The sequence below is a fragment of the Alexandromys fortis genome, unplaced genomic scaffold (assembly GCF_014885135.2).
Source record: "Alexandromys fortis isolate MF-2015 unplaced genomic scaffold, M_Fortis_MF-2015_v1.1 scaffold_93, whole genome shotgun sequence".
Taxonomy (NCBI): Eukaryota; Metazoa; Chordata; class Mammalia; order Rodentia; family Cricetidae; genus Alexandromys; species Alexandromys fortis.
This window is the reverse complement of record NW_026067970.1, coordinates 4,527,001-4,815,358: the sequence shown is the minus strand read 5'-3', so window position 1 is coordinate 4,815,358 and position 288,358 is coordinate 4,527,001. Positions and strand designations below refer to the sequence as shown.

Here is a 288,358-nt window from a genome sequence, read left to right as displayed (position 1 = left end):
GCTGCAATTGTAAAGATTAGAATATGCTGCTTTTCTTCTTCCTTTTGAATAGCCATATGTAGTTCCTATTCTAAAGAAAAAAATCTCTGTAAAAATGTTAAGCAAAATAATCATTAGGAATGAGTCATTAGGCTGCAGCCCCACTAGAGAGGAAACACTTCCCCTTATCACATGACCTGGTGGCTCCCAGATAAACGAAGAAGAAGCCCTCTGGGGCTGGAGGGCAGAACTCCTCTCATTCCGTCAGCCCAGACATGAGACACACCCTCGGGGTTAAAGTCAAGATTATGACCTGACAGCACCTCACCGTGTAGCTCCAATTATGACCCAGAGGTGACAGCTCACTGTCTCAGCACATAGAAATGCCAAGAAAGAAAACTCAAGAATGAGGCAGGTACCTGAGAGCAAGCATGAGAAACAGCTAGGACTGCCTTGGTCTGGCGAACGGGAACCTACATACCAACAGAAGGGCAAATTAGATTAGGTTACATTTGGAAGAGAGTTCCTGTAAGAGGCTCTGTGAATTATGATTGCATTTAATGGCATTACACTGAATCTGTTTCTAGAAAATGGCTTTTGCATGCCATGGACTGCATTTGAGATTGTGTCCTTACTCAAAATATACCAGCATAAAGGGCTAAGATGAGCAGAGCCTGCTGAAGAGAAATGTCAGTGAACCCGTCAAATTCTCCACTGTTGCTTACAGAAAAAGAACTGTATCAAGGGCTGGGATGGGGGTAAATCCCGGTTACTTGTTCTATTGTGTGAAGATCCTTCTCAACTTGAATACCCTGAACTTGCCATCTTAACTGGCTGCAAGAACTTCTCCAACTCATTGCTCCTTTGTCTTCCTACTTCACTCAGTCTATAAAACACAAACTTAAATTGAGCAGAAAGACAAAAGGAAAAAGATGAGAAAGAAAAATGGCATCCAAGCCCCCCCCCCCCCCCCCCCCCCCCCGGAGGACTTGGCTTTTTTCCTTGGACCTGGGAGGTTTGAGGAAGAATCCTCACTGTGACAGGCGTTCCTTCCCCAGGTCTCCTGGTTATTCTTTCCCACTTCTGAAGCCCCACGGCAGGATAGGAGGAGGCAACACAGAAGAGACCAGGCACATTGCAACTGCCACAACAGCTGTACCAGCCCCTCTTCTGGCAACATTTTCCTAAGATGGTGCTGAACTGAGCAGTAAGACCTACCTGAGTCACACTTGTATCTGAAGCCAAGCCCTTACCAAGCAAAAAGGGAACCACAGAGCAGATCTCTGTACATAATCTACCTGTGCAGCGAGGGATCCCCTCTTCTGACCCTCCTCATCCTCTACGCCTCCTTTTCTCTGTCTCACCCCCATGGTCTTGTCCTTAGTGTCTGCTCTGCAGACACTTGCAATGTGTTACCAGCTTCCTTCTGTGCCTCCCCACAATGAACTCACCTCACTGTGACCTTCAAGCTGCCTTCAGGGAATAACTTCAATAGCTGTTCAGAATGGCTTCTGTGCTGGCTGCGTTCCTTGACCCTTACAAATGTCCTTTAGGCAAATCTGCCTATACCACAGAAGCTGGAAGGCTAACACTACCTAACACTACCTTTCCCAGGCTTTTTTGCATAGATAAGTGTGAAAATGAACTGAGCTCTGAATGGCAGACCTGTTCAGGGGAACTTTGAAAGGAGGACACGTCCATCAAGGACTGTGAGAGAAGACTGGCTCTTACAGAGATGGCATGTGTGATTAGCCTGGCACAGCCATGGCAGGGGGTTCCAAGGTCAGTCCCCAATACCACCAATGTGGAGCATGAGTGTGGTATTAAGGCAGCCACTGCTGAACAGTCCTGATTCTTCAAGGCCCCTACCACCTATGAGAATGTCAGTGTTCAACACTGATTCTTGTCATTTACCTTCACACACACACACACACACCACATACCTGCCCCCCCATTCCTTACAGATGAGAGGAAATTTCAGGGAAGATCCAGAGTTCAAGAGTGGCTAAACAGGCTGTTTGAGGTTTGAAAGGCTAGGATAAAGCCCTTTTTTATGTTTCAGCTGCACACACAATGCCTTACTTGGGAAATGGTGACTCTGTTATTTTGAATATGCCTCAGGCTCTTGCCAGCACTATTCTGTCTTGTGGGTTCACTCCCTGAACTGGGATCTGCTAAAGGGCTCTGAGCTACCATATGAATGTGTTACATGTACTTCTTGCCTATATATAACTTCCACAAAAAAGAAAAGACACAGTTACATTCATTTAGCACTGACTAGAGCCAAACACGACTTGGCCTGCTGTCTGTAGGCGCCATGTCCAGGAACTCAACCAATCACATATCAAAAAAAAAAAAAAAAAAAAAAAAAACCTTGGAAAAACAGTTCATTTTTACTAAAGATATGCAAACATTTTGTCCTTGGCATTATTCCTTAAATCATTTGGTATGACAATTATTTACTTGCATCGGGTCCTACAAGTCATCTGGAGGCAATTTAGAATACATGGGAGATGTGTGTTGGATATATGTAAACACTATGAAATTTTATATAAGAAATTTTATATAAGAGACTGAGAAGTGTCTATAGTTACCATGTGCCGTATTTACATTCCAGTGATTTTCAAAGTAGCTGATATTACCATTCCTATTTTATCAATAAGGTAACTAAGAGATAAGGGATGAGTAACTTGCCCATTAGAAGGATTGAATACATCTAAGACTTAGAAATGGAATTCAAATGCACACAGCTAGGTCTAGAACTTGCCTCCAATATAAACTGTCGATGCCTTGAGGGTAGCAATTTGCTACCATTTTGGAAGATGCTTCTCTATATTCGTGCCAGGCTTATGATGCCTTTCTTCTTTGCAAATACAGTATCTATTTTGTTCAGAGGACCCCTAAACATATCTCAAAGCTACATTTGTCTGGCCACTCACTGGTCATGTGATCCAGATCTTTTCAGAGAGAATCAAGGAATATGTGCTGAGGAATTCTGCGAAAGTTTTGCTTTCCTAGCACTGGTCTCACCGGCATTTCCTTTTTCCTCTTACTGGAAGGAGTATATGGAGAGGCGAGAGGTAAGTCGGCCATTTTCAGGTAACCAGGATGAAGGCATAGGGTAAGGACAGGAAGGAATAAGAGAGATGGACCCCAGGATCCCGAGGCTTCTATACCAGCCCTGGAAACCCATCTCAAGCAGCTTACGTGGGAATCTCTCTAGAAAGCCCGTCTTTGACTAAGCCACTGTGGGTTGGCTTCTGCTACATGGACTGTTACACAGCCTCATGGCATTCCTGCCCTTTGTCATTTTTTTCTCCATCATGGGAAACTGCCTCCGTATAAAATGGCTTTTACATGTTTGCGTGGCCCTCCAGTAACTAGCGTTCCTTCTACCTACATAAATCATCTCTGTGTGTTTCGAGTGTTTGTACTGCAGTGTCTCCTGTACTGAGTGCACGCTTACGTGGTAGGCTGGCCACGCCCACTATTAGGAAATGGTGCTCAGTGCTTAGAAGTTCATCTCTGAGCAGTTGCTGCAATGGTTTCCTGGACTGCCATGACATTCAGCCACAGGTTGGTGGCCTCAGAAAAAGGAAACTTTCTTCTCTTGATGTTCTGGACGCTACAAGTCCACCATCAAGATATCAGGTGGGCCATGCTCCCTCTGAAGTCTCCCTGGAGGCCTTTGTTCTTGTCACTTCCTGCTTCTGTTAGTTGCCAACTTATCACTAGTGTCACCTGGGTACCGGCAGCAGCACCCTAGCTTTGCCTCCGCCTTCACCTGGCCTTCTGGCCTGTGTGTGGCCATGTTTCCTCGTCTGAGAATGGCACCGATCAGACGGGACTTGGGCCCCACCCTAAGTCAGCATCACATCATCTTCATGAATTACGCTTCTAAGACATTTTCCCAACTAAGATGACATTCTGAGATCCCGGGTGGGCATGAGCCTGAGGAAGAGGCGTTTTTCATCTCAGAACTGGCAAAGCCTTTACTGCAACCTCAACTTCTCTCTTCACTCCCCGTTCTGTAACTGTTCAGAGGTTAAGAGGGTGTGTCTGGTCTGCTTCCATGTTAATAATACGCAAGATGGCAGAGATAGACATAAAATTAAGACGCATATTCAGAAACCTATGGCTTTTCATTGTTTGATCAAATAGTTCGTCCTGGTTTGAACTGCTGGAGAATTTAAAATAATCACCATGTATCAAGTCTTATATTGTCCTGAGTGGTATGTAATCAGATTCTGTGTCTATGATAAATACGTAACTAGCTGCAATTTTGGCTTCACTTTCATCCTTGAAAATAAACCTTCAACAGCTAACATGTTCCAACACATCCGCCTTCATTAGACTCTTAGAACACGGGGCTGGAGAGCATGAAGCCTCTTTATCCAGGCAGTATCGGTAAGTCTAGATTGTCTTAACTCATTCTCTCTAATGTTGTGTGCATATGTCCGTTAAAATAGATTTCCACAAAAATACTACTTAGCATTTATTCAATACTCAGCATGCCAGGTGCTACATATGCGCATGCCCCCTACAACTCTAAAAAGCAATGTTATAAGAGGAAAATATTTTGCTTGAAATTTCAATGCTTATAAGCAGTTTTACATACTAAATGCATAACCAATACCTATAGATTTTAGTATTTTTCTCCCATTTTGGCAGCCTTCCCCACAATTCATAAACAGCTGAAAAATACAAAGTATAAAAAAGTCTAGGGACTCCTACTTCAGTACAGTTCTGAGTTGAACTCTCTGCTGGCGCTCGCTGGTCTAGAGGGGCACCTTCTTACACAGTGATAACGTCAAAGTAGATTAATCTGCTATCGCCACAGTTCAGGATAAAGAGGAATGTTAATTCTCTCACAGACTTATCAAAGAGAAACCTGTACTCATTTAAAGATTAGGAAGAAAGCATTTCTGATTCAATAACTCTCCTATCTCATTTTAGTAATGGATATATAATTTCATTTTTGCAATGCAGATAAAAGGGTATTTAAAATGAGAACGTATCAGCAAAGGTGTTTTAAATGGCTAACTCCAGGTATGGAGTCAGCCCCGAAACGGACTGACTTGGCCATGTCACTGTTACCAGCAGGCTGAGCCAACTGGACTCTGTGGCAGTGAAGAGAAAGGCCACCACAGACAAGTGGGTGACAAAATCCTGACCCTAAGTGAATGACGTCAGTAAGGGGTGGGGAACTGGGGAGGCACTCACAAGCCATAAGCTTCCTTCATAGGCAACACTATGAAGATCATTCTGGTAAACTATTTTATAACTAAAAATCATACATGTTCCACTTTGCATTTCTACATTGTTTAAAAGCTAGAATCAATATCCACATCTTGTTGCCATGTCTTTCCTGCTTTCTCCTTATAGCCTTAAGAAATCACAAAAGTAAATGTGACATCATCGGGATACTTCTATTGTCCTAGCTGAGGAGTATCATCCACACCTAAGTGGCTGTTAAGCATCGCTGATTTCCTAGGATCTCCAGCGTAGACACAGAGGAGTGAAGTGCACTGTCTACGCTCCAGGAGCTTACATAAGCACGGAAGATGAAAGATAGTAGCACCAAGGCCAAGGAACCATGCTGCACCCGGGGAGCAGAAGAATAATTTTTTACATGTTGTGCCGTTTTCAAAGTACTAGAGCCTGACTTTGGGGCATCAGCAACTAGGCAAGTGCTCTACCACAGAGTCACCCCCCACCACCTCCAAAAGATATTTGATTGCTGGAATCGCATCCTCCCCTGAAGAGGAAACTGCATCTGATCTGGAGCCAGGACAATCAAAAAAATATGGTGACAGATGGCCCAACAGGATCTGAAAGAGCATGGCAGAGATCCTGGGTTTTAGTACTGTCTTATGAGCTCTCATGTAGTAAGAGTTTAAAGCTCAAGGTGTTCAGGGTCTGGCTCCCAGTTTTCCGTCATTAGTGCCTCTCCCAGAGTGGAGCTAAGAACTGTAAGTTCAACAAGTTCCCCAGTACATTCTGCTGTGCTGAGGAACCAGCTGTGGGAATTTACTGATGAAAGGCATCTACAGGAAAGACCTAGAGCACAGGAGACACTAGGCAGATGGTTGGAGACCTAAAAGACCAGGGTTAAGAGTGTGAGAACCATTGAAGACATGTGGTTGAGAAACCATCTTTCTGGGAAGGCTATCTGGCAGTGGTCCAAAAATGCAAGCCCAACAGAAGAGCCTCCAGATCAGAAGTCCCCACCTGCCTGTGAAGGAAGTCAGTGAGAGGTGCAGGGTCTAGACCAAGGTCCCAACATCAGAAGAAATGAAGGCCTCTGACACTGGTGGAGACCTAGCGAGTGAACTAGAGGCAGATGAAAGAGTTGGATCGGCAGGAAAGCAAGATGAATACAGGTCTGACCATGAGGCCCAGGGTCTCAGGCAGTCAGTTCAGGGCTCAGCACTATGGTCTAATAGCCAGTACCTTTCTACTTGATGATACCTTTAAGGACTGGAACCATTCCCTGTTAGCCTCTTCTCTAGACTCCCCGATCTTGCCCTTTAGCAGCCTGGACAGACCTTTGTCACCACCTCCAACAGTGTCAGATCTGAAGACTAGGCTGCTTTTTCCTGCTATGGGCAGGCTCTTTCTCCAGCCCCAGGATGCCTGCCCCACTCCCATTCCCAGCCACCAGTTCACCTTATTGCTAGCTGCCAGTCTCCGTATCTGCTTTCCAATCTGTGCCTAACCAAGGCAGAGAGCATAGGCCTCCCATGTAACAATGCCTTTCCTGTAACAAAGTCTCCAGAAAACAGAGACCTCTAACCCCTGACCACTGAACAACATAGAGGATGTTTGCTTGCTGGACTTTTGTTTTGTTCTGCTTTGTTTTTAGGTGGCAAGCAAAGCCCTGGGAAGGGAAGGCTAGCAAGGAAACAATAGAACCGTGTCCAGGCTCCTGTCCCCGTGGTCAGATTGTGATAAGCTGGAGGTCAGAGCTAGATAAGAGAAGGTCAGATCTTTTGATGCACCACCAGGCACACTAAACTTTTTCATCTGTTTTCTTTTCTTCTCTATAACCCTGGGGCTGGTAATCTCGTAGGGAAGAAAAATCAGACAAGACCCAACCCTTCTGGGCCCACGTACAGAGCCAGGGTGCTCTGTGTAGGGTTGTCGGGCAGCTATGGGTCACAGAAGCCTTGGGCCTCCTGGAGTCAGACATGGGAAGAAGGCCGACAAGACCTGTGGTCTCTTGCTTTGGCGAAGGAGGTTGGGAAGCAATATCCATACAGGATGAAGAGGGAAGGGGCAGCCTCTGCAGGGCGCATGCAATTTGCAGGAGGGAAGAAAGTCCTGTTCTGCCGTCTTTTGCTGTCTGTGGTTATGGAACAGTGTCAGCAGTATTTAGAAAGGAAAGTTTGAAATGTGTGGTTCTGACGGAGCCATTCCCCTGCACTCCCCACAGTCCAGTTAAAGCAGGGACGAGGTCATTGTCTGCTCAGACCTCTGAGCCTGCTGACCTCTCTTCAAGAGTGCTTGTTTCTCCCTTAGCCTGCCAGAGGATCATCAGTCTGTCAGGTGCAGCCAGCATGCCAGAGCTTACCTTCCTCTGGTCTCTAACAACATTAGATACATAACTTCAGCAGGTCACAGGACACTTTACTGTCGTAGACTGAGTGCCTGTTGTCCCTGCTAAAGTCCTACGTTGCTGCCCCCAGAGTGATGGAACTGGGAAAGGAATAGGTCACAGGGTGGAGTCCTCACAAATGAAATCAGTATCTTCATTAAAAGGGCCCCAGAGAAGTCCTTCAGCCCTTTTACCGTATGAGGTTAGACTGAGAAGACAAGCTTTCACCAGACACCAAGTCTCTCGGTGCCTTGACCTAATGTCTGGTGTTTATGGGCTGCCTAAGCTATGGTATTCTTTTGTCTAGGACCCTTAGGTCCTTCAGACATTGGGACCATTGTCTATCCTCATCTATGCCTTACTTATTTTTGCATCCACAGCATCAGCAAGCAGCTGCCACGGCCACTGGCATGCACTCTCTAACATGCTAATAACTCAGCGACTAGAAACAACACCAGCCACAACCTGATCTTGAATTACCACTCGGGAAACACCAAGGCAAAAACCCACGACACCCCTCCAGAGGCCCATTTTGGTTACTAACTCCAGCAAGTAAGTATCCCCTGAGACTCCGTCCACTCAATGATATTCCCTGATGCCCTCCCTCAAGCTAAGTGCAGACAAGGACCAACTGTTATAGGAAAAAACAGAAGAAAACAAAACCCTCTAGGAATCTCTTGCTTCAGATAAAAAGTCATTTCCTGTAGGGCATAAACCCCAGTTGATGACCTCATCGTGGATGTCACCACAGCCTCCCCTATAAAAAAAAAAAAGAGAGAGAGAGAAATTGTCTCTCTCCACTTCCTCTCTGTAACCAGACCCTTGACAAGTACTCTGTGAATCAGACTGATCTTTTCGATCCGTTGAATCATTTTTTATTGCGCCTTTTTACCTCTCCCTAGAAGCAGCCGAATGGAAGAACTGACCTTGGCATTAAAAGATTCCTGTTGAGCTGGATGGTGGTGGCACACACCTTAACCCCAGCACTCGGGAGGCAGAGGCAGGGGGATCTCTGTGAGTTCAAGGCCAGCCTGGTCTCCAAAAGCGAGTTCCAGGACAGGCCCCAAAGCTACAGAGAAACCCTGCCTCAAAAAAATAAATAGATAGATAGATAACTAAATAAATGGTTCATGTTGCATATGCATACACAGGACCATATCATCAGGTACCCAGCTGGAAACAATAAGGCCTTCAAGGAGGCAGCTCCATGCTTGCAACACAGGAAGTATTTCCCAAGGCTGAGAGACAGCAGTTGGGAGACCTCTCCACACAGCTCAGAAGCTGGGAGACAGGGGTGGGGAGAGCTTTCCAGACAGCTGGAAGAGCGAGCAAATGTGTGGGAAGGAGAAAGCAGGATGCTGAGTGAGCTGCCAGCACTTGCCTCATCACACAGGGTGCCCTGGGTGTCCCCCAGAATCCTAAAGCAAGGATCCCACACCAGCTATGTGGTCACAGGCACGTTCCTTAAATTGTTAGTGCTAAGCTTTATCCTGAGTACAGAGAGATAATGCCCCGAAGAGCTCTAGAAAAATTATGATATATGGCAAAATACGATAAAGGATAAATATAAAATAAATGCAACTTTTTAGCCATTGTTTTTGTTATTCTTACTGACATGCTACAAGCTCCTTGAAGACACTCTCCTGCTTACTCATCCCCACTAGGTATACAACATTATACGTAGCACGAATAATAAAAACGCAGGGACAGATATTGGGGTTCAAGCTGAAGCTCAGAAAAGCAAAGCAGCCAACCACTAGATAGACCTTTTACCTCTACCAAATCTTCAGACCAAAAGGGCGAGATTCTGTCTCTATGAATCCTCAGATCCACACTCCAGTGAGTTCCTGTCTCTATCCCTTCATAGTCCTCTCTCCACCCAGGCATATCACTCCTGTCTCCACCTCCCGAGTGTTGGGATTAAAGGTGTGTGACTCCTAACCACTGGGACTAAACACCACCTGGATCTGTTTCTGGATTGCTCTTATGTAGCCCAGAATAAATTTGAACTCACAGAGATCCCGTCTGCCTCTGTCTCCCAAATCCTGGAATTAAAGGTATCTGCTACCACATTCTGGCCTCTAATGGCTTAGCTTTGCATTCTGATCTTCAGGCAGGCTTTATTTAATAAAATACAAATACCACTACAACAGCATTTTGCCCAAATTCAACAGGTACAAAGTATGTATTTACCTAAATAAGTCTCATTGAAGCTATATTCCTCTCACTGTTTTGGTATTTTTGTTTTCCTCTTTAAAGCAATTTTTAGTGCTTTTTGTTAGCTTGTTTCTACACTGAAAAACATAGTGGAGGCATGAAACCTGGGTCCCACCCACCATGGGTACAGACTAACTGGGGACAGTATAACAGCTGGAGTAAGTCTAACGTCATAAAGGTCCCATGAAAGAAGTCTGTGCTACTCTGGAACTAAACTACGGAAGTATACTAACGACCAGAAAAGAGACAAATGCAGAAGGCACCGCACACACTGATCACTTATCTGAAGGTGGAACAGTGTAGAGCACATTCTAGAACCTGTAGGTAACCTGGCCTGGCCAGTATATAGGAATCTGAACATGAGGCCTGTACAATAGTGCAGAGTCAGACTGAGAAAGGCTCAGAGGTCTAGACAAAGATTCAGTACTCATGAACAGTGGGCAGTCACAGGTGACACAGCCCAAGATCCAGAACTCTTTCCCAGCCAGTCTAGAATCAATCTTAGTAACCTCGACAGTCCCTGCCCACAGGAGTCAGACAGTCCTAGTGTCTTTACCTTGGAGTCTTCGTACAGAAATGTGAGTCTCATCTTTTCAGAGAATGGGACTGTGGAGCAAAGCCCATATCACATCTCTGAAATTCTTACAGCAGGGCAAAGGGAAGATTCAGCTACTACAAGAATAGCAGTATGGCTCTGGATGGGAGACAAACCGTATCTTTTATGTTCAACTGACTTGGGTCCCCAGACAGCAAGGGTAGTGGGCCCGCAGCACCGTGGCTTTTTCGACCAGCTTCTCTTCCCAACACTTTCTGCCTTACATCCAAATTACAGCCGAGAGGAGAAGGGGAAGTCCCACGCTGGGAAGTGAGAGTGGAGGAGCAGAAATAAGCACACCCATCACTTACGATGACGGCGAGGAAAGGGAAACTTGGGTGTGGGGCAAGAAAATAATGCTGTAGCCAATAGGCTTCAAACTGAGTACCATTCAGGGCTTCCTTTTCAGTTTAGAAACCACTTTTAAAAAAAAATAAGAAAAAAAATCCAGGAAGTTCCCTCCTCCATGTTAACAATAGAACAATCCAGGGCACTATTTCACGGGGTAATTTCTTTTAAAAAGAGAGGCACTCAGTGTTCAGATCTGATGGATCCTGACTGGTCCTGGCTTGACTCAGGTGTACTTTGGGGCTATATAAATAGCTCTGCAATCATGATGAACTGCAATTAACTGTAGACTTATTTAAATTATGTAATTTGAGATTGAAAGGATATATTGGCAAGAACACTAACCCCGAACGTGGGAATTTCAGATTCTGTTTCCTGCGTAGCTTGGAGGATTGGCAAATTCATCTTATGTCTTTTTAATTTCTTTTTTCTGAATCAGGGTCTGGGGCACTCACATTGTCCTTGCACTTGCTGTTGCAGCTCAGAGGCTGGCCTCAAACTCTGGTTCTCCTGCCTATACCTCCTGAGTTCAGGTGACAGATGGGAAGGCATTGGGTCTTTTTCTTTTTCCAGGACAAGCTCCTTCAGACAGTCTCTTCCCTGGGTCCCTTTCTTCCTAGTTTTGTGCCTCTTCTCACACTGGAAGCTTCTATGAGAACTAAGGAAGTCCTCAACTCCATGTTCTCAGCATGCTGTTCCTCATGGGAAACATCCCTTCATTTTCAAACCTGGGCTCAGTGGTCATCACTAGAAAAGGGTTTGCTCTTTCTGTCGGCTGAGGACCCAATCCAGGACCTTGTGCATTCAAAGCACACACTCTACCACTGAGCTAAATCCCCAGTTCATCAAAAGATACCTCCTTCCCTTCTCTGTCTCCCTTCCTATCTCCCTCCCTCTCCTCCCTTTCTCAAGAATTCTTTTCATACCACTATAATTTGTTCCTGTTCATATCAGTCCCCTCTTCAAGGCTATGAATCTCTGAGAGTGGGCTGTATTTCATCTTTTCCTGTACACACAGCATGGAGTAAAATAAGTGGCACCTAGCAGATGCTAATACATAATTGTAAGAAAATAAGTAAGGAAAATTCCTGGTACCTCCCCAAGACTGGCTTTTACACTCACATTGTTACCCAGATCCTGTTCTGAAAACTTTCTCACCATCAGGCATTTATTATTATTATTATTAGTATTATTAGTATTATTAGTATCATTATCATTATTTATGAGATCCTGATTCAGTTACCCTACCGATCTCACCTAAAAAAACGAGATCGGTATTCATTCTACCTATAGTGAGATGGGATAAGAAGAGAAGAGTGAAGGCGCCGAGGACACCCCTCTCCTCTGGGCCCGAAGTAACTATCTTATCTTGTCAGAGAAAGGCTCTATGGGAGCCAGCCCCATAGCACAATGTCCTTCAGGAACCTCTCAACAGGGAAGTTGCCCATGCCCTCCATCTGCACTGGAGGAAACCAAGATGGAAAATCCAAGAGGTGTTGTCCAGGGGCCAAACCTCAAGTGCAGCAAGCTTGCCATGCCCACACATAATCAGTTGTGGAAGGCTGGCTGCCTGCGGAGGGGAGATGGGCCCAGCTATATTTGGTTTGGCCCACATGATCCTCTAAAAAAGAAAACTTTAGATTAGCTATCAATGGTTTAAAGATGTGGATATTAGGTACTAAATACTTTCTGGATTACTTTTGCGAAGACCAAGACTTTGGGATAAGTGTGCTTGGAGGGAAAGGAATATGTTGAGATTCTGCTGTTGAGTTTGCAAGCTCCAGCCAAGGACTGGCAGGAGAAGCCAAGCTGTGGTCTGAGGAGATGGGAACAAGAGGACATGGGCCAGAATGAGGAAAGAGGCCCTGAACCCTGAGGTCAAAACCACCCTCACCCTCTAACAGTACTCGGATAGAATTCAGGCCACTCATACATGCCAGTCCCAGCTCGAGCCCTGGGCTACACTCACTGATAAACAACAGGCTTTTGTAAGTTCTTTGCTTCTCAGACCAAGGTTGGGAAGTGCTATTAGGGGCGGGGCCAAGGGAAATCTAGAAATGATGCTTAGATGAATCATTACAGTGGGGGTCAGGGTTGACAGCTTTTTTGGTGTGTGCACATATGTGTGTGTAAGTGTAGATTCCTAGACAGGACCTTTCTTCTAACTTCTACACCTGTATATATAAGACTGTGCTTGGCATGCCTAATGAGTATGTCAAACTGAATATCTCAAAAATGAGGTGTTGATAGGACCCCCAAATCTGTTCTTCCTGCCCTAACTCCCATCTCAATGAATGGTGCTTCCAACCTGCAGCGACTCTGAGGACCCTTTGACTCCACACTGTCTTATTCTCATGTCTCATGAATACAGCTCCAGGTCTGCTTTCAAACTAGTCTCAGAAGCCAACCTCTCCTCACGAGCCAGTCGGCCATCTCTCTGCTCAGAGTCAATCTTTATCCCATGGGTTGCTGGCACAGCCTCCTAGCAGATGTCCCTAATTCTGCCAGGTCCTCTGTTTTCAATGCCTAGCCCAGGATGATTCTGTAAAAACAGGTCAGGTCACATCATTAGCATAATACATTCTAGTAAGCTTCCATTACTTGGTGACAGAACCCGTTGCTGGCACCTTTAAGATCTCCCCTGAGCTAAGAATTATCTTCTGCTCACACATGCCAGCTTCATGTACTGTAGTACCAATTCTCAGCCACACCAGCCATCTTCTTCAAGCCCTCAGGACCTGCTTCCACTGCAGGGTCTTGGTACTGTTCTCCTAAGCTAGACTCTTCTTTCCTCTTGATATATGCAGACTAGTTTCCATCATTTCCTTTAGGCTTCATGATGAAGTGCCCATTTCAGGATCACCCTCACCCATCACTCTCAAACTCAAGGCTTCCTAATGTTTTATGTTCCCATTTCTCATTATTGCTTTACTCATTGATGGGACAGCACATCCGAATGGAGGGGAGATTTATTTTGGTTCACAATTACAGAAAAATTGTACTCCATCAGTATATTCAAATTGAACCAACAAGAAGCAGGAATGAACCTCAAAGGCACATTCCTAGTGACCTATGTCTGACAGCCAGACCCCACTCCTGAAGGCTCTATAGCCTTTTAAATAGTGCCATATCTTTGAATCAAGCATTCAAAACATAGGTCCATCAAAGTTTTATATCCAAACCATAATGTATCTTTACTATGTTTTAAAGATTCCAATGTACTTATTTTACTTATTAAGATTTAGTTATTTTATGGTTGCCTGTATGTGGGTGAACAAAATACAGTGCCTGTGGCAGTCAGGAGGGGGTATCAGATCCTCTGATCTGGAATTACAGATGCTTATGAACCTCCGAATGGGTACTGGGAATTGAGCCTGAATCCAACAATACTTCTAACTGCAGAGACATATCTCCAACCTCTCTTTATCCTGCTTTTGTCTTTGAAATTTTATCTACTTTTATTTATTGCCTGTGGCTCTGCTGTCCTAATTGGACAAGCAGGACACAAAAGACAGAGATTGCCAAACATCGTCAAGACAAGGAGGGACAGCCCTTCAGAATATCCTTCACAGAAAAGTCTGTCAGATATGCTAAGGCCTGTAAATCAAAGATAGATATCCCAACGTTGCAGAGGAACTCTGGGTGATTGTCCAGGCAGCCAGCTGTTTCTGTCATTTTTCACATTTTTTGGAAGTTACTTGCTTGCACTTCCTGCTTACTCTGTTAATATGATTTCCTTCTCGGGTCTCTGAGGGAGTGGAAGACTAGAGAGTTATAGTTTTCCTGGCACAGAAAGCAAGTTATAGTAAAAAGTAAATTAGGTACAAGATTTTGAACTCAAAATAGGATAGGATAGATGAGAAGTATTTTCTATAAATTTTTCAAATGAAAATGGACCATACACTGTTGATGTATTTATTGCATATATATATAGTATATAGCCATTCTACTTATTATATAGTTATAGCCTTATTTTTTTAGACAAAAAGGAGGTATGTAGTGACATTTCCTTTGTATTTTAATAAATAAAGCTTACCTGAAGATCAGAAAGTAAAACAGCCACCCTGATCAACAGCCTTATAGATCAGGCAGTGGTGACAAGCACCTTTAATCCCAGTAGTCACACTAGTTTGCCATAAAAACCAGGTGGTAATGGTGCATACCATTAATCCTAGTACTAGAGAGGAAGATAGGAGGAGACAGCTCTCAGTCAGTCTCATTCTGAAAATTCCTGGAGGCAGGATCGCTATTTCGGTCTAAGGTAGAGATAAGAGCCAGTGGCTGGCTGTTTTGCTTTTCTGACCTTCAGGTTGAACCCCAATATCTGTCTCTGGGTTTTTATTAATTGTGTTATATTGCTTGTAATCAGAGTGCAGACTTCTCAAAGATGTTCCCTTGTGCTTCTTTAGCTACCATTTTCTCAGTGCCTAAAAGAATACTAGGCATATCACTGATAACTAATATGTGGATGGATGCATCTTCTCTGTATCTTCCATATATTAAGATCCTGCTTTCCTATGATCATTGCCATGAGAAAGAAAATTCAGTATCCTGCCCCAAACATGAAATTGGAAGATGATAGACATATTAGGGTAGATGGTCAAGTGTGAATGTGTGGCAGAGATTTAGACGACGGAGTGACATAAGTGTATATGACCACGTGACCTAAGTGTATATGACCACGTGACATAAGTGTATATGACCACATGACGTAAGTGTATATGACCACGTGACATAAATGTGTATGACCACGTAACAAGACGGTGTGCAGCAGGAACTGTAAGACTGGCATCTGTGAGATCTTGCCCTGGCTCCTCAGACACATGAACAAAGCACAGTGGAGCCAGAACGTTACTAGAATTTTCCCACCCTGGACATGTCATTCAACCCTTCTTCTGCTAGCTCATCTCCTCTTTGCATCTTTCACCTCTCTGGCTTGAAAAGCTCTGCTTGGCCGGCTCTGTGGTCTCGGGCTCCATTGCTCAAGCTCTGGCTCAGAGCACTGCTTCTGCCTCAGGCTCACCCTTGTATCCTGAGTTCCTCTTGGCATTGGCCTCAAGAGGAGCTGTAGGGTGGGAAGGAGCCCAGAAAGTCCCTGAGACACTTCCTCCCTACTTGATCATCTTCACCCGCCCTTTGAAGTTATCTGGGGAAACAATTAAGTTTCATGATGACTCTTAACGATGAGAACAGAAAGTTGAAATGTTCAGAACAGTTTTAGATAGATGCATGCTAAAAAGCATATTGTGTCTGTCTGGGGGAGGAAAAAAAAACCTCAGTGTGAGGCTCTCTTTAAAAGGCAATGGGAGGATGAGTTACTGAAACAATCAGGAATCCAATGAGGAATTTACAGACCTGCAAAGGCAAGGCCCAGAGCTGAGAAATCTGTTTTCCAGCGCCCTTTCCCACTGAGCCAAGGGTGAGATAAGGCATTGCTAATTCTAATCGCATTGAGCATGTTCTATTAGATGCATCATAATAGAAAACAAGCCATCTTGGTGGGTGATGAGGCTATATCTGCCTCCAAAACAGGGTGAGAGTGGGGCCTTGGCTTAAGAGCTTTATGAAAGCAGCTATCTGTTGTGTGAAGGTACTGTTGCCTTGTAATATATACAATAACGGCTCGAAGGAAGACCACATCCTAATCTTGGAATTGCTGCATATGCACCCCAGGAGGCACAGAGGACATGCAGGTATGACTAAGGACCATGGGATGGAAGGTGATCCTGAACTGACTGGACAGTCCTTCGATGCAGAAGGCAAGAGAATCTAAGACAGAAGAAGAGAAAAGGGAATGCACAGGTCATAATGATGGCAAAGAAGCTTCTAGAAGCTGGACAATGTGAGGAAACAGATTCTTCCCTACTGCCTCCAAAAAGACTGAAGTCAGGATGATCCACTTTAGAATGCTAACCTTACAGAATTACGAAATCGTCCATTCGTGATGTGGTCAGCCTTTGGGTTTTGGTGATTCATGGTCAATCAAGATTTAACACATATCTCTCACCTTGCTTTTAAATACAGTCTGTTAGCCAATTCTGTGGAAGAATGTGCTGAAGGTGGAAGACAGTAAAACAATGTAAAATCACAATTCACGCAGTGACGGTGAACAGCAAAGATACAGACCCTCAAGCAGCCACAGTGAGCTCTATGGAGGGCCATAAAAATCTCCAGCATGTTCACACCATTGGTGTGTGAATTAAGATGGGTTGCTAACCAAGTCTGCATGGATCACTCGTAATCATGTACACTTTTTAGGGGCTGCTTGACAGGGATACTCTGGATCTAGTAGAAGAGAAGGCCAAGATGACAGCTATGTTAGTCACCAGCCTCTTGCCACTCGGAGCATCCTTCCTTATCTTCTCACAGAAACCCTTCTCCCCCTTGGGCTCATGTTGAACTTCTGCCCTGCTTTCCTCCTCCAGAAAATGCTTATCGTTCAGGCAATATCAGACCAGTCTGATGATTTCCTATCCGACACTAGGATTGGCCAGTGTCTGCAACATGTGTGTCTCAAAGAGGCATCTGCTTTTCAACAAAGACCAGGGAGAGACTACAGGTTCCACACGAGCAGAAGGAACTCAAAGTCTTCATCATTAGTACCCCTCATCCCTATCATTGCGGGACTGGTATTTGGACATGGACCAAAACTTATCATAACACTAGACAGCCCACTTCCTCCTACATTAAATATTAGTACTCCATGTTTTGATGAAACTCCAGGAGCTTTATTGGGAATATGGTACAATATAGGTGACTATTCCACTAATATCATTCAAATGATATTAACATTCAATCGCCCGTGTGATGAGGAATCTTACCACTAACAACTGGCAAAATGAGGGCAGAAGAGTCACATGATGACTTGGGACATAGCATTGCCAAAGAAGACTAAGACATGGAAAATAAGTTTTAAAATTTCATTGGACTGAACAGGGTACAAATCTCTAAATTACTTTGTAGCTTTGATGAATACCCACAGTGTAATGTGAATTCTAAATTTGTTTTAATAATAGAAACCTGGAGTCAGATATCAGGAAGTGAAAGAAGAAGGAAGAAAGAAACAGAGTAGCTAGTCACTAGTTCTTAACTCTATGAAATCCTCAGATGGAAGGGGGGTATCCTGTCTCTACATTCTCTGACTCAACGCCCTGAGATCCTGTCTCCTGCCTTATATTCCTCTCTGCCCCTTTCCTATCTCTACCTCCCTAGTGTTGGGATTAAAGCTTTGTGACTCACAAATACTGGGATTAAAGGTATGAGATGCCACCACCAGGCCCTGTTTCTCTTTTAGACTGGATCAATTTCATATAGCCCAGGGTGGCCTTGAACTCACAGAGCTGTGCCTGCCTCTGACTCCTGAGCGCTGGGATTAAAGGTGTGTGCCACCACTGCCTGGCCTCTTTGGCTAACTAGTGCTTTGGCTCTGCACTCTGATCTTCAGGCAAGTCTTAGGTGTTAGATCACAAACAAAATATTACCCACACCACAGGGCCTTTTTCTATTTAGATTTCAGAGTGACAGTAACTCAGACAGTTGAGGTTGCTCCCTATACTTAAAATGAAAATCTAAGCTTTGACAAGGCCCAGGTAAGTCTAAAGTTAAAACCTGAGGTCAATGGAGGACTTTGGTGAGGTGCGTGGGCCTCATTAAATATGATGAAAGCCTTTATGATGATGAGGGCGAGCCACTGTAAAGAAGTGGCTCTCGAAGGGAGACAGGCATTATTGCATTAAGCAGCTCCTCCTTACGAGTTGTTAACATAATGAAACCTATCTTTCTATGGGATCACGATCTCAAACAATTAATCTTTTAATTCAGTCAGCTAGTCACTCTATTAATTTCCTATTGCTGCTCTAACTAATTACCACATGCTTGGTTGCTTAATATAACTCACATTTATTATCTGGCCATTGTGGAGGGCACAGCTTGAAATGGATCTCCATGGGATAAACCCTAGAGACCGGCAGGACTCCGTTCCTTCTAGAAATGATGAGAAAGAAAGCTTTGATTCCCCCTTTGATTCTAGTCTCTAGGGTTGTCCAAACTCCTTAAGTAGAAGTTCTGTCTCAAGGCCAGCAATGAATGACCCATTCACTTTCAGTCTCGCTGACACAGCTCACATCTCAAGAACTTTTGTGGGTATCTCGGGTCCACCAAGAAGATGCAGTCTCTTCATGTCATAGGCAGCTGTCAGCAACCTTCATTCCATCTGCCAATCACCACTCAGCAATATATCCACAGGCTCTAGGGATTAGATGTGGGCATTTTTGGGGCCACTCTGTGACTACTGTAATTACTTAACGGATTCCTTAGTTAACCTCTGTTGTGAGATTTTATAGGTTTGGAGATAAGCTGTTTAGACATGGTCCCTACTCTTCGAAAGCCAGCAATGCGGACAACTGCTATCATTGTTGAGCAGTTTCTACAACCCAGACTGGACTTTCAGCAATCCTATGGCTTAACTCATTTAACCATGTATTCACTTTAGGAATTAGGTGATGTTTCTATTGGCATTTTATAGAAAAGAGAACAGTACACAGAGACTGTGCAGGACATATGACGACTTTGGTGGCAGAATAAGGTTAAATATGAGGACTCAAACCCTGGAAAATGTGCACTGAACCTGTGTTCATTTTTTCTTTAATATAACCCCCCAGAAATTACTTAACCAAATAAACAAAAGAGAAATTGTAGAGATAAAGTATACATTCGACTTAAAAGAAAGGCTAAAGAAAATTAAGGTAAGTCGTAAGAAGGAATGTTAAGAAAACTGGGTCCTAGTACAGACACATGAGAACAATCCAATGAAAATTCATTGTCACTCCCGCTCCTTTAAAGGAATGCCCGCCATAAAAATAACTGAAGTTTTCATGGGAAGTATAAATAATAGTTCCGGAAGAAGCCTGCAAAATGTAACAGCATCCTGCATTTCACGAGCATCAACAACTCGTAAGATATGTGAGTGCACACAGAGGGGAGAGGCCATCAGCTCGGATGGAAAGGGTGGCCGCCACCAGACCCCATCACTGCACAAAGAGACGGCGAGGTCCCAAGGTGGAGATGAACAGCAGCTTTAGCTGTGAAGCTCTGAGAATGAAATAAACCTAAGAAAATGTAAGGATGACTATTTCCATGGTAATGGCATCTGTTGAATGTAATTCCGGGAGGGAGGGAGGGAATAGTTTTCTTAAAGGCGGAAGAAGCAATGATTCTGGGAGTTAGGCTTCTTGGTTATGAAAAGAAAGGGATAAAAAAAAATCTGCTATCTGATAAAAGGAGGGTGCCCGCTGGCCACCAAACTAGAGAAAAGGTTGGGGAAATAAAAGGGATTTTTTTCCTTCTCCAGTAGAACTGACAGGAAGACTGTAAGAAAGGTGAAATTCCTATTTTTAAAGTCCGGCTTCGCTCAAATCCGATGATAACACTGACAGCCAGCTCCTAAACCTATTGTCTCCTAATGATGTCCTCACACAATGTTCTAGGTTCTCATTCCCGTTTACAAGTCAGATGATGAATTTCCTCAGCGGCCTCTCTCAACTGCAGCCAGAGTTCGCTTGGTCTCTCTCAACTGCAGCCAGGGGCATCCCAGTTCAGGGGCCCTTTCTGCTCCTCACATAACCAGCAGGATCACAGGATTCAAATGCTGGGGTAGGGGTGAGGGCAAGGGGCGCTCACACTGGGATAGGGGTGAGGGCAAGGGGCGCTCACACTGGGGTAGGGGTGAGGGCAAGGGGCGCTCACACTGGGGTAGGGGTGAGGGTAAGGGGCGCTCACACTGGGGTAGGGGTGAGGGTAAGGGGCGCTCACACTGGGGTAGGGGTGAGGGTAAGGGGCGCTCACACTGGGGTAGGGGTGAGGGCAAGGGGTGCTGCTACATGTGCAAGCTTTCCGGTGGTTTATGCTTCCAGCGATTGTTGCTTTCTCTAGCATCATTAGTAGTCAATATAAAGACTTAAGGTGCAGTAACCGAAGAACAGCACCGAGAGAGCCTCCGCGGGAAGCTCCGTCTGCGTAGAATGGTGATTGCGCATGATGAAAGGTGAGCAGCCAAGCAGTGGGCCAGGAGGTAGGTCCGAAAACGGTATGACGCCATCCTTACTCAGGAAGGCGTACACTAACACGCCAGTGATAGTATTGGAAGCATGATTTGGTTCAAAGGAGGCATCCCAGGCTGGAAAATGAGCTGGAGAGCATCCTCACCCCCAGAAAATGTGGTACCCTTGTCTCATATTCTCATGGCAGTACCGCTCTGCCATCTCGGTTCTCTGCTGAGAATAAAATGTTTATTTATGTACGTTCCTTTGTTTCTTTTACTTAATATTTTCATTAGTGACTGAAAAAAAAGTTCATTTTAGTAGAAATGGTGATGAGAACGGGCTGGCAGGATGGCTTAGCGTTAAGAGCATGCTCTGCTCTTGCAGAGGACCTGGCTTCCAGTCCTAACATACTCTAGGTGGCTCATATCTGTGTGGGGGAAAGGGACACACACTGGGACATTTGGTAGGTTTTAAATGCATAGAGAGCTTTCATTGACCAGCTGAGACAACGAGTGAGCTGAAATTTAAAAGGAAGAGATATTGAGTTTATGCTATATTATCGAGGGGGGGGGAGAAAGTGTGAGAGGGGCTGGGTGTAGTGGTACACACCTTTAATCCCAGAGTCCCAGCGATTGGGAGGCACAGGCAGGAGGACCTCTGTGAATTCAAGTCTATTCTGGTCTACAAAGTGAGTTCTAAGAGACTCAAGGTTGTTTATACAGAGAAACCTTGCCTCAAACACACACACACACACACACACACACACACCCCTCATACTACAATGTTCAATCCTAGAAATAGCTTTTAAACAGACAAAACATTTTTTCTGAGGCAACAGAAATAAACAAAACAGACCGTCAGAGCCTACAAGCAAAACTGGCAAGCCTTTTCTGCAGAGCTGGGTTACCGCTACAGGCTTTGGGGCTTATACCCCAGTTCTCCCGGTCTGCTAGTGTTGTTAGAAAGCAGCCCTGCACACAGGGATGAGCCAGGCTGGGTTCTGAGAGCACTGTATTTATGAAAGGTGGCAGGTTGGGGTCGGCCCGTGTGCCAGAGTTTCCAATTCCTCATCTACGGCTTCCTCCAGCTCTAGCATCACAATATGTGGAACCCAGCAGCAGCACCTGCTAAAATCAGACCAAATGGAAAATACCATCATACCCTTCTGTGGCTGAAGGATACGCCACTGGAGCGGGGGGGAGGGGCATTCTGTCAATGTAAAGTTTGAGAACATAATCAATGAGTGTGATAATTCATCTGGATAATATACTACTGGGGTGTTTTTTTTTTCTTCTTCTTCCTTAGCAAAACAGGAAAATGTTTACATATGTTTATGGCTGTAATAGGCAGACTTTGTAATTCAAGTGTATAATATTACAATCTGGTGCGCTTGGCAGCATATGCCATATGCTGCACTCCCTCATCTTGCCCGTCAGCGGGAAGTTTTTTCAGATAAGGTAGAGACGTGGGGTGATAGTGCCCCTGTCCTTTCTCCAGCCTTAACCCTCTTCAGCTCGCCCCACTCCTGCAAAGAAGACTGAGCCAGCACCCGGGGACAGGGAGGTAACTAGTGGACAGCAGATGGTCACACCAGGTGAGGGGGACAGAGCCAGGCAAACTACATCCCGGGGAGCACTGAGGGTTAAAGCCGGAAATTGACTCCATCCTGGAGTCCGTGGGCCAAAAGGGGAGAGCACGCGTCACTGTGCTGGGAAATGAGGCCAAATCGGAGGAGAGTGGGAGCAGGAGGAAGAGTGGGTGAGGAGAGGCCAGGAAGGAGATGGGGCTGCAGTGCCAGAGGCACACTGGTTGGCACCCTGCCCCGCGGCTGGTGGGTGGACTCGCCTCCTTGAAACCTGGGTCAGGGCAGACAAACAACCCCCCTTTATCACTGTGCCCGAAGCCAAATCCTCTTGGACTTTGACCATGTCAGCTTCTCTGTCCTCCTGTATGTATTTCCTAACATTACCCAGTAAAAAAAGACTGTTGGTTTCTTAACTAGAAATGAGTAAGACACAATTTCAAGACGTAGCACTCACAAATAGATGGATTACCTACACACACACACACACACACACATACACACTCACACACATATAAATACACAACATGCACAGGTAGTCATCCTGCAGGATCTATGGGAGATGGGCCCCGGGGCATCCTGGGGATATGGAAGCCTCTGAATGCTCAAGATCCTTATACAAACGGGCATGCTGTTTTGATATAACTTGTGCGTGTCTTCTCAGATACTTTAAATCATCTAATTTGCTTATGATAGCAAGTGCAATGCAAATGCTATGCAAATAGTTCTTATGCTGTGTTTCATAGGAACTAAGAATGGGAAACGGTCTGTGTGTGTTAAGAACAGATGCAAATTTTTCTGAATATTTAAAACTCTACGGCTGGTCTGTTCTGCAGGTGCACAGACACAGAGGTAGGTGTGTGTGTGTGTGTATTGTGTATGGTGTACATGTGTGCGGTGCACATGTATGTGGTCTGTATTTTAAGACATCCTTCCTATGCATTAGCGTCCAGATACCATATGTTTTAGTAATAAAGGGCAGAAGTCTTCTGTCGAATTTGAAATCCTTTGTACAAGGATATGCCCGATGGACACTAGTACGTGAGAGCTTTGCAACCTGGACTTAGTAAAGAAATACTCTCTATTCAACAAGGAAAGAGGGAGAGTCTTCGTGTCACTTACAGTTATTTCTGTTGCAAGCAACCCATGTCAAAGCCCTGCCTGGTTCTAACTATTTGTGATGGAAGAGGAAAAAGAAAAGCTGTTGTCACCAAATGACCACAAGTAAAACTTAAGGGGCTAATGGCTTCAGGGTCAGAGAAGAAGCAGGACTCAGTTTGCTGCCTGAGCTCTGTTACCACAGGGATGCGTCTATCTCAAGTCCCAAGTGAATGATTCCATGATGACACCAGCTACAAAACAGCAAAAAAAAACCCAGACCAAATGGCCGAAGGTTCCAAAGGAGTCACATTCCTTTGCAGGCCTTGTCCCTCCCTGCAGCTCCTATCACAAGTCAAACCCAGGCAGACTTAGCAAGCAGGCCCCAGATGCGAAAAGTGACTTCCCCAGAGAAGAAACAATGCCCAACAGCTGGTTCTAGGCCTTATCAGAGACCTGAGCCTTCAATCACACCCTCCTCTATGGGATAAAGGATGAGAGTGGAATGCACGGGACCCACTTCAGAAAGGCAGCTACAGAGTTAGGAAGGCAATTCCTAGTCAGAAAAATAGGAAAATTAAAAACTGACTAATTTGAATTGGAGGCCAACCTGGGCTACATGGAAAACTTGTGGCCAATATGAGTTGTACAGCCTAAAATAATAGAAGGAAGAAGAAAGGAGAAAAGAGGAGGAAGAGGAGGAGGAGGAGGAAAAGGAGAAGAAAATGAGAAAAAGGATGTAAATAAGGTCCTGAAAACACTCAGACATGAGGTCCAGTTACAGTTACTGTACACTGTAAAAAGTAAGATGGAGCTATATGAGGTTCAATAGAGTCTCAGCCAGAAACTGCCTTCCTCCAAGGAAATGATCCAGTTTTTATTTCAAAAATCACATTCAAGTTCAATGGGCTGCTCCTCAGATGACTGAAAAATCAAAAATTCATCTTAAGTTTTACAACACCCATCTTCATGAGCTGGTCTACCCCCAGGCTCTCTTAGCAACCTTACATCATGGAAGTTTCCAAAAATTCCAAATCCTTTAGCTCATTCCCCACCCCCCATTCATAACACTAGATTTCTGGGAAATAATTTTAAAATGTTAAATTTCCTTTCATTTTCAAAGCTTTGCAATGACACAGGCACTTGATCAAGAAGACAGCTCACTGTTCTTTGCTTTTCCCTCACAAAGAATTTATTTCTCAAAAGATTTTTTTTAAGGAAAGTGATTTAATATGGCTCCTCTCCAGCCCAGAAAACTTCCATAAATGTAAAATTCATCCTTATAAAATGTCCTTAATTATAAGACAAGTACTCTTCCTTGTTCACTTAATTCCACCCTATTTATCTTTTCAAGAGCAATGACACGTGGCAAACACCATTTAGGGAGTCTTATTAATAAAGGCCTAATCCCACAGCTTATAGGACATGGTTCAGAAGAACATTTTAAGCACGAGCAAGCTCAGGGAATCTGACACCCTATCAATGACCAAAACTGCCCCACCCATTCCTGGGAGGTAGTAAGTCACTGCCCCACCCCTCCCTGTGATGTAGTCATTGCTCCACCCCTTCCTGGGAGGTAATAAGTCATGGGGGCGGGGAATATTAGTCTCACTATATGTCTGGGAGCTCCCACAATAGGGACCAGTGCCTGTCCTCTGTACTTTGGATGTAATATACGGCTGATACAAACCTGCTTTGCTCTGCTACTGAACTATACTTCACACATCATGGAAAACTAGGCTACGAAATGAAGACCAGGCTAAAGTAAGGCAATGAAGTCCTAGAGAGCCCAACTGCTTTGCACAGACAGTCAGGGTTGGGGGTAGTCCATGGCAATTTAGTGGACTGATCTGGGAACTTAATCACTTTATACAGTTTTGTTTCTCTCTGCCTAACACTCAGGTAAGATATGAGTCCCCAAAACTTCCCAATAAGGTTTGCCAACTGGACAGCCAGCAGTCCTGATTTACCACATCCAGGTTAATACTGTATGTTCTGGACATTATTTCTGCAACATCTCCTGATGTATTTTTATGTATTTATTTTGAGATAAGGTCTTGCCAAGGAGCCCAATCCTTATCTCAAAATAAATACATAAAAAGGATGGGCTTGAAAATGGAGGGTCTCCAGCATCAACTTCCCCGTGCTGGGGTGTATATGCATGCACACGCCCCCTGTTCCCCCAGCCATCTTGATTTAGACAAATATCTGGACTAATTTAGCTAACCTGTGACACACGTGATGGCACTCGGGAAGGACGTTACCAGCCTCATTCTGTCTGCTGTTAATCTCTAAGGCATTAGACAAAGGCTGGCCTTCCTGGCTTGTGGAATTCCCTGCAACTAAGGGCAATCTTGCAGTGATTGAAAATGGAGGTGTCAACTGAAGCAGGCTACAAACGGCCAACAGAGGGGATCAGCAGCATCTCAAGTCGTTTCCAAAACCCAAACACCCTCTCCAGAATGGAAATCGGCCCTCTCTGTATTTTCGATATCCAGGAGGCGATACATGTTTTGCTCATTATGAATCATTCTCTCCAGCCCTTTCTACTGGAGCCAAGAGAAGGAAAGTGTACTTAGAAGCGCCTCACTGGCTCCGCTCACAGCACAGCAGCTGACAATAAGATCATCCCGTGCTTTCTCATGTGAAAGCATTTGAACAGCGAGCGCTTGAGCAACTGTGAGACCATCCTAAACATATAACCGAAAGCGCTTTATTAACTCTAATTCCTGCATGAGCTAGTGGTTCCAGGTCATTTCCATTGTTCTTCACAATACCATTTTTTTATAAACAGAGAGGGGATAATTTCCATATTTTTGCAGATACTTTGCACTGGGACAAAAGCCCCAGACTACAGTTATGCAGTTAGCAAGCAAGAAATGAACCACGAGCCCTTAAATTTATTTTGTGTGTGTGTGTGCGCCCTATGAATTCTTTTTAAACAATGTAGAGCTTTAGAAATAAACCATTTGTGCTTTCAACAAAAGCAGAAATTGTAATGTGAGGGTTTTATGTCTGCATGTTTGAGATGCTAGGGTGGAACTCAAATTTCCATATCCTATGCATTTACCCTCCACTGAGTTCCACCCTCGGCCTAATCTCTTCTTATCATCACTTACAGATTCAGTTAAATTTTAGTAGCTTCTGACCACAGGCAAATATCGTTTCAGTTATGTTTGCTGTGTTCACTGTAATTTCAATTAATCATAAATTGCTTCACAATGTTCTGTAACTGGGAAAATTGCATTAGAGGGCAACAATCCCACCTAATGGTTTCCCTTTGGTAAGTGGCCTTCAAATGGGCTGATTATGAGAGAGCGTTTGGATCTGTCTTGTGCTGTTCTGTAAAGTTTGGGCAAATGTAAGCACTTTCCCCCGACGAAAAGCTTCCTGTCCCGTTTCTTCTTTCTTACTTTTCTTTCTTTCCCCTTCTCCCTCCCTTCCTACCTTCTTTCCTCCTTCCTCCCGTGTGTGTGTGTGTGTGTGTGTGTGTGTGTGTGTGTGTGTTTTCCTGGAAACAAAGCCCAAGGCCCAATGCATGAAGCATATTTACCTCCCAGCCCTCCCTCATCCCTCCTCCTTTTGTGTCTTGGGCTCTCTAGGGCACTTAGGGTAGCCTTGAACTCAACAGGAACCCAGGGCGGCTGCCCTGCACTCAGTCTCCCTCTTCATCTTCCCTAGATAGCTGAAGTTACAGGCCTGTGCCAATGGGCTAAATTATTGAAATAAAAAAGTCTTGAATTTTACTGCCAACGTGTTTGAAGACAGCCAAGACAAAAGCAAGTTCATACTTTTAAGTCATTAAGAAATATGTTATGAACACTGAGTAGCTTATGTCACAAGACAAACCTTCATATATTGCTGGATGGATGGAGAAACTAAATAAAACGACTTTAGCAAACTCAACAGGATTCTGTTGAACATGTGTACACACTGATCTAGCAATTCTACAGATAAATAATAACAGTAGCACATTTTGAGCAATAATCTCAAATTGTAAACAACCCAAGAGTCCAAAGAATGAAGGGGTAAATACAGATAAATTCACAAAAAATCAAAATATTCTACAGCAAGGGTCCTTGAGTAGGCACAACATATGAATGAATCTCATAAAACAGTGTGGAATGAAAGAATCTAGTCACAGACGTATTTTTAAAGCTGTATCACCCCATCTAGTATGGAATCTGAATTGTGATTAATGGGCGGGGCAGGTATTTTCAATGGCAAGCCAAGGAGATTGGCTGTATCTGCCTGGGATGGGCTGAGAGAGCTGTGGGCAGAAAGCAAGACTAAAGCAATGGGAGGTGAGTGTGACCAGATGGAACGCCAACCAAAAGGAGAAAGTAGAGTGAATTCTTTACCAAGCGTCACCAAGGGGAATAGGAGCTTGGCTCTGTCCTCCTGATTCATCTCAGCCATTCTGGTGGGAGGCAGCACACATTGTTATTAGTGGCATTTCCTTGAGGACTAGTGACATCAAGCATTTCTCTGCATGTTGTTGGGATTGTGACATTCTATTCTCTCAAGCGCTGTTGAAGAATTCTGTCGAATCTCACCCCAATTTTAATTGGGTTGAGAGTATTTTGCCCCCTGTTTTTGTGGGATCTATACATGTCTGCTCCACTTCCTTCTAGACTCCATTTCTTTGACCCTCAGCCAATAACATACCATCTTAATGACTGGCACTTTATAGTAAACCTTAATAGCTTAATAGCTTACAGTATAAATTCTCTTTAAATTCTTAATAATGTCTCATTATTCATAGTTCTTTCTATTTCCATTTAGATTTTGGAGAAATTTTATTATTTCCAAGAAAAAAAAACTGGCTTAGGATGGAATTGACATTAAAGCTATAAATCACATTGGGGGGACTATCATTTTTACAGTCCTTTCAATTGGTAACAATATATGAACTCCATTTGCTTTCAACATTTGTTTTTAGGTTCAGAGGATATCTTTGGGGATGATTTTTCTTAGAAAAAGCTTCAGCTAATGTATATGAGTTAAGAACTGTTCAGCTTTCACTGTTCTCTAAAAGTGTTTGTGTAAGACTAGACTGAATTTTCTTCCTTAAGATTTTGGAATAATTTATTACTAAGCAGTATGGGTTTGGGATTTAATTTCCATGATGGTATTTACTTGTTTTCTTATTTAAACATTAGATAATAGATTATTACCATCTATACAGCCTTTGGGCTTATTTTTATCAGTGGTGTTTTTGAGAAATTAGTTGCTTTCTCTAAGTTGTCCAGCTTATGGACATGAAACTATAATAACAACCAGGTAGTACTGCCTCGACATCTACATACCTGTAGTAGTGACTCCTCTATTTGCCAAGGTCCCTAACTTGTGTTTTCGCTCGTCTTTTCCTTGACTGACGCACTAAGCCTTTACCAATCACAGTCACATTGTCCAGAAGCCACACTGGGTTTTTGTCTGATTCTAAATTTGTGTATCTTTTTCTCTTTCTCTGATTTCTGCTACTGGTTCTGCGGTCCTGCTCTCTGATCCGCAGCTGCCTGGTGACCTGGCCTGCGGGAGAGCAGCACTAGCCTCAGCGCTGGTCTCAGAACCATTAGCTCTGGGATGTGGCCATGGCTGCTGTGTTTTCACAAACCATGAGTCAGGATCTAATTTGGTGATTATTTTCTAGCTTCCTGAGCTGGAAATCCCAATGAAAAATTCAACCTTTTTTTGCTACCACACACACTTAAAGTGTGCATTTCCCTCTAAGTGTAGTTCCAGCTCGCGGTCTGCAAACGCTACTTCATTAGCTTGGTTGCTTGTCTCGAAACACTTTTTGGTTGGATGGAAATGTCTCCAACATGGGTTATTTTAAATGTTCCAAGTATTTGAAAATGTCTTAGTGATATTTCTGCTACTTAGCCTTAATTCAATTTTATGCTGGTCAGAACACACATAATGATTCCAATCCTTTGATATTTACCCAGACACACTTTCTGGCCAAAATATATTCAATTTTGCTAAATGCCCCATAAGCATTTAAAATGACTCATGTACATCTTAGAAGAATCAGCGGTTGGGTGTATTACTCTATATTTGTCAATTAGTTCAGCTAGCTAATCGTATTTTTCTATTTTTAATGCACACTCTTCTTTTTGAGAGGTGTGTGTGTTGCATGCATGTGCACACGTGTGTGAGTATGTATGCCCCTGCAGAGGCCAGAGGACATTGCGGGCCTTCCTCTGTTATTCTCCACCTTAGTTGAGAGAGGGTTTCTTTTTTTTTCTTTCTTTTTTTTTTTTTTTTGGTTTTTCAAGACAGGGTTTCTCTGTAGCTTTGGAGCCTGTCCTGGAACTCCCTTTGTAGACCAGGCTGGCCTCGAACTCACAGAGAACCTGGGATTAAAGGCGTGCGCCACCACAGCCGGGCTGAGACAGGATTTCTCAGTGGATATGAAGCTCCCTGTTTTCGCTACAGTGTTTCCCAGTGTATTAGGTGCTCTGCCTATGTTACTGAGGAACCACAGATGAGGGCTACGAAGGGAGACTAGGGAATGTCACAATCCCAAATAAAACTAAAATCTTCCAGGGTCCTTCAGAGTTTACAGTTAATTCCAATAAACTGTTCCTTTTGAGCTGTCTTTTAAGTGCAAGACGAAAGAGTGAGAACTTCAGCTAACTTTGCTTTTATTAATATCCGAACTCTGCCATGCAATTCCATCTTTTAAACAAAGCTAGCGGCTTCCGATTGCAAATCCAACCCAGCAGCATGATAAGCCACTGAGGGTGCCCTGATTAACCTCCTTTCCCGACTGCAAGAAGAGACCTCCCCCTTCGTGCCCACAGGCCTTCGTCCCCACACACCTAAGCCTTAGCCTTCTAGCCTGATGCCCAGGGGATGGTACTAAGATGGCATGTTACCACACCCACGTCTTTTACTTAGACACCCTTAGAAGCATGCACACACTCCAAAGGAAATCACTCACTTGCTCCAAGCAACTAAAGGAAGAGCCACAATTAAAAACCAGTAATCCCAAAGGACTTAAGATATCCTGTAATCTACCTCCCAACTAAATATTTATACTCACATTTTAAAAAAGCATTGTTGGGACCCTTTCATGTGGAAGATTAGGCTTCTATTTTAAATTAGAAGAGCGGATACATCACAGCTGTCAAGGCTGTTTCAGACATCACCAGCTCCAAGGGTGTGTGTTCCCTTGGCCTTCCCCGTCTACTGCTGTTAGCAGAGGTCACCAGCGAAGGCTCACTTTCCATTTCTACGGAGGACTAATAAAGAGCACATGAGCAGTTTCCCGATAGACAGGGCTATCTGGGAAGGAATGCTCTATGCGCACACTGCTAGTTAAAAAGATGCTGAGTCCTCTGCAATTACTGCGTTGGCAGAAAGGCCAAGCACCAGGTCAGATAACTACTGTGGTTTTGCTCTTTGCAAGGCACAGCCTGAGATGATATAAAAATAATTATATGCACAAACCAGATTTTTCCAAACTGCTTATTCAGTTTCTAGGTCAGTATAGCTGGACGAATCCCCTGGCAGTTAAGGTTTACGGCTGACCGTGAGTGACTAGCTTGCTTGTATTCCTTCTGTGTACTATTGCCTCTCTTTAGAGATGACGTTTAGTCCTCATTCTTCAGAGCCCTTTACTCCTAATTAGGACAGTTAAGTTAGAGGACATCAAAGCCGTGCTGCTGCAGAAGTTGAACACCGGCTACATTACTGTGCGTAATTAAAACTTCAGCTTCACACACAACCTGGTCCTCAACTGCTTGGGACTCAACACAGCAGGATGAATTATTTCCATGAGTATAACCAGCGTCCTAGAACACAGTGATCTCCCTTCCTCTCAACCAAGTTCTAATCGTTTGTACTTTTTAACATATTAATTTTACCTTTCGGGAAGGAAACCTGATACATCAGTCAGTCGTTAGGAGTGGTAGACTACATTAACAGTTTCGGAAATGTAAAACATCACCCGTCTTAAACCAGCACACACTTAGCCTTGCTTGTTGAGATGCTCACTTCTAGGGAAGAGGGGAGCCCGGGCACACTGTAAGCACAGAGGGAGACGGGAACAAGTCATTACCGGAGACAAATGAAGAGGTAGCAAACAAGAAATGTAATTCCACAACAGATCCGAAGATTTCTACAATGAGGTAAGAGTCAGTTTTAGGAGACAGGGCCTGTGGGTTTAACAATGGACGTGTGTCAGGGGAGAGGCCTCTTGGCGGGTTTCCAAGCTCATCAGTTCTCTCACTCCTGGTGGGATTTCCACCCACCCCTGTGTCTTCCACCAGTTTCTCCAATCCTAATTGTCTTCTCCTTTCTCCCAGATAGAGTCTTCGTGTCTCTGGAAATTAATCACTATTTGAGAGATTAATTGGAATTTTAAAGTTAGTAATTGTAATTTCCTCTTCCTCTGGTTTTTTATTTTTTTTAATTTTAGGGGAATCTACAAGGACTTCTTTAATAGTCAAAATGTATATGAGATATAAGGAGAAGAAAGCTCCACTCTACAAAATAGCTCCCTCTCTGAGACTTTTTTACCAGACCTTGTCAGTTATTGCGTGTTAGAGAATTACTTAAACTGAGTTACAAACCACAGCTGAGGAATTAAGAAAAAAGTTAGTTTACATAATAAGATTGTATATAACTAAGCCAGGTGGTGGTGGTGCACACCTTTAATCCCAGCACACAGATGGCGGAGGCAAGCAGATCTCTGTGAGTTCAAGGCAAGCCTGGTCTACAAGAGCAAGTTCCAGGAGAGCCAGGGTTATTACACAAAGAAACCCTGTCTCACAAAAACAACAACAACAACAAAAAAAACCCTCCAAAAACAAGCAAACAAGATTGTGCATAACTATTAAAATGTCCAACAATACTATTTCTACTCTCAACTGTCTTATATTCAAAGTAAATCATTTAAAAAAGAGGAATCAACTATTTAAAAGCAAAGGAAAAGATAATGCTTAAAACTTTCCCCCATGGACTGTGGTCATTTGAAGTTTTATTTGTTCTAGGAATGGGATTCTCTACCGGATGCCACAGATACGGATGCTTGCACACACAGGACACATAGCTATGTACCCAGGTACGTCTTTGCCCTGGAATGACGTGGCAACCAATGTCTAAAAACATTTTTAGGCTTATTTATTTACTATGAGTGTATGTGTATTTTGCCTCCATGTATATATGTGAACCACATGTGTACCTGGAGCCTCCGAGGTCAGCAGGTAAGTCAGATTCCCCGGGACTTGCGTTAGTGATGGTTCTGAGCCACCAAGTGGGTGCTGGGAATTGAGTCTGGGTCCTCTCCAAGAGCAACAAGTGCTCTTTTGTTTTGTTTTAGGGCTTATTTATCATGTATCTCGTGTTCTGCCTCCATGTATCCCTGCAGGCCAGAAGAGGCCTCCAGACCTCATTACAGACGGTTGTGAGCCACCATGTGGTTGCTGGGAATTGAACTCGGGCCCCTCTGGAAGAGCAACCCGTGCTCTTAACCTCTGAGCCATCTCTCCAGCCCGAGCAACAAGTATTCTTAACCTCGGAATCAACTCTCCAGCCCGGCAGTCAGTCCTTTTAATCATAAGTAAATATCTCTTGGCATAACATAAACCATTGAATTGCAACTCAGAGGAAGGAAAAACTTGGGAAGGCAGAGGTGCATGCTGATTTTAACAGTGCGTTCTTTATGGCAGGGAATTACAAGCCTGTTCCCAGGCTTTAAGAGATTCTTAATCCAGACATCTGGAAGACTCCTCCAAACGGTGACATCTACAGAAGCCAGACAATGAGAAAGTGGAAGCACCCTCCCTAAGCAGAAGAACCTCTGCCAGGGCAAGAGGAGGAAGTGGCCAGCTTCCCCTGCTGGCCTCTCTCTTCCCCTGCTCATCCTCAGTCAAGAGGCCACACCTGTGTCACCATGTCTAAGAGTGCGCTTGGTCTCAGGGCTCTGAACTTCTTCAGTAAAGTTAATGGCTTCATTCACTCTTTCTTTTTCTCATTTGCTTAAAAAACAATCTTCAGAGCTTATGATGGATGCAATAGTCTTGCTGCTAGTAGCTGGTGACCCGAGGGTCCCTTCCTTCGCAGAGTGATCGTCAACTGGAAACCCTCTGACTAAGGAGTTACAAGTTAGCTGCTGCGTATCTCTTTTTGTCCCTAGAGCAAGGATTGTTCTCAATATAGATGAATGAGAGAAAGGGAAAAGAAACAGGAAAGAAAAGTTGGGGGAGAGTGGGATCCAGGCCCTGCCATCTTCCTGATAATTTTTACAGGTGAAATATTTTAGAAATTTAACCAAGTAACTAAGGGATAGTCAATAATAAATTAGCATGGTGCCTCTACTCCACCATAGAAGGATTTATTATCTCTCTGAAATTATAACCCTTAAACATACTCAGATTTGACCATGCTTTTAGCAATGTAAGCCTATCAAGTTGGTCTCTGGCAAAGACTTTATGGTGTGGATGGGGCAGATAAAGATGAGTGCTCCTTACTCATGAACATGTATGATCATAAAGATCAGTGCTCCTTACTCATGAACATGTATGATCATAAAGATCAGTGCTCCTTACTCATGAACATGTATGATCATAAAGATGAGTGCTCCTTACTCATGAACATGTATGATCATGGAACGGAGAAGAAGAATTCTGTAAAAGCTGAGATGAAGTTGGAGTCTCCTGACACAGGCAATGTCAGCTGAGAAAGGCTCCCCATCTTAGGAGAGACGAGGCTTCCTAGAAACGCCAGCTAATGTTGCAACACCGCCAAAAGGAAGTGGTAGGCCAGGAGGCTAAGGGAGAGGTTCCTCCAAAGTCTACACAGGACAGGAAGCAAAGCATTAACAAAAATGTGAGGACACTGGGGGTGCCAGGAAACATGCTAAGTCACTAAACACTACAAAGATGAGTAAGACCAGCGCCTTCCCCATCACTCAAGAGCCACGGGACAGGAAGCCGTATGTGAGCATAATGAAAGTACAGGGGGGGGGGCAGGGGTGAACTCATGTATTGGGAGTGAGGCGGGAAAGCATTTACTTCTCAAGGAAGTATTGAGAAACACTACCTCCAGACCCACAGCGAAGAAAACACGACCACAGCTTCCCTCCGCAAAGGTCACCTGTTTCCCACGACAGACAGATGAATAAAGACATCACTGTTCAGACTTTTTGTGAGTGTGCACAGGAGTTACAATCATAATAATAGTACATCCTTTTCCCCTCTCCTTTGTCTCCCCTCTCTCCTCCCCTTCCTCCCTCTTGAACCTGCCCTCTCTCCTCTCTGTCACCAACTTAATATTTACAGATGTGATGTTGCCAGGCCCGAGCTTTCTTTCCAAATAAACCAGGCAGGGCATGGAGTAGGATGTGATCACCACTGAAGCTAAATGTTTGTCTTTACGTTAGAATATGTGAAAATGCTCCACAATAAAGTTTTTATGAACTGGTAACAGAAGCCCACCAAATATGTAGAAAAAGGTGAAAAAATTTAAATGAGAAACTAATAAAATTATGCTAGTTAGTGTAACTAGTTTAAATATAAACAAAAAGTGCTTTGAAAGCTGTGAATTATATATGATTATGAGGTCTTCATATGCCATACCGTGAGCAAGCAAACTGTGTCCTACCTGTTGTTGGGATTTGAGGCCAATTTAGGATGTTTCCAAAATGCCAGTCACTACCTTGTGGTAGATTATGTCATCAACGTGGAAGCCCTGCACCCCTTTTCTATTCATTCTTTAAGAAAGCTGTACCATGAGTTTTGATTATGTTTGCCACCCCCACCCTAACTTTCCCAGATATTCCCTTCTATGACTTTTTGTCTTTCTCCCAAATGAAGGTCAATTTGGCCTAAATATTCTCAGATGTGTGGTCTTCCACTTGATGGTGGTTGACTTACAAGAGGCTACTTCCTTTCCCAGCAGCTAGCAACTAGTTTTTAAATGAACACTAATACACAGGGGAAAAAAATCAAAACATTTTGCACTATAAGACCGTTTTCATGGGTGTAGACATACACATGTGTATGGATGTGTTCATAGCATGTTCTGTTAGTCTGTTATCGCCTGAGTCCAATCATGGCACTCCTCTCTAGGTTTGTCATACTCGTTGTAGAAGCCAAATTCCTGCAAGACCCAATGAGACCAGCTATGATTTGTCTCTGTCCTGCTTGGTCCCATTACCCTGCACTCCAGATCACTGGCATTGTTTCTGTTCCTGCGACACTTCAGGTACATTCTCCCATTGGCTTGGTGCCTGCCGCTCCATGCTTGGTATGGCTCTTGCTTCACAGTCTGAACAACGGTCTCCTCATCTTCAAATGTCACCTTCTGAGAAAAGACTCCCCCAACCACATATTTCAAAATTCAGAGCCCTTGCCTCTTGTCTTCCCTATTCACCTCTCTGTTTTTGTTCCTTCCCCATGGAAGTTACCACCTTCTAATAATACATATCTTATATATAGCACAGTTATATAAGGATGCATATATATTTATCTTATATATAGTAATAGCTATATAGAGATGCATATATATCTTATGTCATTTCTTCTGTTTACTATCTATCTTTAAAACTGCAGGAGGTCTAGCATGTTTGCCTGTTTGGGCCACAACGGTAGTATCTCTAACACCTAGAAGACCTGTGCATTTGTGCAAGCAACTGTGCACCGGACCGTTATGTAAAACACATCTGTTGCTGTTGGTCACACAGGCTTGTATGACAGTGTCTTGGAGTACACTCAGGCGGCTCTGAGATCTTCAATATTGAGAGGCGAATGCAGCATACAGCCCCAGCCCTTCACATCTCCCGACTGGGCGCTGCCTCTGAAAACTGCTGTTCAAAACCCGGGGGGCAGCAGGGCTGGGAGTGGAAGCCGTGTTCTTCCCGGGAGCAGCCACCGCAGCATCACAGATTAGCAAGAGAAGACAGGCAGTCAGAAAATCATAAAAATTTCAAGACCTTCTCAGACGATCTGGCTTGACCTAATCATTCTACCAGCGAGCACGCAAGTTACAAAGTGGCTCTGGCATTTGCCCCAGGGTACACGAAAAGTAAATGCTGAGGAGCTAAAACTAGTGGAGACTCGAGTCATGTGACTTTCCAGCTAGGGAGCTTCACTCACCCTGGCCTGCCCTGAAAAAGGAGAAACAGGAACGGCTCCTCACGAGCATCCTGCCTGGTCTCATGGCTTTAAAAGCCACCTGAAAGTCTTGTGGCAGCTATATGCCAATCACCTCTTCCAGGAGAGCCCCAGCAATTTTGCAAGAATCTCTATTAAAAAAGAAAAAACAAAGAGCTGCTAATGATCACTATTTCTCATAAATGAAAGCCTTAAAAATTCCCTGCCATAGCAACCGGGAGAGGTTGGCTCATCTACTATTATCCCGTGACGTTCTAATAATACAGTCCCAGCTATGTCAGACCCGGGGGTGCTGGTCTGTCAAGAACCAAAACTCTTAACCCCCACAGTCCCATTTTTCATTAGAAGTAAAGGTCTGACCACTTTTCACACCAATAGGTCTATGTTTTCCAGAGCCAGGGGCAAAGCGACGTGCCACAAAACATTAACAAGAGAAGTGCTTCTGTGAAAAGTGTAGATTTCCTGAAGGCTGTACAGAGCAAAGCAGTTTCTCAGGCAGGGACATTAACACAAGGGAGATGGCTGGAACTGCTTCAACCTCAGCTCAGCAATGACAAGCTCTCTCCTCTGACCCTGAGAGGTCCTTAGAACTGTGTCTTTAAGAAAAGCCTCTTCTGTCTGGCTCTTCAGAACAGGCTGGCCCATTTTCATTGCAGAAAGAGGTTTAACTGAATGAAAACCATCATGGGAATCCTATGTCCTTGCCTGTGATGAGTTTGCACCTAAGTGTGTGACAGCATTGAGAGGAATGAAGAAAGTGAGCATTTGCTGCAGGTACCCGTGGTGTGGGACGTCCTTCTGTCTATGTGTTGCTTGTATTGGTTAACGAATAAAGAAACTGTCTTGGGCCTGCACAGGGAATAGAGGTAGGTGGGGAAAACTAAACTGAATGCTGGGAGAAAGAGGGCGGAGTCAGAGAAAGCCATGTAGCACTGCCAGAGACGGATGCCAAAACTTGACCGGGTAAGCCATGGCCTCATGGTGATACACAAATTAATAGAAATGGGTTAAATTAATATGTAAGAGTTAGTCAATAAGAAGCTAGAGCTAATTGGCCAAGCAGTGACTTAAATAATATAGTTTCTGTGTGATTATTTCGGGCCTAAGCAGCTGAAAACGAACAAACAGCCCTCTTGCAACATATCCATGCTTATGGAGAAGGTTTTCTTATTTTCCATAGAGCCAGCGGGGGAAAATTATCTAGATATGATTCCAAGACTGTTGTTACCTTGACACCAGAGTGAAGCTAAAGAAAAGGTTCACCAGTGAGGAAGGAAGAGCTGAGAGAATTAGAGAGAAGCCAAAAGGTGAGATTGCAAGCTATTGGAGGTGTGGTTCTCTATCCCAAAGGACTCTTGCATTCTGGTCAGGAAAGAAGGGCAGTTCATACATTACACATCCTTATGTTTTCCTGAAATAAGCTTCAGCGGTGAGTGGGTCATGGGTCCCAGGATTCTCTAGTTAGAGAGAACTCAACAGGTGGCATTAGAAAGTGGGAGGATGTGCAGGGTGAGGTTGCAGGGCAGCTGCAGAGGCCAGTGAGGAGCACAGCCCTTGCTACTGCTGTCCTCCCAGGGGATTCGGAGAGGTTTCACCCAGGGAGGTCACAGGCCCCAGACCCACTCCACCCCGTTCTCACTTCCTCTCTGGATGCCAGGAAAACACTCCGATGAGACATTAGGAAAAGAACTGACAAAGATGTTCAAGTCACAGGGACACCGTTGCTGCCACCCCAGCCTGCACCTCCATTAGCTCCAGGCCCGAGCCATCACTCTGCCCAGCTGACAGGCTTCGCACAAAGGGCAAGAGGAGAACTTTCTCTGCAAGCCAGTGCTGGAGCGCAGCCGGTGCCTGGAAGACGTTCATTAGCTGGAGCCAGGACTATAAATTGTGTGTCTCTTGAAACGTGCCTGTTTGTGCTGATTCATATTTCAGATGTGACTGGATCAAACGCATTTTTTTCTTGACTATTTCAGGATAAAAGTCAACACTATCAGAACACCCGGGAAAGCCATTCCTCTGCCGGGTTTTGGTCTTTCTAAGAAAGTACTTATTGTGTAATACTGTGATCTTACATGATCAAAGGGTGCCGCTGGCCCTTTGACGCGAAATAACAAAAGAGACGGCTGAAGCTCTCCTTAGGAACATCTGCACAGACAAGAGAAGATGCTTCAGAATACTTACACAGACAGCCTTGGAGGGGGCAGCAGCAGGTACACAGCTGTATTCGCTACTGTAGCTGACCAGGCTACCCAAGGTACAGAGGGGACACTCAGCTCCGAAAGACTCACATACTACTCTGAGGCTAGAACGGTCGTGCCCAGAGTTCGAAAAGCTTAGAAAATCTAATTAACTAGTCATGAAAAACATGTTAACTGCTTGTCCAACATTGGGGAAAGACCTGCTGTTGTCCCCATTCTTCTGTGGGAGGGAGAATGCCCCTGTTGTTAGGGGACAGAGGAAGAGGAGAGAGGCATTTGTCCAGTGGACGCTGAGTGAGCCATTGGCGGTAAAATAAAGATGGATATGAAAATAAATGAGAGATAAGGCCCCAGACAGGTCTGTAGCTTATAATTTCGGCTCTTCAGGAGAGTGAGAGAGAAGGATTGCAAGCTCATGGTCCAACTGAGTAACTTAGGGAGACAGAATCTCAAAATAAAAGTTGAAAAATGCTCTGGAGATGCAGATCAGTGATAGAGTGCATGCCCAGGATGTAGGAGGCCCCAAGCCCAATCCCAGGACCACCAGGAAAGGGAAGTAAGGAAGGAAGGAGGGAGGAGGGAAGGAGAAATGAAGGAACTCCGCCATGTGACAAGCAAGTGATCAATGCTGTGGGCTTAAATGCCTCCCATGTGATAACTAGTGTCCTGTCCGAATGGATTTGTCCTGTAGATTTTTTCCTATGGCTTTACTTTGTGAACATTTTGCCTTCTTGTTTCGTTGCTGTTGTTTTAGTTTGGGTTTACTGCTGTTGTTGTTTTGTTTGTTAAGATATATTCTCACTGTGTCTCTGGCTGGCCTGGAACTTCTTTGTAGGCCAAACTGGTCTTGTACTCACAAAGATGTACCAGGCTGTGACTCCCAGGTACTGGATTAAAAGCATGTGCCACCATGTCTGGCCCTCATTTTTAGTATATTAATTTTTGGCATTTAAAAAAGCAATAGCTTTAATGGGATACAATTAACAGGCACCACATAATTCATCTGCTAAAAAATGCAAATTTTAATGACTTTTCCTGCATTCACAGATATCTGCAACCATTACCACAAGCTAATTTAAATAATTTCAGCATCCCAAAAGGCAGCTCCTATATACTAGCAGTGGTTCGCTTTCACCTACAACCCTCCCAATGCTCAGGAACACTGAATCCACTTCTGAGTCTATGATTTGTCTCTCCTAGATGTCTCCTATCAGTGATATCAAACACCGCGCTCTTCTATGAATAGCTTCATTCACGTGCCACGGCGTTTCGCAGGCTCATCTTGTAGCAGGTAAATTGCATCACTGTGTTGACATTTCCTGAACCTGTATTTACATTTCCTAAGGGTCCACTGTTCACTTCTGCTGGGGGCTTGTGAACTCAAGTCCTGGTTCAGAAGAGGCAGTTTGATTTTTGTCGGAAGTCTATTGACACAAAGAACTACTCTGTATATTACGAGTTCTATTTGAATGTTGTGAATTTAAAGAAAACTACCTTTCTGAAAACCCCCGAAGCATGAGTTGATGGGAACGGGCAGCTCGTCCTTACACAAGTGGAACGCAGCACCCCTACGACAGAGTGTCACACATATAGATATTCCTGTTCCTCACATCTAGTTACTGAATGCCCACTGTGTGGAGGACGCTACTCAAGACTTCTGCTTTAGTACTTACAAAAACAAACTATTAAATAGAGTAGTGGACTTAATCAGGAGGGACTGGAAGAAGACAGAGAAAGGAGGGAGAATCCAGGGAAGACTGAAGAGAGGCAATGCTCCTAAGTTGTGTGATGGCTTCCCAGTCATTGTGCTGGATCATTCTCAACATCCAGGTCTACTGATAAAACTTCTTTTGCATATGTAGACAGCTGTCTAGGGACAAGTGTTTGACTTCATGATGATGCAAATGTGATGTCCCCTTCAGTAGACCATACCTCCAACTTTGATATTTTCCTGTGAAGTAGATCTTCTCCTTTAACATTGGGCAACAAGTCACAACCCCTCATCAGGCAGCAGCCAGCATTACAGTATGCTGTGCAGCTAAGTCCCAATGCTCAGTAGATCAGATGTGTTCCGTGCTTTCACAACTTACAATAGTTTACATTTACAGTGTGCTTATGTGGATGCAAGCCATCACTAGGTGAGGAGAATCTGACTGCGTATTACACTGTAGTTAACTTAAGGAACCAGGCCTCTGGGTAAGAAAGTATCATCAGTGGCAGTCCATAGAACTGTCAACACTAATTTAAAGTGGCATTGGCCATGTGAGGTACACACGGGCTGACTTGGTTCCGTTACATGCCAAGGGTTTAAGAGGCTGTTGAAGAAGAGTTGGTCAATGTCTTAATAAAAGTGCGTACAGACAGCAGACTGTGAGCTGAGTTATCACACCTCACTCAGGAAGAGAACCCACAAAGCCCCTTTCTAGAATGTAAATATCTTGAAAGGAGAAGTTTTGATTTTTTCCCCATGAATTCCCAAGTCTCTTGCACAGACATTTACAGATTCAGTCTTCACAGTCTTATTAGCCTATTTTACGGAGAAGACACTAGAAACTCAAGCAGTCCACGGCTGCTGTCAGTACCTCATCAAAGGTGTAGGGGTCAAATGCACCCACCTCTGTTTACAGACCCCAAGAACTGGATGTTAGAAACAGGTCTCTGCATAGGAGAGAACAGGGATCCACTCAAATAGATGGCATTCATTATTGGGAAGATGCGTAGCTCAAACTCCAGATGGAGGCTCCAGGAACCTCTGCTATTCATGAAAGGGAGATGCTGCAAGGCATATCCTCCCAGAAAGGTTGCTGTGAGTTTTACCAAACACTACGCTAGCGTAGTAAGTACAATGCAAAGCTAAATACAGACTACAGCAACCAGCAGGTTCTTAGGCCAAGTGACTTTCAGACTTCATGATACCTTGCATGTTTACCTGCCTGGCATCTGCTATGGTTGTACCTAGCCATAACCTGACATTAGCTATGTCAGCGGAGTTTACAAAACCCTTGTCAGTTGATTTTTCCTCAAAGAAAGAATTTATACCGGGGAAAAGAGGGAGATATGTGGGTTAGTTTGGCAAATGAGCACAGGGCTTTTGGGTGGCCAAAGTTCAGCCCTAGGGCATAGTAATGTCACAGAGAAAATGAACTTCCTCGGTCACAGAGTACCTTTAACCCAAGAAATTGATCATGAGGGAGGTGGTAGAAAGTGTCATGACTATAAGCCAAAGGGGGCCCCAACAAGAAGTCACAAGTCAAAGGTCACACGCTGTAGAAGACACCACAGTGCCCTCTGCATATGAAAACCAGCAAATAATAAACACGCTTTAATGTTCCCAATGCTATCCGTGGGGACAAGCATTGTAAAAAAAAAAGGCTAATTTTTGTATAATAAAGTGAATTTGAATGAGCAACCTAAATCAATATTAGGCAGTGGTATTATGTATATTAATATCTACACATCATTAGCATAATCCCAAGTGAATTCTTTCATTACCAAAAGTAATGCCAGGCTTGACTTTTCATTTCCTTTGGTATTAACTTATATGCAATATAAATTTGGTTAGAAATAACTTTTGTTTGAAAACTGATCTACTTCCACTCTCCACGCAGACACAGACACACAGATATATGCACGTGTGTGTGCATGTGTGTGTGTGTGCATGTGTGTATGTGGTTCTACACATATGGATTGGCAGCAGGCTGCCTCAGTCCAGACACTATCAGAGGAGCATTTTGCACACAGGCAGAGGGAGATGGGCCCCTTGTCTCATCAGTCTCTCTTCCAACTGCAGAGTACTGCAGACTTTCTTTGAAAGGAAGTGTGTACACAAATCTAAATACAGGTAAGCAAAATCTGGGATTTGAGTGGCTCCAAAACAAAACAATAAGAACGCAAAACCCTTCTATGCAAGAATCTGACAAATGCCCCAACCTGTTCTCTGTATGGCACTTCAGTCCCAAACCCCTGTACAGATTCAAGAACAACTAATGACATTTCTAAGTCTGGGACTAAAATCACGACCTGGGAAACCGGACTCAGCTGTTTGAATGGACAGAGGGTCACTTTCTGGAAAGCATACCGGGGGAGACACTGGGTGTGCTTCAGCAGGTTGTGCTTGGCAGTCATGGCGACAAAGGCTGGAGCAAGATTGCCCACTAGAGCTACCCAGACCAGTTTTGTCTGCTGCAGAGATATTGTGAGCCACAAATACAATATTAAATGCACTAGGAGTCACACTAACATTTAAAAATCAAGTAAATTTAACTTTAAAGTGATTTTATTTAATAAAAGTATTTTATTTTCAATATCTATTTAGAATTTTTAAAGGTTAATGCGATAATAATTTTCATTTGTTTCTGCTATACCGTCTTTAAATGTGTGTTGGTCAGTTTTATGTTAATTTGACACAAGCTAGAGACATTTGGGAAGAGGAATTCTCAGATGAGAAAACAACTCCGTAAGACTGGCCTGTAGGAACAGTGCCCTCTGGACACAACAGGACGGACATACATATAAACTCACAAAGACTGGCAGCATATACAGGTCTTGCACTGGTTCTAGCCTGATGGGTCCCAGCACTGGGAGAAGATAGAGGACATGGGATCCCACCCCTAACCAAGAAGCCATCTGCAACTGACACTACTGGCAAGGGGAAATTTCTTTTCCTCCAGCGGCCTGTCACTGGGAGACCAACCACACTCCAGGGCAGGCCCAATGACCAGTAGTAGCTGGCCAATGCAAGATGAACCCAGTGATGGTTTTGTGGACTCTTGGTTGCATTTTAGTTTGTTTTGGCACTTTTCTACTTTGTTAGTCTCTGTTTTGATTTTCACTTTTGGGAGGTTTGGTATTGTCATTGTCTCTTGGTTTTCGCTTTATTTATCTATTTATTTATTTATTTTGAGAGAACATAAAGTTGAGTGGGTGGTTGGGAGGAGTTGGGATGGGGAGGGGAAATGATCAAAGTATATTGTATAAAAAAAGTTTTCAATAAAAAATAAAAAAAGATCGCCTTGTAAGCAGGTGTATGAGGCATTTTCTTGATTGATGATCGACATGGGAGGGCCCAGGTCACTAGGAGTGGTACTAACCCTGGGCAGGTGATCCTTCTTTTCTAAGAAAGCAGGTTGAGCCAGCCAGGAGGCAGCACTCCTCCACGGCTTCTAGTTCGGCTCCTGCGTCCAGGTTCTCACCTTCAGTTCCTGCCCTGACTTCCTTCAGTGACAGTGACCTGAAAGTTGTAAAATGAAACAAACCCTTTCCGCCCTAAGATGTTTTTAGTCATCAATAATTCAGAGACTGGCCATCATTCAATGACCCTTGACCACACGAGGCCACCATATTGATCAGGGCAGATCTAGGTCTGAGAACGAGAGTCTTATGGGTAAATCTGCAACTCTTGCATCCTGAGAGAAGCAGCAAGAGACTGACTCCTGAAGCCAGGTTCTTGTTTCTTATTTCTTATCCCCACATGGTCTCTCGGGTTTATTCTTTAGAAATAAACCCATTTCAAGCAAAAGTTCTTTACACTGCTATCATGGCACTACCTGAAACGATAAGGAAGCTCCTGGTTTCATTTCCTTGAAGCAGTGAGTACTACGGCACATGTAAAGATCAACTGTGGGCACTGTGAAACCAAGGACCTGGGCCTCCAACGAGTAAGAATTGCATAAGATTACCACCCCAGCAATTCTGCAAATCCTAGACCCTAAAACTACGGTCTGAAGGCATGTTGATAAAGAACAGGCTACGAACACCACAGTCTTCAGGCCGTTGGTTTCTGAATCCAGTGGTCTTTCTGACGTTTATTGACTGTTAAAGACACTGTCCGCCTCTCTGCTTCTACTGCACCTGGAGGAGCTAACAGAAGTTGAGGAGAAAACCTTCCTTCCCGTAGGAACTCTCACGTTCCTGTATCTCATCTGTAGGCATTTCTTCCAAATAATGTGAGCTTAAAATTACCAAAACTAACCCGAGTTTTTAAAATACCCAATTCATTTGCATTGTCCTAGTAGTGTTGGAGGAGAACGGTTCCAGGCAAACTGCTTGCTGATAGGCAGGCTGCTTCAAAAGCTTTCAAATAACATGACTTAGATCTGAAGCCAGTAACCTCAGTCCACACAGTCACAATTTTCCTATTGTCTTTACGATGCTTTGGAAAAGACACAGTTGAGAGACCTTTTCTAGATACAGGCATTTTTTTCCTTGGAAGCTGAAAATTAAACCTCATTGTGAATTTTTTTTTTCAAAAAGAAATCAAGATACCAGTAAGGTAACAACAGTTCTAAAATAAATAAATAAATAAATGAAACCTCAGGACTAAAGGAGTTTCCCTGACATTTTAGTTCTTCTTTCTATCATTGTCTTTTAGCCATCACTCCACAGTTCCCCTCAAAGTTGGGAAGAAACTATTCTTTTTGCACTATTGTATCAGTAGTATAAATTGTTAATTTAAAATAATCAGTGTCTAATTCTTCTTCATCCACTAATAAATATGAACTCAGCTGAGCAGGTTCAGAGTTCAGTAGAGCTTGGGAGTTGTTCGGCATAAGCCAATTTGCAAAATCATCCAGAAGACATAAACTGGAGACTCAAAGAGACACAGAAGTGTATGGAATTGTCTGTCTTCGGGTTGTTCATCTGTATTACGTAGTTCCCTATCTTCGAATTTTTATGCCCACATCATCCAAAGGATGTTTTCTTCAATGATTGAAATATCCGTGGTCCAATAGAGAAGCCACGGGTCATGTGTGCTTTTGAGCACTCAGACATTGATGAATCGAATTTTGTGAAATGGAAATGGATAATAGCCACTATGATTGACAGCTGCACTATACAGAGTTGGAGCACGTGCGACACACTTCAGTCTTGGTGTGCTCATGACATGCAAGGCCCATTTAAAGTACAAAGCACTGTGTGCCTTCTTTTTGGGAGCAATACATACATAAGCAGAACATCCTCCGTGAAGCCAGACAGGAAAGGAGCCTGCAATAAATTCTCTAAGGTCGGTGCCATTCTTTGACTGAGTCAGGAGGAAGGATGGCGAGTTGGTGTGTGGGAACTGGGGTCCTGGAGAACAGTCAGCCACGCTGTGACCTGGCTGAGTCTCACTGGGCAAACCATCCAGAGTTCTTTGGACCTTGGTCTTCACAGGCACCAGAGGTCAGTATCCACTGAACAACCCCCAGGCTCCACTGGACTCTGAACTTGTTCAGTCAAGCTCGTATTTATTAATGAACAAAGGAGGATTAGAGGTTGTTTTAAATTAATAATTTATGTTGCTGATACACTATTGCAAAAGGGGTGAGTCTGGATGACGGACAGGCCTACCTGTTGAAACAAGGCAATGTTGCAACTTAATCAGACCATGTGACTAAACTCACAGATCGGTGCCCACTATGCTGGGTGATTAATTGTGAGGAAGAAAGTGGGGTATTTGCACAAGGAGCTGGTGACAGCTCTCCCCGAATCCCCAGCAGGAAGTACTCTCATAGCAATGGATACATCCTAGGCCATCAGCTTCAGACCCTGAGGGACAGGAACAGAAATCCCTGGCAGAGCTGGCCGCCTATAGAGCCAGTACAATCTTAACAAGAGGCTGGTTTCCTCTTGCCATGGCAAAGGTGAATAAATAAACTCCTGCTACTAACTTGGAGGCACCCAACTGTGCTCCGTTCCACCCACCGGCATGCACCGAGGCCCAAGCGTCCACTCTGATTCAGATCCATGGGAAAGACAGAAAGCCAGCTTTTTCTCCCACACAGCCCATGGAAGGAAAGACAGGAAGATGCCAAGGGATTTAGACAATGTTGACAGCAAGGTGAACCAAAGGTGGGGTTTGGGAAAATATTTTTAAACAAAAATATGACAAGCATGTAGAAAAAGAAGGAAAAAGAAGGAAGGAACACAGACAGGCAGAGAAGGAGAGAAGAAAGGAAAGAGGCAGAATGCCTCCTTTGAAACTAAAATAACACTTCAGGAGCCAGGAAATGCAAACACACCGCTCAGAGACAACTGACCACTGACGAATAGGTGAACGAGATCTATCATTCACCAACTTGCTTTTTCTTTTCTTTATACGTATCTCGGCAGAAATACTGACCTTTTGGCAGGAAATTCTTTCCCTGAACATGCCAGAACAACGCTGTGCATCTTTTCCAACTAAACACCCTGCTGCTGTGACCACTGTGTAGGAACAGGAGACCCTGCTGGGTAGCAGATGGACATCAGTGGAGGCCAGCGCAGAGGCCAAGCCTCGGGGAGCAGCTAAGAATACACACTGTCTAGTTAAAGCATACGCAGGATGGCATAGGAAAACACCTGATGGTTCCATCCCTCCAAAGCCACAGGACAGAGTGCACTTCACAGCACCAGGTGAGGGAACCCGCACCTCACAAAACACACAAATCAGTGTGCCCCTGTCTAACACCAAAGTTCTTTATCCTCCTATCAGTCTGCTGCTGCGATGACGTAATACTTGAGATACACAAAATAACAAAGTTTATTTTGGCTCACGGTCTCAGAGGCTTCAACCTGTGATCGGGTTTGAGGTCAGGTGGAGCAGAACTTCATGGCAGGGAACGGCCGCAGAGGAGATCTGTTCTTCTCCTGGTGGGCAGAGGGGGAGGGCCACACCCTCCACTCGGTAGGGCCACTATCTCCCCCAGCAGCATCAGGGCTGGTGACCAGCCCATTAAACTGTGACCTTTGGGCTTAAGATAAAAACCATAACAAATATGGTTAAGAAGACTGTCATTAATCTCTCAGATACTGAACTATTGGGCTCACCTGAGTTACTACAAGTGGGCCATAAAGGCTACTAAATTCCGTTTGACATAAAACAGCCACCAGGAAAGCAGATGTGTCTCACCCAAGAGAATGAAGAGTCTACCTCAGCGTTAATCCTAGTTTTGTAACTTTTTATTATTTTATTGTGATTTTTAACTCCAATTTTTGTGCATGTGGTTTAAAATACAGCAGACAACCAATCCTTCCTGCTAATACAGATTATTATGTTTAATTCCCAAGAGCTATCATTTGAAAGCAAATCAAGGTCTTTCACACATAGCTTCCTCTGTCATGGTTCCCTGGCAGATACTAGATCCATGCATCTCTTCACTACACACATGTTAGTGGCTGCCATACCAAAGTCCAGGCCTTCCCTCTGCATCCCAGGATATAGAAGACTCTGTGTATGTCAGTGGGCATTCCTTCTCAATAACAAGAAACATCTCTGCTTACTGTTTCCATGGTCACCAGAGTAATGGCAGAAAACAGCACTAAACCCCCTACCCCCCATCCTCAATGCTGCTCTGTAAAATCCATATAAATACCTCAATCTGTGCAAGAATGTTATTTCAATGAAGGTTTTGATGACTGGACACTGTGCTGATTTTTGCTCTTTTTCCTTTTGAAAAAATGATCAACTTCCTTTTAAATAATGCCATATGCTTATCTTTCCAAAATGTTAAATTTTTATCCAGGGGGTTTCTTTAATATTTAATATTCTAACTTGTTCAGTTACTAGAAAATATCTCATTTGTTTACTGCATTGCATGAGCTGCTTTTTTTCTTTTCTTGATTGTGAAATTATCCATTTGGCAATCACATTACTAATAAGCGAAAAGTTCTTATTTTAATCATAAAAGCAAATGTCACCCGTGATTACTAAGAAAACCATTCGTCAAATCAGCCAGTTTACTTCTGGATATAATCAAGTACCGCAGGCTCTATTAAAATCTTAACGATACTGATTTCTGTATCTGTGGATATCTTAAAATAATAAAAGGAATCAAACCTTCCTGCCAATCTCGGTGATTGTGAAATTTAATTATCAGCAGCCATCATCAAAACAGAGGCATGCCAATTTCTTTTCCACATAATTGAATCCTCCAGAAGAAAATTCCAAAGAGTTCTCAGGAAATGTGTTTTTAAGTTAATGCTAACCTGGTAGCTTCATCCGTTATGTGTCAGTTGCTAACAGGTACAAAGACGCACTTGGCTGATATCGCTAAACAACAGCAAGTCAGATTATTCAAGCCAGAGAACCTTGAGCTTACGCTGCGGAAACCACTGTAGTTCTCCTCCTAGCAGACACCAGCCCATTCCACTACTCAGCTGCTCTTCAGAGACAGGGTTAGACCATTTCATCCCCCCTCAGCCGCTCCTTGGAGACAGGGTTAGACCATACTGGCAGCCTGCAGAAATCAACTGCTTCTTTTCTAGGGCTCAGATGTTCAAGTTCATCCTAGAATTCCAGGATCATCCCATCAAAGCCTCCAGGAGGTGTCCCACCCACCAGTGAAAAGGATCAATGTCCCACGAAATGCAAAGGAAAGTCAGAGTTTCCCATCTTTGTCTTCCTGAGATGCCTCTCTCTCTGCCTGCATTCTGTATTGCTCCTGCTCACCCGTCAATGCCCAATGTGTCACCTCCACTGGCCACTGCAGACTGAAGCAATCACTCCCTGCCCTGCACAGTTCTCTACAGCATGCGATGTTAATACTCTAGAACACAGGCTGTGAGTTGCCGCCCATCTCAGGAGGACTCTTGAGTCATCTTTTCAATGCAAACACTCAAAGCTACGTTTCAAACCTGAAATATGCTCAATAAATGTTTCTTTGATGGAGTCCGGTCTCAAGATCATATCCGGCATATGAAGGAAGAAACAGATTTTATGCAGCACCTATGGTTGGAGCCATTATTGAGGGCCTTCATTTCCTTCCTCAAAGAAGATAATCTGCTTGCACCAAACATTCTTTTTTAAAAGGTGTGTGTGTGTATACCTTACATATGTAGATATGTCTGTGGCGTCTAGAAGAGGGCATCAGATCCCCTGGAGTTAACAGGTTGCTGTGAGTTTTCAGATCCTTCACAAGGACAGCAATCTCTCTTAACCACTGAGCCATCTTTCCAACCTCTACATCAAGCGCTCTTATGCATTAGATCCAGCATACTGACTTAATGAGGAAATTGAGGCTAGGAAAGAATTAAGTAACCCACCTCAAGATGCCTCACTGGTCAGCAGTGGAGCCAGGATTCAAATACAGTGATCTCAGAAGTTTGGAGCTACAAAGAAAGCTAGAATTATCTCCCTTGCTAAGCCTTGAAGCTCAAGCCTGGCCCACAGTTGGCCCTTCAGATTGGTGACTAATGGGTTTATGGAGTGCCCTACTTTTTTCAGACTCTGGCCTCTGCCTGAGAGAACCCAGCTGCTCTGAGAAACAGGCTCTATTCTTTCCTGCTCAACACCTCTCACAGGTGTGAATTGCCTGTGTCCTCTGAATTATTCATTATCCACACAATGATAAGTGTGCTTAAAAAGAACTATGATTCCATATTTTGCAAGACAAAGTGTCTGATGAATTGGTGAACGAAGGTGCCTAAGCCCAGAGGTCAGGTTGATTTACATGAAATAGGAAATAGATTCATGTCCACCTTTTTGCATTTCTGATTTCATGCAATTTCCGAGTTTCCAACAGGATTCAAAATAGTGGTCCAGAAGACAGTATAGAATGCCCTGGTGAGTGTGCCTCCCTTTCTGCACAGCAATTACCACCCTCTAAAGCTTAGCCAGGCTTCTCTAAGCAGCAGAGTCTTCCCAGGGCTGAGCTAGAATTGTTCGATCAGACTGCTTAAGCGGTACCAAGAGCTGAAATTTCAGATGCCACGGCATCTATAATCCATGCCTCTAGTGTATCCTGCACAGATACTTCTCTTAGTCCTCCCCAGTGTGTCCCTTTGCTACCCCTTCCCCCTCAGTTCATCCAGTGGGCAGTCTTTGGAGAGGGAGAACCATGTGCTAATAGGAAGCCAACAGCTCTGCATTTTAAATTCAACGTTAGTCAACCAAAATGAATTGAAACGCAGCAGCAGTGGTTTGAGGGTACTAAAAATAAGCCGTAGCATTTGCTGAGTTCTCAGAATTAAAACCACAGGCGGTCAACTTGTTGCTGCTCTTAATAGGAGCTGACTGCTCTGCCCACCGGCCGGCTGCTACGCAGCTCAAACTACGGGACACCTAACAATGCTGTTTTTATTAGCTGTCAGAGATCATTAACGGAAGTGTCATTTCCCTGCAACTAAACCTAACTCCCCCCCCCCCACTCACACACACACAAACAGTGGATACCTTTCTGGAGAACACCTTGTTGAGACATCACAACTGCACTTGGTCACAGTCCTACCTTGTGTTTAGGATTTGATTAGTTACACATTCATAGTCATGGTTCCCTTTATGCCTGCCTTCCTGTCCAGTGCTGTGTCTCTCCTCTGCTCAGAGGTTAAACTTTGGAGAAAAATAAAAAGAACCCAACAGGACACCGTACGATATTAATACACTGAGCATTCCCACTAGACTTCAAGACCATCTTGACCCTTGAAGTCTGTAATCCAGAATGTCTTACCAGCCAGCCCTTCAGGGGTTCTTATTAAAGTTTTCAATGACCAAAAGGGTAATGGAGCTGAGTCTAATGCATCATTCTGATTAGAAACCTGTCATGTTCAGAAACCAGTGGGACTGACTCCATTGGTTCTCATGCCTTCGCATTCATTATCAGTTTTTTTCTCTTCAATTAGACCTGCTGATCAACCATAGAAAAGCTGAAAGCCCTTCTTCCACCCAACCACATTTAACACGGAAAATAATCAGAAGCCCTGAAAGTAAAATTATAGAGTACTATAAGAACATGTCTAGAGCCCCCCCACACACATTCTCTCTCCCTCTCTCTGTCTCTCTCATACACACACACACACACACACACACACACACACACACACACACACTGTAAATATGCCAAGAGTCCGATAGGCTGGGCTCAACCTCCATTCCACAATCTCCCTTCAGTCAGAAGAGCAAGACACATTCTCCTGGCTGCTGTCTCAAACCCATGCCCCAAGCAAGTGTCTCCAAGGAGCTAATTTCTGAAACAAACAAAGAAATCCGAGTCTGCAAGGAGCAAGGGTTTGCACCTTTCTGCCTTGGCGCTGGGTATCAATGGTAGCAGGCAGGAAGACAGTTCGGGCGCCCTAGCTTCGCCCTCACCTTCCTCACGCCGCCTGCCCCTGCTCCAGCTGTGCAGAAAGTGCGAGGCTGCCTTGCTGCTTTCGCTCTCCGGGAGCCCCAGACTGCCTGGACCGCACGCCTAGGACGCCAGCGCGTCCCACCTCTGCCCTGTCACAGGTCAGGCGCGGAGGTGCTGGGGCACCAGGATGCCGGTCACCCTAACAAGTGTCCCGCGGGACGCCCTTGTCCCGTGTCGCTCTCCTGGAGCAGGCGGGACGGCCACAGGTAGACTCTTCATCCCCGCACGGGCGACCGCGCGCTGAAACTCACCGGAGGACACGGAGGAACCGGACAGACTGGAGTTGCTGGACGCTGCCATCTCGGCGCCGCGCGTCACTGCTCGCTCAGTCCCAGTGCGGGCGGCGTCGCCGGTGCCCTTGGCTGGCTGCTCGCAGCCCGCGCGGCCCCCAGCCCATGGCAAAGTCCTGGGGACGCGCGGGAAGCACCGGCCTCCGGACTCTGCCTGCACTTCCTGCTCCGCCAGATGACGCGCTGCCGCCGCCGCTATTTATTCGTGCTCGCCGTCCCTCTCGGCGCCTGGGCGCGCTCCGCTGCGGGCGTCGGGGTGGCAGGGGCGCAGCGAGGCCGAGGCGGCTGGGTGGGAGGATGGGACCGCCGCTCTCACCGTCCCCGCCTTCCCCGCCGCGGGCCCGCTCCCGCGCGCGGCTGGAACCTGGGCGTCCCGCGGTTCCCCGCACCGGCTCTCGGGATCCCGCCGCCGCCGCTGCTGCACTTCGAGCGGCCCGGGCAAAGGCGGGGGAGACAGATAGACAGCGACCTCCCCCCTTCTCCCTCCGCCCCAGCTCGGCTCGCGCGCGCACACAAAGGAAGGAGAGGAACGCCGGCGCTCCGGGCTGAATCGGCTCCGCGGGCTTGACAGCTCCTGAGCCCCTGGCTGCAGGGGGAGGATGAGAACCACGGGGTGGGGACCAGACTGGATTGGGAGCTTGCCCCGAGGTGCTGGGCACGCCGCCAGGGACGCAAGGCGGGCCGAGCAGCAGTGTACAGCGCTGCTTCCCGAGTTAGAAGGGTATATGGAGGGGTCTTAGGAGGAAGGTAGTGGGACTCGCAGCAAGCTCTGAGCTCTAGAGCAGCCGCACAGCGGGGGTGGGGAACCCAGAAGGCGAAGGCGGAGTCACTGAGGACTAGGTGCTGGGCAGAAGCAGGCCAGGATGCCACCAAGGCTGGGGAGTGCCCCTTCCACCAACCTCCAATTTGCCCTTTGTTGCTCAAGAGCCAAAGGTGCCTGCCCTGCCAAAGTAGCATCCCCTAAAGCACCCAGGAAGCCCATCTGGCTACACTGAAGTCCCCCAGCCGCTGGCAGGGACCGTGCCCAAAAAGTCCACTGGGCTTCTGAGACAGGTCTTCAAAGAAATAGAGATATCCCAAAGGTAGCATCAGACTTAAACAAAGAAAGAGGTCCCCTGCCCATCGAAAGGATCCTCACAAAACCTCAGGTTCCAGCGGGTGCAACTGTATCCTTTCAGGATAAAGAACTGCCTAGGTGTGTGCAAGACAGACTGGAGCAGGTGTGCGCCATCCTCCTGTATTTAAACCTAAATTAATTTCACTGGGAGGAAATGTCATGCAGATATATTTTTTTTAAATCCTTTTCACGCTCCCAGCAGGGTAATCGGTTCTTTCAATCCTGAAGCTACAGAAAACTGTGAAATTTGAACAGAAATTGTCAGATCAAAGGAAAGAAAGCAAACATTAAAGGAATGAAAGTACTCTCATTATGAAGCAAAACGGAAAGTGTTCGCATTGGGAGCAGCACGGTTTTGCAAAAACATGACTAAAAGGACATAGTCCGTTTGAAAATTATCAGGAGTGACTCAGAAACAGCAGCCGGGTCCTGGGGGCCTCCACATCCGCAGTGGACCTCATATACAGTGTATAATAAATGTTAAATGATCCCAATATGCGCTAGCGCCACATTTTCTACCTGATTTAAAGTATGCTTTAAATTTCCCCTCCAGGATGCCATCCCAGTGTGACTGCCCCAACAAGTGTCCCCACCCGTGGTTGTTTGTTGATTTGTTTAGGGAAAAAGAAAGGACTTGCTAAAGGGCTGTAGCCTGGGGGGCCTCTTCAGCCACACTGAGCTGCACCCCAGTGGCCTACATTTACAGAGCTCTTAAGACAGATCTGCCTAGGGAAACTGGATCTCAATGCTGCCAAGTCTGACCATTCCCACCAGCTTTTGGAGAGCAGTGCAAACTTGGTGTGACCTCATCTGGAGTCCTATAGGGACATACGGCTGCCCAACATAATCTTGACCTCCGTGAGACTAGAACTTCTCGGACACCCAGAGTTCAAGACACAACATGACATTTAGTTGTTGGGCTAGTAATTTACAAAGTCCTCCAGATCTTTAGATGATGAACATGGCCACAGGATTGTTACTATCTGGGCTTTGAAGAAAATGGAATCCGTGTTCTAACTTCAGTTCTGTCACCTGCTCATCGAGGATGTCAGCAAATGTCTGGATTCAGGCTGTTTCTCCACTTCTATTACTGTTAATACAGAGTGTTGTTAAGCGTAAAAAAAGATACTCAGTGTGAAGCCATATTGTACCAGGCCTAAAGAGTGTATTCCAGAAGCAGTTGTAAGTTGTTCACCTGAAATGTGGAATCAATGGTTTGAACAACGTTTGCTTTCTCTCCTGAAGATGACTAACCAGTGGTGGCTTATTTACTGAGGAAATGTTTCATTTGTGGCCTTATGTTATTTTATGTTTCAAATTGAGCAGTAAGTGGTGAACTTCATTATTCAATGTAAATCTCAGAACATGTCTGGTTCTATTTGTGCAGATTGTAATATGTGCCTTCACAGAACGTTAGTAACAAGAACAATGGGGGGGGGGTGGAGAGTTGCCTCAGTATTATGAGCACCTGTTGCTCTTGTGGAGGACCTGGGTTCCGGTTCTAACACCCACATGGTGGCTCACAAACATCCTTAACTCCAGTTTTAGGTGTTCCAGCACCCTCTTCTGACCTCTTTGGGTACCAGCAAACCACATGCTACACATGCAAACACGCAGACAAAACCCACATAGAGGGAAAATAATAAATGAATATTTTTTAAGAAATCAAAGTATGGCCCAATGAACAAGATTATTTTTATTATTCCAAATAAATGAAGCGTTAGAGGGGTTCTCTCCAGGAAGGCACCACAGGTAACCCTGTGCAGCACAAAAGTAGAAGATGGAGATTCTTAAGCAAGGCCCCACTGTGGTAGGAGTTGGATGGTAAGCCCAGAGCCTGTTCTTTAGAAGAGCAAACAAACTACCAGTTTTTGGATTGACAGTGAAAGCTGATGGGACCTTGGGGCTGCGGATGCATAACCAGCAGAGGAAACTCAGCAGGCTTAGCTGCTCCTGATCAAGATTCACTTTCTCCAGGTCAAAGGCCAAGGGGCTTAGGGCTCTCTACTAGATGGTTCATGCCATAAATTAACAAGCAGGAGCCGAAGTAAAGTTCTATCTTTGTCAGTAGCTGCAGGGACCACTGGTGGGCCTTCTGACACATGTCCCCAAGTGAAACAATAAAACCTTCATTCATGCCTTTTACTCACTTCTGAATGGCGCTACAAAAGCCTGGTTGCCAATGAAATGAGAATATTGATGCTATGAAGACTGTGGATTGGTTAAATTCTAATGTAATCTGGTATAATTTTCTTAAATACTGCATCTTTTTCCAGATGGTAAAAGATCCATAGAGAAGGACGGTTTGTCCATGTGGTCTGACAGAGAACTGAAAATTGCCATTTTGCTTTAACTTAGCATGCCCCTACTTTCTTTGGGATTATTTATATTTATTTTGTGTGTAGGCCTGTATGTGTGTATGCATGTTTATCTGCATGTGCATGTATGTGTACTTATATGTGTGCATGTGTGTATGCATGTGTATGTATCCCACGTAATGCTTGCACACGAGGACAGCTTGCAGAAGTTAAGTATTCTCCTTCTACCATGTACATCCAGGAACTGAACTCAGACCCCAGTCCTCACGCTTGAAGACAAACGTCCTTACCCACTGAGCTATCTTAATAGCCCCCAGCTATGATTATATACTTATTACAGAGTCTATCACCAAATCAGAAATTCATGAAACAACCTCCCCTGCTGCCTAGAATACCATGCGTCAAACCTGGGCAACCCAGACAGGCCCCTACCTTAAAACCTTCCTGCTCACTTCCTGTTGAGTCCATCTCAGCTGTGACCTTTTCTCACTGTGCCCTCTGTACCTTGGAGCTACCAGCACTAGTCTCTGTCCAGGTCCTCCCTGTTGTCCACTGGAGCTGTGGTGAAAGTTCGCCCAGGGTGCACTTTGTCCGGAGAATCTTCTCATTTCCCAGCCATCTCGTCTGTGGAATGCTCCTCACTCTGCCACACCCCCCTATGGGCAGATCGCAGGTGCACCTTGTCTCATTGGTAATGCTGGGTGTGGGGACAGTTTTCTCTCCCTGGTCATTCAAAGCTTTTTGGAAGGGGTGGGGAAAAGGTAGGATGTTACCGGTCCAGCCTTTGTGTGATTTACCCTGGCCATGCACACAGTAGGTTATCAAGAGAGAGCTTCTGAAAACATGAGCCATGAACTGAATGTTTGCCTGTCTGGCCGTGACCACTGAGCGATGAGTAACACCTCTGGGGCCCACAGGGCAGTGGACGGGCATGGAAAGACGCTCGAGACTTGAACGAGACAAACCAAAACGGTGAAAACAAAAGAATCACATCTAATGACGCAAATGTTTTCAGTCCTCGCCCTGTTTCTCCATCGGCAGGGACTGGTACCACTCCTGTAATTTATTGTTTACAGGGTACTCTCGTATTGCTGTAATCTGTTATTTTATTTTAGCGTTCCTTTGAAGTTTGAAGCCAGACAGAACATACCGCAGGGTGAATGTCCCAACGTGCGGAGCTGCCCTAGGCAATCCTTTGGGGTGTTTCTCAGAGAAGGTCATTCCTTTTCCCTGTGCTAAACACAGAATGAAATATTCCTCACTTTCAAGATTAATCCAGTGGTCGGTGTTCATGGGAGAATTGTGGGGCTGTTCGTCAGGCAGCTTTAAATATTTTATGGCAAATTACTCTGGCCTGAAGTGGCCCCTTTGCCATCAATTCCTCATCATCAACATCATCGCTGGAAGAACTATTTCCCTTTTAAGTTCAAGCCCTATTTCCTTACAAGATACCTACAAAACACTGGCTCTTCTCAGAGAGCAGGAAGCAAGCGAACTGGAGGCAGACACTGACAGTCCTAGGTGGCCTTACAGGGTCCCTGTGAGCACCCAGCTGGCTCCCAGGGCAGGTAGCAGCCCAGCCAGGGAACAAAGAGGAGTCCACACCTGGGGTGCAGACAAAGAGAGGCCTCCTGCAAACCCAATTGCTGCTGCGAATCGCCAGCTGCTGGAGACCCCTAGTGGAGATCCGCACACTACAAGCACAGATGTCCCTGGAAACTTGGCGAGGAGGAAATATCTCCAGAATCCAGTATTACCACTTTACCAGTGAGCAACACACACACACACACACACACACACACACACACACACACACACACACACACGTATTCATTAGCTACCCTCTCTTTAAGCCGAGACAGAGAAGTAATTTATCGGCACACGGCTCATCGTGGCTTTGTTTCCCCAGCACTTAGAATCATCAAACTCTGCCCTCCTTGTCCTCAGAGAACTCTCAAGTGAAGAAAGCGCTAAGCCTCCTCTGGGCCAAGTGCGGACTGACTTTGGTTTTTGTGTCCTCTGAGGGGTACCTCTGGCTCCTTTTGCCTTTTCTGTCAGAATTTGCGTCTCTAAAGAAGGGACCGTCTCTGCTACCTGTTCATCTGTTTGTGCATTATGTAATTCACCCAGGAAGCTTATTAAGCACTCACTGTGTGGAGGGGTGCATATTAGACCCAGGGAATAAACATATGAAGAAAACCATATCCTTGCCTTGGGGCTCCACAGTACAAGGCCCGATACTGCTTTCTGAGATCCTCATGCATCAACTGAAATCTCTTTTAACTACAGAGTGATCTGTATGGGAATTCAAAAAAGTCATCCATGTCAGTGAAAGATGTCTTTCAGCTGGAAAGTTGACTTTTTTATTATTTAGCAAAATCTCTGTAATCAGGTGTCAAATGCTATTTTCTAGGTAACTGATATTTTCTTGGCCACAGTTGGGGCTTATTAGCACAGAGAATAAAATAAATACGGTGCAGACAAAAACATGTGCCACATAGCAATATTTCTATTGGTCATAGGCTACATATATGTTAGAGATCCCACAGGTGCTGCAGCCAGTGCAGCCTGGATAGCCAAGACTGGCAGGGGGTGCGGGGATTGAGACAAAGAGGCTTCTTTACAGGTGGAAGAACAGCAACCTTTATTTTGTCCAGCAACCTTTTATACCTCTACTCCTTCTGTAGAGACCCTCCAGCCAGAAAGAACACAAACATCCTTGTCAATTACAGACCACAAGGAAGTTCCCCTGTCAATCAGGGGGAGTGAGGGCAGATGGATCACAACACACAGGGACTGTAATGAAGCCAACCCACCTACTATCATGTTGGCCTTTGGAATGGCTGTGTACAAAACCCGACCTGCTACCTTTCCCAATGGTGCTGTTGGGATGAAGCCTACCAGTGGGACAGAGATAGGTTACATGACATTTGGTCCGGTACTCCTGATAATGACCACAGTGACCATGTTGCTGCTTTGTGTACTGGCTAGATGGTAAGCTTCGGCATGATTTCGGGGAGTACTCTTGCCGAGAAATACAAAGCTTAATGTAAAATGGTGTGATCTGTTGGTCAGCCAGCGGCCTTCTGTATCTTTGGACGGTTGGGTCTTCGGATGTAATCCAGGGACATTTAGTAAGGCCTGAGTTTACCGCCTGGACTGAGGAAGCATAAGAGCACCAGGTGTGCCGCTCCGTCCGTAACAGCAACACGCCTCATCAGTAAGTGATGGTGGTCCTCTGAATGTGCTTGGCCCTCACCCTCAGAGATCAGAACCAGCATGTCATCTCTTTCCCCATGGCAGCAATGGATTCAGCTACGAAACAATAGTTTTTTTTTTTTAAAGAAGGAGCGTGAATACATGGAAGGAAAGCCAGCAGACAGTACCTGGGCCCATCTACTGTTGCCAAGAATACACCTCCTATACATGTCTCAGACAAGTGGAAAACAAGGCATGAACTAGTAATTCCAGAGAGGTTTACTGTACATCCCCGGAGTCCAACAGACCTGTGTTCATTTGTGATTCCAGAGAGGTTTACTGTACATCCCCGGAGTCCAACAGACCTGTGTTCATTTGTGATTCCAGAGAGGTTTACTGTACATCCCGGGAGTCCAACAGACCAGTGTTCATTTGTCACTTGAGCAAGCTACTTAAGCTCAGTTTTCTGACCTTTAAAATGGGGTTGGTTCTGAATCCCAGTTTACAGAGTATGTGGTGGCCGAATGAAAACAGCTATATCTGATCCACAGAAGCCTGGCTGGCAGTTCTGGCAGTGTTTGGCCCTTGAGGCAAGTGTAGTAGACCTTCACTTGCTCTTCAGAAAAGTCTGGAAGGATTACCGTTTGTGGGAAAAGCAATTTTCATTCATTTCAACAATGTCACCCATGTAGGCAGATAGTGAGACCTATAATCCAGGCCTGGGATTTGGAGATAAATCTGAGTTCAGATCCTAATTGAGCTATATTCATCTGATAACCTTAGACAGGGACGTAACCTTTCCAATTCAAAGTCTCCTTACTCCCAACTGGAGACAATAATCTACCTCATCTTTATGTAAATGAGTCTGTGATTGACAACTGTCCTCTGTATTCATGACACCCATGCAGCAGGTGCTGTATGACTGCAGCTCCTGGCAGAGAATAGAAACTGCTGGGAAAGATAGTGGGTGTCTCAGTTTAAAGAGACACCAAGGGAAAAACATTTAATTGGGGTGACTCGCTTACAATTTCAGAGGTTCGGCTCATTATCATCATCACGGAACATGGCGGCATGGAGGCAGACAGCAGCCGAGAGTCCGTTATCTTGCAGGCAACAGAAAGTCAACTGTCACACTGAGTGAAGCTTGAGCAAACGAGACCTCAAACCCACCCCACAATGACACACTTCCTCCAACAAGTCCATACCTACTTCAGCAAGGCCACACCTCCTAATAGTGCCACTTCCTTTGGGAGCCATTTTCTTGCAAACCACCACAGTGGGTGATTGTGTCTAAGAGTAAAATACAAAATCTGAAAAGCACCCATTCTCTCTCCATACTCCCTAATGCTCCATTGAATGGTAAGATGTTTTCCCGCCCATCCTCCACTAGGAAAACTCAGTTCCCTGTCACTGGTGATACAACACCCCAGTCATTCTTCACTGTATGCCAAGGACCTGCTCAGAATGTCAGCACATTGCCACGACTTATAACAGTGCTAAAATCAGACTCACTGTCTATATTTTCCAATAGGAAAAACTGAAACCCCTTCACTTATAGGACGATAATCCATACCTTCTCACTTTACTTGGTCAAAAAAAAAATCAAAAAGGGAGAGAATATAAATAATTTCTCAAGGTCACATTTATCCAATTTAAGCCAGCCTTGGCTGCCTCTGCAGAGCACACAAAGAAAACTTACCTTTCAGTTTGTTTGAAGTTTCTGCTCTTGAGTAAATATTTTCCTGTTTGAGCCTTCACTGGGGTGAGACCTGAACGGTTTGAAAGATGTTTCGTGTACTTTAAATATTTATATCTTTTTTTATCTGAACCTAGGGCAATGCTGTGACTTTGTGTTGCCTGAAACACAAGCCTTAGGGGTAGGTCAGGCTCCCTGAGAGTTAAGGATTTAGGCTTTATACTACAGGGCTGAGGCAGGGACAGACATGAAGTCAGGGAGATGAATATGCTATTTACCAAAATTAAGGGATTGCAAAGATTCAAGGGACATTCCTTAGCGAGGAACCCTGCCACTCACCTTGCAGACACCGGAAACTACACTGTTGTAGCTTCACTTCCTGATCCGCAAGGTGCCATGAACGGTATAATTTAGTCTCTTGGTGCAAGGGAGACTTGGGCATAGAATAAATTTACTTAAATTTCCCTACCACCCACCCCCACAGCTGAGTTGAATTCTAGTTAGAGGGTCATCACACAAGAGAGGACCATGTAAGCTTTACTATTCCTAAGGGTCTTGTACAGACTTGCATCCAGCAAGTCCAGGCAGGCGCCACCCTGCATTTCTAAGAAGATCAAAGAGGGTCAGGTGATTAATATCTTGTTAGGCTACAAGGACCTTGGGCTCATGGTTTACAACTCTGAGGACTTGTCAGAACCATCCAATGGGCTTTCAAAATCTCAGTGCTAAAAATACACCCAGAACCAAGGCAGGATTTAGAGCTCCCAGTTCACTGCTAGCTATAGGCTGGAAGGCTGGAAGATGCTGGTAGGACTGAAGGGCTTAACAAACAAATTATATTGTGAAAGAAGCTGGCTGCAAATGGTGACTGGCCAGATCTGTCTTTCTCCGGTCTGAAAAGCAAAGCAAGGTGTCAAATTCTTGCCAAGGTCTTTTGTATGACTGTATCCACGGACATGGAGTAGGAAAGGAGAATGTAATATCAGGACACAAACTTTCCAATCAGCAGAGCGGCAACTCTTGCTCAGATTTTAGTCCATGCTGTGATTTTTCAAACAGATGCCTGGGTGACTAAGCATAAACAATGCGTACTTCCTTTAGGGCCGCTCCCTCAGGGCAGGCGGCTGTCATCCAGGCAGATGTTTCCCAGCAAATCCACTCTATCATTTCTCAATCAGAAAGAAGATTAGAAATGGGATTTTCAACTCAGATGGGGTTGAAGGGTGATGTTTATACCAGAGAAATACTTCAAATCACAGCAAAGAAGAATTGCTTTGGGAAAAGCACCTTCAACTTCTGATGTGCTCTGAATATAGGGAAACAAAACTCGGAATGTAAGGAGGTGGTGTCCCAGCTGAGCCAGCCCACCACAGACATCCAGCTGTCCCGGAAGCTTTGGTGAAGAGTATGTTTGCTGTCTCTTAAGACCCAGAGGTTTCAGCCTTACATAAACTGGCATGTTTCTAGTAGGTAACTCTTTGTTATTTAACAGTTGGAAGATGAGTCAGCAGGACGGTAAACAACTGAAAATAGCTTCAGGAAGTCCCTGAAACTGACCAAATCCACTGGGTCCTGCCCTGCCAGAGTAAGTCATAAAAGCAGAGGGTCCCTCTCAGTAAACAGCCAACCTGCAAAGACTCAGAAAAGCCAAGGTAAAAAGAAGTTTCTGCCAAGTCAGGCTGCAAAGAAGACTCTGAGGCCAGACCAGCTGCTTGGAGGAAGCAGGAAGAGGTGGAGTTGCCTGGAAGGTTTTACACCAGAGTCATTGGAAAGGTGTCTACCCAGCCGTTGAGCTGCCTGCACGCTGAGCAGTGTGCTCCAGGTTTCCTAGCTTTGGTGATCTCTGACCTGTGCTAGAGCAGGTCCCCAACACAGGGAAGCACCCACGGTGATGCTGCTGTTTTTTTTTTCAGTCATTTCTGATCCTGTGACCCCTTACTCTCGTAAGTAACCCCAAAAAACCTCATTGGCTCACCAGGTTGGACTTAGATGCTATGTGTACCCTGTTCTGCTGTGAGCCCCCTAACTGGGGAGAGCATGTGTGTTGTGTCTCCTCAGGAAATGTTCTGTCACACAGCACTCACATGCTATTATAGTTCATTTATGTCAACTTCACAGGGCCCAGGGTAATGACAGACTTGGTCAAGTATTATTCTGGAGGTGTTTCAAGATAAGACTTACCATTTAAGTCACAATTAAGTCAGCCAACTGGGTCAAGTCAATCACCCTTTCTAATGTGGCTGGGTCCTTCTATATAGTCAATCTGAACAGAACAAAAAATGCTACCCTTCCTTCAGGGATGAGAGAAACATTTTCCTAGCACTTGCAGACGGGTTGCCATCAACTTCCCTTCTGCCTGCAGATTTGAACAGAAAGATTTATTAGTTCCTGGGGCTAGAGGTGGCTGGCCTTCAGAGTAGAGCCAAACATTCATCTCACTTGGGTCTACAACAGAAGAACTTCTTTACCTCCATAGTCTCCAATAACTTAGAGTAAATCTCCCCTTTCACCCATACATATATGGATATCATATATATATGTGTGTGTGTGTGTGTGTGTAATATCTTATCAGCTTGGATATCTTACGTTTAATATGCATATATCCTATGTCTAAATATACATATGTTTTTCTGTAAACTTCCTATCATACTCCTCTCTCTCTCTCTCCTGTTTTGTTACTGTTGCTGTGATAAAACATCATGACCGGATCGCATTACGGAGGAAAGGACTACTAATATTCTTTTTTTAAAAAATGCTGCAAGATCCCCGCTGCAGTAGGCAGCAGAAATGATGTAGGTCCCAAATGGTGGTGGCAGGCTATGTGGCGGCAGACAGCAGGCCCTGGGAGCAGCCAGTCCCAGGCAGAGACGGCTGCTGGTCTCAGAGCAGTGGTGGTGGGCCATGTGGCGGCAGGCAGTGTGCCCCAGGCAGAGACGGCCGCTGGTCCCTGAGCAATGGCTGGTCCCAGGCAGGGATACACATGGCGGGCGGGCAGAAGACAGAAACATGGATAGACATGACATGCAGGGTGAGGTTGAATATTTATTAAGGGGGTTGTGGAGGAGAAAGGGTGAAGGGGGGTCAGAGAGAGAGGGGAGGAGAAAGAGACAGAGAAGGGGGGAAGCAGAGAAGTGGGGAGAGAGGCAGAAGTGAAGCTGCCACTCCGAGAGGAAGATAGAAAAGAGAGAGCTCAGGCTGGAAACTGAAGATCAGCCTGCCTCAGCAGATTGGGGGAAGGAGTGGGCGTGGCTTGTCTCTTAAAGGGACTAAAACCATAACAACTATACCTTTACCATCATTAAACCAGGACACTAGTAGCTTGTGTCAAATTGACAAAAAAAAAAGTTTAACACACACACACACGAACAATTCATATTATATCAGCTACATCTCTCAGCCTTGTGACCGGGTACCTGACAACAATAATGCAGGTGAAGAGATGTATTTTGCCTCATTATGTAGGCAGAAGGTTCCTGTCTTGGAGCTGTTCAGTCCCAAAAACCTGGAACCTACTTCCCAAATACCCTCATGGAGGCTTCATACTACTTATAAATGCTCGACAAACATTACTTATTATTGGCTTATTACTATCAAGCTCTTACATTTTAAGTTAACCCATATTCCTTATTTACACTCTGCCATGTGATGTTACCTTTATTAGCATGGCATATTCATCTCCTGCTCCCTCTGCATCTGGCTAGTGACTCCTGACGCCGCTGTTCTCCTTCCTATTGGTCAACCCATCTATACTTCCTGCCTGGCTACAGGCCAATCAGCATTTTATTAAACCATTTCAAGTGACAAATCTTTACAGTGTACAAAAGGATTATTCCACAGCATCATGGTTTTAAGGAGTACTAACCAACAGTGTTGGGAGGCGTGGTGTAATTTCTTGTGGCAGGAGTATCACCCAGGGCTCTGCACAACTTAGTGGATCAGGAAGTAGATAGCACCACGGACCAGAACTGGAAGTGAGCATAACATTCAAAAGCCAATACCTAGGCACCTATATCCTCTAGCTAGTCCATAAATTACAAAGGCTTCATCACCTACCCAGACAGCCCCATCAGCTAGAGACTGTGTGTCCAAACACATTAACTTGGGTGGAGGAACACAGGCCTCAACACAGATGCATGCATCCTTTGCATGTATTGTTTCATCCTCTGCTCCCTATTCTGCCTCTGAGATCTCTAGCCAGCATATTGATGCATTAAGAATGTTCTCTTCTGTATTCTCCTACATTTCTAACTTTTCAATAATGAGAATATGTAATTATTGATTTTTAAAATGCATGTTGTTAAAGGTTTGTTGTGACCAACAGAATAGATTATGCTCTCATATCACGGTGCCTGTGCTTCAGAGCAATGCTTCTTCTCAGTCTTATAGTCCGTCAACATGACCTGGGGAGCTCTTCATATTGATTCCTGGGCTGGCCTCCCCCAGCTGCCGACTCGGGGGGTCCTAGTGTAAATGAGGGCCTGTGTTCTCCACAAACTACTGGCTGGTACTCAGACTTAAAGTCCCCAAGCCCCGCTGTGAGCACAAACACCAAGCATTACTAGGACAGTGATTGAAGCCCCTTTCTAGGAACTGTCCCTTTACCTCTTCCTGTGTTCTCCATCAGTTCAGCATTTTAATAAATCCTGTGGTGCTTTGCAGCTGTCTTCCTACCTGACTCTCTCACTCAGCTGAAAAATCTGGAGGCCGCGATGGCATGTCACAGCTTTTGTATCTCTCTCCATTCTCCCAGGAACCGTTCCTATAATAGAATTTCAGATATGTTTATAGAATGCAACTGTTTATCTTTGTTCTGGTCTCCCAGGCCATTTAAAGGCAGCAGGCTCCCCTGATTTTCCACACCGTAGGGCAGAAGCGGGATTAGCACAATGGGATGCTGTCGGAGAGTCTCTTCTGCCCTGCCCTGTGAATTTAATTTTCTGTAAGCCTAAATGTAATTCTCCTTGGGAGAGTTACAGTCAAGAATCTGAATGCTTCAGACCCCCTCGCGACATTAAAGCTTTGTCTACTGAACATTACCAATCTTGAGGGACATTGAGTTTTCTCAATTTGTATTTCTAGACAAGCGAATGCCTGCAGTTGTGTAGATGAAAGGTCTGGATGCTAAACTCATCTTTTGTTCAGTTTTGATCCACGTGTGTAATATTGGACAAATATACCCTAGGGATAGAAGCGGGTAGTAGCGACTGTATTTGTCAACTCCTTGAACATGATAATCTGGCCAGATTTATGAGAAGAATGAAGAATGTTACAACTTCATACATCCTCATTTTCAACTCAGTCGTTACATTCCCCTTTCACTCACTACATCCTGCCGTGTCACCGCAGCCTAGCTTTGTGTCTTCATGTTGTTCGTGATAGGATTTTCTTATTGATTGACAGCACCCACCACCGTGCTGTGAGTCTTTCTAACGCCACCGTTTTCCTGCTCTGCCCTCCCATCTTCAAAGGCTGTCATTTCTCTACTGTGGATTGTCCTATCACCTTCTCACAACAGAAATTCAGTTCATTTGCCTGTGTAGTTACATGTCTTTATTAATAGGGAGAAGACCAAGTGATTAATGAACGGTATTCCCCATTTTCCAAAACGAAAATTTTTATTTTTTTCAAAAAATATTTTATATTCAAAGTATGTAAGTAAATAGACCTGAATAAGAAAAGTGCATTTGTGGTAGTCTTTATATTATTAAAAGTGTTTTTCTCATAAAGTAATTCAAGTTTACTATGGGCATTTCAGAGTTTAGAAATCAATAACTTCAAAAAAATTAGCCATATTGCCATTGCCAATAATAAGAGTGTCATTCTCACTGTGGTGGTCTGCAGCTGAACACCTGGAGTTTTGAAGTTCATATTTTGTTGGAATGAACATTCGTGGGGAAAAACTGTGCAGGACCCCATTTTAGTATCTGGGTCAAAGTTTGTAATTATTAATATCTGATTATTTAATCTTTCCAAATTGAGTAACCTTTTAATGAGTGAATTTTTACTCTTTTAAGTTGAAAATAATAATGAAGCCGCATTTGCCTCAGAGCGGACTTGTGTATTTCCTTGTGTTATTTGTCTCTTCACATGAGTTTTTAATGGTGACATTGCTTCATTGTATGAACCTATCATTTATTACTTCTCTGTTGAAGGAACTATACAACATTAACAATTTCTGCTTTGGTGAAATACACTGTGATAAAAATCCTCACACATAAATCTATGTGTGCCCATCCCATATTTCCAGCCTTGGTTTCTATGAATTGAGTAAGTCCATGACAGGCCTCACCTAAGCAGGCCTATTAGGGCCCCAAGGGCATTGCATTCTACACAAATGATGTTCATGGAGCAGGGGCGGGGAGCACATCCAAACTTCCAAACATCCACACACATCCAAACAGCAGGCACAGAACAAAACAGGGACCTAAAAATGTTGACAGCCACCTAGCACAAATGAGCAAAAGAAAGACAGGTTACTGCTGTCAAAGGGACCCTCCGACTGTAAGTACACAGCACACAATTCAAAGATCCTCTCCTATTTTAACACTGTAGAAAACCGGGTCATCAAGAGACCACTAAGTCACGACAGTGGAGGTGAAGGTTCCTGTTGAGTTTGGCAGGCAAGGTCCCTAACCGATTATTGTGGGGTTTGTTGTGTTTTGTTTTAAATAGTGTAATCACTCTATACCCTAATCCACTCATGCCAAGTACTCATTCAGCAGACAGTAATGGAGTTCCTCCTGTGTTGTAGACACAGTTACAGCCTCCGAGGATACAGCAGCAATGTCTGAAGGAGACAACCCCCACCCCCACAACCCTCCTCCTCCTGGCACAGTGTGGATTTCCTTCCAGACCTCGGATTAGGCACAAACCACCTAAACACCTGTTTTCACAGAGATCCTTTATTAAACTGGGAAGAAAAACATTGAAATGACTGCTTTCTGACTCAGGCTGAAAAACAGCAGCAAATGACCTGCAGGCATAACTTTTAAGAGGCAAAAAAGGGGTGAAGTGTGTTGGAATGGGCAAGGTATATTTTGATTGGGCATGTTAACTAGGTAAACCAAAGGGGGCTTTTGATTGCTGGGCATTGGTCATCAGCCTCAGGAATGGCATAAGAAAATGTACAAGTAAAGGAATAGGAATGGAATCTAATTGTTTTTAGCAAAACAGAGGGAATGGGAGAAAAGGGCAAGGCCTGCCAAAGCCATGTTGGATAGGCTAGAGTCGGCCAGAGTTCCTTCAATGTCCCCCTCTTAAGGAGCTTAACTAGCTTGTGGGAGACATGTTTTTTAAACTGGGGTAGATGTTGGTAAGTGAGCATGCAGATAAAAATCTTCTGCAAATGAGGTGATTCAAAATGGTAACTGTTGCCAGCACCAGGTACCTTGGTGTTAGTATCCAGGCACACCTGGCTCCTCCCCTTGGGAACTTGGCAGAGTGCATCACCCTTGTGTGCATGGCAGGTAGTATCCTGTTATTTAAAAGGGGGCAGAACTCCACTTACCTCTTCCTCTCTTCTTCATCCTCTTCCCTTCTTTGCATCTCTGTTTCTCTGTCTCTCTCTCTCCTTGCCACTCCCTTTCTCTCTCTCTTTTCCTATGAAACTGCTCTGCACTCCCTTTCTCCTCTCCTCTCTCCCTTCCCATCTCCCATTCCCTTCCCTTTTCCCAATAAAACTTCCCTCTTAAGCTTTGTGTGCATGGGCTGTTTGTCGCTCACTTGTTCTGGTCTGGACCCAGCCCCCAAAGTCTAATCTCTACACTTGGAGCTTCTCTGAGGAGCCCGAAAGACCCAAGGAAGCTTTGAGGAAAGACATAGCAACAGAGCAGGCAGCATCTCCGGAACAACAAAACAAAACAAAGAAAACAAAAGCCCCTGTAGGTCTTATTGGAAAATGGTTTTGTTCAAAGTAGTCTCATGAAATTGGAAAAAAAAAAAAAAAAGATGGCATAATGGAGCTGCACTTGCAGAAGAGAGAAGAAAGATGTGAAACCAGAGATGCAGTCGTAGCCATGGGTATGGGAGCATGGGCTATGGGGACAATGGAATGAACATGTCCTTGGTGACTTGGCCTGCCAGGAGACTTAGACTCTGCAGCCTGGAGCCCGCCACTGCTGCAGCTCTCCCTGCTGGGGAGAGGAGAACTTTAGACCTTGGCTCTGTTTGCTAAGTGCAAGCCCAATGGTTCTGCTCTGTAAAGCGGCACAGAGGGAAGAGAGGCATGCAGGGCCTGGAGATCGCTGGGATCCTGCCCCCAAAACCCCACCCCTTGCCCAGCTACAAGGTCACCCTGACTCTGGGCAAGAAGAGGATAGGGTAAATGAGTCTTAGGGATAGTCCAGTATTTATGATGCTTCACAAACAAGAAACCTGGAAACAGACCAATGACTCATTGCAATAAGTATTTTCATGTAAAGCATTTTGGGCAAAAGCATATACTGTGTGACACACAGCTGTTTGCTATGCCATTATGATGAATGAATGTACAATGGAGAGGTGGGAAAGATGGCAGAACAGAGCAGCCATGCAGGTAGCCACAAAGGGCTGAACTAGAGACACTGCTGCAGAGGTGACAGTTATGGGAACATGGCTATGGCAGACAAAAAGGAGCATGTTCTTGTCGTAGGGTCCGAAGGGGGGTGTGCAGCAGTCTGGAGCTCACAAGATATGTGAGGTGAAGAACAGTTTCTTTTCTGGATTAAGCCTCCTTGAAAGGCCTCTATGGTCCATGCTGCCACCAGAGGCCGTGTGGATGTTCTTGATCTGTGCTGCCGCTGCCTGTTATGGCCTGTTTGGCGGTGGTATCGATGACTGCAGACTCACAATTGAGAATGAGAGACCTCAAAGGCTTCTGTGACAATCTCCACCCCCACACACCCCAAAAGAAACAACCCAAACAGGAATCTATTGAAGAGAGACCTTAAACATTGTGATAAAGATGCTGAAGTGTAGCTCTTCACAGTTGATGCTTCTGGTGGGAAGAATTCAGTTACCTTTAAGGGTCTGGCCACTGGGCATTTGATCAAGATCCAGTGAGTATGTGGGCAACACAAATTAGACTTCATGTATTTCTTTGTGAGGGGGGGAAGGCACATGGGTGGAAGGATGGACCTAGGAGGAATGGGAAGTGAGTATAATCCGGATACACTGTATGAAATTTCAAAAAAAATCAATAAAAATATTATGTTAGGAAAAATATCTGTGAAGTATGGAGTTTTTTTTTCTATGTCTTTATTTTTCTTTTACTTGTAATAAGATTTTATGTTGGCAGTTGCTTTTGTTCAGTTTTCTGGAAATGTTATCACAAGTGCTTGGATGGGTTTTCTTGCAAATGAGAAGACCATAGACAGTCTAGTGATGGGTTCTTCTGTTCAACCATTGACATCCCAGTATTTATCAGAGTCTGTTGACTGCCCTTCTTCATGGGACTTGGGATGGGACATAACATTTTCCTATAATGGTTCTAGATGTGACATCATTTCTTCTTCCCAAGCCTCATGGGCCCACTTAAATTTTTTCAGATTCAGAAAGCAGTCGTTCCCTCTGTGAGCACTGCCTTCTCTCTCCTGTCAGCCTCAGTGAGGAGAGCCTTTCCTTCCCTATTCCCTGCCGTGTTTTCCACTCACGTTCCTCTGTCCTCTTCTGAGGACAGTTTATTCTTTATCTCACGGTTTTCCTGATGGTTTTCCACCAATATAATCTGCTTATCCGCTGAATAAAATAAGATATGATATCTTCATCTCCAGAATTTTATGTGGTTATTTTTAAGTCTGAAAATATGACTGTGACATCATGGTAACTGACATGTCAACAGGCCACAGGAATCATAGTTTCTTTATAATCCATGGTAACATCATCGTATGCAGCCCATCATTTACCAGAATGTTCTGATTGGGCTGTCACTGCGAAAGCACTCCCTTTGGCTTCATAAGCAGTGTCTTTGGGGGATACATCATATATTGACTGCACTGGTGAGTTGTCTTGTCACTTGCAATAACAGGGATTACCTGGGAAGGTAACCCCAACTGAGCAATTGCCTTCATCAGACTGACCTGTGAGCAAGTCTATGGGGGCATTCTATTAGTAAATTGTTGATGTGGGATTGCTCCATTTGGGCAGTGCTACCCCTGGACACGTAGTCTCAGCTTCCATTCCTCTCCTGGCTCCCCCAGAAGATGGGCTTTAATATGAAATCCTGACAAACCCTTTTCTTCTCCCAGGCTGGTTTTTATCAGAACAGAGGAGCAAGGTGATGACAGCTTCCAAGGGTGAGCCTGAGCTCAAGGCTACAGCACCAGGCAACAACATCCGGGTGATGTTGGCTGAGGGCTCACTCACTTTTACTATGTGGTCCAGGCTAGAGAACCACCTTTAGTTTTAACTCAATTTAGACACAAATTTAGTTGAAATTAACTGAAAGTATTTTTAAAAGTGCCACAGTCAGCATGTTTAGAGGATGCGTGTGATAGGGGAAGGGCTCTGCCAGCTAGGGAGTTACAAAGCTAGAAATAGAAATGGAGAGTGTTTGGTAATGTTAAAATTGTGATGTTTTACTTATTTCCTTATTAAAATTAATGACTCTTAAAATTCTTGATGACATACTTGGGTAAGTTAAAACCAATGGCTTATGTGAAATTAATAGTTTAAAATGCCTCCTATTAATGTAAAAATTGATTTATTTTTACTAATCTTTACTTAAACACTCTTGAATAAGTCTAGAGGTTCAATTTATCTGAAGGGTGTTAATATGAATAATTTAAAACTCATTTTCCAACAGCAAGGAAAAGGAAACTGATTCTAATAACTTTCTGAATTCAGTAGCTTAGGGGCAAGGTTTAGCAAAATAAAAATGGCCAGTGATCACTGGCTGGCAGTGTATTGACGGGAAGACAAGCATATTACCATGAGAACATACCAAGGCAAACTTTAGACACTAATGTGACACAACCAAATGATGTGGGAGGTGATGTATGCTGTGAATATGTTTTATTGCCATTGGTTAATAAAGAAGCTGCTTTTTGCCAATAGCTTGACAGACTAAAGCCAGGCTGAAAGAGATGTATAGAGTAGGCAGAGTCAGAAAGAAGCCATGTAGCCGCCCACAGGAGACAGACATACCAGAACTTTACGCAGTAAGCCATAGCCATGTGGCAATACACAGATTAATGGAGATGGGTTAGTTTAGGATATAAGAGCTAGCTAAAAATATGCTTAATATATTGGCCAAATGGTATTTCAAATAATATAGTATCTGTGTAATTATTTTGGTTCTGGGCAGCCAGGAATGAACAAACAGCTTCCAACAACACCAAAAGTGAGCTTATGATGGTGGAAGATACAAAATAATTTGAACTTGTACCAATATAAAAGAAACTATACCAGTGTAAATTGTCTTTAAATAATAGCTCACAAATATTCACTTTTTTACTCACTATTATTATTAGTGTGAATAAGTTCACACTAAATTACTTATTATCCCATATCAACCCTCTAACTGTGAGGAAAAACTTTGTTGGGAGAAAAGACTTCGCTTTCTAGAATTGCTTTCTGCTGTCATGGGGGCGATGGTTTTCTGTGGGATCCTACAAAAGTAAAATGATGGTTAAGTTTCAAGATTGTGGTTTTGTATAATTACAAATGGTCTCTGAATATTCAATAGGGTCTTTTTTGTTTGTTTGATTGTTTTTGAAGTTCTTATTTGGAGTTCTAGCCAGAACGTTGTAAGAAGGTGCACCATTTCCACAGTTGGTACCCCAAAACCAGTCTCATAGTAGTGCTATGGTACCCCAAAACCAGTCTCATAGTAGTGCTATCAGCATCATGATGTCATATCAACCAGATGAAGCCATTGTTGTGGGGCCCCACCTTCTTCCTGGAGGCTTCAATGATTACTGCAGGAAAATCTACTGTTCATTGTTGAAAACTTAAGCATTATTCATATAGACATATATTCAATGAGAGATATAATATAAACAAAATGGGCATGAAGAAAAGTAAAATTTTTTTTAAAATCTATCTTCTTTCTGTCCCATACCAGATGGCTCCTGACATGAAATAGAAATTCTGAATTTTTTTTTAACAGCATGCTTGGATTTAGAGCAGGATAGCCAAACTCTTACTTCTAAGTAGAGATGTATACATGCCCAAATAATCAAATTTTACCATGCAGATAATACAGTATCATAAGGCAGATTTCTCTTTGCTTATTGATTATTTCTGCCTCTCCAGTCTTTTAAGATGAATGTTTTCCTGCAAAAACAAGAACAGAACTCTGCCCCAGCTCTTATGAGGTTTCCTTACCACCTTTATGATTGTCACCTCTGTGAATGAGCTGTCATTTCTCTTTCTGAAGAGATTTCTCTTTTTCAAACCGAATCTTTAGTAATTTTGATGGTACCCATAGCTTTTTTTCTCCTGTGGAAACAAGAGCAAAATACCTTCCACAAGATAACGTATCTCCTGGTTCCCATTGTGAGGTCAGCACATCCCTGAAGTATACTGGCTGACTTAATTCCTGCTGCTGTTGTTCCTTTTTCATTAGCGTTAAGAAAAGTCAAGGTTAATAAAGCATTATGCATTCTATTTATGGGGGTATTTTCCATCTCTTTCTGGTTTTTTAGGATATCCTTTATAGTTCAATTTGATCTTTATATAACTGCCTGACTTGTAGGGTTGTTTCATATATCTGTAATATGCTTTATACTATAATAAGCAAAAAGTTATTTCATTTTCTTAGACATATATGCTGGACCATTGTCTGTCTTTATTTGTGTAGGTATACCCATTATGGCCATAACTTCTAATAAGTGCATAATTACTGAATCAGCCTTTTCTGAGCTCAAGGCAGTTGCCTATTGAAAACCCGAATAAGTGTCAATTTTGTGATGTACATAGTTTAATTTTTCAAATTCTGTAAGTGGAACACATGTAACTGCCAAGTCTCATTCCTTTGAGTACCCTTTGTGTTCTCCCTACAGCTAATGGTGTTTGGTTATAGAAAGAACAAGTAGGATATCTCCTTATACTCTTCTTAGCTTGTTACCATGTAATAGAAAATTTTTGCTTTAAATCTTTGCTATTGACATGATGTTTCTAATGAAATTCTGAGGCCTTCAACATACTTCCAATCAATAATCAGTTTCTGCATTACCTTGTACTAGAAAACCTGGCAGACCTGTATGTGATCGGATGTGTGTTCTGTATATGGGACAAAGCCTATTCCTGATTATACCTTGAACCTGTATGAATAATTAAGTCAATTCTGTATCATCTGGTATAAATTTTGCAGTTTCAATATGCAAGACAACTCTTTCTGCATATTGCAAATCAGTAACTATATTGAGAGATTCTTTAAAATCCCTTAGTACCATGAGAATAGCATATAATTCTGCCTTTTGGACAGAATTATAAGGACTTTGTTCCACCTTACTTAATTTTTCTGTTTTGTAACCTGCCTTCCTGATTCATTTGCATCTGTAGAAAATGTACAGGCTCCCGGTTTTGGCACATCATGTACAATTTGGGGAAGAATCCAAGTAGTTCTCTTTATAAGGTTAATTTTATCACTTCTGGGATAATTGCTATTATTTTCTCCCAAAAATTTAGCACAAGCTCTTTGTCAAGGTTCATTGTCTTCCCTTATTCTTTAACTTTATCAGCAGTAAAAGGAACTATAATCTCTGCTGGGTCTATACCTGCTAGTAAATGAAGTCTCAATTTTCCTTTTATAATTAATTCAGAGACTTTTTCCACATAATTTTTTAATTTTTTACTTGGTTTATATGGTAAAAAGATCAATTCTAAGGTAATATCTTCCCTCTGTGTTAAAATTCCTATAGGGAAAATTCTGGCAATATGACTAGAATACAGTTAAGATTTGGATTCCTCTTTCTTCATGTGCCTCCTTTAATTTCTCTTCAACAACCATCAATTCTTTTTTCTCTTTAGCTGTTAATTCTCTGGGTCTATTTAAGTCTTTATTACCATCTAAGGTTTTGTGTAAATGATCTATTAGGTCAGGTGTTATCCCAACAACTGGTCATAGACTGGAAATATCTCTTAATAATCTTTGAAAGTCATTAAGAATCCACAATCGGTCTTTCTTAATTTGCGCCTTTTGTGTTTTAATTTTCTGTGAACCTATCTTGTAACCTAGGTAATTGATAGAATATCTTCTTTATATTTTTCAGGAGCAATTTTTAATCCCCATGTAGGCAAAAAATTTTTTACTTCCTCAAATATTCTTTCTAAAGTATCTGCATTTGATTCAGATAACAAAACGTCATCTGTGTAATGGTAAATTATAATCTTAGGAATTTGCTTGCATATTATTTCCAATGGCTGATTTACAAAGTATCAGGGTGAGACTATTGAGCATTCCCTGTGGAAGGATAGTCCACTGGTATCTCCTAGTAGGCTGAGAATTAATTATAAGTAAGCACTGTGAAAGCAAATTTTTCTTGATCCTTTTCTTGTAAATGTATAGTGAAGAAACAATCCTTTAAATCAATAAATATAAGAGTCCACCCTTTTGGTAACAGAGAAGTCAGAGGAATTCCAGATTGTAGAGGGCCCATAGGTTGGATAACCTTGTTGACAGCTCTTAGATCTGACACCATTCTCCATTTTCCAGATTTCTTTTTTTTTATTAATCATGAATGCTTGGCCTTACCCTATGCTTGTTTCTAGCTAACTTTTTTTAATTAATTAATTTATTTATTAAAGATTTCTGCCTCCTCCCCACCACTGCCTCCCATTTCCCTCCCCCTCTCCCCAATCAAGTTCCCTTCCCCTGATCAAGTTCCCCTCCTCATCAGCCCAAAGAGCAATCAGGGTTCCCTGACCTGTGGGAAGTCCAAGGACCACCCACCTCAATCCAGGTCTAGTAAGGTGAGCATCCAAACTGCCTAGGCTCCCACAAAGCCAGTACGTGCGCGCAGACAAAATAATCTTCCAGATTTCTTTTTAACAACAAATACAGGAGAATTCCAAGGGCTGGCTGATTCTTCAATATGATGAGCATCTAATTGTTCTTGTACCAGTTGTTCTAAAGCCTGCAGTTTGTCTTCCGTTAAAGGCCATTATTTAACCCTTATGGGTTTCTTAGTTAACCATTTTAAAGGCAAGGCTGTTAGTACCTCTGAAGGTTTGCTAGTTGCTTTGTGTTCTTGTACAGCCTGAATTGCTGGTGACCTTTGTTTATAATATTTTATAATATCCTTCCCAGAAACATGAGTTTTGGGGACTGCAGGAATGTTAACCTGGGTATCTCATTTCTGCAATAGGTCATGGCCGCATAAATTCATTGCAATATTTGCTACATAGGACCTCAGCCTTCCTTTCTATCCTTCTGGCCCTATGCATTCAACCCACCTCGTGCTTTGTTTTACCTGAGATAGGGTTCCAATTCATAGGAATTGCATATCTGCCTCTTGAAGAGGCCAATCTGGATGCCAAAATTCTGGAGTAATGATAGTCACATACACACCTGTGTCTAGTAATCCTCAATTACAATGTCATGTATACACAATTTTAGCTTTGTTCTTTGATGATTTATAGAAGCCATAATAAATGTTTCCTATTTCCTACTTGAGTTTTTGACTTCTCCTCCATATCTATTTCATCATCCATTATAGTATGGTTTTTACAATAGGCACTGGATTGTTTAATTTTCCTGGTGAGACATGTTCTCCATAGTGACTAGAAATGACTGGGCCTTGTTTGACATCAGGGCCTGCGAGAGGTCCCCTTAAGGAGTTTCCAAGTGGTATCAGGTTGCATTGTCTGTCTCTTGTCAACCTACAGTCCTCCTATTCTTGCCATTCCCAGAGAAGACATTAATCCTAGGAATTCCTTGTCTACAGTCCCGTCTTAGATGTCCTATTCTTTAACAATTTAAACATTTGGCATTTTTGTGTCTCCTCATACCACTGGAAATCACTTCTCCTGCCCAAGCTTTAGTACTATAGTTAAATGTTTCAACATTCATTGTATGCAAGATCCATTCATCTATGGGTGGTGATCTAAACTTTAAAGGCCCAAGGATTTTCTTACATTCTAAGTTGGCATTTTCAAAGCCAATGATTCAATTAAGTACATATCTAGCTTCTGGGTCTGTCACTCCTAATTGTACAACCTTAGTTAATCTTTGTAAGAAGTCAGTAAAGGGTCCTCTCTGGCCCTATTTAACCCTACTATATGACCTCTTTCATGCTTCCTCTTTCATAGTTCCTGAATCCTCTGTTTCGTGTTTCCTGAATCCTTTCCCAAGCATTTAAAGCTAGGGACAAGGTGTGTTTGTCATAGTGAGTCTGTTTCTGAGGATCAAAGTAATGACCCTCACCAAGAATTTGATCTTGGGACATCTCAAATCCTTTTGTTTTCCCCTGTTGCTCTAAAATTTTTGCCTCTCCAATAACACTTCCAAAGCAGCTGAAGTCCATTTTCTAGGATCGCTAAGATTAATTGAAACAAGTCATGTGGGGTAGCTTAGTGCTTGAAGCCCATGTTTTCACCATTTCTCTGACAAATGGTGAATGTAGCCCATAAGAAACTATTGCTTATCTTATTTCTTTTATATCACTTACACATATTGGTTCTCATGCATATTCTTTGATGGCCTTAGGGCACTTTGTGCCTTATGGTCTCTCTGAAAAAATTACCAGATATGCAGATGAAACTTTGTGTAAGTCATCCGGGGTCTAGCATGTACTGATGAGGCTATATCCTATCCTTGTACCTTCTGTCCCTGCTCATCAAGTTCACTAAGTTCCTCAATCTTTTCAAATCTTTTTAGTACTCCCTTTTTTAAAAGTCTGAATCTCCTGTAATGTCTCATCCTTAAACATATCATAACTTTTTAACAGATTTTGATAGATTTAAAAGCACAAATTCTTTCAGATAATTTTGTCAAATTGATGCTATCTCTCTCCTTAGTATTGAACCATTTTAATGAGATAATATTGAAAACAAAGCTATTACCTAGAATCAAATAAAGAGAAGGAAAATAGCATAAGTCTTGCATAATACCTTCCATAATATAAGCAAAATAATTATTAATGTTATCAGTCATTTTTTATAGTTTTCAGATCTTCCCTGTTGTAAAGTAATTACAATGAATTGGAGTAGGTGTAATAATCATTATTGGCCAACAGGTGTCTGTTACAGTTGCAACCACATGACTGAGAGACATTAGCAGCAGTGAACAGTACCCGTTGCTTACTTAGTTCTGAAAAATATGCTTTGTTTGACAAATTAAGAAAAGTTATTAAGGTGATCAAATGATTCTGAGAGCTGAGACCCAGGATAAAGAGAAAACCCAAAGTTTTCCATCAGTGCAAGTTGTAGACTTTGTGCACCACAGGGATTGCAGGCAGCAGTGTGTGGGCTGGTATGTGGGTCGCAAGCCAGGGAGCACTGAGCAGCAGCCTGCTGCATCTGATAGCCGGCTAAAGCAGTAGGCATGAGAGTCAGTGCCCAACATGCCATGCAGCTGGCAGACTGGTCCCCACATTTGGGTGCCAGATGATGGTGGATTCAAAATAATCCCATACTAGTTCAGAATTCTTCATAATAATGGGTTATTTATTTAGGGGAGGCTTAGAGATCACTGTCCTAGATCACAGTCCACTGCATGAACAGGGAACAGGAACAGAGTCTAGCAGCTGGAAGTGAGAGCTGGAAGCAAGAGAGTGAATGCAGGCTTTACAGCTGCATTTATAGTATAAGAGACCATGCCCAAGTGGGATGATACCTTAAAGACTATTGGCTGAAGAAATGAAAGGAGATCCCACAGCAAGCCTAGACTTAGCAACCTGGGGATACATGGATTACAAAATCATTTAGTTGGGTGCAACTAACACAAGTCTGCCAAGATCTCCACATGGATGATTCTCTTTTGACCTCAGTGGCCTGAGGCCTGGAGTGGAGGGGACTTGTTTAAATGGCCCACAAAAAGAAGTCCCTATTGAAGGAAGAATAATCTTAAGCTTCCCAGATAAAATCTAAGTCTTTTCATGGTTCTTGGGCTTAGATAGGGACACAATTCAAGTATATAATATGGCCTAGCTGCCTCCTTCCTCCTTGGTGTCTTATGAATTCCCCTTTCCTACTGTTTACAATACCCAAGAAGAGCACTCTGTTAGTTAAGGGGCTAATCTTTCTAGCTACAGCTATGTTGTGCTTTGCAGACAGGGAGCTAGGAATTGAAAGCTGCTCTTCAAGACAGGTTTTAGATTTCTTTGCAGGGACTACATGTAAGGAGATGTTGGAGGGCTTTGGTTTCAACCCTCCAAGACCTTACAAGTGGTAGGATTGGATAAAGTCACATTGATTGGATAGATAAGTAGTTCTTATTGACAAAATAAAATTGCACTATTTAGAGACACACTGGTAGTTTCTTAATTATGTCTAGGTTAAACCATGAATCTAGGTTAAGCCTATAATAAATGCCAGACTTAAGAATCTCCTAGCAGGTATTCAGTTTATGGGGTTGGATTACATTTTGTCCCTAAAGGCTTTGGAATTTATCTTTTTGATTTAGCTATGAAAGAAATGTCTGGCTCTCACTTCTGGACACAGTAGACCTTGTGTTTTGTTTTGTTTTGTTTGTTTGTCTTGGTTTTTTATTTTTTATTTTTTATTTTTTATTGTATTGTAGATTAGGGTTGGCTTGAAGAAGATTGTGAGTAGAACTGCCCCTGCTGTGATTGCTACCCCCTTTACCTGATTTAGAGAGTGATGCCCTTTCTTCAGACAAGCTCACTGTGATAGTACCAAACTGGCTAACTGTCTGTCACGCATGGCATCCGTGCTATGTTTATGTTTGTTGCATTCCCACAGAGAGCCAAGCCCACTCAGCAGTTTTTTTCTGCAGTCCTGTAAATTGCCTGGGAAGCCAAAGAGCTTTTGGTTTCCTCTGGGGGAGGGTGGGGGTTGTTGGGAAGCATGTCTTAGGAAACCCAGCAGCTGGTGCGAGAACCAGGAAGAAGCGGTGCAGCTGGAAGCCGTGGTGGGGAGCACACATCTACCAGTCTGGACAGGATGCATGAGCAGTTGTTTCCTGCTGCAGCGGGTTTTATCTTGATGGACACACCTCATGGACAGTCATTTAAGGGAAAACCTAGTTGTCTCTGTTAGAGAAATGGATCCTTGGAGTCATAGACCAGCTCAGCTACATCCGCTGAGATTAGGTATCCCCGAAAGTCACTCAGAAGTGTCCCACAGAGTTGAGAATGAAATTACTATAAGATGTACGTCTGTCATTTAATGGTTGGCTAGCCTTCAAAACATACTGTCAGTCTACAAACATAATGGTAGCCTTTTCTTCAAATGTGTATTCAGTGGACAAAATCATTTTAACGTGAGTGTAGGTATATTTAGCCTCTCAGTGAACAACTAGAAAAAATATGAAGGGGAAAAATAATATGTGTCATATGCAAAATTAATAAGGGAAGTCTTCGATATCAAGCAGAACAAATTTTTATTGGTGATAACAATAAAAGAAACCCTGCTTGTCCCTAGGGTTTTTCTGGTCACTAAGGCAGGGGGAGAAATACGCCAAGATAAAAGACAAGGAAGAGTGGGCTAGTGTAGCCAGCAAACATTGTTAGGCATGAAGTGTCCAGGAAGCTTACTGGAACCAGGGTCAGGAACTCAAGAGAAGCCCTCCCCACCCCCTTGGGATTCCTTGAATTACACTCTGAATAAAGGGGGGGGGGTTCTGTGGATTTTTCAAGGTCAGACATAAGGATCAAAAGGACCCACAACTCTTGGTCCTGCCTGGAAGCCCCAGGATGAGGGCAGGAAGAGTTACAGACAGCAAAGGAGCAAGTGTGGTCAGAAGGAAGGGAGGAACTTTCCTGGGTCAAATGTGTCAAGTAAGCCTGGAGGACCAGAGCCAGCTGCCCGTCCTGATAGGACACAAAGCATCAGAACCAGCCCAAGGTCATGTACGTCCCCTACTTAATCTTCTCTTCTCTGATGAATGAAAGATAATAGAACAATAAGATAGTTACACTTTTTAATTAGCGAAGCATTGTATTTAACATTGCATATATATAATTTTGCTTAACAACATAGGGCAGAAATCACCACACGACACTGTTGTTTAAGCTAACAATTAAAACATCATTTCAGAGAGAGATGAAAATGTCACGGTTACATTCTGGAGACAAAGTACTTTACACAGGAAAAAAGTGACGCAATAGGGTGGTTCCTTTAAGAAGGCTAAAGGCAGAATGCTCTTCCTTGGTTTCTTTTATAACACTGATGATTTGTCCACAAGACACTACATATTCTAAATGATAAGCTTTCCAGTGGGCAGTCCACAATACACAGACTAACTAAAAAAAGCCACGAAAGGACGACAGCTGAAATTTGTCAAACAGGAAGAAACACCCCACATTTTTATTATACATGAGACAAGTTTCTTTTGATAGCCATTAGAGTATCCTACAAAACTCAAGCCATGAGCTCTTTCCCTCATGGGGTCCTAACAATCGCCAGGGCTTTTGTTTCCGTTGAACAGAGTTCATGACAGATTACTTCTGAATCAAGGGCTGGCGTTACTTCAAACATGGCACAAAGAAACAGTTCAGACCCTTTAGAAGTTTAAAGGTCACATTGGACAGTGGGGAACACACGGCTGTGTAAAAACCACAGGGCTAGAACACATTTCTATTGTGTATTGTGGAAACATGAGTATATGTTTAACTAAATTATTGGCATCACGTTTTAACATACTACAGAGGAGAAGATTGTCTTTAGGTGTCTTCTGTCACCTGCTTGGCAAGGACACAGGCTCTCCAAGGAAGCCAACGGTTTAGACTGAGCCTTTAGTCTGTGTCTGTAAGTGGGGCAGCAAAGAAACTGCAGAAACAGCCAGCAAAGGCAGCGGCTCCATTAGGAGTAGGGCGACGGTTTGTATTGTGGTTAAGAAAAAGGAAATAGCCAGAGGCACTCGGAGGAGCCCAGAGCAGAGAGAACAAGATACAGACTGGACATGGCCAGGGCTATCTGATGTGACAGAGGAGGTGGCAGTGGTAGTGGTAGAAAAATCAGGGTGGTTATAAGATGGGAAAAGTAGTTGGGAGAGAAGCCTGTGACCTGGAGCAGGCCTGGGAGTTTGAGGGAGATGAGAAGGGCCAGGATGCTAGTGTGGGGGCTTTGAGATGTGTGGCAGGTACTTGTAAATAGGGACTGTGGGAGCCTGGAAGCTAGCATGGACTTTGATAAGCTGGTAGGTGCCTCGAGTTTATGTCAATGGAGAGCCAAGTGTCCTTTCTGCCAAACACAAGGGAAATGACCCCCGTTGGTGGACAGCAAACCCATTTCGCAAGTTCCCTAGAAATGCTTTGATCTGACTGCCAGATATCTTTCTAACGTCCAGCTTGAGCTCAATTCTGGGTATATCTGCTACCTGAGACCTGAGCATTCTCTACTGACTAGGAAGTGGACAGACACTTGTACAACAAGGCGACTTTATACACGACCGGGAGTCTTTATGCACTGAGATGCAGAGATAAAACTATATGATGCCCGACATGGTCTTCAAAATGACCCAGGGATTGGGGCGAGGGGTAGGCAGGGATCCAGATGAATCAAGATTGGCGAGGAGCCAATAGTTACTATTGTACTAGTTACTTTTCTCACTGCTGTGGCTGAACTCCTGACTGGACACAACTTCAGGAAGGGAAGTTTACTTGGACTCACAGTCTAAGGTGGGGAGGCGCGGCAACAGGAAGAAAGGCAGCTCCAGATCACGTGGCATCAGCAGTCGGGGAAACAGAGATGAATATTGGTTCGTAGGCTTTCTCCGCTATTAAATTTATTCAATCCAGGACCCAGTCAATAGGGTGGTGCCAGTCCAGGACCCCAGCCAATAGCATGGTGCCACCCATATTCGAAGTGGTTCTTCCCTCCAGTCTAACCTCTGGAAACACCCTCAGATGCTCTCGGCAATGTCTCTCCCAGGTGACTCTGAATCCAGTCAAGTGATCCGAGCTCTCTCGACTTTTGTTTGCTGTGCTGGTTTGAATGAGGATGGCCTCCATGGGCTCATAGGTGTGAACAATTGGTCACAAGTGAAAGGATTAGGAAGTGTGTCACTGGGGGTGGGCTTTGAGGTTTTAAAAAGCTCATTCCAAGCCCAACATCTCTCCCTTTCAGCTGTTGGTAGATCAGATGGAGACTTCTCAGCTACTGGTCCAGCACCACCTCTGTCTGCCTGGGCACTACCGTGATGATAACGGACTAAAGCTCTGAAACTGTAAGCCGGCCCCAGTTAAATGGTTTCCTTTATAAGTTGCTGTGGTCATGGTGTCTCTTCACAGCAATAAAATACTGACAGAGGCACATGGTTAAATTTTTCTTTTTTAAATTTTTATTTATTTTTATTCTTTGACAGTTTCATGTGTTCATGTAATGAATTATAGTGGCTTTCACCTCCATTACCCTCTCTCAACCTTTTCTCACATTGGAGTCCCCCGTTTTTAAACAAACCCTCCTTTCATGTCTTGTGTGTGGGGTGGGAGGTGAGGGTGTGTGTGTGTGTGTGTGTGTGTGTGTGTGCGCGCGTGCGTGTGTTCATCCCACTGCTTTTAACTACAGTACTTGCCTGAGCACAGATGGGAGGTCATGGTCATTTACTGGAGAACAGACAACTTCTCAGTGACCACACCATGGAAGGAAAAGCCCCACCGCCAGCAACCATCAACTTCAAATAGCCCTGCAGGGAAGTGAAGGGGCTTATGAACCTCTCTCCCACCCATTATGTGTTGTTGTTGGGTCCAAGCCTGTGCAGGTTTTGCGAAGGTGAGTTCCTAAGTGTACTGAAGACATCTTTTTTATGGCATACATCTCCGTTTATTCTTTCACCCCTTTAGTGATGGTCCCTGAGTGGGTGGTATAGATGTCCCATTTTGGCCCAAGCACTCCATCTATTCTCTTTACCTTAACCAGTTTCGAGTCACCATATTAGCCGATTCCACAGTGATAGCAAGTTTTCTGACAAAGAATGAGAGCAGCACTAACCCTGGGTTGTAAATGTGGATATTGGAAGGCAGTTTCCCACACCCCCATTTAACAAAACAATAGGTTCCCCACACCGTGGTCTATAGCCTCCCAAGTTTGCCATTTTCTCAGATAGAAAGTGCAGTTTAAGAACCAGAAGACTAGACTGGGCAGTGGTGACATGCACCTTTACTCCCAGGACTCAGAAGGCAGAAACAGGTGGATGTCTGTGAGTTTGAGGCCAGTCTGGTCTACAGATGAGTTCCAGGACAGGCTCCAAAGCTACAGGTAGACCTGTCTCAAAACAAAACAAACAAACAAAAACCCAGAAGACTAAAAGGAAACTTATACATGGAATTAAGAAATTTAAAACAAAGTTACCAACAACAACAAAATGAGAATTAAATATGTCTCTCTTTTTAGAGAAAGGCTTTTTTTTTCAGTTTAAAAACTGGGTAAGTCAGCTGGGCACTGGTGGAGCATGCCTTTAATCTCGGCATCTTGGAGCTCGGCGGATCTCTGTGAGTTCAAGGCCAGGCTGGTCTACAGAGTGAATTCCAGGACAGCTTCTAAAGCTACAGAGAAACCCTGTCTTGAAAAAACCAAAAAAAAAAAGCAAACAAACAAAAAAATCATAAAACAAAACAAAAAAACCCTGGGTAAGTCATATTTGGACATTTAAGACAAAACAAAGACCACCAAAATATCCAAACCTTTGAAGCCTCATTAATAAACAGAAATGAGTATTTACATATGAGGTATTTAATACATGATGATGTACTATGCTATATCAACACCCAAGATCCATCTCCAAAGAGTCTTACCTTCTACCAAATATCCACTCTAGGTCAACTAGAAGGTTCTGACCATTAAGCCTTTCATATTCCCAGAGTCACTCAGCAGCTCAACCCTCAGTGTTGACAGTCTCCTTGTCAGAGGGGAAAGAGCAGTGGGAATAGTCACATTATTGAGCCATTGCCCTCACCTGGAGGAGCTCATGCTCATTGGCCAATACAAATCACACAAACCCGTGAAGGACCACAAAGTGCAATTCTTCTTTCCATGTGTTAAAGGCAGATGGTGTGGGAGTGAGAGGACACATTTAAGAAAAACTAATAATTTCTGTAGATAGCAGTTTTTACCATCAAATTGGCAAAAACCAATGCCACCACCTATGCAGTGCAAGCCATTATCAGCAAAGAGGTAGAAACAGAAAGACTTGACCACTGCTAGCTGAAGGGAAATCTATACAATGTTTTAGAAAACAAGATAACATTTCTTAGTAAAGGGTTCTAAAGTCTTCAAGACATGAGGCTTACACACATACCACCAACGACACATCCACCTACTGCCACATTGTATGTAGTGGAAAAAGCAAAGACTAAATTGGGTAGTGTTGGTGCACACTTTAATCCCAGCACTTGGAAGGCAGAGGCGCGTGGATGTCTGTGAGTTCAAGGTCAGCCTGGTCTACAGAGCGAGTTCCAGGACAGGCACCAAAGCTACACAGAGAAACTCTGTCTCAAAAAACCAAAACAAAAAGAAAGAAAAGAAAAGGCAAAGACTAGAAACAGTTTTGTGTACAAACATTTCCACAATAGATGAGATTACTGCATGCTCCTTTGACAACATATCATTCAGCATAGAAAATGAATCTTAAGCATACATTATTATTTGGTGAATTTTAAAATAGTCACATTGAGTGAAAAAGTTAAATCAAGAATTACTGTGTTTTTAAAAAGGTCTTAGTAGTAAAAATTACTATGCTCTTTAGGATTCTTCAGTTTAGCAGAGATGAACACATACAAGCTATTTTAGGGCATGAGTGTTAAGGGGGTAACCAAGCCCTTTCTGATTGGATTTAAGGTCTGCTCCACAGAAGGAAACACATACGTAGTTCTGTAAATTTGTCCAAGTTGTAGCTGGGGAGCTCAGAGGCACCAGAGTGAACCTGCTACTGTTATTCCGCATCAAACTGTCCTCTGAAGTGATATCTCTCTTCTCATAGGTCAGCGCAGCTTTCCCAACCTCAGCAGAGAAGGTTTTCTGCCTGGTGATGGTGGCTGAATGCAGAAACTTACAACTGGCCCAACTGTAAAGTGCAAAGTGGAACCACAGATGACACATGACACCACACTCCCTGACAAGGTTCAGAGATCACTAAGTAAGAGGAGGTGGAGAGATTGTGAGAGCTGGAGCCTGGGGGAGAATCAGAGCCAAACCGCATCTTCTGGACATGGCAGAACCACTACCCTGCACTCATACTCACAGAAGCTGTGGCTGTTCGCACAAGACCAAGCCAGTCAACATTCTAGTAGGGAGTGGGGAGGAGTTCATGAGTCCCACCGAGGGGCTGTGGACAGGGAGAGAGAGGGACAATCCATTTTCTTTAAGCCCATGACCTCTGGTTGATTATGCTCCTGTGGATGGCCTGACACCAAGGAGCAGATATGGGCAGGGCAAATTGGTCTCAATAGGTTATTTTTTAAAAATGGATAGTTCTCTCTTCTTATCAAAGATGCTCCTGTGTGCAACATATGGAAGTCATTAGAGAGATCCACAACTGGTCAAAACACAGAGAATGAGTGACCATGGGGTGCCCAGCCTCCATAGTGACATCTGCAGCATAAACCCTGCAAAGGCTCGGAGAACATTACAGAAGAGTGGTTGGAAAGGTTGGCAACCAGAGGACCGGCGTACATGGTGAATAACAGAGTCTTCGTGACATGACAGGGAAACTGTACTTATGACATCTCAACAATGTGATTGCCTAAACAAGAATTCTATAATAACAACATCAGTCAACATGCCAATGTGAATAGGGAAATTTTCACAAGGCCACACCTCTAGATGAAGATGCAGGCAAGCAATGGCTATTGGGGGGAGGGAGGGGATGAGATTTCATCAGGGATGAGCTTCCTGATAAGTTGTCTAATACTAATTGGTCAGCCCTAAATACATATACATATAAGCAGTAATAAGTTAACTTAATAGGTTGCACAGGTGTGTGTGTGTGTGTGTGTGTGTGTGTGTGTGTGTGTGTAACAGTAATTATGGAGAAAGAAGTCATTAATTCTAAAAGAAATGAGGGGAGATAAGAGTATGCAGAAGAGGAGAAGGAGGATGGAAGGGATGTAAATACACTACTCATATATGACATTCTCAAAAATAAAAAATAAGTAAGGACAGGAAGTTTGGGAGATAGGAGTGTGAGAGTGTATCATGGAGGAACTAGAAAGCAGAGGAAGCAGAAGAAAACCAAAACCAAACAATGCCATTGCGATAAAAATTTTCTTATTTGAGATCAAGAAGAACAAAGGACCTTCAGGGGAGCAGACACAAATCGCCAACTATATAGAACTGAGAGGGGTTACTATTACTGGACTTGTGCGAGGAAGCTTCAAAGCTTCCATGTTTATACGAGGAAATATAAACAACTCTCATCAATATAATTGGCAAGTTAGATTAAATTAACATAGTCTTTGGGACCAGCAATTTCCTAAAGGTTACTCAAAATGTTGCAGTCAACCTGTCTATCTCCACCGATCTGAAGCCATGGAACACACAGCCAGTGGCTTCCCTCCACAAAACCAGAGCCCTAAAACAGTCTGCACCAAAATGCTTCTCTGGAACATTCTACCGAACAGTTAAATCAGAACTAAGACTGTTTTCCTTTATAAGAGGTCCATGATCATGGTGTCTTTTCACAGCAATAAAACATTGACTAAGGCATACTAATTCTCCATAAAAACCTTCAAAAACAGATGAAATATTTACGAAGCCGCGAGGCCATATATGAGCCAAAAAGATGTTAAAGGAAAACAAAATATGCATATAATATCCATTATGAACAAATTCACCTAAAATTTACAAATTTTACCAAGTGAAAAGTTTACCTTAATAATTCCAGGTTGATTTCCAATTAGAAAATTAACCCATGTGAATCACCATATTGACATACTTTTTAAAAAATGCATGTAGAAGGATCATCTAATGGATAGTCAACATCTATTTATGTTGAACATTTCAGCAGAAAGGAAAAGAGAAAACCTAACCAGATAAAGGGCATCATGAAACCTCACATCTGATAGCACAGTTAACAGCCTTTGGTTCAGAGGAAACACAATACAAAGACATCCGTTCTCACCCGCCATGTGCCATTGTATCAGAGTTTATAGAAAAGGGGCTGGTACAAGACGAGACACAAAGAAGGCTGTGAGGTAGGTCAGTCGTGTCATGGTTCTTGTTTTGTCAGCTTGACACAGGCTGGAGCCGGTTGAGGAAAGGAAGCTCAAGGAAAAGAATGTGTCCATATGATTGGCCCGCAGGCCTGCAGGCATGCCTGAGGTGCATTTTCTTCGTGATTGATGTGAGAGGGCCCAGTCCATTGTGGGTGGTGCCATCTCTGGACTGGTGGTCTTGGGGTGTATAAGAAAACAGGCTGAGCAGGTCTTAGGGAGCAAGCCAGTAAAGCAGCAATCTTCCAGGAGGATGGAGTGTTGCAGGCGGTGGTCTGGGAGATGGACTGGAGAAACAGCAGCAGGATCCTTCCTTCTCCCACCTATTACCCTCTCTTCTTTTATTTCTCCTGCTCAGCCCTAGAAACCTAGTCAGACCTCAGGTTGAAAACATTTCAGTTTTTTCTCCTGACTGTAAACGGCTTCTCCTATCTTATTAATCATGAGCAAAGATAGGACTTAGGCAGGAAGCAGGAGATAAGGCTAAAGGAGTTAAGATAACATCTCACAAGAAGAGAAATTATAGCATTCCTATAAAAAATCAATTCACAGAGTTATAAGGAGGACAATAAAAATTTCAAAAGTAAGAAAAACTCAACCACAGAGGAAAGACACGGAGAAATGAAACCTTTCTTAATATATTAGTGGTATCAAGATGGATGTAGTCATGAACACATTTCTAGTTCTTCAAGAGAGAAAAATTGATTGGCTATTAAGAGACAAAGCGATGCCATCATTTGAATGGGACAAAAAAGTCAGGAGGCAGAATGACCTCAGAGTGGGTTTGCTGGCTTTAAAACATTGTCTTTAAGACCCTTGGTTCCATCAGTCTTCTCTGCTGACTTCATATCTATGAGCTGTCCTGCCAGCCAGTATCACATGACATCTCCAAATGAAGGCATCCAGGTGTCATCAGGATTGCTGTACCTCCATGCCTTTCTGGAATAGGAATATCTTTCCCAAGCACCCCACTGGGATACTCAACGTACTCCACTTTCCAGGACTGCTCTGGGTGTTCGCTTCTTAGAACAATCATAGTCAAAGGAGAAAGAGGCTGTCCTTGACTAGTGAGGGTCAAACATGGATTAACTCCTGGATTGCTTTTGCCCAAATTAGCATAAGATACCAAACTCAAAGAATAAATGATGAGGAATACGCCGGTGAACTTGTCTGTCACTCAGAGGAGCCCAAGACTTCCTAAGGAGATTATACAGGAAGTAAAAGAACTTTATGGGGAACTAGTCTCATATATTTCAAAATATTTAGGCCAACTGTGCCTGCCACCACTGAATGTGCAACACCATCTTCACACACTGATGTTGCTCAATAGAGATTTTTGGATAACAAAGTGTAAATGGTAGCAAATGGTAATAATTAAACACGTAGAGCTACAGCGATGGGCTGGGGATGTGACTTAGTCAGTAAAAAGCCTGCTTAGCATATCCAAAGCCCTGGGTTCCATCTCCACCACAGAATCAAATAGAACATGGTGGTAGCTGCATGTTATTCCAGCACTTAGGGGGTGAAAACAGGAGGTTCGTAAGTTCAAGATCATCTTTAGCTACAAAGCAAGTTCAAGGCCAACCTCGGAGATCTGAGACCTGTGTCTGGCCTTGTCAAACAGACTACAGCTTTCAACCTTCCTAATACTGCGGCACTTCAACACAGTTCCTCATTGGAAAAAAAATTTAATAATTGGCGGGAGAGAGAGTCACACCATACAAAAAGGCTCACATCAGAGGTTTATTGGAAGAGGAGAGAGAAGGAGCAGAGAAGAGAGCAGAGAGGGGGACAGATACTGGTTCCTGGGGACAAGAGTGGTGGGTGAGGTGTGGGGTGGGGTGTTGGAGGGTGAGGTAGAGAGAGAGAGAGAGAAAGAGAGAGAGAGAGAGAGAGAGAGAGAGAGAGAGAGAGAGAGAGAGAGAGAGATACAGGAGACCCACCCTTTAAAAGGGAATGGCAAGAATGTGACAGGGGGTGGTCTTAGTGGCTGCAGCCGAGCATGTATCCTGTCAGAACCCCAAGGGCAGGCCGGTACAGATGCCGGAATACTAATAGTAGTCACACATGGGAATGCAAATAACCTGGCAGGAGCAAAGGCGTTGCACAGAGATGTGTGTGCAACGGCCTTTTGGGAGCAGACTATTGAGACAATGGTCCCAGAGGAATTAGAAGTTCCTCAGGAGTCTGGTGCTGCCAAAGGAAGAACTTGTCTTCCAAGAAGAGAGCTCACACAGTTCTGACAACTGGTCAGACACCTTGCAGAGAGAGGAGCCCAGACAACCATGATGGATGGGGTGAAACCTGACCAAGTTTGTTTAGTTATAATTCCTCATGCCCTCCATTTAAGCTCGCACTTCAGATCGGCACTCTTAAGATAGACCCAGGGAAGTCACTGGACCTCTTTGTTCTTCTCAGTGTGGACACACTGAAAGATCTTTTTTCTCTGCTTGTCACTGTTTCTTTTCTCTATTGTTATGGTTGCCAGGGCCTGCACTCTGACCCAAACAACTCCAGGAAGAAGAAGAGCCTGCCTAGGCTCCATTCTACTTTTCCACACAGCTACCAACCCAGATAATTTTTTAGAGTCCCACAATCCCAAACACACCATGGGAAGCATGATCAGCCACCTCTAGGACCGTGTTCAGAATGAGGCATCTTTGAGAACTTCATCCTTCAAGCTGCTTCTAATCAGCCGAGAATCTTGCAAAGGACATCACATCTTTTCTGCGCTCATTTTTCTCCTCTTCTCACGGAGAGGAACTGGGTGAAGCCTAGAGCCAGTCTCCAGTCTAAACTGTGGGGATTAACTGGAAGACTCTCCTTGCAGGAACCTGCAATGCTTTTCTTCTGGGATGGTTAGGAGAGCCGTGTGTGCTCTGCCGCTCACCAAGAAAATGAGGCCAGGGATTCTGAAGAGCCGGGTAAGCGATTTAATGGTCTTTAAAACGGGCAGCTAGGTTTTAATTTTCTTTTAGCAGATTCCCTGGGGTGAAGTGTACTTTACAGGGGATAATAAGCACACAGGATATTTCAATTGCTTCAGGGTATCTTCTTCAGAAATTGGGTTTAATTCACATTCCTCTAGTAGGTTTTACTATGAGAATAAAAAAGTCCCCAAAGGAATATTTATAGAGTTTAAATCTGTTGGAATGTCAAACGTACCTAAGAGTTAAGCATCTGTGAATATTTAAAATGGAAGAAATCAAATATTGCTAAACAGCAACACTTTTATATTAAACTGTTGACAATGTGGCTGTGTCTAATGGACCAAATTTTAAAGAAAGTTGAGCCAAATGTCTGGTAATGATCTCAGTGGTGGAACACTTACCTAGCTTGCACAAGATCCAGGTTCAGCAAGGGAATAGGGTAGACAGAAGTTTCTGTCCTGCAGCCATTCTGTTCCAAAGAAACACACAGAGGCTTATATTAATTGAAAACTGTTGGCCTATAGCTCAGGATTATTATTAACTAGCTCTTACAACTTAAATTAACCTATAACTTTTTGTCTATCTTTAGCCATATGGCTTCATATCTTTTGTCAGTGAGGCATTCTCATCAGTTTTCCTCTGCATCTGGCTGGTGACTACATCTCTCCTCTTCCCAGAATTCTCTTAGTCTGGTTGCTCTGCCTGTACTTCCTACCTGGCTACTGTTTTTTTAAAGCCAGTACAAGTGACAAATCTTCAGAGTGTACAAGAGCATTCTCCCACAGCAGAATAGATTTCCCATTGGAGCACACAATTAGTATCATGTATATGGTAGCATTGGCTTGTAATCCCAGCGCTCTGGGAGCAGAGGTAGGAGGATCAGGAGTTCAAGGCCTCTTTTAGTTATGTAGCAAGTTCAAAGTCATTGCTCTCAACATCCTACCATCCATGTGAAACAGATCACATGGCCCACACTGAAGAGACCTTGGTAAACTTTGGTAAGAAATTCATCACCAAAATCCAGACAGCACAAACTTAAGTGTTCTTATCTGAACTTTGTGTGTTCAGATCCCTGAACCCCAGCAAGTGCATCATAGCTTTTCCTTATTCTGTTCTCAGCTGTACAGCAGGTGTCATGGTAGATGTTTCGTTCATAGCATCTTTCGTAATCTTCTCAGCAGCCCTGAAAAGCAGCAAGTGTTTTCTCTATGATACAGCGATGGGAACGAGAAGCCCAAGAATTATGTGTGTTGTAAACTATGTCTTCCCTTCAAATGCCAGAGAAGAAAGCCAGGCCTGGAATACAGACCTTCAACTGCTCAGAAACTCATTCTCTTTTAGGGAACTCGGCTCTAAGGAGAGCTTATTGCTTGTAGCCCAGCCCTTCTCACAGCAGCTTCTGACAGAGAGAAAGAGATGAGCTCATTTGTGTCTGTGTTCCGTTTGATGTCGCTCCTTCTTGCCTTCCGTAGGCTAAGTAATGAAGCTCCCTTTCTGCTTCTTTTTTGAAACCATTTTCAAAAGACATCTTTTTAGGAGTGGAATTGATAATGAAAACACAATTTTAGTAAGGAGTAAAGCGGAAAGATCGCCCTTACATTAGCAAATGTCATCTCTGATCATCTATGTAGAAGGACCTTTTTAACACCCTCCTAAGTGCCTCTTCAAGACCTTGCTGACACGGGAGCGCCACTGACTAATTTGCTCTGGCAGAAAAATGAATTCACTGTTACTGAAAATATGTTTTCTCTCACCAGAGCCTATTCAGGTCACTGGGTGGTTTTTCACTGGTAGAGGAAGTAGGCATTTGCCACCAATGAGACATGATGGGGAAGAGAGGAAAAGCAGCTTGCTCTCTGCGGCATTTGCAAAATGCAAATCCCAGCCTGTTTCTAGAAGAGGCTGTTTCAATACGTCCCATTTCCACGGCTGCACATCCATCTGATTTTTTTTTAAAAAAAAGCAAAATGAATGAAGAGTGCCTGAAACAGACCGAGCAAACAACTGCAAAAAGCCAACTGGAAGCAGCTCTCAGCCTAGTGACTGAGACAGTGCCATTTCTCTCCAGAGATGCTCTGAAGACAGAGAGGAGCCATGGGTAGTCCATTACAACATGTGCAGCCAGCCCTCTAAGCCGGCAGGGGCTGGGCATGGACAACCGGGAAGCTGTCTAAGGACACAGCACCTGCAGGGGGCAGTGGGTGTGGCAGGGTTTGAGAGAGGTACACCTCATTCATTCCCTTTCCTTCTCCCACAGAGGTGTGTGGACCTGTCGGATAAGCTAATTGAGTGCTTAGACGTGACACGGGAGGAAAGATAGCTCTTCACTATTCTTTGGGAAATAAATAAGGATAATGTTCAGGTGTCAGAGAGTCCTTTCATTCCCCACAAATTGGCATCACAGCCAGGATGCTGGCTGCCTTTCTATACAATCTGCTGGCATCACGATGGGGCAAAATGGACCAGTATGTAGAAAGGAAGATCTCAGAGGGTAGCTTAGGTTGTGGTATTTGTTAGAGGTTCTTTCTTTGGTTAAAATGAGACATCTTGGTCAGCCTGTCCCGCTGTCATGGGATTTGCATGCTGAGAACACAAGATATCATTCCCTGGTCTGTTTTCCAAGCTAGAACAATGAACAGTTTTAATGAAGACTTCTGACTCTCTGGGCTTTGTCATTGTCTAGGCAGAGCAGGAATGCCTGGTTATTCACCACGAATACCTGATAGGTGATGGGAAAGTCACAGTCCCTCTCATGCTAATGGTCCAAATTGCAATGGTGGATAGCTCAACCAGAAGAGTTCTCGCTGGGGATACATTGAGTTGAATACTCACAGACAGTTGATGGCTCCCTTTGAAGAGGTTATGGGGAGGTGCAGCCTTACTGGAGGAAGTGCATTACTGGGGGCAGGGTTTTGAGAGTTTTTAACCTTACCCCACTTCCAATTCTCTCTCTGGTTTGTGCTTGTGGATAAGACACAACCTCCCAGCTTCCTGCTCCAGCCACCATGTTTGCTGCTGTGCTTCACACCCCTTCTCTGGAGCCATAAACTAAAATAAATTATCTTTTCTTTAAGTTGCCTTGCTTATTATGTTTAATCAAAGTAACAACAACAACAACAACAACAACAACAACAAGCAATAAACACACCTTCCATCTACCTCAGGGCAAAGGGGGCCAGAATTAAGAAATTGCTGTTGAACCATTCCTTAGCGAAGAGACAACTTCTTTTGTTCTTTTGTGATGTATCTCTGGATAGAGTGAAGGGGAGATATATTCAGCTCAGGCAGTCCCACTGACATTTCTCCCCGTGCCCCCTTGCTGTGTTTCCTGGTGAGCACTAAGCAGCTCCCTCCCCTAGTGTACCCCTGCTCTGTACCTCACTTGGTCATCCCTACCACCTGGGGTCAGGCAGTAGTCAGGGTTCCTGGAAAATTCAGCTGTGTCCACAACCCCTGGGGTCAGTGGTATTTTTTATATTTGATGATATCGCATGCTTTGCCTTGTGTTCTGGGGATCAAACTCTGACCGTGGGATCACCAGGTAAGTGTTCTACCACAGAGCTCCAGCTCCAGCCTTGGGCATCTTAAGGTTGTTTGGGGCCCTAAAGAGTCTATGGAGCCTGAAGAGGTAGACCCTTGCCTTATTGGACCAGCGGCTCTCAGTGTGATGAAGCTAATATAAGCAGGATATCTTACCACTGAGCGGAGAACGTGCAACATCAACATTTATTTCCACCTGAGGAAAAGAAAGAAAATCTGAGTGAGAAGAAGAGAGGTGACACTCAGTGTCACCTCATAGACATACTTCCCTTCACCTCTGCTGATCATCTAGGAATATCCCTTTTTAAACCAGTGGGTGTCTGGGTTGCTATAGGTCAGGCATCATGTTAATGGCTCTGCATGCATTTCATCAAATCCTCAGATCAGCCCTAGGCTTGCAATGGCCCCTCTTCCATACAGAAGGCTGCCGCTTAGAGAGGTTAATTAACACAGCAGAGGTCATGTAGCTGACAGGTGGCTGCGTCAGGATTCAGCTCCCCATACTCCTAAGGCCATGTCCGTAATCAGACACTGACCCGCGTGTGACCAGGTTCAGAATAATAGTGGGTACCTTGCAGCGGTGAAATGGCAATGCATGGCGATGTACCTACGGGCACGTTGTTGTCAGAGACATACGCGCACCATGTTGCAGGAGCCGTCAGCCCACCTGCAAAGGAAGGCTGTGGTCATTCGTCTTGGTTTTGCCCAGGGCTAGTTCTATTCTCCTTAGCTGCCAGATCTATATTAATCCTATAATTCATTCTTAACCCCCAACATCTTGTTTCCCAGCTTCCCCCCCGACAGCCGAAGGGAAGCTGAAAATACGCCTTGGCTGGAAAAGCCGCAGCATCTGCTACCGAAGGACACTAAACCATCTGGAGCATCAGAGAAGTACAGACTCACTTACAAAAGACAGAGATTAATTTGGGCATTGTTTCCCTACATAAACCAGGCATAAGGAGGCAAGCAGTCCAGGAAAGGATTATCATGCAGAGAGTAGGAGCCCTTATTACAAATGATTAGCATGTAATTATCCACAACTTCCCCAGAGCGCGTCGCCTGAGGCTAGTCTTAGAAGGTGGCTTTCCCGAGGAAGAATTAGGAGGCTGATACACTTCAGCAAGTTATCAGGCATCTGTCAGTGGCTCATGGCTGGGTTATGGCCACCTGTGCCTGTCTCTCATGTGATGAAGTCTTCAGTGGTTATGGTTTAGGCACAGAACAGCTGGGCCTGGGAATTTCATCCAGACCTCCCCACCTACCTCCTTTAAAAATAGCACATTCAATTTTTTTTTAAATTCAATTTTTTTAAATTATTTTTTTTTTAACTTGCCTTTTTGTAAAGTGGAAGTTTTGATGTACTTAACTAGATTATTTTCTTTGTTTGGGGAGAGTGCATGAGTTTCTCACACATGGCCTTACCATGTCCCGGGCTGGCCTTTAAATTATGAGCCTCCTGTCTTACACTCCAAGTTCTGGGATTGCAGATGTGCACCACCACATCTGGCCCCCGATTTAACAAGCAAAAGCGGGCTGGTGTGCCGTGTGCAGGGTGGGACATTTCTTTTGGTGCGCCTCTGGACTGTTTTGCAGTTTGTGAGGTGGCCCATCAAAGACTGGTATTGATACTTAAAGGAGCAACGTAGGCAGTCTTGACAAATCTGCAGAGAGATAGACAGGTCCAAGAAGGGCATGGTCTACCAGGCTAATCAGCTTCCCTAGTGCTCATCCGAACTCCACATTTATCTTGGTGGTGGTTCCTTCTGCACGTTGAAGATGTTGCATGAACCATAAACCTGCTGCGAAGGTCTTCCCCTTGTGCTCATTCTGTCTAGCTCCACATTGGTCTTGGTGGCAGCAGCTACAATTGGGAAAGCCGGCCTGGAAACTGGAATTGCATTTATTTGCTCCAGACATGGAAACAAACTACTCTACACGTCTCCTTGACTGTAGTGTGTGGAGCAAGGCAGACACCAGCTCAAGGGCAGGGAGGGGCAAGCCTTCCAGAGGAGTTCAGACACCATTATGATGGACAGAGAGAGCAGAAAGACCTTTGGCCACACAGCCAGAATCTTGCAGACTGCCTCATCCTCAGTGTTGGTATAACTACTGCTTATACCTGTGATCATGTATGCACTCGGTGTGTGCACCATCTCAGTTCATTCTCTTTAAAGTCTTGCAAGGTAGCGTCTATGGACGAGAAACCGATTAAGTAACTCGGCTGAGTCACCAAATAGCAGGTTCGGAATCTGAACCCTGGTCTCATTCATGCTCTGACCTGACAAGGAAGACATGGGTTCAGAGAAAACATGAGGTCAGGAAACCCGACAATCAGCCAATCACCTTACCATTTTCAATCACTGTCCTCAGAAATTCCAGTCAGAGACGAGTGTGAGGCCTTTGATAGCCTGTATCTCTGTCTTCTTTTAAGTATATGGAACACAAGGAAAAGCTAAGGCCATCACATGCAGCATTAGCTTCCTCCCCCTTAAGTCACATAGTTTGATTCTTTAACTACTGAGCTAATTATTGTTATGGACACTTGGGGAGAAATATCTTGGAACTATTACCATGGAACACTTTGGAAAGATTCTTCAGTGATACAAGAAAATATTACTGGATAGTATGGAAAAAGACCCCGTTGGTCTCTGAGCGAAAAAATCCAACATTAAAACCATCCTTTTCCACATTTCTGCCGACTGTACCTACACAGCTGACGGGAGGCCCACCTAAAGGTGACCTTCCCCTCTGCAGTCTGGTTTCTAGACACAATTACTCAGGAGAGTTAGCAGCTATGTCTCTCCAGAAGCAACAGTCCATGGAAGAATGAATGCCGAGAGACAGGGCATTATTTAATGGGAGCAGACAGACTTGATTCTTTTTGTCTATGCCACAGTCAGCCCACCCTAAATTTCCTCAAACCATCTAAAATCTCTAAGCTGTATTTTCTTTCCCACATTTTCTTTTTGCCGGCTTAAAAAAAAAACTCTGTCTAAAATTCATAAATACCCAGAACTCTTGATAGGATCTTACAGGCAAAAAGGTATTTGTAGGTAAAACTGGTAAAGATGAAGTCATACTGGAATAGTATACGGCTCAAATGCAATGACTGCTGTCTTCATAAGAACAAAGGAAGATATCTAGAGGCATGCAAAGAAAGACTAGACAACAATAAAAGCACAGAGTCCACGCCAGAAACAGCTGCCAAAGGATGTCCAGGCTATGTAGGGGGTGGTGAAAGACACAGAAGGCTTCTCCTTCAGACATTTCTCGCCAGGGAGCTGAGGGAGTTGCTATGGTTTTCAGCCACCTGCTTTGTGGTGTTTCTTACAGAATTTCCAGAACACCACTGCCCACTTATTCTATTGCAGTTTCCTACCCAGCTTTCCCACAGGCCCTTCCCCATCCCATCTAGGTCAACATAGTTGTCCTCTTCAAGCACAGAAAAACTTTTCCACACTCTGTGTCTTTGAAGTTCCGCTTTCCAGGTTTTTATATGAGCACACTTCTTAGTGACAACCATCAGGAAATATCACAAGGACCAAGTGCTGGAAAATGACAGTGTAAATCATCATACACCCCGACAACTGAATATCATGCTGCTATTAAAATTATGACTTTCAACTGGAACTTATGGAAAGAATTGGTATACGGTAAGACAGGACAAGCAACTTTATATAATATGATTCTAATTGGTTGATACATACATTTGTTGTAAGGATAAACTTTTATAATTTAGGTTATCTCTGAGAAGTTATAATGTGAATACTTATCTTTTGTATATGTCCACATTTTCTATAAATAATCATGTTTTGCTCATAATCAAAATAATTTATCTTATTCAAATGTCACAGAGTCCTTCAATACTGCCGTTTCTAGGCTACCTTGCACTGTGACTCAATCGTTCCTTTGAATTGTCCAGATCTTGGGACCTGAAATCTATAAATGTTCCACCTTGCCTGACAAATTTGAAGATAGGATTAAATTAAAGAGATGGTGTAGTTATGTTAGAGTGTTCAGGTGGCCATCATGGAGAACCAGATACTGTGGGAAGCTTCTAGAAGGTGGAAGCAGCAGAGGCACATCCTTCCTTGAGCCCCTGGAAAGAACATAGCTATTCTAATAACTAAGTCGTTCTAACTTCTGACCTCAGAAATATAAGAGAATACATTTGTATTATTTTGAAGCATCAACTTGACAGTAATTTGCAGCAAAACAGCACAAAAACCAACACTTCCACCCAAAGTCCTTAAAATATGATTGACTCTGGTGTTTTCTTTCCTAATGTGGTGGGCTGGATTGTGTCCCACAAGATGTGTGTGCTGAAGTGTAAGCTCCAGGACCTCAGAAGGAGCCACTCAGCACTAGAGATTTTTGCAGAAGCAGCCAAGTTAAAACGGGGTCATTTTATGACTGGAGTCTTTATCAGAAGGGAAAATGGAAACACAGACACAGACACACAGACACACAGAAACACATACACAGAGAGAGAGAGAGAGAGAGAGAGAGAGAGAGACAGAGAGACAGAGAGACAGAGAGACAGAGAGAGACAGAGAGAGAGAGCCTGCAAAGATGAGTGAGAGATCTGAGTGAGGTGTCACAAGTCAAGGGATCCCTAGGGCCATAGGAAGCTGGAAGCAACAAGGTGGCTCCTTTCCCGCTGGTATCAGAGAGAACAGGTCTTCGCTGACTCTTTGATTTTGGATTTCTGGCTTTAGAACATCCAACCCTGGAAAGCTGGTTCCATTGTTGTTTATAGTTAGCAAACATAGTTCCCAGTCTGTTCATCCTGAGTGACATTAGCCTCCTCAGCTTGAAGGCCCACCCAGACATGCCTGGTTGATCATTCATCACTCCCAGACACGACAAAGCTCTTGGCGTGAACTGCCACCTCTTCTGCCACCTTCTCCTGTCAGTGCTCTTCGTGTCCGCACTGATGACCTTGTGTTTCTTCAGAAAAGTACTGGTTCCCTGCTCTCTGGTCACAGTGTGTCTGAGAGCAATTTTTGTATGTTCGTCACCTTTGTTCTTAACTGAATTGCAAATTCCAGAGACTATTAAAGAAACCAATTTCTTTCCCCACTTTTAAAAAGTGTTTAGCACAGAACCCGACATCCAACAAGCTAAAATATAGTCAAATATAGCATGTCCCAAACAGTTTTTTAAGAAGAGGTTTGAGCATTAACTTCAAAAGGCTGAACTCGACCAGCCAACAAAACTGTCACAGGAAACATTACTCCTTTGTCACTGAGTTTGAATTACAATCGTGCATCACTTAGTCTTGGCAGCACATCCTGAGAACTGTCATCAAGCTGTTTCGCCATTGTGTAGACACTAGTGTATACTTGCAAAAAGTTAGGTGGCCGATTCTACTTGATACTCAAGCTCATGGTACAGCCCAGGCAATAATTTGCATCTCCTAAGCTAAAATCTACATAGAACATCATTAGACCGGAGCATTGTAGACAATCTACTACTATGCTAAGTACATGGGGCATTAAACATATACAAATACTGAAGACATACAGTCAATATGGCATACAGAAATACAAGATGACATGTCAAATAAGCTCTGGGTGTGTCAGTGAGTGTGTGTGAATGTAGATGAAGACCTGGGACATGTCTGCGCACAGCACCACCTTATAATCATGGTATGATTATACTTTATTACATTATAGTATTAACTTACTGTAACTTTTATTTTATAACTTTTTTAAACTTTTAAAACCTGTGATTCTTTTGTAAAAACATTGTATAAAATGCAAACGTATAGCTATGAAAAATACTTTCTTTGGGTATCTTAATTTTATAAGTGTTTCTCTATGTTTTTAATTTTTTTTTTCTCATTAAGTTCCTTGTATTAAAAACCAAGACACATGGGCTAGGAATTTAGCTCAGCTAAGTGGTAGAGTGCTTTCTTGTACGAAGCCCTGAGTCTGATTTCCAGCACCGTATAATGCAGGCACAGTGGCACACCTACCCAGAAATCCCCGCACTCAACAGGTGGAAGAAACAGGATCGGGAGTTCAATGCTATCCTGATATATATATATATATATATATGTATGTATATATGTATATATATATATCAAGTTCAAGGTCAGCCTGGCTGGGATGCATGTTATCATGTGGGGGTGGGGTGGGGAGGGAGACGGAGGAGCAGAGAGACAGAGACAGACAGACAGACACACACACACACACACAGGGTTGGGCTCATCTATACCACTGTCTTCCCTTCTGCTCTCTTGGACCGTGAGAAAGTCTGCAGGATGATAACACACATGGACTTCTCACCACCTATGACATCATCTTCATGATCCCTCCTGAGGGCTTAGCTCTTAAAGAGCTCTCCCTCTTTTCTGAAATCTATGCGCAGAATTCCTTTGGTTTCTTTTCACAGTTATCATAATTTGCTTGTGAATAAATCATGTGCTGTTGGAATTACTCTCTATTGATGAAACCCTGCCAGGGTTGGGCTCCTGTATGCACACCTTTTGGGGAGCTTCATGCATCTACTTAAGAGTATACTACTATTTGATGATTGCCCATGAATTCTCCTAAAGTTTCTCTCAATCCTCTGTAGCTGCCTAAACTCTGGATATAGGCCCACAGACACTCATAGGTCTGATCTATCACTCTTAGACTCTTGTTAATGCACTCCAATTTTTGCTCAAGACTAAACTCCACACTGGGTCTAAAGAGTGGTATTTGGAGGGTAAAACACCGCTTCAATATTGATGTGCAGACCACCGAAAGGGTGATGTGCAGGACCAGTATTGACCATTTATATCGGAAAATCAGGCTATTTTCCAAGCAGTATACTCCATCTCCCCAGAAGAACAGTTAAGAAGGATGCCCTGAATTAGTAGCAGTGTCCTCCACGACTTCTCTTTCTCCTGTATGACACATACCATGTCATTATAATGGCCATTTGTCATCTTCTGTTGTTGCTTCTGCTTCTTCTGTTGCCCCCCCCCCACTTCATCTTCCTCCATCCTTTTTGTGACAGGGCTTTGCTATGTATCCCTGGCTGCTCTGGGGCTTGAAATATAGACCAGGATGGGCTTGAACTCACAGAGGTGAATCTGCCCCAGCCTCCAGAACATTGCGATGAGTGCCACTGTGCCCAGACCTCAGTACTTCTCTAGAAGCTCAAAGGCTTTGGGATCCTCACTACACACAAAGGTCTTCAATGTGTTGCTGTACCACTGGCCTAAATTAGATAGTTTTCTTGCCTATGAGAGCCTTGAACCCTTGCATCGTGTTATCCTTTCTATAGAAAGCTCTTTCAGACCTAAGCTTCCAGGTTAGAAAAGGTTTATTCTATGGAAGATCTGCTCTGAAAATTAATTTCTTTCATGACCAAGACTACCCCCATATTCTCAAAAGACTCACCACCCATTTTCACATTATGAAGTGGAAAATGGATTATTTAAGCCACCTAGACATCAGCATCACTGTTGGGTTCAGCATTCTTTCAGTATTGTAAACAATACTTTTGCTTTGGCCATAATTGTCTTGAGGTTTAGAGGGATACTTGTATGAAGATGTATTTGCTGTGATTGATATAATAAAAAGCTGAGTGGCCAATAGCTAAGCATGAGGTATGGGCAGGATTTCTGGGAAAAGAAAGCAAGTGGAGGAGAATTGAGGGCACAGGAGATGCCGGGAAACACAGAGAGGAAATAGGATGTGCAGGATGGAAGAGAGGCAATGCCATGTGATAGAACATAATTAATTTAAGTTTCAGAGCTAGTTAGAAACAAGCCTATGCTATAGACTAGACTTACATAATTAATAACAAATCTCCATGTCATTATTTGAGAGCAAGCTAGTGGCCCAAAGGAAAGTCAAATTACAGCTACTATCCTGCAGCAGGTCTCTGACCCGAGCCATTATACTCCATATGGGCATTTGTCAGTGTGTGTGTGTGTGTGTGTGTGTGTGTGTGTGTGCGTGTGTGTGCGTGTGTGTGTGTGCCAGCATGTGTGTGTTTGTATCTCTGTGTGTATGTATGTGTACCAGCATGTGTGTATGTTTTTATAGCTAAATGTGTGACTATATATGCCATACATGTGTGTGTGTGTGTGTGTGTGTGTGTGTGTGTGTGTGTGTGTGTATAGGCCAGAGCTTTATGGTGGGTGTCTCCCTCACTCTTCATCTTTGAGAAAGTTATCTCATTGAACCTGGAGCTCACTGATTCTATTTGGATACACGAGTTCACCAGAAAACCTCGGTAATCGCCCACACCAGTACTGGGATTATAGGTGATGCTGTTGGACCTAGATTTTTACACAGGTGCCAAGGATCAAACTCTGGTCTTTGTGCTTACCCAGCGAGAACCTGGAAGACTGAGCCCCACCTCCAAGCCCTTATTTGCCGTAATATAGGTCCTTTAACAGCTTCTGCTACTTTACTCCTCAGGATCACAGAATTTATTGCACCATTTTCTCTCAATTTGATTTAATTTCATGTTGTGCTCATTGCACCCTCCATGATAATGTTGCCAGCAAGAAGCCACGTAGTGATTAACCTGAAAATAAAATTCAAAGTAATTAAGTACTACCAAGGTGACAAACCAGTGCTGGTCATTGATCACTGTTAGTCATATTTTTAATTACTTTTCATGAATATTATTGTAATTTTGTTTTCCTCAAGCAAATGTATGCTAACTCAGGAGAACAGAAACAAAAATTAATATGGAAACAGTATTCAACATTAACAAAACCAAATGATTGTGAAATACATTTAAACATTCAAATGTTGCAAAGCTCATCACTCCAAAGATAAACTGTAGTAGGGTTTTTGGTACAAAATGCTTGTAAATGTTATGTGTGATTAAGTCTATATTTACTACAAAATTTAATTTGACTTTCACCTGATTGACTTCATCTTAGGCACAGGTATCTCTTTATTAGCAGCTTGGACTTAAATCCAAGTGACTCTTGTCCAAAGCTTCATGGCAGAAGCCTCTTTGCTTAAGCCCTTGACTAGACCACCTCCAATATAGTTACCATTGAACACCTTACTCCTAAACCCACTGCTCCTCAATCTAGGATCGTAAGTTCCTTCCAGATAAGCCACAAGGTCTACTTCAAGGGTCTACATGCAAGGAGACAAGCTGAGTATACATAGATGAGTATAGATATACATCGATATACATAGATGAGTAGATCTCCGTAGGCTGACAACATTGCTTCTTGCCATTCTGTCCCTAAATCCAAGAGGTGGCTAGTGACAGGATCAAACTCTGTTTCTGTGCTACTGGACTGACCTTCAGGTTTTCAGGAAGAGAGGACGAGGTTGCAGAGGAGGGGCAGAAAACCACTTTTTCAGGTTGCTACATGGAGATGCAGAACTCCCCCAAATTCAAATCTGGCCTTTTGTATCGTTAGGATGTCAAGTAGAAAAGCAGAATCTATGGCACCCAATAGCTTCTTGGCTTGGTAATATCTGTGTATCTAGGAATCTGTGAGAACCATAACCGTTCAAGGTTCTGAATATGGTCTTAAAGAATCATTTTTTTCCACTAATCATTTTTTCTCCTCCGTGAAGAGTTAAGTGTGTAGGAAATACCTCCATGCATAATGTATGACAGGAAACGAAGTCTGCAGTCTGGAGACTACACAGTCTGCATGGGGGGTTTCATTTACTCCTCACAACCACACAACAGGGAGGCTCTCTGGAAAAACTAAGATTCAGTGACATTGAGTAATTTGTTCCAGGCCACAAAACCAGAGCTTCAGTTAGCTTCAGTTGCACAATAAACTGCCTTAAATTGGAAGTGACTTAAAATAGCAATGATTTATTTACTTTTTTTCTCTTCTGGAGGGTTGGGCGACTACACTGCCAGTCCTCTGGCTGGGTGGGCAGCTGAGGTCAGCTGGATTCTGGGCTGGAAGGGAAGCATCCTAGTTCCTCTCACTCTCGTCCAGTTTCTGGTGCTGCTGTGGCAGAGAATGAAGATGTTCCCCAATTTTGTCTTTACTGCTAACCACTGAGTCTCCTTGCCATTTTAAGTTTCCTGTTACTTGGTCCAGTGCCCACCACCTGCTGGTTCTTTATAATAGACACGCAGTTTACTGACATGCAGTGTGACCCTGAATGGTTACTTAACCTACATTAACGTTCTTCCTTTACAAAACAAGGGTACGGCACAGATCACATCTGGTTGTTCCAAGATTCCAGCAGCAACGCAAGAGTGCTTGACCCCTGGTTGGCATTCAGACTATATATTCTGTCTATATATAAATATATATAATTAGTGCGGGATTGCTCGTGTTGTGATGGGCAGGAAGGAGAGAGTTAGTAGAGAGGAGGGAGCAGGGAGAAAGGAGAGGAGAGGGCTGAGGGGGAAGAGAGGAAGGAAATAAGAGGAATGTGGTATCGGGACAAAATACAAAAAGTATGCCCTAATGGCACATCTTTCCTTCAGCTAGACCCCACTTGAGAAAATTCCTGTTTCTTCCCAACAATGTTACCATAGTAAGAATCCATTGGTGAATTTATTCTTTGATTATTTGGATAGGAGAGTTCTCATGATTTGTCAGCTCTTAATGTTGGGATCTCGCATCTGGGGATGAAGCCTTCAACACACAAGTCGTTAAGGGGATAGTCCATACCTAAAGCCTAACAGAGAGCAAGAATTATTATTTGGGCCAGCATTCCCATACTTTGTTATGTGGGTTTTCATAGACTGAACTAAGAACATGTGAAAGAACTTACAAAGAAAAGTCGTCACATGTAGAAAGATGCTTCTAGTATAACAACTCATTGATATTCAAACTGAAAATGTGGGGACTTCAGGACCTAATGGCTTTGGTGCAGAATTCTAACATAATTTCAAAGAAGAGCTGATATGTAATGATACTCCTCAAATTGTTCTACACAATAGAAGCAGAAGAAACACTGCCAAACTCTTTTTATGAGGCTACAGTTACCGTGAAATCCAAACCACACAAAGACACAGCTAAGAAAGAGAATTACACACCAATCTCCCTCATGAACATTGATGCCAATATACTCAATGAAATACTGGCAAACCGAATCCAAGAATTCATCAGAAACGTCATCCACCATGATAAAGTAGGCTTTATCCCAGAGATGCAGGAATGGTTCAACATACAAAAAAAATCCATCAATACAATGCACCACATAAATAAACTGAAAGAGAAAAAAAACATATGATCATATCATTAGATGCTGAAAACATTTTCAACAAAATCCAACACTCTTTCATGATAAAGGTCTTGGAGAGAACAGGGATACAAGGAACATTCCTAAACATAATAAAGGCAATATATAACAAACCAACAGCCAATATCAAACTAAATGGATAGACACTCAAAGCGATTCCACTAAAATGAAGAACAAAACAACGCTGTGCACTCTCTCCATATCTATTCAATATAGTACTCAAAGTCCTAGATAGAGCAATAAGACAACAAGAGAAGATCAAGGGTATATAAATTAGAAAGCAACAAGTCAAACTTTCACTATTTGCTGATGATATGATAGTATACATAAGTGACCCAACAATTCTACCAGGGAACTCCTACAGCTGATAAACATTTTCAATAATGTGGTAAGATACAAAATTAACTAAAAAATTAATAGCCCTCTTATATACAGATAACAAATGGGCTGAGAAGAAATCAGAGAAACATCACCCTTCACAATAGCCACAAACATAAAATATCTTTGGGTAACTATAACCAAACAAGTGTATGGGAAAAAACTTTAAGTCTTTGAAGAATAAAATTGAAGAAGTTATCAGAAAATGAAAAGATCTTCCATGCTCATAGATACGTAGTATTATCATAGTAAAAATGGCAATCTTACCAAAAGTCATCTACATATTCAATGCAAGCTCCATAAAAATCTCAGTACAATTCTTCACAGACCTTGAAAGAACAATATTAAATTTCATATGGAAGAACAAAAAACCCAGGATAGCCAAAACAACTCTGTGCATTAAAGGAACTTTTGGAGTCACTGGCATCCCTGACATCAAGCTTTATTTTTTTTGCATAAAAATAGACAAGAGGACAAATAGAATTGAATCAAAGATACTGATATTAACCTACACACCTATGAACACCTGATTTCTTTTGAACACCTGATTTTTTACAAAGAAGCCAAAAATATAAATGGAAAAATGAAAGCTTCTTCATCAAATGGTACTGGAATAACTCGACATGTAAAAGAATGCAAATAGATCCATATCTATCACCATACACAAAACTCAAGTCCAAATTATCTAGGTCCAGAGATCTCTAAAAACAAAAGGAGGAAAAATTGAATGGGATAATAGGCAATTTAGTGTGAACTTATTCACACTAATAATAATAGTAGGTAATAGAATGAATGAATACTTGAGAGCTATTATTTATGGACAATTTACATTGATATAATTTCTTGTATATTGATGCAAGTTCAAATTATATTTGTTATTACTGTATGCAATATTTGTACACCTATGCAAAGTCATTTTGTCAGATTGTATGTATGCATGTTTTTACCTCTTTTTAAGACATTTTGTATATTGATACAACTTTTAGGATATATTTTCATAATGCATTATATAGTCCTACCTCTGATCAAGATGGTTATACATTATTTACATTTTGAAGTCATTTTCCTCATTTACTATATGGTTGTTTGCAGATTATTTAATATTCTGATATGAAATCTTAGTCTTTAGGTTATTCCTGTATTAAGTATTATTGTCAATAGTTATTCACATTTGTTATACATACAGTCAGACTAATTAGGTTCTAAAGAGATTGTATTCTGTCTATATAGGTAATCTTCAAACACTTCAAGGATCTTTAGAACCTGGCATTTAAATAACTTAGGGTTCTGTTACATGAGACATGATTGCTCCTGATAGCACCAATCTATTCCTGAGAGAATGTTGAGCACTGAAGACACTCCACTTGGAGTTTGTTTTCTTCTTGGCACAATTGGCCTTTGGGAAAGGAACTGCCCATGTCTTGACCACTGACAAAGAACATGGTGTCTGGATTAGATAAGCAGGACACAAGGAAAAAGACTGACAAACCTTGCCAAGACAGGATAAGACAGTTCTAAAAATTTTACTATGTCTGAATATGGTCTGTCAGTAGGCCTTAGCCAAAATTGGTTGCTTAGCAGTAGACAGTTGTCTTTGTTACATACTGCAAGCTTTGGAGGCCTTATTTGCACTTCCTGCCTACTCAAGTAATATTATCTCCCTTTTCAGGCCTTCGATGGGGTTAAAGATTAGATAGACATAGTTACCTTCCTCTTATGATTTACCCAAGCCATTTCCAATGCAAGACTTAGACTCTTTAGAGTAGAATGTTTATTAAAACATTTAGCATGTGTTCCTTGTTTGATATTGTTTATGTTGATTATAATCCCAATTTTATACTTAATATCTGTACCTAATGTATATAATTTGTATTGGGTTTAAAACTCTCTTATTTAGACAAAAGAAGGAGGTGATGGGGAACCTCTGTCAGCCAATGATCTTCAAGAGATGGGACCAGGTTAAGGCATTATCTTTTGGGTACCAGAAGTATAATGCAGGCCTGCCCAGGGTTTGCTCTCTTTGTGGTTCCCATGCTTCACAGCTGAAGTTGGACTTCTTTTCTTGTTCCTGTCTCATGAGTTTGCTTCTTATAATAAAGCATATTTAATTGGTTTATCTTGGAGTTATCCTGGGATTCTTTAACTCAAGTCATTCAACAAGTATGTACTCATTCATAAGTGGATACCAGACATAAAGGATAACTAGCCTACAGTCTACAACCCCAGAGAAGCTAGAATCCTCTTCCAGAAACAGATGAAAGCAGATATAGAGATCCACAAGTAACCACTGGACCTAGCTCCAAGCGAAGAGAGGGACAAGCGATAAACAAAGGGGTCAAGGCCATGATGGGGAAATGCACAGAATCGGCTGACCCAAACTTGTGTGTGATCACTGACTCCTGACTGACAACTGGGAAACCTGCATAGGCCTGAATTAGGCACCCTGAATACAGTTGACAATGGTGTGGCTTGGGCAGTATATGGGGCCACTGACAGTGGGACCAGGATCTAATGCTAATGCATGAACTGGCTTTGTAGAGCCCATTCTCTATGGAGAAATATTTTGCTCAGCCTAGGCACAGGGTTGGGGGAGGACCTTGGTTCTGCCTCAATGAGAGGATGGGACAATCACAGTTGACTTCCTAGGGGAGCCTTAACCTCTCTATGGAGCAGATGGAAGGGGAGGAGGGAGGAGTGGGAAGAGAAAAAAAGGGGGATCTAGGATGTAAAAAAATAATTAATTAAAAAATAATGTGGGGACTTAGGATGTTAATGGAAGAACACTTCCTTACCATGCCCAAGGCTCTGATTTGACCTCAGCACTGGTCCCTCAATCCCATGTTGATGTGGTGGAGTGCTTAAACTGGACAAAAAGCTAAGAAATGTGTTTTTAAGCTTAACATCAGGAACGGAGTTCAACCTTTTGTAATTCTGTTTTCAAGTTCATAGATGTAGATAGCACAACTCAGCTCCACAGAACCATTCTCGGGTGCTTTTCGGATGAAACTGGAGCTCATATGCCTCACAGAGCCAAAGACGGGCACTGATATTGTTCTTCCCATGAGACATCGCAGCTACCACCTTCCACAGAAAAGCACGTTTTTCTTTTATCTCTTGATTCAGAACTTGGAGGCAAGTTGGGGTGTTAGCGCTGGGAGAGAGGTGGCTAAGTTACCAGATATATTAGTTCACAAATCCCAGCTCTTAGCATTTTCTGTTTTGAGTACAGTTGGGATTTCCCCCCAACCTTTTCTCTATAGTCTGAGTTTGGATACAAGTCATCTTTAAATTGCTTAGATTTGATTAGTGGTCCAGATATTTGTTTAGGTAGTGGTTCTCACCTTGTGGATTGCAACCCCAAACCATCAGAAAGCACAGATATTTATGTTACAGTTCATAATAGTAGGAAGATTAAAGTCACAAAGTAGCAACAAAAATAATTTTATAGTTGGGTTGAGGTCACCACAACATGAGGAACTGTATTAAAGGGCTGCAGCTTTAGGCAGGCTGAGAACCCCTGCTCTGGAGCCTCTGGGGCTACCTACCTTTTTCTTTGTTGAAGCATCACTTCCCATCACTCGTCTTTCAGAAAGCCTTCTTGCTACATCTTCTACGGGATGGTTCTTTACACGTCTTGTCATTAGAGCCCAGGACCTGCAGTCATGTAACAGTGTCATTGAGCCCCAGGGTCTATGGCTGTCAGGAACAGTTTGAGGAGTGAGGGTGGCAAATAGGGATAGTGTCCTGAAATCGCCACTGAAGTGGCAAGACTACACAAATGTGTGCGGTAGCGGCCAGTGTGAGAGGGGTGGTTGTGATGAGTGCATGGAAGCAGAGGAAGAAGGACAAGGCCTGAGGGACAGGTCTGAATTTCTAAGAATGAAGGAGTTCACCTCGGGGTGATCTAGGACTGCTCTGTCAGTGTTACAGCACAGTTCCTCCAAGAGCTTATGGCCAGTGCTTTCTAGACACTTCCATGCTAGGGCAGCGGGCGAAGCTTAGGAATGTGCCTATGCTTCCCAAAGCGATGCCTGCCCTCTCTGGAGCCACAGCAGCCGATCCTGCTGGCGGCTGTTTTCCAAACTCAAACTCTGCTGTGACACTCAGATGTATGGACAGCAAATCTTTATTCATATATTTGGCAACCTGAGTCCCCTCCTCTCCTCCCATTAATACATGAGTGTATCATCTATACGTTGAATAAACATTCAGCTCCTTGAACCTGTTCTATGCAAACTTTAGCACCAGTTGTTTTTGGTTTTTTGTTTTTGCCAAGCATTTGTTGTTCCAAGTTCTCAAGTAGAAGGGAAGGGCAGATATTATTTTCATCACTCTCTGTAGTATTTTACATACTGATACAGATATAGATATATATAGGGAGATAGAAATATGCATATATCCCTTACTTCTATGAAAGGCAGTGGGAGTCTCCATGGGAGGCTTTGGTTTAAAAGTACTTGATTTTTTAAATGGACAGAAGCCATATTTGAAGTGGTGTATACATACTCTAAATCCCAATCCCATTGGTCAGGATTCCAGTGCTAGGCATGGTGGTTCAGCTGTTTGTTCAGGTGAGCTTTCTGTTGAGGCCGCTCCACCTTGGGAGGCTGGTAAGTTGTACAGTTGGTTATTCCTGGGCAGGTGCCTCCCTATCATGTGATCTTGTTCCACTCAACTTCTTGAACCTTGTGCAGAGGGTCGATTCCTCTTCTAAACGCCAACCTCTGAGACGGATGTGGTCTTGCAACTGCCCACTTCTGCTGACTTAGCAGGTGCTTCGTCAATTCTCCTAGAGACTATGCTTTCAACTCTGTTGGTTTCTCTTAAGTATGGAACGGGGAACAACCTTTCTGATGTATGCATTGCTAACCTTTGGCCTTTCCTTACCCGCTGTATCCAAAGCCAGTGTTTATGTTTAAATCTGATTTTTCCCCACTGCGAGGTTATAGGGAGAGAATAAGTTAGGATGTATGCCCATAGCAAAATCACCCCCAGTCATCTGGTAGCCAGGTAACCACGGGAATTGAGCTTTGTTCCCATAGCCCTACCTTCGCTGAAGTTACAAGTAGCTACTTGTACAGTGAGCAACAAGATTTACATTGCAAGTAGGTCATGGCCAGGTGAGAAATGAATGATGGTGGTGCTTATTTTAAAGGTCACAGGGCCCAGCCCTTGACCTCATCACGATGTTCACTTGCAGGCCATAGTTTAGATGTACGGTCACTGGCTTCCCTGTGCACGTGTCTATTCCCCTAGCTAGAATGGGTGTTCTTTGAGGCCAGGAGCTGTTTCTTTTTCATCTTACTCTTAAGTTTTGGCACTGTCTGACTCCATAGTCTAAGGCCACAATATTGCTAAGGAACTGAATGCTCTTCAAAGAGACAAAGCCATTTGCATGGAAAAATGTCGTGGACATGAAGGGACCGGGACAAGAGTCCACTTTGTGCTGAGGGAGAGCAGGAAGGTCACAAGCATAGACGAGGCTAGTAGAACCGCCCCTAAGCTTCTAAGTTAAGCAGCAGAAAATGTAGAGAGTTAAATAAAGAAAAAACTGTCTTGAAGCAGCCTGGATCCTGTGATATGGCTTGTCAGCCTGACAAGGGCAGGTGGCAGCTCTAGCTAATCCTACAAATGAGAAACACCCCTGCCTGGGTTTCTTGAGAAATAATATTATCAACAAGCAGCAGATACAACCCAAAATCATTTGTTTTGCTTTTCCTCCCTTCTGAGGATTGACGTGTTGACAGAATTAACTTACCTCAGAGGGGAGTGACCCTCTGTGCAGCCACATCAAAACCAGTTTTAACCAACAGTTAGCTGGAAGGCACTTCTTGGGAATTTGTTGATAGGGTTTTGTTGTTGTGCTCAAGACCATACAGCTAGCTACCAGATAGCTTTTCCTGGGTACCCAGCCTCTCTGTGATATCCAGCGTAGAACAGTGATGTGAATTTTCCTCTCATAAATGTGGCTGGAGTGAGTCACTCCAGAGACTTGGAAAGCCTGAGACTTTATCCTCCCATGCTGCTAGATCCCTGAAAGTCCCAGCTAGGATGCTGGGACTCAGGTAGTTCATCTGACCATTGAAGTTTAAATGAACCAAAGTCCAGAGAGAGAAAGGAATGTTCAGTCATTTGGGGAATCTCCCCACCTTCTACCCCCTGATAAGTCAGAAATCTGAGTCTCCACAGAAGCTTGCTGCGTGGCTGTGATCCGTTCATCACCAGCAAGGTTCTGCCAGCTTTCCCCTCCCCTTGTTTTTGGTTGCTCTGTCACTACACGTGACTGTGACCCTGTCCTGGTTGAAGCCCCCGCCATCCTCATTCTGCTGAAGTTTGTTTATTTGACGAAAGCCGTTGACTTTAAAATTCAAGTCCATCCTGTCACTGTGGTCATTCTCAGTCTTCGAAATACCAAGCTGCAAAGCAGCTCCTAATTGTTGGAGACAAAGTCCATGTCCTTAGGGCACCCTACAGGACTCCACCCAAGCTTCCCCTGACTGCTGTGTCCTGCCTTGCTCTTTCTCCATCTTAGCTCCCGTCTTGCCTGGGAGTTCCCTATTGCTACATAGCACAAATTAAAATTAAACGAGAACCTTGGGGCCCCAGATAGGAGGATCAAGAAGAAAGCACAGGAGTCAAGGCAGAGTTTCTAGTAATGGAGCTTGACAACACAGTGCATTTTCAACCATGGCAGGAAATAAAGCAAGGAAAAGTGTAGGGACGAGGATAATGCAGCTAGTGTCTGAGTTCCTAGTTACTTTTGATGTTTGTCAACTCCATATGCCTATGTGTATGTGAAAATCCCTTATAATCCTAGTTTAAAACAAAACAAAACCTTAGTTTCTTCTCACTTTTCCCATCTTTCCCTTAACTTGGGGGCCTCCTGTACTTTCTCCTGTTTATTTGAGCTGGACGTGTTTAAGGAATCTTTTGCTTTTTTGATTTTAAAGTTGCAATCTTCATGATTTTTCACGTACAAAACAATGGGTTTCCATATATGTGTATCATTGTACTGTGCTCATAGTTTCCCTGCCAGCACTCTCTCTGGTCCCACGTACCCTCCTGTTGGCCTCCTTCCTCTCCAGGTTGACTGCTTTCTGTTTTCCTGATTATAGTCTTAGTCCACAAAGTGAGCAGCTAGCATGTTGTTGCACACTGTGTCTCCAGATTGTCTTACTCTGCAACCTGTGGAAATGGTGACTGATTTTCCCCCCCAGTCCATAATCCAATATTTACCTTATCACATGAGTGTGGCTCATGGCCAAGATGCGTGCCTTACTATATAATTACAATCCCTTTCTTGTGAGTTTCATATAATTCACTAAGTTAAAAATTGCCTGCTTTGATTATTCCAAATGTATTTTAAAATAGCATTCTGTTGTTTACTGAATATAATATCTTATCTCTTTAAGCATATTTATAATATAAAATATATAGTGAATATTATATCATATTTACATTCAGAGCTACTCCATGAATTGCTGTTCCTTATGAAGGTTTGGTTAAATAATTTGTTTTACATAGTGCTTTTTGGTTTTCTTCCAAATTGGTACTTTCCTTGTCGTTCCTTGCAGTCTGTCTCTGTAAGGATAAGAAATGATTACTAAGAACCTGTGTGTGATCAGGAGATCTGCCATTACTAAGCTGACTGAAGGGGTCCCAGACATGTGACTAGTGGCTCGTTTGTGTTTGCATACAAGTTCTTTCCTAAGAAGATCTGGTTACTGTGGAGAGGAACCCTCCAGGCTCCTAAGAGGGGTGAAGGTGGAGGTGAGCTTCTAGCTGCCACCCTCCCCCTGTGCCCAGTGCTCCAGGTATGTGGAGGATATGGATGTGCAGACTTCCCTCTTGCTTTAGGCAGGTGCCTCTTCTTCACTCTTTCCTGTCTACCACATCTGTCAAATGTTCTCAAGAGGAACCTTTGTACGGATGCCCCCTCTTCTTGTGCTACCCACATCTTCCTCAGTGCTTAGTTCTCGACCGTTTTGAGCCTTTGTACAATTTTGGATTCTGAGGTCATGTGTACCTTGCTTCTGTCCTTGGCAAACTGTTTATTCTCCATCCTACATGTTTGAGCTGCTCCTTTTACCGTTGTCCCTCCTGCCTTCTTGTGCCAGAATATATGTGCCTTTAGAAAAACGTCCTTAGGATAGATCAAGTCCCAATTTTCTGAGAAAATGCCTTTATAAGTTCACACTCCCACCAGCAATGGAGGAGTGTTTCACTTGCTCCATCTCCTCTCCAGTGTCAGCTGTCACTTGTGGTTTTGGTTTTACCCATTTTGATAGGTGTAAGGTGCAATCTCAGAGTTGTTTAATTTGCATTTCCCCATGGCTAAGGGTTTTGAACATTTAAGTGTTTCTCAGCAGTGTGAGACTCTTCTATTGAGAATTCTGTTTAGATCTGTACCCCAACTTTTAATTGGATTATTTGCTTTTGTTTTTGATGTCTAGTTTCTTGAATTCTTTATATATTTTGGAAATCAGGCCTCTGTCAGAGGTAGGGATGGTGAAGATCTTTTCCCATTCGGTAGGCTGCTATTTTGTCCCATTGACTGTGTTCTTTGCCTTACAGAGCATTTAAGTTTTATGAGATTCCACTTAAATGTCTATGTTAGTGTCTGGGCTATTGGTGTTCTACTCAGGAAGTTGTCTTCTGTGCCAATGCATTCAAGGTTATTCCCCACTTTCTCTTCTATCAGGTTTAGTGTATTTGGAATTATGTTGAGGTCTTTGATCCACTTGAACTTGAATTTTGTGCAGGGTAATAGATATGAATATTTGCATTCTTCTATATGCTTGGTGTAGGAGGTTTTTCTGTTTGTGTGTTGCTTTCATTGGTTGAATAAAGAGACTGCCTTGACATTTTGATAGGGCTTAAGTGGGTGGAGTAGACAGAACTGGATGCTGGGAAGAAGAACAGAGTCAGGCAGATGCCATGATTCTCCTGCCTGAGACAGACGCTGGTTACAACCTTTCCTGGTAAGCCACAATCTCATGGTGATATACAGATTATTAGAAATAGGTTAAATCATGATGTGAGAGTTAACCAAAAATAGGCTAGATATAATGGTCCAGGCAGTAATTAAATTAATACAATTTCTATGTGGTTATTTTGGGGGTTAAACTAGCTATGCGGCAGGACACAGCCTGCTGCTTCTTACAACATATGCTGACATCCAGTTATGCCAGCAGCATTTATTAAAGATGCTTTCTTTTTCTATTGTACAATTTTGGCTTCTTTGTCAAATATCAGGTGTCCATGGGTGTGTGGATTTATCTGGGTCTTTGATTGGATTCTATTGATTCACCTGTCAATTTTATTACTATAACTCTGTAGAATAGCTTGATGTCAGGGATGGTCATACGTCCAGAAGTTCTTTTATTGTACAGGACTGTTTTAGTGAACATTTCCCCCCCATATTAAATTCAGTATGGTTCTTTCAAGATCTGTAAAGATTCGCGTTGGGAATTAAGTGAGTATTGTGTTGAAACTGTAGAGTGCTTTTGGTAAGATGCCATTTTTACGATGCTAATCCCACTGAGCATGAACATGAGAGATAGATCTTTCCATATTTTGATATAAGATCCAGCTATACCACTCTTGGGCATATACCTAAAGCATGCTCAATCATACCATAAGGACACTTGCCCAACTATGTTTGTAGCAGTTTTATTCATAATAGCCAGAACTTGGACACAACCTAGATGTTTTTCAGCTGAAGAATGGATAAAGAAAATGTGGTACATTTACACAATGGAGTATTAATCTGTTATTGAAAACAAGGATATCACAAAATTCAAAGGAAATTGGTGGAACTAGAAAAAAATATCCTGAGTTAGGTAACACAGACCTAGAAACATAAACATGGTATGTACTCACTCATAAGTGGATATTAGCTGTAAAATAAAGGATAATCATGCTATAATCCACACACTCAGAAAGGCTAGGTAAAAGGGAGACATCAATGGGGACACTTGGATCTCCCTGGGAGGGGAAAATAGGAGACATTTTGTGGGTGATTGGGGCAGGTGAGGATGGAAACATGAGGATTCAGGTGAGAGAAAAGAATACTAAAAGAGATGACTTGAAAGGGGGTCATTTCAGGGTAAAGCAGAAACCTGGTGCAAAGGAAACTCCCAGGAGTCTACAAGGATGACCTCAGCTAAGACTCCTAACAATAGTGGATACATAGCCTAGAACTGGCCATCTCCTGTGACTTCCAGTGTCGGGATTGGGACATCAATCCAGCACTTAACCTTTGACCTACATATGTGTCCTGCCTATGGTATGTGCCTTAGGCACATACTGCCTAGAGCACCAGGGTCCAAAGACTGGGTGGCCCAGAGACCCAGGATAGAGCCAAACAGGACTGGAGAAAAAAAAAAGGTCAATGTAATGATGCCTAACAGCATTCTGGTATACTCATAGTTTGGTACCTAGTCCAAGAGTCCATCAGAGAGGCTTCATCCAGCAACTGATGGAAGCAGATGCAGACCCTCAGGCAAACATCAGGTGGAGCTTGGGAAATCCTGCATAAGAGAGGGACTGTAGGAGCCAGAGGTTTCAAGGACATCACAAGAAAGCCCACAGAATCAACTAACCTGGGCCCATAGGATCTCACAGAGACTGAACCGACAACCAGGGAGCCTGCATGAGACTGACCAAGGTTCTCGGCATAGATGTGACAGTTGTGTAGTTTGGTCTCCTTGTGGGACTTCTAACAGTGGGAGCAGAAGCTGTCTCTGATTCTTTTGCTGACTTTTGGGACCCTACTCCCCATACTGGGTTGCCTTGCCCAGCCTTAGAACAAAGCGAGGTACTTAGTCTTACTGCAACTTGATATGCCATGTCTTGTTGATATCTGTAGAAGGTCTGCCATTTCTGAATAGAAACAGAAGAAGAGTGGATAAGCGGTGGAGGGGAGGTGGGGGGAGGGACTGGGCAAAGAGGAGGGAGGGAAAACTGTAATCGGGACATAAAATAAATGAATAAATAATTTTAAAAAAGTATTTACTCTCTTACTCTAGAGAGGTTCCCGTGGGAGCAGAAATTAGACGGATCCAGTTTACTGTGGTTTACAGGGCCAGCTTCCATCTTGACAGGTGGAGTTTAAGACTGAGGGAATTTAGCAGGGATTTGGAGAGGTGAGCCAGAAGTGTTGGAGAAGCATGCCAGCAGAAAGCGCTAGTTAAAATGATGACTACCCAGGAGAGTGTGGGGGTGGGTGAGATAATCATTCGGCCAAGGGTGGGCTCCTGGGAACCCCAGAGGTGGAGGGAGCTATGATGGAGCAATCCCTAAAAGCTCAGACTCAAGGAGACAAGGCATGGTAAAGGCATAGAAGGGCATTGGGAATGCTAGCAACATCGGCTATGAAGAATGACATTCTTTTCTTTAATTTAGAAATGAGTTCATTGGTGATTTTAGCAAGATGGTGTGGACAGAAGTCAGAATGCAGACAGCAAGAGGGAGAACAGTGTCTGCCTTCAGAGACAGAACAATACCTAAGGTGACTCAGGGCCTCAGAACCAGACAAGTCAGTCCGTTGGCTTTCTCCCCTGTCTTCAACCTGAATGCCACCCAGACTCTGCAGACCTAAAGCAGTTAGTAAGGTCAACTTCGGCAAGACCTTTTAGTTGGCTTGAATCTAGAGCCGGCTTCCCATGCTCATCATACCTTACGTAAGAAATCCCTTAGCTCCGCCTTCCATGTCTTGCTGACCGCTTTGAGTTTTCCTATATGTGCCTAAGGAAACTTAAAAAAAATTTGGGGGGTTTTGCACTTAATTTTACTTGCCATGCCTCCAGGAGGGTTTCCCTGCTCGTGCATCAGCTTCCTAAGGCTGGGGTGAGAACACACACTCACACTGGAGACGAGAGGAACTTGCTAGTCAACAGTTCTGGAGTCGGCAGAACAGCCATAGCTCTGGAGACCTCAACTGAAATCTCCGGGAAGAGTTCTTCCTTGCTTCTTCCAGCATGGGCTGCTTTCCAAGCCCCCGGGTGGTCTTTTGTCTTCTAGTTGCACTGCTTTGGTGCCCACTCTTATGTGTCTGTATTCTATCTTTCTCATCTTTTCAGGGAGCTCTCCTTCCTATACTTCCTCCTCATCCTCCTTCTGAAGACATGAATTATGTGTGTGACAAGCTTTACCCTAATCCTCATCATAACTTAACCAATTATATCTACAAAGCCTTTTTTTCTAAATAAGGTCCTATGTCAGGTGGTGGGAATTAGGGCTCAATGTGTGTGTGTGTGTGTGTGTGCGCGCGCGCGCGTGCGCGCGCACACGCATATGCTACAACCCAGTCTTTTAAAATTGATGCAGTCACTTGAGCTAATGTCCTGCGGCTTGACTGTGTTTTCAGAAGTTCATATGTTGGACACACAATTCTGAAATTCGTGTGAATGGTTTTTGGAAGTGTGACCTCTAAGAGGAAATTGGCATTAGATGAGGTCGTGATAGCAGTAGTGGCTTCACGAGAAGAGAGCCCCTGGCTCGTCGGCTTGCTCTGTCTCACAGTGGATGGCTTCCATCATGTTCTGATGCAGCCCGCCTGCCTGATGCTGAGCAGACATTACTGCTGTGCTCTTTGACTCTCCAGCAGAGCCATCAAAAGGATGTCTAGTGTTGACAGGCTCCCCAGTCCTGGGTGTTCTGCTGCAGTAACTGAAAATAAACTAAGACAGTTGCCCTCCGTGTTTTTTTTTTCTTTTCCCCTAAGTCAACACACCCTATTAACAGACACAGGTAGCTATGTCTTCAAAACACAGCTGGCCATCCCTGACTACCTCTGCTGTCTGGCATGGCCTCTTTCATCACTACCAGACCATCATATCCCTCCTCTAATTAGTATCCTGGTTCCGTTCTTATTCTGCTAAAGTCCACCTGCTAGGGAACAGCTGGAGTGACCATTTCACAATTTGCTTCTCACTATTGCTCCCTGGCTTAAAGCTCCACAGCAGTTTCCCACTGTTAACCAACAGGAGGCCAGAGAAGGCTGCAGGTTTAGTCCCCTCCCCTCTCTGCTTCTGTCTGTGCCACTGAGTCTGTTCCCTCTGTCCCCAACAGTTGACAAGGTTATTTTGCACCTCAGGGCCTTTGTACTTTCCTCAGAGATGGTGACTTCTCATTGCTTGGCCATTTCCACAGAGATCTACTTCTTGCCTGCAATTAGTCAAATGATTTCGTGAGGGTTTGAAGGGCAAGGCCCAGGGAGGATACAGATGTTCCCCAGAAAGGTTTGCTGAAGGAATAAAATCACAAGGTAGCCAGGCGGTGCCAGTGCATGCCTTTAATCCCAGCACTTGGGAGGGAGAGGGAGAGGCAAGCAGATCTCTGTGAGTTCGAGGCCAGCCTGGTCTACAAGAGCTATTTCCAGGATAGGCTCCAAAGCTACAGAGAAACTCTGTCTTGAAAAGCCAACAAGAAAGAAAAGAGAAGAAAAATCACAAGGTATGTTCCATAGAGTTATTCATGCTGATTGTACAAGATAAAGAGACTTCGTTGTTCAAATATTAACTTATGGAATATTTCTAACGCTAAAGTTTCGTATTTAAGCAGATTTTCTCAGACTAGTCGTTTGATTCAGAGGAATGAATCATAGTGTTTCTGTACTTATCTGAATGAGAAAGGGACATGCAGGGAAGTGATGGTACAGGGGCTGTGGGGTGGCTTTGTCATCTAATGACTGGCTTTTGAAGGAAAGGAAAATGTCATTCCCTTACCAATCACAAGCTTGACAGCTGGGACTCTGGCAATAAAGAAAAAAAGAACTAACCAAAAAAAAAAAAAAAAAAGCACAACATGTTTATTTAATGTAAGTTCGAAGTGATCCAGAAGCCTTCTAAAAGCAAAGACCCAGGGAAAACTGCATGTTTGGACAGACAAATGGGAGGACTGGACGACCGGGAGTGGGTCTATGGCAGGAAATGGGCCAGCAGGTCCAGGGTCTCACTAGCATACCCCTTCCTTCTGGAAAGACCAGAGCCCCGCTGGAGAGGGTCTTACTGTCACCTTTAGAGAGGGAAAGACAGGCTGTGCATTCCCGGCCAGGTCTTTAGAGGGAGAGAGTGAACAGGTTAGCTTGCATTGCATGCCCAGGTGTCATATTTGGGGGTGTCATGTTCTCAACTCTAATCCCTGAATCCTTTGTACTTTTACGTATGCTTTGTGTGAATCCAGGAAAGAAGTCACTGAGAATCAGTTTGTTTACTATGAAACAGGACTATCGATAATACCACCCACCTAATAAGGGTTGAAAGAGATTATAAAGCAATTAGCGCAGGGCTTTGTATGTAAGGAGTGGTTAGTGTTTGCCAGTTGGCTGCCAGCACCAGTGTCAAGGCACGATGATGCCTTTGATCATGAACACGATCTCTTTCAGATCTCTTTCAAAGCACAATGCTGGAGGCGTGCGCGCTTACTTTATTTCCCAGCCTTCCCTGACCTCACTCCTTTCCCCAAGGGCCGTGAGGGCCCAAGATGAAGCTCCGTGGTCCAACCTGTGATTGTATTTTCTCCTCTCCTGACCCGGCTCATTCTTTTCCTGCCACACAATTCTAGTTTGTGTCCCACTCTTGCAAGTACAAGGTTTTGGTGGCAGAGATAGTGACAGCTAAATTCATCAGAGAGATGAGATTCCAGGTCTGGTGCCAGAAGTGAAGCCTGGGGAATGAGATAGGCAAGCCAGGCCGCTTCACCCAAAGCCCTCCTTCACCTTAGGGGCGTGTCCTAAATGAAATATCAATTTTAAAAATTGAAATGATATCCTAAAGACATGAACAATGGAGATCTGAAAATAATTTTTGTTTAAATCATTTGCTTTCATGGAAATCCTTTAGCAAAATGGCTACATTTAGGATTTGGGCTGCTATTTAATTCACGGTTATACAATAACCCTTTATTATCAAATTCTCACATTTCGTTTATGCGCACAGAACCCTGTAAGGTGCCCGACTCTTTTCTACATAGTAGAACCACTTGCTCTGTCCTTGTATTCCTTTAAATTACAATTTTCATGGAGGTGTCTGTTACTGACTTTTTGTTTTTATTTTTCAAAATATTATCACTTTGGGAATCTAAAATGCAGTTAAATATGTTAAGGAATCCAAAGCCTATTTTTTTTATCATGGCAATAATGTTTATCACATGAGACATTATTCCTTTGGCTGGAGCAGTCATGGTGTACAATGGAGAAGCAAGAAGGTGTAAAGGCGAGGTAGAGGCGGGCCTGAATGACGTGTGTGTGTATGTGTGTGTGTGTGTGTTTGTGTGTGTTTGTATATGTGTGCGCGCATGCCCGCACGCCCGCACTCACACCTGCCTTTATTCTCATTCTAAGATTTTGCAACTCTTTCTCACTAGTAAACACTTTCAGGTGGCCTTTTTGGGCTCCTTTTCCTGAAGCTTTTAGACTGAACACACCACTCTGGCTCTCAGGCACAGGGGGCAACTGAGCGGGACTTTCCTCATGTCCCTTCTGCTGGCCACCTTGGTGGGGATTGGAGTGGGAGCTGACGAGTAGTATCATCCAGCTCACTTCTCAAATAAGGATGCTCAGAAAACTCTATAGCAATGGACTCTGGAGGAAGAGTGACCTGGTTTGTGACACTGTCGATTTCTTGGGTGTAAGTACTGCAGATGTGGTTGACGTCAAAACTCCCCACAGCAATGGAACACAGTTTGCAAAAGATGTGGGGAAGGAGACTTTCCCATAGACTGCCCACCAGACACACATTTAACAAAAGAAAAAGAAAAAAGAAAAACCATGATTCAAAACTGTAGTAGTAAAATAGCCAGGAAGTGATAAGTTTGGGGGGTTAATTTTTAACTGGCTTTAAGATATAACTCATTCCATGATTAGCTTTTGTAGTTTGAGTATTAAAAACAGTATCTGTGTTAAAGAACTATCTCTCGGGGCTCCTGCAGATGTAACTGACAAGTGTCCTGGTTGTAGTCTGCCACCCCGAGGGGGACACAAGGAAGCTGCTATCTTATCAAGGCTCATGAGTTATGGTGACAGACCTTGCCCAGAACACTGACCCTTTGTTCCATATATCTTTTGTTTGTTTGTGCATTGCTCATCAATTTATGAGTGGGACAGCAAAAGACTGTTGTCTATTCAGACTAGAGTCAGAATATGCATGGTCCAAGATGGGGCCAGTAGAAAGCAGCAGATTCAGAATCATAAATGAATCCTGGCTTTGAGTCTTGGCCCCACTTCTCATCCATTATGGGATCCTCCTGATGAAGTCCGTCTTTTATGTCAGGTTTGGGTGTACTGCCTTGTTAGATCATGTGAACATCTAATGCCTTCTGAAGGTAGAATATCTTGGGGCCTTTTAGATCCATCATTCTCACGCTTTTCTAGTGGCTCATGCATACGCATTTGTTAAAGACCCTAAGCAGAATCAGACACAACTAGAATAATAATAAATGACAACAGCATCTCACTTCTGCCCAGTTCCTTCTAAGTTACCAAGGCAAACCCCACATTGAGCCTCTGAAGTTCTGTGACTTTAGATCAGGATGCATCTTATAGAATGTTGGAGAAAAAAGAACAAACAGAACCTTATTCCTAGGAAACGCAAGAGGTCATAACCAGGTAGTAATGAGGAATGAGGAACAAGCCCCCTGTTTTTTGTTCTGTCTATCCGTTGCTTAATTATGTCTGAAGGAAAATCAAACCATCAGAAAAACTTCCCTTTCGTATTTATAATATTGATTATTGTAGAAAACTTAGACATTTATAGGAAGTGTAAAACAAGGAGAAATACCTCTATCTTGTCTAGCGGTCTACTTTTCTTTACCTAATACTTTGTCGCATTTCCTAAGTGTTCTCTGTAGTCATTTCAGTTTTTGTTATATCAACTTTTTGGACTGGTAACTTATTTATCTGGTGTGGAATGGAAATGTACTGTGTTGCTTTCTTATCCTAAAGAAATTTGGAGTCAATAGCTTTGTTTATATAAACAATGGATGACACGTGGGCTCTAACAATAATACTTGCTGGCTTTAGCAAACACATTTGCAACTGCCTTGATTTGATTCTACTACCATGGCCGGAATTCACCTAGAGTTTGTTTTTAACCACTAAGAGACCTGCCTTCCCTGAACCCTTCCCTAAGATGCGCTGAGACTGGAGCTTGCTCTCTCCTTCATATTCATCCAAGTAGGCTTGATGAAACGTGGGTTGCTAGCAGTCTCTTCTTTTTCTTTTCTGAGGTTCTGTGAGCCACAGCTTCTGTCTAGTATAGGTTTATTCATTCAGAGAGTGCTCAGTGGTTAGTAAATGAGAGATTTAGTTCGACACAGGATCAGCAATCGCATTGGAGAAGGTTGGTTTTTTTTTTTTTTCATTCCTCCATTCATGTTAATGCTTTTCATTTCCCTTAGGAGAGATGGCAGCTGAGCAGTTGTGGCATTCTGACTGTTAAGTGAGAACTGTGAAATGAAGGATGTTGTTGCCTTAATTCACGGACGTGGAGAACCACGACTCCAGCAGTCGTTTGATTAAATGTTAACAAGCTCTACTAAATTGAACTAACCCTTACTTTTGTGTACTAAATTTATGTCAATTAAAACAAGCCCCCTTGCACCTAATTTTTTTTTTTACATCATTGCATGAAGTTCTGCTTTCTGGGGCAATGCTGTGACTTCAGCGGTTGTTTAAATATTAATGGTGCCATTAAGCCGGCTGGAGGCTTGGTGCTGGAAGACAGGGAAACCAGACAACAGGGTGCTTTTTATTTATTTATTTATTTTTTGTCTGCCCCAGAAGACCATCTTCCTGGAAGAGCTTTTTCTGTTATTACTAATTTTTTTTTTCACACACTATGCTTCTGTTTTCCGAATCAATAGAACTGTTGTTTTCAGGCATTCTTTGAAAGTAGCTATGTGATTAAAGCCTTGGTGCAGCAAATTTACATAATTAAAAACAATATCTTAACAGCGCCATAGTGGCCATTACCCTTGGGTCCCTTGAGAACTTAATTTCAATTTCTGAATTCATGTGGTTCTTTATTATAGTCAATAATAGGCAAAATCATTTGGAGCTATGTACTATACTTGGATGGGCTTATTTACATTAGGCATAGAGAATTCTATTAAGTTAACCCTGAGAGATACGACAAGGGTCATATATTCAATCAAATTATGATTATAAACCCTTACCTCAGTGGGGAAATGATGCTGAAAAGCTTGTGAAATTTGTCACAACCCAGTATTTTGTATTCTGCTAAATTGGGTTGTGTTAAACATGTGGTAAATAGGTTTGTACACACTTTGTATTTTTAAAGTGTTCTAATGGTTTGACATTTTGAAGCCCTGAAAATCTAAAGCAGATGTGGTATTTGCATAATTGTATATTTCCTTTTATACTCAGACACCTGAGAAAATGGGGGATTTATTCACTGCACAACATTTTGTTTAGAAGTTTGCTGCTGGGGTTAGGATTCAGGGATAGAGTTCTTTTCTAGCATGTGCTAGCATGTGCATGGGTTCCATTAATGAATTTAATTTATGCCCTGGCAAGGCTGAAGCATGCACGGACAACCTGTATTTAGCGGTTCTGTTGAACTTGTCCATATTGGATATCATGGTCTAAGCTGATGAGGGATCACTGACCAGGTCTCTTCCTCAAGATCTCATTACAGTTGGTTATGAGCCACCATGTGCTTTCTGGGAATTGAACTCAGGACCTTTGGAAGAGCCGGCAGAGTTCTTAACTACTTAGCCATCTCTCCCACCCTCTGGGGTTCCAGACCCAGCTCTAAAACAAAACCACCCAGATCAGAATTTAGAGCTAAGGCTGTCCATCATGCTTAAGTATCAGTGGGGTGGAACCGGGTGCCGGCAGGTGCGGTGCTGTAATACACTAGGCAGGGCTGGGGTGAAGGTGTGGCAAGAGAGTCATCTGCCTCAGGTGGGCCATCCAAGGCAGCCACAAAACCTCAGTAATCAAGACAACAGCGTTTTAGTACAATAAATTGAAAACTCTACAAATGACTAAAAAATATGATAGAAATAAATCAAGGTTTTTCATTTGTTTGCTTTTTCGAGAAAGGGTTTCTCTGTGTAGCTCTGTTGGCCTGGAACTCACGCTGTAGACCAGACTGGTCTCGAGCTCACAGAGATCCGCTGGCCTCTGCCTCCCTGAGCGCTGGGGCTAAAAGCCTGAGCTGCCACTGCCTGGCTAAATCAAAATTTTAAATAAAACCAGCCTCTGTCCACACTGCGCAAAACTTTCATGAATCCCCACATAGCCAAGGAACCCTGAAGTCAGGCTGGCTTCTCTACGTTCCTGTCTTTAACCCGAGTCAACATATCAGGTCCAGTTTTGTTGCCTAACCTTGAGATGAATCATTCCTACCTTTCTGGTGGAGTTATTAGGAGATTCAGATCAGCTGAAAAACACATTAGAAATATCCCGGAAGACCCACTGCAGACACATTGTAAGTGTTTGTGTAAAGTCTGGATGGCAGGCAACATGATTTCCAGCCATTGCGATGATGTGCCAGGAGAATCCTGTCTGCAGAAATCACATTCAAAGATTGCTGCCGCTATCCCCCTTCTCACTCTTAAAAAAATGATTTATTCTTATTTTTAACTTATTTTAACACTGTGTGTACAGTGTCTGAATGTGGGTATGTGCACCTGTGTGCAATTGTCAGCTGAAGCCAGAAGAGGGCGTCAGTTCCATGGATCTGGAGCTACAAGAGGTTGTGAGTCCCCGATGTGGGGAACCAATCTGGTCGTCTATAAGAGTAGCAAGAGCCCTTGACATCTAAAGCATCTCTCTGCCTCCTTTCACCCTCATACTTAGTTTGTTTATTGTGTGAGGCAGACTCTCTCCCGTACCCCGCGTTGGCTGACAATTGCTATGTGGTCAGAGATGACGGTGAACGTCTGATCCTTTAGACTCCAGCTTCTAAGCACTAGGATTGTAGGCATGCATGTGTCCTGTGGGGCCTAATTTCTTGAGTTTACTTATCAGATGACGATGAGCAGAGGAACCTGGAAATAGTTATAGGATCCTCCATTTCTTCTTTCTGTGTTGTTGTTGGATATAAAACTGTGGTTTGTAAGACACAGGGAGATGCTAGAAAAACCTACAGCTCATTTCAGATTCCCCTGTGATGCACTGGTAACCCTTGGTCTCCCCTTTACTTAAGCCATCTCCTCTATGTTCAGTGCTGTGTGCGTGTGCGTGTGTGTGTGTGTGTGTGCGTGTGTGTGTGCTTTTCCTGTTGCTACTCCATGCCTGAGTTTGACCCCCTTTCATTTCCATTCACCTTGGGGAGAGCCGCCTAGGTCATCTCCACTGAAATGTGCACCAATGACCCTGCTATTCTGCAGTGATGGAGTGGTCTCTACCACTCACTGAGAGGCCTTTTCCAGAGCTCTGGTTGCTTACGCATTTTACTTAATTCTCTACTGGAAATTTATTTATTTATTGTGTATACAGTGTTCAGCCTCCTTGTATGCCTGCAGGCCAGAAGAGGGCACCAGATCTCATTACAGATGGTTGTGAGCCACCGTGTGATTGCTGAAAATTGAACTCAGGACCTCCTGAAGATCAGCCAGTGCTCTTAACCTCTGAGCCATCTCTCCAGCCCCTCTACTGGATTTCTTATCTAGGCCATGGTTTTCAATGTAGCAGTTGCTTTCCAGATATATAGTAAATCCCTTGTAGAATCTCTCTCTAGGTAGCTGAGGTGGGGGGTCAACCGGGGTTGGGTGAGCCTTGCTTATCTCCTGGTGAAGTAAGTCCAAGGGGATCACCAAACTGTTTTTATACAGGAAAGGGTTTTTTGTTTGTTTTGCTTTTCTTTTAGTAAACAAATAGATTTCTTGCATGTAAAGCAGATAGGCAAATACTGGCTTTTGACTGATGTGTGGAATGTTACTGCTCTTACCCCAGGCCAAGCAATGGTTGATGCCCTGTGGAAGGTGATTGTTTCATTGATCCTGTTTCCGGTCAGCCCTGGGGATGGACTGTTTCGCTCCTTATACCGAAGTGCCCATGTTTCCAAGCCATTCCGGGGAAATGCAGGACGGCCTCTATTTCTTAGCCCTTATATCAAAGCTGGGAAGATCAAGGAGGGTAAGTCAGAAATATGATCGATGGTATTTTAAAAGTAACTATCCCCCAAGATGCAAAACACGTGTCAGTGTTCTTATTCAGTGGCTTTATTTCAAATACTAACGACTGGGTGCCGTGTATCATCTGAGTTTTGAGCTAGAATGAGGGGGTGGGGAAGGAATATGGATGCGGTTGAGCTGCAGCGTTTCTTTTTACAAAACCAGTGGGTGGCTCCCAGGGGCGCAGCACAGACAAAGCCAGTGCAAGCCTTGCAACTTGGATGCGTGAGTGTTGGCATTCACGCTGGTCAGCAAAGCACGGTGTGTCTGCTTAGGAAGACTGAAGGAGGAGCTCCATGGCCCTGCCAGAATTCCCACCGATGCCAGCTGGTTGGTGTGGGCTTCACACTCACAGGGCTTCCCTCCAGACACTTTGCTGTGCCTCTCTACTGGCAAGTTACACAGCCCAGGCCTCGGTTTCCTCGTCTGGAAGATGCAGATTTAACTAGCATCTTGCATAACTTTGAAGGATGCCAGGGAAATCTAGTGTGAAAGAAAAAACTTAGAAAACTGCCTGTATCCTGTAAATTTCTTTCCAAATCTTAGCATCTGCAGGGGCGTCATTAAGAGACTATTAGGAGGCTGATCTCTGCCACTGAATAGAAAGAAGTCATATTTGCTGTCGCTAGACTGAAGTGTAGGATTGCGTGGGCTCTTATTGGCATCTTGGTGCTTAGGTAAAAGTCACCATGGCCACAAAGAACCTCATCTGGGGGAACTCAGTTGACCCTGAAGCTACAAATAGTGTCCAGGCTCTGGCTTTGAGGAATTGTTTGTACAAAGGAGCAGAGGACTAGGCTGGTGGCCAGGAGGAGTTGAGGAAGGGTCACAAGCAAAGAGGGGACAGTCAATGAGTGTTTGCTGAAGGAAGGGATGGGTGAGGTGTGATCTGAGGAGCTGCCGCAGGGGACCGGGTAGGAGAGAAAGGGAAGAGGGACTTGCTGGAGGGTGCGATGGGACTGAGGGTGGATGAGATCAAAAGTTTCAGGTCTCAGCAGGCCAAAAGTAAGTCTAAACACTCTACAAAAAAAGTCTAAAATAAAGCAGTTTCCCCATTGGAAGTGTCCTCACAAGCAACGGGTTGCTATCATTTTTGTTTCCGTTCTTATCAAGGGGGTTGAATCCCACCTTCATGGCTTCTCCATGAAATCTGAGTTGGCTCTAGGTTTTTCTGTTTGCTACAGGAAGGTGAAAGGGCCTTCACTGTGTCATCAGAACACATGAAAAAGGATTCGGTTTCACTTTCTACAGTCAAATTCACAGAAAGACGGCTGCCTGGCCACATGGGCTGATTCTAAAAGTTGTATCCGAGTAGGAAGCAGGTCAACAGCCCAATGCCACAGTGCAGCACAGCACAAAGCTCAGCTTCCTTAGAACTTCAGATGGATGCACAGATTTATCTCACTGGCAAGAAGTCAGGGAAAACCATTTGATGCTGAGCTGAAAAGGGGATGAGGTCATTATAACCAACTTCTACTCAGCAGCATGCAAGGAAGGAGATGTGGGCATCTGGATTTGTCAAGGGAAAGCAGGGAAGATGGGGGAGCAGAGAAGCCTGTGGGGCTCCGATCTTCTGGCTTCTGCTCTGTGCTTTGCCTGCAGAAGTTTATCCCCCTTTTTTGAGAAGCCTGTGGTCCTCTGAAATCAATGCATGGGAACCAGTTAAGGAATGCAGTGAAGTGTTACATCCAAGCCAAGTATGCTCAAAAGTGAGAGAAGGGACGCCATTGATATGATCAAGATAGAAAATAGTAGTAGTAATAAAAATAATAACGAATTATAAAGTATATATTGTGAAATTAAATGAATAAAAATAAATAATAAATAATGATTAATAATATTATTATTCCCTAATACCTAGCACAAGACTTTTATGCAGTAGGCACTTAATAAATACTTATGCAATTTACATTTGAGTCTTAACTAGGCCAGAAACCACATTTTCCATATATTAGCTCATAAAGAACAACCCTCATTAAAAAACATAATTATTGTCCCCATTACATAGATGAGAAAACGGATGATCTAGGAAGATAAGTATCTTGCCCAGAGCTATAAAACCAGTAGGTAGCCGATCTGGGATCATAACCTTTGCCTACCAACCACACTATGAACCGCTGTGCCATGAGACCATCTCCTGACTCAAGGCTGTGGGTCAGATATGGGTAACCCAAGAAGGGTCTTTGTGCACAGGAATCAGGAGACAGCTAAGCAAATGCACTAGGTGAAGAAGCCATCGCATGTCTGTATCCTATGTGGCAGAACCGAGTGCAAAGAACACTGCAGAATTCACCCGAGTAATGGGTCGTCCCCATCCCTCACTTGCTGCATCCCATGGTTATGGGCATACACAGTAAGAAAGAAAGCCTGGTCTTTAGTCCTTTGGTAGCAGGCCCAGCAGATCTCCATCCTATGAATCTGAGGCACTTCCGTTATTAGAGTTGTGTTTCACACTCGGAATCGCTGAGTGGAGTTTGAATGGTGGATCCAAAAGCTGGCACATCTGGGGACTCAGATGCTGTCCCACAACATAATTAAGGATAATTTTATTCATCCGCTTTGCTGAAAGTTCAGGGAGATGTGGACAGATGGTCAGCTCCCTCTTCAAATCCCCGTTGTCAATGGAGTCTGTCAAAGCTGCAGGAATGGGAGTCTTAACATCGCAACAGAACGTTTTTCAGATAAATAGTAGTTCACAAAAAGACAAGGGGAATTTTTGTTTTTATTTTAAATACCTAATTAGCTAGCTTAATTTTATGTAATTGTAATTGCATGTTTGCTTTCTCCGAGGCTAAAATAATTCCTTACATTCTGGAATAAAATGCAGAAGGCAAATTTTAACATCTTTACAAACACTATATTTTCACAAATTCGAAAGGATATTTGTTGTTGGGGTTCTCATTTGTTGTCTGTGGACTGAAAGTGTCTGTCTACGCTGGGGATGGCTGGGGTATTTGTGGATCTAAATGTGTACCCCAGTTGGCTGGCTCAACCCTTCTCTGGCCACACTCCAATAATTCTCAGAGTATTAATGTCACAAATGCTGGGAACAGCAGCAAACAGCCAAGACTTTGAAGTGAGATGACTTCAAAGAGAACCTTTTCTTGCTTTAACTGTTTTTTAAACATTTGTATTTGTGCGTCACAGAGTCAGAAAGATAAAAAACAACTGCAGGTGGGAGCCTGTTTTCCAGACTGCATTAACAGCTGACTCTGAGCTAGGGATGAAACGCACGTCCGAACATATTTAAAAATCACGTTAGTTGAGGGAACTTTTGATTTACTTACTGTGATTTAGCGAATAGAAATTTAAAATATGAAACAAAAACACTCTTTCATAAATAGAAAAGGGTCTTCAAAGAGGAAAGGGGTCTTCAAAATTTGTTAAGATATTGACAAGGTCTGTTTGCCAAAGGGGTTTGGAGAAATAGGCTAATCCCAGCACAGTGTCAGTCCGGCCCATTCATTCATTCATTCATTCATTCATCTGTCCTTCATTATCATTCATTCATTCATTCATCTGCCCTTTATTATCATTCATTCGTTCATTAAAAAGTACTTATGGAGTGCCTTAAGTATGTGGACTATCACGCTAAGTCCCAGGGATTCAGAGATTAAGTATGACAGATTCCCTGCCTCCCTACAGCTGCTGTAGGAGGGAAAAAGGGACAGGACAAGCCTAAGTACATGTCAGTGGAGATGCAGCCTGGGCATTCTCTGGATGGAGGGGCAAGCGAGCAGCCAGATTCACCCAGAGCTAGCCTGCAGACCCTGGGCGCACTGCTCTCAGAGACAGATTGGTGCAATCATCTCTCGCCCATATCCCGCTTCCTCCAGCTCCTTTCTATTATTTATTTTCTCTTTTTCTCATTGTACTTTGACCTCTCTCATTTTTCTCTGTCTTTCCTCTGAAATCCCATCCTCCCCATTTCCTCTCTCTGGATTGGACCTCACCCACTCCAGCCTTCAGCTTTTACTTCTTGGTCATTCTTTTAGGGGAATGGATGTGCATCTGTTTGATGGTGAGAAAAATTAATATATTTGCTTAAGGTAAGTGCTTTCCGACCCTGGAGAGTGATTCTCTTTTGGCTGAGAGGAGAAAAAGAGGAAGAAAATGACAATGGGAGGGAAGAGTGGGAGCTGAGGCAAGCCCAGTGTCTTAGTAACCGTTCTATTGTGAAGAGACCTCAGGACCAAGGCAACGCCTACAAGAGGAAACATTTAACAGGAGACTTGTTTACAGTTTAGTTCAGTCCGTTATCATAGGGGGAAGTATGTTAGAATCTTCCAGACATGATGATGGAGAAGTAGTTGAGGGTTATAACTTGATCTGTGGGCAGAGAGAGAAGGTGACAAGAGAGATTGGACCTGGCACAGGCTTTTCAAAACCTCAAAGCCCACCCCCAGTGACAGAATTCCTTCAACAAGGTCACACTTCCTAATCTTTCTCAAATAATGTCACTCCCTGGTGACTAAGCTTTCAAATACAGGCGCCTATGCGAGCCATTCTAACTCAAACCATCACATATTCTCCAGACACTTCTCTTGTCTTTCTTTATCTTGAAAGCCTTTCCCTGCTTCTTTTGGGCCATTTTTGGGGTGCAGCTGTTAGTCTAGTTTATCAACAATGATGGTTTACTTAGCTTGGCATTCTGAAGGCTGCAGAGCCCAAGAGAGCTGGGCCTGGTGAAGTCACTTTGGGCACCGGCACAGCACAGGCCATCGTGAGAGACTACAGACGCTGGCTTACAGTTCTTCTCTTCTTACACAGCCACAGCCTTAGCGCATCAGGGCCCCACCCTGGAGGTTGCCTTTCAATTCATCACCCACAAAATCCAGCTCTCAGATACTGAATGTTTGCTCTTCTGGTATTTCAAAGGCACATTCTTAAGCACTTTTTGCTGTTCCTCATGGCAAGTCTGTAGTAGGGCAATCTGTGCCCACATTTGGCACAGAAGGAAAGAGTGTTGGAGACGAATTAGTTAATGAAGGATTGAATTGGGTTTATAAACCAGGTCTGTCTGACCAAAAAGCTCAGCTTTCTACCGTGCTAGCCCAGCTGAGCCCTCAGTCCACTCCCCACTGAGACCTGTCCTTTGCTCCACCTCCATCTCTTCCCCCAGCTGCTGCTGGTCTCAGTCACCACTGCCACTTTCCAGACAACAGTAGCTATGTGTCGTGCAAGCCAGGTTTTTTCCTATCCCCCTTTTTCTGTGTGTATGTATGTATGTATGTGTATCATTATATGTATGAGTGTGAGCTGGAGGATGCCATGGCATGTATGTGGAGGTCAGAGGACAAATTTCCAGACATTCTCTCCTTTCATGNTACTCATGTGTGCATATGTGCCTCAGCATGGAGGTCAGAAGACAGTGTTGGGTGTCATTCTTAATAATGTTATCTACATCCTTTGGGACAGTCCCTCATTAGCCTGGAACACACTAATTTGGCTAGAGCAGCAGGCCAGTGAGCCCCAAGGCTCTTCCTGTCTCAGCTTCCTCAGCACTAAGATTGCAAGTTGACTTTTTCAGTAGGTCCTCAAGTCAAGGTTCAATCCAGGCCCTCATGCTTGCAAGGCAAACCATTGGCTGAGTGAGTGACCTCCCAAGTCCCCTAGCTGCCTTCTTTTGACAGGCTTGGACATGATGACTCTAGGTTCCTGTGGACGCATAAAGGGTGCCCCTGTCCTGGTTGAGAATCTATGCACAGGGGAGGCTGGCTGCTGCCACCCAGAGGCACAATGGTTAGGCGGTTGTGTCAGGGAGAATAAATATAGAGGACAGGGAAGTGTGTTCCAGAAGTGCACCCCCTTGAAAAGGCATGCCTACTTCTAAGAAAGGAGCTCATAGTCTCAAAGCTAAGACTTACAAGGCTATGTCAAGGGAGAAGCATAAAAGGGGATGTAGCATGCCCAACAACTCCCAGCATTAAAGAGGAACTGGGGCACACACACCCCAGTAGCTGCAGCCAGGCAGCAAGACTTCCTGCCTGCTACAGGTAGCTGCACTGAGTCAGGGGTTTGTGGGATAAAGACCCTGGGCTTTACATCACTTCCTTCTGGATTGAATACTCTTTCTTACAATGGTAGGTTTTTTTGTACTGTTTTGTTTTGTTTTTGTCAGTGATATGGTTGCGTGCTGGACGGGGAGAGATGCCCACCACGGTGGGTATCATCAGTTGATGGCATGTTGACTTTCTAAGCGTTCTCCATTTTAGTATATCTTAGACTGAAATGCCATCCTGGACTGAGTCTGTACTGAACGATGTTTCTCTTCCTCTTGCTCCTGTGTACCCCAACACCCACTTTCTGTTCTCTTTCTACCCTGTTCCTTGTAGCTTCTTCTCTCCCACTTTCTGTCTCCTATGCCCGGGACTCAGGACAGTCACCTTTAGGAGGCAGGAAGGAGCATTGCAGCCTGGCTGTGGCTACCAGGGTATGTGTGCCTCAGCTTCTCTTTGATGATGGGAGGCCTTGGGCAAGTTACCTGCCTTTCTATGCCTCTCCTTTGTCATAGCCTTGCAAGTCTTGGCTTCCATCAGCATTATCTCATTCTAAGGCCCCCAAGGCTGGCTGAGGATGTCCTCTTTCTCCTTTTCTGTCTCTGCGGGCATTAGAAATCCAGGGTCTCTACCTTGCACAATTGTCCCTGTTCTACTTGGCCCCCTGTGTAGCCATAAGGTCACCCCAGGTTCAACTCCTTTCTGCAGCCACTCTGAGACCCTCAGGTCTGATCCTTAAGAGACCAGCAGACTTTGTGCCCCTAACAACAGGAAGGTGGGGCCAGAGGCTTAGTTTGCTTCTCTGTACTCTTTCTCCCGTCCATTCACTGGGTACAGTGGAAACACCTGAGGGGCTCAAGCAACAGAAAGGATGGATGAGTTCCTTCTCATAGGAAAAACGAAACAAAACAAAGAACAGCTACGAAGACTTGGCTCCTGGCCCCCTTTAGATCCCAGCCCCCTTTCCAGCTTCTCTTGACCTCACTGTGAATGGGGACTCTAGGGGACCAGTTGGAGGAGGCTGGAATTTGCCATTGAGAGGACTCCTCATGAGGTCTCCTCTCAGCTTTGTATCCTGGCCTGGTGGTCGGCACAGATCTCCCCTAGACTGAGTAGCCTCATGGAGCGTGGTCTCTAATCTTTGAGTGTGTTTTCTTTCTCTTCACCAGGGCAAAAGAAGAGCATGGTCAGTCCTTTCCCTGGAACGAGCCTGAAGAGTTACTCCGGCTACATCACGGTGAATAAGACTTACAACAGCAACCTCTTCTTCTGGTTCTTTCCGGCTCAGGTAGGTAGCCAAGCCCTGTAGTGGAGAGCTAAGGGGAGCTCACTCCAGAACGAATGGAAATAGTAGCTTCCAGGGTAGACCCATGGGTTTTCCTGTGTGTGTGTGTGTGTGTGTACATGTATGTACGTGTGTCTGCATTTGTTCTTCACCCTATTGTATGAGCCAGGGTCTCCCACTGAACCTGGAGCTGGAACACTGATCCGGCTAAACCGGCTGGCCACTAACCCCAAAGATCTGTTTGCCTCTGTCCCTGAAATTCTGCCGTTACAAACTTATGCTACCAAACCCATTTTTAAATGTGGGTACCAAGGATCGAGACTCATTGCAAGCACTTTGATGACTGGTCCATCTCCCAGCCCTATTCATAGCCTTTCTTTAAAATTAGCACACAGTAGGTTGGACAGTAGTTTTAACATAGTAACAGACTTTGTTATGGAATGTCTATGCCTCATTTGTTGTTGCTGATTCTCTTTCCCCCTTCTCCCTTATTTGCCTCCCCTCCTACTCCTGTTTTGTACCCCCTTCTCCTAGTGACCTCTTTACTACTTTTAGACCATGTGACCCATTATCCTTCCCCACTTCCCTTAGACTTTCTAGTTCCTACAAGGCTGGAGAATCTTTCAAAAATGCTTTAATATGTTTCTAAAAATAAATAAATGTTTGTGGAGGAGGTGTGGAGAGTCCTCCCACACACACTTTATAGTACCACAGCAAGCCTCTTCCTGTCACGGCCTTCTTTGTATCTTTTAATTGTTCGATTTATTTAATTGTTTAATTTATTCAAGTAATACTTGGGGCAGGGTGGGCACTGAGAGAGACAAAGGAAAGGAAGGAGTGGGAGGCCCAGGGAAAAAGGTGTCAGGAGAAGCTGCTGAGAGGAAGGAGTGGGGAGCCCCTGAGAGGTTGGAGTGAGGGGCCCTGAGAGGTTGGAATGGGGAGTCCCTGAAACCAACAGGTCTCTCAGCTCAGTCACCTGGCTCACCTGTGGTCTTTAGGGGCTGCTCACCTTCCCAGCTCCCTGGAGACACAGGAGGAAATGCTTTTGAGCTCACCTGAAAGTTTTGGCTCATTCCCATGCCACACAGTTCTTTGTGAACAAGACCCTTTGAGGTTGAAGGTCCCTTTGGGGCTTTGGGGGTAGGCACTGAAGTCCATAAACACATTAAAAGCCTACCACTGAGCCCTTTTCTATTTTTCACTTGCCAAATTGGATTTGCTTTAGAAGCTGGAGAAAGCAGAGCCTATCTCCATGGAGGCTGGTCTTCATATTTGCATGTGATTTGCATACAACAGTGTTGCATATATAATAACCTAGTAAATTGTTTCAACCAGTGTCACTGTGAAGTTGAGTAGGTTTTTTTCCCCTTTCTTTTATTCCTGGTATTGTCCTGCTGTGTTTTCATGACTTACTTCTCTCTCCTAACCACGTGACTTCTGATGTGCTTCACCTCACAGTAAGCTGTCCTTCAGAGAATGGACTTGGCAGTGGGCAGTGGGGAGTTTCAGGTGTGTAAGGTTGGGTCTTTGGTGTGTGTGTGTGTGTACGTGTATTGCATGGAATCAGGAGATCAGTGTGTCTTCCTCATTTGTTCCTGGTAGACTTTCTGGACTCTGGAGGGATTCTTATTTCTTCCTCTGTGTGGCTGTTGAAAGAGTAACTGAGGAGCGCAGAGCACAGGGTTCGGGGAGAGATGGGAAGATACGGGGAGGTGGCTATGCCCAAGGTCCCTTCTGCGCATGAGCGCGGTCTTTTCCCTAGCGCTGGCCACTGGTAGACTCCAGCTGGCAGAGAAACTGAGGTGTGCTCTCTCCAGCCTCCCAGCAGAGCCCAGCAGGGTGAAAGATGCTAACTGACCCTCAGCTGCAAACAGCCCAGAGGTTTCAAGGTCACTTGACCTAACTGAGGCCTAAAGGTATTACCTCACTTTACTACATAGAGGCGCTCCTTGTGTTTCTGTATTGTGTTTGTTTCATAGCTCAGCTTGACAGGCACACTCTAAGCTGGTCCGAGATTCTCTGTGAGCTCCTAGTAGGACTTTGTCGTGTTTCTTGCCATCCCGATCCATGCGTGTTTCTCCTCTCCACACCTTGTCCCCTCATGTTTTTTTTACTTGTTTCTCAAACCCCAAAGTTCCTCTGAGGTTTCATGCCTGACTCAGGAAATGCATATATACGTATTTAAACTTTGTTTTGCTTGAGGTAGGGTCTTACTATATAGTCTAGGTGATCCTCCTACTTCGGCCTTCCCAGTGCTTGGCTGACTGAAATGTAACAACACACCTGGCTATGTCGCAATTTTTTTTAAAGATTTATTTATTTATTATATATACAACATTCTGCCTCGATGTATGCCCCTACGCTAGAGGAGGGCGCCAGATGTCAGTACAGATGGCTGTGAGCCACCATGTGGTTGCTGGGAATTGAACTCAGGACCTCTGGAACAACAGCCAGTGCTCTTAACCTCTGAGCCATCCCTCCAGCCTCCTATGTTGCAAATTTTAATCTACACATAAAAGTTTAGCATTTTTGTGGACTACCACGTGCTGTTTTGATACATCTATGCACTTAGTGATGTTTAAATGTCAGCATGATTTCAAATGCAGATGTACGTGTTATGTCTTATAAACAATTCTTTCCTTGTGGTGAAAACATTCAAAGGACTTCCTTGCATCTCTTCTGGACTGCACTGTTTATCTACTGACCTGATACTGCTCACACACCGGGAACTCCCACCTCATTGTAAGTTAGTACCTACGGGGCTAAATTTGGGTACTAAACCATGCCCCATTCTTTGTTTCCCCCTCCTCTTTCCAGGCTACTGCTCTGTTCCACAGTGGTCCCCATCTTCACCAGAAAAAGGTGCTCATAGTAGTCAAATCCTGGTGGGAGGGGGTCGGGGTTGCATGCATCCCTTTGGGGTGCAGCCTAGCACAGCGGTCAGCTTTCCAAATTGTTCTTGGCATTTTCACTAAGATCTTCTGGGGCTCAGCCTCTTGTTATCCCACCCTTCCTTTCTCTTTGATCCCCACCCCTACTCCAGCTGGTGAAGCCTGTTTCTTTCCTTTCTCTTATACATTGTCCAACCTGGTTCGGGATCAAGAAGTTCTTCATTGGCATCTGTGTGATGAGTTTTTAGTAATTATTCAGATTTGGGAAGACAGCAGCTAGTAATGTGAAGAGATGAGAGAAGAACCAAACAACAGAATGGTTTCCTTTCCTTCTGTTTCTACCTGATGGGCCTGGTCTAGCATGGCGTTGCATGTTGAACTGGAGAGGGGTGCAGTTCCCTAATGTTCCAGGGTCCAAGGTTAGCCAGTTGGCTTGTTAGTTTCCCTCTCTTAATTAGCTGAGAACATAGCTATTCACCCACTGACTGGGCTGTGGTCTTTTGGATCCAGTTCTGTAGCCACAAAAACATCCTAAGGTGGTCCCAGAAGTCCTGGCATGTGCTGTCTCAGCACAAACGTCTTAAGCTTGGGGTTCTGCAGGAAGTGACAGGCAAGCTTCCAGAAACAAGCAGAGTTTTGTTTTGAAAAGGCCACAGTGTGGATAGGTAGGGAAAGATGGTACCACACCTCACTCGGATGCTCACAGGCACAGGCAAGTATCCAAGTTCCAACTAGGAACTAAGGAACAGGTTGGAGCAGGTACAGAACCCAAGGAGAAGCGGCTGTCAGCTACAATGAGGGAAGTCCTTTTCATTTGGCAGAAATATGAGTTCCTTGCCTGTCCCAGGGAAGCAGCTGACATTGTTGTCAGGATGAAAATGACATCTTTTTTAAAAACGAGGGTAGCAAAAATAGAGATCCAGGAAGGATGCTGCACTCAGAGCATCCTCTGAGTCACTTTCTGGATGCTGCTTCTCGAATTACTTAGCTTTCCTGTTATTTCTGTGAGATTCCCATTATTGTCTACCAGTCAGTGCATAATGAATTCCAGAAGACAACATCAGCGGGCAGTGGGAATACTGTAGGGGAAACAGCAGGCTTTCTGCCTGGGAATGGGCAGTGCGCCATAAGCAATAGAAGACAGCACCTCTGGTAGCTGCTGTTAGCGGAACTCAAGCCCTGTGCTCACCCCACTGTGGCCGACCCAGAATTTAAAGCTCTTTAACCTAGACTTTCTGTGTTTGACCCTCATGTGTCATTTCCCTAGAAAAGTCACCCCAGGAGGTTCTGGGGTACAGAGGTCAAAAGTATGGCCTCTTGCACTAGTCAGGCTTGGAGAGCCGGAGTACATTTCCTAGGGGCAGGGAGCATCTGCTGTCTCAGTGAGAATCCGAACAGTTGGCTGCCTGACCTGGGTCTCAAGGCAAAAGAAGTAATGGTGCTAACTGATTAGAGAAATGCCTGACTCACAGTAAATCTCGTGTTTATTGTTAGGTCCTATTATCGTTATCACTTTGGTGATACTAGTTGCCACCAATACTGAGCCAAATAAATAACAGTCCATGAGCTGTAAAGGAAATAGAGGGAAATTGCAAGTCAGAAGGCCCCAATCACCAGGCAAGAATGTAGATTAATTGCTGTTGGATAAGGAAATTACCATGTGAAACTGGACTTTGTCACACTTCAGAAGATAAAGAGACCTTTGAGGCTGTCTTCTTTGGAAAGAGAAAGCCAGGTTTTGACCTTATCTTCTAGGAACACAAGTAATTTGAAGTGTTTAGAGTTAGCCCAGCCCCTTTCCTGAGGTCCACCCCTAGCTCTTCCGGCAGAGGACAGGCGTGATTCTGAGTTTACGTGGTGCTTTTAGAGTTGAGTTACCAAGAGGCCCCTGGGGGCAGCCTATGAAGAGGTTCTCACTCAGGAACCTGCAGGTTGGACCCTCCACAGCCAGACGCCAGGAAATCAACATGACACAGGGTTAGTCTATCAATCCCTGCACCCAGCCATCACCGAAGAGCAAGGGGCTGCTCTGACAATCTCTGTCATTGGAGGCAGATGTTCTGAAGTGTCCCGAGAACCTACTGGACAGCTTGTCTAGGCAGTGAAGGTGGAATCAGGGACCCCCTAATCTGTCTTCTGTAGCCAGGTATACTTCCTCCCCTGGGTTTCAGGACTTCCTCAGTAGCAGAGTGCTTGTGGGAGAGGGGAGGGAGTCCAGACTCCCTATTGCTCATCAGAACCCACGGGAAGCTCCAGAAGAAGGACTGCTCCCTCTCAGGTCCCCTACACTTCCAGGATCCCCAGGGTCTATATCAGCACTCCGTATCTTTCCTAGTACAACTTGTCAGGGGTCTTGAACTTGGGAAAGATGAACTGGAAGTCAGGGTATAGGGATTCTGTTCCAGGTCTGCAATTCCTGGTTGTTTAACTCGGTATAAGGCATTTTTTTTCCTCCCTGGGGGTCCTGTCTAATCTCATTCAAATAGGGAAGGTCAATGAATCGATATGCAGGGCTGTGTCTTAGTTCTATAAGCCACCCTGAGCCAGAGCCACCCTGCCAGACATCACCCTGTCCCTGACCCGTGGACAGTATGAGAGATGATGTTATCATCGAGTCTTAAAAGCTATTAATATTTGGAAACACTACACAGCCCTAAATAGCTAACACCTTTTTCCTTTAGGTTGAGCTACAGTATCTTGTGACCGTTGGTACCTACTCACTAAACGGTGAGGCAGTGGTGGCTACTGCCTAGGTTGGGTGCGACAGTGTGCATACTTGCTTGTTTTGCATCTCAGCTCTAATTTACCATGACCCAAAATAGCAGCTTTAATCGTCTTTGCTATTGGGTGAGTACGTCAGTAGAGGGCGCTGGCACCGCAGCACAGAGTTGCCTCTTTTCTGTTCCCTGTCTAGCTACATTTCCCTGTTCTGTGTTTTGCATTTTGGTCTTGCTGCTCAGTTGGGTGGCACTCTGCCTTAGTTGTTCACTCAGACCATGAGACCCTTTGCCTACGTGACCATCCAGCTGCGGCCAGCTCATGGCCAGGCAATCCAGGGAATTTAGCTCCAAGGGGTTGTTTCCAGGCCTTCTTCAAGGAGGTCTGGAGTGTCTTGGGGCATTCCCATGCCCTTCCAATAATATCGATCTGCCCATAAGCTCTCTGCTGTCTAGCCCAGTGTTCTCTTTACATACCTACGGAAAATCTCCCTCTGTGTCTGTGCCTTTTATACTGTCTTTCCTGTTCCTGGGAAGACACAGACAGCTTGTGGGCATACTGGTCTTAGCTCAGCAATCTGGACTTCTGCCTGATGCTGTCTGCGCCCCTTGTGGCTGCAGCACACAGGCATCTTGGAGTGGGATTACAGGCTAGTGTTTCTGGCTAAACAGAGCAACTGGTCATTCACAGTTCCTATCTTACAACTGGACTCTGAGTGGTCGGGCCACTCATTCTTTCTCCTGAGGAACCAGGTATGCTCTGAAAAGACCTCAGGGGCTGGATCAACCAACTTGTCACTCACCCTCACTCCTGGCACACCAGGGGCTGGATCAGCCAGCATGTCACTCACCCTCCTTCTTAACACATCAATATGCTTTCCATCTTCAGATACTTGGGCAGGTTGGTTAAACTGCAACTTTCAGGCTTACCTTGAATTTGGTTATGAAACCCACAGGGATTCGCTAGTGTGTGTCTAAAGGTACAGTGTGATTGGCCAAAGTTCACATCAGGTGATCTTCCCTTGATCCAATCAGCCAAGGGTCATACGATAGGAATATGGTCAATGGACTTTTTTTTTTTTAATATATGAGTGTAGGGGTTGTTCCTGTGAAAGGCATTTGGGTCAACAGAGTTCTCAAACTGTCTACTGCAGGCGACCTCCGAACCACTGCCAATGGAGCAGGTGTTAGAAGTCAAAGACCACTGACTTCATATTTTCTTTCTGATGTTCTTGAGGCATCATGGATCTGAGATAGCAAAGCTATATAAAACCAAACAAAGTAGCTAAAAAGATAGGCTATAGATCACTCTATTCCTAAGTATATTTGAACTGTGTTGAAAACTTTTTGTGCCCAGTTGTCTTTTGGGGGGAATGAAAGTTCTGTACAGGGGTGGAACTTATTAACCTTTACAGTCATTTTCATCTTAACTTGAAGAAGGAAGACCAGACTCCCACATCCACATCCTCTCATTCCTTCTAAGCTAGCCTTCTTGCCCGAGGCCCTCCTCCTGGGATGCTTAGGGAAGAGCCAGCTGAGGAGTCTAGTGGGCTTAAAGCTGAGACAAGTCAAAGCTCGGTAAGAACCTGATGGAGCTTGGAAATGGTAGAAGGAGACCAGAAACAAATGCGAAAGTTAATTTTCCCTATGAGTGATCATAGCAAAGGAAAGTCTTATGTGTGCCGACATGAAGCGAGGTGAGCAGCATTCCCTAGCAACACACAGATAGCCTAAGCAAGCTGTTCACATGTGTTGGGACTATGTGCGCAGAATCAAAATGATACTTCATAGCTGTTTAATGATTCTGGTTGCAAAACTAATTGCTTTAAATAAAACCCCTTTCCTTGATTAACACAGCGTGGCAGCTGAAGCATCACAAGAGCAGATATCTGTGGGGCAGAGCCGGGGTCCATTCAAATCCACTTTGAGAAATTTAAAGACATTTACTTTAGATACTAATGACTTTGGTTAAGAGCAAACATGTTACAAACCATCAGTCTCTGCACATAGAAGCACAGGGAAGGACTCGGTGACTCACAAAACACACTTCCCATTTTAAGCCTGGCTTAAAGTCTGGCAGTGGTTTGACTATTGCGTCCTCTTACCTAGTGTGGTGTTTCTTTGTGGCATGGAAGAAAGGGTTGGCCAGAAGTAGGTATGCAGATTGGGTACTACCGAAAATATTGCCCTCTCCTGTGGTAAGCTGCCTAAATTCCCTAGAGCAAGCACAGTAGAACCTTCTGTGTAATATATAACCACTGGAATGGTTAGATTTTTGTCAACTTGACACAAAATAGTCACCTTGGAGTAGGGAATATCCATTGAAGAATTGCATCCATCAGATTGGACTGTGGAGTAGTTTCTTAATGAATGATTGATATGGGCGAGTCCAGCCCACTCTGGTGGTCCCGTGAAGACAGACGCTAAAAAGAAATTCCATACTAGCTCGGAATTGAGTACAATAAAGGGTTATTTATTTAGGGGTAGACTCACAGATCTCAGTCTTCTGCTCGAACGGGAAAACAGCAACCGAATCCAGCAGCCGGAAGAGAGGGCGGGAGCATGCTTTACATCGGCATTTATAGTATAAGAGGCCATGTCCAAAGGGGGAGGTAACTTAAAGGCTACGGGCTGAAGGATTTCCTATAGCAGTCCCACCGTGGCCTGTGATCTTGTGAAGAACAAGAAACCAGGCTGAACAAGCCAGTAAGTGACATTTCTCTTGTGGTCATCAATTCAGTTCAGTTCCTTCCTTGAGTTCTTGTCCTGATTTCCCTTAATGATGGACTGTAAACTGTAAGATGAAATAAACGCTTTCCTACCCAAATTGCTTCAGGTCATGGTGTTTATAACAACAACAGTTTATAGAGGACCGCACTGATTGAAATTGGTACCGTTAGCCCCTGCTCCCAATGTATTGATTCTCCATTTCAGCAATTTGTATAAGAGACAATAGAAAGTTATATATACTCTGTCTTATTGTCTGTTCATGGCTGTAAAGCTTGGGGTCCGGTCTGGTTGGAGACATGGTTGGAAGCCTAGGAGCATAGCTGATGTGTCTCTTACTTGGACAGTGATGGACCTGGTAGGACCTGTTTGGAGTGAATGCATTTTGCTTCTTTCAAGCGACAACCCATGAAGGCACAGGATCATTGTCTTTGGCAGTCATTGATAGTAAGCAGTGGAATGTGCTAGTGTACAAAGTCTACTGGACAGAATAGAAAAAGTGCTTCCTCTGGGCTGGCTGTTATGCAAGAAATCTTGAGGAAGGAGTAGCCAAGATTGGGACTGGCCACCAGGGGTCGCCAGAGGAATTGAGAGGGCAACTGATAAAATGGCCTTGTTCTTTCCTGGGTTTTTCTCTCTGCATTTTCTTTCCCTTTCCCTCTCCTCTTTCTCTCCACTCTTTCCCTCCCCCCTCCTATTTTGACAGGGTCTCTCTGTGTGGTCCAGACCAACATTAACTCTTAATCCTCTTGTCTCCAGTTCTCTAGCAGTGGGAAGGCAGGCACGTCTAAACACCGGGCTGCCACAGTTCTTCCCTGTTCACCAGTGAAAGGCCTCACCCTCTTGGGCCCCATCTTGCCCCCATGTCGGCCATTGTCTTTTGCTATCTAGGTGTCCAGCAGACCCAGGACTCCTCTGGCCTTTCGCATTTCATTGCTCCTCCCCTTCACAGCAGCTCTCGCGATAGTTAGCACTCAGACCCGTGATTCTTGGTCATCAAATAGATAGCTCTCTGCCAGTGGGACTACTCACCTATGAGATCCAAGACGTTTGAATGACCTCCCCAAAGTCCTGCCTTTGAGTCCTCAACCTCGTGTTCCCCTGCCCATCTGTTCATATATGCAGCTACACTTAGCTGTCTTCTCACCCATCAGAAAAACCAATCAGAACTGACGCTTTACAAAGAGACACCAGCCACTACCTGAAGTGCTGTGTCTGTACCTGCTGCTCACATATGCTTAGCCCCCCGCGATTCCAGGCAGAGGGCACTCAGATGCAGAGATATGACGGAATCTTCCCTGGGACACACAGCTCTAAAGTAGCATAGTTGGAAGTCCAGTCCTGGCAGTGTGGCTCTGGTATCTATACTCTTTCCCAGTGTGCATCTTCCCCAGGGGGCCATGAGTAGGAGCTAACTCACAGTTCAAGAGAGCGGCCTGAGAATAGGAACTGTGCCAGATGCGGGCAGCATGATGGTGATACCTCACTGCTGTACAGTGAAGCCCACAACCTGTGGTCCAGCAACCACAGAAACTGCCAGATCTTAGGGCTTTACTGTGTCTATGGCGTATGGAGTGTCCTTAAGACGACCATGCGCTTGGCATGTGTGTAGAGAGAAGTCTGCCGACGTCTCCACGTTCAACTTTAGGAAGTGAGGCTGGGAAGGGCAGAGGGATTCTTGAAAATGATCTTTAAAAACCCTTAGTTAAGAATATATGCTCTACTGCTGAGAAGGTTCAGCGTGTAAACACATCCACCATCTCACCTGAGAGTGTGAGTTTGGTCCCTCAGTACACGCACGGCGGGAGAGGACCAGCTACCAAGATTTGTCCATGGAACTCCACGAGTGTGCTGTGCAAATAAATAAATCAGTCAATGTAATAGATTTTCAAAAGCAATACTCAACATGAAATATAAAATGCATTGAGGAAAATTAAAGTTCTCAGGGGAGGAATTAAATGTCTTACTTAAATCATAACTTTAACGAGATTAATGTTTTTAAAGTTCTGAATTCCATCCCGCCTGTGAGTCATTAGCAGAAGTTTCTTTTTTCCTTGGCCCCCAAGTTTGCAGTGTGGTTTTGTTCAGGATGCCATTGTCGACTTCTCCTCTTTCCTAGGGAAAGGGCTTCACCTCACAGGTGATAGATAAGTCACAGATGATTATCTGTAAGAACTTCATGCCACTAGTGTGGCCATAGTTCAGTGTGGCCATAGTGAGTAATGTCTGTCACGGTCATGGTTCACCATACAGCAGCATGCCGTACGGTGAAAGACTATAGGGTACATAGCATTAAATAACACCTTCACATCCCAGCATACAATTTAGGCATGGTACAAACGCACAGGCTGCTCGACTCGTTAAGGTTGAAAGACACGTGGTAGGGCTTTCTTTAAGAACAGGTTGCTGCCAGGACTGCTGGGCTCCGAGAGGGGTCAGCTGAGGCTGAAGTACTGCTGGCTCTCGGTAGTCCAGCATTCCAAGAATGCAGGCTGCCTTGCTTCACAGCCCCAGAAGAACCCTGTTGGGCACATTGCTGTTTGCCTTGTCCTGTAGTGTGGCCTCTCAGGACTAGGCTATTTTTCTGAGAGTCTAGAGATGACCTTAACCCTGCCAGGTCACAGGAAGGTAGGGGAGAAAAAAAGAGGAGTGGAGATTAGTTGCCTAGGAGACTAAGAAAGCAGGATCCCTGTCACCTTGCAGGTCTCCAGTATAAAAGAAACTTCTGGAAAAAGCTGAGGGTGCCACCCTGCTCTGCCACAGAGAGCATGGCAATCGCTGTGGGTTGAGCCAAGGAAGAAATCATTTTTTAAAAAAGAGATTTCCTCATTATTTTAATATAAAAGCAAGCTTGAAGACCACGTGGTATACATGAGCCTAGTGAGGCCCTGAGGGTTGAGCATCATAAAGTCCATGTACCCTGGTACCTCATACTCCCAGAAAGCTGGGAAGATTGGGGATGACTTCATTCCTGTTTCCCGGTTTCCCTTTGCTGTATGGAGTTTGTTCCCGCTGCTGGGTGAATCAAAGTATCAAGGACGGTGGAGGTCCTGGTGAGTGGCAGAGGCTCTGAGAGGAGGTAACTCACATGTCTAACGATGCTCATGGTGGATCCAGGAAGCATGGATCAGGGTGGGTAGCATACAGCAGGCCTGTATTACCACCATGGCGCAGGTGAGGGAGCTGGGGCTGGAAGAAGCAGAGGGCCAGGTCACCACAGCTGCTCTGTTATAAAGTAGAGTCAGAGCCTCCTGGTTCAAGGACTCCCTGACAGCAGCTTGGACACACTGCTGCTTTCAGAGTTTCCCACTATGACTCAACAGAGAAGCTCTCCCTGCCCCCACCTCCACTTTGACCTGATTTTTTCGTAGCATGTCAACATTTGCGGCAGGGAGATAAAGGAGTGAGAAATAGACCTGAGATGCTGGAGGCCAAAGGATCAAAGAAAAGCCACCAAGATGAGCACACTCCTAGTCTTCCATTTGAAGATGCCTTGAGTGTGAATGGCCTCTCAATCCTTAGTGTTCATCCTCGGCAGCAGGAACAAGCATTTGCTGGCCGCAGAGCACAGCCCCTTGCCAGGTTTATGGAAAGTGATTCATCTCCCTAGTCAAGAACACAATGTGGATAACGGCACCAAAGCTCATTTTACAGGTGTGGAAAGTGAAGCCCACACCGCTTAGGCGTCTTCCCTAAGTCGCCCAGCTGGTGACTGAACGAACTCCTGTGTGTGGAGAGTTTAGTGTAGGCATTTGTCGCTTACCCCCTGATTGTGACCCACAGAAGCCCAGCCCGACTGTAGCCTTCAGCACACTCTCTCCTCAGCTATAACAGCCTATCACATTTACTGTGTCTGGATGCTCCAAGGGCATTAGTTACCGCACTTTACGTCTTGACTGTCTTGACCGTTGAGAGTGGGTCTGGAGGTAGCCCCGCATTCAAGGCTATTCTATAGACAATGGCTGTTCCCTAGAGCACTCTCAGAGAAGGCTCAGAACACACAAGGGAACCTATGTCAGACCTTAGATGACAGGACGGTTGTGTCCCCATGTGTCTTCCTCCAGATTCTTGACTGCAGCTCCTGGTGTCACCCCCACAAGTTAGTCTGGCCTCCCACCACAGCCTCCTCACAGTGTCCTGAGGAGGAGTCCAGCCACCCACTCTTTGGCAATGTCTGTACTTGTGTGAGGGACTGAGCCAACTGGGAAGGGTCAGGAGTTACTTGGTTCTATGCTTGGGGGGACAGACCATGAGGACAGCAAGATGCTGTCAACCGCACAGAAAGACACCAGCATTTGGGGACACACGTAAGTCCCGAATAGGAAAAAGTGACCAACCTATATAGTACAGTGGGGCCAGAGGCATTCTGGAATATTGTCAGGGATGTGGAAGACTTAGGCTTCATGCACTTGGGTGCTTTCTGCAACCTTGGTACATTTCTGCTCACTGGCTTCTCTGTTCCCTCCAGGTAGATCACAAGAGTGCCCCAGTAGTCCTCTGGCTTCAGGGTGGTCCTGGAGGTTCATCCATGTTCGGACTCTTTGAAGAACATGGGCCTTATGTTATCACACGTAACATGACTGGTAAGTGATGCTTCGACTACTTTTCCCATGGGCCTTCTTCCAGCCAGTATCTACTCTAAAATGAACTCAGAAGAAACACAAGAACCCCTAGGAGTTGCTTAATAGTTCCAGACTGTAGAAACACAACTTTATGGCACTGTCTGTCCTGAAGGGGGAGCCCCCCAGGGTGAGTGTCCTGCCTGGCTTACTTTCTCCTGCAAATGTGACTAAAAGGGTCTAAGCTGCTTTCTGCAAGCCAGCTGCTGACTCGAGCATTCTTGGCTTGCAAAACCAGTTGGTATTTATTACTATTTGGGTGAGCCCTCTTGAGAGGGCCTAGTGGTGGAATTATATCCCTCATTAGCCGAGGGAATAGGATGCTTTATGAGTCCATCACTTAAGTGAGCCGACACCTTGAAAGCAAGATGCTGTGGGTGAGGCTGGGGTGGAGACAGAAACTCTGGCTGCGTCTCAGGGCCCACTCCATCTCTGTCTCTTTGGAGAGAGAGTTTGCTTTTCCTGGGTTGGTGTTCAGAGTGTGAATTGGTTTGTGAGTCACTGTGGTATCTTTGGTGGGGTTGTTCTCTTCAGCACTGGGGAGGAGGAAGAGGATCCAAGAGCCCGGGTGTAGGAGTCCTTCGCAGGGTGGAACAGATGGGCACAGGTCTCATGTCAATTCTCACGAGATTTTGTTGCCACAGCTGCATTCTTAGCTGTAGATACTGCCATGTTGGGCAAAAGTACAGAAGAGAACGGATAAAGATGATGGGCATTGGTCTTCCAGCGTGTGGCACAGTGGCAGAGGGGATGCCCGTGATGGTGGGAGGACGGCAGGGTCTGCTGGGATCCTGAGCACCTTGCCTGGTATGTTTGTTACAATCCCAGCCCTTTCTTCTATTTTGACAGTTCTTGCCAGAGACTTCCCTTGGACCACTACCTTTTCTATGCTTTACATCGACAATCCGGTAAGTACCATGGGGCACCAGGGAGCATCAGGCCTGGCATCTGGTCCCCTTTCTTTCTTTCTTTCTTTCTTTCTTTCTTTCTTTCTTTCTTTCTTTCTTTTCTTTTTTTTTCTTTCTTTTTTTTTTNTTTTTTTTTTTTTGGGGTTTTCGAGACAGGGTTTCTCTGTGGTTTTGGAGCCTGTCCTGGAACTAGCTCTTGTAGACCAGGCTGGTCTCGAACTCACAGAGATCTGCCTGCCTCTGCCTCCCGAGGGCTGGGATTAAAGGTGTGCGCCACCACCTGGCTCCCCCCTTTTTTTTTTATAACACAATCAATGACTGCATGGTGGCATTTTGGTCAACAGTAGGCCACATCCACAAAGATGTTTCTGTAAGGCTATCAAGGAGCTGAGATGCTTCCGTCAGTTGCATTTTCCTCTTTTCCTCCACCTTTTCAACCATCACCCATGTTTAGATGTAGATACCTGGCACGGTGCTGAAGTTTCTTGCTGTGCCCAGCAGAATAACATGTTACTGTATAAATGCCTCCAGTGTGTGACGGTCTGTGCCTTCTGGGTTTGTCTGAATCTTCACTATGGTGGACTAACAAGAACAAATGCTTAAGCAATATATTACTGTATATTTTCTAAAATACAGATACACTTTCCCCTTTTAGATTAGAATTTAATTTATAAAATGAGTGACCAGGCATGGTGGAACATACCTATAATCCCAGCTATTGGAGGCTGGGGTTGTAGGATAATGAGTTCAAGACCAACCTGAACTACATCATAAGCTCTGGACTAGCCTCGCCTACACTGTGGTACCCTTCCCATCTCAAACAACATAGCCTTTCACTGATGGAGTGGGTTCCCTATCTCACAGGTTGTTGCTTAGTAATGGCGTCTCCACCTTTCATGTAGGCATCTAGATACAAAGAGCCAGTCCTGGTATCCTTCCCTTTCCAGGGGAAGCAGGATGCCTCCATGAGACATAGGATACGTAGAGCAATGGCAGAGATCTGAAGTCAGAGGTGTGGTTTTCGGGATCAGGAAGCCCGCCTCCCAGGGTGAGGTCTAGTCGAAAGTTCCCAGGGAACACGCACCTTCATGCTTACCTTCCTCTCTTTCCCCCTCAGGTGGGCACAGGCTTTAGCTTCACCGACAGCCTCCGGGGATACGCCATCAACGAGGAAGATGTCGCCAAAGACTTGTACCGGTATGACACACATCTGTGGCGATAGGAAAAGTCTCCCAGTGGTAGTCACTACCAATTGGTCCTCATTGCCCAACTCCTACAGTGTTGCGGAACCCTTCCACACAAGTGTGTGTGCACACACGGTGTCTTCTGCCCGTTCTTTCCTTGCCATTGGTAATTGTTTATCTGATCAGGAGACAAAGTTAGCAGAGCTAAATTATGAATGTAAGTTTGAGAATCATACCCTCCAAGACTTAGGAGAGGTCCAGTACACATTTTCAACCAAAGATCCCTTCTCAAGCCATCGCCCCAGATGACTTAGGAGTTCCCAGCTATCTCTGAAACTCGATTTAACTTTGTGCTTGCCCGGAGATAACGTCTTTTCCGGGCGTTTGTCTTCTTTCCCACAACTGCGCCTTCTGTGGGTCTAGATGTATAGTTCACTCTGTAGGTTTGTCGTTACTTTTCCAAACTGAAAGTGCTCTTTCCCTTCTCCTTCATCTTACAAAATTTGTCTTTTACTTAAAAAAAAAAAAAGTGGGAGAAGCGATATAAAGTTGTGTTCTTGGTTAAAGTATATATACACATAAATTTTCCTTTCATTTTCTTGCATTCCTTACGTCTATTTTTAGTACATTTTAAGAACTAACTTGACCTTTCTAATTTGGTCCATTTTCCCAGGCTATAAATTGTTAGTAGAGAACAAGTCTGAATTCTTTCAGAGCTCCCGGTCACCCTTCGGCGTTGCATGAGAATCTGCTAGAAGACTCCCAATAGCCAGTCTCACCTGCCCACTCTCTCTGCTAATCAACCAGTGAGCCAACCCAGCATCTCTGGGGGAGGGGGAAACGACATAGGGTGTCTCTTCTTTTCAGGGGCAGATCAGGCCGGAAACTGAGGGACTGGCTTCCTGGTCTTTATTTGCTGCCAAGGACATCTCTTTCTTTCCCTCTGCTGACCCAGAAAAGAATACGTCTGCTCTCTAATTTCCCACATAAAATCCCTCAAGATTTTAACACTTGGGTTCAGTTTCCAGCAGGGATACCTAGGTCCTTACACCATTGAGCCTGCACACAGTGGTTCCTTGGGACATACTAGCTGATCCTCCCAGAGGGACCTCTTTGAGCCTCCCACCTCCACGGTCTTTCTCCCTGTGTAGGCGTGACTGCAGTGCCGGTCCTCAGAAGCCCACTCAGGCACTTCTCAGCACCACTTACTTACCCTGTGTGTTCTCCTTCAGGTCAGACCCCGACCCCTACCACAAGGATCTTCAGCTCCATTGTTTAACTAGCAAATGCCCTGAAGGAGGAGGCTCTCTATGAAAGAAACGTGTTCACCCCTTGCTAGCCAGAGCTTTGCAGAGCGCTTCACCCCCTGAGCCGGAAAAGCAAGGATGCTCCCAGCTAGCCGTTGACCCTCCGTGTGGATGTTTACTGAGGACATGTGGTCCGACTCCTCTTGCATGACATGGGAAGAGGCCGTATTTCAAAGCAGCCGTTGTTTATAGCTGTTTCAGTTCCCTTCGCTTCGGGCTCTTAGGACTGGAAAATAGCTAATCAAGAGTAGTGCAGAAAACTGATTTCAGCTGTTTCCTTTACAGTTTACACTATTCGTTTCCTTTGGCGACCGCATTCTTCTCCCCCAGCTTGCCAGATGGGTGTTCGCTTTGGAACTAGTAAATGGACTACAGGGTGTGTGTGTGTGTGTGTGTGTGTGTGTGTGTGTGTGTGTGTGTGTGTGAAAGAGCAGATCTTTCCTCTCCCTTTGAAAGCTCCACCGCATCACTCCCCACCCCTGAAGATGGAGTTCTATTTTTCTGTGAACAGTGCCTGGCCTGGAAGGCATGGTCCTTCTAAGGAGCCTCTTAGCATTTGTGTTTCTACTGGCTTTCTTTGTGGTCAGAGAGGAACTTCTTCACTCACGGTCAGACACACACACTCACTACAAAAGATGCTGCTGAGCCATGGCTTGGAAAACTGTGGATGAAGGCAGGAGGCAGTTTCCTGACTTTGATGTAGACTTCTGGCCCGGTACTGCAGTCTTTTGGTCTCCCTTGATCACTGGATGTATTCCTGGAGGTGGTGACAGAAGAAACTGGCAGCACACAGCCGCTGTCCTCCTGGAGCCCAAGGCCTGGTAGAACTCCTGAAGTTACCTTCTTAGAGGTGAACGGAGGGGGGGCCCAGAGCTGTTTGATTGGGTGAAGGCTTCACTCCAACCACTGGCATCCATATATCCAAAGAGTCTGGAATGTTCGGGTAGAGGCTCCCTCCTCCCCAAGGCCCACTCCCCATCCCCACCCCCAGTGTTGCCTCAGTTCAGACTCCACCCCCGAGAAAGCCCGCCAAACAACGACCCCTCCCCAGAGATGCTCAAGACCACTCCCACAGGGTATTTAAACTGCACACACACACACACACACACACACACACACACACACACACACACCAGAACAAATGTGTGGCTTTTCGGTCTTCCTTTCCCATCTCCTCTCTGGGGGCCTGGAAAGCCATCCGATAGCGTTTGTATCCACTAAACCTCGGTTTGATTTGGTCTGGTTTGGATTATTGTGTCGGCAGAGAGGCTTATGGAGTGCAGAAACTTTTCTCTCTTCTCGCATCCTGACGGCCTGGAGTTCAGAAATGAGAAAGAAGAGGACAGGGTAAATTATCCCCTGTCAAAAAGACGTGTTGGTGACATACGTCTTCCCGGAAGTCCCCAACTCCTAAAGTTTCTGTCTCTCAATAGCTGCAGATGTACATGTGGATCCGTTTATTCCTAGCGGGAGCCCTTGTGAGGCAGTTACCTCCCCAAAGTCACACCTGTGCCTCGGGGCTAAGCCCTCAACACTGGAGCCCTGGCCTTCAGATTCAAACCATTACAGTGTGGAGTTCCTGCTCGAGTCTGGAGCCCTGTGAATGTCTCTTGTGTTCAAACTGCTTCTGCTCAACCAGAACTGGCCAGATTCTCTTCCAGCCACCGACTGCCGCTCATTGTCATTCCAGCACCTTCTCTGCCCTACATACACCGAAGGGCTTTTCCAAAACATCCTCTGAGGAGCAGTGTTCTTCCAGCCATTCCTTCTTTCAAAAATGCAGCATTCTGCAACCAAAGAGCTTTCCATTAAAATTCTGTTTATCAGGGAAGTCCTTGGCACAGTTCCATCAGGGATCTCCAACAGAGTCCCTACCTGATGATAACGAGATTCCTGTGCCAGGTACATTCACACCTAAACGAATCTCTCTCTCTCTCTCTCTCTCTCTCACACACACACACACACACACACATTTGTGCCTTATCCACACCAGCATCATGCTGAGCTTTGAAAGGCATGCCGATGTGAGTCCTGATTTTAGTTTAAGCAGAACCTCCTCATGTCATCGGATCAGTGCTTGACTCAAGTGCAGTTAAATTAGCAAAGACTGTGTGTGGCTCTGGGTACTGAATTTGCCATTTTTCTAATTTACTGCTGAGGAAGAACCACTTAGCAAAGACTCTGGAAAGACAGGCAGTTCATGGAAAGACCCGAACTGTGCGAATAAAATGGTAATAGTTTCTTTGAGGAAACTCTGGCTTTCAAAGCCTCGGCTACTATGCCTAGTACTTTCCAGATAGAAGTAACGTGGGAGATTATCTCTGTCAATTTAGCTTGCCAGATACAGCACAAAAGACGCAGTTGAACTGGAAAGTCAGATAAACAATGAATATTTCTTTATATATAAATCTTTCAAAAAATAAAATAAAATAAATATTTTTCAATGATGGAGAGTATTAAAAAAGACAGCCGGCACAGACCTCTCTCTCTCTCTCTCTCTCTCTCTCTCTCTCTCTGTCTCTCTCTCACACACACACACACACACAGACACACATACAGACACACACATGAGGTATATCATAGATAAAATTTGGACATCCTTATTCTAAAGCATTATTGATTATTTATCTGAACTTCAATTTTGATTGGGCGCCTTGATTTTTTTTTTATTTACTAAACCTATCAGCCCAAACAATGCCCCATCAAATACCAAGGAATTAAGCTACAAGTTAAAGCAGGACACTTGAAATTTACCGCAGTCAATGAGCAGGAAGAGAGGAAGGGAAGTGGTTTTTAGGCTGAAGGTTCCTGAGGGAAGGGTGGAGAATGAGCTCCTATTTTTACCCTTGTTCTAAAGCCAGTTCACTGCCAGCCCTAACGTGGAAGCTAGCAAGATGCAGCCTCCCAAATTTAGTTCCTCAAAGTCACTATAAATAACCTATAAATAACAAGTAGAGAATGCACCGAACCGCCCCACAGTGGATTTTTATGGGGCCTTTGAAAGTTCAGTCTAGCAGGGATCATGGTGGTCATAATGACTGAGTTTTTCTTTCTGTCACCCTTGAACTCTCTCCCACTCCTGGCTTTTCAGAGACTTCTTGCCTTTCATCTTCCCTGGAAGGTTCATGGCTTTTAGTCCCTCAGCAGGAAGCTGGGACCCGAAACCCTGCCTGGCCTCTTAGGCCTTGCCGCCAGGTCAAGGCATTCCTAGTGTGCCTGAGTTTTGTGTGTGTGTGTGTGTGTGTATGTGTGTGTGTCTGTGTGTTTCTGTTGTCTCTTTTTGGAGAAGACTTTGGTAAAGACGTTTAGAAGCCAGCTAGTCTTCTCTTCCTTGTAGGGAAATACCCCCACCAGCCTATTTTATTTCAGCATGGCTCACTCAAGTGGCCATGGAATTCTGGTTGCTTCCTTTTCCTCCCTCCCTCCTCCTCTCCCTTCTATTTTCCCAGCTTTGGTGTTCTTAGAACACTGGAGTTCTGGGGGCTCCTGTAGAAATAGTCTGCATGGCCTGTAACAGTTGGTTGATAAGAAACTGAACTTTCTATTGCCTTCCCACAAATCTGGCCTAACAGAGTATTGAGGTTTAAATGAAACTTGCCAAACAATATGTAAGAAGCTGGTGTCATGGACATAAGAACCCCCCAGCAGCTAGATGACCCAAAGTGGCAATCACAGGTTTAGAACTTTCTAATGTTGATGTCCAGCGTTCATACTTCTGAGCATGGCAACATCAGCCCACCTATTTGCTTTGCCTAGCCATCCATGGGGAAGGCAATATTACCCACTCGGGACTAAAAACCCCCAGATACCAGAGGAGTGCACAACCCAACGCTAGTGCCTTCCAAACAGGGCGCATGCACCCAGCTGGTGCATAATGGCAAACAGCGCATGCGCCCAGCCTTTGAGGCATGGCAGCCAGTCTGCCCTGACTCATTTCCCCAGTCAATCTGAATGTCCTTTCTTTCACAGTGCACTGGTTCAGTTTTTCCAGTTATTCCCCGAGTATGCGAAGAATAACTTTTATGTCACCGGGGAGGTAAGTTGCTGTCTTATTTTCTTGGGCACCTCCAATATTACCAAGACTGGACTATATGATGACAGTTACAGCAAACGTATTTGTGTGTGTGTGTGTGTTGAGTCAGTCCACTCTTCCAATTTCCCAGTTATCCTCCAAATATACTCTGTAACAATGTTTTTTCACCCGGGGTTCATTGAAGGGTCACCTATTGGGATGGGTGCAGCAGGTTACTATGTTCCGATTTTCTGCCCATCTCTATTGTCATTCATAGCAATGATTTGAAGTGGGGACCAGGTGCCTGTAGTACATCCCATATTGGGAACGTGTCTTACTCTCCCCTTGGTGTTCTTACTCAGTGAGGATTCCATCTGGGCGAGCCTGTGTGCTTTCCTAGGCGTTCCACCAGGAACAACACCACGACACTTTGTTCCTATGGTGGGACCGAACTTGATCACTCGGTTAAGGTGGTATCAGCTAGACTTCTTGTAATTCACAAGTAACCCGCGAGCCCACGAACCGCTCTTCCCTCAAGCCTGTCTCTCTGCAGTTTTAGATCCATCCATGAACCGTGTCTCTTTTGGCCTGCAGGTTATGAAATGACAATTTTCTCATCTGCTTTTGTACGGGCATCATCCCACGTTCTTCTACAGAGCCGATCCCCGCTGTCTCCTCTCTAGGTTCTTGTATATCCCGGTGGACCCCCAACTTTGGTATTTCTGGTTCATCTACCAAAACTGATTACTTTTGTTTTTATGCTTATTCTGATTCTGCTCTTGGGAAGGCCCCTCAGGCTGGCTGTTGGGTCATTTTTGAGCATTTCCTGCTCTATCACAGGTATTTGCCTCGGAAGTGCCCTGCACATCACCTGCGCTGGTCCTGGATCAGTCATTTTTCTAGGGACTCTGGCTCATTTCAATGGAAAGTGGCCCTGAAAAGCTGAGACTGGAGCCCTGGAGTTCTTGCTGCTAGGACTCTGTGACTCTTCTTTGATTCTTCCCTCCACGGATGTCTGTGTGCACCTTCTCCCACACCAAGGAGCAAGGTTCCTAGCAGCATTGTGTTGTCCTATGTGCAATCCCACTTTATGTCACTAAAGGCTTTAAAATGACTCTGTCGTTACCAGGACCAGCAAAGGCTTCGCTGTTTCTTTCATCAGGACATAGTCGCTCACTCTCTGCTGCTCTGTCCCTGGAGCTTTGTTCTTATCTCAGTCATTCTCAAGCAAGTGCTTTCCATGTGTTCCACCCTGGTGCATGTCTACTGCCCGGGGCAAGTCTATCCATGCTCCTGAATCTGAGGGTTGCTTTAGGTCCTACTCTATTTGGGAACCAATAACTTGGGCTGGAGGGATGGACTGAAGAGCAGTGACCAAGGTTTACCTTGATGCTCCTGGGGAGGAAGGATCGTGCTGGGGCAGTCAGCCTCTGAGCCCTAAGGTTTAACTCTGGAATGAGTGATGTTTACAGAAAGGTCCAGGGGATGGTGCCAAAGGAAGGGCTGGGAGGATGACAGGCAAGTGGTCCACAGATGTGCATATGAAGGGAGTGGAAGAGAAACACAGGCTAAATTCCTAGGGAACGGCGAGCGTGGATCCAGGAATTTGAGCCTGTCTTCTCTTTCTAAGCTGCCAGAGAGAAAGGTTTAGTCATTTCCACCGAGTTTGGTTTTTGTTTTTCATACTCAGTTGTTCAGTATCCAATCACAGTTTGTTTTCTGCTGCTCCTCACCTTCTGAGCAATTTTAGAGGCAAGTTGGGAAAGGAGCAGAAAGTGACACCCTCGTCATTTCCTAGTTCTGCCGGAAGCCACACATTTCCCCGTTCTAGCAGGGGACTGGTCTGCTCAGGGTGGCATCCCTCGTCTGACAAATAATGTGGTGATGTCGTGAACCATGATGCTCGGCAAAGCTGCCAAACGCTGGAGGAAATTTCTGACTTGTCTATTTGATTTGTGCCTGGTGGTTTCATGCATGCCATTTCCAAATGTGTGTGGGAAAAGAAAAAAAAATGTATTCTTTGCTGCCAGGATGAATACTCTTAGAGAAACCCGCGCCTTCCATGTGATAAAGGATGATGAGCAGGAGGGCGAGAACCATGGCAGAGAGGCAGCAGCCATGATGTGGCCTCAGCTTCAGAAGAGCACCGTGGATCTGTCCACGCCTGTCCAACCTTCTGACATTGTGATGATGCTATGTCAGCCTCAGAGTTCACAGTTGAGAGTGAAACAAAACAAAACAAAACAAAAAGACAAACGTGAGACCTCATGTGTTAAGTATGTTTATGATTCTGTGTTTGGCTACATGCAGCCCTACAACTACAAGATGGACATGCCTACTCTAGAAGTTACATGCCTTTGAAGAAAGAAGAGTGCCAAGCAGCGATGCCCCACTTCTCCGGTCTCTCATGCTCTGTTTTGTTTGTCTTCTAAGGCCACAAGGGAGAGGAGAATTCTGGGCTGATAATAATAGTTCTGGGCTGGAATAAAGTAGAGGAATTCTGGGCCGCTAATTGGAGAGCTGGGTTTTGGTGGATGTTTCCAGGAAAGGTGTTAATCTCTCTGAGTCTTTGTTTTTTTTACCTTGCAATCCCAGGGGTTGCTTAGTTTTGAAATCAATTTCCATGGCTGTTTTGTTTTATTTATTAAAAATTCAGTGGCAGCCGGCATGGGTAGCGCACGCCTTTAATCACAGCACGTGGGGAGGTGGGGGTGGGGCAGAAGCAGGTAGATCTCTGTGAGTTCAAGGCCAGTCTGGTCTACAGATAGTTCCAGGACTTCTAGGGTGGTTACACAGAGAAACCCTGTCTCAAAAAACAAACAAACAAACAAAAACAAAACAACAGCAACAAGAACAATAAAAGCCAAAAGTTCAGTGGCAGTCACCCAGATTCACTTTTTCGGCATCTCTGTGTGCCTTCAGATTGAACATACCACCAACCCTCCCTGCCTCTTTCCAACCCTTCACCAAACTGCTCAGGAAAGCCCTTCCTTTTCCAAATGTTCATTTGGTCTTCTCAGGGAGTTGCAACAAACAACAGCAGCAAATTTGTAGATTCAGTCCTGAAAAATAATGGATAAACTCAAGAAATGTTTTTCTGCTTCCCATTGCATGTTATGTGGGGTAGAGCACCTTTTACATTTATGGGCCAGGAATGAAAGCAGCCTGCACAAGGGGCCACAGCAGCCGTCCAGAGGTCTGGGGCCACAGCAGCCATCCAGAGGTCTGGGGCCGCAGCAGCTGTCCAGGGGTCTGGGGCCGCAGCAGCCGTCCAGGGGTTTTAGGCTGCATTGGTCTGAGAGAGTCTGGAAATGATAATAGCACTTACTACATAGTGATGTTTGAATGTTTAATTATATAATCCTCCTTAGATATTTCAAATAGTGGCTGGCTGTAATGAGCACCCAGCACATGATGCCTCCATTAGGGTTCAAAGCACATGGCCCAAGGCAGATAGACCAGGCCAAAAGGTGCTCATAAAAGCTCTGCTTGCTCAGTGTATGTCTATAGCATTGCCTGTTCTATTATGTAGAGTTTCTTTCTCTGCTCTCTCTCTCTCTCTCTCACACTCTTTCCCTCTCTCTCTCTCTCTCTCTCTCTCTCTCTCTCTCTCTCTCTCTCTCTCTCTCTGTGTGTGTGTAAATCTAACCCATGACTTTAAGCATGATAAGCCAGCCCTCTACCGCTGTGCTTCATTCCCAGCCAAATGCATTTTTAAAAAGCATTTGTTTCACCTAAAAGATAAAGGAGCCTTGAAGCTGATATTAGCAGTCCGGCTGATTTGCTTTATATGCATCAGCATGTGCGAGGACCCACCCACATCCCACTGGCAGGGCATGGCAGGGAGGGCAATGTGGGTCCGCTGTGGGTGTGAACAACGAGGGAGAAGTCTCTTCCCCCTTTCTTCTCTTCATCTCCGCCCAGAACGCCAACTGGAGTTAATTTTCTCTAAAGAGAGACAAATGTGTCTGTAAATCACCCTCCTTGAGGCAGGAAAAAAAAATCTACTTCAAAAAGAAACAAGCTGTGTTTAATTCCCGTGATTAGCTTTCTTTCGAAGTGTTAGCCTTCCCGAGGCAGTAACCATTAGTGAGAAAGCGCTTGTTCTGGGGGCCCCGATGCACTGGAGTACCCTCTCCAGCTTCCACAGGATGGGCTTGGCACTAAAGGAGACAGCCCTAACTGGAACGCAGGCAGGTGGCAGGAGGAAGAGGGACTTCCCAGTGTCGGAGCATGCGGTTGTATGTACCAGTTCAGGCAAAGACCCAAAGCTGTGGTCTGGATGGTTTTATAAATGGCGATGCTTCCCAAATGGCAGGATGCGTGCTTAAAACTGGCACCTCTTCCTCATAGCAGAAGAGGTTTGTGGCCATAGCCAAATTGAGGACAAAATACAGGCAGAACTTTGGATCTACTTTTGTGTTAGTTAATAAGTCCAATGGAGGTAGTGGATGTTCACTGGCATGGGAAAAATCCTATCAGGAACATGTTTTGCCTGACAGCCTCACTGAAGTCATTACAGTCCGATGGGCCGAGGGGACAGCCCAGCACATGAGAGCCATGTTTTTTCATATTTTCTTGTGCAGTGTTAAGCTCTTGCTAAATGTATGATACAGGGTGGCTTCATGAGAGGCTGCTATTAGACACAAAATCCACCAATGGTATTTCTCCTCAGCTACTTTCTGTCTCCCGGTTATCCCTTCCTCCTGCCCAAATCCCTGGCGACTCTCCCATCTGCCATCCCCTCTCTGCTCATCCCCCACTCACACCCAGACTTCTCTCCTGGGCAACCTCAGACTCAGGATGGTTTCTTCCTCTTCTTCCCCCTCCAACCACATTGCTCTTTCTCTTCATTCCGTCTCCCGGCTCATGGCTCAGTAGAAACAATGGGATCAATTGCACCCAGTGTATTTCCTTCCCTCTTAGAATAGTTATGTTTGTACTAAGAAAAGGGCTGACCCTTGGAAAGATATGAATAATAGGCAACTCTCAAGCACTGACAGGAAGTGATGGGGTGACAGGTGAGGTGAAGTGTGGGCACCATGCTAGCGGCAGGCCAAGGGTCATTCTCTGCCAGCCTTCTGGACCTTATTACTCCAGTCTTGGGGTCACCAAACTGGAGGGCTAGAAGATTTGCTCACAGTGTAACACACAGCAGCCATGAGTCCTCTCTGGCAGAGAGCTTTTAAATGAATTGCTTCACTTAATCCCAACAGCCTCCTTATAATTATTCCAATCTTACAGACGGAGCGACTGAGACTTAGCCTAAGCATGTCTTACCACGGTCACCTAGCTAGAGAGTGGGAAAGTCAAAACTGGAACCTAGTGATGAGACTTTAGGGCGAAGGATTGGAATGCTGACATCGCCTGTGGGTTATGTAGCCTTGCATGAGGAGGTGCTCTCTGGAAACCAGATTGTCTCCAGGAACTGTCTCCTCCCTCAGCGCCGACCCTCTTCTGGAAGGGAGTCTGACACCCCCACTAGTATTTCCTGCATCTCTCTAGGGTTCTAACTCTACAAGTGGAAAGAGGCTTTCCAGCTCTACGGATGTCTGTCTTTCTGGCCAAGACCTAGTTTTAATCACAAAGACTTGGCTTTGATCATAAAGTTTTATAGAGCAAATGAAAGTTTCAAGTGATAGAAGGACTGGAAGTCCTTGGAATGCAATTATTTCTCGGCCCTGGAACTTGCTGGATTTTATTAGATAGCATTCAAGCTGGTTTAACTCTTCAGCCCATGACAAACGTCTATTTTCAATTACAGCCATCTGCAGTTGCCAATATTTTCTTTTAGAATTGAGAACGGATTTGTGACTGTTTAATGAGTTTAATATTATAAAAATCAAGGTTTAAGCTGCAACCCGAAGAACTGAACAAGGGCATATGGAAATGTTTACAAGTTGGGCCTCCGGCTTTCAGAGAATATATCCAAATCAAATCAGTCCGTATTTACTGATTCTCAAGCTGCACGGAGAAGAATGCGAGTTCCATAGACAGAGTCGCAAGCTTGTCTACAGTGAGCTGTCCTGCTGGATGGCGTAGTCCAGTCTAGTCACTGCACTGGCTCCTGGTTAGAGATGTCCAGGGTGGGGACTGGCAATTCTAAGCTAAATCACTTCAGCAGCTTCAACCTTTTACATTTTATCTGCAGAGCACAAAGGCCTTGGTCTGTGCCCGTGGCCCAGTTCGCTCATACTCATTATTTACAAGTCAAATTAACTGGAGTCTCCCTTTTAAACAAAGGAGTTTATTCATCTGCTTGAGTCAGCTGGCAGCAAGCTGGGCTTTCCCAGTAAGCTTTGAGGTCAGAATAAGAAAGGGAAAGGATGCATCCTGTGTCCCTGTACCTGCCACTGGTGGGTGATTTTAAAGACACACCCTTAGTATTAAAACTGAATTACCTCTCTTTTGGAAGTCAGCATGTGCCTTTGTGTGGGTCGGGGTGACTAGAAGTTGGCGACAGATGAAAATGTTCTTGCTCCATACAGTTCTACGCAGCTTCCTTTTTAAGTGCATAGTCAAGAGAAAGAGATGGCTGATAATATCATCCTCTTGTTAAAAGCTCCCCTTTTAATTGCGCAGTGCTGTCTCAAAGTTAGATGACGCATGGTCTAGAAATGTCTAGGAAGCTGCGGAGATTACCACCACACTGAAGGGCTGGCATCACTTGCTTATTTTCCAAACTGTCCATTTGAAGTTACAACTTCTCTCTGCAGAGAAAATAATGGTGCTGAGTGTCTTAGTTATGGTTTCTATTGCTGTGAAGAGGCACCATTTACCTGTGGTGGCTCACTTACAGTTCAGAGGTTTAGTCCATTATCATCATGGGGGAAGCAGGCATCCTGTGGACAGAGCTGGAGGGGGAGAAGGAGCTGAGAGTTCTTTCATCTTGACCAGCAGTAAACAGGAAGTGGTCTGAGACACTGTATGTGGCTTGAGCATATATGAGACCTCAAAGCCCGCTTCCACAGTGACACACTTCTTTCTAAAAGGCCACACCCACTCCAACAAAACCCCACCTAATAGTGCTACTCCCTTTAGGGGCCTTTTTTTTTTTTTTAAACCACCACATTGCACTGAGTGAGATCCTACCTTCCCCAAGGCTAGATGAAATCAGGTTTGCATTGGCCTCATCTTTTTTTTTATATATTTATTTATTTATTATGTATACAATATTCTGTCTGTGTGTATGCCTGCAGGCCAGAAGAGGGCACCAGACCTCATTCCAGATGGTTGTGAGCCACCATGTGGTTGCCGGGAATTGAACTCAGGACCTTTGGAAGAGTAGGCAATGCTCTTAACCACTGAGCCATCTCTCCAGCCCCCATTGGCCTCATCTTGATTGGGTTATTCTATTAGACTTAAGTATCTACTATTTATTTACTTGCCCCTTTGGGGTCTTTCTTCGTGTTTTCAGAATGTGTGTAGAATTCTGTTCACGGCATTGAAGCTTCCCTGTTCTTTCTTTCTAAGCCCTTAAGTGAATGTGGCTGCTCCAGAGCCCGTGCCCAGGAAGAACTTTGTCCCAGGGCATTGTACAACTCTTTCTAGACAGGCAGATAACATGCTCTCTTCTGGAGACACAGAGTTCCCTCAGCGCAGTCATGAATTCTTCTCAGAGGTGTCTTGGCCAGCTGAGTGACTGGAGAAATGGGAGCAGAGCAGGACAGGGTGCTCAGGGGGACCCTCGGGGTGTTCAGTTCACTTCCACTGAGGTTGCAAATCCCACGGTCTTTTCTACCAGGTAGAAATGAGAACTATGCCCAACTCTGAATGAAGGAACTATGTCCAGGGCAGCTGTCTCTCTTTGAAAAGCCATTGCTTATCACGGCTGGTAAGGCATTGGCTTTACCCCAAAGTTGATGCTTAGAAGCAAGGCCGTGAGTAAATATAACTGCACTGGTCTTTTAAAAAGCTATACTTTGACAGATGTGGGTGAAGGCGGCTTAAGCACCAGAATCCTTGGATCCATTTATGTAAAGGGGTGTCGTTTCCAGTGTAACTTTATTGTCTACCCCACCCCCACTTGGAAGGAGCTAATCAAAGCTTGGTTTTAGCTATGAAATAGTTTCCCTTCTCTTAAAAGTACCTGGGCAGCAGAGATACGGTAAGCCAGCTGTGTATGCTGCTGAAACCTGCAAGAAGGGAGAGGTTCAGAAGGAATACACAACTAAGTTGAATCTCATTGTCTGTTTACACATCTGGAGAATTAAGAGAGCACGACATCCTCTGCCGACTGTTTTTACAAGTACAGTGAGCTCTTCGCATGATTTCCACGAAGCTGTTCCCAACACTGTACAAGTATTCCCAGGGATGGCAGACCAAGGGTCAGAACTCCATTCAGCTGTGATGTTAAGACCCTCCTCTCATGGGCAAAATAAAAGTCTGAGAGCTGAACTTGGCCAGGCTTCTGATATAGGAGCAGCATTAGAGCTTTATTGCTTCTTTGAGCTCCAGCAAATAAAGCAAACACCAACAAACACAGGCTGCTGTCCCTGGTCCTTCTTGCCGGAGGTGAGTGTGATTACAGTCACCATGGGGGACGTGAGCTAAGCACAAGCATCGCTGGAATTGGCAGCTCGCAGCGCCCTTAAATATCAGAGAGGCATACCGAGGCGAGGCTGGGATCCAGATGTGCTGATTACTAACTTTGCTTGAGTTGTGGTGTGAGACATATATGCTCATCTGGCCAAGTTCCTTGTTTGAAGGTGAAAGGTCACTGACAAAAGCTAACACAATATGTCTGTTCCCAGCAGCAGCGTTCTTCCCTTTCCATTTTAGAATGACTTTGATGTTGCTCTGAGTTTTTACAAGACCAGTCTTGGATGTGGGGGTGGAAGGGTAGTATTAATTTGCAGACTTCATAGGCTTTATTGGCCTGCTGCTGGCCACACTGAGAAGCGCCATTGGGAGGTCAGAGATGACTCAGAACTGGAGTTCGGGCTGAGGCCATTACTGTCATCGTTAAGGGAATAACTCAGAACCAAAGGAGCAAGCATTCTTACGCCCAGGTCTAAAGTAATAACACAGGCAACCGCAGTCTGATTTTGACCCAAAGGCAGATGCTCTCCCCAGACATGAAGTTTACTATTTATAAGATATATACAGAAGTTGTGGGTGGTAAAACAAAATATACTTGATTTGTTAACCCGTTGTTTCCCAAGTGCTTGTGATAGTGAGATGCTAAGCTGAGAAATAAATGGTTTTGGAACAAGAAGTTTGTTTTTGCAAACACGAAGAAATATATCCTAACAAGGAAGGTAAAGATAATGGAAGTCTGACTGTAATGCGTTGATTCCCTGTAAAATAATCCTGCAATTGTCGACTGGGTGACAGTCTGAGTCACTCAGCCAATGGGACAGGACAGTGAAGGAGTCGTCACGCCGACACAGAGCAAGGAAGAGTGTGGCAGGCATCAGAAACAGAGACGGAGATAGTATCACCACTAGGAGAGCGGATGTGGGATGAATCCTGAAGAAGGTGGTGGTTTGAGAAGTGATTACAGAATTATCCATCTCATCATCCCCTTTGTCATGAGTGGTCTATTTAGAGAGTGTGGAGAAGATAAAAAAGCAGGTCCCAGCATGGGATCTGAGAGCCACAGGACATTCCGTGACCACTGACTGAATGTGATTTGCTAGGAGAAATGAGAGCCGTGGGAGCGGCTATGCCTGGGGAGACCTCCAGCTATGTACACCGTCGACAGGCACAGACCTCATTTCATTGTTTCAAATAGAAGAAAATGAGGTTTGTTATGCGTGTACTCATACTAGGGTGAGTGAAAACGTTTGGTTCATGGATGAAGCTCAAAATCGAGACTGGGTCCTAAAATAGAGGCTGCTTTTTAATTTCTTACCTAGTTATGTCCCACCTGCAGTGACTGTTAGGAATGTTTCATACATTGAAGAAGGATGCTTAAAAGAAATCCCACGCTAGCTCAGAATTGAGGATAATAGATGGTTATTTATTTGGGGGTAGATTCACAAATCAATATCCTCTGATGGAATGGAGAACGGCAGACGAATCCCACAGCGGGGGGGAGGGGAAGAGGCCAGACACATGCTTTTCATCTGCATAAATTATATAAGAGGCCACGCCCCAGTGGGTGGGTAACTTAAAGGCTACTGGCTGTAGGAGTTCCTACTGCAATGCACTGGGGGTTTTAAGCTAAATTACCACCAGTGACTACATAGCTATGTAAAGAACATGGCCTTCTATCTCAGAGTATGTTTCATTTACTAAATGTAACATGAAGACAACCCAGGAAATACTATTACTCAGTATATACTTTTTTAGTATTTGTATCAATTTCTATGGAGAAAAATAATTACAGATAATGTGAGATCATCAGTCATGTATCAAATGAGCTTGTGTGGGCCTGTTTTGCCCTGGTCATTGTGCACATCATGGGAATATAATTCATGAATCATATATTTGCTCTGGTGGGTGGGAGACATGGTTTCTATAATATTCTTTATAAGTAACTGTGACATTTCTAAGGGCATGTTTGTGCTTTGTTCATTTTTGTGTCTCCCCCCAAGTATCTAGCTTCATGGTCTTGACAGATGGCTTGTCCCAGAAGCCTTTATTGACTGAAGGCTGGGTGACATATTTATCAGCAAAGTGATTACCCAGGAAAATGTGTTCTCTTATAGACATTTGTTTGATAACTCTTCACTTATTTGATGTGGGATTTTGCTCTGTGTGCTGTGATTGCCATTAATGAATAAAGAAACTGCTTTGGACTTATAGCAGGACAGAACTTAGCTAGGCAGGGAAAGTAGAGGGGAACTAAACTGAATGCTGGGAGAAAGGAGGTGGAGTCAGAGAGAAGCCATGTAGCCTGCAGGAGACTGATGCTGGGAAATTTACTGGTAAGCCACAGCCACGTGGCGATTCACAAATTAATGGAGATGAGTCAAATTAATATGTAAGAGTTAGCCAATAAGAAGCTATAGCTAATGGGCAAGGCAGTGATTTAATTAATATAGTTTCTGTGTGATTATTTAGGGGCTAAGTGTCCGGGAGCCAACAAGCGACCTCCTCCTACACTTATTTCCACTAACAAGATCATATTGCATAGTTAGGCAGCAAACCAAACTTCAGATATAAAAGCCCATCTTTTTATTGCCATAAGGAAACTAAAACAGATTCCTAAGAATGAATTCTGGAAGTGTTTTGATTCCCGACTTTACCTTAGTAACTGCTGTTACACAAGAGGGCTGTGCAAACAAGATCTCGAATAAGTTATGTGAATTACCTACCTTTATCAGCCTGAAGGGAGTTCCAACTTTTGGAGTGGGTCAGCCCATGTGTGATTCTGACTCTTACCACTTAACCTCTCCAAGTCCTGGGTCCTTGCTTGAAGTGAGAACAGTGGTGTTTCCCTCCTGTGATTATGACTGTGATGGAGATCAATTTAGAGCAGCCAGATGTTCCAAGCCTGGGAAGAGCCTTGGGGATGCCATAGAAGGTCTGTGACTTCACAGATACCCGCATAAGGCCACTAGTCTACCATGAATGCCTGCGCATTGCCCTTTTCCAAATGCACACGGACTCATTAATTTTGCCACTATTTATTGAACGCTAACAGCATCAGGCAGTAAGGAAAAGAATATGCACAGCAGATGCTTATGTCAATGTTCGGGCAGTTTCAAGGGTGGGAGCAGGCACAATGGTGTAAGGTGATGAGTAGGTAAGTTTGTTGAGGAAGAATAAGGATTAAGAGGGAAAGAAAGGATCCCAAAGAAGGAAACAGGACCAATAAAAATTTTAGTTAGTGGCCAGAAAAGACATTGCTTGGGTGGTCTCACTTAAAGAAATGAGGCTCAAGCCAAAGCATTCAGGGTAGAGAGAGATGGGAGCACAAAGGCCCTGGGGCATACAGGGAGCAGGCTGGTCCCCAGTAGGCCTGGGAAGGATGGAGTAAGAAGGTACCTTGGGGGTGGGACTGGTGGAAGACGTGGATCACATTAGCTTTTATACCGGTGCAGACACAGAAGGAGTCAAGCAGAGGAAGAGCATGGCCTGGCTTGCATCTTAGCTGTACTACTGTCCAGAGAATTAAAGTGGCTGGGGCTGAATGGCCAAAGGTCAGTGTAGAGGCTGCAGCAGTAACCTAGGCTGCAGATAGTGTGACCTGGAATAGGGCAAGGACACAGACGTGGAAGGAGACACTGTCTTCCAGCTGTATTTGATGGGCTAGCTAGGATTGCTAAGTCTAGTTGATGGACTGTAAGGAGAGCAAGGGAAAGAAATACCAAGACTGTCACTGAGCTGTTTGACCTGCACATCCAGAACAAAGTTAACACGAATTGCAAGGGAGGTTGCAGAAAGGCTCAGGGTTGGGGGCTTCATTCTGAACATATGGAGTTTACAGGTGGATAAACAACTGGAGAAGCCATGAAGGCAACTCTGGGTGGAATCAATCAAAGCTGTGCTTTCAAATATTGCTTAGCAGGCCAGTGAGGTAGGCTCAGCGGGGGGAAAATAGTGCTTCCAACCAAGCCTGATGACTAAGTTTCATCCCTAGGACCCATGGGGCGAAAGGAGAGACTTGACTCTTGCAAATTGTCCTCTGACTCATCTCCACCCACAAATAAATTATATGTAATAGAAAGTTTAAGACTGTATAACTGAACCAACAGTAGCACTTTCTGAGAGAGCTCGAAAGTTGAAGTGCTGCGTTTGTTAGAAGAAATATGGTTCATACAATAAGCTGCCTTGAAAAAGGAGCCTGTGCTATAAAAGGCTGGCTATAAGAGTAATATGTGACCAATATTACTTTGTTTGCCTCTTCTCCTGTTCCTTTAATACATGCTTATTGCAAATTTGGCTTTATTATGCAGATTTTTAAGTCTTAGGTTTAGACTTGATAATTTTTTTCCCCTTTCGTTTAGTCAATGTTGGACTAGAAGGCCCTGGGAAGAGACACCCAGTGGGTGGTAGGATTGTATCCAGTGCTCTAGGGCTTTTTGTTTTGGAAGGACATTAGACTGTCCCATGATAACGTGGTATTTATGGGTTTTTCAAGTCACTCGGGGTCACACGATGTGAGAACAGACGTAAGACGCATGAGTAGAGCCCTCTGTTACTGTAGAGCCTTCAAAGTGAGTGGAAGAAATGGATGGGAGTGATTGTCAATTAGCTTCAGCCCAGGCAGACGTGTGTGGATCAATTGGGGACTGTCATTGCAACACCTGTGCTTCTCAGTCTTACGCAGGGAAATATGTGCCAGCAATAGCGCACTATATCCACACCCTCAACCCCTCGAAGGACTTCAAGATCCAACTGGAAGGAATCGCCATTGGAGACGCATACTCTGATCCTGAATCGGTTGGTGGCTTTCTCTGTCTCAATCTGCCCCTTGCAGAGACTAACTCCTGTGTTGAATAATGTCTGAGGTCTAACTTGTTAAAAGACAATGTTAACGTAGCTCAAATCTAATTCTTAACTAGACTTTTCAGTATGCCGTCTTACCATTTCAGCCTCCTATGCACAATACCAGATCGTACGATCGTACGTATATGAATATTGTGCTGTATGTGTGGCTTTTCTGTTGTATATGTCTGTGTGCATAGTTGTCTGGTTTGACTCATTCCAGCCAAAATTAAATAGATCATTGCAAAAATGTTCCTTTTTCTTGAAGCAAGGGGTGTCCCAACCTTCTGTCTCTGGTGGTCATGTGTGTCACTTCTGTCCCCAGATTATAGAAGGGTATGCAACATTCCTGTACCAAATCGGCCTGCTGGACGAGGAGCAGCAAAAGTACTTCCAGAAGCAGTGCAGCAAGTGCATACAGTACATCAAAGAGCAGGAGTGGCTGAAGGCCTTTGAAGTGAGTTCTGGGGCCCCCAGGCTGCCCTTGAGCAATTAAAACCATCTGAGGAGAGGAGGGGTCAGGAGGCACACCACGCTGTTCCAGCTCTCGGGATAGTATCTACCCCCTCTGCTGAGGGTCAGGAGGGGAGATGGGTGGGCATGAAGAAAAGCCCGCCCTGCCTTCCTCTGAATTTGCTTTGGCTGTGTTTTTAACCTGAGACCATCCATCCTGGCATGCCTCTTTGTGCCTTTCATTGGCTGTTCTGAATTCCTTAAATGCTGCATGGAACCTGAAGGTCTTCTGTAGCATATGGAAATCAGAACCTAGGTGACCTGGGGAAGTGGATGCCCGAGCTTCAGCAGATGCTTGGAAACATTCAGGAGGGTTATGTCCACAAGCAGGGCCTCTGCTGGAGAAGTGACCTGGTGTGTAACCCAAGTCACATGACCACAAGAGCCAGGATCAAAGACTACAAAATGTAGTGTAAGGGGAGACATCTTGCAACAGAAATTGTGTGTGTGTGTGTGTGTGTGTGTGTGTGTGTGTGTCTGTGTGTGAATATTGCTACACAGTTAACCTAACGGTTGAACACAAGACTGGTGATATGATTCGAGCCTTTACCCTCTTGTTTTTCTTTGGATTTTGGTTGTTTAAGGTGCAAGGTTACACTTGATTCTGAGATACAGGAACTTGCATCTTTTAGTCAATGCAAAGGCAAAGTCAACAATCTTCCTCTGGCACTTTCGCTACACATCTCTAGGGACCATCCTGTCAGACACGCTGGGAAGTAGATTTCAAAAGCCCGGACTAAACTAGCTGCGTTACTGGTCTGATGGCAAGTGATTTTGTTTCTTGGTGAAGATAAAGCTATTGTTTTACTTTTTAATTTAAAAATTAGTGTGTGGCCGGGCGGTGGTGGCGCACGCCTTTAATCCCAGCGCTCAGGAGGCAGAGGCAGGCAGATCTCTGTGAGTTCGAGACCAGCCTGGTCTAGAAGAGCTAGTTCCAGGACAGGCTCCAAAGCCACAGAGAAACCCTGTCTCAAAAACAAAACAAAACAAAAAAAAAAAACCAAAAAAACAAAAAAAAACCCAAAAATTAGTGTGTGCATGCACACGCTCATATTTATGTGTTTATGTCTGCACATGTGCCCGTTTGTGTGTGTTTGTGTGTGTTTGTGTATGCTCATGTGGAGACCAGAAGCTGATGTCAGATGTGTTCATTCTCCGCTTTGCATTTTGAGGTAGGGTTATTCACTTGCTGGGGAACCCAGGAATCTCTCTGTTTCCATCACCCAAACCCTGACATTATTAGTGAACACCGTTACTCCAGGGCGCATACATGGGAACTGAAGATTGAACCTGGGTCCTCATGCTTGGGGGCAAGCCCCTTACCAACTAACCTACCACCCTAGTCCCAGCAAACTGACTCTACTTATTCCTATTACTACTAACCTACCACCCTAGTCCCAGCAAACTGACTCTACTTATTCCTACTACAAAACAAAACAACAACAACAAAACAAAAAAACAGAAAAACAACCAAGTAAATAAACAACCAAAGGACCGTCAGAGCCATCACCCACAGTCTGAGCTGAAATACCTTTATTCAGTTGCCCCATCCTAGCTCTCCAGCCCACTTATGTTAATGAGCTGGCTGTAGCAATTGTCCAGTTCCAGTCCCTTTCAGCCCATTTAGCCACCACCTCTTTGTGAGCCCTAAACCCTAAGTCTTCATTTTTCTGACTGCCCAACCTAAACCCAGGCCTATCCACACATTCCAGCCACCAACCTCCACTAGTGCTTCCTTCAACTTCTTTGACTAAGCCACAACCCTGGTTTTATTCCTTCTTTGCCACCTCCATGCTGGCTCTTGTTCAGCAGCCAATGGCTGCAGAAAAAACAACAGCCACGGTGACCACCCTTCCCAGTTGGTGATGGAAATCGGGAGTCTATGGGTGCCCTCTGCCAGCTCCAAGACCCTGAGTCTCAGCCCACATCTCATGCCACCTCTGTTCATACTATGGGCGAGTGTTCCAGGGACCACGTGGAGGCAACTCCTCTCACTAGGCAAACTCCCAAGCTGAAGCATCTGGTTTCACTGTCTTCTGCCTAAAATATTCTTTCCCTGGTTGTCTATATTCCTGGCTTTCTCCGAGCCAATGGGTCATAATTGGAGTGTCATCTTCCAAGTGAAACTTCATTTTTCATTGTCCCTTACATGTAGGCACACACACCCATAATTCCTCCCGTTCTTCTCCTTACCATTCCCCAATGCATGTATGACTCCAACACATGACACATTTTGCCTTGGCATGCATATTTGTTTCCCTGGAATATAAATTTTATGAGGGATGGCATTTGCCTGTTACAACTGTTCAGGAAGTGAAATGAGAAAAGTTTTTAAATATAGGGGGTGGAGAGGTAGCTAAGTTGGCCGTGTTTGTCATGCAATCCCAAAGATGCAGAATCTGAGCCCCATAACCCATGTATAAACAAGAGTTTGGGCATGGTGGCATGAACTTGGACTGAGGAGGCCAATCTACCCTACTTGATTAGTCCTAGGTGGGTAAGAGACCCTGTCTCAAATAAAACAATGGACAGTTTCTGAGGAGTGATACCCAAGGCTATCCTTGGGCCTCCATATGTGGGTGCATGCATGCCTACATGCACACATATGTGCATATGCAAACTATGTATATGTAAACACATAAACACACACATATAGATACACACATCCTAAAAAATAAAATGAAAAATGCCCTGACTGCATGACACATCAAGGGCCGTGCTTGCTAACCCTCCCTGACACTGTCCTTCCCTTCTCTGTCTCTGACCTAGATCCTGGATAAGCTGCTGGATGGTGATTTAACAAACGATCTCTCCTACTTCCAGAATGTGACAGGATGCACCAATTACTACAACTTCTTAGAGTGCACGGTAATGACCACAAGTTAAAAAACATTAATGTCTGCTTAACACTTTGGGCAAAACCAAACTGCCTCGGATTGGAAAATAGAGCTCAATTTAAACTAGATGGCTATATCCAACATGTATTGTGTAATTTTATCCCTGAAGCCTTGGGGCTTGTTTCCCATTGTGCTTGTTAACGCACCATCCATAATGTGTGGAATTCTAGAGAGCTCAGAAGGGTGTCTCTTTAACTCAGTGTCCCTGCTAGACCTTGTTCCTGGGAGGAGGAGTTCTGGGAAAGATGCAGGCTGGGACTGAAGCCCTGGGTGCTGGGTCTAGGCTTCAGTCTATGAGTCTCTTGAAAACATCCAAGTTCTTTGTTCTGCACTTAAGATGGCTTAGGTAATCAACACTGCCAAGCCTCTCTGAAAATATTTGCCTTGCCTTACTTTTAACTTGAGGTGTTTTGAGCATCTAGGACAGCCCTCATTTCAAGGCCTCTGGAATATTTTTTTTAAAGTATTCAAGTCATTTCTTTCATAAAAACAGGCCAGAGTTGACATCTTTTGTGTAGCGTTAAATGAGTAAGAAAAGGAGAGCCTGCTTGGCAGTTTGGATGTGTGGTCTCTGTCTATTGCACAGGACAACACATTTGGTTTTTCAATTGCCTTATTTATGAGCCATTTGTAAGTAAAATTTGAAGTCCCTTTTGGTGGGATTCCCAGCCCTGTGGTTTTGGACAATAACAAAACATGGCAGGAAGCAGAGAAACAAACTTGTGATTACAATGTTTTTCTGCAGAAAGTCATATATTCACAGCCAAAACAAAACAAAATCAAAAAAATGCTGGCAAAGCACAGAATTGTTGAACATAAACCCTAAACGGTATTTTTGTAATCTGGAATGATTTTTAAAATAATGAATATTTGTTCCTTTTTCTTTAAACTTTAATAATTATTACAGAGACTTTAAGGGGGCTTTATTTTGTTTGCTTTTGCTTTTTAACAAGGGCTGTGGATAACTTGTTTTATGTCTTTATTAAGTATCAGTATTTTTGCATATGATATAATTCCCCCATAAATTATGAATAGTTGATTGTGGGGGAAAGAGGGATGAGACAGAGAGATCTTAATGAACAGCAGACAATGGCAAGTAAGCTGTGGCTTTAACCCATCTTGTTGCACCTGCTCAGTTAAAAACCACTTGACCATCAGCCCCAGAGCCGAGGTCAGGGAACGATTGCCTTACGTAGTCTTTTCTCTTTCCTTCATCCGCCATTCTTGCCAATGCGCTGACTAATTGGATGGCAAGGTTGCAAAGATTAATGGGAGAAAGAAAATCCTTTCCCCAGGCAAATTGGATATTGACTGCAAATGCAGGAGAGTCTGTGTTTGGCCTCAGTGAAGGGATTCCTCTTACCTGACTAGGTGTCCTATTAAAATGTCAAGCATGAGGTTGTGCTAACAGTTTAGTCGTGGTCTGTTTACTTCCTGTTTACTGTGCTGTGTGCTGTGAGCTAGTCTCAGCTTTTCCTGTAGCCCTGCCTGGCCTCCTCCTCCAGGACACCTTCTGATGTTTCTTCTGCCAGGACCCTGAGGAACAAAGCTACTATGGGAAATTCTTGTCACTCCCACACGTGAGAGAAGCCATCCATGTGGGAAACCGGACTTTCAGTGACGGTGCTGATGTCGAGAAGTACTTGCGAGAGGACGCACTGCAGTCGGTGAAGCCCTGGCTAGCTGAGATCATGGATCACTACAAGGTAAGCAGGGGACCTGGGCTCAGGGAGGGGGTCCAGCCAAGAACTCCTGGGCCACTGTGAGCCAAGGGAACTTCTTTTTAGTTCCTATTTTACTTCTTCCGTTCAAAAACACATCATGTATTCTAGTTATAAAATAGAAATAACCTTTATTTTACTTCTCTGAATTGTCCTTTTCATTGTTTTTTTAAAACAAAATTCCCAGTGGCATGCACCAGCCCTTATACTTTGCCAGTTAAGGGAAATAAAGCCAAGAAGATGCCCAGCCTTGTCTGACGATCAGTTGTCCTTGTTTGCTCTATGATGTGAATGACAACTTCGTCATGGTTAATCCACAGCTGCGTCTTAAGAATTGCTCTCAGTGGCTTTGATCAGTGAATATTGTTCCTGTATCTGCCACAAGCGCAGTCCTGCTGGGCTGTTGCATTGGAGTGAGCAAAAACTCTGTTCTAAACAGAGCAAGGCAGGGATTGACTGCGTTTAGGGCTGACATATTCCAATTCGTTGGCCACAGGAAACCCCAGTGGAAGTCACAGAGAACCGCCTTTTGGTCCCCCACTAGGAGGAAGGATGCTAAAAGCAAGTGACCTGGCAAGAAGTCCCTTGTGTTTTGTTCCTTTTCTAGTACCACTCTCTCACCACTGTCCCTGCATGCTAGGGATGGTCTCTAGGGCAACCCTGAAGGATGAGTACAGAGATGAGGATGGATTGTATTCACTGAAGCTTCCTCCTTCTATCTGAAAGAGGCAAGAAAGAGACCCAAAATGAACCAAAGCCAAGCAGCCAGTGGTCCATAAGGCACCTTGTGTGAATTAGACAAATAAGTTCTGTCTTCAAAGTATTTAATCTTCATTTTTCATAAATGGTCCACATTCTGCTTCAGGAGACTCACAGCCTTTACTGCTCCTTTCCAGCATGGGGAACATTCGCTTCTATGATGTCTGTGAGGGAATGGTCCTTAGGATTCTCGGTGTACTGTGTGCACTCTGGTGCAGGAAGCTTCTAAATGCGTGCATACTTACCAGCTTGTGTTTCAGAATATTCCCACCTGGAAGGTTCGCCTTTTCTGGTCCTTCCCCTAGCACATGGGGTTTAACATTTGTGTAATGTCTACTAGCCATCAGAACATAATGAAACTCTACACTCTAGGGATGAAGGGACCACACTGGATCAGGCCTGCATTTCAACTATCCTTGCTTTCAGCTCTGCTGAGAAAATATGATACTTGTCTCTTCTTAGTCTATTCTCTCCAAGTGATTTCCCCTTGGGTGAGCTTTCTAACAAGCTGCTGCCATTCTGGATCTTGTTCTGACACCTATGCAGGTGCAGATCTGACGTACATGTCCATGACTAAGGAATGAATAAAAGAAATCTTAGTAGCCGGATGGTGGTGGCGCACGCCTTTAATCCCAACACTTGGGAGACAGAGGCAGGCGGATCTCTGTGAGTTTGAGGTCAGCCTGGTCTACAAGAGCTAGTTCCAGGACAGGCTCCAAAGCCACAGAGAAACCCTGTCTCAAAAAACCAAAAAAAGAGAAACCTTAGCTATGTCAAAAATATACTCAGAAAGCCTGTCACAACTAACTAGTTACTTATTGTCTTTAAATTTATTAAACCAAAAAGCACTTAACACTTGTCTTTGAAGACATAAAAAGTTAGAGATACCATAAAAATATCCAAAGTGGTTCTGTTGAAAAGAATTACCAATGTTGTTCTTTATTATTTTGGTCCTGGGATGGACAGAGATACATCTACACACACACACACACACACACACACACACACACACACACACACACACACCTGGATTTGGGTCCTTTCTCAAGCACATGAGGTTAGGATGGAGCCTACAGAATTCCTGGGGGGTATAATGCTCCAAACGTTGCCCAGTCGTCTCAAGCTGATCCCCGGATGATAAAGGGACTAAGTACCCCTGACTAGAGCACATTTGGATATTTTAGCATCTCCCCTTCTTACCCCTATAACTCAAATCGCCTGTCTCGAATCTCCCTGGATGCCATGACAAAACACTTGACTGGAGAATTTCCATTCTACAAAAGCCGCCTGCTCACAGTGCCAGACACTGCTGTCTGCTGGGAGTGCTGGGGCTCGAGTATGAGTCAGCCTCCTGCCCCCTTCTTGCTGGGTCCTCCCTGGCTGGAATTCCTTTATAGGGTTTAATCTCATCCTCAAGAGCTCCACTCTCATGATTCAGTTCCTTTCCAAGTCCCCACATTGGAGATTAGCTATCAGCATATGAATTTGGAGGGAAAGACAGAAATATTCAGACACTACCACCTACAAGTGTGAACGTCAATGAAATACGAATGTTCTCTGTATGTTTCAAGCATTAGTTTCCAGCAAAAGAAAATAGCTTAGCGGGGCAGATAATGCGTGATGCCATGAAGAAAGAATGAACTGTGCAGTCAGTCTGAGCTTCAGCTAGACAGGGCGGCCGTGGAACAGACCGTGCATTCAGGAGACAGCTGGCAGCACCCTCCTGGCAGTGATTGCTGTTGGCTCGTCCGCGATTGATGGCGAACCTCAATGTGTATATAACAGAACCAGAACAACATAGATTGGCTTAAGACGTTAGTGTCCTTAAAGTTATATTTACTTAAGACTCAGCTCTAATTTGTCATAGAAGGCAGCGAGCCCGTTTCCACTCATATGAACACGGGAGACTTTCCCCAGTATTGTCTTCACTTCAGTCAGTGTCTGGCTGAATGAGGAAGACCTTCAGGAGTATCTGTGCTGGGGTTTTTCTTGTTTGTGTCTCTATGTGAACCTCAGCTTCCACGTAAACCAATGAGAGCACAGCCCTGTTTTTGGAATGACTGGTGGGAGATGCAGATGCCACGACTTTGGCTGACGGAATGGTAAACAGAGATACAGACAGCTAGAATAATCTGTTGGATGATCTAAATCTCCTTCTGATTAAATCAGGTCAGAATGTCATGAGGATGTTTAGGGATCATGTAGTAAAAGAGCATAGTGGTCTAGATAGAGCACACACTGCAGGGTCAGCTAGGACAGAGTGAAGTCCCCTTGGAGTGGCTGTTTAACTCTGCGACTCAGTTTCTTTGTTAGAAAATGGGTGGGAAAAAGTGTGAGCTTTCCTAGTGCATATATTTACAACAGTCCCTGGTGGGCAAAGGTGTTGAAAACCATAGTCGCTTACCAAGAACTTTTAGCCAAATTATCTAAGAGCCCACTGTACCTAAGAGTGAAGAAGTGATATAAGCGGGTAACACCCCATCATGCAGGTGTAGGTGTGAGAACCTGAGAACGCATCTTCAGAACCCACTTCTGTGTAGTCCCAGTTTTCCCGTAGCAAGATGGGATTTGAGGGGTAGAAGGATTCCCAGAATCTGGTGTATCGGCTAGGCTGGAGTCTGCAGCAGCAAGCCAGAGACCCGGCCTCAAAACAGATGGAGGTCAAGGGTTAACCTTGAGGCTATTGTTTCACCTCCACATGTACACACACACATGCACACACACACGCATGCACACACACATACACACATGCTTGCACACACACATGTACATACACACGCACGCACACACCCACATGCACATACACACATGCCTGCACACATGCACACAGACCACAGACTTACACAAGACCCCCCCCCCCATACAAAAGCAGAAAAGGTCTCACAGAGACCCACTTCCTTGTTAGAACTTGAGGAGTTTAGAGATCACCATGCCATCCCTACAGGGTAAAAGCTCTTCTCAAAACTTTGAAGAGAAATGAGGTGACAGAGAAATCCATTGTACTCCAAATTGAAGGCAAATAAAGAGAGTCATTCCTCCCTGTCTGGAACACAACCCCAGGAAGAGGAATCTCTGTAGAAGGAGGGCCTCAGTAGGAAATGGAGCCGTGATTGGCACATGGCTGGAGGCCAGCGCAAGGAGTATAGAAGTCAAAACACTGGGGACCCAGCTAAGCCGGGCTGGGCTGGACATGTTTGTGAATTTTACTTTCAGGAGTTCATCCAAGCTCCCCAGTGACTATTGGGGGCAGGGGAGATCCTTGGCATTTATGATGTCAGAGGAGGGGTTGGGGAAACATTGCGAAACCTGCCCAAGTGCTGTGCTCTTAACAAGATCTACTCAGGAAAGCAACTATTTTCCCAGCACTAAGTCTATTGGAGTTCAATTGTAGACTACCAGTGCTTCTTCTTGACTTAAAATGAGATTGTATTTCCTGTCCCCTGCAAAAAACATGGCAGCTTAAGCATAGTTCTTATTGAAAATGCATTTAATACAACCTGTGCTCAGTCCAGCCTACCTTCAACCTTTTCATCCACTCATGCTAGAAAAGTCATCTAACACGACACCACTCTAACTAAAGATCCGCTGATTCATGCCTCTTATTGTTTAGTGGATATGAAATCACAAAATGCAATAACCAAAGCCATGGTCCTGTGGTGCACTGCTGGGTAGCTGTCGCCTCAGGAGCTGCATGGCTGGTTGGAAGTTGTAGCTTGCTGTCACTAGGGCACTGCAAGAGTACTGTAGTCCTTGGCAATGACCTGGGAAAAGAACACAATGCCAACATGGAAGAAAAGTTTCTGCAAATGAATATCACTTCCCCATCAGCAGAAAGTTGGAAAGGGCTAAATCGATCCATCCTAAGTGTGGAACCATCTATGCCCACCTGCAGCCCCCTCTAGCCATATTGTTCCACCAAGGAGTGGCAGGGGCAACCAGGACTATAAAGTTCACAGTCCATAAGCACAGGTTCCCAAGAGGTAGAGACTGTGATGCACTTCCTGTTCCCAGGGTCTTTGGGCAGCATTTGCTGTAGTTCTTTTTCCCAAGGACAGAGTGCCAACCCTTCAACAAAAACTTACAAGCAAAACAAAAGGCAACATGTGTAGTTTGAGGACACTAAATAGTCATGAGAACCAGAATGAGACATGGCAAGAACGACAACATTCCAAACCAGAAATTTCAAAATAAAACAGAACATACATGATTAGGACTTTTATAGACAATGACAAAAACGTATGAACAGGTGGATAGTGGATATGGAGATGTGGAAAATCTGAGAATAAAAACAGAAACATCAGTGATAGAACAGAAATTAAGGCAGTTTTGGTAGGTTTATTAGCGACCCGGGTATCACTGAAGAAAAGAATCACTAAGTTTAAGAATAAAAACTTCAAAAAGCAAGATATGAAACAGAACAAAGCAGCCCTCACCCCACAGAACAGTGTCTGGTTTCCATGTGACAAGAGAAAGAAAAAGGTAGCTTTTATGCAATGACAGTGCCAAGGGGAGAATCTTTAGAAAGAAACAGAAGCAACACTGTAAGCAGTTAAAGACAGAACATTTATGCAAATTAATGTTGTATGTAAACCACTCAGAGTACACCAGGCAGGATAAATGTAAAACAAATAAACAAAATAGATATCTAATATGCAAGATATTAGACAAACAAAAAAAAAGAAAGGAATTCGCTGTCAGTAGATCTTCTTTGCAAGAAGATTTTCAAAGAGAAAGAAAAAACATTCTATGAAAAATTCAGCTGTATGAAATGAAAGGGACCAAGGCATAGTGGACAACACCTTGAGTCCCAGTCCTTGGGAGACAGAAGCAAGTGCCTTTCAGTGAGTTTGAGGCCAGTCTGGTCTACAGAGCAAGTTCCAGGCCAGCCAGGGCTACATAGCAAGACTTTGTCTCCAAACACAGAAAACAAACAAACTAAACTAAAAATAGGAGAAAATAAATAAAAAGGGGAGTAAAATAATGAACATGATGGGCTGTGTAGCAAATCCAAAGGAATCAGCATAAATCTCCTTTGACTAAGCATGACAGAGTTGTAGGATATGAGATAAATACACAAGAGTTGACCACTTCTCGGTTATCAGCAAAAAATAAACAAAATTTGAAATTGAAATCAAACCAGTACTATTTGCATCAACACACACACTCACACACAGACAGACAGACTTAAGTGCAGATCTAGTGAAATGTGAAATAACAAAACTGATGAAAGATAAAAAACACAAAGTAGAAAAATTTGCCTGTGCATGGAGTTAATATTACCAGAATGTCAACTCTTCTCACCTAGATCCATAGCTTCAATTTAATACCGATCAAAATCTGTCAGCAACTTATTTTGTACATGTGGACATGTTGAATCCAAAGTTTATATGAAAAGTCAAAATATTCATAATAGCCAATACAACATAAAAGATGCATTGTTGGAGGATTTACGAAGACTTCCTACAGAGGAGGCAGTGGAATAGACAAATAGATCCGTAGAACAGAAAAGAACTCAGAAGTGGAGCCATTTAAATACAGTCGGCTACTCATTTGCAAGTTGTAAATGGCAGCACAAAGGAGCAGATATAATCTTAATAAATGATTAAGTACAGCAAAATACACATACAAAAAATAAGGACAGCTAACTCCAGGGTGCATTGCAAGTACAATCATAATGCATGTAGATCTACAGCAAGAACAACACCAGAAAACTAAAAGTCTGAATCCTGTGAACTCAGGGCCTGTATCCTGCACTCTGCAGCTGGGGACTGTGTTGTGGGCCCATACAAAGTGTGGTTACTAAAGTCCAGCTCCAGGTCTGGGATAGGTGAAGTGCCCCCACTTTCCCCATGTTGGTAGCCACCACTCAACCAGCATAAACAAACAAAAACCCAGAGGGACATTAGTCTACGGGAATTTTCATAACTAAATTTAATGAAAGTGTTCGTTTGTGTCTTTATGTGTTCTCTGTAGTCAAAGACCTGACAAAAGGTGACTCCCTGGAAGGAGGATGTCTTCAGGCTCATAGTTTGAGAGGACAGTATCCACCATGTCAAGAAAAGCATGGTGTCAGGAGTGGCTCATCACCAGAGTAGCGAGCCCTGGCTCCTATCTGTGTGCATCAGAAAACAGAGGAGAATGCTGGTGCACATCTGGCTGCTGGTGCACATCTGGCTGCTGGTGCACATCTGGTGCTCTCATTTTTTGTTTTTATTCAGTCCTGGATCCCAGCCCACATGTTGGTGGCACCCAAGTTCAGCATGGATCTCCCTTTCTCAGTTAACCCTCTTTCTCAAAGATACATCCAGGGATCAGTCTTCTGGGTGATTCTAAACTGCCAATGAGTAGTAAGCATCATAGTCCATAATTTTTTTTAAAAAAATCATTTAGCACACAAACAGGCTGCCATACAGAATCAACAGATGCGGAGAGTCAAGATGCTTGATATGCAGGAAACATGAAGTATAGAATATAACTATACTACATAGAGTATATTTAAATATGTAAAATTGGGTTGCAAAAGAAGAAATAAACAAAGAACTATAAAATATTTTGACACTGGGCCAGTAAGAAGGCTCAGCAGGTAAAAACGCTTGTCCAACTAAGCCTGACTATCTGAGAAAAGAGAACCAACTTCTGCTAGCTATCCTCTCCTCTGACCCTATACAAGCACACATACACACTACGACAGATGCACACTGCCCCCAATAAGTAAGTAAGAAACTACGCAAGTAAGTAAATAAATAAATACATGAGTAAATGTAAAAGTATCTTTATAATATGATGAGTCCAGTTTAAAGGTTAATCAATTGGTATCAAATGAAACAATTGTTGAGTAAAACATAAAGGAGAAATGACTTTTACTGTGTGTCTCAGCAAAATCATTGAAGGTGGACTAGAAGGGATGAAAGAAAAACATTGGGGGTTGTTTTTGCACTTGCTTCAGGACTGCTGGCTCTGGGCAACTTTCTTTTCTTTCCTCTGCTGGCTTTTGTGTCTTTGGAGAACTTTTTATGTACATTCTCTGTCCACTTATTGATTGGTTTGTCTCTGAACTGTGTAGCTGCAAGCATTCCTTCCACAGTTCACACAAGTGCCTTACCAACTTGCAGGATTATTTTCCTCCATGGTGTTCAAGGCCCACAGTTCTTGGTTTTGGTGGATTCTCTTTGATCTCTGCCCTCTGTGATTGTGGGTGCTTTGTTATTATACCCAAGAAGCCAGTGCCTAACCCAAACGAGCAGAGGTATAGTCCTCTGGTTTATTTTCCTAAGTTTTTTATATCACACACACACACACAAATTAGACAATAAGTTCCACAAATGGGAAAGACCATTCTGTGTTTATCTTTCTGAATCTGTGTTACCTCACTTAATATAAAAATTCAGTTTATCCATTTTCCTACACATTTTATAACCTACTTTTCTTGGTAGCTGAATGGAGTTTCATTGTGTATAATCATCCACTCATCTGTTGATAAAGCTCCAAGTTGATTTCATTTATTTGCTATTATTAAGAGAGCAGCAGTAAACACTGATGAGTATGTATCCCTGTTGTAAGATACAGTAACCTTGGGCTAGTCCAGGAGTAGTAGTAATGGGTCCTGGGAAGATGTTGAACTTTGTTTAAGGCCTTTCCTGTGTCTATCAACATGACTGTTTCCTGTCAGTCTTCCAGTCCATTTGGTGATGATGTTTAGACATTGAGCCATCAGGAATCTCAAGAATAAAGAGTGCTTGGGCTGGAGAGATGGCTCAGTGGTTAAGAGCATTGCCTGCTCTTCCAAAGGTCCTGAGTTCAATTCCCAGCAACCACATGGTGGCTCACAACCATCTGTAATGAGGTCTGGTGCCCTCTTCTGGCCTGCAGGCATACACACAAACAGACTATTGTATACATAATAAATAAATACTTAAAAAAAAAAGAATAAAGAGTGCTTGATTATAGAGCCATCTTCTCAATGTTTTCTTGAAAGTGGTTTGCAAGTATTTTGTTGATTTTTTTTCCAGCTATGTTTACTGGCAAGTTAATCTTCAGGTTTCTTTCTTTCTTTCTTTCTTTTTTTTTTTTTTTTGCCATCTCTGTAGTTTTGGTGTCAGGATAATGCTGGCTTTGTCAGAAGGGTTTGCTTGTCTCCTTTTTGTTCTACTTCATGGGATGCTTTCAGAAGTAGCAATAGTAGTTTTTATTTTTTTTTTTTTGAGGGTTCAGCCTTGAATTCATCCAGGTCTGGACTTAACTTTTAGCTGGAAAAATTGTTTCTTAACACATTGCTCTCCCTGCTTGTTTCAGATCCATTAAAATCATCTTATCTTGATTTGATTTGGAGACATTATTTCATCTAAAAATTCATCCACTTGTTTCAGATTTTCCAAATTATGGAATATATGCTTTCAAGGTATGCCCTAGTGAGTTCTGAACTTCATTAGTATCTTTTGCAATGGCTTTCTTTTCATCTCTGATTTTGTTAATTTAAGCCTTCTCTCTCTTTTGCTTAGTTTGGCTAAGGGTTTTCAGTCATTTATTTCTTCAAAGAACTGCCTCTTTGTTTCATTGATTGTGGTTCACTTTCATGTTACTAATGTCTGTCCTGATCTTATTATTACTTTCCATCTACTGATTTGGGCCTTGGATTTCTCTTATTTTTCCAATGCCCTAGGGTACATAAATAATAAAAATTTATTTGCAATTTCTTTGATTTCATAACATGGAATCAAACTTACAGTGATAAACTCCCTTCTTTAGACTGCTTTCATGATAATCTGTGTTTTTTAGTTTGCTGTGTTTTTATTTTCAGTTTCCAGGGTCTTATTGACTTTCTTCTTGATTTCTTCAAGCACCCAGCCACCATTCAACAGTGTCATTTAATCTGCATGATTTTGTGTAATGCTCCATCATTTCTCCTACTGTTGATTTAGAGACCTACTGCATTCAAAGCAGAATACAAGCTGTTATTTCAGGTTTCTTGTATTTGTGAAGACTTGCTTTGTATTTTAGTGTATGATCTAATTAGAGAATGGCCCACAGGCTGCTGAGAAGGACTTGTGCTCTACAGCGTTTGTGTGGAACATTCTGCAGCAGTCTGTCAAGACTGTTTGTTCCATGTTGCCATTTCATTCAGCTATTTAATTCATTAATTTGTTTTATTTAGCTGTTTGCTTTTATAAGGCAGGGTCTCACTAAGCTACCGTAACTTGCCTGATCTTGCTAATTTGATGAGACTGATGTTGAACGCACAGAGATCGGCCTGCTTCTCTCTCCCTGGTGGTGGAATTACAGCACCCACCACGCCTGGCTTTCTGTTTATCGTATGACAGGCCAGCCTCCTGTCTATGGATGAGAGTGGGGCATCAAAGTTACCACGATTACTGCGCTGAGGTTGATCAGTGAAGTTAGTAGCCTTGGCTTTATGCAATTAGGTGCACCTGTGTTCAGTGTATGTTTAGAATTGTAGTGTCCTCTTGCTGGCGTCCCCTACAGCTGTATAGAGGAACCTCATTTATCGCTTCTGTCCAGTTTTGGTTTCCAGTTCTGTTTTGTCACATGTCAGAATAGCAACATCTGTTTGTTTCCTGGGTCCATTTGCTTGGGATGGATAGCTTTTGGCAGCAGTCTCGTTCACCCTAAGAAAGCATCTGTCCTTTCAATGAGAAGCATTGCTTGGCAACAACAAATAGATGAATCTAATACTTTTTAGTTAATTAATTTATTTTCCTGGGTGGGGGCACTGAGCTCATGTGGACAAGGCTGAGAGCAACTTGTGGGAGGCAGTTCTTCCTTTCCATCACATGGGTTCCAAGAACTGAACTCAGATTGTCCAAGTGGCAGTGAGTGCCTTTATTACTTAGATATCTTTCTGTAGGGCTGTTAACCTTGTTATCCAGTCTGCTACCTTGCTAATCTGTTTCTGACTGGGGAATTGAGGCTGTTAATATTCAGAGTTTGAAAGCTACATATTATTTCTTGTCATTTGGGGGTGAGAGTGGGAGGTAGGATTCTTGCTTAGCTGTTATACAAGTAGTTTATTCTTCCTTGTATGCCCATGTATGTATTGCTATGTATGTATAGCCCCATGTTCTCTGCAGTCTTTAGAATTCCTTCAAATGTCTTCCATAGGCTTATGGTTATGAATTTCTCTTTTTTTTTAGATTTATTTATTTATTTATTATGTATACAACATTCTGTCTCCATGTATGCCCACGCACCAGAAGAGGGCACCAGATCTCATTACAGATGGTTGTGAGCCACCATGTGGTTGCTGGGAATTGAACTCAGGACCTCTGGAAGAGCAGCCAGTGCTCTTAACCTCTGAGCCGTCTCTCCAGCCCCTGGTCGTGAATTTCTTAAACTTGTTTTTATCCTGGGAAGTTTCTTCTTCAAATTTGACAGGGATATTTAACAGGTACTTTGTTCTGGGGTAGATCTAGCTGTTGTCTTTCAAAACTTGAAAACATCATTCCAAGCCTTCTTGATTGTTAAAGTGTCAGTTTACAGATCGCCTGTTGTTCTGGTGATTCTACCTTTACATGTGAGCTGGTGTTTCTCTCTTGCCACTTTCAATAGTCTTTGGTTGTTTTAAATTTGCCATCATTACCTGGGCATCCCCTGGCAAGACAGCAATGCTTATGGGTCAGTAAGGGACATGGAGCTAAACCACTCTGAAGGTTTCAAGGAGCAGAGTCTGCTTTATTGCTTGTGAGCAACCCCTTTTGTAGCAGAAGCCTATGGACTGTGATGGATTAGCATTGTCTTGGCTTGTACGGTGAGTGCTCAGACCACCAGGGGGTCTAAGTGTGGAAGAAGTACATTAAAGGAGACATGAAGACTGCAGACTCATGCGCAGGCCAGCTACCAGTTACTCATGCTACTTCATAATTCGGTGTTCTGACTTCAGGAACATGCTGTGTGCCATGCTTCTTGTTAGAAGTGCAGTGTGCCCAGTAGATTGGCCTCCAGGTCACGCCTGCATTTTCTCCTACATAAATTAGTAGCTTAATTCTCAGGCAATGAGGAGGAATCTTTTTCTGCTCTTGTCTGTCTGGTATCTTGAATGCCTTCTGTATCCTGACAGGCATTTTCCCCTCTGGTTTGAGTGTATTTTTGCAATTGTCTCATTGAAACGTTTTCCTTGCCTTTGGAATGGAATTCTTTACTTTTTTCTGCCCATGCACGATTCTTAGATTTGGTCTTTTCATAGTTTCCCCAATACCTTGACAGTCTAGATGGTGCTCTCTTACTAATCTGGCTTCCTTCTGTGGGAATGGCCCAACCCCTCCACCTTCTCTTCAACCTCGTGTATTTTGACCATCTCCTCCCTCAACTATTAGCGAGGCCTTCCCACAGAGTTTTTATTTGACTTCTTGCATTTTTCATTTATTTCAGTTTTGGTTTTCTTTAATATTTCTACACCTTGTTATTATCTGACTCTCCTGTGGAGCCTCCCATGTACCCTGATCCCACCCAGGTGACTCCTAGGGTTAGATTTTTATGGATGCATAGTCTTCATCAGGGTGGTGGGTGGGATTGAAGCCATATGGACCTCTAATCCTCTTTGGGGTGACAGGTAGGACTTGAAAGCTGGAAGTGATATCTCACGGGCATGCTGACCTCGTTAGGGTAACGAGAGGAGCTGAAGTGCCCTGTGCACACTGACTGCTCTAGTATGACGGACAGACCTATATTCTCACGGTCATACACTTTTCACCAGGACGATGGGTTGAGCTATTGACTCCCAGGTGCACTGGTACTGTGTTCCCTGGAGGTAATGACAAGACTGAAACCTCACTGGTGGAGAGTTCTTCCTAGGTTGACAGGTAGAGCTGAACCCTCATTGGGCAAGCTGGAGGTCAGTGGGTGGGGCTGACGCTTCCATGGTGAACAACCCCACCACCCTGACAAGCAACGCTAAAACCCCAGAGACTTTTCTTTCTTTTTTACCATGATGGGATATAGGCAAAACTAGAGCCTTCTGTGTATAGATAGCCCTTGCCAGAATTATGCTCCTCATGAGTTCAGAGGGCAGGGCTGCCGCTTCCTGGGCACATAGCTCAATATAGGAAGGTGGATGGTACATGTGTGATTACATTTCTTATTATGTTTGTTTGTTTGTTTGTTTCTTTTTTTTTTTTTTGATTTTTTTCGAGACAGGGTTTTTCCGTAGCTTTTGGTTCCTGTCCTGGAACTAGCTCTTGTAGACCAGGCTGGCCTCGAACTCACAGAGATCTGCCTGCCTCTGCCTCTCGAGTGCTGGGATTAAAGGCGTGTGCCATCACCGCCCAGCTTCTTATTATGTTTCTAAACTTTTAGATAAGCTATGCTACTATGTAGTCTTCGATATGTATCATGTGTGTGTGTGTGATTTTAATGAAGGCACATGTGATTTCTTATATGCAGAGATTTAATTAGCTGTAATATAAACATTTATAGACTGCTCTGTGGGAACCTGTTGCAAAGTGTTGTGAGGCGGTACAGTAGAGAGAAGACCCAGGGCTCGTGTGGGGCCACTCGCTAGCATATGTGACTGATTCCTCTGGCTTCTGCAGGCTCCTACACTCAAGTGCACTTCCCCTCATAGAGAATTCTAACAACTTTACTCAATGATGGAAAGTGATCCCATAATCCAAAATAGCAGGTAACCACGAGAATAATCTTCTGTGCCTGGCTCTGCATGCTAGTGCTAGGCATTGGATTAGCCCTGTAAATTATATGCTATTACATGCTTTTGGCAGTGGCGTGGAAGGTCATTCAGGGTCAAAAGTCAAAGTTCGTGGAATTTGAATTCTCCCTTCCCTTTTATTTCAAACCTGTGAAGTTGTATCTTATAAGAAGTACACATTCTCAGGGCAGCTGGGAACCTTCTTGCTCACCCTTGTTCTATAGTTTGGTCTAGGGCCAGGTGCATGGCAGACTACTTGATAACCCTTAATAAATGGAAAAAGAATTGTCACGGGAACAAAGGAAGCGATAAAAGTCTTGATGGATCGCAGATGTCACTAACACACTTTGCTTCCTCTAATCTTCCCTTCCCTGCTCTCCCAAAGCTCCGCTTCCAAAGGCAGCTGTGATTCTCATGACTCCCTTTCCATCAGAAGCACCAGGAGAGCTTAAAAACTACCCAACCATGGCCTTCCCCATTAAAGGTGCTGATGTAGCTGCCCATCCTAGCAATAACCATATAGTGGCTTGCAGTAAGTTCAGAAAAAATGAAGGAAGGGTGGAGTGACAGAAAGGAGAGCGGTGACCCATCCATGTATACAGTAAACGATCCTTACAATTATAAGGGCAAAGAATTTGCCACCTAAATTACCGTTGACTATATTGTGTGTGCGATCCTCCTTCCTCAAGTTAGCAGTATTTCCAAACTAGTCAGTTATAAATAGTCCCTCATATATAGACTGGGGGTTGTATCCTGACTTTAAAATAGTAGTGTTGGTGGCCGGCAGATGGCATGCCCCTGCAATCTCAGAAATATAGCCCGTGTTCATCCCACAGAGCTGCTGAAACTTTTGAAACTTCAGCTCTTTGGAGAGGTCCCCGGGTCCCTTGCTTCTCTGTGGAAAGGACATGTCATTGTACTAATTTTCCAGAAAAGTTAGGAAGCTGTTTTCAGTGGACTTTCACTTGCTTGTCATTCTCATCTTTCTGAAAAGTGCACGGGCTTCACCCCCAAAGGCAGTTACGACTGGGCTGACGTTTCTGTGTAGAATCAGCATTTCCACAAACAGGAGGTTCAACTTGCTGCGAAGAAGCCTGTGGGGCCCAACCCTTCACACTGCCCTTGAATTAGAACCGGCTCTCTTGCAAGTGAGCCGGCAGCACACCACAGGTTGAACAGTATCTCCCCTAAATGGCCTTTCTTGCCAGCACATGCTTGGGCTTTTCAAAGCCAAGGGGCCCCAGGATGGGGTTTACTGTGCTGTGTTTAAAAGTTCATCTAGTCAGGAAATCGTAAATATAAAGTTACATTTCCCTGTCACTTATCATTCTACAGCTCATTAAATGCCCCCTAATTGCGTCTTCAGAATTCAGGGTCTTCATGTTTCTTAGCTTCGCTACCAGACTGAAACCTTAACACCCGGGTCACTGTTGTTTCTTGGCTTCTCGAGGCTTCAGGGCTGACGAGTCCCTGATTAATGAATGTGACTTGGAAGCTGAAAGGCCACATCTTTCTAGTTTAGCTTGTTTTCGCATACATCTCAATTGTTTGTATCTCCTTAAGAACATCATCTAGTGACACATGGTAATGACACTGGGGGCCAGGAGTCTAGGTCTGGTGAAGGATTAGCATGCCAAGAAAAGCGCTTGCATTTAAATGAGCCCAATCCTTCAGTTGTTGGTTGGACCCAAGCATCCCTTGAACCACAGAGGGAAAACAGACTTCGCTGACCTTAGACTTATGGGATGCCCTTCTTCTATGCTCTTAGAAGACAGGGAGGAGAGGATGACTGTCCGTGAACATAAAAGAAAAGGATGCTCAGCCTGAGATATTCATTTTCCTGCCATTGTAGCCTAGTCTGCTACAGACCATCAGCTGTCCCTTAGAGTCACATAGAAACAGTGTAGACGCAGGGGCCATGCTAATCTCCGTATTGTTCCAATTTTACCATATGTGCTGTCCAAGGAAGAAGCCACAAGAGCAGCCTGAAGGGCCCTTCCAGTGAAGGTTTTATTGTGGGATTTGCCCAACCAATACTGTGGGCGTTTTCAACCTCATGCTTGCTGTGGGCCAATCTGGTATTAAAGATGGTTGCTATTGATATTACACACAAGTCTTGTCATAGGAGGACAGTCAAGGCAACCGAGGGCAGGCTTCCTATGGGACACGTGACTGAATGAAAGCTGAGCCCTGGAGAAGTGCCCCTGACCTTCCTGCCCTGATTTTTTTTTTAGTCCATTCCCCAAGGGGACTCTTATCACTCCGCTGCTCAATTTGTCTCTCCAGCCTCCGGTCAGTATTTGTTACAGTGGTTTGTGTCATCTTTTTAGCCTGGTTGACATTTTCTAGAAAGAATGGGGAAAGGGAGGCTTTATTCTCCAAACGAGGGAGTTGCACTTCTAGAAGAAAGCGAGCCACCCCAAACCTAATTGCAAGCTAATGGAGTGGCTTTGATGAATAGAGCCATTGAGAGTGAGGGGGGAGAGACTTGTACCTAACAGATAACCGGCTTTTCCGGTGGAGATAAAAGCGGTCTCCCTGATAAGGAAAAGTCAGCTACTTGCTTTCTTTTGTGAAGTTAGTTAGCGTGGTTTCTTACCTTCGCTGCCCTCCTGGGTGGGCTCTAGGGACTGATCGCTGCAGATGGGAATTGGACTCCTGGCAGCGGCTCCCTTGGCTCTTTGGAGGAATGCCTGCTTGATCTCACACCCAGCCCCCTTGTAGGAGAAGGACAAAGTAATCTCCATTCATGGAGAACAAACTCCTCTCAAACCGAAAGGCAAGTGGATTATGGGAGAAGAGAATGCCAATGGGCCAGCCAGAGTCCATGGTGGTCTGGACTCCATGACCGCTCTGCTCACTAAACACTGCGTGCCCCCTCTCACTCTCCCTAGCTCTTCTAAGGGCTTCAGTGCTTCTAGTAACGCCTTTTGCAGGCTGCTTAGGATTTCTCCCCCAGCGGAGCCATGCCGCTCTCCTCCGGTACCTGGGGCAACTCTAGCTAGGAAAGGAGCCTTCCTTCCCAAAGCTGCACTGTGGCCCTGCTCATGGCTTTGCTTCTCTTGCCATCCTGGGGAAGCCTCTCTGTGTCTAGCAATACTATTGCTTGACTCTGAGAATAGAGGTAGTGACCGAGGATGAAAGGAGTCCGTAGTGTGTGTGCAGTGTGGGTGTGCACACGCATGCATTCATACACATTCTGTCTTGGCAGAAAAGGTTGGGAGTATCTGCTTGCCCCTAAAGTGTCATGTCTCCTGTTGCCTTAATCTAGCTTGATGAACACTGCAGATTGCAGCCAAGATTGACTGAACTGGAAAGCTACTTCGGTTATTTGGCAGCTGTAGCCGAGGAATCAGTTCTTGACAGCATTAATTGACACAAAGCATACTGGAGCCTTATACCTGAAACATAATGCAATATTTACATTTCCACCTTAAAAATGAATAGAAGTGAAATCAACTTTTATAATATACTGACCCTAATTAGCTGTATAAAGATAAAATGTTACTTATAAATACATATGTATATGTATTTATATATGTTATTATATCAGTTGCAGTAAATACTAAGAAACCATTAGAGTATTTCATTGGTTACTTTGTATGAAACGTTCACAGTTCTGTGTGTATGTTGAACTTAAAGAGTGTTTCAGTTTGGACTGGCCACACTTGTAGCACTTGCTAACTAATTTATTAACAGTGCAGATTGGTACTACAAACTTAACTGTTGAGAAATGTGAGCATTTTTTTCTTTGCAGGGTTGCAGGTTGGTTAGTTTGTGTGCAAAAGTAGACATGTTAGTTAAATGCATTTAATGATGTGGAAAGGAATTGGCTCCTTGCCTTCCTCCCCTTTCAGAAGGTTAATAATATCGACAAACATATTGTAGACTTTGGAGCTGTCCCTTGAACATGACCTTGAAGCTGCACTTTGGTAACCAGGAAGACACTCCTCTTCTGGGAGGATTTGTGAGGGAGAGTTGGGAGGCTTGTTCCTAGGGGTGTGGCCAGCTCATTCAAGCGCATTTATTGAAAGTGGTTAATGGCATTCTTGAGAGGTAGGTGATCAAGAAGAGAACCCAATCCCTAGAGAGGACCACCAGGACTTGCGTATTCAAACTTAGCGGAACAACACCATGCTGGATCATTATAGAACATCTTTTGCATTGTGCTGTTCCAAGATAGTTGGAGTTTCCTTTAAGATCCCCGTGTGGGAACACTGGTTGTCTGGATGCTCTTCAAGTTGGCTCTGCTTCTTAGTCCCGTCTCCAAGCAGTTCAGTTATTTAACTTGAAGCTGCAAGCAGCGGCGATCGGTTTTTGGCTGGAAGGCCTTGTTTGTGCATCACTGGACGTTCACTCAAGCCTGTTGCTCTACTTTCACTTTCCTTCATTCTTCTTGGCAAAACCAGCCAGTGGTGGACTGGCAGGCACATGGGATAGTCATTCCTAGCTCGCTTCCCCGCCTCCTTGTCTTCCCTTTGCCTATGCTTGGAAGCAGTCTCTCATTTTAAGAATGACCTATTTGCAGGTTTGACTACTGTTTCATTCACCAGCTGCATTATTTTTCCTGCCTTAGTCCTTCCCAAGTAATCCTGGGGACTCAAACTTTCTGTGTAACACATCCTGGAGTCCCTGAAAACTGGGAAAGGAGAAGGGCCAAGATTGTGACCCATGTAGCTTCTTCTCCAGGCAGAAGAGTTCTTTAGTGTACTATTCCTTAGTTGAATTCAATTTTTTTTTCTCTAAGTGCTTGAGAAGCCTTTGGGAATTATCCTTTGATGAACTGGATAGTAGTACAATTCATTCTCTCTGTTCAGAGGCAAAGCACCAGTGGGCCAGGCTAATTGCTTCAAGCAGAAGGAGCTCCCAGAACCTTGGGACTGCAATAGAAGAATGATAAGGAAAGTGGCCAAAAAAAGGAAGCGTGGAAGGGCTTCGTTGTAGGGGTTTTGATGATTTAGCATCTGTAGGGAAAGTTCCTTAAAAAAATTTTTTTTGATTGCTGAACAGGAGAACATTCAAAAGTAAGACAGACAGAGGCCCGCTGGGAATGCTGTGCAGCCTGGAATAGCTTAGGCTTCTGTTCAATCATTTCCCCAAACAGGAAACCACAAAATGTTAGAGATTAAGGTCACTAGATCATTGGGAAAAGAGCATAAGTTTGTCTGCAAAGCATTATGATGTATTGTGAACGGCCAAAAGGCAAGCATAAATCTTTCATTGAAAAATGTAACAACAAAAGTCTACCCTTCACACAAAAGCTCAATTTGCTTTTTCATTGTACCAAGAGGCCCAAGCTGCTTCCAGCGGCATTTCTGTAATTTTCCTAGTGAGGGGACGGGCAATGGGAACACAAGGAGACAAGCCTTGAGCTGTCTGTGGGTGAGGCGTGTGTTTTGCTTTGCCTTTGCACACTTACAAATCGGGTAAAGTTTAGGTTGCATGTGGGCACATGTCATTTGCTTTCTATCAGACCTTGTTATATTGGTGGCAATGAAAATCTACCAGCATGAACCTTTGTCTGCAGTTCTGCCTCAAGCTCCTTCTAAGTTATAGAGGCTATGTCCAAAGAGCCCACACCTCCCTTTCCACCTCAGTTGTCTTGTGTCTTTAGGTGAGGCGAAGCCTAGGTGGAGTATGGAGACTCTCTGGATAGATCTTAGATCTGTGGGGGGCTCTACTGGGGGTATCTGGTTATGACCTTGAGACTTAGATCATCTTACACCTTCTTTTTTTTTAATTGATTTTTTATTGAGCTCTACTTTTTTTTTTTCTGCTCCCGTTCTTGCCTCTCCCCTCCCCTTCAACCCTCTCCCAAGGTCCTGATGCTCCCAATTTACTCAGGATACCTTGTCTTTTTCTACTTCCCATGTAGATTAGGTCTTCATATGTCTCTCTTAGAGTCTTCATTGTTGTCTAGGTTCTCTGGGATTGTGATTTGTAGGCTGGTTTTCTTTGTTTTATGTTTAAAAACCACTTATGAGTGAGTACATATGATAATTGTCTTCCTGGGTCTGGGTTACCTCACTCAATATGATATTTTCTAGTTCCATTTATTTGCCTGCAAATTTCAAGGTATCGTTATTTTTTTTCTGCTGTGGAATACTCCAATGTGTAAATTTACCACATTTTCCTTATCCATTTTTTGGTCAAGAAGCATTTAAGTTGTTTACAGGTTTTGGCTATAACAAACAATGCTGCTATGAATATAGTTGAGCACATGTCCTTGTGGCATAGTTGAGCATCCTTTGGATATATACCCAAAAGTGGTCTTGAAGAAGGTTGTTTCCTAATTTTTTGAGAAATCACCACACTGAAATCCAAAGCAACTGTACCAGCTTGCATTCCCACCAGCAATGCAGAAGTGTTCCCTTTACCCCACATCCTCTCCAGCATAAGCTGTCATCAGTGTTTTGTATCTTGACCATTCTTACAGGTGTAAGATGGAATCTCAGAGTTGTTTTGATTTGCATTTCTCTGATGACTAAGGATGTTGAGCATTTTCTTAAGTGTCTTTCAGCCATTTTAGATTCCTCTGTTGAGTAGCATTGTTTGTCATGGCCGGAACTTGGAAACAACCTAAACGTGCCTCTACTGAAGAATGGATAAGGAAAATGTGGTACATTTACACAATGGAGTACTACACAGCAGAAAAAAATTGACATCTTAAATTTTGCAGGCAAATGGATAGAGCAAGAAAATATCATTTTGAGGGAGGTAACCCACCCTAGAAAGACAATTATCACATTACTCACTCATAAGTGGCTTTTAAATATAAAGCAAAGAAAACCAGCTCACAAATCACAATCCCAGAGAACCTAGACAACAATGAGGCCCCTAAGAGAGACTTACATAGGTCTAATCTATATGGGAAGTAGAAAAAGACAAGATCTCCTCAGTAAATTAGGAACATAGGGACCTTGGGAGAGAATTGAAAGGGACGGGACAGTTAGGGAGGGGAGCAGAGAAAAACGTAGAGCTCAATAAAAATCAATAAAAAAAAAAAATAGAGTCAACAACACTCACAATTATGAACATATTGAGAATTAGGTGAACTTAAAAGATAATTCATACCATATCAGAAATAAATGTTTTATTATTTCATTAGTGTTTGCATGTGTACGGTCATATACCTGTATATACATGTATGGTTTATTATGCAGTAACTGCACACCAGTTTCATCCCAGAGTCCAGTCAGCCTTTCCACCAACTTCTGAGTTACTTAAAGAATTTACTAAATGTTGTTGTAACATGTAACTATAGTGGAAAAGGAGGGGCTTTTCCCACAGAAATTTAGTGGAAATATGTGTGACCTGGATGTATAAATATTCATGGAAAACTTTTCTAGTGAGGACATTTAAATGTTCTTTTATTTAATTTTAAAAACACTCATTATTTTGTTAATAGCAGAGTTAATCATTGAAATATTTGAACATTGATGGTTTTCCTTGACTTACCAGTATCTCAGTGCCACTACGAAGTTAAAATAAAACAGAAAAACAATTGAATGTGTGCCTTTAATCTGTACTTGGGAAGATGTAGTATTTAAAAGACGAATATCTCTCTAGAAATGAGGGAATCTTCCAGCCATAAAACATTTGTCTGTAAGCATGAGTCTGTCACTAGGACCCATGTAAAAAGGTTTAGGTGTATATGCATGCGGTCCAAAGTTGAGATCCTGTGACCTTTTTGGCCATCAATCATGTTTTATTGGTGAGTTATGTCTAAAAGAGATCCTGTTTTGATGGAAGTAGATTGTTGAAATAGGAGCGGCGGCGGGGCTGCGTCCCCAACACCCCAGCCGCTTGGCTAGCTCATGCCCGAAATAACAACACACAAACTGTATTCATTTAAAGAACTGCTTGGCCCNGACTGTGTCCTTTGCTTTACAGAAGCTTTTCAGTTTCAGGAGGTCCCATTTATTAATTGTTTCTCTCAGTGTCTGTGCTACTGGGGTTATATTTAGAAAGTGGTCTCCTGTGTCAATGAGTTCAAGTGTACTTCCCACTTTCTCTTCTATGAGGTTCAGTGTGGCAGGTTTTATGTTGAGGTCTTTGATCCATTTAAACTTGAGTTTTGTGCATGGTGATAGACACGAATCTATTCTCATTCTTCTACATGTTGATATCCAGTTATGCCAGCACCATTTGTTAAATATGTGTTCTTTTTTCCATTTGATATTTTTCTGCTTCTTTGTCAAAAATCAGATGTTTGAAAGTGTGTGGATTAATATCCTGGTCTTCAATTTGGTTCCATTGGTTCTCCTGTCTGTGTTTTATGCCAATTCCAGACTGTTTTTAATACTGCAGCTTTGTAGTAGAGTTTGAAGTCAGGGACTGTGATGCCTCCAGAAATTCTTTTATTGTACAACATTGTTTTGGCTATCCTGGGCTTTTTGCTTTTCCATATGAATTGAGTACCATTCTTTCGAGGTCTGTGAAGAATTTTGCTGGGATTTTAATGGGTATTGCATTCAATCTGTAGATTGCTTTTGGTAAGATTGCCATTTTTACTATGTTAATTCTACCTACTCAAGACCATGGGAGATCTTTCCACTTTCTGGTGTCTTTTTTAATTTCTTTCTTTAAAGATTTAAAGTTCTTGTAATACAAGTCTTTCACTTGTTTGGTTTGAGTTACTCTGAGATATTTTATGCTATTTGTGGCTGTTGTGAAGGGTGATGTTTCTCTGATTTCTTTCTCAGTCTGTTTATCATCTGTGTACAGGAGGGGTACTGATTTATTTAGTTGATCTTGTATCCTGCTATATTACTGAAAGTGTTTATGAGTTGTATAAGTTCCTTGGTAGAATTTTTGGGGTTGCTTATGTAAACTATCATATCATCAGCAAATAGTGAGAGTTTGACTTCTTCTTTTCCAATTTGTCTCCCCCTGATTTCCTTTTGTTGTCTTATTGCTCTAGCTAGGACCTCAAGAACTATATTGAATAGATATGGAGAGAGTGGACAACCTTGTTCCTGATTTCAGTGGGATCGCTGTGAGTTTCTCTCCATTAAGTTTGATGTTGGATGTTGGCTTGCTGTATATTGCCTTTATTATATCTAGATACCTAAATATAGTAATTACTTGTATCCCTGCTTTCTCAAGACCTTTATCATGAAGGAATGTAGTATTTTGTTGAAAGCTTTTTCAGCATCTAATGAGATGATCATGTAGTTTTTATTTTTCAGTTGTTTATATGGTGAATTATGTTGACAGATTTTCACATGTTGAACCATCCCTGCATCTCTGGAATGAAGCTGACTTACTTGATCATGGTGGGTGATTATTCTGATGTGTTCTTGGGTTCATTTTGCCAGTATTTTATTTAGTATTTTTGCATAGATGTTCATTAGTGAGATTGGTCTGTAATTCTCTTTCTTAGTAATGCCTTTATGTGGCTTGGGTATCAGGGTAATTGTAGCCTCATAAAAAGAGTTTGACAATGTTCCTTCTGTTTCTATTGTCTGGGACAATTTGAAGAGTATTGGTATTAGTTCTTCTTTGAAAATCTGTAGAATTCTGAGCTGAAAACATCTGGTCTTGGGATTTTTTTGGTTGAGAGACTTTTGATTATTGCTTCTATTTCTTTAACAGTTATAGGTATAGTTAATTTGCTTATCTGGTCTTGGTTTCATTTTGGTAAGTGATATTTATCCAGAAGGTTGTCCATTTCCTTTAAGTTTTACAGTTTTGTGGAGTACAGTTTTAGAAAAATGACCTGATGATTCTCTGTATTTCCTCCATGTCTGTAGTTATGTCCCCCTTTTCATTTCTGATTTTGTTAATTTGGATATTCTCTCTCTGCCTTTTGGTTAGTTTGGATAAAGGTTTTCTATTTTGTTTATTTTTTTTTTCAAAGAACCAACTCTTTGTCTCATTAATTCTTTGTATTGCTTTTTTGTTTTTATTTTGTTGATTTCAGTTCTCAATTTGATTATTTCCTGTTGTCTAGTTCTCTTGGGTGAGTTTGCTTCTTTTTGTTCTAAAGTTTTCAGATGTTCTGTTCATTTACTAGTGTGGGATTTTTCTAGCTTCTTTATGTAGGCATTTAGTGCTATGAACTTTCCTCTTAACACTGCTTTCATTGTGTCCCATAAATTTGGGTATGTTGTGTGGTCATTTTCATTGAATTTTAGGAAGCCTTTAATTTTTTTTCTTTATTTCTTCCTTGACTCATTGGTGATTCACATCTTACAACCTTCTTATACCATCATCTGACTCTGCTCCTTAGAGAAGCAGGCATTCTTGCGGAGACAGTTAATCCCTGGGTGAACTTCCGATTTGTGTACTTTGAGAATCTGCAATGTTTATGCTTTGAGTTGTTAACATGGCTAGTGTTTCAGACAAGCTGGAGTGAAGCTGACTGCTGTTGGCCCCTCTTCTGAGGAAACCTTCAAGGATGAAAGAGCAAGTGTGCCTCTCCTCTCCTGATTGTTCACTGGTTTGCCAAGTTCAGGAAAGTCAGCTGCGTCAGAACAAGGGTCACTCCTTTTCAGATCTGGTCCCAGGTGCTTGGCCCCTCAGCTACTCATGTAAATATTGGTCTGTTGGACTCACATGCGATGACTGGGCAATCAAACAAATCAACATCACATCGGCTATCTAAGTGAAACCGCTGTCAGCTGCATCTCCCACAAAAGGCCGCTTCCCTTCCATCCAGACGGAAGTGACACTCAGCAGCCCGCCGGTCGGTCCAGAAGCGGGAGGAAATAAATGAGCAAAGTTGGCTGAGACTTACTGTTTTTTCCCCCAGACAGAGACATAGGTATAAGAAAACACTTTTTTTTTTCTGTTCTTAAAAATAAGATGAGACTAACAGCATTGATGTTGGCTATGAGACAACTGCCCTAACTTCTATGTGTGAGGACACTAGGGAAGGATAGAGCCACATGGGAGGGGCACAGCACAGTGCCAGTGTGCCATGGCTAAGGGGAAGTAAGAGTGCAGGTCGGCAGAGTTCCACTGTTGGAGTTCGGGTTCCTATTACATCTTTGATAGATTGGGAGATATGAAAACAATTGGACTTTGTTTTGCTGTCTGGGAGGCTGCAAATCTGCAATCAAGCGGCAGTGTTGTTGACTGCAGCCTGGGTCCTCTTAGAAGGCAATCTGATGATTTCTGGTATTGTCACATTAAAAGAAAAGAATCATTAAAAAAAAAACCTCTCCAGGTGTCCTTCTATTGTTAGGGGGCCCACCTTCATGACCCATCAGATCCAAAGGCTCCTTCTTCTGACTGTGTGTCATTGGGGACTAGAGGTTGGCACGGTGTGTTATGACTTGAATCTGAAATGTCCCTTACACATTCAGGCTTCTCACTCCATAGCTGGTGGCACTAATTTTGGAGGTTGCGGAGCCTTTAGGAAGTGGGTCTTGCTGGCAGAAGTAAGTCACTAGGATACGTCTTTAAAGGTGTATTCTTCTGGCCTCTGCCTCCTGGTATGCTCTAATGTCATGGACATCTACTGTATGTTCTCGCTGCCATGAGTAATGCTGATGAATGCAGCTCTCAGGCAGCCGATACAATGCATATTTTAAGTATTTCTTTGAACTTGATACATGAACTTGATAAAGAGCAACAACGACATTGGTAGAACCTTGCTCTTCAGATTACAGGAAACTTTTATATATGATTTGACCCTTCCAAAACTCTGAGCTAATGATATTCTACTTTTTCGGGATAATTTAGGGCTCAGAATGAGTTAGTGACACACAAAAACTCACTCGATGAGCACTGCCCTGGTTAGTGAGACCAGGGCTGGGGTTCAAGATCTCTATCTACACATTCCACGTGCTTTTTAAAGATTTCTTTTTTATGTATACAGTGTTCTGCCTGAATGTATGCCTGCAGGCCATAAGAGGGTACAGGATCTTATTACAGATGGTTGTGAGCCACCATGTGGTTGCTGGGAATTGAACTCAGGTCCTCTGGAAGAACAGCCAGTGCTCTTAACTGCTAAGCCATCTCTCCAGCCCCTCATGTGGCCTTCACCAGCCCCTGCTGTTGGCTATCACACTGTGGTTGGCACAACTGTGTTGGATTCTAATTCTTATGGCCTTAGTCACATATTTCATTTGAAAAGTACTGAGTTGTTGTGTATTTTACCTCAAAGGTGGCTGGGATGAGACTACTACCAAAAATGTTCATTGTTTTCCACACATGGGATGCTGTGAGCACTGTATGCACAGGTCATATGGTTCTCCCAATTCTTATATGCTTTTGGTCCCCATTTTATGGGTGAGGAAATGTCAGTGGATGGGCCTAGTAGCTTAGTTGAGTGAGGCAAATCTGCTGTTTTGTTCAGAGTTCAGGTGTAAACCTCAGCAGAGCCTGTGGTGTTAACTACAAACTGAGATTCTTCAGTTCAAAGGCTTATGTTTACTTTGACTTTGACTTGGTCCCTGCAAACAGTGACCTTTGGCAGTGACACAGCATGGAAGCCGTGATTAGAAGCACGGTGTGGGCTTAGGCATAGCCTTACTTTGTTTTCTGCACCCCACATAACCATGGGTCTGCGAGTGGGCCTCTCTGAATCTCTGCCACCTTGCACTGAAAATGGGACCCTTAACAGCTGCCCTCTGTGAGATGCTTAGCCTGCTTCCCACGACAGAACAGCAATGGGCTCTAGTATTATTCAAGACCTCTTTTCTTTTTAAGCAGTGCCGTTTACCACACTTGCCTAGCATTTAAGGTGGGGAAATTCCTTGCGATCTTGAATTCCAGGCTTTTAAGTGCTTTTAGAGCAATAATGTAATAATTTACAGTTCCAACTTTCAAGAAAAGCTGAGGTGTTATGACCGATGTGCGTAAACTAAGTGCTGGCGGGCTGCCTCTGAAGAGCCGGGGTGTGATTGCCTGTCCTGGCTGCATGTCCTCCTGCTGCAGATCCGTGTCTGGATCTCCATGAAAATCTGTCAGATGATCACGGCGATTCACTTTACAAGTGCTTTGTGGATCCTTTGAAGCCACTGTGAGCCAGTCGGCATACCGAATAAAAGGAAGACGACTCTCTCTGCACCGCTGCACAGTAGCTTCCGTGCTGGGAGCGGGGAGCACATGTTCCCATTGCCTCTCACTTCTGTTGTGTGGGTGTCACCATGTCTGTGCCCAGTAAAGCAACCGCAACCTCTGTGAGGTTAACGTTCGCGTCTTGGTGTTCTTGGTCTCAGAATTCAGACATGAGCATCACTGGCCCAGCGCTGTATGGATCTAGGTTTTCTAGCCCTTAGCAAATGGAAATACAGGAGCATTGGTTACAAGATACCAACGAATCACAAAATTCTCAGAACTCGTGCAGGACTGAGATGAGAAAAAAAAGGAACAAAAGAGGCTTGGATGTTTACATAGGAAAGGGAGTTTGTGCACTGCTCAGGTCCCCTGGGTCCCTTTGCCCACCAGCCAGTCTGCAGCTGAGGAGCTTCGAGTCCCTCCTGCAGAAGAAGGAAACTGAGTGGCATTCTCTGAGAGGCCGTGCCCAGTGAGTGCCCGGTAGCGGGAGTAGTAATCAAGAGAAGACAGAGCGGACCTGAGGAGACAGAGCAGCACGTGATTCCACACAGGGTGACATAAAACCTGCTGCGAAGAGTGGAAGCCCCGCCCTCCAAGCATCAGGAAGTTTCAGGGGAGAACGAAGTGGAGCAGGTACAGCAAGCACATAGACGGCCCCTTCCTCAGGCAGCGAAGGCGTTCCACAGCAGCCCCAGGAAGGCTGCAGACACCTTCAGAATGTAGGCATAAGCAAGGGCTTTCAAAAACAGAGTCCAGCAGCCCAGGAGATAATGACAAGAATCGACCAAGGGGACATATGAAATTGAAAAGCCTCTTCGCATCAAAGGAAATCATTACAGTTAAGAGACAACCTACAAATGAGAGGCAGTCATTGCCAGCCACACATCTGACAGGGGATTCATATCGACGTTACATAAAGAACTCCAAAATTAAACAACAAAAATCAATCCAATCCATGTAGTCAGAAGAATAGAACAGACAATGCCCAACAGCATTCGAATGTCCAATAAGTCTACGAAGAAATGTTCAGCATCTGTAGTCCCCAGGGCAACATAAATCAAAATGATATGGAAAGGCAGACATTTGCAACCCTAGCACTGGGGACATGGAGACAGGAAGATTCCTCGGATTTGCCGATCAGCTAGCTTTGCTGCTTGGCCAGTGAGAGGCTTGTCTTAGCAAACCAACAGAGAACAAAAAACAGTCAGTGGCTGAAGAACCACACTCAGGGCTGTCTTCTGTCTGTCCTCACGTGCATGTGTGTGTCTACACATAGACACTCATAAACACACACACAGACACACACACACACCAAACCAAAATAAACTATGTGGAGAGTCCATCTTCCTCCAGTCAGAATGCGATCATAAAACAAAATTGGGAACAAATGCTGGTGAGCGAGGTTGGGTAGTGTTAGTAATGGAACTTTATGTTGTCCTTGGGAGCATCAGCGGGCACATCCATTATGGAAGCCATTTTGGAGGTTCCCAAGGAAACTAAAAATAGAGCTATCATGTGGCCCAGCTGTGCCACACCTGGGTGCATAACCAGAGGAATCCAATGTGAGCACGCCACAGAGGTGCTTGGACACCCATGTTTACTGCAGCACTGTTCACCACAGTGACGTCATGGGCGCTGCCGAGATGCCCATCAACACGTGCGGGTAAAGCCATGCTGGACTAGACTACGTACATATACAATGGAGTTTTAGTAAGTCATAAAGGAGAACAAAATGCTGGCCTTTGCAGGGAAACGGATTGAATGCGAGATCGCGTTATGAGAAACTATGCTCAGGAAAATGAATATCAGATGTTTTCTTTCATATGCAGACTGTAAGTTTATACACACACACATGCACACACATGCCCCATCCCTGACGGCATCAAAGTAAAATAGGGAGAAAAAGTAGGAAAGGGGGTGATGGACTAGAGAGTGATGTCAGGGTAAATATGAATGGAGCTCACTATACACTTGTACAGAAATGTCATACTGAAACCTAGGATTTCTATATACTAAAAACAAAAATATATACTAAAAACAAAATTATAATTAAAAAAAAAGAAGGCCAGCTCTATTAGACTCTGTCACCCTCTGTGAATAATTCCTCCTCCCCTGCATTCTTGCCCACACAAAGAGAGAAATGATTGAGAGAGATACCTCAACAGAGATGGACAAACTGCCCGACGTTATTCTGGAAACACGAACTGGGTTCCACACTCACCCACCTACAGTTTCCAGGGGCTTTGGAGATACTGATCTCTTAGTCATGGGAATAAGTGCTTTCTGTTTTGGAGTATCTAAGTTGCTTTCTGAAGGAGATATAGGTAGGACTTTGAAAGTCTGGAATCCAGAAGTCACTCAGGACCTCATACACTCATGACTTCCTTAACAACACAGTGGCCATATGCCTAGCCCTGCCTCGGGAGGGTGGGTAAGAATAAAGCCGTGTGGAGAGGAATGCACTTCGGGGTACAGAGTAAAACACTTTTCCTGTGTGTTGTTTTTCCTTTTACGTATGTGTTCATGTATGTGTGCATCTGTTACGCATGGATGATTGTGCCACAGGACACATGTGGATAGAATAAGAGAGCATTAAAATGAAGTCAGTTCTCTCCACATGTGGGTTCCAAGGGTTAAATTCAGATCTGGTGACAAGACAGTCTACCAGCTGAGTCACCTCCCCGGCCCACCCTCTCTGCTTTTTATCAACGATGAAAAGATGATTGTCGTCCTGATCTCCTGATGCCTTGCTCATAAATGCTTCAGTTTTGGAATGAGGTTTAAGATGATCTAAGAACCAAACGCTCTTCTATCTGGGTGCTGTGAGAGACGGGACTGGTAGCATTTGGAGGTTTGCAGGCTCTTGACCCAGTCACGGCCTTTGTCAAACTGAGGCACCCAGTTTGCTCTAAGTGTCCCTGCCTGTTACAAGGTTTTCCATTATTGCAGCACTGTAACCATGTGACCTAAAACTCGACCCCAAACAGACTATGAAACAGTAGAGCATCCTCTGGCCTCCTTGAAACTGTGGCACACTTCCTCATTCTTTACACAAGTTGAAAGCATGCATGTGGTTTAAAAATACGGCAGTTATAGAGGATAAACAAGTAAAGTGCAATTTTTGATTTTTTTTTAATACAACAAGCATTTTCTGCTGGGTGGTGCTGGCACATGCCTTTAATCCCAGCACTCAGGAGGAAGAGGCAGGTGGATCTCTGTGAGTTCAAGGCCAGCCTGAACTGGCTTCACAGCTGTGTGGAAACCGAGTCTTGAAAAAACAAACAAAAAACCCAACCAAACAAACAATCAAATAAAACCAAGCACTTTTCCATCTCATGGCATAGCAACCAGTTTTACTGAGCTAACCAGCCAGTCCTCCAGAGAGGGAAGGAAAACGCCACAAGAATGCTTGTGCTCCTTGTCGGCCTCATAGACTTCAGGGAACCGGAGTTGGGGTGCTCCGGGCACTGCCTGGTTCATTTCTGGAAAGCAGCGCCAACTGTCTTCCCTTGCTTCTTGTTCAATTTGACACACTGTTGGCCCAGAAATGAAGCTAAATGCCACTTCTCTCTCTTCTCTTTGACTCTAGACTTTGTGGCTTTAATTACCATCACACGGATGGGAAAGCTCGTGTGACTCTTCTGCCCTTAGCTCTGAAAATCATGGTCCTGAGAAACTCCTCGGTCTAGGACAGATGGACTTATATCCTCACTGACCTGTCTGGGAAAAGCCAGGCCCTGTGTACGTGTGCACATCTTTCATTGTCTGCAGGAGTGTGGGGTCAGGCCGGGCCCTGAGATCTCTGTGTCTCTCTGGATGCGAGAAAATGGCACCCGTGTATGGTGTCTGGACTCCATGCACCTGGGTTCTCAGCTCACAGGTGCTGCACCCTGGGCTCTTTTACCCACTCATTGGTCTTGAGGTCGCCTAATAGACCAAGAAGCCACCCCTGCTAACTCCAGGCAGTGACTGGTGTGCATTGCAAACCTGGAGAAGTGGCAGTAACATACAGCGTCTGCTGAAGAAGATGGAGCATGCAGCTTACAGGCTTCCTCTGTTGCTGACTCTTTGTTCCATCTGGGCACCCAACCTGTTGGAGGGTACCATTCCCAATCAGGGCAGGTGTCTCCTGACTCACTCAGCTCACTCACCTAGATGCCAGTTGTCTCTAGTCCCATCCTCATGGGAACATGCAGAAGTCTGCTTTAGCAAAAAGCCAAGTTGGCAATCATGAGGGTCATAACCATTTATTTAATTTCTCTTTTGCTGTTATTTTGTGATTTGATTCCAGTGCCTTTTAGAAATTAAACGTGTGTGCCTTGCTTTGAAAAGGGAAGCTATTCATTGACCCCCAAAGTGGGTCTTCTACATCAAGATTGGGCATCTTGGCCCTTGCTACCTTGTCCTAGAGTATTGGTGTTCTTGTTCGTGAAGTTTGGACTGATGAGGGAAGCAGCTCAGAGGTGGGCTGTGCCTCAGTTCAGATCAGCATGTGTATGCTGCAATACTTGCAGACAAGCCTGTAAGCTATGACTTTTGTCATGGTCCCTTAAGAATGAAAAAAAAAAAAACCAAGTAAACAACCTTATGCTGGTTTCTAAGGTATGGTGAAGCTAAAAAGGTAGCTTCCAGGGACACATCTGGGATAAGATAGCTCATAGCATGGGCATGAACAGCCCAGACAGCCTGGCGAGCTGCTAATTAATCAGCATCTTTCCACTGAACTATGGAAGGAGAATTACTTTGTACGTGATTATCTCTGTTAATCAGCCATAATGAGGCCGCCATAGAATGGCGAAGCGTTTGAGCCTTGTTCACTGGTACCCATCACGTGTAATTGTTTCCATACATTTGGCTCAAACAGCTGTACGAGGCATTGCACAGACCATAAGGATTAGAAGCCTTTGGGGCTGTGTTTTGTACAAACAATGCAAATATTTTATTGCTCAGTTGAGTCAAATCTTTAAAAATGGCCTTAAATCTATCAAGGTCTTTTTCATTTGGGTTCCTGTGTAGGAGGGGGTGGCGACGGGGGCTGGGAGACATGAAAGGCTGAGTGTTCCTGTGGTGGAGGCCCAGGACTCTTTCATCTTAGCCTGATTCCCGTCCCACCTCTGTTCGAGGATTGGGAGTGGGTCAAAGTCCTGGCTTTTTAATGCTATTTAAGCCTTTTAGGAAGCCGCGCAGAGATGGAAACAGATGCAGCAAATACTTACTATCTAATCTGAAGACTGAACCAAAGGTTTCCTCTACTCAGGCCAAAGCAGAGCCTCGGAAGTAAACTAAAGTTTGTGAAGAGTCTAGGAAAGCCTCTTGATTGGGGAGAGTGGCAACGCTTTGTGAGAATTATGATGATGCTAGCCCCGTGTAAACAATCTCAGAAGGACAGAAAACAAAGGAGGAAGTGGTTCAGGTCCCTCTCTACCTTGTAAATTAATGAGCCATGTTATTTTCCAAACTTTTCATTTCATATATGTGTGTTTGTAGATATATTGAGTAAGATAATTGTAATACGGCTTATGTTTGACTTTCAGCCTTCATATTTCAATTTTAAGATAAGCACATCCCATTTCACTTCATGATTCGACCAAATACTCAAGTGATTTTACACCGTCCCATAGAATTCGTATATCATGGTACCCTTAACTATACACGAGCTATAAGATGTTGGGTTTTGAGTTCTTGGTTATAACGAGGCTCAACAAGTATAGTTAAATGCATTTTTTCTTTCTTTTCCTAGAGTTCATTTGACAAATAGGGTTACTGGGAACAGAAAGTATCCATATCTCTAAATCCTTGACATGTGAACTGTGAGCTGTGTGGGAAGAAGGGAAGCCAGCCCAGCATTCTCTGTGGTATCCATTCATGTAGGAGGGAACAGAGTGTTCTGGAATGGGAGGATGCTCCTCTCTGTGGATGAGTGGCTATCACAGTAAAGACAAGGAGCCTTGGAAGTGGCACAGGCTCAACAGATGTTTATCTTTCTGTTTGAAGATGCTGTGGTTGCTACAAATGACACAGGAGGACCAAGCAGAGCAAAATGCAAAGTGTAGTATTCCTTGGTTTGATTAAAAGATATCCTCTTACTAGTCAGCCAAGTGAGTTGTTCATGCCTACATGATGAACACACACACACACACACACACACACACACACACACACACACACACACTGGGCTTTTAGATTTGCTTAAGCCTTTTAAGAAGGTAGCATCATCAAGGTAGAAATAGCATACACCGTGAAATCCAATTTAAGGATTCAACCAAAGGTCTCCATTCAGGTCAAATTGAAGACTGAAGAGACCAACGTTGTACAGAGTTCGGGAAAGCCTCTTTGCTTATCTTTTGGGACTCAGATGTCTGTTGACTATGATGAACTAAGCTTGAAAGGATGCATTGGCTGAGACAGGAGGAGAGTTTCTTTCAGGTTGTTGGTGTGTGTGGTGACCTGGAAGGCAGTGACCCTCAGATCTGCTAGCCTAGCCTGTTGGGATACTGGCTGCAAATCTCAGGTTCCCCTGTCTGATGCAGGTTCGCCCTCTGTCCCTGAGTTTGCTCCTTGCCTTTCCTTCTGAATTCCATACTTGCTTAGGACTGAACTTCATTTCAGGTTCTGCTCTACAATGGCCAACTGGACATCATCGTGGCAGCCGCCTTGACAGAGCGCTCCTTGATGGCCATGAACTGGAAGGGATCAAAGGAATACAAAAAGGCACAAAGAAAGGTTTGGAAGATCTTCAAATCTGATAACGATGTGGCTGGTTATGTGCGACAAGTGGATAAATTCTTCCAGGTATGCAAACGGCTGGGGCACATAGGTCGTGGGACTGGATTGGTAGGAGTAAACACAAAGCACAAAAACCACTAAGGAAAACAGCCAAAATGTGTTTCCTCCAGTCTCCTCATAAACAGAGAAGAGAGGGCCCCGTTATCAAGGTAGAGATCACTGATGTCAAGGCAGACAGAAGTCTAAGCATTGCTGAAGACATAATGAGACACTGGAAAAGTCCAGAGTAGCAAATCATTAATGAGAAAATCCCAGTCTGTTTGGAAGTCAAAGGGAATTTGGGCAATTATTGGAGGATGCTCAATGTAGCAGCCCACCGTCTCTGAACCTGTCTTTATAAGGGATGTAGAGAGCTAGCTAGAACAAGCTCTCTCCCTAGCTGACCCTGCGGAGTGAGCTCTACTTAGGGCTTAAATGTTACTCTTGGAATTTCCTTTTGCCCTCATTTTCTTTTCTCTTTGCGTTTTGAAACAGTCCTTTGTGGACTTCATAACACATAAGCATCTTCTCTTTCTCCTGTGGTCAGTAATACCTTTCAGTGTTAGGGACTTGCATGACTGAGGCCATCTTGCCTGAAGGTTTCCTTAAGAGAAGGCTTCAAATTGCAGATTGCATTTCTGTAAGGGGAGGTTAATCAACCTTTTCTGTTTCTAAGAAAACATTATTATAGGCTTTAGCTTTTCCACAAGCTCGTCAGTTTCATTTAACATTTAGAATTTATAGGCTCCTGTAACCTTCATTTAATTCCTCTTAAGAGCTTGGTGTACTTAAATATTAGTAACTTCTTTTTCTCTTGCCTGAGCCACAACTAAGTTATTACTGATTTCAAGTAACAAACACTTTTGCCATTGTTGATTTCTCCATGTGTTTTTGTTATTTTTATTTTATTATTTGCACTTTTATCATGTTATCTTTATTGTGAGTTATTTACTGTCTTTTTGAAATCTTTAAGACAGAGGTTTAGAAGACAAAGCTTTTGTTTTCACTTTATGTGTGCACTCAATGTATATTACATCTTGGTTTTAAAGGTACACAAAATTCATTATATTGAACTAAAGCATTCATAATTTCCATCATATTTTTATCCCCTTTGGCCAGTGTGTTATTTTAAAGTGTAATGTTTAATTTTAAATCATTTTGATTCTTCTATTCTTGCATTTATTATAAACTGAAGGGAATATACTCTATTGTAGCTTTGTGGTTTAAAAGCCCACATATCCCTTATAATTTCAACCATTTGAAATTTACTTTCTGGCCCTTGAAGTGGTTATTTTTGGCAAACATTCCCTGTATACTTTTAAAGCAATTCCACTCTTCAGTTGTTAGTTGTAATGCTTTTGATGCCAATCAAGCTCTTTCAAAAACCATTTTTACGCTTATTATTTTGAGAATTTACATCCCTTCCACCCTTCCCACACAACTCCTGCATCCCTCAACTCCCTCTCAAATGTATGTCCTCTTTTTCTTCAATTATTATTGGTATACATGCACATGCACACATATGAATATACAATTATAGCTGAGTCCACTTAGTATTGCTTATCTGTATATATATATATATATATATGTAAGGCTGACCACATGAGACTGGTTAACCTAATGGAGGGGCTCATTCCTGGAGGAGACTCATTTACCCTCTCTCATCAGCCATGAATTGTGTAGCCTTTCATCAGGATTGGAGCCTTGTGACATTTCCTCCATCTCTGTTGGAACGTCAACTGGTGTTATCATTGTGTGAGTCTTGTTTAGGTGACCATATTGTTAATTTCATGGGTGTAACTCTCTGTCTTATATAGAAGACACTGTCTGGAAGCAGATGTTTTGGTCCTCTGGTGCCTACAATCTTTCCACGCCCTCTTCTACAGTGTTCCCTGAACTTTAGGTGTAGGGGTTGTGTTGTCAATGGGCACGCCATAGACAGTTGTTCTCTGTATTTGATCAGGTATGGATTTCTGTGATTTCTCTGTCTGCTACACAAAGAAGCTTTTTTGATGAGGGGTCGATGATACACTTCTCTGTGGATATAAGGAAAGATATTTAGAACATAGTTGGTAACTATGATACCTTAGAGAATTGGCAGTAGTGGGTTCTTCTCTATGGTCTATGACCTCACCATCTTTGGGTACTTGGCTAAGTTTATAAAATTAGGCACAAATCTTCTCTTGTTGAGTGGGCTTTAAGTCCAATTAGATGGCTGCTGGTTAACCCAAGAGAAACCCACTCTTACATCCTTGGGGAATCTTACCCTCAAGGTCATTGTGCTTCATGGGCTATATAGCTGGGTAAAACAGCTTTCTCTCTCTCTCTCTCTCTCTCTCTCTCTCTCTCTCTCTCGCTCGCTCGCTCGCTCTCGCTCTCGCTCTCGCTCTCTCTCTCTCTCCCTCTCCCTCTTCCTTTCTCCCTCTCTCCTCTCCGTCTCAGTCTCTTGTCTCTATCTGCCTCTCTGTCTTCCCCCTCTACCCCTTCTTACCACATAGCTGACATTAAAGATCTGTTAAAAATCTTTCACTATGATTGAAGATTGTTCTATTGTTCTGTTTACTTAGTGCTGTTCACTGCATATAGCCATGGAATCCTTGTTATATATTCCTGGCACTAAATCTTTCTTTCTTATGAACTATACTCTTGTAGTGATACATCTCATCTTAAAGTCAACTTGATTGATAGTAGTGTAACTATACCAAGTTTCTTTTGAAAGTATTTATGGGGGATGCCTTTCTTTTTCTCAGCATTCCCCTGTCTGTCATTTTATAGCATCATATTTAATATATGTTTCTTTTGCACAGTATAATGGCTTTTATGTTTTGTGTGTGCTTCCTGACAATATTCTAGATTTGGAGTCATACATTTGCATTTAATGTAATTACTGATTTCTGTTTTTAGGTCCTACTGTCTCATTACATGTTTTCTATTTATTCCGTTGAGTCTATATTTTTGTTCCGTTGTAGTTTTAACTCCTTAGAGTTTTATGTCATTTCATTATCTCCATTAATTAATCTGTGAACTATAATTCTTTTGAGATTGTCTTATAATAGTACTAGTTAATATGAATGCTAGACTTACTTAATGCTAATATAAATAAGAATTTTACTATTTTCCAGACAAATGTGAGAGCCTCAGATTATTTTAGCCTTCACCTACTCTGCTGTTTTTTGCTATTAATAAAACAATCCTGTATCTGGTTTAAACAGGCATTATTTACACATTTGAACCAACCAGCACTCACTGAGAATTCACTACATGTTTAACCTGCCAGCTGCCATCACGTTTAGTGCATTTCTTGTCCCCCTGGGGGGGGGGAGAATCTCGTTAGCATTTATTTTAGAAGTGCATGCTGACAACATGTTCTCTATTTTTGTCTTTTAAGTGCTGTTATCTCACCTTTGATTAGCAAGGCCATGTCTAGTGCAATGGGAGGCTGCCTTTGATTGGGGTGGTTGTGTGACTTGCAATGGGAGGCCGCTGTTGATTGGGTGGTTGTGTGGCATGCAATGGGAGGCCGCTGTTGATTGGGTGGTTGTGTGGCATGCAATGGGAGGCTGCCGTTGATTGGGTGGTTGTGTGGCATGCAATGGAAGGCTGCTGTTGATTGGGCGGTTGTGTGGCATGCAATGGAAGGCTGGTTTTGACTGTACACATTGTGAAATCCATTTCTCATGCAATGGGATAATTAATTGTTTTCCCTGAGCTCCTGAGGCTGTGATGTTGGTCCTCTCCTGCACCCTGGTGATGAGGAGTCACACATTAGCTGTTTTGCTGCTGCTTTGAGGTGGTTTGTGTTTTGTTCTGTTTAACGCCTTTCAAGTTGTCCTCTGTGCTGTTTTCCAGCAGTTTCTACTGTTTGAACCTACAAGGTATTAATCTAGGCATCTTTGTTGTTGCTGTCACTGAGTGGTGTCTTAGATAGGGTTTTCATTGCTCTGAAGAAACACCATGATCATAGCAACTCTTATTGATGAAAACATTTAATTGGGGTGGCTTGCTTGCAGTTTCAGAGGTTCATTCCATTATCATCTTGGAGCATGGTAATGTGCAGGCAGATGTAGTGTTGGAGCTGAGAGCCCTACATTAATGTGGGATACCCCTTTATATGTTGTGAATATGTTTTATTACCATTGGTTAATAAGAAGCCTCCTTTGGCCTATGGCAGGATAGAATATAGTTGGGAAATCCCAGCAGAAACAGAGAGAGAAAGAAGGCAGGGTTAGGAGAGAAAGAAGCAGCTGCTGGAGAAGCAAGATGTAAGGTAACAAGCCACAAGCCTTGTGGTAAGATATAGAATAATAGAAATGGGTTAATTTAAGTTGTAAGAGCTAGTTAATAATAAGCCTAGGCTAATAGGCCAAACAGCTTGTAATTAATGTAAGTTTCTATGTGATTACTTGGGACTGGGAGGCTGAGAAATGAAAGCACAAACTCCAGTTACATCTTGACTCAGAGGCAACAGGAAATCAACTGACAGTCACACTGAGTGAAACTTTAAATAAAGACCTCAAAGCCCACCCCCACAGTGATACACTTCCTCCAACAAGACCATACCTACTCCAATAAGGCCATACCTCCTAATAGTGGCATTTCTTTTGGGGACCATTTTCTTTAAACTACCACAAGTTGTTTTTTTTTTTTTTCTGACTTGATATAATCTAAAGTCATCTGGGAAGAGGGAATGACAACTGAGAAAATGCAGCGATCTGAATGACCTATAAGCAAGCCTGTGGGAGCATTATCTATCTATCTGTCTGTCTGTCTGTCTGTCTGTCTGTCTGTCTATCTATCAATCATGTATCTACCTATCTGTCTATCATGTATCTATCATCTGTCTGTCTGTCTGTTTGTCTATCTATCAATCATGTATCTACCTATCTGTCTATCATGTATCTATCATCTGTCTGTCTGTCTGTCTATCTCACTATCTATCTATTGCCACATGGAAGAAAGAAGTTGGAAGTCAAAATGAAAGTGGAGAAGAGGAGACAGGGAGGGAAGGGAGGAGGGAGGGAAATACACTATGTGTAATGCGCAATCCCCAGGATAGGGTTCCACCAAGATCAAGGCAGCGTCTATGCTAGCATTACCCTGGGTTCTTCCTGATGTTATCTCTGGATCATAGAATCTTAGTCCCTTTTCACTGGCTGTTCTTAAACGTGGCCAAGTCAAAGCCACCCACCTGCTGCAGTGTTTGAGCTCTCTCCAGTCCTTTTCCAATGTGGGAGTTGGTGATCTGCATTGATTTTCACTACTCTGCCATGTGCAGGCCATTTTGTGCTGACATCATCGAATCACCGTCCCAGCTAAAGGATGCTTTGCTGGTCTTTGTTTCAGCGCTAGGCAAGTGTTGTGCCTCTAAACTACACCCTTGGCCCTTTTTTATTTTTGTTTTGAGACAGGGTCTCACTACATTGCTGTGGCTGTCCTTAAACTTGTGACCCTCAGGCCTGTTTCCAGCCCCAAGGGTCCCTGCCCCAAGGCTGGGAGTGGAGCGAGGCGAGAAATGTATAAACTTTCATCAGGATTCTAGTCACACTGGTGAACTGCTTAGGGAACATGTTTCTATTTTAAACTTCATTAAGCTAAATGCCTTGAAGAAAATAATTTAATCATTTCCATTTTTGAATCTTTACTGAAAATATTTATTGACACTAATTATTCTCCATGTAAACACTGAAATAAGAGCTTGGATTATCTGTCTATTTCCTGTCTATTTTCATTTTCTATTAGGTTTTACTGAGTGGGAATTCTGTGAATGTGAGTTTTATATAATTAATAAATCAAATTTATCTGATTGCAGCCAGTCATTGGTTGTGTTGTACATTTTCAGTATCAGTACCCAGAGGCATGCTTAGGTCTCACAGAAGGGATTATCTCAGCTCGGTAGCATTTTACAACTGGAACATAGACTTTACCGTCCAGGTAAACTCTAGTCCAGATACAGAGTCCCAGAAGCTAAGCCATCTCTGTATCGGTTGGTTTTTAATTGCTGCGATGGAACGACACAATTATGGTGACCTATAGAAGTAAGAATTAATTTGGTCTATGGTTCCAAATGGGTAAGAGTTCATCATTGCAGGGAGGCATGGAAGCAAACAGCCCGCTGTTATGGGAATTTTGTCTATGTTGTGGTCCAGTGTCCAAGGGAGTCAGGAGTTGGTTTGAGAGGGCAGGGTTCACATTCATTTAGTCAGAATGAATCATGGAGTTCTCTAGCCAACTCAGGAAATAGAGGCCCCCAGGAAGAAGAGGCGGGGCCAGAAGGTTGCTCAGGCTTTTCCAGCCAGGGAGTGAAGGATGGTGGTGTGTGTTCAATGGTTACTTGAGATTATCTAAGGTTTGATCTTTAATATTTGTTCCCGCGTTTTATTTTATAATAAAGCATAAAAGAAATCACACTAGCCAGCGTGGTGATGGCAGCAGGTAGCTGAGAGCTCGTATCTTCAAATGAAGTAAGAAGCAGAGAAAGTGAACTGGAAATGGCACAAGTTTTTAGTCGCAAAGCCCGTCTGTCCCCAACGACATACTTCCTCCACCAAGGCTGCATCACCTAAACCTCCTCAAATAGCACCACCAGCTGGGGACCAAGTGCTCATATACATGAGGGGCTTTCTCATTCAAAGCTCCACAGTCTCTTTCTTGCTCCTTATCCCCATTTCTTACCATGACTGAAATGATGTTCCAAGAGTCCTGGCTTCTAATCCCATGGTTTCTTACCCCATGCCTGCTGCTGGAAAGATGGAATCATAGTGGTGCCCTTGGCCAGAAGACAATGGAGAATGTATACTTGCCTGCCATAAATAAAGCACTGGCTGAACCCCAGGCAGAGGTGATGTCCTGTGGACAGAACACTGGGTTTTAAGAAGGTTGTAGAGCTGGGTTGGTGGTGAGGACAGCCTCATCCTGTGTTAGGAAGAGGTGTAACTAGGAATCTAGGACATTGCTAAAATCACACACACTGGAACTGGCTAAGTAACCAGAGAGAATGCAAGCGGGGACGTGGATAAGAGAGCTGAGGTGGACAGAGCACAATGTTCACCGCCTGGAGCTTGGAGGAGAGCTGGGGGAGGACTAGAAGGGAGTCATAAAGACTTAGTGGGGGGGGGGGTTCAAGGACATATGCTCTGCTTGTTGGAAATCACTAAATGATTTTAAGGACATATTTATAGCTATAAGAGAACTTTAAAATGGCAGTAGTGGGATGAGTTTAGGCCAGGGAGGCTCTGGAAATGGTGTCCTGGTAGGAACTTTACTGTGAGACTACACTTCACCACTTGTATGAGATTGCCGGCTTGATGCTTGACTCTCAGCTCTAAGTAGAGATGGAGATGCAGCTTTAATGGCCAAGCCATAAGGACAGGTTGCCTGGTAGAGATGTTGCTCACTGTGTATTCTTGTCACCTGAGAAGCTCATGAGGTTTTGAAGCATGCTAGCATGCCTGTCCTCTCAGCTGTCATAAGAATCTCCAGCCCCTGCAGTACAACACTGGTCAAGCTTATGCCTGACCCCGGGGGACATTTGCCCCACTGAGCCCTCAGACATGTGGTCTGCCACAGTCTCAGGGGCTTCTCCAGCATTCCCTGCCCTTTGACAGGAAGGGAAGGAGCACACAGGCTCAGAGCTTGACTCTCGGGAGTGGGCCTGTTGGAGGTCCTGTGGTTAGTGAGTACAAGGCAGACTGGAATTAGAGAAACCCAGTTTGAAATCAGTTTGGCCATTTACTAACTGTTCTGCAAACTCAGAGTAAGAACAGTTGTTCTGTTGGGATGCGGCAAGGGTCAAGGGAGATGCCAAGGATGGTTGACAATGCTCCTGCACTAACGAGCCCTTGGGCTGTGGCCTGCCATGTACATCTTCATCCTTGAGTCTATGGAGTCCTTATTGCTACTCTGTAATCTGTGGTAATATATTTCATCCTTTGTAAATGAGGAACTACAAGCATCACCTGAGAAGCTTGTTCAAGACTCGGAAGACTCTGCATAGTACATGTTAGGCGCCACATCTGATCTTCCCACTTCACCACAGTGAGCTTAAATGCTTTAGGGACGGTGAGGCAGAGTGGGATGGAACACTCTGGTCAGCAGGCTCGAGGCTCCATGCCTGCCCATGGGGCGCCTATGCAGTGGTGGCATCCATAGCACTTGGCAGTACATCTAGACCACAGAGACGACTTCGTTCCCTAAAGGCAGGGGCACTTCTTAGGAGGAGGAGGGAGGGGGCAGAACCTGCAGACAGAAAGGAATAGCTACAGAAAACTCCAGCTGCACTGTTTGAAAACTAACTTTAACTTTACTTTGGTTTTTTTTTTTTTTTTTTTTTTTTTTTTTTGTGACCACACATATTTCAGAAAAGTAGGAGAGATGGCCACCGAATGGTCTTTAAATGGAGAGAAAAGTCAACTGAGGATTTGAATGCCCCAGAAAGAGTTCATACAGGGGATAACAAAGCCCCATGCCTGTATTTACCTGGTGACAATTTATTGATTTTTTTGTTTTGTTTTATAATTTTAAACAGTGTGAGAAATTGTTATGGACAGCTGACCCAGAAAGGTCTTCAGCAAGCAGTCGGTTGTGCTGCCATGATAAAAGCAGGCCACCCCAACATTTGATTAGTTGAGAGAAGATGAGACACTCTTCAAAAACATTGAAAAAAGACAAACATTTAGACCAAATATATATCACCAAATAGAGATTAGTGCCCAGAAATGTATCTTGGCTTTGTTACAGTCTTTGTTTAACAAAGATCTTTGTCCCCACCTCTCCCCCAGCTCTTTTGCCTTCTGTAGAGAGGTGTGCCCTGACTCTATGGGTCTATGTCTCTGTTTCCCAGACCCAGGACAATTTGTTGATTTGTTGATACAGTTGTGGGCACAAAACAAGAATACAGCAGTCTGCTGTTGTCTGAGGTTTCTGTCCTGCCTGGTTCCTGGTTCCCAAGGAAATCACACATTAATTATGCTCTGATTGGCCTAGTAGTTCAGGCTTCTTATTAACTCTTATAACTTGTATTCGCCATAATTCTTGTCTGTGTTAGCCACGTGGCTAGGTACCTTTTTCGGCAAGGCAGTCACATCTTGCTTGCTCTGTGTCTGTCTGGCTTTCTCTGTGTCTGGGTGATGACTAGCAGACTGAAACTTCGCTTTTCCCACAATTCTCATTGCTCTGCTTCTACTTCCTGCCTGGTTGCTCCGCCTATATTTCCTGCCTGGCTGCTGGCCAATCAGTGTTCATTTAAAATACAAGTGACAGGGTACAGCCCATTGTCCCACAGCAGTCTGCTACACTTACCTCCTCCCAAAACAACACAGAAGCTGCAGATAGGGTTTCCAAAAGCAGGTATTAAGGACCTTATGGATTATGGACTAGGAATCAATGGTAGTAGAAATAAGAAGGTAGGACAAAATAAAAAATAAGATGCAGGCCAGACAAACCAGAAGGGAGCTCCGGAAAGAGGATTTTCATCAGGATGTTCCTCACAGATCAAAATATTACAACCACTCAGCCATCAGATGGGAGCAGGTCATAGTGAGTGTCCTCTTGAGAAAGGCTCAGGCTGTGGGGGACAGCCAGATGAGGACCTCCAGTGGCTGTATCTCTTGACAGAAGTGTCACCGTAATTAGCCTGGCTGCTAATTATGACAATACCCATGGCTGTTCTCAGGTTTATAAGACAAGACAGTGGGATCTGGTAGTTTGTATAAAACCACATAGGAAGCTGTCTTCCTTGATTTGTGTGAAATGCAATCTGTCCAAGCTCTAGTACACATTTTGTCTTAAATATGCTTTAGAAAGATGATTTAGTGCCAGGGATGGGAGGATTCCCATGAGCAGGGTACAATACGATGTATATATGAAGGTCGTCATAATGAGCCCTCTTCTGAATGCCAATAAAAGGTAACTTACCACACAAAGAAAGATGCATTGGACCTTGGCGTTCACTTCTTAGATTGTAAGTTAGGAACCCTGGTCTCTCGGGACGAAAAACTGGCTGAGATGCGTCAGAAAATAGTTTCTTTTCTGTTATTTACTGTGTAATGACAAGTGCCTCTAAAACTCCGGGCTGCAAGGCCACAGTTTGTTATTTATCACAAGGATGTGGACAGACTGGACTGGGCTGGGGGTTCCAATTCAGGCCGGGTAGGCTGAGGTCACACACACAGCTGTATCCAGCTGGAGCTTGGCTAAAGTTGGACTCGCAGCATGGTCCCCTCTTTGGGGCTCTCTCTCTCTCTCCCTCCCTCTCCCTCCCCCCTCTGTGTCTGGGGCCATCTAGGTGGTATCCTAGCTAGACCTCATTACAGCATGGTAGCGGGGCAGTCAGATTGGGGCTGTCACGTTTTCTTTAAGGTCTCCACTTAAAAGCCACAAGGCTGTTTTCTGCTGTGCTGTCTTCATCAAGAAAACCCCAGAGAAAGGCCAGATTCTTCTTGGGGCAAAGGACAGGCAATAATCTGAACGTAGACACTATGCTGTCTTTTGTTCCTGCTGGCATTGCCCTGGCCTTTCTCTTGCAGGAGCCTCCTGTGGCTCATGCCTGTGCAAACGTTCCCTGATTCACAAGGGCATTGTGAAATTCTAACTGATTTTTCTGACCAGGTTTCCAGTCAGAGAGCACAGCTCTACCCCTAAAAAAACAGCCATTGATCAGAGTATCTGATTTGGAGATGGCTCTCCCCCCAGTAGAGTCTGCTGCTACAGCCTGGATTCTCCAAAATCTTCAGCCAAAAGCTTAAGCTAAATTTTCAACTCCTGTTCTTGCCATTCATTGTCGGTTTACAAGCAGGCCTTGTTCCCTCAAGTCACTGGGAGACTGCTGGCAACTTAGAGTTGTAGAAAACCTTTTATTTATTCAAAGCGTCGGCTTCGTTTCTCAGAAGCTAGCCGTTTCGTTCTGGGCTGCGGCTATGTGGCTTGGCTGTGCGTTGATCTGAGATAGTGATGCGTCTGTCCTTCTCTGACAGAGAAAGGATTATTTTAGGCAGTGTCTTCTTTAAATACCGTCCAGAGTGTGGGTTCTCAACAAAAGCACTGGCCACTGGGCACAGAGAATTCGTTTCTATCCATTGTTGGTCAAATACTATACAGGACTGATAGAATTCTATGCCCAAGGCGCGGTGGAGTCTATTGTTTTAGTCTGTGTAGTCTTTCAATGAGAAAACTTAATGTTTCAGTTAACTCAGTCATTCAACAAAGTCTCATAGCCTAGGACGAATATGATTAGGATTCAAGAGGTCACTGAACTTATAAAAAAAAAAGCTTTTATTTTTACTAACCTTTTGCTGAGATAGTATTTCCTTCCATTATGAATTATGGAATTCGGCATTTCCTTTTGTTTTGAATGTAGGCAAAAAGTTACAGCAGCACTGGCAATGCTTTTGCTACCTCGCTAGAAGGAAGAGCTGTTTTTATATCAGATTCACTGTCACAGACACTGCGGCTGATATCTGGAAGTGACTTTGTGCTCATCGTTAGAGTTATAGCCTTGCTAGACCCAGTGGTTTCAGATTAAACTAATTATATATATATACACACACATATACACACACACACATACACATTGTATTGCAAATTTAAGTTTCTTCTTGTCAGGTATTTGGTCACAGAAATGAAAAAAAAGGGGGGGAATGGCAGTATTTTGACTAATTTGAAAGTGATTTAGCATGTTCAGACATGGCCATAACCACACTTTCATTTCAAGAGAGTTGAGCAGTCATAGATTTTGTTATCCCTAGGGGATTCTGAAATCAATTCCCTGCAGACACTAAAGCCCACCCCCTCCCCGTTTTAAAACATTATACCTGTATCAGATAGACAGAGGGGCCTGTGACACACACACACAACCCACACACAAAAGATTAGGGACCCATGTGTTAGACTGTTTTGAATTATTGAAATAATATCTAGAGTCTCCCAAACCCAAATCACAGCCTAGCTTTCGTGACTGAAGGCTGAAAAGTTGTGAGCTAAGCTAGTAAATAAATTATTACCCCGGCGCCCCTACCTACTTCTCCTGATACCTGCATACTCTGCTAACACCGTAGGGGAGGGGTTAAAAGGACAAACACAATGTGTTCATGGTCCTCATAACAAATATCTGAGAGAAACTATTTGAGGAGCAACGTTTTGTTTCTCTGCTTCTGAGATTTTGGGCCACACCACTTGGCCCTGTCATTGTGGACCTGTGGTTAGGTAGAACATGTAAGAGGGGGCATACACTATAGAGTGTTGGGAAGCCTAGACTCAGAGCATGGGACAGTGGCAGAGACGCCTCCTTCAATGGCATGCTCCCGGTAACCTGCTTCCTCTCACTGGCCATCCTCTCAATGGTACCATCAGATTCCTTGCTCCTCAGTAGGTTAATCTTTTCTTTAGATCTGAACCCCAATGATCCATCACTTGTCTGATGATTGGATCCATCAACCAGGGACAAAGCGTTCAACACATGGACGTTTTGAGGGATACTTCCTATCCAAACCATGCTATGCCTGGTTGGGTCCCTGCTTTTCTTGGCAGTGTGACTTCAGGCAAGTTATTTAGCATGTCCAGGGGGTTCCTGACCTGTGACACATTAGATTTCTTAAACTTACTGGTGCGGATAATGGTGTTCACCTCAGATCTGTTTTTCCTCACACAAGTGTTTTTACCACAGACTATACATTCACTATTTAGTTTTTTAAAAAAGGAAAGATTCACAGCTGTTTAGGTTCTATGATGATGCAGCTAAGGCTTCCTGATTACTGAACACCTGGTGACCATGTGGCATCTGCCCCTTGTCTTTGTAGCAGCCTCTCCTGCATTAATCTGTTTTCACAGGGCAGGAAGCTCTCCCTGTGTTCATGGGGTCACGCACTGATATCGTGTTAAAAGTTCAAATGATTAAATTACGTCCGTAATGTTTATCAGGTTGACCTAGAGCTGTGTCTGGTTATTGCTTCCCTGTGGCAGGAAAGCCATCTAGATTGGCATTAGAAGTAGGAACAGCTGAGGTGATGTTTGCCATTGATTTTGTCTAAGTTGAGCAATACGCTATTGCCTTTCCCTTCTGTTTTCGCTGTTTATCCGGAGATAGGGTCTCACTCTGCAGCCCACACTGGCCCCCAGCTTCCTTTCCTCTGGCCTCACCAGTGCTGCATTTACAGATGTGCACCGCCAGGCCTGACGCCAAAGCCCTGAGTCCCTCCTGGTCCAGCTATGTATGATCCGAAACATCCCTGTTGACAATACATGAAGAGCACCCAGCCTTTAATTTTCTTTTCATTTGTACCAAACTCCTAACAGATGGAGACAAAGAAGGGGAATGGAGGAGTTTAGCTGTAGCAAGCAGCAAGCAAGCTTCACAACAAGAGAGCATGCTTCCTGGGCCTGGCCTCTCCAGCGCGCAGAGATCTCACTATTTATTTTTGTTCCTAATATTTATTTTTTTACACAGCGGCCAGAGTCCCGAGGTTTAGGTTCTGGCGGTTCTGCCTTCCTGGAGCTGCTGTGCAGCAAGGGGACTTCCAGCTCCAGCCTTTGTTTCAGTTCTAGTCCTTTTCTGTGTCCTTGCCACCTACTGTGTCGAGGGGGGAGGGGCTGACCTCTTCCTCCCTGTGCTGGGGGAAGAAAAAGGCTCTTCAGATTGCAGATTAAATCTCCTATGGATTTCTTGCTGTGTACCTGGCCGCATCAATAGGCAGTTTTTCTTTTTCTCTCTAAAACTAAATATTAAATGTATACTCAGTGGTACCGTTTGCGGAAGGGTGAGACGGATGAGAGGTAAAAGCCATTATCCTTGCCAGCATTAAGAAATCCAGCATTCCTGTATCTTGGCCTTCCCTGTTCCAGCCCCAACCTACTACCCCTAGAAGGAAATGTCTTGGGTTTTGAGTTCATCATTCTCTTCCTTTGCTCATTTATATTAATAATCCTTTATATGTATATATATGTATATAATATATACAATATGTTCTCTAGAAATATACATTCTGCTCCTTTTGTGCTTAATTTCACATAAAGGAACTACTCAGTGTGTGTTTTGAGATGACATAGCTTGGTGCCAGCCTATACTGGCAGCGTGTTGATGTGCGCAAGGCTGCTGTTCTTTTGTGACGACATAGCTTGGTGCCAGCCTGTACTGGCGGGTGTTGATGTGCGCAAGGCTGCTGTTCTTTTGTGACGACATAGCTTGGTGCCAGCCTGTACTGGCGGGTGTTGATGTGCCCCGTGCTACTCTTCCTTTGCACTACACGGTGTGATTGCATTATTAACCCATCCACTGCTGGTAGGCCCTGGCGTGGCTCCTGAGTCTCTGCACCTACAGCTGGCCTCACTGTGAACATTCTTGCCCACACCCTTTGTGCCTGTGTTAGCACGACTAAATAATGTGTGTCTTCCACATGGATTGTGTCCTTGATGCCTAAGAGCTCGGGTTATTGAACATGGTGTCCTTTTCCTTGATAGCTTTCTCTTCTTACCTGGGCTGGGTAGTTGAAGGAGGCCTTTGCATCTTTCCTGTGTCTTATTGTTCGTGGTTAGTTTTCTCTCACTCTTCCCTCCTGCTGTCCGCTTTTCTGGTCCCCATCCTCTGCACTGACCGTGGCATGCCCATGTCTCCAGGATGCCTCAGTTGTGAGTTTATTTGTACATAATACCCTGCTGAAGTTGACTTCAAGGGAAGAAAGTCAGAAATACTTTCCTTTAGTACCTCTCAACTCAACTCCACCAGCCAGTGCCTCTTTACTAAGAGACAACTAGTCAAACTGCCAGGTTTCCGCTGTGCCTTGCAGCTAGGGCCCAGCCTTAGGCAACAGCAGAGAGAGCCTGACTCTTTCTCTCTCGGAATCTTTCTCACTTTCATCACCTGTCTGTCAGACAGGGAGAAGACATGATTCAGCCGGTTTGCTCTGCCACGATTCTGCCTTGCCCCAAGTCTTACCAGGAACTTAAGGGGAGCCATCATCGTCAGCTCCCCCCACACCCGCTCCTCAGCTGGCAGCTCTCACATCTGCTCTGTAGTCTCCTGCCCATTGGCCTGATTCGATTCATTCCCCAGTGCTCGTCATAGAAACCCCAGAGAACTACTTAAGCGCAACACTGCATTCATACAAAGCAATAAAAATAGTGCAGTGTTTAGGGGAGCATCAGAATGCCATGTGGGCTTTCCCACACTGAAAATTCCCAAGTGAAACCCGCTTCTGCCTTGTGGCGGTGTTCTAAATGGTGCCACTTAAGAGCGTTCTGGATTTGTGTCTGAAATTCCTATTGTTCACGTCTTTCCTTTCCCAGCAGCTCCTTAGCTGCTGCTAACACATCAGTTGACCCTTGCCTCAGCACTTTTCTAAACTGCAAGTCTGGTCGTGTCTTTTCCTTGTTTAAAGCCTCTTACCTTCTTGCCAATTCGATTCCCTTGGCCTAATAGGATACCTGCTCAGGCCTCAATCCCCTCCCCTCCCCAGCACAGTTAGAACCCTGAGATGCAAAGCAACACACCATGACACCATGTCACTCCCCACATGAGCCTCACAAGCCCCACAGTGTTCCCACACCTACTTGAAAAGGCACTTGCTGCTTTGGCTGCTGAAATACTCTCCCCACCCTTGGCTCATTAAAACTCAGTTCCCATGCTCTCTCCAGGAAGCCTTCCTTGATTCTGCCCCTCTGCATAGCTCTTTCTCTGCGACTCTGATTGGGTACACCCCCGATTGCATGCACCACATTGGGCACCATGATGGTCTGCTTCTGATGGACACCAAGCCCCTTGAGACTGAAATAATATGACATGGCTCCATTTGCACACCCTTTACCATAGTCCCTGGGACTGAGTGAATATTCAATGGATTCCAATCAAACTGGCTTCATCTTCATCCTTAGACCTATCTCCTCTCCCCCTTCCTTCTCCCTCTCTCAGCCCTCCTCTCCTACACATGCATGCATTTAAATACGTTTCCCAATGAAGAGGATGGCTTCTCAGCACTTAGATAGGGCAGGGCATCTTCTAGGCAATAGACTAGACATGCAGAGATAATGAAGACATCAGAACAGTTCTCTCCCCACCAAGGGCTGTATTATTTCAGCCATAGACTATTTCCCTTCTGTGTTCCCTAAGAGGAAAAACAAAACAAAAACAAAAAACAAAGACCAGCCCCAAAGACTATTCTTGAACATGGAGTTATGAAAGAACTTGCTTGATTATCCTGTGGCTGAGGATAGCATCCTCTCCTTTCAAATACTGGATTCTTGATTTTTGTTTGGTTTCCTTAACTTAAAAAAATCCACACGGCTTGCTTCCTGAAAACAAAGGAAACAATAAACAATAGCTACTCCCAATTTGACTCTAAGTGTTTACCAGCCGCCTTCTTAACTCACATGCTCTATTTCATCAGCGAGGACCGCTTAGCATCAAAAGAATGCTTCCAGATTAAGCTGTCCCAATTGCATTGAGTTAATACTCTGGGAACTAATTTACTGTATGATTAAAATATACATTGGCTAACAGATCTATTTATTGATGTATTTCAGCTAGGCAACAATGTATAATTTTCTCTTATCTGTTGAGTGGTTTTTAATAATCTATTGAAATTTGAAAGAGAACCATTTCATTAAATGGGAAGTGAATAAATACTAAGAAATCTAACATTTAAGGAATTATCTCCACATGGAGAATAGGTTTTAAAAATTAATGATATTTCAGTAACAAGGAAGAATGGGGTTTGCTTTTTAAACAGTAACTTTTTGTTGTTTGGATTCAAAGCGTAGCCAACAGTCACAGAAATCACTATGGGGATGCTAAACAGAGTCAGAAAACAAACGAGGGAGAGATGGGAGGGAGAGGAAGGCAGGCTTGGTCCCCGGCCCAGTTGTGTTAAAGGTGACTGCCATGCGGGCTGCTGGACCAAGGAACTGCATCTTCTTACAGTTTTGGACTCAGAGATCAAATGTTTTATTTCAGGAAATGTCATGAGCAACGTTTTGACGGTAGGCATGCTCTCTACCCTAAACCCCTGGGACTCAGGAACAGTTATGGGTTCTGGGATCCCTGTTGACTGTGGGTCAATTATACAGTTAAATTGAAATACCCTGTCTGGTCTGAAGTTTCCCTAACAGTCGGATTTGGAGCACACTGAGTCCTCTGATGTAGAAGCAAGCAGCCGGGACATGGTGGGTAGGCTTGAAGTTTCTTATTGCCTGTTACCCTAGAAAGCCTGGGGCAGGTGTGGGCAGGCAGACAATAGGCCTTCTCATCTTTCTGCAAGTATTTGAAATCTAGCCCATCTGATTTCCAGAAGCAAGGTTTCATTAAGGTTTGGGGCCTTATAATTTATGTCTCAATGAATGTTTCTTGGTATAGCGGGAGCCTTCTGTCACCGTGACAGGATCGCCATGGGTGAACTGACTTAAAGGGACAAAGGTCATATTTTTAAGATTTATTTATTCTTATGTGCATTGGTGTTTCACCTGCATGTACGTCTGTGTGAGTGTGTCTGGTCCCCTGGAACTGGAGTTGCAGACAGTTGTAAGCTGCCATGTGGGTGCTGGGAATTGAACCCAAATCCTCTAGAAGAGCAGCCAGTGCTCTTAACTGCTGAGCCAGGTCACACTGCCCATGGTCCCTGAACGGGGTCAGCTGCTTCGTCATCTTCAGGCCTGTGGTGAAGTTGCACATCATGGCAAGAGTGTGTGGTGAGGCGAAGCTGCTTACCTCATGGTGACCTGGAAGCAACAAGACAGAAAGAAGCCAGACTCCAATATCCCTTCAAAGGCAACAGCTCCAGAGACCTTACCTTCCACCGAGACCTCTTAAAGGCTTTACTGTCTTCCAGTAGTGCTGAGGGCCAGGGACCTAACCTTCAACAGTACCAGTGTTTGGAGACTACTTCATATGCAAACCATGACACTTGAGGTTACCTTGAAAAAGAGGAAGCATGCCAGCTTGTTCCTTGCTTGTCTGGGAAAGACAAAAATGTAAGAGAACCATTGTCTGAGCACACGTCAAAGACTTCCGTTTGTACTGTTTCCAGGGTCTGTGGTGTCACTGCCAACTCAGCTGATTTCATGCTACTGACTTATGATGTCATGGAGTCTGGAGCTTACTGACAAAGTGTCTAATTGGCTTTTCTGATTCAGTAGGAAGGGCCCAGCACACCCCTGAAAGAACCATCCCCTCTATCTTTCTGCAGGAAGTAGAATCTGAGTGGGTTGGCTGGCTCATGTTGCACGATATCCAGGATACTGAGCCGTCCCCACTGCTAGAGGGTACTGACTGCTTAGCCTCTGCCCTCTGTCTACCCAACCCCCCACACAAAAGAAGCAACAAATGGAGATCCCGAAATAAGATACCCGGTAATGGTAAATAAAGAGCTGAATGGTGCTTTCTACCCTCTGCGGATATCAGATTCAAACACTGGATTCAGAAAGGCCGAATGAGGAAGGGAGTTTCAATTACTTTTTAATTGCACCAAACACCGTGTTGTAAAGTGAGTTCCCATAAGGGGAAAAGCCAGAAGAGTTTCTTGCCATTCCACTAAGGCGAGTAAGGTCTTGCCTGCTTGTCATTTGCGTGTAGAGCAATGGAAGGGTTTGGCACTACCTGTGGGGAGAAGGAGAGAGGGGGCGCAGAGAAAGAATGGGATGGTCGATGGCTTGGGCAAGTGGAAGGGTAAAGTCACCTAGGTGGTTAAGCTGAGTGTGCTGATGGAGGTCTGTGCCCACGATCAAGCTATTTTCTTTTAATCAGATGCTCCCATGAACAAGAAGAATCCCTAATATGGGACTCAAAAAAAAAAAAAAAACCTTTGAAGATAACTATTTCCATTTCTTATCAGTGAATCAAATTCTTTTTTTCTAAATAAGTGGTCGTGAAGTTTGTTTTTCGTCTCACGTGTGATGTCTCCTCCACATTCTCCTGTCATCCTTTTTTTTATTGAGAATAAGAAAAAAAAAGTTTCCGCCTCCTCCCAGCCTCCCATTTCCCTCCCCCTCCCCCCACTCTTTTCCCCCTCCCCCCACTCCTCTCCCCCTCCCTCTACTATCCAAAGAGCAGTCATGGTTCCCTGCCCTGTGGAAAGTCCAAGGTCCTCCCCCCTCCGTCCATGTCTAGGAAGGTGAACATCCAAACTGGCTAGGCTCCCACCAAGCCGGAACATGAAGTAGGATCAAAACCCCTTGCCATTGACCTTGGCTTCTCATCAGTCCTCATTGTTCTCCTGGCATCCTTTTATCGCTTCTATTATTTCAGCGCCATCATCTTCCCCATTATAATTTGCTGATATGTGCTTTTATTATCTATGCATTTAATATTTACCTAAGAATTATGCACAGGTATCCTAATTTAAGAAATATACGAGATCTGGTATGCTCACAGCTCTCCAAGAGCCCAAGATACCTTTAACTATTTCGCTCAACTTACACCACCTTTGTGCAAGTGGCGTTTTTTGCCAATGTTATGACAAGAAAAATCATTATTTTTGCCAATTATTTTAGGGATAGTTTTCCTTCTGTCTGATGAATAGCCTTTAGACTTTTTGTTGGCCAAAGTATTTTTCAGTCTCTCATTTCCTTAGAAATGCGTCGGTGAGGTCTCCGTGCGTACAGAGGTGCTAGCCTGGCAATCCTTTCAGAACTTTGAAGACACTAACTCATCATCTTCCAGTTCTCATCATTTCTATAATTAATCTCCTCCTTTTCCCATGATAGCTTTGAAAAGTATCTCTTTTATACGTGTGTGCATGCCTGAGTGGATGTATATGTACCATGTGTGTGCCTGAGGATGTCAGCAAAGGGAATGAGCTTCCCCTGGGACTGGAGCTGTAACTGTCGCTACTGGAAACCAGACCTTGGTCCTCTGCAGGGGCAGTCAGCATTGGAGCTTCCCAAAACTGAGAAGAGGTAACTTTTATCAAGCCTGGACAACTATCAATCAGTATCTCTAAATCTTTCTGTTTCCTTTGCCCTATCCCTTGGATTTTATTCTAGAGTCCAGCCTAGAATAATCTGATGCTTTGGAGACTCCTGGCCTTTCTGTTGCAACGCTGCTATTCATGCCTCAGCCTGGACATTGTTGACGAACCAGAAACATAAACTTCTGTTTCTAATAGATTTTCCTTCTCCTATGTATAAACTACTGCAATACCATTTGTTAAGTTTGCAATTTCAGTTAGGAATGGGTGGAAATTTTTTTATTAATATTTGTTTTTATTATGTATGTATGTATATATGTATGTATGTATGTATGCATGTGTTAGCCTGCATGTTTATATGTGAACTTTGTGCGATCATGCTGGGAGAGGGTGTCACAGCCTCCATCAGTTCAGTGGTGAGAGGATTTCAGTGGAGCTGGCTGCTGGGCTTGCTGAGGCTGTCGCGTCTCTGGCTCTTTCCCTCTGCAGACACTTGTGAGTCTAGTGGAAATTCTGCTGTTTTCCAGTGCCAAGCCTCCATTTCTTGCCTTTGGAAGTTTTCACTGGGTTTTGTTTTTCTTCACACCCCTAAGACCATGAGGTCAGCTTTCTCTTATACCCACAACAGACGACACCCACACCAAAGCCCCAGCTGGATTTCTCCAGGAACACATGATACTGTGACGGCTACGTGTGGATCCACTAAGGCACCCGAAGCCCCTTTTCGCCTCCTGTCCAGTAGTCATTGCTAGTCTGACGGTTGACGATGGGAAACCCTGAGGGTGACTTCTCCTGTGCATTGCCGAAGCATCCCTGCCTCGACCTTTGCTCTGGTTTTCCTGAGCTGCTCTTGTCTCATTCATAGTCAGAGGTATCTGTTGGGACAATGAAAATAGGTTCAAAACTACCTAGCAATGACAGAGGAAACACTAAATGTGGCTGGGTTGCACACGTTAAAATGACTAAAGATATAATTTTAGGTTAAGTGGATTTTCCTGTAAATAAAAATAAACCCCAATTAACTCTGCTCACCCCAGCACATCCTAGCAGCACGTAGCCTGTGCTTGCCTGTTCAGCTCTCCTCGGTCTCTGTCTACTACTCAGTGAGCATACAGAAGCTGTGTCTGCTTACCTGTTGTCTCCTGCACATACAGGAGCAGATCCCTCCCTGGCAGTGTATTCCTGCACCCCTGAACCCCTGCCCACCCACCACTGAGGAGTCTGCCCTGTCCTGTCTACATCATAAGGCCATTGTGAATTTCTCTGTGTTCTGGCAGCCAAAGAAAAGCCCCGACTGGGAAACCTCTCCTGCTAGATCTGCACCTCTAGATCCAGGGAGAATTGAATCATTTACTCAGAACTAAATTGGAATGAAGCTTTAAGTGTTTGCATAACTCTCTTGAAATTCATGGCACACTTATGACCCCTGGAACATCTGGAGCACATGAGTTTTGAAAGCTCCCAAAATACATCATTTCTGGGGATGAGGCTATTTCCATCTGGGGAGCCCTGAGATTAATCTTGTCACATTTACATATGTAATCACAGCTCTGCCACATTTGGTCGCACACCTCTGAATGTTGCTGAGTGGCTTGCATCCTTGATTTGTGAGTCGTGAGACTTAGCTATAAAAAAAAAAAGAAACCTGAATGTGTTATTTTTTTTCAGCACTCATAAATTTACTTTTGCGGTCGATGTTGGTAAAACTCTGTATGTGGATCAGCCTGGGAACTTGGCACCATCTGAAGCAGCCTTGTGCCTACAGAGGCTTTACCTTCCAGTGTTAGGGACACAGGGCCCCATGTCATGTCATTGGCTCATTACGTATGGTAGCTCACAAGTGGACCAAGGTGAGACACATCCCAGCAGAAGATGATTATGTCCAGCTCCCTTGTGCTCCTCACCACTGAATGATGGAGGATGTGGAAGGTGTCCAGGCTCAAGGACATGTGAATGTAGAGGAGGAAGGATGCTCAGAGAGAACAAGAATCGCGCTGTCCTTGTACTGTGTCAGCGGGGAAAGAAAATCCCCTGCCTTGCTGCAGAGCAGAGAAAGTACTGAACAGCAGACCCCAACAGACAGTCCTTGCATGGACAGCACCAGCCACACTTTGGAATTGCTATTGTTGCAGGTGCGCAAGGCCCTCTGTGGACCCTCAGAATGGGAAAATCCAAATATTTTTATGCACATCCAAGTGAGAAAACCTCTCCTTAAACAACTCTTTGAAACCAAGATTGTTGACATGACTGTCGCGGACTGGGTGTTCCAGGGTAGCCAAGTTAAAGCTGATAGTTTAACTCTAGGAACCTCTTAAAATTAATTTACTTATTTCTTTGCATGTGTGTGAGTGTGTGTGTGTGCGTGCACGTGTGTGTGTGCAGGAACACAGGAAGTGGTCAGAAGAAGGGACTGTGTGGCCAGGCATGTTACGTTTGTGCTCAGATCTTTACTGCATCCTCCATAATTGCACAGCCCGCCCACATTAACTACTGAGCCATTACAAATCCTACGGGTTTAATATAGATCATTATGGATGGATACTATTAATGGCAAACAAATGTTTGTTTATTTTGTGACACTTGAGAGCTAACCCAGGACCTCTACATGACTACCATTCCTCGTATATCCAGGCACTGTGCTAAGCACTCCATACACAGTATCCCAGCACGTCTCCACAGTGAACCGAAGGGGAAGTATTTCTCTCCAGGTTGGACAGTCAGTGGTGCTCGTGCTGCTAGAAAGCAAGAGAAGCAACCCGCCCTGCTGCGATGGCCACAGACAATTGAACCCCATTCTAAACAGTGTAGAACCTAACACTGTTGAAATAGGAGCGGAGGGGCTGCATCCCCAGCACCCTGGCCGCCTGGCTAGCTTATGCCTGAAATAACAACACACAAACTGTATTCATTTAAACACTGCTTGACCCATTTCTATCTAGCCTCTTCTAGGCTAATTCTCACATATTAATTTAGCCCATTTCTAATAATGTGTGTAAGCACCCCAAGGTGCGCTTACTGGGAAGATTCTAGCCTACGACCATCCTGGGTCGGAGGAGCTTCCTTGCATGCATCTCTGTCTGAGGCGTCTGGCTCTGAGAGGAGCTGCATTACTTCTGACCTCACTTCCTCTTCCTCCCAGCATTTTCTTCTGTTTACTCCACCCACCTATGGTCTAACCAATAAAATGGGCCAAGCCAGTTTCTTTATTAGCCAATGACCTTCCTCCATCATAACACTGCTTTAATAATCGAATGTCTACCCGCAGGGCTGGGCAGGGTTTGACTCCAATATTAAGGGTGGACGTGCTATGAGGTCAGAGATGCCAACTTTCTCTTCCATTTGAGTTATCCAACAGGCGACTTGGGCACCTGCGAAAAGTCAGTGTTTCAGCAAAAGCAGAAGGATATTTCAGAAAAACATCTTCGGCAGTGGCCCCAGCCCATGTCCATGGTTGCGTCGGCAGACCTGTGGAAACCAAGAATGTAACGCTGCACAGAATCCAAAATGAGTGGGTTTTTTAGTTAGTAGTGCAGATGAAGTGAGAGGAGTTTTGATGCGTCCTTGGGTACCAGTCCTCCTCATGCTCATTTATGGGGCCCTCTGAAGCCCCAACAGTTCTTTTCCCAGCTAAGAGTCGGGGCAGAAGAAAACACACAACCTGCTTTTAGTGGACAGCAGGGTAGAGGCCCCGAGTCAGCGTGTTTAAACACATACTCGTGAGCTCGTGCTGAGGAGTTTGGGATCCGCCTTTTTACTCCCTGCATTCGGTTCAGTTTTCCACCTAGCTCTATTCTGCCCTGCCGTAGGCCAAAGCAGCATCTTTATTAACCAATGGTAATAAAACATATTCACAGCATACAGAGGGGAATCCCGCATCACCAATGTCACCACTTATTTTGAAATGTGTCAAAAGATTCGGTGAACTCCCAGATGGAGTCAGGCGTGAGAAAGAACAAAGATGGCAGATGTTAGTGCACAGAGGGGCCGGGGGGGAGGGTGATGTGAGCACAGGAGTCTTTGTGGAAATAGTCTGTGTATTTGAACTTTTTTATAACATGATATCGGAAAAATTAGACTATTCTAATTCTGTAAGTGCTTAAAAATAATCTTTTATTTCAGGCATCAAGGATTTCTGTTTGTTATTTTAATTAATTAATTAAAAATATCCCCTTTATTACCTTTAAAAACTTAGTGGGGAGAGCCTCCCAGTGTAAGGGCTGGTTGGGCTGATTAATTAAAAGGCAGAAGTTGCAGCCTGATGTGGCCTTGGGTTAAACCTTTCTGCCTCCAAGTCCTAATTAGAGAAAACACTACAGCATTCACTCCCTGCTGGGGATCAGGAGAGAAAGTCACTCCAAAGGGGAAAGAGAAGTCCTGTTCAAGATGATGTGAACTGGTGTACAATCTAAGAACTGGAGCTAAAAAGCTCTCTGAACTCTAAGGTAAGTGTGAGGACCACTGTGGAAGGAAGGCTTCTGTATCTGCTTCTCTTTGTTTGCTCTCTGGCGACAGAACTCAGGGATGGGCTCTACCGTTAAACTACGTCACACACCGTTCTGAATTAGTGTTTAACCCGAGCTTCTATTTTCCATACAATGGTAATATGTATTTCTCTGTGTTCTTTTGTTTTTGTCCACTAAGGTAATTGTCCGAGGTGGAGGACACATCTTGCCCCATGACCAGCCGCTGAGATCTTTTGATATGATCAATCGATTCATCTTTGACAGAGGATGGGAACCTTATAATTCATAAACTACTTTCCTTAACTAGCTATGAGTTTTAATCACAAAATAATAAAAACTAAAGATGTCATAGAAATAAGAAATGTATCCTTTTATATTTGCAAGCTATTTCTTACCAATAAAAGTCACCCTGAAAATGCATGATTTTTTGTTTGTAGTTTATGGTTTGTTATCACTCCGAAATGAGAAGCACATGTCTTGATTTAGCGGATGGGAAGAATGGGTTCTGATAGAATATCTCGTCCTTCCCAGGATAGAAAGTTTAACAAATTAATAGACTTGTGATAACATCTGGTTCGGTAAATAATGCAACAGTTTGTCTCATAACACATCTGTGTTAATGGCTTTCCTGTGCTTTGATCGAGATACTTGGCCTCCAGACACAGCTAAGGAAAGGAAGGTTCGCTTTGGCTGTGGTTCCAGTCCTTCGTGCAGGAAAGCTACTGCAGGGGCTCAGACCATGCTAGCAGGCGTGTGGAGCGAAGCTGTTCACACACTGGTGGGTCAGGAAGCAGAGAGAGAGGCTAGTTGCTGGCCTGAGTTGTGCCTTCAGAGTTTACCCCTTGCTGCTCCCATCAGGGCCTCACATCCTCAAAGTCACAGGCTCCCGAATCAGTGCCACCACATGAGAAATATTGGTCCACGACATAGCCTAGATTCAAACTATAACAGCTTCTGATAGGGTTGATGACGTTACTGGAAAAACAACTGAGCAGTCAACCGAAGGTGTAACAATCTCAGGAAGGGACTTTGAACACACAAAGACTCAGCATAGAAGTTATCTTGTAATTCTCTGAAACAGAAACTGTCCTTGCAGACAAATGATACGTCACCAGCTCCCGGTAAACAGGGGGTGTGACACAGAGAGCAAATTCAATCTGTCTTTTCTTTTGTGGGTTCAATTGAGTTGTACACGCTCAGTAAACAACTTGCAGGCTCTATTAGATGAGTCATTTTAAATCTGAGTTTTTAATTTTCTGTTTTCTGTAACCAAACAAAATGAATCAAACAAACAAATCAAAATAAAAAAAATCAAACAAAGAGAGCAGCCTAGTCTTTTGTCATTGTTGGAATTGAAACTGGGCTTACCTGGCTCCAGAATATAGGTATGTTGGGATATACATTCAGTAGTGTTCCTCTGACTAAACAGTCACATTCAGGCAGGTTTTCCTTTTGACACACATATCTCTGAAATTCTAGAGCACATTTAGGTTTTCAGCAGGTTTTTACCTAGGTGTGATTTTGTCTCACTGAAAAATTAAATTTCATTTTCTCCTTTTATTAAAAATAGACTTTTTCTCAAATAATATATTCTGATTACAGTTTCTCTCCCTCTATTCCTCCCAGTTCCTCCCCACCTCCCCTCCCATCCAGATTCACCTATTTCTGTCTCTTATTAGAAATAAAACAGGCTTCTAAGGGATGCTAATAAATTATATAAAGTATAATGTAATACAATAAAACAAATATCAGCACATTGCAATAGAATAAAACAAATGAAATAAGGGAAAATAGCCCCCCCAAATGGTGTAAGTAACTGATACAGATGCAGAGACTCACTCTTTTACACATTCAGAAATCCCATAAAAACACTAAACCAGAGCCATAATGTATAGTCAAAGGATCTGTGTGGTAAAAGAAGAAGAAGAAGAAGAAGAAGAAGAAGAAGAAGAAGAAGAAGAAGAAGAAGAAGAAGAAGAAGAAGAAGAAGAGGAAGAGAGAAAATACAGAGAGATGAAGTAAAAGTAAAAATTATAAAGTATTTTATTGCTTTTGTTTGGTTGGTTTTGATTTTTCAAGACAGGATTTTTCTATGTAGCCCTAACTGTCCTGGAGCTGCTAGCTCTGTAGACCAGGCTGGCCCTCAAACTCACAGAGATCCACCCGCCTCTGCCTCCCAAGTGCTGGGATTAAAGGTGTGCGCCACCACCACCTGGCTAAGAAAAAATGATTTTAGAAAAGGAAAAGTCCTGACACAACAGTAGGAGACAAGGAACCTCCACAGACGCCACTGAGTTTGTCTTCTGTCGGCATCTACTGCTGGGGCTGCAACTTCAATGAGACTCCCTTAGAGAAAATCAAATTTCCATTTATAAATGGTTATCAATTAGAGAGGGCTTCCGGATTAGGGATGTGAGCATGTGTCCATGTCTCCTTTCAGCTCTAGGACTCCATTTGTTGCAGACCTGAGCAGGTCCTATGTGAGTTCATATATGTGATTATCATGTTGACTTAGAGGGACTCGTTTATTTTGTTTTGCTTTGTTTTTGGTGTTTTCTATTCCCTCTGGCTCTTACATTTTCTACCTCCTCTTCTGCAGGTTTCCCTGAGCTCTAAGGGGGTGATGTTGATGGAGAGATCCCATTTAAGGCTCAGTATTACGAGGTCTCTCACTCTTTGTCCGTTGTCTGGCTGTGAATATCTGTATTTGTTCCCATTTGTTGCAGGAGGAAGCTTCTCTGATGATGGTTGAGTAAGGCACTCATCTATGAGTGTAGCAGAATGGCTAGGAATCACTTTATTGCTATGTTGGTTATTTTTGTTGTTTTTTGTTTTGCTTTGTTTTTAGAAAAGTAGTATTTGGTTTTATCCTAGTTCCCTGTCTAGTCTCAGGGTTTTGCTTATCCAAGTGGTGTCTAGTATGGGTTCCAGCTCGTGGTATGGGTCTTAAGTCAAATCAGATATTGGTTGGTTACCCCTATAACTTTGTACCACCATTGCATTAGCCTATCTTGCAGGCAGGACACCACTGTAGATCAAAGGGTTTGTGGCTGTGTTGGTGCTTATATTTCTCCTTTTATAGAATGCAGAGTTACCTTCCTGACCCAAAGACACTAGAATGTGGAGGTGAAGGCTCCATGTTGGCCCCGCTCAGCTTCTCCATGTTCAATGAGTTGTGTAGTGTTGTCTTCAGCAATGGGACCTTGCTGTTAGTTTGTCAAGAGCAACCTCTAGTCTTAGTAACAGCCTGGATTGTTTGGGAATTCTCATAGGACCTCTGACCAACAACTCAATTAAATGTAACCCAATCCCGGTAGTGGAGGCTCCATTTGGTAACAGTAGTTGGCCAGTTGGGGCTCTGTCTCCCCCATAATTTGGTGATTTCATTTAGATCTCCTTCATATACATATATATTTTAGAAAGCTTCTACTGTATTAGGTTTCCATACAATCCCCCAAATTCCCCTTATTTTTGTTATCTCTCCCCAGATTCCCTCTTTCATGCCCCTCTGTTTGATTCTCCCATTCTAGTAGCCCCCACCAGAAAGGATACACGTAGCCAGAAACCAAGGACCCGAGTCTTTAGTCACAAGTCATGTGACTAAGACCCCTGATGAAGGGAAACTCTGGTGTCCCTTCCCCAACCCTCCTGCACCTGCTCTGGCCTTGCTGTGCCGATCTTATGCTGTTTAAGAACCGCTCTGTTCTTCATGCAGAACCCTGAAGAGGTGATGGCTGGCTGGGAACTCTCCAGTCCCACTGTTACATAGTGAGTCTGTCTCTTGGGGTGACACACAGCTACCTACACAAATGTGTTGGCTTTGTCTCACCTAGTATAGTTATTGCTATTACAATGCGGGAGATTTAAAACACTTTTGGGGAGGGACCTGAAAGTGATTAATTTTGTTGCCCCAAGATACCGAGCCTGGGAACTAAACACAGACTGTTGTGATTTATCTCTACCGGAGACCAAGCAAAGACATCTGGTCAATCATTTTAGCAGGATTTCTGGCAAACTGGTTTGTGTGGCGCAGGGCTAAGTGCGTTTCCCAAGGTTCCGGGTGTTGGAGGAAGCCAGGGTCGTAGCTGCTGCCTAAATGGATTTCACAGGAAATGCTGTTGCATCCGTCCAAATCATTGGGGGCAAATATTAATCTTTTCCTTAAATGCTAAATTGTCAACTCGCCAAAGTAAGAAAGGCTCATTGCAAAATAATAAATAAATAAATAAATAAATAATCCCATAGCACACACAAGTGACTGACAACTACTAACTTATACCCATGCTTCGAAGGCTGGCATCTGTGGAAGATACAGGGACCACTACCAAAATATTACATCAAACATAGAGAAAGAGCCCCCACCCCAAGGTGTTGTGACTTGAGGAAGGGGGCACAGATGAATTGATGTCAACAGCCAAAATCTGTTCACCACACACGGGTGACAAATCTCAGCAGGAGGACGAAGGCCGGAGTCTGCCTGTTGACCTGCACTGGAAATACTCGGGAATTTCCCAGTGGGTGTTTACAAACAGAACTCACGTGCACATCTAGTAATTTCTAAAATGCTCTGAAGTTCTCACACATGGGAAAAAAGGAGACCAGAAGAAGAAATACCTCAGGACTGAGGGGAAGAGCAAGTGACACACATATTAGGACCCAGAGGCATGTGGCCGTGAGCCCTGGGCACAGAGGTTCCCGGGTGACAGCCAGGACCTCCGGTCACTGCACATCGTGATGAGTCACACTAAGCTGAGAGACAGAACTTGTTCTGAGTCACAGGGACCCAAGGACAAATCTGATCTGGTGCCCTGCCCTTGAAGCCTGTAGCTGGAGGAGCCGACTTCATGAATATTAACTCCAGAGTGTGTACTCTAGCAGAGGAAGCTCCCGCATAGCTAGAGAGAAAAGGAGTGGCTAGTTGCTCCCCATTGAAGAAAAGCGGGTGCTGCCGAAGGTTGAGCCATTACGCTCACATGCAGGGACACTGAGGCTCTGAGCATGTCCCCATCTGTCTCTTATTCTTCTCCTGCTATTTATGATAGTTTTCTTTTTCCTTGAAAATTTGAATTCAAACGTAACTTCCCTAAACTCCTGTAATTGATAGAGAAGCCGCGGGTCCACGACAAGCTGACAGAACCTACTGTGAGCTACTGTGGCTGACTTGTCCCCCTCCTTGTGTCTACCCAGCCTGGGAAAGATTTAGCAGTCCACCTGCCAAATGGTCCTGGGAGAGCCTGAAGTGAAGCTTCTGTATTCAAATCCCCACACGGGGGTGGGTAGGTGGGGCGGCGGCAGCAGCAGCAGCAGCTAGGACAGGCTGTGCTTTGCCAACTCCAGTCTCCCCAGGGAAGAGAACTATTCTTTAAGGAGGACATTTTGAAACAGTCCTATCCTGTGATTCACTGGAGGGAAGTAGCTGAGGCTTGGGGGCCAAAAAAAAAAAAAAAAAAAAAAACAGTTCAAAAAACATGCATGGCTTTTTTGACAAAAGCTTGAAGCTGAATTGGAAAACCAAAGTTGACCTTGGACTGGGTGGAGAGGCCTTGGGCAGGGACTTTGTTACTCAGACAGCAGCACCTCCCTAGGGGTATTTTATTAGCTGGAGTGTGCTGCCGAAGATGAGGTTTCAAATACGTCACTGCTCTCTCAAATGAGATTCGCTGTCTGCCTCCCCCCCCCCCACCAAAATATAGCCTTCCTGTTTGTTAGACTTGAGTCTTCACAGAACAGCTCCCCAGAGGTCTACTTGCTTAACTAACGAGATACACAGTTGTCTTTTGGTCTCATAAGTGCATAAGACTCCACAGAGCTTTGCCTCTATGCATAAAGCCCAGAGACAGGAGAAAGGATCAGTCCAGGGAATGCCCAAAGTTTCTCTTATTCTAACTTGTCAGAGAATCCCCCTCATCCACCTCTCCCTCTCCCCGCCCCCTTCATAAGAAGAGTTCATAGTCACAAATTCAAGCCAGAAACATTATAAGACCGAGTAAAGTGTTTCAATAATCTTGGAGCTGGAGCAATGGCTCAGTGGCTGAGTACTTGTTGCTCTTGCAAAATCAGGGTTCAGTTCCCGGCACCCATAAACAGCAGGCAACCATGCATAACTCCAGTTCTAGGGGATCTTACACCCTCAGCTGACCTCTGCCTGCACCCAGCACATGCACGGTGCACATAAATACATGTAGGCAAAACAGTCATATGCATAAAAATAAAATCAATCTTTTAAAGATGCAGGTTAAAATACCTACACACATAAAATAAAAATATGTCATTATAAAAAAAAGAATTCAGCAATCCTGTGTTACTAGGCTCTATAAGTGATGAACCCCCAAACAGTAGGTTCAAAACTAGTAGTGGCAATAACTGAGGAGGGAGAGTCTTCTAGGAAAAGAGAATGCTAACAAAGCTAAGGGCATAGGAAGCTTTGTGTCTTTCTCTCCTAATTCTTGCTCCAAACAAGTCCCTGCATTCCCAACAACAGCTCTTGGGAATGAATCAGGAGCAGAGTCCAGAGGCGATGCTAGGTGGTAGGCTATGGCGGGCAGGGAAACAAGGAATGGAGCCAAACCACCAGTTAGGAGGCTCCTGTCCACGGGGTGTCTAGTGCTCGGGAGGAGACCCACAAGGATCAAACAGGCAATCAGGATGTCCACTGGCAAAGGGAGCTGTGGACTTTGATGGGTTTTCTGGGTGCACTAATCTGATGACTTTCTATCTGCCATTTTCAATTTCAAGTTGTCTCTATGTGCAGGCATCCTGGCCTTGTGCTTGTGTGCTAAAGAAGTGAGCGAATATCCTGCAATGCTTGTCTGCCACGGCCTGTGTGTTCTCCGGAGTGCCACACGGCTTCCCGGAAGGTGTCTTGCTGCTAGCCACTCCCCAAAGCCACTTCAGTCCCCCTGGGCCATGCGGCCTCTGTGCCGTATAATGCACAGCTCAGAGGCACCCTGGCTCAGCGACCGCCAAGTGCTGAGCCATGACATCAGCCCCCTGGCTTTCTGGCTTTGAAGACCTTCCACAAACCGGCTCCGGCCTCCATCTTTTCATTTCCCCTACCCGTAGTCAAGATTATTGACCCTCAAACACACCCCACTTCTATTTTTGTCTGACTTTTGATGATTGATCATGCTCTATCCAGGGAATTTGTAACCAATCTTCAAGATCCAACTGTGGTGTGAGACATGAGTTAAGTTTTGTGCCTTTCTACTTCCTCTGCCTTCCTCTTCCCTTTCCCATGCACTGTCTGCCTCACTACTGGAACTCATATTCTTGGCCTCTGTCTATAGGTTGTTTGACATCTTTCTTTTTCCTCTTCCTTCCCCATCTGTGCAGGCTGCCGTCTTCACAGCTTAGAGTCCTTGCAGGGAGGTGAGAAAAAAGATGAAGAGGTTCTGGGGTGATGAGGCTTTTGTTTTCCATAGGCCAGAAGCCCAAGGCGAAGGTGGGGTTTGAAGAAGCAGAATGGCCTAGAAAGACAGGTGAGAGCATTAGACTCAAAGTAATTCTCCAGAGCAGAGAAACTGTGGATCCTCTTCCTGGTGGGGCCCAAGGTGGGTCAGCTTCTGGAGAGCAGCTCTTCCTTGTGTGGAAGGTCTGGAGAGCCGAGAACTTCAGACAAGCCCAGGAACTGCAGAGGCCGCTAAGTAGGCATGGCCATAAGGACTGGCACAATGTGAACACCTCATTGGCAGAGCTCTCTCCAGGCCTAAGATTCTCTGGCCCTGATACAGCCCTGGGCACCCAGGAGGGCTGGGATAAATCTCCCACTCTCCTGCGTGAACTCACCATGCAAAAGATGACTTCAAAATAAATGAGTGTCGTGTTTGTTATCAACTGAACTTATAGATGGATGTCTGTTCCTGGCATTTTAATGCACAAGCCATAGCTGTTTCCCATTGAAGAAGAAAACCCAACTTTACTGGACGATCTTAATAGAATGGTGTGAGCCAGGCCCTGCTCTAGCTGGTAATGAGCGAGGTGGTAGATTCCTGCTCAGAGACAACACAATGGGTGGAATGTCAGTATATATATTTCTCTGTGTGTGTGTGTGTGTGTCTGTGGTCTGTGTGTGTGTCTGTATCAGAGTCTGTGTGTATGTCTGTATCAGAGTCTGTGTGTGTGTATGTGTTTGTGTGCCAGACACACTGACAACAGCTGACTATGTTTGAATGACAACTGTCTTGCCCCACTTGATTTCCCCTTGGTGGTGCTATTCAGGAGATGGGGCCCAGCTGGAGGAAATGGTTTCTACTGCCACAGCTCTCTGCCGCTTGACAGCAGCAGTGGTACCCCAAGCTTCCTCACCATTGCTCCCAGCACTATCCTCCCCCAACGCCTTCCCTATTTTTGTCCCTGTCAGGTGTTTTGTCACAATGATGAGAAAAGTGACTGATGATAAAGAAGACCTTATCAGGGTGAGTGGAGCAAAACGGGTACAGAGGCTTCCCTGACAGCTGGCACGGACCCGCAGGGCTAACACTGGCTAGGCTCCTATTGGGAGCACACAGCAGGCATTGCAGGACCAACTTGGTGTCCCCGGCCCTAGGAAGAAGGTAGAAGAGATGGGGTGGCAGAGTCACAGGAAGCATCTGATCATGGTCGAGGCTTGAGACTTGTCTCCCTCTCTTGCTCCTAGAGAGCCAAGGACATGGCATGTGCTTGGGAAATACTTATTAAATACAGAACGGACTGCACATGGCTACTTATGCCTTATTAAAAATAAGACATAGCCAGAAAGTATAAGTATGTGGGACATGAAAATTTACTCATGAGCCCAGGACATAGATAGAACCACTTTTAAACGCTCAATACTCTTCTTTTAGTCTTAATTCGTAAAGCTTAATTTTTCCACATTGAAGAAATTATGTCCTATTTTTCTCATTTTGTCATGAACAATTAAAAAAATTATGAAAAGTTTTTTTTCATCATGCTGCCGCCAGAACCATACAGATCTGGGTGGTTGGTTGGTCTGTGCTTCCACCTGAGGCTATGGTGATGTCTCAGCCATAGCCGCAGCAGGGATCCATTACTTGGTCCTGGCCCTGCTGCAGTAAGCCAGAATCTGTGTTGACCTCCATGGCTCCTGTTAACACTGAAGATGGTGTGGATGCCCAGGGTCTGGGCCACCATCTGTGTTCAAGTCCAACAATTTGTTTGGGGTGATGCTCTAAGGGTGAGGGGCAGATATGGAGAGACTGGAAATGAGTGGGATTGGGTGCATGATGTGAAACTCCCAAAGAATCAATAAAAAACTATGTTAGAAAAGATTTTTCATACATTCTATCTCGGTCAAGTTCTTGCCTGTTGCCCAACTCCTCTCAGATCCTCCCCACCCTCCTAACTTCATGTTCTCTCTCAAAAAGAGAAAGAAGAAAACAACAAAAAGTGACCATGAATAGACACACACACACAGAGGGAGGGAGGGAGAGAGAGAGAGAGAGAGAAAGAGAGAGAGAGAGAGAGAGAGAGAGAGAATCAGTAAGATTAAAAATACCCAAACAAAACAGGGCAAAAATCACTCATGCAAAAAACCATGGAATCAGTTGTTCATTTTAATGACACCGTTTAGTTCACAGATAGTCTGGCTTCAGTCATTTGGGTCAAGTTCTCCTGATGGTTGATTCTCTCTGGGGGCCACAGGACACTCAGTCACCACTGAGTGTTATGAGGAGGGTCCTCTCTGGGCCACTAAATCTGACTGACTGACAGTGTGCTGACCCAGAGAGCCTCTTTTTGTCTTCTGCTGTGGGAAGACAGAGTCCGGCCATAGCTTAGGAAACTGTTTGCTTCAGAGTGCACAGGGTTTGTCACCATTAGAGAGACCAAGTCTGTGAGAGTGCCCTTCTGGGTTTGGGTTGGACCCTGGAATCCGTCCTAGAGAGGCATTCTGTTCCTCAAGACTTTGCATTCATGGCTTGTGTCTGCCCCCAGCTGCTCCTCATTCTCTGGAGGAGTGACTCAGCTTGCTCCAGTATCTCAAACATGTGGCTTCTTAAAGGAGCCAGAAAATATTTTTTTTAACAAATATAAAACAGATCATCCTCAACTTAAACCACCTATGGGTTCCATCATAAAAACAAAAACATAAAATCTATTTATTTTCAATGTGTAGGTAAGAACTCTCTGACTTCACAAATCAACACATTCCTTTCACATAAACCAGGCAGCTAATGGAAGCCTCCTGTCCATCCCCGTGCTTCGGGGACAGCCTTCTGGAATCTGTGGAGTCTGTGCAGAGGGGTCCTCAGCCCTAGGAGAATTAGAAGGCATGTTCAGGGATAAAGAGGAGGCACTGTTAAATGTTTGGGTTTTTGTTTGTTTGTTTGTTTTGTTTTGGATCAAATACAAACTCTACTGGTGAACCATCGTTTTGATGGTCTGAAGGTGCATTTTGGCTGTGCTGCAACAGCTTATGCCCATGAGCAACAGGAGAGTTTACTCAAAACTTGCTTTACTTAAAGGAAAACAAAGCAAAGGCATTGCGAAATTAATGGGAAATTGAAAGAGAACTCCCTCCCCTACCACTGACAATTGTCAAGATGATGAGAACCGGGTGGAAAATGGGTCCCAGGTGGCCAGGTGGGCGGGATGTCCAAGGATAGAGTGCTTCTTTTGGCTGGCACAGTTCCAAAATGCTACATCACTGGCAAAGCAGAGAGAAGTCCTTCTGTCTCTCCCTCTTCTCTCCCTTCCTCCCTGACCCTCTCCCCTCCCTTATCTCTTCCTTCCTTCCTTCCTTCCTTCCTTCCTTCCTTCCTTCCTTCCTTCCCATCTCCCTCTTCCTTCTCCCTCTTCACCGCCTTCCTCTTTCCCTAGAGCAACAAAGTTGCTTGCTCGAGGATTTTGTTTTTTAAGAGAAGGCAATGATTGGGAGTGGAGAGACAGGTGTGACTGCAAAATTGCCATCCCTTAGAATGGAGAACTAGTCTTGTCACTCTCCCGCAGCATGGGTTTTGAAATAGCGATTCCATCCCTGAGATAATAAAAGACCTCTAAAGCCGTCTCGCAGTCACTGCAGTGGGATATTGGATGCTCTGAGCTTAACCAGACCTGCAGAGAGGCCCCACATAATTCCATCATGTCGCTTCTAATGTCATCACACAGAGCAGCTGGCAAGAACCCATTTTCCAGTTGCTAATATCCTTTCCCTCCTTCGCTCATCCTGCCAGAATCACTCCCAGCTCTGTGCCTGAATCTCCCCAGAAAAGATCATTTCTTTTCTTTGGCAAAATGGCTTCCAGAGGCCAGCAATTTCCATGAGAAGAATGAATTTAAAGCTAGCTCATTGTAGTCAGCACAATGGGAAAACCATTCAAGGCACTCATGCTAAGGGAGAGTTGCTGGGATTACTTGCATGGGATATTTTTTATTATCATTATTTTGCTTTTTAACACATTGGAGACCGCGCCCATTTAGGGAAGGACGGTTTGTTAATGTTCTAATTCAATCCAGAGGCCATTCAGAAAAGCAACATGAGAACTAGGAGGACCCAGCTTTCTCCTTATATTTAGTCCTGGGTTCACAGCTGCTCGCAGAGAGCCTGGTCCTTGGCATGTATTTGTTTGTATGTGTTATTGAATGAACGGGGGCATTTTCTAATGGGAAATTGTGTTTGACCGTCTTCTGGATTTTGTAGTGTTTCATGCCAAAACAGCTGGTTATCTACCTTGAATTAAGAAAAATCTGAGCTAGTTCCACTTCTAGAAAAACCACAAGATTCTTAAAACAGAATGTTTAAAATCTAGCTTTCTCTGAATTTACAAATTTCATCTCCTCGTTAGGAAATCAACCTTTCCATGCTATGAAAATTCTATCTAGTGCCAGAGCAGAACTGAAGAATTTTTTAGCAATTGTAAGCTAAGCCTTGCTGGCCACGCCATGGTAATGGCCTGCCATTGTCTCCTCCCCTTCTCTCCATGCCTGCAGAGACAATTCTGGATTTGGGTAGAAGAGTATAATTCAAATTAGATATGCTAAGAGGGTATTTGCTCATTTCCCCTCCTCTCTGGACAGGTAGAAAACACCTGGTTCTACAGTCTACTCCCCATTGCTTTGTTCTTCATCACCGGCTGCCTGAGCCAGTGGTTGAAGAGCTGAGCAAATGTAGTTTAGGCCCCTGATTTCACTTCCTAAGGACAGCTGATGCCAGAGTTGGAACTCAAAGAGCTACAGGCCCCAGGTCAGATGAAGCTGGGAGACCCTTCATGAGTGACTTTTAAAAAGTCTGTCTTGCTTATAATGAAAGGATAAAATACAGATTCTGAATGAATTTCTCCTGGAGACTTGAGTCAATTCCAACTGTGCTTCCAGATGAGCAAAGAGTCCCTGGGATCCAAGAGGTAAACCAGGAGAAGGGTGGCAGAGATGGCCCTCTGAACAAAACTCAGATGGAGACCTAGGAGTTTCCAGGGGTGTCCTAGTAGTGGCTGTGTATCATAAGGGGCAAAACAAATACGTGATCCTGTCAACCCGGGGGTTTCTGAGTGTGTCTCTTGCCTGTTACAACTTGTGTGTGGACTTGAAGCTGGGCGATCTCCACTGTGCTGCTGTGGGTCAGGGATGAGCTTCTCAGCATCTGTCTGTTCTGACAGTTTCAAAACTCATTTCTAGTAGGCTTGGTCATGTGGTCCAGACCTATAATTCCTGCTGCTAAGTAGGTTATGGCAAAAACTTCACATGTTCAAGGCTATCAAGGCCAACTTAGCATGATCCTGTCTCAAAATAAAATATTAAAAACAAACTTGAGGACATAGTTTAGTGGTTCAGCACTGGCCTGGTTGATGTGAAGTCCTGGGTTCAGTCCCCTGATATGGAAGTCTTCTGTTTTGAGTTGATTTCATTGGTTAATAAAGAAACTGCCTTGGCCCTTGATAGGACAGAAAAATAGGTAGGCAGAGTAAACAGAACAGAATGCTGGGAGGAAGTGAGGCAATCGCAATGCCTCTCCTCTCTGAGGCAGATGCGATGAAGCTCCAGCCTAAGATGGAAGTACACTAGAATCTTCCTGGTAAGACACCACTTCGTGTGCTACACAGATTATTAGATATGGGTTAAATCAAGATATGAGAGTTAGCCAATAAGAGACTAGAGCTAATGGGCCAAGCAGTGTTTAAATGAATAAAATTTGTGTGTTGTTATTTCGGGGCATAAGCTAGCCAGGTGGCCAGGAGCTGGGTGGCAGGAAGCGGCCCGCTGCTCCTTTCTACAATCCCCAGTACTGAAAGAGTGTTAAATATGTCGACGATCCAGTTATAAACTCATGTGTAGATGTAGCTGCCTATAAAATTATCCAAGTAGGGTCACTATTTATCTTAGGTAACCTACATAGTGTATTAAATGCTCATCCTTCACCCTTCTAAACAGAGTGTTAGAAATGGATGCAAATGATAGGTGCTCCTAGTGAGGAAATCCTAAAAGAAAACAAGTGTTCCTTTCATGCCTCTTGACATTTTAGCTGAGCATTTAGAAATATAACCCATGCAAAGCTTCTAGAATTCAGCCCCATAAAAAAAGCAATGTGATTCAGCCATGTTTAAGCTTCTGGGGGCTTAAGTGGATTTGGATATTTGTGTGTCTTATCAAGATTAGCTGATTATTAGTAGGGCATTTTGTTAACGCAGCTGACAGTGAAGTTGACGGTGTAGTAGCGTTCCTGCCCAAAGCAACTTTGGTTTTCGCCATTCAATAGAATTTCCCTACCATGGCCACTCAGATTTGCCAAGGGCAAGGATTTGTGCCCTATAGGATTGTGCTAAGGATGATAGTAGTGTGTGGGGGAGACTGGAGGAGGCTCATCTCAGGATATGATGCTGTATGCCTACTGGCCACAATATCTCAGGATGTTTGAGGAGTCCTGTCACAGATTAAGTTGCCATGACACTGTGGACCAGCTGAAGAGAAGGCCATTGAAAGTCGGCCTGGCAACTGCAAATGCCTTCCCCACTTTAGGACATAGGACAGGAGAGTCATTTGAACACCCGGAAGTTGAGAAAGCCAGAGCGGGGAGACAATAACCTCAACAAGCAGAGGTGTGGGCACTGCCAGCACAGAGCTGACCTTTGTAACTGGGGTCTTCCTCCTCCGGCAAGTGGAGAAGACTGGGGCCGCCTCCAAGGGGGGAGGGCAATAAGACAGTTTGGGTAGTCCTCTAATAAGCATGTAACTACCTACAAATGATTTAAAATACAATAGCCCCACCTCCCATGAAAGGGATGCTGAGCAAGCTCAATAATAAAACCAACTCAACTAACTTGACCTGACTACCACCCTCTGTAGAACTGCCAGCTACATGACTAATTCCTCTACCGACTGCAGTCACGTGATGGTGTGGAGGCGATGGGGCTCTTTCTACACTGCCAGGTGGATGCTGCCTTCAGCTGATGTTACCCACAGAGGAGGAAGCTGCTGCCTCCTCCTCTTACATTATCTCATCGGCTGGGGAAAGAAGTAAGCATCAAAGTGCTTAATCCATCTGAAAGAGATAAAGCCAGGGCATACATGGACAGTACCCCAAAACACCTTTTAAGCAATAACTAACAAGCTGCAGATGGATACAGTCTGGATTCTGGGGTTTAGTTTAATCCTATTTCCTAATTCAGCCATTTGGCTTCCTGCGTGAGAGTGTTACCATGTGTGACTCCACATGGGATGACACAGTAAACATGGCCGTGTGAAAGCCTGGCCACCCTTCCCTGAAAAGGAAACACCCTATTGCTCTTACCAATCGAAAGACAGATACCAGATAACCACTTGCTGTGTGTGTGTGGCGGGGGGGGGTGGGGTGTCTCACGAAAATATGACTTATTCTCAAAAAAAAAATAAACAAGTGAGCAGAACAAAGCAAAGAACCTAGAATGAGGACACTTGCAATGTACTGACACGGAGAGGTCTCTGTCAGTGTAAAAATTCTGTAAGGCAGAAACCGCGCTGTAGAGTGTATGCGGCAGAGAACCTGGTGCAGAGCATCAGTCAGAAAACTGCTGGAGGGGCTAAGGAACACTAAAACAGGAAAACAGGGACATCTTGCCAGAGACTGGGAAGCTGCCTCTGTTCCTTGGAGGATTCAAGCAGACTCTCGATGCTATCTTTCTGAAACCACACCCAGGCTGCTGCAGCCTGGAGCACATACAATCCAGCCCTGTGAAATGTCCTCTGCTCCCATTGTCAAGGGAGGAAAACAGCTGGCCTCCTCCCTCACACTCGAGCCTACCTTAAGTGCTTCACGTGATACTCTAACACTATGGTTCTTGGGCTTCCTAATGCTGTGACCCTTTAACATAGCTCCTCATGTTGTGGTGACCCTCAACCATAGAGTTATTTTCCTTGCTACTTTATAACATAATTTTGTTACTATTGTGAATCCTGATCTGCTATTCTGATAGTCTTAGGTGACCCCTGTGAAAGGGTTGTTTGATCTCCAGGTTGAGAACCACTGATCTAACATGAAATTGGCTGGATGAAAAAGGGAACAGAAAAGATCTGAAAGAAAAGATCTGGAGTTAAAAAAAAAAAATCCAATTCATACCTACTGGAAACCCTGTCTCCAAAAGAAAAAAGGAAAAAAAAGAAAGAAAGAAAGAAAGAAAGAAAGAAAGAAAGAAAGAAAGAGTCCAGTACCTGTATTCTTGGCTATTAAGCACCTACCTATGATGTGGGAGTGTCATATATCAATCTGTTGATTTCATTGGTTAAGCAATAAAGAAACTCCTTGGCCCTGATAGGTTAAAACATAGGTGGGAGGAGTAAACAGAATAGGATGCTGGGAGGAAGAGGAAGTGAGGTCAGACTCTGCTCTGCTCCCAGAGAGACTTGACAGCTCTGCTCTCTGGAGCAGAGACGTCATGCTCAGCTCTCCCGGGTAGACTCGACAGCTCTGCTCTACGCCAGGCTGCGCTCTCCCAGGCAGCTCCGACCCAGGATGGACGTAGGCTAGAATCTTCCTGGTAAGCGCACCTTGGGGTGCTTACACACATTATTAGAAATGGGCTAGTCCAGGTGCGAGAGTTAGCCGAGAAGAGGCTGGATATAATGGGCAAGCAGTGTTTAAAAGAATACAATTTGTGTGTTGTTATTTCGGGCATGAGCTAGCAGGTGGCCCGGGTGCTGGGGACACAGCCCCGCCGCTCCTATTTCAACATACCTATCCCATTGTGTCCGTTGTGTCTTCCCAACAACAGCTGCACCATATATTTCTATCTGTGCTTTTTATATTGATGGAATCAGGTCCACTCTCTATTCAGAAGGGGAAAATCCGAAACCAGGGTCCCTTGGGGGAAGAGCATCAGCCACTCTCTTTCCCTCAAGGTTCTGCCCGGTCTTCCTTTCTGTTCTTTATGGCAGCTTGGACATTCTTTAAGCTAAGGGCTGAATAGGACCATTAACTGCCTATGTATTCAGTGCAGTCAGAGGGTGTCCTGTTTTTTGTTTGTTTGTTTGCTTTTTCTCAGCTTGACACAAGCTAGAGTAGAATTATCTGGGAATTAATTGGGAACTCCAGTTGATAAAATGCCTCCGTCAGACTGGCCTAATGATTAATGTGGAGGGCAGAACGTACTGTGGGACATGCTGTCCCCGGGCGAGTGGTCCTGGCTTGTATAGGAAAGCAGGTTGAGCAAGCCATGGGGAGCAGGCCAGTGGGCTGCTCTCTTCCACAGTCTGGTCATCAGCTTCCCTCCTTGAGTTCCTGCCCTGACTTTCCTGCATGAGGGCCCACAACTGTAAGCTAGAAAGCCCTGTCCTCCGTAGGTCTTTTCTTTTCTTTTCTTTTCTTTTCTTTTCTTTTCTTTTCTTTTCTTTTCTTTTTGGCATGGTGTTTATTGAAGCACTAGAAAGCAAACTGATACAGAGGCAAAGAAGAAAACACGAGCTGCTACAGTTCTTGTTCTGATAACTGCTAATAACACTGCTGAGGGTGATGCTCTTGGAAGTGGTAATGAGCCACCTCCATGTGTGCTCCATAATCTCTTTGCTTCAAGCTGTTCATTAGTCATCTGTGGCACCTTACTCTGGCGATTTTAACCTGTGTCTCTGAGACGGCTGCAGCTTGATTCAGATGGCACTCATAGTCTCGTGTCTTTCCCTACAGAACACAGTTTCAGGAGAGCTTAGAAGATAATATAACCCTGCTTGGATTTGAATATGCCCTCAGGGTTCAAATAGGTGCTGTGAGCAGGTGAGCTGATTCACCTAGTTCTGTCCATATTGCTTTCTTCCTCAGTTCACGTCTAAAAGCTCTTGGGATTAACAAAGGAAGAAGACATTTGATTTGGACCTGGTTTACAAATTGATCCTTATCATTTGGAGGCACCTGGTAGATGTAGGGTGCCCCAATATACCTCAGATCATGAATGAGGTGCAGAAGTTCTTTCAGGGACTCACACCGAGCAGAGATGCACTAGGAGCAGGTGCATACATCTAGCAGGGGTGCATACCCAGCAAGGATGCACACCCAGTAGGGAGGCACTCTGAGCAGGGACGCACACTGAGCAGGGCTGTACACTGGGCAGGGATGCACATCAGGCATACTGTTTGGATGGAGATGTGTGGATATTTCCTGGTCGTTATTTACTGAGTTCCGAATACAGATCTGATGGAGGAGGGTCATTTGTCTATGTGTTACTTTCATTGGTTAATAAAGAAACTGCCTTGGCCTTTGATAGGACAGAAAATTAGTTAGGCATAGTAGACAGACAGAATGCTGGGAGAAAGAAGCCGAGTCAGGCAGTCATCATGATTCTCCCACCAGAGACAGATGCAGGTTAAGATCTTTCCTGGTAAGCTACCACCTCATGGTGCTACACAGATTATTAGAAATGGGTTAATCAAGATGTGAGAATTAGCCAATAAGAGGCTAGAACTAATGGGCCAGACAGTGTTTAAAAGAATACAGTTTCCATGTAATTATTTCGGGGCATAAGCTAGCCAGGCGACTGGGAGCCGGGCGGCAGGAACGCAGCCTGCTGCTCCCACTACACAGATCACTGGCCATTATGTACTACCCAGTTACTTCTTGGAGATTCTGTTCAGACATCCTACTTAGTAATTCTTTCCTTTACTGTTGGCTCAGTATAAAGAAGGCAAATATCCTTTGACTTTCAGGATGTGATGGGTAGGGGGTACTTCTGTTCTTGTTCCTTTGTCCCATGTCTGAGTGTTCTCACTTGGAAAGACTTGTTTGTTAGTGAGTAAAAGCAACTCCACTTTCTAACAGAAAGCCATGAGATTTCTGGTGCTATATTTGAAACTTCAATTATTTTTTCCTGTATTCTATGACAATGACTGCTTGGGCAAATGGGGTAAGTAGCTTGTGCCTTAAGGACGTACCCTAAACCCTTGGTATATATTATTTAAACTAGATGATGGATTTCTGTTATGTATGCCTCCATATGGTATGGTGGGCACTAGTTATGTGGGAATGCTGGGTAAAGTGATTATATAAGCTTCTTATTTTGTTGTGTGACCAAATACCTAAGAAGAACAACTTAAGGGTTTATATTGACTAGCTACCAATATGGCAGCAGGAGCATGAAGCAACTGGTAGCATTGCATTATCACTCAATGGAGAGATAGAAATATATATGTATATAAGTATATAGTCATCTTTCTCTGTTTGTTGAATATATACACTCTTTCTAGAGTATATATTATTATGTGCATATATATGTATGCGCATGCGTGCGCGCGCGCGCACACACACACACATATGGGGGGAGGGGAGAGAGAGAAGGGATTTAGGTTGGTTGTTGTCTAGCTAGTCCAAGAACAGCCATCTACCAATGAATGTCCATGAATCCAACAGTTGCTCAGTCCTTGAGGCTGGATGTCTCAGCTGGTCTTCAGTGTACCCCAGAATCCTGAAGACGCTGGAATGCCAGTGAAAGAGCAGGTTTGTTCTTGAGAGCAGGAAGCAGGCAGAGTGAGAGAGGGCAAGCTTTCTTCTTCCATTTCCTTTACACGGGCTGCCAGCACAGTTGTGGCCCAAATTAAAGGTAGATCTTCCCACTGCAAAAGATCTGGATTAAAGGTGGATCTTTCTACCTCAAAGATCCACATTAAAAGGGTGTCTTTCAACTTTATATCATTTAATTCAGAAAAAAAAACCCTCACCAGTGTACACAGCCATTTGAGTTTTAGTTCATTCCAGACATTAACAACCAAGAACAGCTCTCATACCAACCTACGGATTCCAACAGCTCCAAGGACATCATTGACCTTTCTTCTCTGTTCCTGCAGCAGGGGAAGCCTCCTGAGTCACTCAGGACTTGTCCCTGAATAATATACTCTAAAGGAGGACATGTTATCTCAAACATCAAAAGAGAGACAAAGTACACAGTTCTGTGTTGTTAAGGGACAGTCCAAAGCACAGTAACTCTTGGCTTTGTAAGGAACTGCCATATTCCCCAGGCCACTAGACCCTACAAATGACACCAACCAAAGCCTTTGATTTTTCGTCAACGTTATCTCCCACCTCCATCAGGGATCTGAGGTGTTGTCTACTTGCTGCTTTCTGTGTTGGTAAGGCACACTGTCAGCATAGTGCCTTGAAAAGCTCCATAGAGAGAGCAGAGGTGACACAGCCTACATTGTCAATCCTTCTGTTGATGAAGAGCAAACTCTTTCGGGCGACTTCTGCCAATTTACTATTATGGGGAAGAGGCACGCAGAAGACCAATGGCTATGCCCAGAGCGCCTAGAGCCCCTTGGCAGCAGTCAGGAAGGGCAGCTATGTATGGCCTTGAGCTGGTTGGCTGCTATCTCTGTGGGGGTGGGGTTTGAGGAGGGTCTGAGAAGTCAGCATTTAAACAAATTCCCAGGCACTGCCCTTGCTGGTACTTCTGGGTCATGGTTTGAGAGTCCATGAATTTTGGATTTCTGTCTCTGAACTGAGTCTGCCTCTTTTTAATGGGAGGTATGTGTTATCTAGACCTTCAGATTGCTCCAATTCCATAAATTAATAATCGTGTGGTGGTTAGACTGAGAATGGGCCCCATAGGCTCATGCATTTGCATTCTTAGTCCCCAGTTCAACTGTTTGGAAGTTAGGAGGTGTGGCCTCGTTGAAGGAGGTCCCTCACAGGGGTAGGCTTTGAGGTTTCAAAAATGCAAGCCAGGCCCAGCCCAGTGTCTCTTTCTTTGCCTGGGCCATGGTGTCTCTTCATGGCAATAGAACACTGACTAAGACAAATTCCTAGTAGACCACCTAACTATATTGCCTCTAGAGTCCCAAACAACCCGCCTGTAATGAAGACCCTGTGTTCTATGAGAATGTGCTTGTGCTGCCAGCCTTTTGCCCAGGAAAATAACTGTGCCCACTGTGTTTGCAGATGTTAAGTCTGTCACCTGGCTCTGTCCTCTATGAGCCCAAATAAAGAGATCTCTTTTAATGAAGGTGTCTCCTCCTGGGGTTTCATAAGAACCCCCAAACCAGACAGCTGGATTGAGACATCTAGGAAGTATGTAGAAACCTGACCCCAACAACTAATTTTGTTCTCCCTACATCCTGGAGGGATCAGAAACTCCCTCCAGCTCGATGAAATGAAAATCTCTCTTGGAATAGAGTTGAGGAGATCCTGGGAGATACAAATATGGTTGCTTTAGAATTGGGCCCTCTCAAACCTGCTTGTTCAATGTCCCGAGTCCAATGGCAGTTGGCTTGGAAGTGCACAGATGGTTAGGTCCCCATTAAGATGGCAGAATCCAGAACAGTGAACCGCCGGTTGTGGCCACAGTTTCCCAGCCTGTCAGGCCCCTATGGCAGGTATGGACAGATAGCAGGGTCATGGTCAGTGATGGCTCTTTTATTCCCCTCTGCCTTCCTTCATGCCTGACTGTTAGCAAACACTGTCAACATGTCTGCCTCCACATGGTGTGGGAGACTAGCTCAGTGCAATACCACGGATTAGACAGGAGATTTCCAAGGTGAAAGGAAGTACCATGAAAGTTCTGGCAAAATATTGGGAAATATTTGTATAACGTAGATAATTTCCTTTTTTAGTAAATAATAGCTATTTAGACAAAGCCTTTAAATTAAAAAAAATCATTTAACTCTGTTTTGAATTTTGCTCTGTACCTCAGGACTGTCTGCCTGTGGAGCATAGACATGCTGCAGAAAACTTCAAGGACATGGTGGGGTTGGGGGTGGAACAGATGAGCTCAGAGTGCTCCTTCTCAACTATCCCATCCATCGATGGGTACTCTCCCTACCTAAAAATCCCCCTCTCTTCCTTTCTCTCTCTCTCTCTCTCTCTCTCTCTCTCTCTCTCTCTCTCTCTCTCTCTCTCTCTCTCGTGTTATACATGTATCTGGCTCAGGGTTTATATATGGTTTATAAAGTCTGGTGAGAGAAGAGCCCCTGCAAGGTTTGACCAAATGGATAATGGGATTTCTTAGATATGGTTCTGTGGTTCTATGGACAGTGAAGAAATAGATTATTAAACCAATGCAAGTGTATAACTATTTTTATTAGATTATTTGTTTTTTTGATGTCAAGTTTCTTGAGTTTCTTGTATATTTTGGAGATCAGCCCTGTGTCTGATGTGGGGTTGGTAAAGATCTTTTCTCGGACTGTAGACTGCCATTTTGTCTTGTTGACCATATCAGTAGGTCCCATTATTAATTTTTACTCTCAGTGTCTGTGCTACCAGGGTTTTATTTAGGAAGTGGTCTCCTATGCCAATGCATCAAGTATACTTCCCACTTTCTCCTCTATGAAGTTCAGTGTAGTTGGTTTTATGCTGAGGTCTTTGATTCATTTGGATTTGAGTTTTGTGCATGTCAATAGATATGGATCTATTTGCATTCTTCTACTTGTTGATATCCAGTTACACTAGCACCATTTGTTGAATATGCTTTCTTTTTTCCATTTTATATTTTTAGCTTCTTTATCAAAATTCGGGTGTTCATAAGTGTATGAATTGATTTCTAGGTCTTTGATCAGATTCCATTGGTCCTCATGTCTATTTTTATGCCAATCCCAGACTGTTTTCATTACTGTAGCTCTGTAGTAGAGTTTAAAGTCAGGGATTGTGATGCCTTCAGAAGTTCCTTTGCTGTACATGATGACTTTGGCTATCCTGGGTTTTTTGGAGACAGTCAAATCTCAAATGGCTGAAAGACACTTAAAGAAATGCTCAACATCCTTAGCCATCAGAGAAATGCAAATCAAAACACTCTGAGAATCCATCTTACATCTGTAAAAATGACCAAGATCAAAAACACTGATGACAGCTTATACTGGAGAGCATGTAGGATAAGGGAAATGCTCCTCCATTGCTGGTGGGAGGGGCCACAGTCACTCCTAGTGGAGTATAGCTGTTTGGAAATCAGTATGGTAATTTCTCAGAAAATTAGGAAACAATCTACCTCAAGACCCAGCAATACCACTGTTGGGTATATACACAAAGGATGTTCAATCATACCATAAGGACATGTGTTCAACTATGTTCATAGCAGCATTATTTGTAATAGCCAGAACCTGCACACAACCTAGATGCCCCTCAAATGAAAAATGGATAAAGAAAATGTGGTACATTCATAAAACGGAATACTACACATTGGTAAAATATAATGACATCTTGAAATTTGCAGACAAATGGATGAATCTAGGGAAAAAAACATATTGAGTGAGGTAACCTAGACCCAGAAAAACAAATATAAAATGTACTCACTCATAAGTGGCTTCTAGACATAAAGCAAAGAAAAACCAGCCTCCAGTCCACAATTCTAGAGAACCTGAGTAACAAAGAAGACTGTAAAAGAAACATACATGGATCAACATAGGAAGGAGAAAAAGACAAGATCTTCTGAGTAAATTGGGAGAGTAGGGGTTCATGGGAGAAGGGAGAAGGGGACAGGGAGGGAGAGGAGTGGAGAAAAATGTATAGCTCAATAAAAACAATTTATCACCAAGGCCAGCTGGCCTGGGTCTGAAAAAGCCTGGGTTAAAACCGGTCTCGCTGAACATAGCAGACAATGAGGACTACTGAGACCCCAAGAACAATGGCAATGGGTTTTTGATCCTACTGCACCTATTGGTTTTGTGGGAGACTAGGCAGTTTGGATACTCACCTTACTAGACCTGGATGGAGGTGGGTGGTCCTTGGACTTCCTACAGGGCAGGGAACCCTGATTGCTCTTTGGGCTGACGAGGGAGAGGGACTTGATTGGGGGAGGGGGAGGGAAAGGGGAGGCGGTGGTGGGGAAGAGACAGAAATCTTAAATAAATAAATAAATAAATAAATAAATAAATAAATAAATAAATAAATAATCAAGGCCAGGAACAAGTCAGAAAGCTTAGATTAGAGAAAGTATCTACTTAATGCCATGGACTGAGATTATTCAGGGCACAGGCAGGATTCTGGCTTGCAGACTGAGTCCTGGGAACTTCAAGGCAGTATAGAGAAGGAAGTCAATGTAAAGATGAGTCGAGACATGATAGAGATGGAAGACAACAGGAAAATCAGATGAGACAGAAGAGCCCCTCAGACCAGAAGAGGGCATGGTGTCATCTGAACCAAGTGAAGATAGTGGTACCTGGGGAGTGAGCAGATTTGCTGTATCACTGATTGCTGTCAAGCAGAATAAGATGAAGACTAAATTCTCACCACTATGTAGGGCAAGGGTCATTGAGACCCACTGGGAGAAGCTCTGAGGGTGTGGTCGGGCCAAAAATCCCAGCCAGAGAAGATTGCAAGCAATGGAAAGAGAAAGACAGAAGCAGTTAAGACATCATGGTTTTCTTGGGCTTCCTATGGAGAGTCAATGGATTTATTGGTTTGAATATGATCACTAATTACATCAATATCAACCCTCAGCATTTGATAAATGAAATGTAAATCAAAAACCTTGATGAGACTCTTGCTGTGAGGATGGGTTTGTATACTTCTGTTTAATGCAATTGAGCGCCTCTCTTTCTCTTTCACTTTTAGCTTACTGGACAGAATATAATGTTGCTGCAAACTGAACCAGGAAGTTGCCCTGGGAACATATAGCACACAGTTTCGTGTTACATAAACAGATGAGATGTTATCAGCTGGAGATTAGAGGGGAAAGGGAAGAGCAGTTTCCACAAGCAGACGTTGCTCCTGATGCTACAGTTGAAATATGTGGCTATACACAACTAAGAGGTGTTTTAAACAACAAGGTTTGGAAGATTCGTACTTCCTAAAAATAAAGCATGTGGCTATCCTGCATTTGTAGGATGTAACAGTGGAAATCTACTACCTTCCGTGTCTGCCAGGCAGGAAACTCAGTTCAGGGCCATGAGCCACATTCGTGCTGATGACTACAGTTGATCTTGATGGGTGACAAGGCCTTGAATTTCTTTCTAGAGCACCACGTGAGACTATATTTCTTGTAACATTTCTAATGCAGCAATCAGCTTTTCAATACCATTCCAGTGTGCAACCCAGGCTCATCGTAGATCACAGTTTCCCATCTCCTATCATGAGGATATGCTAAATGCTAGGTATTCTTATGTGTTAAGCACAATTGTTTCTTATTTTCTAGTTCACTATGCTGTTAGTTCCACTATATTAATGCTCTTTGCTAAGTTCTCTTTCTCACTTGTTTTTCAGATAGACTACAAGCATATATTCTATCTCTTTGTGAATTTGAGAGTCTCCCTGGAAGTCAGGAAGTCATCAATCACAGCGACCAGCTCACTGGGTGGTAGTTTATTTCTAAAACCCATCCGGACTTTTTGTTAATATTGGCTGTACTTGTTGAATTTTCTGGTTTGCAATGATATATAGCCAATGTATATATTTCTTATGCTGAAGTACAGTTATTTGAAGACAAGATCTACACACCTTGACAGGCTTCTCAGATGAAAAAGGCAGAAACTTGCTTTGATGACAAAATGCTCATCCATTTAGGTTCAACCAAGGATTGATTGGTCGAGTCTTCCCACATCTATGCAAGAGGCTGCAGACTAGCATTTAAAAAATAGTAGTGCAAGCGGATGTTCCTTGGGGTCTCATTAAGAAACAGAGTTGGATGGATGGGTTTGGAACAGGGTTAGAGAGTCTGCATTTTAGCCTGATTCTGGTGTGTGTAGTTGCTATGGTCAACAGCCCTCAGCCTGAGCACTGACGTATACAGCAGAGGCCTGCAATCCTGGCTGCACGTGACAGCAAAGTATAAAATAACTCAGATGCTGGGTCTCATCTGAAATCAGCAGAATCAGAATCCCCGGAGACGAGTGTTCAGCCGGAATCCTTGCTTGTGCCTGCACAAGCTGAGAAACACTTCCTGTTCTACATCCCCCAGCCCCATATACACTGAGAACTCTGAACAAAGGGAAGGCACTAGAAGCCCAGGACTGCTTTTCTTGCAGCCAGTACAACCCTCTTTGCTGACATGACCAGTACCCAGTGCCTGCCCAGGGGATGCTTTTGACAATAATGGGCACAGTCCCAGTTCCCAGAAGGAACATCATCAGCCCTCATCGAAGGTCTATAAAACCTCCCTGCAATAGCCTGGGGCCAGAATTTCTCTGGCCCCCGGTGAACCTGCTAAGGAGCAATGCCCAATAAACCTGCATTTATCTGCTTTTTAATCTGGTCTGATCTGGCCTTTCGCATTGAAAGAAACTTATCAATGAGATTTGGCCACTGCTCATTCATTGTTCCTATGTGCTTTGGACTGAGTGCTATACACCTTACACATCCCTGTTGAGTCCCTGGCATGATATTTGGAGATTTGGCCTTTGGGAAATAATTAGCCTCTATGAAGACGTGAGGGTAGGGAATCCTATGATGGGCTTAAAGTTCTTAGGAAAAGAAAGAGCAGATCTCTCTGTCTCTCTGTCTGTGTGTCTTTCTGTGTGTCTTTCTCCCCCATTCACCTCATGAGGACACAATAAGAATGCAATGTCTCCAATCAAGAAGAGAGCCTCACCAGAATCCAACCATCCCAAATAGAAAATTACAGATGTATTAACTCTTTGATCCAGCAATTCTACCTGCAAAATACTACTGACATTTATAGCTGCCGAAGTACAAGATGCTAAATACACAAGTTTGTTATATGTAATAATAAAACTTTAGGTCTATGGTAACGGGGAACTGGTTGAATAAATAAATGGCAGTGGATTCTGATATGCTCCAAAAAGTGTTTGAAATGGTTTTGCCCTTGTTGATGTGGAGAAGTCACAAGAAGACACAGTTAGGTGAATAAGACAAACAAGAAAATCAAAGGGAAAAAAAGAAAATCAAAGGATACATGAAGAAAGAAGGGAATAAAGTCAGGACAAAGGCCTACACACACTTACATATATAACTGTTTCTTACGGGTGTGTGTGTGCGTGTGTGTGTGAAAACCTAGTAAAAGATGTTAACACGCAGGAAAAGGCAATGTAGATTAGGAAAGGGTGTCAAAAATAAGGTTCTCAGTGAATATTTTTTCGTTTAATTTTGATATTGAACTGACACAACTTAATTAAAAATTACAACTAAAACTATCCTAGATCTGAAAAACAAATCCAGCACACACCCATCAAATTGGTAATATGTTCACACAGATACACACTGGATTCTTGAAAAATCTCTGAGCGTGTGAATCTCGGAAGGAGAGAGCCTGAGGGCTGTGCAGGTGGCTCATGGACACCTGCAGCCAAACCTGATGGAATATGTTTGACCCCGGGGACCCACAGGGTGGAAGAAAAGAACTATCTCCCGCAAGTAGTACTCTGATCTCCACGCCGATACTATGGCATTGGCATGCCCCCCCCCCCAAGTAAATGAAGAGATCCAGTGAGACAGAAAAAATTATCAATTGTCATCACTGAAACGATTAACAAATTTCTAATCATTATCAGTTCAGACAAGATTGTGAGATGGGAGTGACCATTAGAAGAATGAATGAACTCTGACATCTGCAAGGCAGTCAAGTAGTGCCCCTCAGAGAACAGGTTGCTTACACGGGAGGTAACCTCAGCGGGCAGCAGGAAACATGGAAGGTCATTCTTAACCCCAGACAGAGAGGTCCAGAATACAGCCATCATCGAGAAACTCCTGTAGAGCCCAGTCCTGTCCAACCCCACTATCCCCAGGCAAATTGCTGTTGGGATGGCTGTAACCTGGTATGAGGTTTTAGAACCGCTGCCGGTGGAGTCACACAGAGTGCTCTTCAGCCACGGTGGCACTGTTCGGCAAGTGGGCTCCTTTCAAAATGCCAAACAAAATGCACCTGCACCCGAGATGTATTATTCTAGAATGTACGTACTTGGTGATTACGTACTCTTGGACCTAACTTTCAATTTACAGAATATATGTGAGAGGAAATCAAGCAGAGGCGGACAATATGGAGAAGCAATCAGACAGATACTGAGCCGGAAAATGTATGCACTGTTTTAGATATTAAAATACCTAAGCAATGTATAATGCATAATGCGTATTCCTGACCTGGCTCCTGATTCCCAGGGAAATCTGAGTACGGTCTGAGTATTACATATGACGAAATTTATCACCAGAGAAGACGACTACTGAAAGAAATCAGGCAGAGATGTTGATATTCATCCAAGTCATTACCAACAGCGCAGTGTGGGGGCGCGGTGAAACCTTAGGAGCCAGTTGGATCTCAAGAGTTCCGTCCTCACAGAGGGATCCACGAACTTCACGTACACGGGAGTTAATCGTTATGTGAATAGATTATTAAGCAAGCATTTTGGCTTTCTGCTGCTTCGTCTCTTACTGGCAGTCTCTTCCACGCATGCCCACACGCCCCTTGCTTTTCCCACACATGGGCAACACATGCCCCTCACTGGAAGCTGAGAGGATGCGGGCACCAGGGGCTTGTACCTCCAGGGCTGGAGGTCGGAATTAGCTCCTTCTAGATTATGCAGCTTTCATTATTACCTCCGAGCAATGGAAAACAGACACGGGCAGGAAGTTTACAGCATTGCGGCCTTAACTCTACTTCTAAAGAAAGATCACAGGAGTGGAGAGACTCGGCAATTAAGAGCTCTTGTTTCTCTTAAAGAGGATTTGAGTCCGTTCCCGGCACCCACATTGGAAGAGTCACAGCCGGCTGTATGTAACTCCAGCTTCAGAGGTAACCCATTCCTCTGGCCTCTGTGGGCACTGCATTCAAGTGGGCACATGGATGATTTTAAAAATGATACAAATAAATCTTTTTTTAAAAAAAAGGTCACCTGTGTATAAAAAGATATAGAAACATAATTTCAGTAGTTCTTCTCTCTATTTAGGTGACCTGATAGATTTTAAAATTATTTTTCATTTATTCTTTGCTTATTTCATACAACGCTTTGATTATATTCTTCCATCATTACCTCCTTCCAGCCCCTCCTAAAATCCCCCAGATTTTTTTATTTTTTTATTGATAATCCCCAGAGACCAAGTGCTGCCCATATGTGCATGGGTCTGAAGCCGTTCACTGAGGTATGGACAACCTATTGCAGCCATGTCCCCAAGGACGGTGACCACCCTTTCTTTCCCTCTTAGCAACCATCCGCTGCCCTCCTCTCCATGGGTGTGGCCTCAAGCCCCACCCTACCCTTCACATAGGAATTCTGATCAGCCTGTTCTCACCCAGGTCTTTGCAGATGATCACAGCTACTGAGTTAGTGTGTGCAGCAGCTACATCACGTCTAGATCTCAGCGTTTCCCAGGCCGTCCTCCTCTGCAGCTCTGGCGCTGTTTCTAAGCATTCTTCTGCAATGCTTCTTGAGCCTTGAGTTGGGGAGGTTGATAGAGATGGTTTATCCACAACTGAGCGCTTACGGGCATTTATACTTGACCCTTTGACAAGTCTCTACATGAACCTTTTACTCACTGGGAAAGGAGACATTTCTGATCAAAACTGAGGGTGGCGTACATCCTATACGTACAAACAGAAGCAGTCAGAAGGCAGATTGATGGCATAACTAACAACAATAGGTTCTCTCCACAGCTCCGGGAGACCTTGACAAGGTATACAATGTCGGGCACCAAACCCTTCCTGTGAAAGAGAACTCTGATGCTCTCGGACGTGGTTGACTATCCCCAAAGCTGATATTCCTCCACTGAGCACCAACGGGTACATCGGTATTGGAGCACACAGGCTCCCGCATCAGGTAAGACCATTGGTGTCTGGCATTGTGTAAGCCAGCCGGCAGGAAGATGGTTTTCTGATCACCCAAGTTGATTTCTCTCTGTCCTCCATCCATGAGAGTAATGCCTACAGCAATAGGGTCTTCCCATCTAGTCATGGTGTGGAACCATGAGCAATTACGATAGCTTGTATTGCTTTGGGTAATCCTGGCACCTCTTGACTAGTAACTCCTAGGGAGATAGCTAACGTACAACACTCGGGTTTTTGTTTATTTACACGTGTCTTCTGGGAGCAGTATCCTCTGCACATGCAAAGTACTTGTATATGTGTGTGCACGTGTGTGTGTTTTTAAGACAGAAAAGTTTTTTTGTGGGCTGGAGAGATGGCTCAGCGATTAAGAGCACTAATTGCTTTTCCAGAGGACCCGGGTTCAAATCCCAGCACCCATATGGCAGCTCACACCTGTCTGTAACTCTAGTTCCAGGGGAACCCAACATCCTCACGCAGACATACACACAGGCAAAACACCAATAAACATAAAATAAAAATAATAATTTTTTTTAAAAAGTTTCTTTGTGTATCTCTGACTATCCTGGTACCTACACTATAGACCAGGCTGGCCTCAAATTTGGAGATTCACCTGCCTCTGCTTCCCAAGTGCTGGGATTAGAGGCGTGCGCCACCATTGTCAGGGCGTATATTATATTTTTAATTAGATTACGAACTACTAGACTTCCAGAAGGCTTCTTCATTCATCCTTAGTTTAGGTTAAGCACCCCACTCCTCTGTCTCCCCACAACCATTTCCATTTAGATTTTCAAGCCTATGTAAGGCTTATTTTTTCATAAAGTACATATGTTAATAGCTTCCTGTTGCTGTCATAACAAACTACTAAATATCTTAGTGGCATAAAGCAATGCACATTTTTTTATCTTATAATCTGTAGATCAGAAGTCGCGCTGGCTAGTTTTATTTCAATTTCATACAAGCCAGATTTATTTGGAAAGAGGGAAGTTCCAGTGAGAAAATTCCTCACCCGAGTGGCCTATATGTAAGCCTGTGTTGCATTTTCTTGATTGGTGATGGATAAGGAGGGGCCTAGCTCACTGTGGCCAGCACTGCCCTTGAGCTGGTGATCCTAAAAGCTGTAAGAAGGCAAGCCGGACAAGCCACGAGGAGCACGTCAGAAAACAGCACTCTTCCATGCCTTCTGAATTAGTTCCCAACTCCAGCTTCTTGCCTTGGCTGTGTCCCTGCCCTGCCTTCCTTCTGTGCTGGACCCTGGAAACACAGTAAAATAAACCCTGTCTTTCACAAGTTGCTTTGGATTGTGGTATTTATTCCCAGCAAAAGAAACACCAGTCCAGACAGAAGTTGAACATGAGTCTGGTTGAATTTGATTCAGCGTATGGGCAGAGATGCTGTCTCGAATCATGAATGCATTTTCCTGCCATTCCAGCTCCTTGCTGCCGCCTGCTTTCCTGGCCCAGGGCCCTTGCCTTGCTCCTTCTCACAGCCAGCAATGGCTGGTCTACATGACAGCGCTCAGAGATTTCTGCCATTCAGACCCACCCTGATACTCTAGGATTCTCTCCCTGTACTGAAGCCAACTGACCAATAGCCTTAGGGACACTGACCTTTCCCTCCTCTCTCCATGTGGTGGAGTTGTACATATCTTTAAGCTTGAGGCATAGATATTAATTGTAAATGTCTCCCATGAGAGGGATACAGTATTTTATATTGTTGCTGCTAATGTGTAGTTTCTGAAAACCTACAATACACATGCACTGTCTCCACAATAACAAAGGCTAGTAGAAATGAATATAGTAAGTAGTGCTATTGTGTAGTTCATGAATATGCACCACTAGCAGGAATGAAGAAAATGCTGAGTTCTATGTGGGAACAGATGCTGACAGTTTTGAAATTTCCACTGTAAAAATTGTATTTCAAAACACTGTAGTTCAAACAATATCTTTGAAAAGGCAGATGAATTACTCTGGAAAATATTATGTATCAAAACTGGCCATGGGAGCTGAAGGGATGACTCAGTGGCTCACAGCCCTTGCCCCTTTCCAGAGGACTGGAGTTCAGACTCTGGCCAGCCCCACATTCCTGCTGTGACTGATAGGCAAGCGGGCAATGATAGAACGGTTCTGGGGACCTCTTAAGTATGGTTTGGGGGGGGGGGCTCCACCAGTTCTTGACAGTGGAGATGGGAGGGGCCAGGCTCTGGGATTCTCTACCTGAAATTCTGGTTGAATTCTGAGTTCAGATTCCAAGTTGTCTCAATTCATGAAAGTGGGCAAGGTAGCTGAGTTCCAGTGTCCAGAGAAAGTGGCTCAAAACCAAGTTTTTCCAGTCTCCTTCCATCTTCCAAGGGTAGTCCCTCCAAAACCCTGTGCCCACCCCACCCCGCCCCATCTCATGTACAACTACTCGCATGCGCACGTGCACACACACACACTATCCCCACTCCTCCCAACACAAAAATAAATAATAAATTTTGAGTGATTCCAAAACTCATGACAAGGACACTTGGGTTGAAGCTTCATATGAGGCATAGTCAGAGGAATCTCCCTGAGTTGCTAGCTTATGTGCCGACCGAGTCACTGCCTAACTGGACAACCTTGTACCCATTGCCCAATCTTTCTCCACTTCAGGTGCGTTATCGAGGACCAGAGGAATACATGCACTCTCCTGGATGGGCTATTGGCGATTTAGTGATTGAGCACTTCCAGAGGGCTCAGAGCTGCCCCTGGCACAGGATGGACACTGCGAGGCCAGTCAGTAATGCTTGGGATTCTGGCAGATGTTTGTAGCCACCTGTTTTAGGGTGGCGCATGACTGGGGTTTTTGTTAAGCTATCACTTCAAGGAAAAATGGAAGTCACACACTGATCGTCTTTTCACCTGAGCATCCTTGAAGGTTTTTGCCATTGATGTTGTTCCAAATGGCAGCATTCCCAGGAAACACCTCCTCAGTACTAGCAAGGCGGCTAAGCACTGCTTTGAAGAGTCAACAGTTACTTAGCCAGAATCCCCAGCACGCTAAGCGATATACTCCTCTGTGTGGGTCTAACACCTGTATCCTAGTGGAAGGAAACGTCTGGTAATTTGTTAGGTTGGCAGCTTAAAGGCAAAGCTGAACAGCTTTCCAGGACTGTGAGAGACAGGTGCCATGTTCCGTATATACTACCCTTATAATTGTGGCATCATATTCGACCATCTGATCCCATGAGTGAAGACCAGCCAAGCACAGTGTGCAATATTGTGGTCCACTGTCTAGCATGCAGCCTTTTAAATAACAAGGTTCCCTAAAGTGGCGTGTGAACCGAACAGTGCCCCAGTGAAGAAATGCAGCTCACTGCGTATGTTTACAGCTGGAAGGAGAGAAACAGTGCAGAGCATGTACCCCAGGTCCCTCGAGGCCGACCCACAGCCTCACCTGACACCCCTAAGACATTCTAAACTTTTTCAGGTTTTCTTAAGACCTGAATGGGCTATTGTCCTCTGGGAACCCCAAGACAGAGACAGCGGTGAGGAGGAGCCGAGCACAGGACCTCCGCTTTGCCCTGTACAATCATCTCATATCCCACAGGCCATAGAGATGACAAGAACCCTCTGGAAAACACTACTGCGCCACCATTGCATCACGGCCCATGGCAGGAAACCTGTGTCCAGTGTGGCCAAAAGGAGCTGGAAGGTCAACTACGCGATGGCGCAGAAAGCCTGGCATCCAGGCCTGTCTGATCAGATTTCCAGCGAGAATGTGGTTGCTGAAATCTGTGTACGTAGGACCAAGGCAGCCTGGAGGAGAATCAAATAATGCAAGACAGAAACCGACCTGCAGGGGAAGAAAGAAGAAGCAAAAAATGTGATTTCCTCTTCCCTGTGATGTGGTTGGGTCCCTCCCAAGACTCAGTTCTCATTAGGGCTATGTGGGGCCAGAGCTTCGCTCCCCTCTGGAGGGCACAGCATTCAAAGTTTCTTCTTGGCCAGGGAGACCAGGTCCTCACTGTAATCTTGTGCTTTTCCATATTTACAATCAGTAAATTTCTGTCCCTCATAAACTCCCCAATCCCTGCCATTTTGTTAGAGTGTCACAGACAGACAAAGTAGGCTTTCAGTTCAATCTAACCTCTGCTAAAGATCAACCACTTAAGTAAAGACCCTGCGTGGTTGCTAAAGCAACACCAAAGCACCAAGGGCGGGCCTCCGTCTTGGCCTCAAGGGCTTCCCTGTATTTTCACCGGGAAGCCCCTCGGGTTGAAATGTCGGTGCCAGTGGTGTTTTCCGAGTTCTGTGTTCTCACCACCTTCACATATATTTCCCCAGCGCTCACACTGAGCAGGTATGATTTGTCCTTTCTACAGATGAGAAAATGAGCCCTGGATGGCGAATGCAGTTCAAGGGCAGAAGTAATGCAGCTACATGTCATCTTCTCGTCACTTGGATTTGTCACGCGGATGGTTTATGACAAGCATTTTGCTTTTTATGACGTTCATGAAAGCTTTGGGGTTATTTACTCTGTAGCCAGTAAACTGATGACTAGCCAAGGTTACCTCCATTACCAAGATTGATTTTGTAGGTTCACCAGAAGGACTGTTTGTAACCGGGAAGGACCAGGCAGGGCAATAGGGAACACTAGAATGTAGATGACATCTTATTTTTACTGAAGATTTTTAACTTGTATAAAATTTTTATGGCAGATAAAATATGGAGGGGAAAATCTGTACTCTCCCCAACCAAGGAAATGCAGTGGCCAGAAAGCTCTTTCTCCCCAAATTTCTAATGCCATATGTACTATAAAAATTAACAATTTAGGAGCTGGGCATGGTGGTACACGCCTTTAATCCCAGCACTGGGGAGGCAGAGGCTGGCGTGCCTTCTGTGAGTCTGAGATTAGCCTGGAATACGTGGTGAGTAACAGCCATAATAAATAAACAACAATTTAAGATTTTGAAAATTCTTTGATTCCAAATATCTCAGTGATAAGATCTTTCCCTCCGCTCTACAGATCCCTGTGTTAATGAAGGAGGTGCAAAGAGCATTGATATTTGAGTTGGTGGCGCCATTGTACTTTGAACTGAATTGGGAATGAAGGGGAACCCAGGGAAGTGTCTTCATGGCTCTGTTAGCATTCTACCAACAGAAACATTTCCTCCTCTTGCTGTGTGGGCTCCAGGGCTGTTGGCAGGGGTCTTTGATCTCATGTCCCGTCCAGCATATGGTGTTACTAAGCGTAGTCAAAGTGCAAACCTTCACAGAAAATTACAGAGCCTCCGAGAAGGGATGGAGGCGTTCTCCCTTTCATTTCCTTTCCTGCCGTGTTCCTGGTCTTTTGATGCAATCTGCAAGCACTTCTCGGGTATTTACAATAAATGCAGTCCATTACTTAACAGTGCAGGATTATTTTCACTACTGAGATTGGCAGGCTGCTTCTTGCCAGGCTAGAACCGGAGTTTTCTTCAGCATAAGTCTTAATGAGCTTCCTTCTTTTGGCTCAACACACTGACCCTTGACTAAGGAGACATACTACTCCAAGGAAGACATAACGTGGGGTGCTGACATTTGTGCCCCCAAATTTTTATAAGTGTTTGAAAATCTGCTAGTCCTGTAGAAGAATAATCTTCCAAAGAGATTCAAATTCCGATGAGCTAAATTATGTTCCACAGGAAAGATGCAGTTGGCTCCTTCATCTTTTAAACCGGAAGAGATCTTGAGAGAATTGAACCCAGCCTTCTTCATTCCAGGCCAACACCCCTACCTGGCGATGCAGTGGTCCTCTACACATATCTTTCAGTCATTAATTAAAACAATTAAGATCCCATTGTGAGGGCAAAATGGTTTTGGGTTTTCTTTGTTTGTTTTTGTTTTTGTTTTGTTTTGTTTGAAACACTGTTTCAAGACAGGGTTTCTCAGTGGCTATGGAACCAGTCTCAGAACTTGATCTGTAGACCAGGCTGGCCTCGAACTCAAAGAGATCTGCCTTCCTTCTGAGTGCTGCGCTTAAAGGCGTGCGCCACCACCACCTGGCAAAAATGATATTTTTTCAAGTTTGCTTATCTCATTTTCATTTTTTTGTGCATGCACGCTAGCTCTCCCCTTCAACCACAAGGATTCTGAGGCTCAAACTCGGGTCATCAGGCTAGTGACGGGTACCTTTAACTGCTGAGCCATTCCACCTGCACCCAAATAACAATTTTTAATGAGTTCCGTACATCTCACTGAAGAGAATGGGAGGCTATGTCTCATAGAGATCATAACCGTTTGCTGTGAAATCTGAGCCACTCTAGTGAACCTTAACTCAGAGAAAAGGGTCCCAGAAACCGGAAAGCGCTTGGGTCTTGAGAGGCTTTGAGTGTTTTCAAGGTTTCTGATTGCTGTACCCATTGGCAAAGGCAAAGAAAAAATAAAATACCATTCAGAAAGTCTAATCAAGGACAGGAGCATCTGCCTGCAACAGGTAAACACAATAGGCTGGTTCATGGCTGCCCCTCTTCCTGACTGTCTGTGCCCCGATCTATCAGGTGTTAATTGCTTTGAGTAGTTACAGACTATCAACGTCCAGACCCTTGCTGGTGTATATACAGGCATGTGTCAATCAGCAGCTTCTCGGCGTCCATCTGTAAAAACCAGAGTGTGCTTTGCCTTCACCTCCAGCAGAGCAGAGACTGTCGCAGCAGTTAGCTCATGTCCCTCGTTCTTAGCATCCTTTCCTCAAAACCAGGTGCTTCGTGACTTTTGCATTGCCCTACAAAATCCCCTCAAGGGAAGAACAATTTTGCTTGAGCTCACAGCTTCACGGCACCATGGCAAGGAAGCCCCCGTGGTAAAAGAGCTCAAATCATGGTGGATGGCTTGGTATATTGCTGAGGCCACTCCTATCACAGTCGAGCAGGAAGCAGAACAAGAGACCCAGAGAGGGTGAGTATAACATTAAGGGGCTGACCCCCCACACACATTCTGAAGCACTTTTCTCAGTGAGGATCCACTTCTAAATGGTCCACAAGGCTCTGAAAACAGTGCCACTAGGAAGGGAACAAGGGTCAAAACAGGAAGCTCTGGGGGACACTTCAGCTTCAAACAATAACACTGGAGATATGAACAGTCCTCACCTAATTTCCGTATAAGCTTTATATTGATGTCAAATATTAAATATAAAAGTGTGTTGTAAGATACTTTAATAATTTCAATTCATAAAGCAATCATGACCGTGTGAAGTAGAGTATAAAGAAGATTAGGTTTTTTTTCTTGCTATCTAAAGCCAGAGCCTGCTAACACTTTATTTTCTTTGCCTCTGCCTGTTTATGAAGGCTCTGACAATCCAATAGTCGTTATTGAATGTCGCCAAAATGAAGTCAAAAGGGTGACTGCTCTTTTAGATTGGCCTAGTTGTGTGTGGCTTAATAAATGTTTTAGTGAGGTATAGATAAAAATCTAAAATAAAAAAAAAGTGAAAAGTTATACCATAAAGTACAATCACACATTTGCTTTTTTATGAGTGACAAATATTTTCCTTTTTAAGAGATACTTTTAAACCTAGGGTATGTCTGTAGGCTACAAACTCCCCTTGATTCTCGGGAAGACAACATTATATTGCCGCTATAAAATCTCAGCTACATATAAACAACTTGATGCTGTAACCATAAACGGGAATGGATTTGTCTTGTTTCCTAAGTCACTATGCTCACTCAACACCTGCCTCTCCCTTGGGGGTGGCCAGAGTAGCTACAGTTCACTGGGCCACTGGAGATATCCATAGTCTGTTTATGCACGCTAATGTCAAACCATCAGGCTTCTCAGGCCTGGTTGTTTTTCCTTTGACATGAAAATTTAGTGTGGTATCCATTCACCTTGCCAGGGGGAGGAGTCAGGCTTGGTGCTTGCCTTCTATGGCCGAAGGTAGCAGTTATTATTTCAAAGGACAGAGAGCCAGTCACATGCTTTCACCTATGGTGATGCTGGCCCCACCCCTCCATCGATCGCACTCACACACGGATCTATTTACTCCAGCTAAGCTGGGATCTTCTAGGGCATAGGGTTTTGCTTGTTTATTTAGTTTTGGTTTTTGTTTGTTTGGGTGCTGTGTGTGTGTGTGTGTGTGTGTGTGTGTGTGTGTGTGTGTGTGTGATAGGTCTTGTCCAGTCCATTTTTCTCCTAGCAAAGGACATGCTGAAATGCCTCAGTAACGCTTTTAAAAACCCTAGGTCTCCTTATCTCAAGTTCCAGTCCTCACGCGCGATAACCCAGCAATGTGCTTAGTAAAGTCTCTGGTCCTGTTCTGCAGTGTGAGCCCAAGATCCTGTGCTTTTAACATCTCAGCTGCTCAGCGACAATGGATGATAGATCCTCCACAACAAGGTAGTTATGGGAAGACGGGAGTTATTTTATGTAGAGTACTCAGTTCCTCCCCAGCCTTCAGGAAGTCCTCCTTACTATTATTGTTGTTACAGGTTGAGCAGCCCCAATATTAAAATGTCCTAAGTGAGACTGGAGAGACAGCTCAGTGATTAAGAGCACTTACTACTGTTGCGGAGGACCCGGGACCAGTTCCCAGCACCCACAAAGCGGATCACGATCATCTAGAACTGTAGTCTCAGGAAGCCCCACACCCTCTTCTGGCTTCCACAGCATCCCAGCACATGGTGCATATACCTGCTTGCAAACAAAACACTCACACAGAAAATAAAAATAAATACGTTTGAAAAAGTTCTCTAAGTACTCTAAAGTCATGTTGATGTTCAAAAAATGTTTCAATTTAGAGCATTTTCAAATTCCGGACTTAAGAATGCTCAACGGGCAATGCCATCTATGCCAAATTCCACACACACTCAACGTTTACTCTCTCTCTCTCTCTCTCTCTCTCTCTCTCTCTCTCTCTCTCTCTCTAAAGCCTGAAACTCTTCTGGTCTCAAGTGCTTTCAATGACTGATCTTCCGTCTCTGCGATCAGCACATCAGCCATAAGGAAGTGATTTAAAGTTACTGTCTGGTCTCAACCTGGGGTGTGCCTTTTAAAAAAATCATCTAGTGAGCTCACAAACACACACTGTGACTTTGTCACCCAGACATTCTGGTCTTTAACCAGATACCTGCGCTGCTGCTGTGTCCCAAAGGGGAAAATGGACCCTTAGCAGATGCACTATAAACCAGTGACTCCCTTATTCACATTCCAGACCAGCCCTCCAGGACACGAAATTTGTTTTTCAGACTAGGGAATCAGAGGAAGCTCATTTAGGGGATGAAAGCCAACTTCGGGGAGGGTCATTTGATAACATGGTAAGGGACCACAGGGAACTCTCTGGTTTCCTACTGTGTCTGTGTCAGGGGCCACACTGTCTATCTGGGGTTGGCTCACACGTGGTGAGGAAACAGCTGCCGGCTCTGCTGGCTGCCCTGGGTAAAATCCAGGGCTCTGCTCCAGCAGGCTTGGCTGGTTCCATGTCCTGATCTTCCCACCCCCACCCCCTCGCCAGAGGAGGCTTGGCCAGAACACTCTTCTTAACTCATCCTGCACTCTAACTGTTCCTCAACTAACTCAGTCCAGCTCCAGGGGCTGCTGAAGACACAGCCAGGATCCCTCGTCCCTTTATATAGAAAGTTTAGTGGTAACCACAGGTTTCTGGGGAGAACACCTGTGTATATACTTGGCAAACCCAAGAAGACTCCTTGCTGGGGCAAGAGCATCTGAGAATCCTTGTAGCACACGCATGTGCCCCGGGACTAGCCTGGCTCATCTGCCTGTGTCCTCTGCATACGATTTTGGGGTGCAAGCACTGAGCAAGGTCGCCTGACTCATCTGCCTGTGTCCTCTGCATAAGATTTTGGGGTGCAAGCACTGAGCAAGGTCCCCTGCTGAAATTCCTTCCAGAATTTCCAGCTGTGATTATGTCAATTAACCATAACAGATAGTTGATTCTCCCAGAACCTGATCGGGTTGGAATCCATTCATTAACAAAACGTTTATAGTTAGGAGACAGTCATTTCTATGAAGACAGCCAGGCCTTTGCCTTTTCTACAGAGGTTTTTCCTAGAAACTTGGGCCTAGCTACATTGGAATAAAGGAGAATTCACACTCTCTAAAAAGGGCTTTTCTTCAAGTTCCTGTAATTTTCTCCCTTGTTCTTTCCCAAACATGTATTTTCTCCCCAGTTGCCATTCCCTAAGTGCTCCATGGGATCAGACCTGTCTGATAGTCAAAGAACCTAGAAGCAGCCCAAGGCACCCAGCTCCCTGTGCAGATCTCATCCTCTGTGTTTCCAGAATTTTCTTGGGTGGATCCCATTGAAAACACCAGCCCTGTCTCAAGATTCCTTTCATACATCTGTCTCTTGGACTTCCCTTGGCTAACTAGACTATACGCCCATTTGGCATTTGGTCTGACAAGCTTGACAGAAGAACAAGACCGAAAAAAGAAAAAAAGGAAGGCACATCCCTATAAAGACCTGATATTCTGCTCTTAGGAGGAGGGGCACTAACAGAGGAAAACTGAGACATGTCAAAGGCATGGGATGTAGGGATGAGCCCATTTCGCCACACTCTAAAGGTGATGCTGGCTGTATAGTTTCATCCATGTCCAAGTTTATGTTGCACAAGTATCCTGGTCAAATGCTAGATCCACACTTGCCAACCAAGGACCTAGAAGAAGATAACCAGGTAAACATTTTCTACTTTATTTATTCAGGTTGAGATTCTTTTCTTGCTACAATGTATAATGTGATATCTACTGTCTCGTAAAATCTTTCAAGGAGATGAAAGGAGCAACCACTTCAAGACTCCCTGTGAGCCAGTGCTGTGAGGTGCTGCTGAAGAACCAGCCAGTACATCTCACCGGAGATGCAGGTAGAGCTGAAGCTTCCTGAACTCCCTGCACATCTTTTCAGGCTTCCCCTCCAACATCAGCAGCAGCCCACCTCCAAGTAGGTGATACCCTCAGCCCTGAAGCCCAGCTCAGGCTTCCCAGAGCATCCTGGGGCTCCTTGCTGGAGATGTCACAGCTCCACCTGCCAGTTCTCATTTCTTAGTACCAACAAGGCTGTTTGATCATGGGAAGCCATGCAGCCTGAGGTCGGCTTTACAAGTGGACGATATTTTAAAAATTCAGAGCAATTCAGCAGCCTCCCCAGCACCCTGTGGTCTAGCTCTGTATCTTCTCCTTCCCTTCCAGACAGGAAGTTCTCACAGCTGCTTTTCCACAGTTTTCCAAGCAAATGTGGTTTTGGAGTTGTTACAGTTCTTTGCTATGGAGCTGAGTGTGGTGGCTGTGGTGATTGGGGTTCAAATTCAAGTAAAATGTCATGATAATTCCTGAAAGAGAAATGTTATTGGAAAATAAAGCAAACACATGAGCACACCGTATTACAGAAATATCCATTTACTCTGAATTATTTAAACACTGTTCACTAATAACTTTGCCCTTAGGTTGCTTTTCAGGAAGGAACACTTGTTTCTGAGGAGGAATCTGAATGCTGTGTGCTTCCCCTTTATCTGTAGATTCCAAAATATTCCTTCTTGCTGTAACTGGATTGAGGATGCCAGCCACAGGTACCATCAGAAACCGTGCACACTCACATGAAATACGTTACATGATATCCATTGTGTTAACTACGTGTAGTAGATGGGTTGCTCCAATAAAGCAGAATAGAAGAATGTGTCTTCTGGCACAATGCTTGCTCTCTCTGGGTGATGTTGCTTTATTGGCAATCCAGGCTACTAGTGGAGATATTTGACATTGGGTGCGGGTGCACGTGTGTGTGTGTGTGTGTGTGTGTGTGTGTGTGTGTGTACTTACTATCTTCAGATATCGTATAACTCTGTCAGTCTTACTTAGAGGTATCTGTAAGGAAGGCTATGTGATCCATCCATACTCTTGGGCCTTTACCTTTGCTTATCCTGGATCTGTGATTTTCTGCAGAAGGTCCAGAGAAGAAAGAAGTTTATGCAAAACATTCCCTCCTCCACACTAGGCATCTCTCAGCTTCTAAAACATTCTCTACTTAGATGCTGTAAAAGATGGGAACTTTGAAGCAGCTTCATCCCAGACATCTTCGGGGGTGATTCAACCTAAAAGTCCGCAGCATTCGGGCACTGTTTCCTCTGAACACTCCATATGATCCTTGATCCTGTCAAGGACAGTGTCTTTAGCCAAGGTCAGCCGAGCTAAAACGGTATAGACAACATTGTCCAAGCACAGGTCCTCCCCCTTCCGGCAGCCACACCGAAGTCAGTAGTAGTTAGAGGGAGTTTGGGGTGGTCACAATAACTGAAAAATAAACTTCATATTTCATGTTAGTAAAGCAGACATCTGTGTCTCAAGTTTGCCTTTTATTTGAAATGAACCACAGTAAACTGGATATACTTCATTAGTGTCTTACCATTTTTTCTCCAACACCCATCTTTCTGCAAAGTCGGGGTCACTGCCTAACTATGAATTCTTCACTGACCACCCTGCCAGGTTCATGCCTCCATCCCTCCCCCTGGTAAAAGGCTCAGCAAGACAACGAAATGCTGGAGTGACTAAAATCCTTCGAATCTTTGCAGATTTCTCCCCTCGCTGGCTCATTTTCTTATTTGACCTGTGAGGACCCCTCCCTTCCCATTGGATGGCCAGCCCCCTGAAGTGAGACTAGGTACTCTGATTTCCCACATTGCCAGCAGAGAGTAAACCTACTAATCGGCAGTTTCTGAACACCTTGAGGGAAGGGCTGTTTTCAAAAAGTTGGTTTGCATAAACAAATAACAAGCGACGGTGGTGACTATCTCTTGCTTGTTTTTAATCCATCATGAGCTGCTCCTAACAGAACCGTCACCTATTCTGTATTGTTAATAAATGTTATTATTTTCCCCCATGAACCCAGGCCTGAGCAGATTGGAGCCTGAAAACTTTCAAGATCGCTGCACGCTCAGGCACAAAGCAGGAGGGCCCTTCAGGAAACAATTTCCCAGGAATCTGTGCAGGTTATTGTATACAGGCACACGATCAGGGCCTACTTCAAGGGCTTTAAGACTGCAGGAAAATTAATCGGACCGAACCGCCAAATCTGGCCCTGACACAATCTCTGTGGCGTCTCACTTGAACTTTCTTCATGGGCTTTGCCACAGTGGGATCCAGCGGATATTCAGGCTAGAAACCTGAAAGGGGCGGTGCCTCTCCTTTGACTCTAGCAAAAGGACACTAGAAACTCAAACACTTTGAAAGGACTGAGCTGGCGTCTTCTGACAGTAGTCCATCGAAGGCCTTCCGCAGGCAACCTTAGGTTCCCCCAGACTAGGGGCAGAATGCTGGGGGAATCGGTGCCACCTCAACCTCCCGCAGGGTGGCACCGGGAAGAGTAGGTTAAATGGATAAGACGAGGCGCACTCCTTCTGCTCCGAAGCCGCCGGCGAACTGGCCTAAAATAAAAAGGTCTCTGTCTGCAATCCCCGTTTGCTTGCCCGGTAATCCACCCCCGCCCCCAGCCCGCGCGCCGACTCGTACAGCTGTTTTTAATCCCTACTTTTCTCACTTGGCGTCCGGGCTGGGGCTGACCAGACGCGGAGCCACTTAGGGTTTCCTCCTCCCCCAGCCAGGGTCTGTCCTGCCTCCACCGTCTCCTCTTTCTCCTCCTGCATCCCCCGGGGGGCAGAGTGTGGGAAGAACGAATTTCCGCCGGGTTTGCTCGCTCCTTGCCGACGTGGGTCCCTTCCGGACGCAGCCTGCGCGGCCCCCAAGCTGCCCACTCCGACCGCGCTCCGAATCCCCCCGGACCGCCGAACGAGCAGGCGCCGGAGACGCAGGCCTAGCGGCCGGTGCTCAGCAGCCAAGCCGCACCCCAGCAGCTCTTGGAAGGGATCCCGCCTGCAGTGGGGGAATCCGCTTGGCGGGGAGAATCCGCGCCAGGGAATCCAGCTCTCCGGAGTCCAGAGCAAACAAAAAGCACCAACTCTTGCTCGCTCCTCCCGCCCCCGACGCGCATCCGAAGGAACAGTTTTCTGCAGAAATGCAACAAGTAGCACCCGGGAGTCGCCGAGCGCCCAGCGTCTCCTGATTTGGCTTCCCGAAGCCCGCCTGCGGAGACCGGGGCCAGTTACCCGGACAAAGGGCGGAGAAAGAACTGGACCGAGCAGCAAAGAAGTCCCAAAGAGGCCTTTTAGCGACTCTGGCCCGGCTGAGGGGAATGCAGAAGAGACACCGATCTGGCCGGCCCAGAGGACCATCCGGCCGCAGGGCGCTGGGCGGGCGGCGATGGAGGGTGTCGGCGCCGTGCGCTTCTGGCTCATGGTGTGCGGGTGCCTGGCGTTCCCGCCGCGGGCCGAGTCCGTGTGCCCCGAGCGCTGCGACTGCCAGCACCCCCAGCATCTCCTGTGCACCAACAGGGGGCTCCGCGCGGTGCCCAAGACCAGTTCGCTGCCTAGTCCCCAGGACGTGCTCACCTATAGCTTAGGCGGCAACTTCATAACTAACATCACGGCCTTCGACTTCCACCGCCTGGGGCAGCTCAAACGGCTGGACCTGCAGTATAACCAGATTCGCTCCCTCCACCCCAAGACCTTCGAGAAGCTCTCGCGCCTGGAGGAGCTGTACCTGGGGAACAACCTCTTGCAGGCGTTCGCTCCTGGCACGTTGGCTCCCCTACGCAAGTTGCGCATCCTTTACGCCAACGGTAACGAGATTGGCCGCCTTAGCCGCGGCTCCTTCGAGGGCCTGGAGAGTCTAGTCAAGCTACGGCTGGACGGGAACGTGCTGGGGGCACTGCCAGACGCAGTCTTCGCTCCCCTGGGCAACCTGCTCTATCTACATCTGGAGTCTAACCGGATCCGCTTTTTGGGCAAGAATGCCTTCACTCAGCTGGGCAAGCTTCGATTCCTCAACCTCTCTGCCAACGAGCTGCAACCTTCCCTGCGCCATGCGGCCACCTTCGTCCCGCTGCGCTCCCTCTCCACTCTCATCCTCTCCTCCAACAACCTGCAGCACCTCGGCCCCCGCGTCTTCCAGCACCTGCCACGCCTTGGCCTGCTCTCCCTCAGTGGCAACCAGCTCACACAGCTTGCACCAGAGGCCTTTTGGGGCCTGGAGGCCCTGCGCGAACTGCACCTGGAAGGCAACCGGCTGAGCCAGCTTCCCCTGGCACTGCTCGAGCCTCTGCACAGCTTGGAGGCGCTAGATTTGAGCGGCAATGAGCTGTCTGCTCTGCATCCCGCTACCTTTGGCCACCAGGTTCGGCTACGTGAGCTCAGCCTGCGCGACAACGCTCTCAGAGCCCTTTCTGGAGACATCTTCGCTGCCAGCCCGGCTCTCTACCGCCTAGATCTAGACGGCAACGGGTGGACCTGCGATTGCCGGTTGCGGGGTCTGAAGCGCTGGATGGGCGACTGGCATTCCCAGGGACGCCTTCTTACCGTCTTCGTGCAGTGTCGCCACCCCCCGGCCTTGCGGGGCAAGTACTTGGATTACCTGGATGACCAACTTCTGCAGAATGGGTCTTGTGTGGATCCCTCACCTTCGCCTACAGCAGGCAGTAGGCAGTGGTCTCTAGCCACAGCTACGGGGGAGGGGATGACGCCCCCTGCAGGGGGTCTCGCGCAGGAGCTACCACCGCAGCCCCAGCCCCAGCAGCGGGGGAGACTTTTACCAGGAGTGGCCTGGGGCGGGGCTGCCAAAGAGCTCATGGGCAACCGCAGCTCACTAAGGTTGAACCGGCGAGGTCCAAGCCTGCAGCGTCAGGGCCCCTCTACCGCTGCTGCTTCGGGTCCTGCCTCACAGTCCCTGGACCTGCAAGAGAAGCCTGAGCGAGGTCGTCCCACTCATGCCAATCTTGCCCAGGCTGAGCCCACCCCGACGGCGGAGCCCGCCTCAGGGACACCATCTGCCCGAGACAGCTGGCAGCGCGCAGCAAAGCAGCGCCTAGCCTCGGAGCAGCAAGAGCGCGTAGTCGCGTCCGACAGTGGGGTCGGCTTGCCACCGCTAGTATCCGACCCCTGTGACTTCAACAAGTTCGTTCTGTGCAACCTGACAGTGGAGACGGTGAGCGCCAACAGCGCCTCGGTGCGCTGGGCGGTTCGCGAGCACCGCAGTCCCCGGCCGCAGGGCGGCGCACGTTTCCGCCTGCTCTTTGACCGCTTTGGCCAGCAGCCCAAGTTCCAGCGCTTCGTCTACCTGCCGGAGCACAGCGACTCGGCCACGCTGCACGAGCTGCGTGGAGACACTCCTTACCTCGTGTGCGTGGAGGGCGTGCTCGGGGGCAGAGTTTGCCCCGTGGCCCCCCGGGACCACTGTGCGGGCTTGGTAACCCTGCCAGAGACAGGAGGTCGAGGCGGCGTCAACTACCAGCTCCTGACCTTGGTCTTGCTGGCTGTCAATGCGCTGCTGGTGCTCCTGGCTCTGGCGGCCTGGGGATCACGGTGGCTGCGGAGGAAGCTGCGTGCCAGGCGGAAGGGAGGGGCTCCGGTCCACGTTCGCCACATGTACTCCACCCGACGGCCACTGCGCTCCATGGGCACTGGTGTGTCCGCGGACTTCTCGGGCTTCCAGTCGCACCGGCCTCGCACCACCGTGTGCGCACTCAGCGAGGCGGACCTCATTGAGTTTCCCTGTGACCGCTTCATGGACAGCACCGGCGGTGGGGCCGGTGGCAGCTTGAGGCGGGAGGACCACCTCTTGCAAAGATTTGCTGACTAAGTTTAGTGCCTCCACGCGGAAACCATCTCAATGACCCTGAGGAGCCTCTCTCCGTGACTCCATGCCATCTCAGAGGAAGACCTTCTCTTTCTAGACCTTTCTTCCTTTGTGCATTTGCTGAAGCCAAATGGCACAGAAAGTGAATCCGACACCACCCTTCACATCCCAGTATTCACAAAGCAAATGGATGGGTGTTGGTTGTCAAACCCAAGAGCAGGGACAAGTGAACGCTGGTGTAAAGGTGGGAACCCTTGGCATATCTAGGGCATGGCTCCTGTGGCATTGCAGCATAGTAGCCTGGCCGGCCTTGGGCTAGAAAGGGTGTTTATGCTCCTCCTATGACAAGGAGACTCTGGGTTGTACATTTGTTTGCTCTGTAGTAGGGTTCTGCTCCCAGTTAAGAAAAGGGGGACCTGCCACCATCACAAAGGCGTCCAGCAACTAACCCCACCGATCTGGTGGTCTTTGCTGAGATGGGCAGGGTAAATAGGTACCACACTCACCCAAGAACCCTTTTCTGTTGGCTGGTAGAGCACCCAGGAAGCCTTAAGGTTTAAAACAACCAGATGGTACCTTTTTCAACAATATGAAGAGCATTTAACAAACAGACCCATGAACTCAGACTCTTGGTTGAACTGGATCCCTTCTACTGTTTATCCTCTACAGGATGTGACCTTTTGCTGACTTTTGGGTTACTGAGGTTGTTCTCAGGAGAAGGCTGCATGTAATACTTCTCCACCAGGCTTGCTCCTGAGCTTTCAATTTTATTTTTAAAGTCTGCATATGGAAAAAAATTGAATGCCAGATTTGATTTAAAAAACGCACTATGCATGAAACTGCTGACTCCCTAGGGCACTCCGGCCTTCCAGCTCTCTTGCCACGTTTCTGATAGCTTGTCGAGATGGGAGTCAGTGTGACCTATTTCTCACTGCGTTTTGTCAGGGTCCCATCCTTCTTGACAGCACCTGGTTCTGAGTTGCATGGCTAGGCAATACGCATAAGGTAATTGTCAGGCTGGGGATTGAGTTCGGTGGTGGTGTTTGCTTACAAGGCTCTATGTCCATCCCGACACCACAAAACGAAGCGATGGGTGATGTGTGTTAGTGGTATATTTTCCGACCACATTATGATAGAAGATAAGAAGAAATTGTGGGAAACAAATGTGAAAAAAAAATACAGTAATGAGTATTTGCTTCTACTAAACCCAGAAGATCATGAGTACTTAACCCTCACTGTGAAATAGTTATATATTTTACAAATTAATTCCTTCAGTAGCCAGTGTTTTACTGTGTTATTAAATCTTATCTTTTAGTAGTAGTTGTAATGTTTATTATTATTTTTTTTTACTTTAGGATTAATCTCCTACATTTGTTTAGTTGTGTTTTTAACTGTTTGGGATACTTTTCTTCCCTGATATTTATGAAGTCTGTGTTTATATTAAATGTAGTGGTTGGGTTCACATTAATAATTCGTGTGTGGTCCAAGTACACTTACTAAGAGGGTGTACACTGTGGTTATAGCCAGCGTGGTTATGGATTTATTAGCAGTGGGGTACTGTGCAGGTCAGCCAGTTCAAGGTGCTATGGCTAACAGTGACTCTTCTGTTTCAGGCCCCGGGCCCCTGAGGGTCCCAATGACTCAGGGAATCCATCACAGTTCAGAGCCCTTCAACCCACTCACACTATGTTTGGCCTAGCCATGCCTGCCTTGTCCCAGCAGCTGAGGACCCAGGGGTCTAAATGAGCTGGTCTTTGTTTATGTCCGGATGAGTAAATGTCCAGACCACTTAAGCCACAGCTGCTTTTCTGGCAGTCTTATCTGCGGGGCCCAAACTTAATAAACCACAGGAAATAGACTGTCATTCTGTGTTTGCTGCCAGGCCTCGTTTTAGATTCCGAGCGTATGGTACATGGGAGGTGGGAGGTGGAGCTGTTTGCTCTTATTTTCAACCTGCAGGCTATCTGGCACCTTCTGTATAACTCACAGTTTTTCATGCACAGCAAGTTACATCTCTTAGTTGTTTCTTTTATGCAGTGTAAAACCGAGGCCCATTGAAAGTCTGGGGATAAAAAAAAAAATACTGATTGGATCTACCACCTGCCTTTTTCAACTGTAGAATATCACCAAAAATGGTTAAGGCCTGGATTTAAAATAGTTTTACTGAAAAGTCTTTCAGTGAGAATAAATAAATGTTATACACTGTTATGTTCAATTATGTCAATAAACCCACGCACTAATGGAGATGTCTTGTTGGAACTTCCAAATATTTTGATGCATGTTTAAAATGACAGGATGAGTTTTTCAACAGCAGTTTTCACTCATATAAATGAAATATGAACTTGATATCTATGAGGGTTCTTTTTATTATTTTCCTTTTCATAAAGAGTAAGGACTCTATCTTAAAGAAATAATTGTATACAAAAGTTTCTGTCCCACCCGGTCCCACAACCATTCAGTCCCAAAGAAATACACAGAGGCTTGTATTAATTACAAACTGTTTGGCCTATTAGCTCAGTCTTATTACTAACTAGCTCTTGCAACTTAACCCATAATTCTTATCTGTGTTTAGCCACATAGCTTGATACCTTTTCTCAATAAGGCATTTTCATCTTGCTTCCTCTGTGTCTGGCTGGTGACTGACTCTGTTTTTCCTCTTCCCAGAATTCTCCTCGTCTGGTTGCCCCCCATACTTCCTTCCTAAGTACTGACCAATCAGTGTTTTATTAAACCAGTAGGAATGACAAATCTTTACAGTGTACAAAAACATTATCCCATAGTAAATGATTGTGTGAGTTTATATGTAAAGAGACATGCACATTGCTCTAAAACTAAATGGCCAGCCCAGAGTAAAATGTTGCCAAATGCCAATGACAGTAAGGTGGCTAGGTCCTACCTAAGAGCTACACCATCTGGATTTCATGAATATAGATATACAGACTTTTTCTTTTTTACCCATTTACAGAGTTTGTGAAAAAATAAAATTCCTGAAGATAAAGAATCATCTTTTTTATTAAACTTCATCAGGCGATGAAAGGAGACAGAGACAGAGATCCACATTGGAGCACCGGACTGAAATCTCAAGGTCCAAATCAGGAGCAGAAGGAGAGAGAGCACAAGCAAGGAACTTAGGACTGGGAGGGGTGCACCCATACACTGAGACAATGGGGATCGGGAACTCACCAAGGCCAGCTGGCCTGGGTCTGAAAAAGCCTGGGTCAAAACTGGTCTCGCTGAACATAGCGGACAAGGAGGACTACTGAGACCTCAAGAACAATGGCAACGGGTTTTTGATTCTACTGGACCTAGTGGTTTTGTGGGAGCCTAGGCAGTTTCGTGGATGCTCACCTTACTAGACCTGGATGGAGGTGGGTGGTCCTTGGACTTCCCACAGGGCAGAGAACCCTGATTGCTTTTTGGGCTGACGAGGGAGGGGGGCTTGGGTTGGGGGAGGGGGAGGGAAAGGGGAGGCGGCGGTGGGGAAGAGACAGAAATGTTTAATAAATAAATAAATTAATTAAAAAAAAATTTGAATGCTCAAAAAAAAAAAAAAAAAAAAAAAGAATCATCTTTGTATGAGTTAGCAGTATTAAATCCCGAAGGCACAGTTAGGTCTGGTTCAGCGTAAACCTCACACAATGCAGGCTGCTTCTGCAAGGTGGGAAGTGCGGTCAGGGCAGCTGCATTCATTGGCCACCCCTGGTTCTCACCAAAGCCCAACAGCAATGAGCCGCTACTATGTGTGAAAGAGTCATTTAAAGCAGACATCAGACTGTTGGAAGTTTATCACTCCTGCTTCTCTTTTAAGAGTCGGAGATAAATGACAGCCAAGCGTTTGAATGCCAGAGATTTATTCAAACCTCCAGACTGTGGTCCAGGGTGAAGACCGTCACCTTCTTAAGAGAATTATAGTGTGAATGTCCATGACCAAGACACGTGATGCAGGCTCATGGCCATCAGAGGGTCATCACTGTCCCCTCCCCCCCCCCATTCTCTACGGTCATCCTCTTCCGCGTCAGTTGAGATGGACATCCTGCGTTCCGACTGTACAGAGAAACTACTGAGCAGCAACCAGTAGCGGCTTTGCCAGCACGTGCTTGAGTACATCCTTACTAGCTGGGTTCTCCCGCAGGAAACGGCACATGCGTGACGCTGCTTAGAATTTCAGGGCCTAGGCATTTCTGCCCAAACACAATTGGAAAATCCTATAATAAGATAAAAGCTATCTCTCCCTGCCCCTGCCCTCTTGGGACTCTTCAAAATTTGGTGTAGAATGATAGTAATTGAAATACTTTCTCATAATTTAAAAAGGGGGTGAGTTTAGTAGTCAGGAAATGTTTTGTGTTTGCCTCATCCTTCAGACGAAAATTTAGGGTGCAGAGGCAGCTCGATTTTTCAGTGACTCCCTTTTTTGTCCCTTCCTCCACAGCATATCCAGGATCCTTTTCCTCTCAGCTTTCTTAAACATTTACTTTTCATGCTTTTCTTCTGAGGGATTTTAGGCCATTTCATCTTTAGTAAAAGGTGGGGCAAATAATGTTCTTCATGTTGCCCAAGGAAACTGAGCCATTTGGAGATTCTGCTTAAGCATTAGTGGATTAATTATTGAAATAACTGTGAGATACTAAGTAGAAAAGCCATACTCTGGCTGCTTTATCTTGAAACAGAGTACCTGATCATCTGAGAGTGTTCCAGCCACGGGTGGTGTGATTTGTCCTTTGCACGGTACCATGGCTCTGTGATTTGACCGTGGAGACAGAAATTGGCTGTCATGTCCATCGATCCAGACCCTAGCATGGCCTGACTGTGTAATCAGGCAACATTTCTTCCAGACTGCTGAGCTGTCTGGTGCTAGCCCTGTGCCTCGGCCTGTGCTGCGACAGGGGATTACCACTGTGAACCGAGACCAACTGCAGCTGTGGAGCACTCGTTCCCCTTTCCAGATTATGGTTGCAGGTGAAGTCCTGCTCACCCTGTAGCTGACGTCACACTTAGCTCTTAGCACGTGTCCACTGTGGCATGTGAAAACTCACTTTTGCTTCAGGCCGTCGCCCTCTGAGTCCCTCATCTTCCAGTCACGTATCCTTCTGAGGATTTTCACTTTGGGAGATTAAAATACCTCTCAATAACAGCACGCACATGAACTCCTCTCAGCAAGTTAACAAAACTGCAGTGTTTGTTTCCAGCCCGAGATGTCTCCATTGGAAATATTCCCCCGTTTATATCCCTAAGCCCTGTCCTCAGACCTAACTGATGTATTACTTTCTGGTCCAAGCTTAGATACCCGTGCCAGGAAACATGTGGAGGTCAAAGGATAACTTGTAAGAATAGGTTCTATCCTGCCCCATGAGTCCCTCTCGCAGGCCCTTTTTGTGTTCTAAACTGGTAGTCACACCTCATTCAGCCAGCACACTATTGCTCTGTCCTTTCCCGGTGCTGGTGTTCGTGTAAGCGTGAGCCTATGCACGCTGCTGTGTGTTGTGTCTTTTTAGGGGCGTATGTGTGTGCAGAGAGGAAGGGGTCTGTTTCCAAGTTGTTCCTTCCACAGAGCTGCCCTGTGGTGGCCCAGGGGTGAGGCTTGGGGTGGTCCTTTCTCTTCCTCTCTCATCTCTGCCTACTTGCTAATTGCCCATTTATCAGGAAGAGCGCCACAGGCTTCTGCTGCCAAAGCCCTTGGCTTCTGTCCATTCGCTCAATGCATGTTGTTTGAATGGAGTTACACTCCGGGAAAGCTGTTTGCTTCTTGAAGGCTATGTGCTTCCTCTCTCAGCCTTCCCAGGGATTGTCACTTTTTTTCTACTTCTGAACTACTACTGAATTCACACATTCACACGCTCATTCACACTTGCATGCATACACACTCATACATACATGAGCTCACAAATACACACACATATACACACTCATATACTCATTTACCTACATTGATATACTTACACTAATACACACATGCTCATACTTTCACACACACATACATATGCACATTCACATACAGACACTAACACATGCATATGTGCACACACACACACACACACACACACACACACACAACCTCCTTTGCCTTGGCCTGGTCTCCTCTTTGCACCCTGTGCTCTTATCCCTTACCAGGGCTTTCTTCACCTAAAAGCTCATAATTTAAAATGTATCAAGAAAGTTGCCAGAATATTTCACATTTGTACTCTCTACTCAGCAGTATTCTCTGTTCATGCTCTTTCTGTTTGCTTTAAAGCTCCCTCTCTCCATCCCTGAGAGCAGTTCCAAAGCTCATATTGCTTTCCCCACAGGAACAGCTTTTAAATGACCGTAACATAACGATCATGGTCGGAATTTGTAACCCTGATTAAAAAAGAATAAAAAAAAAACAGTAAAATCAGATTTCCGTTCCTTTCCAGTTTATATTCACGTTACCTACTCTCTTAAACAAACCTCGGGCTGCACTCCTTCCTTTTCTCCTTTCTTCGCCTACTCCTCGTCCTCCTCCTGCTTTTGGCCATGGTGTACAGCACAGCAATAGAAAGCCAGTTTGGGAGCTTAGTGATTCTCAACCTCCTCAGTGCTGAGATTCTAGCATGCACCATTACGCCTGGCTTGCAAATTGATGTTGAAATGTCTCCATGCCTGCTGGTGCAAGGTCAGTAAGCATGGATAGGCATGCATCCTGTACCTTTGTTTTTAAAAAGTAGAAAGCCTTTATCATGCAGGCACGGCATATCCAGTACTCTGGAGGCAAGTGGATCTCTGCCAGTTCAAGGGAACATAGTGATACTCTGTCTCAAAATCAAAGCAAAGCAAAACACCTTTCTTCAGAATAACCTCTGCAATTTTGTTACAGACAAGAGACCCTAACTCTTTCATTACTATTCTGAAACATTGATTAATGCATTTTTTTAAGACAGGGTTTCTCTGTGCAGCCCTAGCTGTCCTGAAACTTGCTTTGCAGACCACGCTGGTCTTAAATGCACAGAGATTCACCTCTCTCTACCTCCCAGTTTCTCACCACTGCCTGGCGATTGATGCCTATTCTTGTGCCAAAATTGTAATCTTGCTTGCATGGTAAATCTTGAAATGAGGTTTTTCTATCTTTTTCTCTATTAAAGATGACTTTAACTCACTGAACATTTCCAGTGTATGCAGACGTTACAGAGAATGGGAAGCACAGGAGTGCTAAATGCTTCATGGTTAAAGCCCCTATAGATTATAATATATAAATGTACATATATATATTATTTTAATTTTTTTTTGGTTTTTCGAGACAGAGTTTCTATGTGGTTTTGGAGCCTGTCCTGGAACTAGCTCTTGTAGACCAGGCTGGTCTCGAACTCACAGAGATCTGCCTGCCTCTTCCTCCCGAGTGCTGGGATTAAAGGCGTGCGCCACCGCTGCCCGGCTTATTTTAATTTTTTTGATGTGTGTATGTGTGTGTGTGTATTATTGCTAGATAAAATATATCTGGGTGTGAGTAAGATGATTCAGCAGCTAAACTACCTGCTGCCAAGCCTGGGGATCTGAATTGGACCCCCAGGACTTACATGGTAAAAAGAAGAGAACTGACCCCTACAAATTGTTCTCCTGCCTCCATACGCACACTGTGGCACATGAGCATTTGTTCATGCGCACACACACACACACACACACACTGCATGCATGCACTAAACGTGTTTTTAAGATATAGTTTGACAAGAATGATGTTTTTGATAATTCAACTTCTTTATAAAAAAGTGACACGACTGGATAACTTATAGATGTCTTCTAGTTCTCTGGGTTGGGAGTTCCAATCAAGGCTCTGGCAGATCTAGCATTTAGGGATGGCCTACTTCATCCCATCTGTGTCCTCACTGGGTACATGGAGTAAATTAGCCAGTCTATGGCCTCTTTTATAAAGGTCCAAATTCCATTCACAGGGGCTCTGACTCAAGGCCTAAGTGTATCCTAAAGGCCTTACTTCCTAATACCATTTCCTGGGGATTATCATTTCAGTGTATGAATCTGGTATTTGGGAGAATACAAACATTATGATTGTAGTAGGTGCAGGTGATTGCATTGGAGGAAAGCTGAATGTTTTGTATATATGAGACAAGTCTCATCACATAACATGGGTTGTTCTAGAACTTGTGACTCTTCTGCCCCCCACCTCCTGAGTACTGGGATTACAGACAGGCAGCACCACCCTGGCAAGCACTGACCTCTTACTGACAGCCCTGGATCTGTGAATGCTGCCTCTCTCTCAACGGATTTATCTCCTGATAGAGATTGCCTAGGTTTTAGAAACAAACTTAAATCTATGTTGTTAGCACTATCTGTATTTCACAACTTTTGAGGCTATCATAAGTGAATTTTATTTCCACTTTTTTCTTTTTTTATTAAACTTTTTTTTACCATATAGCGCTGCTTGATTATGTTCTTTTTTAAATATTTTTTTATTTATTATATATACAATATTCTGTCTGTGTGTATGTCTGCAGGCCAGAAGAGGGCACCAGACCTTATTACAGATGGTTGTGAGCCACCATGTGGTTGCTGGGAATTGAACTCAGGACCTTTGGAAGAGCAGGCAATGCTCTTAACCACTTAGCCATCTCTCCAGCACCTTGATTATGTTCTTTACCCATTCCCAATTTTGTTTTTCCTCTCTTTCTAAAAAAGAAAAAAACTATAAAATTAAAATCAAAGCAAGTTAGAAAAAATTAATAAGAAGAAGCCCAAAATAATGCAAAAGGCACACACACACACACACACACACTCACTCACTAGTGGAGTACATTTTGTGTATGCCAGCTGTTACTGGGCAAGGGACCTACTTGGTAGTGTGGCTGATATGCCCAGTGATACTCCACTGAAGAAAACTAATTTTCCATTTCCTAGCAAGAATCAATTGCAAATTGGTGCTTGGTTATGGAATGGACTTTGTGTCCACTTTCTCGTCTCTGTCCTGGGATTTTGTCTGGTCTGAACCTGCATAGGTCTGTGCATCTATCAGTCTCTGAGAGTTCATACGTGCATCAATACTGTTGTGTCTGGATGGGTGTTGTTTCCGGGGAGTCATCCATCACCTCTGGTTCTTGGAAGCTTTCTGCTTTCTCTTCTGCATAGATCCCTGAACCTGGAGGGAAGGGGTTTGATAATGACATCCCATTTAGAATAGAAAGCTCCAAAATCCCCCTCTCTGCACATTACCCAGATGTGGGTCTCTTTGTTAGTTACCATCTACTGCAAGAGAAGCTTCTCTGATGAGGGTTGGGTGATGCTCTAATCTACAGGTGTAGCAATATGTCATTTTATTGTTATGCTCCTTCGGAAGAATAATAGACTGTCTTTAGCAGTGTTAGGTATGGCTTTAATCTCACAGAGGACCTTAAACTCAATCAAACAGTGATTGATTACTGCCACAACATTTGTGCCATTAGCATATTAGTTTATCTTTCAGGCAGGTTGCTGCTGTAGGTCAAAGGGTTTGTAGCTGGGAGATATTGATGTTTACTTTTCTCCTCCAGTATCCTGTTACGTGCCTTTTAGCATCAGTAACACTAGTTGGACACCTGTAGTCGATGACATAAGTAAGGTTATAGGATCCCATTGGTCAAGGACTCAAAAGATGTAACCAATTTTTGGCCCTGGAAGTTTTACTTGGTGGCATAAGATATCCAGTTGATGCCTTTTAAATTCTACACATTGACCAACTACACATCTCATGGACTTGCTAAACTTAGTCCTGGGAGCTTTCTGCTCTAGAGATTACAGCATGCATCTTACAATTAACTACAGGAGTCTTCTCAGGCATGGGGATGTCTCTTTCATGTACAATATAAATTTTTTTAAGAGAAGAACTTTTTAGAGTAGCCATTGGTTCTGTACCCAAGCTACTTCCTTTCATAAACGTGACCACATTATTTTATTGTTCTGAGATAATCTCAACCTATAGCCCAGGCTAGGCTCAAAGTCTTGTTCAGCCTCCCCAGTGCCTGGGTTATCACTGTGTAGAACTATGCAAGGCCCTTGTAAAAGCTTGTCTTGGCTCGCAGTTAACCTGATTTGTTTATGTTTTGTCTATGGCTGTTCTCATGCTGAAACTGTGATGGAGAGTAACTCGGGCTGAGAACACATAATTTATGAAGCATAAAATATTTACTATCTGCCCCTTTAAGAAAAATCCCTTTAAACTCTATCTGATAGCCAGTTGAAGAAGCAATTGAACCCCAGCATTTAGGAACAGTTCTATAATCCCGAGGAAGTTGAGGCAGGAGGATTATCACAATTTCACAACTTCAAGGTCAATCTGATCTACCTAGTGAGTAGACAGCCTGGACCCTTGACTCTAAAAAAAATCTGTAAGCATAAGTAACCATAAGTACTTAGGTCTCTTTGGGATCTTTGGGCCTTTGGATGGTTCTCTTTCAATAGTTTTAATAATTTTGTAACATTTCCTGTGTACCTTTCAATATTTCTTTGTCCTGCTTTCTTTCATTTTGTTTATCTGGGCATCTATTACACAAGTGTCAATCATATAATCTTACTCTATAGCTCCTGACTATTATGGCTTCTTTTTCTTTTAGACTTCAAAAAATGCATTTCAGTTGGCCTCTTTGTAAGACTGCTAATTTTAACCCCATCTGCTAAAAATTCCTTCAGGGCGGTCTTCATCTTGAATAACTGTCATTTTAAAAAGTCTTTACCCGTTGACTGGAATTCTTTGCCTGTTGATGTATGCCATAACTTCTCATTAGGTATTCGATCATCTTAATGTCCATCACATTGAAGCATCTTCCTCATGGCTTTGGCGATGGGCTCTTGCTGAGGTCCAGGTTTACTGACTGATTTATCGAAATGGTAAGCTACTTTTCTTCCTAGTGTGTCTTAGAAGTGATATTACTAGCTAAACACTAGACACTGGTTCAAACACACATAAATAGCTTTATCCTCACAGATGAATATGGCATTTCTTATCTTAGGCCATGACTGGGGAATTGAATTGAGCAAGCGTTTTCTTAAGCAGGTTTAGGTCTGGTGTTGCCAGCATGTGCTGCAAACTTCAGGTCTCTCTTGCATCCCACAGGCTCATTTGCCAAGCAGAATGCTCAAGACTTTAGCTTTTTCCCAGTAATTTATGTCATCTATAATAAATAAGAAATGTTCTATTTAAAGATTTATTTATGGATTTTATGAATATGAGTGCTCTGTCTTTATATGTGCCTGCATCTCAGAAGAGGGCATTGGGGTCTACTCTAGAAAATTGTGAGCCACCATGTGGTTGCTGGGAATTGAACTCAGGACCTCTGGAAGAGCAGTCAGCTCTCTTTACCTCTGAGCCATCTCTCCGGCCCCAAGAAAATTGTTCTTGATTGGATGGACTGTGTTTTTGAAGAGTTTGTATACATGAAGGAGAAATTTGATTTTATTTTGTAAAAGTGTGTAAAACCTGATGATTTTATATTTTTCGAATGAATTAATGTGAGATTCCCTTTGTAGTCAAACAGTTCTGTATGTGAGTTTGCTTCGGTGCTGTAAGTGAATGGGAAGAGTTCTCTACTTTCCTGGGCGTGAGGCTCTGACAGCAGCATGGGCCCTTTCACTTAGGGATCTCTCCAAAGGTTGCATTTACTATGAAAGGAGCAGTGTCCCACAACAGAGCTGGACTTCCCATTGTGTGTGGTTCACTTGAGCAAATGTGAAACTGAAACCCAATGCTGATGAAAAAGAGTAAAATGAGCTACTAACAACGTAACGCTCTACAATTGTCCCAGAGACTCAGTATTGTAGACAGAGAAAACCAGATCACTGATAAAGGCAAATTAAAATGACTAACTGCGATGCTGTCTACAGCGAAGTCTTAGAAAATGAGGTCAGGGTGCGTTGGCAATAAACTGTATTGGAGATTTTTACCTTGAGGTTGTCTGTGAACCCTTTCACTTATACATTGTTTGGGAGTTTTGGGCATTGCATGCTTTTATTATGACACCACATATTGTGTTCAGCCACTTAGTCTTCAGAAGACCCACCCTCTGAAGTACTTCACACATTAGAACCTGGTCATGGAACAGA

The 288,358-nt window shown here is 44.3% G+C and overlaps 4 protein-coding genes across 9 annotated transcripts in view; 2 read left to right on the top strand and 2 right to left on the bottom strand.

The window, feature by feature from the left end:
• The window catches only part of Chn2 (chimerin 2), a 267,980-nt gene extending 215,319 nt beyond the window's left edge, over positions 1-52,661 (bottom strand). The window contains exon 1 of the mRNA XM_050155506.1: positions 52,115-52,661. Coding sequence (XP_050011463.1) covers positions 52,115-52,163 — 49 coding nt within the window. The 5' untranslated portion in view covers positions 52,164-52,661. The remainder of the gene's footprint in view (positions 1-52,114) is intronic.
• A 74,049-nt stretch (positions 52,662-126,710) lies between these two features.
• On the top strand, positions 126,711-231,031 carry Cpvl (carboxypeptidase vitellogenic like). Of its 4 annotated transcripts, XM_050155570.1 has the most exons (13): positions 126,711-126,885; positions 134,092-134,210; positions 147,011-147,125; positions 148,011-148,069; positions 149,187-149,266; positions 154,530-154,596; positions 157,371-157,377; positions 167,735-167,907; positions 168,278-168,409; positions 171,235-171,333; positions 172,895-173,068; positions 206,118-206,300; positions 230,798-231,031. In XM_050155570.1, the coding sequence occupies exons 1-13, from the start codon at positions 126,711-126,713 to the stop codon at positions 230,906-230,908; spliced, it is 1,494 nt and encodes a 497-aa protein (XP_050011527.1). In that variant the 3' UTR covers positions 230,909-231,031. The 4 variants fall into 4 exon arrangements, with proteins under 4 accessions (XP_050011527.1, XP_050011528.1, XP_050011529.1 ...); XM_050155571.1 differs by lacking the exon at positions 157,371-157,377 and having other exon boundaries at positions 167,785-167,907; XM_050155572.1 differs by lacking the exons at positions 157,371-157,377; positions 168,278-168,409 and having other exon boundaries at positions 167,785-167,907.
• A 39,322-nt stretch (positions 231,032-270,353) lies between these two features.
• Positions 270,354-273,927, bottom strand: LOC126509585 (uncharacterized). Of its 3 annotated transcripts, XR_007594196.1 has the most exons (3): positions 273,165-273,927; positions 271,550-273,060; positions 270,354-270,975 (listed from the first exon to the last, which is right to left on the bottom strand). XR_007594196.1 is itself a non-coding variant. In XM_050155548.1 (2 exons), exons 1-2 carry the CDS (start codon positions 273,925-273,927, stop codon positions 273,005-273,007), a joined length of 819 nt encoding a protein of 272 aa, XP_050011505.1. In that variant the 3' UTR covers positions 270,984-273,004. The 3 variants fall into 3 exon arrangements, 2 of the variants coding, with proteins under 2 accessions (XP_050011505.1, XP_050011506.1); XM_050155548.1 differs by lacking the exon at positions 270,354-270,975 and having other exon boundaries at positions 270,984-273,060; XM_050155549.1 differs by lacking the exon at positions 270,354-270,975 and having other exon boundaries at positions 270,984-273,060; positions 273,174-273,927.
• Tril (TLR4 interactor with leucine rich repeats) lies at positions 273,893-279,710 on the top strand. The gene is made up of 2 exons (XM_050155546.1): positions 273,893-276,566; positions 279,288-279,710. Exon 1 carries the CDS (start codon positions 273,893-273,895, stop codon positions 276,323-276,325), a length of 2,433 nt encoding a protein of 810 aa, XP_050011503.1. The 3' UTR covers positions 276,326-276,566; positions 279,288-279,710.
• The last annotated feature ends 8,648 nt before the right edge of the window (positions 279,711-288,358 follow it).

Excerpts from the sequence above, each read along its gene's own strand:
- Cpvl (XM_050155570.1), top strand. The coding sequence starts at position 126,711 with ATGGTTGATGCCCTGTGGAAGGTGATTGTTTCATTGATCCTGTTTCCG. Across the intron at positions 173,069-206,117 it reads AGATCATGGATCACTACAAG|GTTCTGCTCTACAATGGCCA; the intron begins GTAAGCAGGGGA and ends ACTTCATTTCAG. Across the intron at positions 206,301-230,797 it reads AAGTGGATAAATTCTTCCAG|GTAATTGTCCGAGGTGGAGG; the intron begins GTATGCAAACGG and ends TTGTCCACTAAG.
- Tril (XM_050155546.1), top strand. The coding sequence starts at position 273,893 with ATGGAGGGTGTCGGCGCCGTGCGCTTCTGGCTCATGGTGTGCGGGTGC.
- LOC126509585 (XM_050155548.1), bottom strand. The coding sequence starts at position 273,927 with ATGAGCCAGAAGCGCACGGCGCCGACACCCTCCATCGCCGCCCGCCCA. Across the intron at positions 273,061-273,164 it reads CCGGACGCCAAGTGAGAAAA|GCCAGTTCGCCGGCGGCTTC; the intron begins GTAGGGATTAAA and ends TTTTTATTTTAG.